The 256,042-nt window shown below is 38.7% G+C and overlaps 1 protein-coding gene across 3 annotated transcripts; it reads left to right on the top strand.

Moving 5' to 3' along the window:
- Positions 1-13,583: 13,583 nt before the first annotated feature.
- On the top strand, positions 13,584-135,948 carry PARP8 (poly(ADP-ribose) polymerase family member 8). 3 transcript variants are annotated; one of them, XM_014260966.2, is made up of 27 exons: positions 13,584-13,936; positions 14,661-14,715; positions 69,619-69,656; positions 74,627-74,716; positions 76,058-76,128; positions 78,504-78,581; positions 83,207-83,301; positions 87,384-87,444; positions 88,507-88,597; positions 91,471-91,537; positions 92,907-93,032; positions 93,562-93,666; positions 95,225-95,789; positions 98,071-98,124; positions 98,225-98,320; positions 116,560-116,652; positions 122,567-122,692; positions 124,305-124,370; positions 125,685-125,752; positions 126,060-126,108; positions 126,823-126,935; positions 127,102-127,174; positions 128,228-128,297; positions 130,285-130,361; positions 131,340-131,409; positions 134,853-134,937; positions 135,568-135,948. In XM_014260966.2, exons 1-27 carry the CDS (start codon positions 13,846-13,848, stop codon positions 135,668-135,670), a joined length of 2,676 nt encoding a protein of 891 aa, XP_014116441.1. In that variant the 5' UTR covers positions 13,584-13,845; the 3' UTR covers positions 135,671-135,948. The 3 variants fall into 3 exon arrangements, with proteins under 3 accessions (XP_014116441.1, XP_005532464.1, XP_014116442.1); XM_005532407.3 differs by lacking the exon at positions 93,562-93,666; XM_014260967.2 differs by lacking the exons at positions 74,627-74,716; positions 76,058-76,128 and having other exon boundaries at positions 13,856-13,936.
- The last annotated feature ends 120,094 nt before the right edge of the window (positions 135,949-256,042 follow it).

Here is a 256,042-nt window from a genome sequence, read left to right as displayed (position 1 = left end):
ATAAAGGCTTTTATATAGAATATAAGATACCTCCATCTAGTAGTGAAAAAAATATATAATAGAGGTGTTAAAATAGGCTGTACGTTATGCCAAAATTGTTATCCTTTTGTCTGTTTTAAATGTATAATATGTGAAGAACTCTGGTGGACCCACTGTCATAGAGGCTACCCACCAAGAGGCGTGTGTAACTCTTGCTACACTGCCCAGAGGGATCTCACTGATTAGGCTCTAGTAACTAGAATACAAGCAGGAGAATTTGAAAAGGGATCAGAGAAGTGGTGGGCCATCTACTCAAAAGGAGTCAATCCCTTGTATTATTGTTGTCATCCAAACGAACCTACGCCTTTTGTAGCAAATATAGTAGCTGGGTTGTGCAGACAGTAGATCCAGAAATTAGGGTGTTATACCCCTTTAATAAAGCATAAAAGTTGGGAAAAATACATACAAAGAATTAATAAAAGAGGAAATAATTCCCCTCCTGAAGAGTACTCTTGCTGTCGAGAAGATGGTACACCCTGTGTCCCGTGGCAACCAGGTTGACGAGGGAGGCAGAGGAGTAAAAAAACCGTGGAGGGAAGCATTCCAATATACATGGGACCAAAGGATCATGGTTCTGGAAATGCCACAAGAGTGGGAATGAGACAACCCAGCGAAGTAATTTCTAGGGAATCCAAATTGACACCTCACAAAAGAAAAGCCTCTATTATAGTAGGGGAAGCCAATGCTCATTAAAGAAGTCAGTAACAGTTATAATCTTAATTAGCACATTTAATATTAGTACAAGTAAGACTCACGAGCCCTTCAATTGGTCCTTAATCCGATGGGAAGACCAGGTCGTTATCCAATCACAGATCACCTCTGAAGCCCCTAGCTTTCAAGTTACACTAGACTCTCTCATTGAGTGGAAGGGTACTAGTTATAAACCGCCTGGGTATAAGGTACTATATATGTGCCCAGCTTCTAATCCAGGCAGAGGATATTGTAATTACCCTGGCGAATTTTATTGTAAATATTAGGGCTGTGAGACAATTTCCATGGGGTGGAAGGTACAGAACCCAGATAAGTATCTAAAGGTTGAAAGGGGTCCACACGGATGCATAAAACCCTGGATAGGTCCCTCAGGGGCAGTAACATATGTTGGGACTTGCAAATTTCACTACATCAATATAACACAATCCCAAGACCCTGGGTGGTTATTAGGACGAACCTGGGGTCTCAGGGTGTGGGAACCTGGAAGGGATCGGGGAGTGCACATTCTTATAAAGAAAGAAGTAGTTCCCCATGATTCGGGATTTGTTGGACCGAATCCAGTGGTGTGGGGAGCCGTAGACCCCAATGTAAGGAATCAAAATAACCATTCAGAAAAACTAGAAAATAGCACCCAAATAACAATCACGATAGGGACATCCCAAGAATATGGAAACAAGGCTCTTTGGAAAATTTTGCAAGCTACCTTTAAAGTGTAAAATGACACACACCCAAATTTAACTAGAGAATGTTGGTTATGCTATAACATTAACCCACCCTTTTATGAGGCCATAGGCTCCATAGCAGAACCAAAAAGAGCAAACGGCACTAATCCTGCCGCCTGCTCATGGAAATCAGGAAGAGAAGACACCCCAGGAATAACATTATCTCGAGTTACTGGAAAAGGAAAATGTGTGGGAAATGTGCCCCCAGATAAAATTCACTTATGTCAAACAAAACTACAGATTAATGACCCTAGTAAGCCAGCTCAGTGGCTAATTCCAGCACCTAATACTAAATGGGTTTGTAACATTTTAGGAATAACCTCATGTGTTTTTATAACAGCCTTTAATGAAACCTACGAATTTTGCATACAGGTTATAATAGTTCCCTGGATTATTTATCATTCTGAAGAATATATGTATACACAATACCAAAATTCAAAGTTGGTGAAACGAGAACCCCTCACGGCACTAACAGTAGCCATATTGCTAGGTATAGGAGGGGCTGGATTAGGAACAGGTGTAGCATCCTTAATGAATCAGCATCAGGGATTCAGAGAGCTTAGAATTTCAGTAGATGAAGATTTAAGAAGAATTGATAAATCTATAAAAGACCTCACAGACTCCCTAGACTCGTTGGCTGAAGTAGCCTTACAAAACAGAAGGGGATTAAATCTATTATTTTTACAGCAAGGAGGCCTGTGTGCAGCACTTAGAGAAGAATGTTGTGTATATGTAAATAAAAGTGGGGTAGTAAGAGAAACCATAGCTAAATTACGAGAAGGACTGGAAAAGAGAAAAAGAGAGCAAGAAATGCAACAAAGCTGGTACGAATCTTGGTTTAACTATTCTCCCTGGTTAACAACTCTAATATCTACTATAGCAGGACCGCTAATTTTACTAATCTTAGGACTTATGTTTGGACCTTGTATTTTTAACAAAATCATTAGCATTGTGAGAAGCAGGTTAGAAGCAGCTCACCTTATGCTAATACGAGCTAAATATGAAGTCTTAAATGGGGAAGAGACAAAAGATTATTTAGAGTTAAGTAAAAGAGAACTACAAAGATTTAACGAACAAAAGTGAGCAATAGAAAAAGGGGGGAATTGTAATAAATAGAGACCCTTTTGTTCGCCTAAACATGTAAGATACGATGCTTTGCAAAACTATGCTTTGTGTAATAGAGATGAGGTTGAAGGCTGCTGCTGACGTCTGTATAATTATGAGAACAGCCTTGCAAGCTCTCTTGAATTCCAGAAAGTTAAGCCACTCAGATAAGCCTTAAAAGGAGAACAGTGAGGAAAGGTCAAAAGAGGAAGACTCCTGATCTTCATCCTACGACCACCAGAAGGAAAAAAGCGACCACCAGTGACCGGAGGCACATGCGCAGAGACACCCGAGAAAGGACACGTAACCCGGAAGTTGGACCACTTAAAAGGGAAGACACGGAAATCGGATGTGCGGCAGCCGAAGGAGCAGAGACTCCCCTGCCGCCCAGCGCTGATTTTTGCTTATTGCTTGCTTGCTGTAATTAATAAAATTTTTACCATATCACTCTCTTGAGTGCGTTCATAACAAGCTTGATAAAAATTTTTTATTGATTCAAATACAGCAAAAGTCTCAGATGAAATGACCTCAGAATCCCAACATTGCCTTGACATTTTGATGAATATATGTATCACTTCTTCATTTAAACTCCTTTCTGTGGACATCTGTTGAGTACTATATTGCTTGAAAATAGTTCACTCTGATATTTTTAATAATTTATTCATGGTATGTTTTGTGATTATGTTACATAATACTATGTCTTTCTAGACCATGTAAACAGAAAATAATAATTTTTTGCTTCAATGTAAATGCGAATACTGGTACTGGAATTATCATTTCTGCCTATTGATATCCAAAACAACCATCCTGCTGAATATTTTCTAAGATAAGCAAGTGTAAGGGGTAGGATTATAGTCAGGGGAGGAATTTTTAAATGTCTCCATGAAGACTTTTTCCTACTGTTTACTCAGCTCTGCTCTTGTGACCATGCTTATTGAAATGTATAAATCAGACCTGAGTATTTTAGAAGTCTATCCATCTCTATTTCTCTTTAAGCATTCTCTTTTCAGTATGAAATACTGCACGAAGAGCTACATCTCTCTTGTTTACAGAATTCAGATAATTATGTAGGAAGATGAAAAACTAATTTAATAAGGAAAAAAAAAAAAAAAAAAGGGCTGATAATATAGAAATGTCCGTAGTTGCATAAACAGAAAATCACAAAGACAAGAAAACTAAGGTAAATCTCCTTATGTAATATTTTATCACTGTTCTGCACACCAGACCTCATGCAGCTTATATAAAAAACTAAAAGAAAGACAGTGATGAGCATATTAGTAATTAATTCAGGTGTATGTAAATGCATAAAGAAAATTTGTTGGCACATTATCAACTGATTATTTTGACCCTTGTAATATTTTACAAATGTATATGTTTTCAGGATTTGAAAGAAAAAGAAAAAATCAAACATAAAATGTTATATAAAAATATAAAACAACTGAAGTTTACATTTAGAAATAGTTAATAATGACCTAGTATCAATTGTGGCTGCTTTTCTGTACTATTCCTACATAACAAGAACAGTGTAATTGAGTTAGTCTGTTTAGACAAGTGTATACTTTATGTTGTGAATATTACAAGAAATTGGTCTTATTCTACACAAGCTATAGCAGAAACACATTGTAAGCTCTGTAAAAAAACCTTATCAGTCACAAGACAGCTCATCTATATTTTATAATATATTTAATCAGTGCTTATGGGTTTTAGATGGGACAAAGTAAAGACAAAGTTCAACCAAAACAGATGGAGTTAAAAAAAAATTTGTAAAATGGGTTACTTCACTGCTGGCAGCCTAGATCTCATTTCAGAGAAAGAATCAAAGCAGAACTGAGAAAGAAAAGGAAAGCTGAAAAGGTCACAGAAGATCTGAAAAACACACTTACTCCAGAAACCTTTTTTGCATGTTTTTCATTGATACTGTTGTGGTTTTGAATTGGTATGATACCCCTCTCTCTGAGCTAAGGTAGAGAAACTGCCTACAAGAGTGTATCTTTACTTTTAGGATATAACCTTGGTCTTACTGCATGTTTTGTGTATCAGGGAAGTAATGGAGCAGGTGGACACTGTGACTGCTACACCCATACACTGCTGTAGGCATTGCTTCATTAGTGGTCATACCATAGAACCATAGAATGGTTTGGGTTGGAAGAGACCTTAAAGTTCATCTAGTCCCAACCTGCCTGCCATGGGACACCTTCCACTAGACCAGGTAGCTCAGAGCCCCATCCAGCCTGGCCTTAAACACTTTCAAGGATGAGGCATCCACAGCTTCTCTTGGCAACCTGTGCCAGTACCTCAACCACCCTCACAGTAAACAGTTTCTTCCTAAAATCTAACATAAATCTGCTCTCTTTTTCCTGTCACTATATGCTCTTGTAAGTAGTCTCTTTCCATCTTTCTTGTAGGCTCTCTTCAGGTACTGGAAGGACACAATTAAGTCACCTTTCATCTTCAGGCTGAATATTCCCAATTCTCTCAGCTCTTCCTCATAGGAAAGAAGCTCCATCTCTTCAACTGTCTTTGTGTTACTCTGAACTGGCTCCAGCAGGTCCATGTCCTTCCTGTGCTGGGACCCCAGCTCTGGATGCAGTGCTGCAGGTGGGTCTCAGCAGAGCAGAGGGGCAGAGCCTCCCTGCCCTGCTGCCCACGGGGCTCTGGATGCAGCCCAGGACACGTTTGGCTCTCTGGGCTGTGACTGCCATGGCCAGGGCATGTCCAGCCTCTCACCCACAGCACCTCCAAGTCCTTCATATCCCAGCTTTCCAAATAGATATCAATATCTTTCCAAAGATATTGATGAATCTTTACAATAAACACTAAATAAATAAACAATAAACAGTAAAAACTGTTTTGGAACCCTTTTCAAGAATATGCTGTATTTATGAAGGCTTGCTTTTAGTATTAATTTAAATTAGATAAATGGATGGATAGATAGATAGACAGACAGAGAGACAGATCTATATAAAATATTAGTGGAATAGGCAAAGCATCACTAGATTTATGTAAATGCCTCTTTTTTTAATACATTAAAAAAAAACCCAAAACAAAGTATGGATATGGAACAAATAAGACTTGTGTTAAAAACCTAATTAATAATTTAATTTTAGTTCATAACTTGTCTTGCTTATATCAATAGGACTATTCATACTGAAATCTTAGATATGCTTTGCAAAAGCAAGGTCTTCATTAATAGCTAATACCCATAGACATTATTTTATTTAATGAGAAGCAAAAATGTTGACATTATGTCCTTTAAAAACCCAAAGTACCTAAATATTTCTTCTCTTCCAAGTAAAAGCCATCTCACTCATTTTCTTCAAGTTACTTCTTAAATTGTTATTAGTTTTGGTTTTTACCTCCCCTTCTTCTCTTTCCCCTGCCACCTTGTACATTTCCTTGAGACAGATCTTTTTGTTTTAAGTATTGCACACTTTCTTTTACATTTGATATACTTGTGGCAATCGTGAGCATGGCTTTCAAACAAATTGCATAACTACCAAAAGACATGGTCAATGTGATGAATACTTTACATGTTTGGCTGTGTTTCCTGACAGCTACAGAAATAAGTAAAACCCCACACAATGCACTCTCTTCCATGATTCTAATGTTAAATACAATGTCTGAGCTATTATTTATAAAGGAGAAAAAGCTACTCCAGCTCCTGCCACATGATACAACTGTTCTACCAGATGAGAAACAACCATAAAAGGTGACCTGTAAACAGTTAAAAAGATAAAACCCTTAGCTGTTGATGCACTGGATGGGAGACTGTGGGAAAGTGACCAAGGAAGACACCCTTAGGGAGTCTGAAAGTTTGGCTGTTGTATACAAGCTTGGGATGCTTTTGGTAAGAGTTAGATGAGACAGTTGCATAGGCTCATTAATTATGGTAAATGTCACTTTCTTTTATGTTTAGTTCCTTAAGATTAAAGAGAGCCTTGGTTTTAGAAGACTGACTGAACATTGCATTAACTCCCGGTTCCAATCTTCTGAAGGGAACAAATGCAGGCACCCAAATCTAATTATGTCTGTGAAGTTAAGCACGCTTGTGCAGGAGTGGTTGAGCAAACACTATATGACTTTGCTTGGGTACAGGAAAGAGTATAGCTGCAGCAGCACGGAGGCTAATCTTCTCTCCAGCATCTCATTTAGGGTTTGATCAGAGATCAGTACCCCACAGCCTGTAGTGTACATGAGACATGGTCTACTGATGGAATTAGTCCTCAGTTTCTAGGGGTTAACCTTGCAAGGTGCTGAATGCTTCCCACCCCATCAATTCCACCTAAACAGGAAATACTTGGCAATCACTTAATTTGGGGTTACATATTCTTAGTTAAGATCAGGCACAGGTTGGCTGCAGTGGAGTTCATTACAGCAGGAAAGTATCAGTACCTGATAACAGATGGTGACTTGGTGAATGATATTTATTATAGCAAAAAATGGACTAAACTGATTATTTTTAGCAAGGTAAGTATTTTATAGTTTGAGTACTTTCTGGCACGACTATTTGCTATTAAGAAATTGCAGTCTGGATAAGAGAACAGAGTAGTTTTGTTTTAAGGCTTTTTAACCATGTGTTTACTCAGAAATTGAGAAATTTACCGTTTAGTAAGTTCAGCTGTGCTTAATGGTGCCAGAAATAGTAAAAATTTCAGGAATTCTGTACCCTTGAGCCATTTACTAAACTTCTGGGACCAAGTGTGAACTGGGAGCAGTTTGCATGTCTCAGGGTAATAAATTCAGCTATTCTGTGTGTTTAGCAAAGCCATCCAGGTTCCCTATGAAGTGACTGGGAGCAGCAAAGCTCTTGGGAAGGTTATTTAGAAGAGTTGTAAAGATGCACAGCCTATGGCCAAGTAAGGAAGGGAGCTGAAATTCTGCTTCTCCCCTAGGCTTAGGTGCTTATCTGCATCCCTGGAGACAGGTGCCTCAGACTCATGGGAAGCCTTTGTTATGCTTAGGCTGTAGGGTGGACCTTCAGCACTGATCACTGCTTGGCTTTAGGCTGTAACTGATAAGAGGCACAATAAGCTCAACTTAATGTCAGTCTATTATACTCTCGGGACTCTCAAATTCTAGAGAAATATGTTACCCACCCTGCTGCAGAGTAATCGACAGTTGAGGCCCCATCGCTTCCATTAGAGAGCATTGCCATTGTGCAGCCAGGAATGCCCACGACTTGTGGAAATAGCAAGATTACTGGAAAGAGGCAGCTCAGTTTAGGAACTGGCAGGTACTTTTGGGCTTCCCTCTGGACTTTTTTGTGACTGATATCACGAAGTTGGGTATATAAGATTTAAAAGTATTCCTGCTTGCCTTTCTTTTTTAACAGTTCCTGTAAAGAAAGTTCTATTTCAGCCCTCCTAATTTATGAAGTGAGACACCAAGAGTGAGCTGCAAGCAGGGTACTGAATGGATTGGATACATAGATATTCACTATCGAAAAGAAGTAATAATGAGATGCAAAAGGAAAAAAAATGTCTGAATTGTGTAAGAGTTAGTGAGGAAAGGAAAAATAAATGGGAAGTGAGGCAAACAAGCAAAGACTGAAAGCTGAGCTGATACTAGTCAAGGAGGAAAAACAAGAACAAGTTAAAACCATCATTACAAAGTATACTACTAAGAGTTACAATGAACTGTGTTGTCATTTGGGACTCTAATTGCATGCTTTACTGAACATTACTAGGAGCATTTATCATGGCTGCTAGCAGCCATAGGTTTAGCTACTGTGGGCCTCAGTGCCATCTGGATGGATGAGCACTCACTCAGTCTTTAATAGAAAGTTAGAGATCATTGTCATAGCAATTCATAGCAATTCATACTGCATCTGTGTGTAGCACCTATACATGTTTATGTTTTGTTTGAGGTGACTATTGCTGCTGTTTAATATATGCACTTTTTTAATTAAAAAAAAAATACAGTTGCTTTGGAGATTTTAACACTGAATTGAAAAAAATAAGGCTTGGTCCTCTATCACTTCAATGTTTTTTCCCTCTCTATTACTATTTAAATTTTAAAAAAAGAAACAAAACAATGTGAGAGTTTTTATGCTCCCTAGGCTATCAGACAGCCTAAAGTGGTTCATAAAAACTTACTGAGGATTAGACAGCTGGTATTTTAAGCTATTGTTTCATATTGTAATTGAATACATTACTTTTTAAAATTAAAAATATTTGAAGTTTTTGTTAAGAATTAAAGAGTATTGTAGGTCATGTTATTAATTCCATTTTAACTTTTTTTTTGAAAGCAAAGGACTTTTATTAATGGACCAGTGCTAACTCACTCCAAAAATCAGTAAAGATGCTTTACTTAATGTGAAATTCAGTCTGAATCATGTTATGTTCACTGTTTTAGTGTGTTTTAAGTCAAGTAATCACAGTCGTGCAGTAATGACTCAAAGAAGTCAATACATTTATAGCTTCACCAGGAAAACATCACTAAGGATTGTATATACATAGAGTGCCATTGACTACTTGGATGGACAGTGGTAATGATGTAGAGCACAGGTGACTTTGTATCTCTATTAAAATTCATACAGGCTTAAAGGAAAAACATAAACTCTGAGTATTTTGACTTGACTACTACATCAGAATATTAGAATGTAGTTGCTGATAATTGATGCCTAATTAAATTATACCAAATAATACCAAAGATGTTTTTATGTGATGTGTCACTTCTCTGTTAGTGTGAACAGTGCTGTGTTTACCAGCTAATCACAGAATCAGAGAATGGGTCAGGTTGGAAGGGCCCACAGCAGGTCATCTGGTCCTTCCTGCCCAAGCAGGGCCATCTAGGCCACATGGTACAGGAGTGCATCCAGATGGTTTTTTAATATCTCCAGTGAGGGAGACTCCACAACCTTCCTGGGCAATCAGAAAGAATTTCTTCCTCATATTCAGGTAGAATTTCCTGTGCATCAGTTTCTGCCCCTTGCCTCTTGTCCTATTGCTCGGCATCACCGAGCAGAGCCTGGTCCCTCCTGTGGCCCCTCCCTGCAGACACTGACAGACACTGCTGAGGTCCCCTCTCAGCTGTCTCCTCTCCAGGCTGAACAGGCACTGCTCCCTCAGCCTGTCCCTTAAAGTTATGCCTTGGAAACTTTGTAGCCCTGAGGTGGATGTGCTTCGAGGGCTCCATGTCTCGTCCTGAGGAGCCGAGAACGGGACACAGCTCTTCAGATGTACCTCACCAGGGCTGAGCAGAGGGGATAGGATCGCCTCCCTAGACCTGCTGGCATTGTTCTTTAACGCAGCCCAGGATACCACTGGCCTTCTTGGCCACAAGGGCACACTGCTGGTTCATGGACGGCTTTGCTTTAGAAATTACCGTGTCATTTTAAAGAAGCTTCCTGGAAGGGCGACATTGTGTTTTATGCCTTACGAGTGGAATGGTATTGATCCTTTAAATGTTCTACCCCCGGAGGTCACTGTCTACAGACACCTCTGAATTTCATTCTACTGGTGACTTACAGATAGTCCTGGACCTTGGAGAGAAATTAGAGGTTTGGTTTGGCTCATACTAGAGCTTTATTTGGAGCATTTAAAAGTGGAGAAAGATTTTTGTTGCTCTCTTAGAGTGTTGATGGCTGTTTTGTGGTTTTGGATTATTTTTCTAACCTCTGCCCTTTTGAACACTCTCCTGCACTAGAGATATTAGACACATGCTAAATACCATTGCCCTAAATTCTGTATATTCCCTACAATGGCAAGATTTCAAGTTTGGTGTTTTTTTCTTTTTTTTTCTTTTTTTTTCTTTTTTCTTTTTTTTTTTTTTTTAAGACTTCTAGTGTGTGTTTATGCATCACAGGAATATGTTTAGAAAAACATATAAAGAAGAGAGTTGGGGAGAGAACAGGGTATCCTGATGCTTACTGAAATATTTCTATTAGCTTTACTAATAGGTGGAAAGGGGGGTTATTTCTGGCATAAAATGAAAGAAATCCACCTAGTCTAAAAAACGCAGAACCCATTTATGAGCAGAAATTGTCTGACCCTATGCATTTCCTCTCAGACACTGTTCACACATTACTGAAACACATTCACTGTGTTGTTTCTCTTTTATTTTCCTCTGTTACATTTTGGTCTAGTCTCCTCTCATACATTTTCTAATCATGTACCTCCATTAATTTATTTTCTTTTCACCTCATTTACAGCTCTGTAAATATTTTCAGGTTTCCAGGAGCACAAACATAGAAGTTATTTGTGTTTCTTTTTTACTTAATCAGCTCAGTACAATGTAACTGAGCTGAGCTGAACTTGGGAGAAAATTAGAAATTACATGAACCTCTTTTCAAAACTGAAAAGCAACTGGAGAGACGTATCCTGAATTCACTTGAGCGGTAAGTCTCTGCCTCAGCCAAAACCAGAGAGGTACATCCCCTATAAAGGGATTAGAGCATGCAAACAGATACCTTTGCAGATAACACTTAGGGTATCTGGATGCTGAGATCTTGTCAATCTTTACAAATTTAGGGATCAATTCTATGGATTCACTTTGACTTTCCAACAAGTTATTTTCAGTATTTTAATAAATACAATGACCTCAAGCTATGATCAGGCTTTTCCTCACTGAAACCTGCAATTCCTGCCATAAATGTACTGAAATCATCAGGTAAATCAACAGCCAAATTGACTTAAGAAAATAGGAATTTAAGAGCCACTTACAATAAATAAAAATTAATTTGCAAACTTGTTCAATTTGGTTGATGCTGTGAAGCCAAACATATTAACTTTCTTGAACATGGCGTTTTTATTTTGTGGATGACTTTTCAATTTTCTGTTACCAAGCCTATGAAAACAGTCTGAGGCTTAAAAAGGCAGTCAAGAATTGTGCTAATTGACATGACACTGAGAAGAACCCTGTGGTTAGAATAAACTCTAAGCAAAATTGTCAGCATAAATATCCTGCAACTGGCTAATAACCTCCCCCTTTCCTGATCCACCTGGAAGGGATAACAGAGACCTTTCACTACAAGATTCAGGACCAAAACCCCACCAGAATAAATCAAGTTCTGATTAAATCTTTAAACTGTGATGAAGGGGAAGGCAGCAAACATGGCTACTGATATTCTAGTTGGAAGAGCTAGAAAAACACCTCAAGACCAACGTTGAATCACTTGACATAATGAAAGTGTCTTACCACATTATACTGTATTTTGGACTACAGTGACAATTTCTGTATGCCTTGGAAAAGACTTGCTGAGTAAACTCACAGAACCATAGAATGGTTTGGTTTAGAAGGGACCTTGAAGATCATCTAGTTCCCAACCTCCTTTCCAGTACAACTTCCTCATATAAATCTGCTGAAAAGCATTAGCCTTGTACTCCCTGTTACCAAAGCAGAAGGAAAAAAGTATAAGCTTTCATGGTAAAAAAAAATCTGTTCCTAACTGTATGTAGTTTTAACCAAGGACAGACTCATGAAAAGCAATCTTGGACAGTTTCTACTCTGAAAATTCATCTGGAAGTCTCCCTTCAAGATAAATTATTTTCTTAGGAGGCAGAAAGTCATATCATCTGATGGATTTAAAGTTCCCTTCTATTCCCTACTACAGATAGGAAAAATGATGGAGTTAATTTTTCATAAATTATTAATAATAAATTATTTCATAAAAATACTGTGTTTTTCTTTTGTGCTTGAAATCAGTAACACATGATTAATACAAACTTCCTAAATGAAAAAGAAAACCCCACCTACTAGAATAACTGAGCTCAAGAATGAATAATCAATCCATAGGAGCGGTTTAGAGCAGGAAATACATAAAACCTGAATTTTGTGAATATTCTTTCAGTTTTATAATCAAATCTGTTTCTAAATGCTTTCAGACCTAGTTTTATTAATTTTGGTGAAATTTTGGTGGCACTTTGGTGAAAGAACACCTGTTTTTGCAGACTTGATGATTCCTTCCAAGTTATATTATGGTCATTACTTTTTCTGAACTAGACCCCCAAGCCTGTAACTTGGATGAGCGTCCACTGCTAGGCACTGGACCGCCCGAGCCCCCTCTCGAAGCTCTTAGGTCTGCGAGACATTTTCGCTGGAGAACGAGGGTAGAGGAGCGCAATTAACACCACGACGGTCACAGAGAGGCTCTAAGTCCTCCTTTTTCTGTTTCCATGGGCACGCACACCCGTCGACAGGTCGGAGGCGGAGGCGGGCAAGGGACGGCACTTAGCCAAGGGTGGGCTGGCGGGCTGTCCTGCCCGGGAGCGGCCGGGCCCAGCGCTGCTCGCTGTGCCGGCCCGGAGCGCAGCCGCCGCGGAAGAGGCGCGGGGCCCGGCGGTGAGAGATCCGCAGCCCCGGCAGCGCAGCCCCGCAGCTCCCGGGAAGGGCGGCACGGGTCCCGCCGGGGGCACGGAGCGCAGCGGGCCCCGTGCCCGCCCCCGCCGGCCTGCGCAACACGGCGCCGCCCCCTTCCTCCCCGCTGCGGCCGGGGGGCCGCCCCGCCGCCCGCAGGACTCGCACCTGGCATTTCTCCGTTGCTCGGGGGGCGGCGGCAGGCTGGGCCCGGAGCCCGGGCGGGGGGGGGCGCGCGCCGGCGGCAGGGCCGGGACCACCGCGCCCGCCGCCCTCCCGGCCGTCCGCACGGCACCGTGGCCCGGCCTCCTCCTCCCCCCGCGCCGCCTCCGCCGGGGGAGCCGGCGGGGGCCGTACGTGCCGGGCCGGGAGCGAGGGGAGGGTCTGCGGCTCGGCGTCGCTGCAGCAAGCGCCGGCCCCGCCGCGCCGCCGGGGACCGGGTGCGGGTGCCGCCGCCGGCTCTCCGCGCTGTGCTGCTGCTGCGCGGCGATCGCCGCTGCTGGCGGGAGGGGCAGGGATGTGAGCGGCAGCGGCCGGGTCGGCTTGGCCCCCCCGCCCTTTTTTTTTTTTTCCCCTTTTTTTTTTTTTTTCTTTTTCTCTCGCCTCCAAAAAAAGACCAAACCAGCCAGCCAACCAACCCCAAAAAACCCAGAGGGCGTGGGGGGGGTGGGGGGTGGGGGGATCCCAAGTCGCCGCCGCCACCCTCCGCTGGATCCATTGTGAGGAAATTGCCATTCGCCGGCAGCGGCGGCACATCTGGGCGGGCGCATCTGGCAAACAACATCGGCTCCCCCCGCCTGCCTCCAACGTCCTCCAACCGGCCGAACGGATCTCACCGGGCCGCCGGAGAGGCTCCTGCCCGTCAGCCCCGGGCTCATTCTTTCGGGCTGAATCTTAAAAATACCCTGGCAGCGCGGGGGGTGGGGTGGGGTGGAAATAAAGGCTGCTATTTTTTTCCCCTGGGCTTTATTTCATGGGGATGTGTTCAAGACAAGAGAGGATTCAGAAGGATATTGACGTTGTGATCCAAAAGTGCAAGGCGGAGAAGGACTGCCTGTTTGCAGGTGAGTTTGTCCCCGGGCGCCAGGTTGGCGGCGCGGAGGCTCCCGTCGCCGCCGCCGCGCCCGCCCCGGACCGCGCTCCCGCCGTGCCCGTGCCCTTCGCCGCCGTTCCCGGCCGCGGGGCCGCTCTCAGACCCCGTCTTCCTCCTCTCCTTCCGAGGGCATATGAGGGCAGAGGAGATCAGGCGCCGGCCGGGAAAGGGGCGGAATCCCGAGGCGGGGAGCGTAGCGATGGCCACACGCAGCACCGGGAGCGCTGGGTGCGAGCCCGAGCCCGGCGCAGCCCGCGGCCGAGCGCAGCTCGGGGGGGTTTCTCTAGGCGGCTGTTCCCGGGCGTCCGCGCCCTGCCGCCCTCGGCGCCTGCCCTGATCCCCGGCCCCAGGCCGGTGGCACATCCAGCCGCAAACGGGGCCCGGGCCGTGCCAAGAGCCCCTGCCGCCCTCCCCTGGGGATTCGCGGCGCCCCGGCGGTGCCGGTCGCGGTGAGCCGTCGCAGGAGCCCGGCTCTCGGCTGCCTGTTGCCGTGTGTGACAATGGAATTCCCTGCCGTTGCCATAGCACCGGGCACTTGTTGCGAGGGGCTGGGGGGAGATGCTGCATTTCCTCTGGCTCACCCCGACTCCCCCTCCACCGCCCCCGTGTCGGGAGCTGAACGCTGCTCCGTAAAACCTCGGCTACTTCAGCCAAAATTAAGACAAGTTGTAATAAAGCAGCTCTTTGTCTTTCAGATTTCAGGTACTCAGACTCCACCTTTACCTTCACCTATATTGGAGGCTCCAAAAGGTACTTTTTATATAGTAATGACTTCATTTCCTGGTGGCAGTGAAATGCAGTGGTTCAATAACGTGGCAGGTTTTTTTGTTTACTAATCTTTTGCAAGAAGGATGATTAAATCATTGGCCTTCGTGCAAATGTAAACTGAGGAAGAGGTGTGGAGACAGGCGATGAGAAAGGTGATCCTAGCTGTCAGAGGCTCGTTCCTCAAAGTCTTGCTCTGAAGCTTTTTGTCTTTGTTTCTTTTCTCAATTTCTGTAAAAATGTAGGATTCCTGCCATATGTAAACCTAACAGTAACATTACAAATGCATCAATGTATGGTGTGAACTTAATTCATGTTAAAGGACTGGGAAAAGTTAAGATTGTAATGACAAATAGGCCAAATTTCACATCAGCAGCTTACTTCGATGCATGAGAGCCATATTTGGTCTCATGGCAGATGCAAGGCTGTCTGCAGTTGACCAAATTAAATTCCTGGGACTTTAAATGAAACGTCAGTATAACTTAGAAGGCTAAGAAAATGTTGTATTGCATATTTAAATATTATTTTTAAGTGGATCCAAGCTTGTGGTTATAAATTGGATTGTACCTGTACACATTCTCAAAATATATTTCAGCATTTGTTGTGCTTGTCAGTTTTCAAAACAAAATTTATGTAGAAACTTGAACACATTCTTCTGTTTTCCCTGATTGTTAGTTATTATTTACTTAATAAGGTGTTAAAAGTAAATGGTGAGTTGGTCTCTTTAGCTAGATTTTTAAAATTTGATTTAGCAAGAAGTTTTGCATTTATTTTTTGGTTCCTTTTTTTTAATAATTCAGTTTCTCTGGTATCTTTGTCAGTTATTTTTCTTTCTGGGATACATCATGTTAAAGTACTGCATTCTTCTGTATTCTTTGGAAGTGAACCTTCAGTGGAGGCAGCACTCCCACAGCCATCAGTGCTCTCTCTGTACATACTTTGGGATCTGGCTGTAGGACCAGACTCCCAGATGGTCCCCAGGCTCCAGGATTGTTCAGAAAAATGTTTTCCCACCTCACTACCCTACCACTTCCTATTAAAGGAAAGGATAACTTCTGTCATATTCAGAGAAGTAGAATATTTCACCCAAATATGAAAAAATCAGTAATTTTTTCAGGCAGCTCATAGTGTACTTTTGCCTTCAGTATTTTAATATAACTTTTGTTTTGTTGTGGTTTTAAGACAGTTTCGAAAGGATTGATACTGAAACACAGGCCTCACTTGTCATAAGCACCTTAGCATAGGTATGAATTCACAAAACCTTAAAGGTGTGACTGCTGCGTAATCACTGTAACTGAGTAACTGCAATCACTTTTGCAAGCAGGGCCTAGCCCTGGTGGGCTAAGGTGATACGAAGGGAGAGGCATTTCACTGTTGTGAAAGGCTAGAAAAATGCAAAGTCATAACTTTTGTTTTAATAGAAAGCAGAAGAATGTAATCAATAAAGCACAGTTACGGCAAAGCATGGTACCAGTTAGATAAATGTGATGCATATGATAGATCTACCATGTTTGCAACCCTAAGATAATGAAACCACAAGTTATGTAAGATCCTAGCCCTTAAAACTGTACCTTTTAGATAAGCAGACAAACAAGGGTGGATGCTAGAATTGTAAAGATATAAAAGCCTGTGTAAAATGAACCACAGTCAGACATGCATATGGAGGTGCTAACCCCTGCATGTTCTCTTGGTGTCAATAAAGGTGTAGTTTTCTTTACACTACCTGCTGTGGAGCAGATTCCTTTGAATCAGTACAGTAAAAACTATTTAACAGAGACACTATTTATCATTTAAATAAAATGATTGAATATGAAAGTTACGTTGAGTTGTTCTCTAAACCAAATATCATAGCAAGAAAACAGGAAGTTAAACTTGTCTGTTGTTTCCATTTTGTGAGCTGCATAAAGTAAAAACCCTAATGGCAAACAAACTGGTTTATCTATGTTGAAACAAAGTGTTGGCACTTGCTCAGTGAGAAATGGAAGATGTTCCCCAGCCTTGAATTTTAACAGGGGTCAGCATTTTTTTAAGAAATTGATGACTGAAAATCAGTCTCAGGACCTTAATGATTCATTGAGAAATGAAATTGAGAAACAGTCGTAATGCTTACAGGAATTGGTGGAAGTGGGTTGTTACTTAGAGCACGCTCAAATTCCACTTTCCTTTTCACATTTTAAGAACATTTAAAAAAATGTCCTTTTAGAGAAGGGTTTTGTTGGTCTCTGCGTTCCCTCCTTGTTTGTATTCTGATTTAGGAAGTTGTTCAGCGGTACTCTTAGTGTACAGTGTTGTACTGAGTGGCAGGCTTACGGCAGTAAGCTCTCATACATATAAAGTGTGTAAAATGAAAGCTATTCAACAAGACTTCAGCTTCTTACATCAGAGGTGTGTGAGTGGTTTCTTCTTAGAGGAGGTTCTCCTGGAGCAGCAGCTATATGCAATACGTGGGGCAGTCAGGCAAGTCTCCAGTATTGGGTCAACAGCAGTGATTTATACATGGTAACAGTTTAGGAGAGTACAAGGTCATCCAAGGAGCTTCTTTTTGGCCTTTGGGTATGAGTTTTTTCTTGCTGACTGCTGCAGCTGTGCACTTCCTGAGTGGTAAGACCATTTTTTGATTGTTGCACTCAGGAGTTGTCCTGAAATGATACAGACTGTTTTATCTCATGGTCATGGACTCATCAGCCAGCAGGCCTTGTTCAGTTGCTTCAGATACTCAGCCCAATGACTTTTTTCAGTCCACAGGAGCACAAACATTAGAGTGATAGGCAAAGGAATGGATGTTCACTGAATGGGTGTTCAAACCAAGAAAAGGTTTGAATGAATAGGAGTAGAAGTGGTATGTAAGGAAAATTACAGGACTTGAGTACTCATTATTAGCCATGCTTGGAACTAAGAATTTTTCATGCTTTGTTTCCTTTAAATATTTTTTTTAGGTCAGTGTGTAATACGGCCTTGGTTTAGCCATAGTGGTTACATGGAAAAGCAGAAGCCCTTGAAAGAAAGCAGTCTGTTTTAGAAGCAAGATTCTTTGGCAAATGACAGTACTAGCAAGTTTATGTCTGTTTATCAGTGATCTCAGAGCTTGATACACAGTACATCGGGGTAAACCCATGGAAGACAGTGTACTGTGTTATTAGAGTGTACACTGCATTATTTCAGTTATTATGAGGACCTGAGATTTGTGGTTTTTTTCTTCAAACTGCTAAGTTTATCTGTGTGATATTTTTTTCCTTGGGACCAGCTTCTCAGACTTTACCTGATTTTTCTCTTGTTGCTTGGATTGATTGCACAGCCTCCTTCTGCACTTCTGAAATATTAAGGTAGTACATGAGCATGCTGCAGATCCATCCAAATAGATAAGCCTGATACAGAGGACATTTATTATTGCTTATGTGGAGTTAACTTGCAATCCCATAGTAAATTAGTAGTAGTTCAGACAATCCTTTTAGATTGTACTTCTTAATGCATTGTGTTCACGCTTCCAGATTATTAGATCTATTTGTCACTGCAGAGATGTGACCTGTTTTGGGAAGGTTGTAATTAGCAATTTGTCAGTAAAAGCACATCTTTGTGCATAATGTGTGTACTAAATAGAGGACAGATTATTTATCAATTTTATAGATTTTTATTTCATTGTCAGAAAGTAATAAGTAGGTTGATTTCTTATAAAAAGAGGTGTTCAGTCAGGTGCTGTGACTGTGCAAGATTTACTCTCCTTTAACTATATATAGAAGAAAATTTAAAAACTGCCTTATTTTTTATTTTATTTCTGCAGGATCTAAAACATACCAAATTGTGAACATGTGGAGTTCTCCACTTTAAAAGAATCTCTGATTCCTTTTTCTGTCCCTGTATGAAACACTGTTCCTCCAGAAACCATGCAGACTGAACAGATCTGCTGATCTGTCATCTTTCAGATAAAAATGCGTGCTGCCCTGAAGTTGTTTTCACTTTATATGTCATTTGACATGCTTTACATAGAAGCAGTGCTTGGTTGAAAAAATATATTTTCTCTTTAGTATTTTTCTCACCCTGATTTTTTTTTTCCCTGAGGCTAAACAAGGACATCATATCAGTCCTGGAATACTTCATTCAAATATGTTCTTGACTCTCACTGGCAGAGAAGGACAATAAGGCAAGCACAACAATGACAATTAATATCATCATATTTATGACGACAAGGTTGTGCATGAGAACTAATAATGAGATCTAATACTGCAGGGTATTGCAAGTAAACTAGATAACACCTGAACATACAGATTAATTTTGCCAGCAAAGTTCTTATCTCCTATTCATGCAGTGGACTTATATTCTGCCTTCTGTACTTCACCACAATGATTGTAGCAATGGCAGTTCTGAAAAAGCAAGGAAATTTTTGTCTGAAGTATTTGTTTATTTTTGCTTATAATAATGACAGTTTGTTATCTTACATGGTTTTCATTTGAATATTTGCCTTTTTGTGTTTTATTCAGGAGGTTATTTTAGTATCAGGAGCTCTCATCTAAAATGACGAGTTAATTTCCACTTCGCTGTTGTAGTGAAGCATTTCACAGATAGGGAACTGTGCCACAGAAAGAGTGACTAAATTGCTTGTAACTTTATAGCTAGAGATGAAATTACTATCTGAAGTTCTAGCACATTATGTCCACGATGTGTTTAAACCACTTGACAGTAAATAGGTACAGATAACCTGTTTCTCCCTTTTTATGGTATGCTTTATTGCTGCTTTGGTGGATTTATAAAACTGCTTACATGAGAGATTCCATTTGGTGGAGAATTTTGAAATTCTGATGTAACTCTGCTAATACTGACGTCTTTGGTATACAAGTTGTAAAGAAAAATGTATTTGGGATAAATGATATATGTTATAATATTGATGTTCAATTTATGTAAAATATAGGAAGAAAGAGAAAACTGAAAAACAGTTTTTAAGCTAAAACATATAATTGTATTAATCAGAAAATAGCAAAATGAAACCCATTTGTTTGGTTGGTTTTCTTTATTTCCAAAATAAGGTAGTTTAAGACCAGCATCTTTTGGATTGGTCTCAGCTCCTCTGTCAGGTTCATTTCATGGCAGTGTGCTCACTGGCTGTGCTAGGATTGGAAGGGGAAGGTTGGACTGTTCCTTTTGGAAACAATGGTAGCTTGCATAAGATGAAAGTGTTCATGAAAGTGTGATTTACGAAAGTGAGAACCTGATTTTAATGGAATCCATTGCCCTGAATGGATTTAGTTTAGATGTAATCGGTTTTATGCAGAGCCTAGGAAGGACTGGTGCAAGCACAGTTCATCTTCTGTTGCTGATGGCTGTGTGTAACTTTGTGTTCAGGTTATTAAGTACGTAATTGAGTTCCTAAAATCTACTCTTACAGTAGAGGAGGGGTGGAAACTAGGTACAACTGTCTATTGCTGTTTCAGAATACCTGGAAATTTCTTCATCTTTCAATTTTAAATTTCCTATCAAATATGGCTTAGTGTTTTTTGCTGTTACTATGCCATTTCCTACACTGTTTGCATTGCACTGTTTCGAGAGAGAAGTCTGTGATACGAAATGGGAATTTAGTTTAGCTATAACATGGCAAGAATAATTTTTTCATTAAAGAATCTGTAGATAAGTTGATGTTGAATACGGCCTTGGGTACTTAAAAAAACAAGTTTTGGGTCAGATGTTACTAAAAATTCAGTTTTAAAATCTCTTTAAGACAAGCCGTTTCCATTGTATGAGCTTCTGTTAATGCACCTTCATTCTAACTTCATACTATGTCTAATATTGTCTGTGTGTAGTATGTACAGGAAACCTATCCATACCTTCCTATAGATAGTTTTTTTGGTAAATACTGCAAGAAATTCAGTAAGTGTGACTTAAGAAATTACTCATCCTAGAAAGAAATCTGGTAGAAGACAATAGTGAAAGTGAATCATTAAGTGCAATGCTAAAGGGTTATGAAAAGCAAAATCACTACCACCATTCTGCTCACAGTGTTACTGAGCTTGCCTTGTTTTGCTGGGTTTGTCCGACAGCTCCTTCTTCCCTTGCTGTTAAAAAGTCTGTCTGAAATTAACTCTGTCCCCATCACTGCATCACGTGAAACAACATATACTTCAGGGAGAACATGGTTTTATGGAGATCCTCTACAGGTCTGGTGAAGCAAGTTGCTGTCCTCTTTTAGCTGTCTGCAGTACCAATACTAAGAACAATTACTTTAAATTGTGAACTTCTTCCTTGCAGTGAGAAAGATGTGGTTTTAGGCATTTAAATTAATGATCTAGTTTTCAGAAGTGTCAAGCTGCCACACCACATAGCAGTCTTGGTATTAACATGGGTTGTTTAGCATTTTTTAAAAGCATCACAATTTTTATTGCAGGTGTTTTTGCCATACAGGTGTATGTACTGTTTTTTGAATGGTTTCCCAGCACAGAGTTGGGAAGAGTGTTTGAATGTCTTTACAGAAAACAATTTCAGTAATTTTTTTTCTACTTTCATCACATATTTTAACATATTAGTACCTAAAAATAAACCTGTAGTCAGTCACTGTTTAAAGTGTTAATGTAGTAAGACATTTGAAATTTGAAAATAGAGTTCACTCTGCCAAATTTAATTTAGATCATTTTTCTCTATATTGGGACTAAAGGCTATTTCTGCCTTTTCATGTTAATCTCTACTAATTTCCCATATATTTCATAGCTCAGAAATAAAGAGCTGAAGATACCCATTGGCATGTTTTTTCCCATGGATTTCTTACTGTGTAGAATGTGAATTCTCATTTGAGTCAGAGTTTAACCATTCCTGAGTCAAAACAGTTGCAGCACCTAGAGTGAAAGTAAATTTAAGCTTGCTGAGAGAGTTCACTTAAAATTAAATATAAGAAAGGAATGAAATGTGAGTAAATTTAAAAAAACATCCAACGTATAATTCTGCTTCAGCATTAACTAAATCCTATGGAAGAGGACAATTTGTGTCCTCCTTGCTGCAGAAGGGTGAAGATTATTCCATTTTACATGGAATATGCCTTGTCTGAGGAAAAGGAGCTCCTTTTTAGCAACATAAAATTGACTCATAAGGATAAACCTACTGTCCCATGTAGCAGTAGATAGAAAATCTTACTGAAAGAAGACAGCCCAAACAAGGTACAGAAGAAACATCTCCTTTCCCTGAGAGCCTTCTGCATGCTCACACAAGACAGCATCCATCCCATTTCTATGGGAGGAAGAGCAAGAAAGAGCCTTGAGTAAGGAATGGGGGCAATTGCTTCTTTTACAAGTCAGAGTTCTCCTGGGAGTTCCACATCAGAAATTATATTCCCCTACTGCTAGGGTGTCCAGGTAAGCCATGATACTGCACTTGCTCATGCAGGGCAGCAGGCAGAAAACAGCCTTGGTCCAGTGGTGGTGGAGCCTGCTTTTCTGTAGCCTGCTTAAAGGCAGCAGATCTGTGTGAACCTTCCTTGTCTCCTCCTGACTGTGACAGAAGATAGTGGCATATCCTGGCAATTGGGATGGAACTGAGTTGTTCCAAGGGAGAGCTCTGTAATGCTCAGTGGGAGCCTGTCTGGAGCCAGAAATTAAGGGCAAAGAGGAAGAAACTAGATAACCCTTCAGATGTTTCCTTCCAGCCTCAAGGCATTGATCAGAAATAAAAAGGGCAACTGGATAATGACATGTACTGTTTGCCAAAACAGAGTGCAAAAAATGGTCACATACCATTTGTAGAAAGTAGGGTGTAATTAAAGGATAAATTCCTTTCAGATTGTGTAGCATTCTGCATTTCATCTTGTGCAGGTTGCTATCTTCAAATCTTGTTGCTTTATATAAGTGTTCCATTTTAAGTTTATAGAGAAGAATTTTTCACATTAAGAGCCAAGCTAGAAGACAGGATTACTTTGCACCATTGAGCTGTCATGTTTCTACCCTAAAAGGTGTAAGGTGTTTGTGACAGACACTGGTTGCTTTCAGCTAGAAAAAATAGGCTATGGATTAGACACAGTATTTCAGGCCATTAGCTTTTCGGCAGATTACATATTTTGTGTGTGTGTGTGTGTGTGTGTGTGTGTGTGTGTGTCTGTAATCACTCATTCTTGCTTGCTCTTCTTCCTTAATGCTGAAAAAGTCATCTTGGATAGGGAGTTCTCACCCCAGAATACTCACACATACAGTAAAATAAAATAATTAGGATATTCTGTCAGTCTGGAGTTGATAAATGTGTTGAAACCAGGATGTATCTCATTGTAATAAAAGTACCTGTTGATAGTCAACTTCTTTATCTGATTCACAGCTCTGAGTCTAGGGTAGTTTTGCTGATGTGATGAGGCTCACTTGTGTGCACAGTGATACTGCTGATTATTAGATTTCATGCTGACTACTCACAGTGAATGATAGTGAGTGATTTGAGTGATTTTTTCACCTGAGTGGGGGAAATTCTGAAGACCTGAGCTCTGTTTTCTGTCATCTTTGCAGATGTTTTCTCATTTTTGAGTACTTTTGTGGGTGGTTGGAGAGCTGCAATCTGTCCATGGAAAAAAACTGTTTCATGCATGCTTTGCAGGTTGCTGGTGTTGCTGAGGGCACAGACAGATGGCCAGTTGTCAGACTCGTGGTCCTCCTCTGTCTTTTTAGCCTCAACATCTGAAAAACTGGTTGTCACAGAGTCATCTTTTAAGAATGTAATCTGCTGGGCCACATGAAAAGCGTCTTTACTCGTCATTCAGTCAGAATCAGTATCAGTTCTTAAGCTGAGTCTGAAAATGGTTCAAGATGATTTTGTAGCTATAACCAATTACTTGAAAGAGAAATGGTGATTTCTGCTCAAGGACTATTCAGTGAAAAAAACTAAATGGATCATACTGATTTTGTCTATATTTAAACTGTGTGAAATCTGACATTTCAACATATATTTTTGCAAAACAGTGGGAACATAGGAAAAAAGGTTTTACAGTATGTCAGACCAAAAAAATGTGACCTTCAGGTATTAAAAACTTGCGGAAAATATACTTGGTTTATACTTTAGTGCAGCAGCTGCAGGCACTAACAATAACCTTCCTTTACAGACAGGGACTTACATAGTTTGCTGTTTTAATGCAGTTCTATGACTATTAAATGAACTCTTTCATACATGGTTGTAGCTGTAGTAGAGTTACAACTCTAGAGTTAAAACTGGACATAATAATTCTATTATTTTCAGAAAGTATAATGTTAAAGAATTATTTTGCTGTGAAGATTTTTAAGTATTCTGTAGAACAAGGCTTGTTAGACTTGGTATAAAATTTCAATACTAGGATTTTGTAGGCTTGTGCTGAAGAATGACTACTGTTTGTCAGTGGGTGTCAAGAGAAGTGAAATTGGATATGTTTAAGTGGCATCAGGAGGAACATAACCTTTGCCTTTGGTATACAGTCTGGCTTTCTACATGTTCTCTGTGCCAGATTTAGCTGTTGATGAAATTTTTACAGAAAACTTCAGTGTTGATTAAAGCATTAAGTAAAATTACATGGGGATAGCACCTACAAGTTCAGTTTTTGTTAAACTCTTTTGCTATGTAATCTAAGGACATTTAGAATTCTGTGTTTTAGCTGTTGCATTTTATTTGTTCATTTTGGTATTCTAGTTTTAAATTATGAGTTGTGAGTGATTCTAATGCTTCTTTGGTTTTACCTAGATATGGTGAATTAGAAGAATTGCATTCTGCCTGTGAATCACAGATGGGGAGGAAACAAGTACAGGGAGACCCCAGGCTCCTTTTGTACCTGAATTTATATCTTAATCATAAGCATTTACTTGTTATGGATTGTCCCTCTTGTGATGAATAATTGCTTATTATGCTGTTTCTATGTTTAAACATCAATGATTAGATATTAAAAAATAGTACTTAATTTACTTATTAAAAAAATTGCTTTTATATTACATATAAAAAATATGCCTTATTTAAGGCATGAAGAAACACATTCATCCTGCAGTTCAGCAGAAAACTGACCTTTGCCAAGGACAGCAAACACAAAGAGATGTGCAGGTAAAAACCTTTTGTGTCTAGCACTGTCTGGCTTCAAGGCAAACATGGATGTGTGGAAGATGCTGGCCTCCCAGTGGGCTCCTAAGGATTAGGCATTTGCTGTCCACAAACAGAACGGGAGTTAAATGAGTTAGGTTAAAAATTACAAAAGCTATTGGTTTTATGGAGGACATAAATCAGTCACCATTTGGGGTCAAGAAAAGCTGGCTACAGTCTTATTTCACCTATTAAAAGGGCATAATCAGCCAGCAAGACAGTGAGTCAAGTCTTTGACTGGAAGACCACTGTGAAGGGTGGCCTGTCTTGTGTGGCATGGCAATTTCCAAAGCACATTTCCAGGATATCTCAGTGTATGTAAGTTGCAAAACTTTTGACATAAGTACTGAGCAGATCATCATAAATTGCTGGTATTAATGAGCATTTTTGTCCTTCTTGTGGCTGCTTACAGCATATTCCTATCTTTATTTTGTCCCAAGTTAACTTCTCTGTTGTACTTTTTGTGATGTAACATTATTACCATATTGTCAGCTAATTTAAATTGACAAATTGCCATGGAATTTGGTAAAGTCATGCCAGCTTACAGCATTGCGGACCTGTCTATAATTATATTCATCTTGTTAATGAAGTTTAAATAGAGCAAAGCTAAATATAAATGTTATCTACTTCGACTTCTAATGGAAAAGTTTAGTATATGCATGATGAGCTACATACCAAAATGAAATTACACATTATTTGTGTTTGCTTTTTAGGTGACAAATAAGGACATGTTTCATCGATGCTAATGAAGTGAGATACAAAGTATAGTTTTTAGGAATAGTTTGTACTGAAGTGGGGAGGACCAAAATGGTGCAGAGATGCCTGAAATAATAGGGATTTGAGATGTTCTCTTACAGAGAAACAGGTTTTCTCAGCAGTGTGGCATTTGAGTCTCAGGTTTGCATGGGGTCAATTCGTAGGCAAAGGCCAAGACACTGCAGTGCTCCCTTTTTTTGTTTCCAGTGCTAAGCTGAACTTGGCAAAGCACTGACCAGTTTGTAATGGTGGTGGTCTCACGGGATACCACAGGGTAAGGAAGACCTTATCCTGCAGAAAATACACCTCTGTGCTCCTCCTTGGTCAATAATGATGACTTCAGTCTACAGAAGGTAGAGAAAATTTGACACCAACTCTGATTAATTTCATTTTGTCTGTACCACTGAGAAGCATAGTCTCCTTGCAATTGTCTTCCTATTTATTCCCAAATTGTCATTTTCCACCTCCTTTCTTACAGCCTTTTGTTTTCCAGAGGTGCTGTGCATACTGATTTATTCTGACAAAAACTGCTGGTTGTTGTGTTCATACTGTTGGAGCAGACAGACATGAAACAGCTGGCACTATGCAAGTGTGCCATGAAGGTTAACAGCATGAAGCAGCTGCAGACCAAGCATCTCCCAGTTTTTTCAGCTTAGATACAGATTCTGAAACACTTGTTTGAGTTCTTTTGTAGTTTTACCAGAATAATGGATGCATGTATTCATTGCTGTGTGGCTAGGGAAAAAAAGCCCAAAAATCACTGCTGAAGAAATTGCAGCTGCTGCCTGAGTTATTTGCTGGTTTAGGTTTAAAAGTCCTTTTAAGCTGGGGTGTTTTTGTGATTTCTGTTGTACCTAAGTAAGTCTAAACAGAGATGTTCAGAAGTGGTGTGTGATCTTTAACTGTAGATGCTGCACAGGTTTAAGAGTGAATTTTAGCTTGAACCAGTAGAACTTGTATGGTTTTAGCATTATAGAAAATGCAAAATAGAGTGGCAAAGCAAGTAAACCCAATGTTGCCTACACAGTTTCCTGTTCTTCGTATTACAGGCTCCTTACTCTTTTACAACCAAACTCCGTGGACCTTTGTGAGTCTCTCTCCAGTAACTATTTTTAAATTCCGTTCCCCTAAATAAAGGAAATCTGATATTTCTATTAGTAATAATGTATGGTTCATTAGGTACATGGTGCTCTTAATTGTCACTTTGAACACTGGGGGTGTTCAGTACCCACTTTTGCAATCATGACAATGTTCTTTTCATGTATTTGGTCAGTAATAGGACTGCTTGATAGTGACTTTGTAGTGTTAGAGCTTTTCCTTGGTAATTCTGCTGTGATTTATAATAGTCACATATGAATATAATAGCATAAGTCACAGATGAATTACTTGTCCTGTTAGTGGAGTCCTGATGGTGAAGTTTCACTGGTGCAAACTGGACACCTGGACATCTTGGGTATATCTGTGATTTTTTTAAGGGTCGGGCTTAAAAAAGGTCTGCCTGTTGTGCAGATCACGATCCTCAAAGGCAGAGGGTGAGTGAGGTGTGTATGCAGGACCTGTAGTGCTCAGGAAGTGTGCTGGGGGGGTGTACCAGTAAGTACAGCTGGAGGGGTGAGCTGTGGACTGTGCCCTGCACAGCCATGTGAGTGGTGGGAGTGTGAAATTCTGGTGCGTACACCCTCCCCAAAGGCTGCTCTGTCACACCTGGGACAGTGCACTGGAATCCACCTGCAGTGATTGTCTTTTTCAGAGCTTTCAGAGCAGGACAGAGAGCTGCCCCAGGTGAGCTCTGCCTTCCATGGGACAGAGCCTGACAGTCTGCCACGGGAACCTGTGCTTCCAAAAGGCTGCTCTCCTCCACCCTCAGGGTGAGTGGGACTTAGAGACTAGACAGCAAAACCCTGCAGGGCAGTTTGGTGGGAGTCAGGTCAAGTAAAATAAACAATTAACTTCTAAGAAATAGTATTTAGACTGGGGGAAGCCTTTTGTTGCCAGCAAAAAGCTTGCCAGGCGAATAGAAGGAATTCTGTAAATTCAGTATTGGTGAAATCTGGGAAGAGACGAGTTGAAGAAGGATCACAGACATTTTTTGTTACCTCTGCTTCCCAGAGGTCTTGGAGTCCTTCAAGTTAAGCATAAAATATTTGCTACTGAAGAGGAACTACACAGAAAGTATCTCTTTGGTGTTGCTGATTTTATGCAATAATTTAGCATGAACCAACCTGCAGTATATCCAGCCACTCCAGATCATACCCAGTGTGCGCACACACGTTGATTTTTGACAAGTGGTGTCAGCCTTCTCGTTAGCATTCTGTCCTTTCTCAGAGGATTATAGATCTGAATGCATCTGAGCTCTTCATAATAAGTTAGTTTTCCCCTTTCATTTTTTTTCTGCTTCATATCTGTGTGTATTTTTAAAATACGCATGCAGATAGGTTACAGTTACACCCTTCATTTCCCTGTTAAGTTTGTCACAGTGACCCTGAGGCTGGCAGAGGTTCTGCAGCACTCTTTGGGGTGTTGCTGATGTGTGACTGAGGGTGGGAGATCTTTGTCACAGCAAGAGGTTCACTCTTTCCTTTTTGTTGCTGTTGCATGAAGGACTACAGAAGCTAAATCAGGAGGAAGTAGGTCAAAAAAAGACCACAAGGTCGATAATCAGCTGTTACATCAGTTTAAGGTGCAAATCTGCTTGTGTGGGGGAAGGCGTCTTTATTAAAGAGATGTTTAATAGATGTTTTTCTGTGTTACACAGAAAAGACAGAGTAAGATGTACAGTCCTCTAAAATTAATACATGTTAAAAGATAATAGGGACACTGAAAGTATCTGTTTTCTCATTATCTGTTTATGTTTTATTTTCTTTGAGTTGTTTGTAATTTATTTTTAATGGCAGTAATGAATTCTGGCAAGAGTTTGAAGCCGGATGTGCTATGTGCTACAGTAGCATTACTTCCCTAAGAGATACAATGCCAGGTTTTGTCTTATTTTAATTTGAAGGGTTGAGTATGACTAATAGCACACTTTCAATAAAATTCAAAAAGTAATAATTGATGCATCTGACTGATGTGTATTCAAGGCTCAGATAGATGAAACAGTCAGGCTGTTCTACCCCTAATAGCCTCAAGTTCCTTGTTGGGTACAGCCCATAGCTCTGCAGTGGCACATTGTGCCAGTGATTGGGACATTAGCTGCTACTGACTGAGTGAGAATCCTTTACAGCTCCCAAACTTCAGTGATTTCAATGTCTAATGATTGCAATATGCTCATGATTAACTGCGTAATATGCTGTACTGGAAAAAATGCTTGGTTGGTGAGGTGAAGGCTGAGTGGGCTGGGGTGATGTTGGGACTTTCCTGCCTAGATTGTTTCAATTTCGAAGTCAATTGGTCAGAACTGCTGAGGTTTTTATTATTGTACTTGATAAGTTTCAGGAGATTATCACAGAAACATTTTCATTCTGCTGCTAATCTGTATGTTGACTGAAACAGAATATATAAAAGGTTTTTTCATTTAGCCTCATCCTCTCCACCTCTCGACTATGCAAACAGATGAGATGACATAAGCCTAACTAAAGAGAAAGCACAGTTCAGTTTCTTTTATATGGTAATTTTTTACCTTTACTATTCCATTTTTTCAGTTGAAGTTTATTGGAATAACTGAGGCAAATATTTAACTTTTGATCAAATTTAATTTTTAAATAATCCCATTTATATTTCAAATTGCTTTGATTATTTCTGTAGCTGCAATCATCTGGATAAAGCAATGATACTGGCTTTATTTACACTCTTAATCCAGTGTATCTGCTTGGCTGTCTAGCTAACTAACACCCCTCCGCCCAGCTCCTTATGTTTAAGTGTTATATATATTTATTTACAGAGGCTTAAAGTACTCTCTGATTCCTTAATATAATTTTCATTAAGACTGACCATGTCACAGGGTCAAGGTCATCAGTGGCATTTTGAGAAATTCAGTTTGCATTATTTCATAAACAGCTGCTTCACAGTTATGTTTAGTAAAGTAGCAAATGAGCCTGCAGAGGTGTCTTACAAAACAGCATGGTAGAAACATTCATATTTTAAAATTAAATTTAGAGCTTTATTTTCCACTAACAGTGAAGATGGATGAACATGCCATGCAAGTGCCAGTGTACTAGTAGGAAGGCAGTGGGACATTTCAGCCAGAGAAGCAAATATTTGTTGGTCTTTTTTGAATGATTTGCAAAATAACTCTGGAACTTACTCAGTTCTTACAACACCTATCTCATAAGGTGTTTGGCCTTCCTCTGGTTTCCTGTACACTGGAGCTGACATGGGGACCCAGCTGTGGGTGGGACTGTCAGGGTGCTGAGGAGAGGCTTTGCAAAGTGTCTTGAGGTGTCCAGTAGGCAAAGCTGCCAGGGTTATGTCAGGACTTGCATTCCCAGGGAATTCAGGTACTTGGCTCCTGTCTGGAGTCATACAGCATTAGGTATCTATGCCCTTTTTGTCTCAAAATATGTCTAAGTGTTTTGTTCCAGTGGTTCCCCTCCATCTAGTGGTGTATGATCCTGTTCTGTTCCCAGGGTGGAGGTGTCAGGATTCCCAACTCTGAGACAGCAAAATCCAGCCCCACAATTATGCTACACCAGCATGAAAATAAAGCCTAAAAATTTCTTAAAAACTCTGCATGATCAGGTCCTTTCTCACTTTTTACCTTTTACCTTTTCTACACATTGGTTTCAGGATCCCTAAATCCTTTGTAAAGAAATTTTGGGTGTGACTAATAGTGTAGGACTGCTTGAATGAATGCTTTGGGGCAGCAATATAGGTGCTTGGTGGAGACAGCTCATTAGGAATGGAGATGCCAAAGACTTTTTAATGAGCATTCAATCTTTTGTCTCTTGGGTCATCTAAAAAATTCTTTTGGTGAAGTGAAAATCAACTGAGTCAGTCGACATATGTTCCTGTATTTTTCAATGGCATTTTGCTCTGAATCCATCTTTTAATATGGAGCAGTTATGAGATTCGTGCTTTACTGTGGTATTTTGAGTGAAATGACAGTGGATGTCCAGCATACTCTCTGTGTGAGAGTCAGGTGCCACTGAATTGTGGCATCAGGCCTTTACATCTAAGATACATTTCATGCATCACAGAATTTCCTGGGTTGAAAGGGACTATCCACAAGGGTCATCAAGTCCAGCTCATAAGTGAATGGCCCATATGGAGACTGAACCCACAACCTTGGTGTATTTAATTTAAAGAAAAATAATAGTTGATCTTTTACCCTCATGCCAGTGAAGTCTACGCATTGTGATCTCCAAATCTATATATCTCATTCTACAACTTCACCTCAGACTGCCTTGGTACAGTGTGGTTTATAACCTGTTTCTGCTCTTGTGTGTTCTCCTTCTCTGATGGTATGTTTCAAAAAGATTAGATATAATGGGGAAGAAGGTCTGGATGAGATTTCACAGCTGGGTATTGCACTGATGACATAATGTAGCTTATGAACTCAAGCATCCATACTGTATGAATAGATATAGTTGCAGTCATGTTTAAAGTGGTGTCTGATGGAATGGGGAAAAGTGATGTACCAATGCATCACCATGAACATCTGTGGATCTCATCTGTGGAAGTGCAGTTCTAACAATTTTAAAACATTACGATTATGCAAGTCTTGTCCTAATGTAGCTTTGGTGAATGTGTCATGACTCAGTGAATGCTGTTGTCTCATTACATTACGAAATCTACAGATGAGAAGGTTTGGTGACATCAGAGGGTGTCCCTGGCTTTACTGTAGTGCTTTGGGATGTTGCATTTGGGATCTTTCATTGCCTCATGTCCAGACTCAGACTGGAAATCTGACTTGGGAGCATAGCTCAGACTAGACACACAGAACCAGTGCTCAGGTGGGTGTGCTGGAGCTGCCTTACCGGTTGGGAGCCAGGGATGGGTGCACAGAAGGGGACAGTCAGAAGACAGCACTGGAGAAGCTGAGGGAAATGAAGATGGCTGGGTATTAGTAGAAAGGGCAGAGGCAGTGACAAGGAGACAAATGTGATTTGGAAGGGGAACTGGAAAGGTAGGTGTCAGAGCTTGAGTCAGAGAGAAGATGAGCATGTGAGGAAAGATGGTGTCTCAGGGAAAAAGAAAAGTAACACTTGAGAAAAAAAGGAAAGGAATGTGTTATATAATAAGGAAATGTAGCATTCCGTATTGAAATAATTAAAATAGGCTAGGAATAAAGGGAAGAATAAACTTCGATGCTTTAGGGAGAAAATGGATTACACAACAATAAAATAAGAGTAAAAATTAGAATCTGTAAGTGCATATGTATTCAGTGCTGCTGTATAGGATAAGACAGGCTTTATCAGTATGTATTACGGACAGAAGTCTGTATGGACAGGTAACTGGAACATCATCTTTTCTTACCAACTAATTCTTGATGAAAGGCTTGAGGTCTCCAGGTCTGGCAAGTAAGTATATATTTTTTTATTCATGTGGATAAAAGGATAGTCTTCATTAGTCTCATTCTTAGAAATAATTGGCCCATTTTAGATTTTAGTTTTTTAAAAAAGAAAACTAAATCTGTTGGAGGAAGTGCCCCCCAAACATTACAGTCTGATAAAATCGTAAGATATTTTTAATGGTGGCCATGATCAGATTCAAAATTGCATGTAAATTAATTTGTGTACCTATAGCTTGTAAGTGTGATTGCAAACTGTAATATAATCGCTAGATATAACTCCTGGCTGAACTAACATTTTCATTTCAGGCAAACAAATTAAAATTGCATTAATTATACTAAACCGTTTGGGTGTATATAGCGTAGGTTTCTTATTAAAATACTTTCTTGTCTGCAGTCTGAAAACAAAATACTTGCATATTTGCACGCATACAGTTGAAGCATTTTTAATGTTTGTAACATCTGTCAGTGGGATTTTAAGTAAGGTTTGTAATCCAGATTCACATAAATTTACTCATATAACAGGTTACTGCAGGTGACGATCAGTTAAGGGCTCACAACGAGGCCTGCAGGGATGACAGAATTTTATATTTGTAATCCTCCAATTCTTTAGTATATAACTCTGAAACCTATACAGTGTTAGCAACAGCTTTCCCATTTTGGTCAGACAAAACAATTCCTCTCTAGGCCTGGGAATCAAGGACACCTTACTGTCTCAGGCCCCGAGAAATGTAAAGAAAAGTGAGTTAGGGGGGAGCACACTTGGAGTAAATTACTTCATTATCTGGAGCTGTAATTGGAAAATTAACCCCCAGCATGCAAATGGCCCAAACTTATAAAAGTGTGAAAATAATTGACCCATCATCCATTTTTGGGTTGTAGCCCTGGGGTGGGTTTTGTCTGCCCGAAATGTACCTGAAGGCCCTTCAGTAAATATAACTGCTTTTTATTCTCTTAATTTTGTCTGGCCTTTTTTTTTCAGGTAGTCCCAAAAAGGCATCAGCAGTAATCAGTAATCAGCGGTACATGGAGACTGTGGTGAGCCACAGTGGGGTGTGGGTCTGTTGCTGCTCCTGTTACATGCATTTTAAAAGCAGCTGTTCACAGTATTCCAAAAGTAACACCTGAAACAAGACTGGTTATCATTGCAAAATATGTTACTCTTAATGGTTTTCAAACTTCCTTCAAAGCTGGAGATGCATGGTTCTCCTGGGACCTGCATGAGTTAAAATGGAGAAGGGAGATAAGAAAAGCACATCTGGATGTATTTGAAGTTTTAGATAAAAACTTGAAGTGCTGCTATATGAGTGCCACTACGTGAAATCCAGCTTCACAGCATGTACTGCTAGGAGCATCCTCCTTTTGCTGTCCCTGTGAATCCCACGGGACAGCTCAGCCCCACGTGGCACTGCCAGTCCCTTGCTGACCCCAGCCAGAGTCACTTGGGGTTGACTGTGCTGGCTGTCCCCTCTCCTAGACTCTTGCCCATCCCCACTTACTTGATGCTGTATAAGCTCTGTGCAACAATACCTGAAAGAGCCCTGTGTTGCCAACACTGGTTGTCATAGAATCATGGAATGGTTTGGGTTGGAATGGACCTTAAACAGCATCTTGTTCCAAGATGGGTTGGGACCCTCTGCACCAGATTGCTCAAAACCGCACCCAACCTGGGGCTGAACGCTACCAGGGATGGGGCATCCACCACCGCTCTAGGCAACCTGTGCCAGTGCCTCACCACCCTCACAGTGAAGAACTTCTTCCCAATACCTAATCTAAACCTGCTGTCTTTTAATTTGAAGCCATTCTCCCTTGTCCTGTTCCTATCTGCCCATGTAAAAAATCACTTTCTGTCTTTTTTATAGGCCTCCTCCAGGTACTGGAAGGCTACAGTGGGGTCTCCCCAGAGCCTTCTCTTCTCCAGGCAGACCTGTCAGCTCCCTCAGCCTGTACTCAGGAGAGGTGCTCCTAGCCCTGTGATGATTTTTGTGGCCTTCTCTGGACCCACTCCAACAGGTCCACATCTTTCTTAAGCAAATGGTTCTTCAGCATCTTTCCGAGGAATATGAACTCCCTTTTGATACTTTTCTGTCTCCTTGTTGCAGTCTCTTTCAACCCTATGTGAAAGAGTTGGACTGGTCTCTTGCGGTCACATAGCCAAAACACAGCATTGTACAAGCTATTGTGAAGAAAATGAACTTGAACCCAGCCAAAATCTGTACAGTACTTTCTCATGTACAATTCAAGGAATTGGTGGCACATAAACTAATAGGATATGTGTCAGTCTGCTCTGACACTGGCATTTATGGGAGTTTTTCTCCCTCCAGGAAGAAGGAAATAAGTTGGTAATTATTCACAGCTCAGCAAGTCCCTTTCTGCCCTTGCTAACAATATGTGAATTGTGAACAATTTCCTTTGAAATCAATAAAGTTTGAAGGAATTATAACAAAGCAAAAAGAAGAAACTTCTTTCATCTTCCGTGCTTTCTTTCTCACATCTTAGACTGCAGATCAGTGATGCACAATTGGAACTGTTGTCACCTATATATTTTTTACATAACATCCTAAAAAGTTTTTATGTGCAGTGGAAGAATGTTAAACAACTACTTGTATCTGTTCATAAGATTGCTTTAATTTCTATCCCTCATGTTTCATATCGGTGTAGCCACTAAATCTGCATGAAATTAAAGTGGTGAAATGAGACACCAGGTGCACTTCTCTGGGTTCAGTGAAGTTAAGTCAGGTCAGGACAGCATTGTGCATTTTATTCTTCAGAGGATTTATTCATGTGACCAAGAGCTATTTTCCTTTACTGATTCACTTTAAATTAAATGTTCGATCACTTCTGTTCAATAGACACAAGAAAGAATATGTCTGAGGGAGAATATAATTTAATTCAGATCTTCTTTCTTACTTCAAAAGACTTCTGGTAGCAATGGCAACCCAGAGATACATAGTACACCCACAAGAAGGATGATTGACATTTTTATGTCATGTATTTAATCCACCAGTGCTGAGACACTTCAGAATAAAAATATATGGTCCCATTATCTGTTTATGTTTCCTAAAGAAAAGAAGAATGCCTGATATGCACCTGTAGAGCTTCGACAGGCTGTAGGTTAGAGACAGCAGCTGTGTGCTCTCTGAAGGTAGTGTTGGGAGTATCAACCCCCTGGCTCCTGTTCTTTGAGGAGCTTCCTGTTTTCTACAGAAGTAAGATGTATGTAAAAGGCTACTGCCGTTGCTTTTTTTTTTTGACAGCATCCCTTCCAAATTGTTAAAAATGTGCTGCTGAAACTGTGTGATCAGTGAGGTCTGTAGGTAGTCACATTTGTGGGCAGAGCTGCAGCTCTGCGTTCCAGCTGTGCAGAATACTGTATCTGAAGGGGAGGGAGGGTGTAATGGTCATGCTCTTAGTCTGCTCTTTGCTTACATAGGAGTCCCAGATGAATATTTTCTGTACCAAATCAGAGACACCTAACCTTGCTTCCATTTAACTGTAAGTGCTCAAATTCTGCTGGGAATGTGGCCTCTGTCTGTCCGTAGATAGATACATGTTGCCAAGTCTTTGGGTTTATAAAATATCTGTAGATATTTCGCTAATCTTCCTGCAGAATCTGAGGCTCTTCTTTACAAAGGAGTTCTCAGTATACTTCTCCTTTCATGAAAACTGTTTCTACTGCCACGTTTTCTACATAGAAGGCATTTTGTGTCGTAAATGTTGTTTTGGATGGAAACATAAAATCATGTTAGAAATACTTTGACAGGAACAGATTACTGTATATCCTAGAGATGCTCAAAATGTGAATTCAGATGATCTTCCTTAAAGAAGTGAAATGTTGCCAAGTTATTATTTTGTCCTTGTCTTTCATAAAGAAGTCTACCTGGTCACCCATGGTGGTTTTGAAATGCACCATTGTCTCACCTTTGACCCAGCAGTGTCTGACATGTCTCCCTAGCTAGATCAGGATCTTTTAGAGAAACAGTTGCTTGGCCATGCACTTTAATTCAGAGGAGGCATTTTAGAAACAGGTCAGATACAGTACTGTCTTCAGCTCTGACTGCTGTGAGTCCTCTTCCAAAAGCAAAGTGGTGGGGGGTGGCAGTGAGAAAATGGTAAACCAGGACAGTGAGTTGGATTCCAGGACACAAGGAAAGCCACAGGGCTGTTGTTACCTCTGCTTGGTACTGCACAGACTGTAGGAGGTGGTGTTTGGGTCATGTAATAGTAGCTTCTGCTTTCTTTTGGGTTTTGTAGAGGCTGCCACTCTTTTCTTTATTTCCTGTGTTCCCTGGGAATGGCCACTCTGTTGTTACCCTTCCACATTTAGAACCAGCTAGTTTACAGGTCATGGAGCACTTGCTGTTGCCTCAGACTCTGCACTGCTGATTAACATTTGTTTCCAGACCTTCATCACTAGGGAATTTTTATGCTTTAAAAAGTAGCTGTCAAGTGAGAAGTAAAGAAAGCAACTAGAAGCAACTAGAAGGTAAGTTCAACATGGGTTTCTTGTCTCAGTTTTGCTTAATTTAGCCCATAGTATACACAGGAGCTGACTGGTTTGTTTTCTTTGCCAGTGTGAACATCCTGTGGCCTTGAATCAGGGTCAGGCTCTTTGCTGATGTATAAACCACCTTCCAAGAGTCCAGGCTAATCTCAAAACTTGGGGCTTGCTGACCTGCTGGAAAAGCCTTATTTCAGCCTGTCTTTGGCTTGGCAATTCTGTGCATGTATCCTTCCCCTCAGTCTCCCAGAGATCACAGAATACAACATTGGAGCCTGGACTCTTTGTGCTGTTTGCAAATTATTTATTTCCAGACTTAAAACCTTTTCCAGAGAAATCAGAAAAGCCATTTTGTGTTCAAGTAACCATGCTCATTACTTACTAGCTCTTAATTACTGTGTTGGCTATTTTTTTCTTCCTGCCAAATTAGTAGTTGTTATTTATCTACTTTTAGTGGAAGGAGCACGGTTTGGTATGTTATGAGAGTGAAAAGCAGCTATTAGACATAAAAATAGAGGCAGTTCATAAAGGCAGAACAGAATTCTTATATGTTTTATGCACATGGATTAATTCACAATACTGCAGACAGCATTTTCAGTTGTCTCTTGTGCCATCTCCTGTCTTTCTTTACAATTTTTGCCATGATTTCAGTTTTTTGTCCATTTTTTTTTTTTATTTGTAAAACTACAGGCTTAAGATGCCCGAGGCAGATACTCTTTTTTCCCCACGCCATCTCTCTCGCATGTTGCTTCTGCTGTCTTGTCCTTCTTTGGGTTTCATGTGCCTGCGTGGAGACTGTAAATTTGGAGAGGGGGTACTCCTAATAGTGTGCAGTGCTCCTTTCCTCTAGCTGCAATAACTGCCTTCCCACACAGCAAACCCCACACAGAATCACAAAGGTCCTGTGTCTGTGGGCTGAAAGGAAGGCTAAAACACTTGTTGGGGAAGATGATACCTCTGCTTAGCAGTTTTGAGGAAGGAAACTATCAGTTTCAAAGGCAAGACCTGATAGTGTGTTGCCAGAATATTAGTGTGATGAGCACAGAAGGTGTGTAGTTGTTTAGATGGTGACTTCACGACTGAGATTTGGCAGAAAGATTAGCATGTTCTAAGCAGTAGAGTTCCTGTTTTGTAGTATATGGTACTCAACTATATTGGTAAAATATTATTTCTCATTTTTTGGTGCCTCTCAGCTGTCATATTCTTAATCTTTGTGTGATTACAGAACAAATGGTCAGTCTGGTGAGTTCAGTTTGTTGCAGAAAACATTTGTTCTCACAAAAGCAAGACTAGAGTATTTCCAAGTAGTTCTGATGGCCAGAAAATAGTGTTTTAACTATCAATTAGTACCTCAATTTCACCAGTATTGCCCAGGAATAATTTGATTTTACTTCATTCATTCAGTATTCTACGATTTATTAGTTTATTTGCTTTGTTAATACAAAACCATGACTGTAAAACCTTGTCACTGTTATGGTATCCGAGGTTGAGGAAGCAAGAGCAGTTGTAGTTTCAGCACCAGATGATCTCTGCTTCTCCAGCTGAACTCTACTCTCCTGTTATGGCTATTCTGAGAATTGTAAGGATGTCCATTTATCTGTCTAGCAAACATTATTGTATTTTCTTTTTTTTTTCTTTTCCTTTTTTTTTTTTTCCCCACTTTTTTTTTTCCTTTTGTTTTTGTCTTTCCTTGAGCAATATTTACATTTCTTTTTGTTCTTTGGGAATGTCTACAAACTGCATATGCAGTTGGTACTTTAAATCTCTGTGGATATGTATCTTTTGACCTGACATTTCAGGGCTTAGCTTTCTGTCGACTTAAAAGAAGAAAATTTCACAGTTCATGCTTGTGGCCATGCAAGTTATTCTCTTAGGAGTTCTGACATTCCTTGATACATCTGAAAGCTTTTTGTTGCAGTGTTGATACCAGATCGGGCAAAGATCTTTATAACCAAGATGGCCTCTCATGTGTACATCTCTCCAGACTGGAAGATTTAAGGCAAATAATGCAAATGCAAGAAATGAAATGAAATGAATTGAGTATTTACAGAAATGAGGGTGCAGAGGCTGTGCAGTTCCAGGGTGTGGTTTCTCATTGTGTGTAATCCAGCCTAGCCCCAGACTGCTGCCCAAAGGCAGCCTTTTCATTACCTCCTGCTAAAGGGTGGTATATGTCTATATTAATGCAGTTTCATTTCCAGCAGTGCCTTGATTTGCTATAGAACTGGTGAATGTGGCTACCCAGTTGTTAGATGCAGTACAAGAGAGAGATTAAATAGGTTGCTGGTTCTTGAGAACAGTGAAAGTGATGAGGGGAGAGAAGGGGGAGTGCCTTGCTGGTAGCACTCCAGTGTTTAGGTCAAATTAACCACAGTTTAGAACTGCTCTTTTGGGTGTCTAATATTTAGTCATCTGTGAGATCTTTTAATAGCACTGTAACTCACTGCCCTTGCTTGCCCATCTCACCTGTCACTCAGAACGTTTCATTCTCCCTTGGTTTTAGCTTGCTTTGCCTCATCTGTTATATTTATACATTTGCCATTGCAGACATAGCTGTATGCCATACACATTCTGATAGAGAAAGCCATGAGCATCTTGGCTTGCTCCCTTGTGGTCTGGTTTGGATTTCATTAGGCACACACCTTCTGGTTGCTCTGGTGCCCGAGATGTGATGCCTGCTGTAACATCTGCTCCTTCAGAGCCGTGTCTTTGTGCAGACAGCACGTTCAGCCGATCTCTCACTGTCACGCTGCAGCGGCACGACCAGGCACATCCTTGCTGCACACACACCAGTTAAGGATTCAGGAGCAGTTCTCCCACCAGGCTCTGGTTGTAGCTGTTAGGGTGAGAATTAGCTATCAGAAAATTTTCATAGCCTTAATATTAATCACCGCAGGGCAGCAGTGCTGGCATTATGATTTCTAGCTATTTGTGTTTGTAAAGCAGGTAATTGTGATAACTAGGCGGGCCTGTGGAGAGAGAACTGAGAAAGGAGAAGTTAAAGCTCGAGTTATTGACAAGCTTTGGATTTGCCTACCTATAATACTGCTGAGAATGAGATGGACCTCCTGAAGATAATTTGTACTGTGAGAGATCTGGCTGGAGGTTTGAATGTAAGATTGAATAGATTCTGTAACACTGAATCCTGAGCAACTATTTCTGAGCAAGTCTTTTGTGGTAATGCACTTGGTAAATGTATGACTCTCCTGAGAGAAACTGATGATGTCAGGGGATAGTTTAGACACCTTCCTTTTAATTATTAGGTACTTTTCCAATTTCTGACCACACTATAGGTAGTGAACCAGCATCTCTCCACTTGTTCTTGCAGAAACGTATTCCTTTACATTAAATAGTTGCTCTTCCTTTTGCAATTTGGCCAGACACAAGCTACACTCATGACTGCTTTGTTTTTGCTTGGCCTCCCTGGTTAGATCCCTCTGTCTCATTGTTCAGTTTGGAAATGACTGCGAGCAGCCTGGTACTTGACGTCTTATTTCAGGCTGAAAAATAAACTCTGATCTTTGTAATTTGGATTAGTGTGTTTTTTGCTTTGGATTATTGTGTTAGGGCCTGTTAAATTGGCAGTAAATGTTTGTTAACTGCACCTTTGACGAGTGTATATGATTAAAAGAAAGAGACTTTTATATGAGAGGGTTGTGACTGAAAGACAGCTTTTTGTTCATGGCTGCATTTAATTTATTCTGCACAGTTTGAAAGAATTCAGAGGTTTAAAAAGTGGCAGCCATTAATGTGGCATCTTAGTGTTTGCATTTTCTGTTGAGCCATCCATTCATAGTATAAGCAAATAGTGTAAATGCAGGAACTCTGTGTTCCCTAACATTGTGTAACAGTCTTGTGTGTTGGACCTGGTTGTTCCATTCTAAGGGCTAATTTATAATACAGTTATATATTGTCAAATCACATATGGTAGAGGTGGAAGCAAGAGCCTGTGGAGAGAAATTCCTCAGTACTTTACAGAAAAAATGTCTTGCACAGGGTTCTGCTAGTAAAAATTGGATGAAAAATCTATTCTAGTGATTAAGGGCATGGCTGTCCTTTTGTATAAAAAATAGAAATGTTAGGCTAAAATTAAAACAAGTGTAAGTATGTAAGAATACTTGATAATCTGCATAGTTAGTTTTCTGACATTGGTGGAGAGTCTCAATACATGGAGTGTAGACACAGCTCCAAAATGGCTATAGAAGTGCTTCCTTTTCTCACAAGGCATAAAAAAAAATTAAAAAATGCTGCACTGACATCAATTTTCATTCCTTGGTGTGTATTTTGTACTTGCCTTTGATGCACTATGCCTGATAGACCTGTACTTGAATTTATACTTACAGATTACCACCTTCTACACTGCATATTAAAGAGTGCAATGTACCCAGCTGCAGACTGGGCCCTCAGCCAGGACTCATTTCACTTGTGTTTGTGTCTTTCTGCAAGGGTGTGCCTTCATTTCTCAATGCATGTCTTCAGATTAGGTTTTCTTTGTGACACAGATGTATTCTTTCTAACTTCAGCTACTTGACTATAGCAGATACTCCAAGGAGTGGAATTGATTGAAAGGTGTATTATGTAATATAACTCTCTAGATTCCTTGAATTAATATAGCATTTTATTATTTCCTGTATTTTCTGTCTCATATTTGCTGCTGTGATGTTTATGTGAACAGTGAATGTTCAAAATAAGCTGTTTTCTCCATGCCTTCTCTTCTCAACTGTTATGGTTCCTCATGGAAAAATAACCTGTTTTCCCATCTCTCTGGATTTTAGAGAAAGCAAAGAGTTACAAATCTCCTTTTGTGTCTTTCAGATTCCTGTATTAAATCAATAGGTGTTTTTGCCTTTGAAATCCATGATTTCTAGACTATTTATTGAAGTGGGACCATTTAGACTGTCATGCTGTATATCATATGATTCAGTGCTGTAGGTTTTCAGTGCTGTAATGAAAGCATTGTTGACACAGTGTATACTTCTGTTTGAGTTTTGTCAATAATATATTTCCATATGAAGAAAGATTCCTTAAGAAAGGAATTTTAATAATGCAGGGAAAGGGTAGGGATTCTGGGAATGAACAGACTCCAAAGTAACAAAACTAATTATTTAGCTGAGATCCATTTTAATGTGTCTCTAGGTAGGAAAAATGTTGAAGCTGTTTGGAACTCTGAGATGATCATATTAAATAGCTTTAATAGCTTAGCACTAATATAATTCAGTTATTATGGAGGCAGTGGGACTTGAGTTTTGTGCTTGATTTCCTTACTTGATGAATACAGCCTATGTGGAAAGTCTTAGGAGATATACCTATGGATGCTAACTATGAGCAAAAGCAGGGAGCACGGTGTCTGTGGAAAAGCAGGCCACATAATTTTCTGTCTCACCTGAGAAAATGGCTTCGGAAATCATAAGAAGGAATTAAAACAATCCTCAGAAGAATCCTCAGCCTTGCAGGTGCTGTTTGTCAGTTTCTTGTTTTCTTGCAAGAGAAGTTTGAGGGGTGGTGAACCCCACTGACCAATGATGGTGATGTGTTAGTTCACTGATCAATAAGAGTTTTACCTTTCTGTACTTTGTGTATCGGTCTATAAAAGAAGATCTGAGGTAATAAACCTTGCTCTCCTGTTCAATGCACAAGTGAGTCTGTGTCGTGCTTCTCGCCATCCCCAGTTGAGTGACAATATACCTTCTCTATCCTCAGGTTGTGGTAAGTTTCCTCTGCTTGCATTAGGAATAATAATAATAATAATAATAATAATAATAATAATAATAACAACAACAATAACAATAACAATAACAATAACAATAAATTTTATTATTATTATTATTATTATTATTATTATTATTACTATTATATTAATTGATGGCAGTTAAATGGCAGTTAAATGGGAATTGTTAATTCTGTGTCCTAATATGAATTAAGAAAAGAGGGAGAATATTAATTTGATATAGAAGTCTGTGTGTTCTCTGATGAGTCTCATGCATCTCATCCCTGTTAGTGCTTGCATTTAAACACTCTGGAGTACTTGGAAGTATAGCCCAGGGTGGATTTTAATCGTCAAATGCAGTTTTCAGCCAAGTTTTGTTTTTCTCTCCCATGAAGAGGCAAAGAAGTTCCCTGCTATAGCGGTGCTGCTGAGGTAATCTTAGAAGGACTCACTAAACTGAGGGGATGGAGCAGTACTAGGCCTGCCTTGAAACTTAGGTCAGTCCTGCTTTGCCAAGTACCTTGTTTTATTTTTCAGTTATTGACGAGTCACAGTCACAAGACAAAACTTGTGGAGGACTGGTGTTACTTACCTGGCAGTTTTTATTGTACAGAAATAATCATGCAAAGCCATTACACTTCTTTTCACTGTTTGGTCTCCAATGGTGTTAGCTACTGTAGTGAGGTTTTATCAGCCATTATCTGCAGGAATTTGAAAAGATCATCTTAGTGCCTCCTACCAGGGCATAGAATATGGCTGCTGAATTTTTTGGCTGGCACCTCTAGGCCATTCAGGATGGAAAATAATTGAAAGGTCTAGATCAGTTACCTGATCTAACTAGTTACCTATCAGTTATTTGTCCAGTGTATGTAGGTGAACCTACATTAAAGTCAGAAAAGTCACATCATTATACACCTTGTGTATTTGCCAAGTCCTGGTATGGCCATTCCTTTCCAGTTTACCTTCAGTAACTCACATCTAAATCCCCTGGATTTTTACTGCTGCACCCTTTGCACTTGATCTACCTGGCAGCTGAAGGCAGCAAAGTTTGAATTCCTTATTTCAGCCCAAGACATTTTGCACTGTGTCTCCCGTGAGGCTTCTGTGCCTTTTGTCCCTCTAGAGTTCCTTTTATAATCTCTTTGCAATGAAATGTGGGGTTAGTTGGTTGGTTGGTTGAACAAAGGACATGACGTTTCTTAGCTCAAATTTCCAGGATTCATTAAGACCATATAAGTGTATTTCAGCTGTAAGATGTTTACCATTTTGATTAAAAACTCATCTGTTTTAAAAGGGTGTGTTTCTCATGGAATTTTTTGTTCTTCTGGAGACCTGATTTTCCATGGTTAAATAAATGATGTGGAGTTTTAAAATTCATTCCATTTTGCATAATAAACTACAGTCTTTTTGCAGCTCCGTGCAGATAATGAGAAAAGAAATGGATGTAAAGAGAAGGTGAGAAAATAAAATGCAGAAGAAAATTGGAAAGAAGGAAAGAGTCTGATAACGCAAATCAGGAAGAAAGACCTCATAGGGGAATGAGGGAAAGGAGAATTTGACAGTCTCACTATAGTAGAATGAAATGAAGTTTGTCTGTATATTAGTAAGTGATTAAAATAACAAAGAGAAAAAAAAATACTGAAGTAATATTAAAACAGTGCAATTTTAAGTGCAGTAGTCCTTTGGAAAAGTAATTTTAATAATTTAATAAGTAAATGTGTACTTTAAAATCACAAATATGTGCTATTAAAATAAAGCTTTGGAAATCTTACCTTTCTACAAAACCTGTAGTCTTCTATTTGCATGGCCAGCAGTGGTCTCCTAGTGTTGTTTTGTATTTGAAATTCAGACTTTAGAAACTGTCAAATTAATGCCACCAGATTTAAGTTTTATGCTGAAAATACTGTAACTTTTACATTTTTAAGTTAAAAGTAGTCCTGAATTTATTGACACTTTATGAGGTTTTTTTACAAGATAGAGAAGCAAATTGGCATGGAATATTAATAGCATTTTTTCAGGCTGCTCAGTCCTGAGAATTAAATTGGTAATTTTTTGTGAAAAATTGGTAATTTCTTTGTGAAAAATTTTGTGAAAAAATGTGAAAAACAAGCATTCTTCTGTTTGCTGGCTGAGGCTAACAGAGGCTCCACGTCACCCAGGCAGAGATCAGCTGGAATTCTACTCATCAAACCAAGTGTTGCACTTCATCTAAACATCTTGTTTAAACTGGGGGAGAAGGAAAAGGATTTTTTCTTTTAATCTTAAAAATATTCTCCAACACCCTGACAGGATTGTTTGCCATTGGGCTCTTCTGGTTTTCTTTCCAATGACTTCCCTCCCTACCCTGCACACCTTTTCCTCCTGTTAATCGTTGTGAAATACACATCAGCAAAGATGTTTCTGCCAGACTTCTGACCTCACCATATCTGAATGGGGTGTCAAGGGTGAAAAGTTTATCTCCCTGTAAAGGAGGTAGCAAGCTATCACTGAAAGTACAGGATTGTCATCCTGATCATTTTGAAACTGAGGAGATGAGAAATAAGCATTTCTCCATTCTTGTTTGTGTTAGGGCATAGGGCATGAAGGGAATAAAAAACCCTCTGAGAAAAGGACATGCAGATCTTTCATATTCAGCAAGAGGGTTCTGTTCTGACCTGCTCTTAAAAGAAATAAAGTCTTATACAATACCTTGAAAGAATGATAAATCTTTAAACCCTGTGCAGACAAATAGTGTTCTTCAATGATATATTGTTTTGGAAGTTCTCAGCTAAGGAGAGATGTGTTATGCCTGCAAGTATTTCAGATGAGTTACGACTACTCACGACTAATACGAAATCTGAATCCTGAATGAAGACATAGTTGGACAGTGGTCCAGTGGCACCAGGTTCTACTGATCTCCAGAAAATAGTTGTCTCTTGTTCAGCAGAGGATATTATATTTGTACTACAAACTCAAACAGATATGGCCAGTGTATGATCTGTGTTTTATAACTACAGGTTTACATGGTGGATGTGTTCTATTTATTCTGGCTTTATTCCTAATCCTGGGAGATACACAAAGGGTAGTTTCTTCTCTAAGGTCAATATAGAATAGTAACTCATACTAGATTTTCATGGCTTAGCACCTGCGTTTGTCATGATTTCAGAAATGAAAGGGTTCATCAGCAGCAACAGGCCTCCATATATTATAGCTGCAAGTGCTTCGACTGTGTGAGGAGTTTCAAGAACATCATGGATGTGTTCAAAATGCAGTGAACAGAAAACCTTAGTACTTCTGGTGCACTGTTTTGCAGTTTGGAAACTCTCATGTGCCTCTGGTTTTGTTGTTTGTTGGTTCAGATGGTTTTAGGGAGGGGGTTGGGGTTTTTTTGGTTTGTTTTTTAAAATTTATTTATTTAGTTAGTTTTGTTTAGGTCCTTCATTGTATCATGCACAGACATTAGTCAGTCTATTTGGTGTTACTCGCTTTTAGGACTGCATGTAGTAAAAAGTCTGGTAAGTAATCTATGGATGTGTATTTGGTAGTGACCTGAGAGATGAAGAGTATGAAAGGGCATCTTCAGATCTGTGCTCAGATCAGCAGTCACTGGGCTGAGGAGTTTTTGCACACAGGAGACTGATTATTCTGTCTACATCTTTAGGGCTGGTGAACCTGTGGTTGCTTCTGAACATTTCTGTCTCTGCCTGAAAGCACCTGTCTTCTCTCTTTGTATGATCAGACTTTGATCTTTCCCCCTTTAAGTGTAAAATCACAGGCTGAAAGACTACTATCTCAGATAGAGATCTATGAACCATGTCAAATATTTGTTATTGAACAGGTTTAGCTGGATGCTTGTGTTTTCAGTGGTTCTAACAGAGAATGGACTTGGTGCTGTGTAATGTTTAAACTTGAATAAATAAATAAGTTTATCTAGTAAGTAAAGAGAGAACATGGGAAGGAATTCCTGAATTGTCACAGACAGCCTTATAAAGTAGTGACTTTGCAACACAGCAAAGCATGAGAGAAAATTGTCTCCAAGTAACAGGAGGCACTTCAGTTAAATTAATGTATATTCATGTTTCATTGAAAATGAGCATATATGGCTTCCCTCTTAAACTAAGAAAAAGGCAGATCTTGATTTATGTTTACTTAGAAAGTGTAGGACCTCTTGGGGTATTCTGAATTTGGATAGCCTGTTGTATGGAGAGAGTAACTTTGCCTCTTACCACTCCCAGAAGTATTTCTTTTTGATGCTTTCTTCTTCCGCGGTGGCAAAGAACAAAGTGCAGTGGCCTGCCCCTCACCTAGCCTCGTCCTCTCCTGTGTGTGGCAGCAGGGAGGCACCATGGGGTGATGGCAGAATGGATGCTCAGAGTGGGGGATGCAGCGTGGCTCCCCGGGTTCTGCTGCAGGGATACTGCATACTGGAGGTGTATAACAGCAGGGGTACTGGAGAGCGAGCAGTGCCCAGTCCCTCACCAATTGATGAGAGTTTTCTGATCCTCCTTGAAACAAGCTTCTTCTAGACCCCAACCTTTCAATAAAGTCTGTTTTTGTGTCACCCCTTACAACTCACTAGAATTTCATTACAGTCACTGCAGGATGAATGCTTTGCCATTGCTGGGAAAGACTCTTTGCCTGTGCTGCTGAGAAACCATGAGTCAGCTTGCTCAAGGGAAGGAGGAGGAGGCGAGGAAATCTCCTTTTATGATGAATCTTCCCACACTTCCTGCTGTTTCTGTTTTGAGCACACTGGTTCAGAAGCTGTGGGCTGTTTTCTGCCTGGCTCTCTCAGTGTGTGAAAATTGTTCCTTCCCTAAGAGGGATCACCTACTTGTCCTGATGTGAGGTGACAGTATCTCACGCCTTTCCCCATCTAGAACAAAAGGGATAATCTCCACTCAAAGCAAAGCACAGTGTCATGGGGAGGACTAGGACAGGAGAAAGCCCTTGCTGGGCTCTGTAAAGTTTCAGAGTCCAGCAACGTTAGAGAGGTTTTCTGAGTTACTCTTTACTCTGAGAGGCTGCTGTTTAGTCTAATCCTGTGGGATAAATATATTCTCATTAAATTCACAGGGACTCACATCCTAACTTAACTAAGGCATGACTGGACTCCCAACACTAACAGCAAAAGGTTTTTTGCAAGTAACATTTGTGTAGATTATGCAGTGAAAACCCCCACTTCTGCCTCTTTGCTTGAAAGGTCATACTCTGAGGCTGAGTACAACACTGCTGAAATGGTTTTAATATAATATGATTCTGGATAAAAATGATGACAAAGAGGTAACGAAACAGTGCAGTTCACTTGCTGGAAACATCTTGCAAGTGCTTCAATTATATTGCATGCTTGAATTGAGAGCTGCTACAATAGTGACAGGAGGAGGAAAATAGAATTGCTTCATTTCTTTTCTCCCACCCACGGACGTTTCTCAGTGTGGAAAATGAGTCATCAAGAAGAGGTATTTTTACTTTGCAACAGACATGAGAGAAATGTTGATCTTCAAGCAAACAGTGTGTCAATTGATCTACTAGGCAAGAGGTCTGATCCCTCTTGCACAGATTTCCTTTGGAGCCACTGCGAAGTCACAGCAGGAAGCAACCAACACATCACCCCAGAATTCACAATCAGCTCAGGTGTGGCTCCCACTGTGGCAGCTGTATGACATGGCTGACCTGAGGACTGTGCCAAGGTGCTGGGGTATGAGTCTGCGTTGACAAAACTGGGGTAGATCCTCAGCAGAGACTGGTGGTCCCAGTTCCCTCTCTGCAAGCACTGCCCCAGCCTACTGGCAGTGGCATGATGGGTTTGCCAGGACAGGGCCTGCTTGCCAGCTCAGCCTCAGCTCTGTCAGATATGGCCAGGGACATCTCTTGTTTTTGGAGATGTACACTGATATATTGCAATTTAAAGAAGTTTTTTAGAAATCTCTTGTCACAAGTGAAAAGTTAGCATCAACTAAATCATGAGGTGGTGTCGCCCTGAGAATCAGGCCTTTGATACTGTTTTTCTACAAGTTCTAGGCACTTTCCCAGGAAAGTAACTACAAACAGAGGTGTTTATACAGTCCATTAAAGATATGCCTTTTGATGGACATTTCTCATGGCCAGTGTGGATGGGAAGGTGTTAACCTGACTATCCAATCCCTGGTCGTGGTTGAAAACCTACAAATACTGAAAGAACAAATAAACAACTCTCTTTCTTTCAGCACAACTCGAGCTGCGTCCGTGTGACTCACTTCATGTCCACCAGTAACAAGGTGGCCTCTTGGTTTGAGAATATAATCAACTGGGATGTCTGGGAATGCTGCTGTTTGCCATCCGAGAATTTGAGCACTAAGCTAATTTTAATTTGTATCTTATTTTGTAGTGTAAGGCTTCAATATAATGTGTAACAAACATAGGGATTTTATGCGTCACTGTCAAAGCATTTTGCAGAAGGGGAAGAGGAAACCTGAGGCTCAAAACCATGTAAAAGAGTTAATCAAATCGATCTGCAAAGCACAGACCTCATCCTCACTGTTTCTCACTAGACTACACTTTCATTCCTCTAAGCTCTTCAAAGGTCCTGGTGGCTCAAAGGAATGGAAAGCAACAAACCTGCAACTACATTTCTACTATTTCTCACCCCCAAACTAGTATTTATCACCCAAAACTTCTTTTACTAGAAAACCAGTGTGACTGTTTTTTCCCTTTTACTACCTTTTGTACTTTTGTTAGTATTTACTCTCAGATAACAAGCTTGCACACATCTGGAGAGCTTTGTGTGTTGTTCTGTATAGGGTTTGCACGGCCAGGTTTTGGTAGCAGGTGGATTAATAGGGGTGACTTCTGTGAGAAGCTGGCAGCAGCTTTATCCACGTCCAGCAGAGCCACTGCCAGGTAGCTCCAAGATGATTGTACTGCTGGTCGAAGATGGGCCTAACAGAAAAGGTGTTAACACCATTGTGATATTTAAGAAGGGGGAAAAAAGTTATTGCACAGATGTAATTGCAGCCAGAGAAGAGAGGAATAAGAAGATGTGAGAGGAGCAACTCTGTAGACACCAAGGTCAGTGGAGAAGGAGGGACAGGAGGTGATCCAGATGACAGAGCTGAGATTCCCCTGCAACCCCTGCTGCAGACCATGGTGAGGCAGCTGTGCCCCTGCAGCCCGTGGAGGTCCACAGGGATTCAGAGATCGACCTGCAGCCTGTGAAAAAGACCTGCAGTGAAGTGAGTGGGTGCCTGGGAGAAGGCTGTGACCCCGTGGGAAAGCTCTACAGGAGCAGGGTCCTTGCAGGGACCTGCAGACCCGTGAAGAGAGGAGCCCATGCTGGAGCTGGCAGAACTTGTGCCCCTGTGGGGAGCCCACACTGCTGCAGCCTTTCCTGGAAGGACTGCACTCCATGGAAAGGAACTGCTGCCCGTGGGATGGACTCATGTTAAAGAAGTTCATGGACAATTATCTCCCACGGGAGGGAGCCATGCTGGACCAGGGGAAGGACTCCTCTCCCAGAGCAGCAGCAGGAGCAATGTGTGATGAACTGACTGTAACTCCCATTCCCTGTGTCCCTGCACTGCTCTGGGGGAGGAGGTAGAGCTGGAAAGGAAGGAGAGATGGAAGGAAGGTGTTACTAATTTTATTTTAATTATCCTGCTCTGATTTTGTTTAGTAATAGAATTCCCTTAATTTCTTCAATGTAAGTCTGTTTTGCCTGTGACAGTATTTGGTGCGTGATCTCTCTCCCTGTACTTTTCTCATTAACCTTTTGCTACATTTTCTCTCCCCTCTGCACTTGTGGAAGGGAGTGATGGAGAGGCGTTGGTGGGCACCTGGCATCCAGCTGGGGCTAACTCACCATGATAATTGATCTTTGGAAGTTTGTGAGGATTACAGTTAGGATATCCTTAACCATGCCTTGACAGCTATATAGTTCTTCCTTTTTGGATAACACAGAAGGCGCGACACTTGTTTGTGTAAATCCAGCACAAAGACTGTGTTTGCTGGTAGGTCTCAGTTGTGGTAGCCTGCCAAAGGTGAGGCTGACACAGCTCGGTGTCACTAAGTCCAGCTGGTAGTGAGGCTGGGCATGTATTGCCAATAGGCATGATATGCATCTACATCTCTGTATGACTCTCCCTGCATCCCGCTCACCAGACAGACCAGCTTGCTGCTTATGAGGGGCTTGCTGCTCATGCTTACCCAGTGCAGGGCAAGAAAACAACAGCTCTGGTGAAACAAGACCAGCCTCTTTTATTCCCTTGTCCCTCTGTTTTCCCATGCTTGTTGCTATTGCCCTGTCCCTCTGTTTTATTACCTTTCAGACCACCTTTGCTCACCTTTGGTCCTTACCATTGCAACACTTCAGGAGTTCCCAAGTGCCTTTCCCAGGAGCTTTGTAAAGTGTCCCCTGTCCTGGCAGTAACCTTGCAGTTTGGAAGATAGTGCAGGAAGCATCTCCCATTGAACCCCGTGTTGGGTGTCAGCCCCCAGCCATGGAGCAGTAACTCCCTGGCTCTGCTGGGGCTCCCCTGGGGCTCCCCTGGGGCTCCCTTGGTCAGACCAGGCTGTTGGCCTGCCCTCGCTGACTGGTGTCACTGTGAAGGGAGATGCTCACCCGACTTGCCAGCAGCCTGAGTGTAGTGCAGAGAGTCCCCATTTCCAATACATGGATTCACAGCTTCCCCACCCCCAGGGAGCTGCGTGTCACGACCAGTGGCTTCAGCTCTAGATCTTGTCACAGGTGTCCATGGTGTGTGAAAGCTGTGGAGATCTCCCTCAGTTGCTGAGTTGCATGAGTTGACTCATCAGGCTGTTTCCATATGTTTTTATCTGTCTGTTAATAACTTTCATATTTTCCTAGGCAGAACTGAACTCCTAGAATCCTTGTTTCAGTTTATTTAAATTAAATGTGATTTGAGTGCAAAGTGATTTCAGAAAATTATACTTTTTTCCTCTTTTTTTTCTTCTTCTTTGGCTCTCTTCTTGCCTTCTTCTTCTTTAGATCTCTTAATGGATCATAGAGCAGATAACTCACTTGAATTTCTCGTGCTGGATTTTCACTTACTGAAACTTCTCCTTGCCTGATCCTCTGTGGAGCTTTGTAACCACATGGAAGTAGTTTTTTTCCTGTGGAAATGGATGTCAGGGCTCCCATTTGGTTTAGGAAGAGCTCTATGTAGAAATGTAATCGCTAGTTCCTCTTTTCAGTCTCACATGTTCTTTGGGTTAAAACATACCCTCTTCCTTGCCCCACTGTTACAGAAGAGGGGCTGGCATGTTCTCAGTTCTTTCTTTGAGAGAGAAGGTCCATTTGTGTCTGTGGATTTGAAAGAAGAGGTGCAATTAGAGTCAAAACAACTTTTTCCTCCGAGTTCAGTTTTTCTGAGGGACTAAGATCCACTGAGGTCACTGAAGGGATTGCATGATCCTGAAGAGGAGAGTCCTGTTAAATACTTTATATGCCTAGACCTCCTGAATCAGCTGTACCCTTTTTTTCATATTCAGATTTAGGTTTAGACTGTAGTTTCTGCTTGCACAAATACTTTGATAAGAACAAATGAAACTCAGTGGAAATACATTATAAGAGTAGTTGTTGCGTATGTTTGCCTACTTTATTAAGCACATTTACAATATGCTGCGTTTTTGTTTCTCTTCTGATCTAATATAGTAAAAATAGTACATCAAATTAAATTAGCTTCATTTTATACTTACTCAGTAGTGGATGTAGTGTCTTGCAGGATCTGCTTTTTATTTTTAAAACAAATCAAACAAATGAAACGTAGTTTTTTCCCAGTAATTTAATTTCTTTCTAATTATAATTTTCAGAGGCAAGTGGTTTTGATATTAGAAAGATGTAGTATGCATTATGCTGATGTTCATTAGGTTAGAATGATATGGTGAATTCACAGAAAGGGAGGGACAACAAATTGTTTGAGAGATTGAATTTGAATTACTGTAATTTCTCATTAAAGCCTGGATTCATTAGTGAAGTATATCAAACGAGGAATTTTCTTTCTCACATTTCAGTGTGATATGTGTTGCAAAAAATGTTTTCTAAAGATATGGAAGAAATTCTATAAAGCAAAGGATTTGTTTGCCTGTAGATTAAAGTCTCATAACTAGCTCCGTATGATCTTTTTCTTTCAATTTTGCTTACTAGTTTTCTGCAGCATTGCTACATCTGTGAGCTCTGGATTGGCTTTGCTGCTGCTGTAGAGCTTTTGGGAATGCTGGGATGGTGGCTGTGGAAGTGTGCTCATGTTCAGTGAAGTCTTGTATGATTGTGTTGTCCCAGTTTAAGAGGTATAGCTATACCTCTTCTCCCATTGGAATTGCCTCTTGTTCCCAGTGTCTCTTATGCTATTTACAGACATAACGTTAGTAAAATTTCAAGCTTTTAGAAAGTCAAACTGGTTACTACACATCTGGTTCTCTTTGCAGACAGTTTAGCAAATGTGAGGACACTAAAATCCCCTTGCTCTGAGAAGCAGTGGCAGTTGCATGATCAGCTGCTGTGACCTGATGTTTATTAGAAATTTGGTAAAAATGTAGAGGGAGTGTTCCAAAGGTAAAGCCCAAAGTCTTTGTTTTATTGAAAATGCAGTCGCTTTCATGTGAGCTTTTTTACTCTTTTTAAAAATGGAAGTAGCAGGGTTTTGCAGTGTGTGGAGAAGCAAAGCTCTGTTGTCTGTATTATGTGGATTTTCATCGCATAATGTACTCATGGTTGGATATACCTAGCTAAAGTAGGCAGATAGTAGATGTAACATTCTGGTTGTGTATCTGATGACTTGAAAAACTGTAGCAAAAACTGTTGGTCAACCTACCTATTGGGGCATAGGTAGTAAATCACCTATTGGGGTTGAAAGTATCTGTGTTTGGCAGGAGATAGTCAATGTGAAAGACTGATACCCTGTGGATAACAATAGTTTTGCTGCCATTGAAGAATGTCCTGTGGGGAAGGATGGTTTCTGTCTTGTACCTGTGATAGAAGAGATCTTTTGTTATCTGTCCCAGACTATTTGTGGAACGTACACAATTCAGTGTCATTGCTGAGTATTTGTTTCCCACTTACGAAACAGAACCGTCCAGGAAAATACCTCCAATATCAATCCCAACCAACAGCACAGCATTGTGAAGCTTACAGCCTTCAGACTGCATTCCCACGTGCCACATCCGTGTGTACCCTACACTGGCCCAGAGATGGCAGCCCCACCATCGCACAGGGCAGCCAGCTGTGGGCATGGTCAAGTGCAGAGCCCAGAGAGAATGCAGCTGAGAACAAGAGCAGGAGATGTGTCCTGTGGTGGTCCACCAGCTACAAAAGCTGGGAGGAGAAAGGAAAGGTTTATTTCTGTTCCCTTTGACAGAGTTTTGAACCTGAGTAACTCGGGGTGAAAGCATTATTTGTGTGGTGGTGATTGTAGTTTGGGTTTTGGGGGTTTTTTGTAAAGCTTGACTTTTTTTTGCTTTTACTACTAACTCCATTGTTATTAGATGTTGTTAATTAAAGCTTTTTGATCTGATTGAGTAATTTAGGCTAAATTTTGTTTGAGTTTTCCTTTGAGCACTGAGGGTCTTACCCTGCAAAGTGCTAAATAACCTTATGCTCCCACAGCCTTCTCAGTAGGAGCTGAGAACACTGCACTGCCCCAGGCGGTGGCTGGGTCTTCATGAGGCCAGGTTACACACAGTCTAGTGTATTTTAAAAATATGATGAAGGTTTGCAAATGTATTTTAGTTAATACATCATGGCCTCTCTTACAGTAATAGTTCCTGTGGCTTAATACATCACCGTAAGTATTTTGTTACACAGTAAAATCTCTATTTTTTCAGAGACCCTCTGTTGTTTATGTCCTGTTGTGAAAGAAGGCTGCTAGTTTTCCTTTTAATTTTGCTGGTGCAAGTAAGTGCTGCTGCTTTACTGTTCCATTTCACCACAGGCAGTAATTTCAAATGGCTATACCACTTCTTTTGGGCTTAATGGCACTATCAGATGATGGAAAGTGAGTGACCTTTCTAAACAGAGCAAACTGTAATCACTCTGCAACCAAGTTCCTAGTTTTCTCTTGTGGAGGGAACAGCCTCCACAGTAACCTTCTAGCACCTGAGAGGCTGTGAGAGAGATGGAGGAATTTATTGGTCAGGTGCTCCCATGACTCACATCACCAGTGCCTCTAATAAACAGTCCTGTGAGCAGTTTGACCCATGCATGTCTACTTATAGGTTTTTCAAGGGAATTCTTTTGAGATGAGAATATGGTGTACCCACCCACTTGTGCCAGTATTACCTGAAGGTTTTTCTGTGTGCATTCTCTTCCCTCAAGACCCCATGCCTCAAATTTGAAAAGCAATCTTCACACGTGCTGACAGTTACATTATTTGGGCTCTTCCTACTGGTAACTATTTGCAGTTTGGCATTTGTATGTTTTGTGTGTCCTGACATGCCCGAGATGACACTCCGTATCTTAGTAAAATTGACCCAGATTTTAAGACGTAGATGTCTGCATCAGATTTTTTAAATCTCTATATTTAGGTTCCTCTGTACAATGGCCTCAGTAAACAGGATGACAAGCACTTGCAGGTTCATTACTGTTTCCACTGATGCTTTCTTTGGAGTCTGGGCCACTGCTAGCTGAGCAGTCCTTCAAGTCAGTGCAAGTGTACGTGGTGTCAATGAGACATCCAGAAGGAGTTATTCTTCAGTGCTTGATCCTTTCTTCTTTCATTCAGTAGGTTAATTGGTTTTGTTCTCTTCAAGCCATCTAATTTTTCTCTACATTAAGTCTTCATAGTCTGTCTTTATTAAACGCTCTGAGGAGATCTTCAGATTAAGAGGTCTGTGTTAGTGAAAGGCTTACTGGTCTTAATCTTGCATTAGTGGAAGACTGAAGTTCTCTAGCGGTGTTTGCTTTCATTCTCTAAACTTACTAGAAATGCTTAATAATAGACTGCCTGATTGCAAAACTTAATGCTTTACAAGTTGTTTCTCATTTTCTGGATACCTTCCAAATTTTGGTGATAATTGTGGTGGGTGAATGTGCTAAATAGTGCAAAGAGTAAGGAAGAGATGAAGTGAGTACCTCATGTTTGACAATTTTTAATTGCAGATTTTGCTCATGAAGAAGCTGACAGAAGGATAAACCTTCACTTTTTTCCTGGTGTTTTTGCCTATGAAGTTTCATGGGACCAGGATTTCGTTGTATGTTTTGAAAAGCGTTTTCCAATTTTGAGTACTTGAGCATGAGTCCTGTTTTGCCATTCTCTCAAAGGTATTTAAATGCTGGCCTCATAAAAGGTGCTTAGGTAGTCAAATCTCTTTTAAGATACCTAAATTTCTACCAAAATCTGCAACAGAATGGAAGTTTTTATACCTTAGTGAGTACATTGCATTAACTAAAATGGTGGATATGTACTGATAGTATTTTCCAGGGAATATAATCAGTTTAGTTTTCTAACTGCCATTTCTGCACAATTTTTGTTGACTAATTATTTTTAAAATCTGGACTCTAAGCCCTTTTTTTTTTTCAAAACTGCTGATTGTTCCTGCTGATTTCTCTTGGAAATCAGTGGTTCAGCACATATGAAAGGTAAATCAGTGACTATAAAGCTTTGTAGTTACGGATCACTTTTTGAGAAAGTGTGCATTTTTTTCTTGCTGGGAGGCATACAGCAAGACACAGCTGGGAATAGAACTATCTCTGCCTTTGCAAGAATACAGGGGCTTCCTAAACCAGTGCTTCATCTGACATGTAATTAGTTTTTTGAGAAGACAGGGATCTAATTAAGACTGGTAGAGTTTTTTTCTTTAATTTTATCTTTACAAATTAAAATGGTATTTAAAATCTTAACTACATGTTGGGGTAGGGTGCTAACATTATCTGCTGTTTTTTGTTCTATAGTTTGCTTAGCATTTTCTCTAGGAATGTCTGCCAGGCAATATTTAAATACGGTATATTTCATAAATACATGGTGATATGTAAATTATGGTAAGTATGGTAAATTTGGGTATAGTATAAAGTTAATATTCTGTGAACAGTCCTGCATCTTGAAGCAATCTTTGGCTCAAGAACCGCCCATATATTTAAAATTGTTCTTTATTAGATGAGCTGCTACTAAATATACCTAAATGCAAAAAAAGAAAAAAAAAAAAAAAAATCCGTATGCTTCCTATTGCTTTCTGTCATGAAGAAGAAACAGATTGTGTGATATTCAGGATTAGCTAAAATTTGTGAGAAGGTGGAAGAACTGTTTCAGATCCTCGCCAATGCTGCCACTTCAAATGTATAAAAAGCTCTTGAACTCAAATTCCCTGCTGCTGTTATTCTGCACCCTGTTGAAATATAGTACTGGGTTATGCTTTGAGTTTTTTTCCCTGAGTCACATTGAGAGTTGTCAATGTTGTATCCAACCTACAACTTTGCTCTCTGAGCTACTAGTGAGAAAGGGAGGTTATATTTGGCTCATTAACATTTTACTCATGGAAATTAGCAATGGGAAACAGTTATTAGTAACCTTGCCATTGAAAAATTTTTCCATTATTTTTACTTAAACTCCTCCATCCTGGCTTTAAATGATTGTGTGATTAGCTCTCTACCCATTCTCTGGAAGACTAACTCGGAGTTTAATGGGGTTCTCCATTTCTGATAGTCAAGTTTTACCTTCTCCTCTAATTTCACATGGATATGGCTTGCCATTCTCCCCTGAGCCATTGTGTAAAAATTACACCTGTCTTCATGCTGATACTCTGCAAAACATGTTGCAGCAGCCATCACATTTCCTACCATGCTTGCTCATTGATTTGCCATACTCTGAATACCTGGTTGCCTGGACCCACATAAATATTTTTGACCACTGGCCATTCTTCCAGATTTGTGAATTGAGAAACAATTTGTGATTGTTTCTTGATGATTGCTGTATTCCCCTCAATTTACTGACATCTTTCTAATATTAAGGACACCAGGACTGAATATTGTGTTAGAAGGGTACCTGTGCCCTCTGACTGAAACTCTCATACCTGGAAAGAAAGGAATAAAAAAATATTTTGTTGTCCTCTCAAAAACTGAGTTTTGCATTTTATTTGCTGTTTGTGAGTGCGTGCTCTTCCATGATGATTGTGTAGTGGCAGAGACAGGAATCCCTGTAATTCTTGGGTCTTTTGGGCAGAGGAGACAAATGCCACTGGCATTGCCCCAGCCATGTGGCATGTCCTTTTGTGTCTCTAACCAAAGAAATCAGAACGTTTTTGACCATGTTAGTGCAATGGGACAGGAGGATGAGCCAACCCCATAGGTTTGCAAGCAGTCCTTGCATCTGTGTGCAGGAATAGCAGCTGTTGCCTTGGGTTTAAATGTGTGCAGGATATGGGTCAGTGCTGTACCACAGTATAGTAATTTTCAGAGGTGCTGGACTTCACCTTAATGATTTGAAGATGGGACTCTGTGTACCTGTAATCAATGGATAAATAATAGGCTGTAGGTATGCCAGTGGTCCTGAATTATGTGAATGGATTATATTGGCATAAATAAGCTGCTATGGGCAATTTCACAGGCAACATGTATTAAAAATCTTGCTCTGTGTGATTTTGTCACGTTGAATGTGTATACTTTTGGTTTAGAACAGTTTTAAAAGCAATAGTTTGGCATTCAAATAATGTATTTGGAAGTTATATGTTAAACTTGTACTAATGCTAATGGAAGCTGTGAGTATGGAAAACAGAGAAAAGAATAATTTTAGTTCATAAGTACGATATTTCAGCTGTACCAAGATGTATTCAGGGGTGACTTTAGGGGGAAGGGAAAAATTTGACTTCTGTGAGATGTATCAAAGAATGGGTGAGAAAGAGTATTTAAATTTTTTACTTTTTCCCTGCACAGCACTGCCTGTTGCACACCTAATTAGATAAACAAGCAAAATGCCAACTAATTAATGAATGTGTAGAGTGGTCAAAGAACAATGCCTAAGACTTTCCTCCTTCTCTGAGGACTGCATGCAAAGGAGAAGGGCCCTTCTGCTTAGTACGGATATAATGAAGTTAAACAGTGACTTATACGGGCTTAATTTTTGGTTTTCATAACTACTAAAATGCTGAAATTATAAAATTATCCGATAAAATTTCTTATGTCAAGCTTCTCTCTTCATGGATAGCTGTAACTGTTCAGCTTGCAGTTTACCTTGTGTAAACTCTGCTTTGGGGTTGTGATTATTTTCTTTTTGTGTCCTTTTATTTTAGTTTTGAAAAATAAAAACACAAAGGCTTTGTACAGGGGGTGGACAAGATGTTACTCTTCAACTGATCTGAATTAAAAATCCTATTACTTGAATTAGAACCACAGGAGGCTCAAAACAGCCTTCTAGTAGGAACAATGTGGATCAAACCCTCATGGCTTTAACATAACTCTTAACTGGCTTCAAAAAGAGTGTATCACAGCATCTTCTAACAGCAGTGCTCCAAATGAATGAAAAGATGGAAGCTGAAGAGAGAAAAAGCTTTATTCTCTAAACCCACCCACAAAAAACCACCCACAAAATTATGAACAGCACCAAAAAAAACCCCAAAACCCCAGATTAAAAAAAAAAAATCAACCTCTAGAAAGCACATGGTGGAAGAAAATTGAGCCCATCATGTAAATAAGGTGGCTGAAGGCACATTATACTACATGCTGCTCTGGCTGCTGCTGAGCTGGGCGAAGAGGTTACTGTTCTGAGTTTTTTTGTACTGTTTCCTAGGGAAGACTGAAATTGGATGAAGAGCTAATGGGGAATATGCAGGGAGAATTCAAACCCATGGGATCAGTGGATAGAAAGAAGAATAGTATATTTATGACATAAGTATACTATTTATATAAATATATTATATAAATATACTTCTCATATATTTATATGAGAAGTATAAAATGTGTCCATGTCGAGAGGTGGGAGCTGCACCTGGTCAAACAGGGCAACTTGAAAACAGGAGGTTTTAGTAGTTCTCAGTGAAATGGTCAGATTCTGGAACAGTCTGATTGTAGGGAACCTGGTTTTGCACATGAAGACATACTTGCATGTCACTCTTTCCAGAGTGACACACAGCATGTACATTTCCACCCCCACAAGTGTTCCTGATTTGCTCATTTTACTTTCAGAAGTGCCCTCATGTTTGCTTGAATAATGATCAACTTGACGTAGATGATGTTGTAGAATTTGATGTATTTACTAGAAGCTTTTGTGCCTTTTTCACTGGTAGCTTTGCTAAAGGGAAATGTTTGAGCTGCAGTTTCCCGTGTCCCCTTTATTTGAATGACATGGTAAATCAAGCAGGGTTTTATGAGTAACATTCCCCATTTGATTCAGGTGCACTTCAGTTTCATGAGAGGACCAGTAGCTCAATTATTCTTAGTGACAAATTCAAGCTATAATAATTTTGACTCAGCGCCTCTGTACCCCCAGGTAATGTCAAAAAACGAAAGCAGTGCCATTTTTGACGCACTGACACTGCTCATCTCTCTTTGGAGTAGTCCTGATCTGTCATCAATAGATGTGCCTGGGACTTTTCATATGTCATCACACACGCACATTCTCCATCATCCAGAGGAAAAGATTACTCAGAATCACTTGTTATTCTTTCCTGTATAATTGCTGATGCATCATGGGAAGTTACGAGGTATGGTGAAAAGGGCTTGTGCACAAATTTCAATTCTTTGTAGGCATCTGTCTAGCAGCAAAAATAGCTGTGACTAATGCCGGGTCATCAGCTGTTGGATCACAAAGAATACAGAAACTCACTGAACTAAGGTGTTTCAGGAGATCTAAAGTGGCCTGAATATCTAAAAAAATTGCTGAGATGCAGACATGTACAGTCAAAACATTTTAAAGGGTACTTCAAAAGTTGTTTAGAAATCCATTAAGATTGTTTTAATAAAGAATCTAGTAAATGGTATGGATGTGAAATGGTTGTCAGTCCAGTTGTGTAGCAAGATGCAAATATTAAAAAAAATCAAGGGAAAAAAAGTGCTTAAAGAGATTTGCACCCTTTGGAATACATACTGAATTTTTTAGCTTGTTTCTAGAAAGTAACAGAAGTGTGGTAGAGGGCCAGAAGTCTTTTATTTTCTGTGCAATTTGCCTGTAATCTTCTTTGACAAGCACTAAAGTCTCCCTTGGACCTCAGTGGGATTTAAGTTCAAATTCTAAATTCTGTAAAAGAAAATAAATCAGTCTTTAATATTGTGAGATTATTCTTGCTGTACTTGACTGGCAGTCACTTACTCCATAGCTGTGCAAATATATGCATGAAAACCCAAGTCCACCTCCTTTTTATTTTTGTCTCATTAGTGGTTTCTGATGCTTTCTCCTGGAAGATAAAGTTGTTTTTCACTGATTGTTATTCTATTTAATGACATCAGTTTTAAAATCACTGCTTTAAAAAAGGTGGAAGTCCTGCACTTCAACAGTTATTTTCCCATGTGAAAAAGCAAAAGCCTGTGTAATTATTAGTATTTTAAAAAACCTCATGCAAATTTTTATTTCCAGAAGCATATTATGAGATAGACTCTCTTCTATATTTCTGTTATGATTCTAACATTGTTCATCTGTCAGTGTGTTTGAAGATACACGTCACTTTGTGGTTAGTGTTTTATGCAACTGAAACATTTACTTAATTGTGTTTATGGTTTTGTCATCACTGAGACTGTATTGTAGCAGTATCGTGAGTGAATGGAGTGCAGTGCCTACTGGTTTGTATTGGCTAATAACATTCATGGATTCACTAAGTTTTGTGAACTTTTTTTGTTGTTTCCCTCAGCTTTAGCAAGGCTTTGGTCACTGTCTCTCACAGTTGCCTCGTGGCAAGCTCTGGAAGTGTAGAGTGGGTGAGAGAGCAGCGAGGTTGATTGAAAACTGGCTGAAGAGCTGATCCCAGAGTGCTATGATCAGTGGTACGGGGTCTTGTCACAAGTGGTGTACTCCAGGGGTCAATACAGGGCCCTGCACTGTTTAACTTCATCAGTGGCTTGGAGGAGGGGTAGATGCTTCCTGTGGTAGTTTGACATTAATTGACATTTAGGAACAGAAGTAAGAACCACCCACAGAAGTGGTTTCTTTGGGAGAAGCTGCTGGGAGCTTCCTCTGTGCCTGAGACAGGCCGAAGGCTGGGCTCCTCTGAGAATTGACAGCATTTTGCACCACTGAAAATTAGATCTGCCTCTGTGAATAGCACCTTTTAAAAACCAAACCCTTCCCAAGGGGGGCTGAATCCTCCCTGGGGAGCCCGCCAAACCCTTTCCAGCGACACTGCCAGGACAAACCAACCCCCAACTCAACTGAAATTCTGCTGCTGCTGAATTTACCAAAATCTACAAAACAAAAAGGGGGGGAGCCATCAGCTCACAACATACTACCTCCAAGTGCTGATCTAACTACTAAAATCCCAATACGACCACCAAAAAATCATCCCACATAAAGAGCTCCAACCACTACCCCAACAAAAATCACATAACCATCCACAAAATTAAACAAAAAATTTAACCCTTTCAATACACAGATAAAACCTAGAAACCTGATTCCTCTCTTCAAAGAAAAAAGAAGTAATGGCATGTATAAAAGCAACATAAAAGTATCAAAATCAGTAAAAAAAAGTCAAACCTCAAATAAAAAAAAAAAAAGAAATATGGAATAAAACTGAAATTTTCTTTTAGTAAAACCATAAAAATAAACAATGATATATTATTTATTTTATTAATTTATTAAATCTTATTTCATTCATAAGAGTATAAGAAAATTAAGTATTCAGCCTGTAAATCTAAACAAAAACATCCATTAATAAAGCTAAATAAATGTTAAAATAACATTTTAATCCCATAAAACTCTTCTAAAAAGTTAATAAAAATGCTTTGCCCTCAGAGAGAGAAAAAAACTCCCTCTATTCCCAAAAAAAATCACAAAAACAAATCAAAAAAATTTACCTTTAAACAATTCATCCTTAAAATAATACCCCATAAATTCATAACCCATAAACACACCTCTAAAAAAGCTGTAAAAATAAAAGAAAGTCACAATAACAATTTTTTCCCCCAAGCAACTGCTATTTGTAAAAATAAAAAAACACAAAAAACTTGTTTCTTGTAAAAAAATCCCCATAACATACCAAAAAAAAAAAACTCCTCTCCCTACAAAAACTGCAAAAACTGATAAAAACTCTTATATAATTAATACTACTTTACCATCCCATCGGTTAAAAAAAAGATAAGTTAGATAGGGAGAGGAAAAGTTTCTAAAAGTTTTATTCTGATGTTTCATATTCTTATAATCCTGTTAATAAATTTCTTTATTCCTTTTAAGTTTTAAACCTCTTTTTCCCTTCTCTTAATCCATATCTCACAACAAAAAATAAATTTAATAAACTGTTTAATAAATTTTAACCAACACAAAAACCCACCACATTATTTAATACATTAACAAAAAAACTCAACAAATCTAAACTTCTGCACCTCCCCAGGGAGTTCACTGATGACACAAAGCTGGGAGGAGCGGCCGATACCCCAGAGAGCTGTGCAGCCCTTCAGAGGGACCTTGACAGGCTGGAGAGATGGGCAGGGAAGAACAATCGGAAATTCAGCAAGGGAAAATCCAGGGTCCTGCACCTGAGGAGGAATGATCCCATGCACCTGTACAGGCCAGGGCCCGACCTGCTGGGAAGCAGCTTGGTGGAGAAAAACCTGGGGGTCCTGGTGGGCAACAAGCTGACCATGAGGCAGCAGTGTGTCCTTGTGGCCAAGAAGGACAATGGTGCCCTGGGGTGCATCAGGAGAGCATTGCCAGCAGGGAGAAGGAGCTGATCCTGCCCCTCTGCTCAGCCCTGGTGAGGCACATCTGGAGAGCTGTGTCCCAGATGAGGGAGCCTGTGGGCTCCTCAGCACAGCAGAGACATGGAACTCCTCGAGTGGGTCCAGTGGAGGGTTACAAAGATGATCAAGGGACTGGAGTATCTCTGTTTTGAGAAAAGGCTGTGGAAGCTGTGCCTGTTCAGCCTGGAGAGGAGACAGCTGAGAGGGGACCTCAGCAGTGTCTGTCAGTGTCTGCAGGGAGGGGCCACAGGAGGGACCAGGCTCTGCTCGGTGGTGCCGAGCAATAGGACAAGAGGCAAGGGGCAGAAACTGATGTACAGGAAATTCCACTGAACATGAGCTTTTTTGTGTAGGTGAACTGGCACTGGAACAGGTTTACCAGAGAGGCTGTGTAATCTCCTATAAAGAAAATACTCAAGAACTGCCTGGATACAATCCTGTGCCATGTACTTTGGGGTGGGCCTAGGAGGTTGGACCAGATGACCCACTGTGGTCCCCTCTGGTTTGACCGATTCTGTGATTCTGTGATATGTAACAGAATAATAGCATAGCTGAGGTTTGAAAAGGCCTCTAAGATCATCAAGCTCAACTCTTAACACATCACTACCACATGCACCACTAAACCATATTCCCAAGTGCCACATCCAGGTGCCTTTTGAATACTTCCAAGGATAGTGGTTCCACCATTTGTCTGGGAAGTTCCAATGCCAAATCACCCTCTTAGTGAAGAAACAGAATAGATTTTGTATTATGTAATTGTAAATGTACATTTATAAATGCATTCTAAAATTCTCAGTATTTTTTTTTGCTGAAGACAAAAGTGAATGCCAGCAGTAGTTGTTCACAAAATCTGCCAGGTAATAAAATGCAGAATGCTGCCACAGTTCTGTGCATGTTTCTGAGTACGAGCTTCAGTGGACCACTTCCTCAGCTGATGTGTGCAAAGTGGGATACAATCTTTCAAAAGCTCCAGAGTGGAAATCAAGAGTATTTTTCCCATACTTCTGTCGTTTAAGAGCTCAACTGAAATGTAATGAAGTGTTTCTCAGCACAGCACTCATACGTACCAAGTGATGGAGTATCTTGCTAATTTACTTGTTCATGATCTGTTGAAAAACCTAACATCGCTCATGCTTGTGGCAGTTGAACACCAAATGGAGAGGTTTTTATTCAGTTTCTTTGTCATAGCTGTACATAACACAGTAGTATTTTTTGCTTATTTTTCAGTTGTTGTTATTTTATTTGCTCTGTTTTCAACATAAAATGAAATGGTTATCTCCAGGCTGTGACTTTATAAGACTTGTCTTTTGGCAATACCATTTTGCCATAGAAAATTGCTGCTTCTGGCTTCCAAGTCTTTTCTGCTGTTATTTGCATGAATGTAATCTATGTACAAATTGGAAGAAAGACTTGACATTGAAGTCTTCTGCAGTGTGTTTAAATATTAGTTTTGAATTGTACTTCACATAGTCTAATTCACATGAGTTAAAAAAAAAAAATTCTTTTTTTTTTCTGTTAACTAATCCAATTTTTTTGTGTAAATAGTGTATCTAGTTTTTCATCTGATCAGTGCCTAAATGCCTTCAACTTCTGCCAGTTCTCAGGCACTTTTTCAAAGGTCATCTCTTTCAGAAATGCAATCTGAAAGTTTTGTTTGAGTGCAATCCCACAAAATGTCTTCTGAAAATCCTAATTTCTATCCTGTATGTGTGATGTGATTTATTGTCAGGTTATAAGGTTTCAAGGTGGATCTCAGAACAGAGAGTGTTGAGAGTGGCTTGTGTTCATGGTGAAAGCCTTTTGAAACCAAGTTTGTTTTTTGTTTGAGGAAAAAGGCTGGTTAGAAGTAAAGCAATACGAATGGTGTGGTTAGAGGATCAAATGGTGGTCTTGTTGAAGTAGACAAGGAGACTAAAGGCTGTGACAGTAATAAGAATCCACTGAAGAATTTGTATGAATTTTCAAAGATAAGAAAACAAAAACTTGAAGTATTTACTGTATAGCTGTTGAACATTCATGAAATGTTGATCTGCTGTGACATGTTGTGTGCCAATACTGAAAATGTATGAACGTTGTGAGTTTATAGCTAGTTAGTGGTGAAAGAATACAAATCCAGTTGCATCTTTTCATCTGGATCCTATTCCTTTCTACCGTTTCACCTAGAAAAGAGTAAAACCATCATGTCTCTATCATGTTTTACTTTAAGAAATAATATGTAGATCATTATTTGGCCCAAAGTTGTTACCGGCATACTTTTTTTGTTTTGTATCAAACTTTCAGTAATATTTTTTTCATCTCACCAACTTGTTCAAAAGCTGACCCAGGCATACAATCAGTACTACAGTAGCATTTCATATTTCAAGTTTATTCATAGCTTGCTTTGCTGAGTTTTAGTATTCTTCTTAAGGTGTAAAATTTTGTGCTTATTGCATTGCATCATTGATGAGCTAGATCTGAGATTTTGTAATATTGTAAGCAAAATCTGCTGTGAATTCTGTAGCTTCAGATGTATTATGATTAAATCCTATTTACTCTCTTTTTGTATTTTGTTATAGATTGGCATTACCATCAGATTCCACATGACAAAATGTGATGACATATTTTCTTTCTTCATCAAGTTTGCAAGCAATAACATTAGGACATAGAGCTCAGGCTCTAATAGGGATGACTAAAACTGGAATGGAAACTAGATCACAATTTCCACACTTAATAAGGCAGTAATCAGCTGTTGCCATGGGACAGAGCTGGTTGAATTGTCGTAACTATTCTATAGGCATAAATCTTAGACTTGCACCAGATGCTTCACACTGTTCCTGCTGTGCAAAACAGCTGGAAATTCAGCTTATAGGATTTCTTTCTTAGAGAGAGACAATGGGTGGCATAGAGCTGAGAAAACCTGAAATTGATGGGAAGCTACATCCCAGATACTGCATCACTGCTGTGGCTTTAGGATGTGTACCTGATCCTTGGGTTTGTATCATGATAGGTAAAATTGCAGTTCAAGGCTTGGGAAGCAGTCTTACAAATGGAAGTAAGGAGGTGAAGCTAGTTGGTTTCCTTTTTTATGAAGGTGCTTTGCCACAGTAATTTTTGCTTTGCTCTCTTCTTCAGTTTTCCACGAGTATTTTTCTTTTCCCTGGAGATGCAGTTTTGGGGTAACATTTTGCCTAGTAGTATAATAAGTTAAGACTTTCCACACCTTTTTAACGAGCTTTGAGAAATTGTACTAATGTCAAATGCAGATGAATCTGCTTATTTTACATTCCGTTGGGAAAGATTAATTTGAAAAATAGCAATTATGTGGTGCAAACCCATCTAGATGATGAATTAGTTCTCCAATGGAGATGAACTCTTGCAGAGTAATTTTTCTGTAGAAGGAATAGATATGGTTAAAACACATTGGAAAATTCTTGCAATGATACCTCTGTGAGTAAAATTGTTGCTAAGCCAAGGCTGTCAATGAGAATATTTCATGCAATAAGAAGTTTGTATTAAAAATGCAAAACATGACAGTTCCCACTAATTTCTCATGTAGTACTTTATTATTTGTTAAATAACAAACATTTTGCTAGGCCATTTTGAGTACGAAGCTTGTTCTAAGCTTAACGGTCGAGAAACATATGTACTGCAAGATGTCTTCTGCAGAGGGTCTGAGCTGAGTAAAACAGAAATAGCACCATCATGGAGGCTTTGTTTACACCCAAGAGTTTAACTGTTCCTGTAGCTAAAGCAATATAACTGAACGAGCAATGGTGAATGTGTTTATGGGAACGGGAATAAATTACACTGCTGGAAGCTGTATTTAGTAACTGCAATAAGGTTGTACAGAGGAGCTGCATTGCCAGAAGGAAGAATCACTTCCCTCACTGGAATAATCATGTTGTACTTCTATGTGAGGGCCATGCCTAAATTAATTCCAGTTGCATTTCTGGGTTCTTACATGAGAAAGCTGCTTCAATAAAAGCTTTCTTTGGCTTTGGGAGGATTTGACACTGAGAGGTGTTGAACATCTGCATAGTCACTGAAGTCTGTGCTGTTTAAGGTGCTGTAAGTCATCACGGTCTTATGTTTGTGGCTTGGCTCTAAATCTTGTTAAAACTCAGTGGGAAAATGCTTGGGTGGCTGGAGGGCAGAAACCCTTGGAGACCTTTGTTTGCCTGGTATATCTTGTTCTCTGACAAATCAGGTGTGCAGGCAGTAGGAAGCAGTTTATCCTGAGAGTAGAAAAATGTGCTGAGGGGTGACTATGTGTGACAATCACAGAGGCGAGCTGAGATAAAAATCCAAGTTTTGTTTTTTTCAGAAGTTTTATTTCCACTTTTTGCTTCCATGGTCCACACGTAACTAACACAAGATGACAAGCTGAAGGAAAGAACTACCACCTCTTTCTTGGGGGGGGGGGGGGGGTGCAGGGGATTTATTCTCCCTACTGCTGGTTTCACTGGGCTCTGGGTCAGATTCTGAGTTCAAACACTCAGGTTTGAGACTGTTTGTAACTTGCGTTTTCATTAACCTTTTAATTTATTCCACCTCACAAGACAAACAGTATGTCTGGTTACTAGTTTCCGTTTGGCAGCACCACAGCTGCTGCTGGCAGAGATAACCACAATGAAGAAAAAGGAAGAGAAAACTCAGTTCCGTCGGGTTTTCTGCACATTGACTAAGCAGAAGTTAACTTTGAAATCAAACCCAGCTTCAAAGTTATGTTAGGTTGCTGAGATCCTTGCCCCAGCTGAGTTTTGGGTATCTGCACTCACAGAAGTTGTGAGACCATTCAGCCCCTGTTCGTGTTCTCAATATTAGAACAAAGCCATGCACAGAAATTCTGGAGGCAGCGAAGAGGTGTGCCAGCAACCAGTCTAAAAGAGTTAAGGCAAAAGTTCCTCTTTCAGTAGTAGAAGGAAGAAGTCATAGTTACAAATGTTTCTAGAAGATGGGGTTTGGTGAGAACAGGCACACAGTTAAGTTTTCGGGAATTTTTGGGGGTATTCTTATTTATTTTCTGCATCACAGAGCAAAATTCTCTATACATGACTGCACTGAGATATAACATTTCCTTATTTTGGAATACTTCCTTATTTAAAATAGTGATATTTTACATGATGACAATTTAATTAGTTTTAAATAACCCAGTCCTTAGAGAAAATACTCCAAGATGAGGGGATACAGATGCTGTCTATTCAAAATGCCTAAAATGTAATTAAAACAGAAAAGTCATAAAATGTTGAATTTGTACAGCGATGGGATTTTAATCAGCAGTTGTGTGGCAAAATCCATGGTCAGCTGTAATAAATGCTCCTTCTACTTCAATTTATGAGAACACTTGCAGCTGTTAAAGAAACAGCCATCTTTGTGTGTTAAACAATACATAAAGTATTCTAGAATAGCTGGTGTGCAAAAACAGGTGACAGAGCTGCATGTTAATAGATTGACTCGCAGAAGCAAGTGTGAGGGACCTACTTTTTCATATTGATTGCCTCTTACAGTCACTGGATTGTGAAAGTGGAACTCATTTAATGGAAACCCTTGAGATGGAAACAGGAAAAATCATACCTGGCTTCAGTTTTTTGTCTACGTGGAAGCTGTATTCATATTATTTAGATAGATCATCTGAAACAATTTTCAACGATTTTTTAGCAAGTGCAATACATACCAAAATTTCTTAAGAGGACTGTACTATCCTGCTTTGGTTTAACTCATTACAGACATGGACCCACACCATATATTATTTAAATGCGTAAGTTGACACAATATATAGGATTTAGAATTGGAAAGAATATGAATAATGCAACAGAAATAGTTGTGCTTCAGTGTTGAATCAGTGTGTTTCATAGTTGGATGTTTTTAATGCAAAATTAAGATGAACACTAAACTTAAAACCAGAAGGACTTGGTGGGTAGCTAGATAACTGAGCAAACCATCATGCCCATTTGTCCTGCTCTCAGCAGCGAGTTTAGTGAAGATCTCGCTGGAAGTTAGGGAAAGCAGCTGTGAACTGAGCTGCAGAAGGTGCAGCTTTTGAGTGCTTTTGATGGTGTTTTTGAGTGATGGTTTTCTGATGAAGCAGATTCAGGGAATCCACATAGTGAAGCTGCTCTTCTGTGGCTCTCTCAAATTGTAATTTGAACACAGCCTGACAAAAAGGTACAGATACTATGTAAAATACAGAGTTTTGGTGGAAGAAAGGAGCCCAAGACATCCAGAGACTTTGCTGAAACTAAGAGAAATGTACAAGAATGGAGAAAGGCCTCCTGCTGAGTCTTGAGTCAAACACAAAAACCAGATAGATGAAAAAGTGGGCTTTACTAGTTCTCTAGTTCTGGTGTTCAAAGAGTGACCTTTTTTTTAATCAGAAGTACACATATTGTGAAATGTTACTCTAAAGGGAATATAATGCAGCCTTGATACTCCTTTTAAGAACGCTGAAATCAGGATGTGCCAATTTAGCAAAGTAAGCTTTCAAAATGGGCATGACGCTTTTTATTTTCAGCTGAGCACTTCAAAAGCCATCAAAATTGATGTTACCTTCTGTTCTGGGAACTGTCAGGAAGCTATAAATAAGCATAAAATAATACAGGAGCAGGAAAAAGTGTTGTGCCAGCAGTTAATGTTGTTTCTAATTTTGTTGTTGTTTTTTTTTTTCTTTTTTACAGTGTGTCCTATTCAGTGCATGTCTCTGAGGATTACCCAGGTACAGTGCAACATTCTTGCCCATGACACATGTACACATGTTACCACGATTTGCTGTATTTAAATGAGAACGGGTGTTGATGTCTTCCAGGTGCATCTTGTACTAATCATCTTCCATCAGTTAAGATTATTTTCACAGTCACATCTCCTTTTCAGGCATCATTTATCAGCTGGGTCAGGGTGAGAACACAGGTTCACGAGTTTAGGCAGACTGTCGCTTGGGGTGCTGCAGCCAACACAGACAGGGGTGAGAAAGTGCCCAGCTTCTCTTTGGCATGGTAGATGAAGCTGGAACTTTCAGGAGCCTGAGCAGGCTGGCACAGGGCCAGCAGAGCACTTGTGTTTGCGACCCTGATGAGGCTGCTCGTGTTGTCCACGTTAAGCCTGCAGACTGTGCGCTGGTGCCGCTCGGGGTCAGTCGGAGCCAAGTGCTCGTGTGCTAGGGCTGGCTCGCACAGGTGTTCCCAGCACAGCCTCCCCTGAGTCCTCTGAGCTGGGCTGGCAAAGGTATTTATTTGTGTAACCACGTGGCCAGCCTTGACAAGGAGTGTTATTCCTAGGAAACAGAAGCAGGTAAGAACAAAAGCAAGTTTTCAGGGAGGCAATTTCCCCAATTTCCTTCACAAAGGCACTGCACAGACACTTCAGGCAGCACAGGCTATCAGAAGCAGAAGGAGGGAAGCAGGGATGACAGGTGCTGTGCAAATAAAGGTTTATGGAAGTACTGTTGTACTGCGCCACATTGTGCACCAGTGATTATTTAACAGTGTAAGTACCATGAATGATATGAAATCCTCTGTCCTTTTTTGACCTTTATCTGTAGTTTTTCTGAAATGTTTCTCAAAGAAATATATTTTCTTTTAGAAGCTCTTAAGAATTATGACTTTGATCTTCTTCACTGATAAGCAGCAGATTCTGATCAAAACACCAGTGTTTGAAGCAGATACAGAAAAAATCAACAGTGGTGCTAAAAACAATGGATTCTGTGAAAGAATACTAACAATCTTTATTAGATTTATTTTTCTAACCAGTGAAAACAGTGGAGGAGAATGATACTAGTCTGTTCAACATTTAGAAATGAGAGAAACTGAGATTCATACAATGCACAGTCACACCAGTGATAAATGGATTTACTGAATACTGCATTGAGCTGACAATGAATGGAGGGACAAATAGTTGAAAAAAATCTTCACCATGTGTTATTAACAGTTTCTTCCATTAAATATCACAAAATTTGACCTCTGGGAACCTCTAAGTAAATGGTAAGCTGAAGCACTGAACCAGCAGCAGTTACTTGGACAGCACATGAGAGCTCATTTCCTGGCAAACTCTTCTGTCTGGTAGACCTCAGAATTTCCTTGTGGGTGTTATTTGCAGCATGTCTTGATAGCCTACAAGCCTGAGTGACTTTGGTGTCCCTAAAACCTGATGAATATTCTGTGCCATCATGCCCTATATTTTACAGGCAGATAGCATTTGAACATTTCACACTGTAGTTTGGAGTGGAGAGTAAAGCAGTACATGTTTACTGATTAAAATCCAGCCCTTCGGGGCTTTAGATGAGATGATTTCATTCACATCTCCAGCTTTTGCAGAATATATGTGTGTTTTATGATGAAGAGATGTTCAGTGTGTTGGGAACGATAAGGACTTTTTGCCATTTTACAGCTTTGATCATAAAACACTCATTTTGACTCGATGAGTCTGATTCTTTGTCGCCTGTTTGTGTCCCAGATTTCTAACCTAACGTTATTACTGACTCTGTCTGCCTTCTCTGACATGTATCTTAAGAAAGGTTCTAGTGTCAGGCTGTGATGGTATCAAGTCTGGGAAGCTCTGTGCTGATGTTCTCAGCTGGAAGGTGTTTTTCAAGTAGTGCTGTAAGTTGATAGAGTTCAGAGCAGCATGTGCACTCAAATTTCTCACAGGATAAACCTTTACAGATTAAGGTTTAAGTCCATTAGTGCATAGCTACAGAAAGGTTGTACCCTCTGTAGATTAAGACGGTATAATACAGAGTGGATCAGATTTGTAAGTCCAAGACAAGGCTGTCAGAGTTGATCATCAGATAAATTGCTAATGTGTGCAATAAATATATGAAAATAGAATAGAGTAGGATGTAACTCAGCTAAAAGGATACCCCAAAAGTAAATTTTGGATACTGAAAGAAGAGCCTTGGGTAGTATACATACTCCCACAGCCTGCTTTGCTGTAATGTATGCTGCATCACCACTTTGGTACTGACAACAGTGTGTAGCTGTTGCTGAAGCTTTACTTCTTGAAGCATCAAATACAAGCAGCTGGGTTTTAAATTGTACCTATGGAAACGGTAATGTGACATGACAACTTTCAATAATGGAAGGTGTTTGAAAGTTTCATGTTTAAAAGTGAAAGCTAAAAATGTGCTCACAAAGACACATTGAGGACTTAACAGGAATAGTGTTGAGACAGCAATGTCTGAACAATATATATCCATTGCTGCAGTTGTGAAAACATAACTGGAAAGTTTAGAAGCAGGTATAACAGTTTCAGCAAAGTATTGCTGCAACAATATTTTCCTAACATTGACACCAGTGGGGAGAATAATCCTTCTTAGGAGCAGTTACAGTCTATAACATCAATGAGAAGACTGAAGTCCCACTAATATGAGCATATCATGACTCCTGTGGGAGCCAGCAGAGTAGCAAGCATTTTGCTAATGAATATATGTTCAGAATGATTTGTGCTGGCTGACACAAACTTGTAGAACTGCTATAGTCTTTTATCCCAGTGATTTGTAGGTAACACATCTTTCTTAGACTTCAACAGATTGCAGCAGAGATGGAGAGAATCAGTTTGGCAGCTAGTTTGCTGCATCCCTCTGCTAGGTCCAGGCACTATGTATGTCCTCCAGTGAAGAGGACAGGTATTCCTAGGTGTCAAGTGTTAGAAAAGGGTTGTTGAAGAAAACAAATCAAAGCCATTATCTTAATTTCAAATCTCATCATATCTCAATGGAAGAAAAAAAAAAAAAAAAAGAACCCTAATAGCTGCCAAATACCCAAGGAAAAAAAAACAGCTTGGCAGTGAAAGTCATATTATCCAGCTGCCAAGAAAGAATGGCAATAGACATAAAAATATAATTAAAAACTATGAAACCTCTAGCTGAGCAGTCCTTTTTCCATATATGTATGTCTATTCTGTACAGAACATACATTCTGTTCCTAGTTTTCTGTACAGCAATAAGCTGTAGCACAAAGATTTCCTCTCTGCCTTCCATGCACGTGGCGTTAGATATATTTAGAGCCAAATGATGGCCTCAATTATCTCAGCTCATTAGACTCTGTAGCAGTAACTTACACTCCCAAAACTGGGAAACAGATGTGCTTGTGTTTTATGTGCAAGGTGGACATGGAAATGATGGTGGCAACAAGGTGGAGAGTGTAAACAGAGGCAAGGCAGGGCTTCTTGCAGAGGGCAAGGTGCAGCTGTCCTGTGGCTATAGCTCACACCCATCCTGCCAGCAGACAAAAGTGGGAGGAGGAATGAGTGCTGACAGAAGAGACCCCGCTTAGTTCACACAACGCCGTGGCTGTAAAACACGTCCCTGTGCCCAGTGTGTGGCTGAGCAGCCACAGACTGATGTTTGGCTGTGCCCACAGGAGTGCAGGGCTTGTGCTCAGTGGTGCTGGGCTCCTGCAGCATCGCCTGCACACAGCATGTGTGTGTGGAGCCAGCCACAGATCCCTCAGATTGCCTCGAAGGACAGCACAGGAGTGGGAGTAGGCGAAGGTGTGGCACAGAGCCAGGCCTGGCAGGTGGGTGTGAATGTGGCAGAAAGGCTGTTTCACAGGTGGCAGCCAAGAAAACCCATCAGTGTGAGCAGTGCAGCTGCTGCCCTGCCAGGTCTGGCACACAGTGCCAGCCACAGCCCATGCTCCCTCTCAGTCAAGGGGACTAATAACTGAGATGATGTTGCTGAACTTGCCTCCCAATAATTGTTAACACCTGTAACATTTCACTGGGAGCACTCAAAAGCTTTGAGGCTGCAGCAGTATGCTTAAAATTGCATGTGGTTTCATGTATGTTGTTGATACTAAAAACTGTAATACATAAGTCCTTTTTTCATTCTCTTATATGTCACTTTATCTGTGATTATCTTAATTATCAGCCTTTCTGCACTACAGCATAGGTTTCAATTCAGCCCAGATCATTAGAAAACAAAGTGTCATTACTTGCATAAGCAGTTCAGCAATACATGCAGAATTAGCTCCTGCAGATAGTACAAAAAACCCTGCTGTTTCTTGGTTTTTGTTAGTAAACATTTAATCAGAAAGCAAAAGAAGAAACCAAACCAAAAAACTCCCAACAGACACACTCCTCAGTCTAATCCCTACAATTTTTAAAGAAAATTTGGTTAAATAGAGTTATAACATTCATAGGTACCAATGTTTTTGTTAAGTGGGAAGGATTTCTTTTCAGGTAGAAGAAAGGTTATCCACTGATTAGAAGACACTTCAAATAACCTTTATGTGACTAGGCAAAATGAGGCACAGGTATTTTGCATAATTGGCTGTTAACACCCAGCTCTCAGTGCAGCTTTCACTCTGCATATCAGATCTAGCTTGAGTTTTGGTGTCAGACATAGCAAAAAACATGTAACAAGTATTAATTTTGGAAAAGGTTGGCCACTCTAAGCCTTGCAGGCTGGTTCAGAGCAGTGCTTGGTGTGATTCACAAAAGCCATCACATCAAACTCCATGGTTTTGCTTTATAAGGTTTAGGTCTGAATCTCCCATACTTATAATATTTTTCTTTTTTATTAAAAATTTCAAGGGAAAAAAGGAACACATCAGGAAGGTGGTGATAGTGTTCAGCTTCCCTAAGCATCTGGGGAGTGGTTCCTTGTGGTACAGGTCTGGGACAGGAAAATTGGAAGGGGTTGACAAAGCACAATGGAACTTCACCATGCAAAGTGTTTTTCTTTCGTAGATAACACTTACGTTTCCAGTTCTGATAACGATGAAGATGTATTAGTCACAACAGAGCCAATTCCAGTAATTTTCCACCAAATTGCTACAGGTAATCCTACGTCTGCAGAGTTTTACCAAATTCATAATTTTGGAAGAAAGATAAGATGTTGTCTGCGCTTAGAGGGAGATGTGATTTTGAAGTGTTCAGCTATATAGTTTGCTGTTTTCTCTGGTCTTGTTGGTCTCTGATCTAGCAAATTGTCCTACACTTCAGAATAGAAGAAATTAGAGTATTTCTTTTGGGGGTCACCACAGTTGTGTGCAGAATTTTATCTTTTGCTTTTAATGTCTTGTAGCCTGTGCTAGAGCAATTCCCCTTGAATACACCTAGAGGTGCATAATACTTTCCAATTATGAGTTTTCATGATCACTTACTTAAAATTTCACTAAATCTTCACCGTTGCAGATGAAACAGTCTATAACTACCACCACTGCCTCTGGTGAAATATTTCAGGAAATTTGAAACAAAATGGTTCAGCTGTTTCACTAAATTAGACTACAGAAAAACAATTTATTTTTTCCCATTGATTTTGGAGCCCTCTCATTATAAATTATTTCCTTATTTTCAACAAGTACTTGATACATGAAAGGGTATGCTTGTCAGACATACAGGCACATTTATACTGTATTTAATAAGACTTTGTGCACACTCCATTGAGACATTTTAGATTCTGGCAGACAAAGTCTGTGATTTTTTCAGGCTGCAGAAGAAACTGTGCAGAGCACTCTTAATTCTGGCAGCTCTTCAGATAGGAACACTTGACTTTGTAATTTTTTATTATTATTATAATTCTTTACGGCTTTTTTTTCATAACACAGAATGATTTTTAATTCCACTGGGGAACCAGTATGATCTTTAGTCTCTGTCTCATTTATACAGAAGTAAATCAAGAGTAATGTTACTGAAGTTATTGCAAAGGCACACAAACAAAATCTTGCTATTATCGTCACAAGTTTGTGATAAATTTTACTTGCAAAAAATTTCTTTACTTTGAAAAAAAATTAAGCCTGTAATTTACAATAGAGCAAAAACCTACCTTTTATATAGAAGACTTTATTTTTCTGAGGGGTTTGATTTTTTTATTCTTTTATAAATTATATGAAATAAATGAATGACACTAAATTGTAAATCACAAATTGGGAAAAGCAAATGTCCCAGATGGATCAGCTGAGTTTCAATTTACACTTAAAAGAAGTCTTCTGGGAACTAAAGGCTTCCTCATTTTAGACTGTTGCATTGTAAACTCTTTGATGATTTTCATATCTGTAACTTTTTGTTCCTTATTTGCTCTACTGCTGCAGCTAAGAGTTCCAAGTCTGCACATGCAAAACTATTTCATTTTTTTTTTCCACACATATGTTCCTTGTTTTCCTTTTTTTTTTCTTCAAGAATTAAGAAAAACCAGTGATGTCAACTATTGCTTATCCATAAAGTCAAAATTACAGAGGGAGAATGGAGAGGTATGTATTTCTTGTATGCATATTTTAACAGAAATTATTTTAAAAAGAAAAGAAAACAATAGAATATGAATGTTTACCATAGACTTCCTATCAAAGTGTCCTTATTCAATCTGTGCATGTTTACAAAATGTGCATGTTTTAAAAGGTGACCATATTTCTTTGGGTTTCATAAATGGCTTAACCAGTGATTCACTTGGTTGGGATAGAGATTCTCCTGCTGTCCTAGGAAATATGTTTTTGATGTTTCAGTTTTTTTTGTTCAACAGTGGTATAGACCCTGTTGGCCATAAATACACAGCTCTCCTGGAAAAGAAGATAGTGATTCCATTACCTTTTAACCTACTTTGGCACATAAGACCTCATCTTAATTACTTCCAACTCAGTGCTTCTTCATATAGCCTGCAGCAATCCCACTGCAGACTCTAGGAATCTGCAGGACCCTTCTCACCATATGCAGGGTGTTGAAAACTAGGGTCTTACAGGCACAGTGGTATTTGTTTGCCCTGTGCCTCTGGCACAGGTCTCTGACCAGTCTCACTGAGACGTTCAGAAGTAGCACTAAGGTGAAATCTGCTTGGGGCTTTACAGTGCCATGGCCTCAAAGAGGTACCATGTAGGCTCCTGCCTCAAGGAGAGACTGAGTGTTGTCAGGACTTCAGGTGCTTGACCTAAAGTCTTCCTTTGGTGAGGGTAGGTGCTGAGTTTCTTATCCTGGAAAGGGCAGGTAAGCATGCCTAGATGCTATGTGTATAGATTTTTTTAGTAAATGAAACGTCATTTGGTGTGAAAACCTCCACTGAAAACAGTTTGCTTCTACAGCCTCATCATTATGTTCAGTGCTCTGTAAACATAAGAAAAACAAGTGTGGGAAGAATTTACCCATTTCCTTAAAAGCCAGAAATACAGTTAGCTTCTGTGGGACTGAGTTTGAGCTTGTGTTTTGTTCCGAGTTGAGTCAGCTACTTAAATGTGAAAGTACTGAAAAAACACCCTTTTTATAAAGTCTCTTAACACTGATGATTTCTCTTGGCTAGACAGTTCAAGGCTTGGTTAGGATATGATGGGTTTGTCATTATTCTAACATGAGAGTTCTGTGTGGAATTTTTGTTGAGTTGATTTCTGTTTTGAAACAGACTTTCCTCTGAAGTAATTTTATTATAAGACTAAAGGTATTATTTTCAATGAAGTAGAAGCAGAAATTATTTCTATGCTTTGCCAGAAGTTGCCATGAGATAGGATAAATACACTTTTGCACTGTATGTATACATACAGTGAGTAGAGCAGGAATTTAGAGGCATGGGTAGAAAAATGGAATTACAATGTCTGACCATAGAAACTGGGGATAAATGTATATACATACTGACATTTATGGCTGTGGAATTTAGGGGAAACTGCTACTGTTTTGATTCTTATATCTGATTTCTATTCCATTATTACATGTCTATGTAGGACGCAAATAAGAAAAAAGGGGTTAATGCATTATGTTGAGGTTGAAGTGAAGAATGATTTTACCAGGTGTTCTTTAGGGGCTACTACTCAGCACAGAGCACAGAAATAACACATGCATTGTGGGAAACAGGAATTACTCTCTCAAGGAATTATATAATTATAAGTAAAGGTTCCAGTAGAGAGAAATGGAATATAATATTTCATCTCATGCTGAGTTTCAGTCAGTGCCGGATTAGTTCAGTTTACTTGATGATATTATTCACGAGGCAGCCTATTTGAAACAAGTTTTACTTAGGTAAGCATAGGATTTTCTAATTCTTATTTTTTACTGTCTCAGTGCAGAGCTACTCAGAAAATTAAGTTTGAAACTTTCCGGGCACCAGGATGGAACCTTCTGTTTAAAAATAATCATTAAGCCGTAGAATGTCAGGTTTTCACAGAAGTAAACATTAGATATTCCATGTTGGACTTAGATTATTTCCTGAAACTATTGGGGTTTAATTATGAGAATAAAGTAAAACAAAACTAGTAAGTAGGTTGCTGACACACCAAAAGATCTATGTCCATAACCAGTCTTGATGTGAAAGTTATGCTTTGTTTAGCAAAAGCACAGAGTGAAGTATCCCCATAAAGTCTGCTGAATTATCCAGTTCTTTAAAATACCATGCTGTGTTTGCTACCACACAAGTATTATTTCTCCAATATATATTCAAGGTGTTTTTATGTACCCTGTATTAGGTGCTTTTTTCATGTGATATTTCATCATTCTTAAAATGGGTCCTCTGGAAAAATTATACTAAATTATATTAAAAGATCTCTTCAGGAAGGATGCTATTTGTAAAAGCATAATTCCTGTAGTTACATTTAGAACTGTACATGCAAGGTCAACATATTACTTTTATCATTAACTTTCCTTTTCCATTAAGGAGTCACGGCACAGCAGCACAGTTGAAGAAGACTCTGAAGGAGATAATGACTCTGAGGAATTTTATTATGGAGGACAGGTAATGCAGGAAATTTTTTGCACAAGTTCCAGGAAATTAATATTTGAAAGTTCTTATGTTCAATCCATTACAAATTGATAATAATCTTTAATTTCTTATGTTTTTTTCATAGGGTTGAGTAGAGTGACGTGTATATATATACATAGCATTTTATGACATAAATATTGAATGTGTTCAAAGTTATAATTATAAAATATTCAAAATAAGATTACTTTGCTTCCTTTTGCAATGCTTTAAGAATGGAACAAGCAAATACCCTTCAGAAAGCTTGAAAATAGAAGGTAGTTGCTTACTTCCAGGAAACAGATAACTGACTCTGTAAAGCTTACCCCATTATTAATACAAAGGGGAAGACAGGATCCAAACCTCTTTCCTTACAGAGAATTGCCATTTTTAAGAGTAAAGAGCACTGCATTTTTATGCAACTTTTGTATTACAAAAAAAGTCTGGTCTAGGCAATACTCCATTCTTTTTCTGAGCTCTGGAGTAAAATTCACCTTGAAAAATGCTGCATATTTCAGATGATTGTAGTGCTCTGTGCCTTTCCTTCTTGTTCCCTCAGCAGCATTAATTCTTACATTCTCTTGTATATTGGGAAATAAAATCTTTACACGCCTTTTTCTTTTGCAGTGCGCTTCATGCTGCTAGTCTCTTTATTCAGATTTCTCTTGTATTTCAGCCTCAATGTTTCCCCAAGGAGTCATTCCTTGCTTATATTATTAGAACTGTTTATTTCGATGAACATTTTGGCGAGCTATGGTTGCTGTTTGTGAAGGTTGTCCCTTGCCTCAGCCTTGAGGCTGAAGCCGTCGGTGCCCTGGGTGCAGAGCCAAGGCTGCAGGAGCACGGCAGCAGTGCCAGCAGGGTGGGTCAGTGCAGAGAGCGTGGGATGCTGATGAGCAGGACATGGCTGAGCCTCTTCCCCTGCAGAGCCAACAGTGCGCTGGGGTTAGCACACAAAATTCATGTTGGGATGCTTTACAGTAAAAAAAAAAAAACCATAAAAAAAACCAAAACCAGCAAAACCCCACAAACAAACAAACAAACAAACAACCCCGTGGCCCTGAAAAGCTGTTAAAAGTTATTTTGAAACTGGAACTGAAATAATGTATTGTCATTGTCTGAAATAGCTCACGTGGGGAATTGACTCATGTTCGCTGTAGAAATGACTGCAGGAATTGCCTCCCTTCAGCTGCTGACTCCTACAGCCCCATGCTGGGGAGTGCTGTGGAGGACCATATACATAACTCACTGCAAAGAGCAATGTTTTATTTTAATCTGCCTGAGAGGAAAAAGCTTCTGATCTTGTCCTGTGGTGATGAGTCGTGTGTACTCGCTTCATTTTTCAACTCTGAAGAAAGGGCAGTAACCTCAAGGTGAAGGAACAGGCAGAAAACAGCTGGGAGTGCTTATTTTTTGAACCAGGGCTAATACATTTGGTATAGGATGCCTGGCTGTGCCCAAATGAATTAATAAATATTAACACTGCCTGTGAGGTATGAACACTGATAGCAGTACATCGTTTTGCAAGGCGTAAAAGAGCTGTGTAATAAGACAAGACCGGTTAGAATTTAAGTGCCTTATATCAAAATGGAAACTAGATTATATTGCATTGTCTTCTCTATGAGATAATACATTTAACTGAAAGAATAGTAACTGGCAAAAAAAAAAAAAAAAAAAATCAGGTCTGCAATAAAAATAAAATACCAGTTGATTATTAGTGTCTTGAACATAGAATATCTATAAAGAAAATATGGTGAAAATGAAAGAAAAAAGAAGACATCACAGAAAGTGTATTTAAAAAGAGGAAAAGAGAACATGTCTAATTTAAAATTTCATGGTCAAAAAGACTAAAGTCTAACTAAGTCATTTAAAGTTAAAAGATAATACTGAGGACTCAAAAAATAAATAGAAAATCAGGTAATGAGAATAGTCCCTTGAAAGACAAAAAAGAACAATCCTTTTTCAAAGCAGAGTGTTTGTAGGAGTTGTCAAATGGGCACCAGGTGTATTGGGGAGACAAAAGATTTGACCATATATGTGGAAAACAAGCAAGGCAGGCTCCTTCATTTGAGAGAAGTGTCTGCTGTGCCCACAGAGAGAGGGGGCAGAAACACTGACTATAACAAAAAGAGGGAGGAGAGGCCAGTGTAATTGTGTGCAGTACAGCTGGCAAGGATGGAGGTCAGGGATAATTCTTAGCATTTCTAAGTGGCTACAGCTGGAAAGGCAAGAGAGCTGCTGCTGATGAAGCAAGGGCCATGGAAGATGAGAAATGGAATTTGATGGGCAGTGTAAAGAAGATGCAACCTTTTGCTCATAAATGAAATGTTTGTATCCACTTCCAAGGCACCTGCTTGTAATCCTCCCAAAGGATTTAATGGATAAGTACTTAAAAGTAGCTAAGTGGTTCAACAGTGTAAAACCTATTGATTTTCAATGGGATTTAGGCTTGTAAATCGCTTAATCTCCTTTTAAAAAGCGACCTTTTGTCAAATAATCTGAATAAGGTCTCAGATTAAAAATGGAGACTTTCTAAACATAGACCTTTCAGTTGCAGCAAAGTTACCAGATTTTTTTCTTTTATATTCATTTTTTTCTGCAACTCTGTTAATTCTTGCTTTGAATCTCTATCTTCTGCATTTGCAAATAAGAGCAGGAGATGAAAACAGAAATTTTCTGCCTTTGGCTCTCTGCATGTCTCTTGTGCTTCAGCTGCAAAACATACTTGAAAATGCAGAAATACAAACCTCTGACGGCCTCCTCTGCGTACATCATTATGTCTATGGCACTAATTTGGGGGTGGGAAGTACCATACTGTGGTCTTAAAATTTGCCAGAGCACTGCTTTATTTCCTTTTTGAGTTCATAGCCTCTTACCATGAGAAAATAGATTAGAAAAAACATTCTGCTGAGCCAGGGTAGTGTTCTGCATAATGTTCCTTTTGTATTTTGCTATTATTGAAAGAGAAGACTGATTTAACAATCTGGTTTAAGACCAACAAAGGTGGCAAGTGCACCACAGCTATGATTTGTGAAATGATTGCTGTGCTTTCTTTGGAAGCAGGACAGCAATTATTTACGCATCTTTAAAGAATTCTTCTTTGAGTAATGAGCATGTAAAAAGGATTGTTTTCCCCCTACCTAAAGTGAAAAAAATGACAATAACTATTTCTTTCCAGTGCTCTTCTACTTGGAAAATTGTTCTGACATGCCTGCCCAAACAAAGGAAGGATACTTTATTTATAACCTTCTGGTCATGAATATCACTTGTATCTCTGAAAAATACATGTCCATGCCACGCTGATGAATTCTGTGCCTTAAACTTAAAGCATTCTAGGTCTAAGTCTAATCAAATTACTTTCTGCTAATTTTTCAAATATAAAAAGGTGATCATCTGATTATTAGTTGAATACTACTGAAATGTAATTAAATTAGCACATCTCTAAGCATCAGAGCTGAAAATGTCATAGCACTGGTTTCCTACAGATTTGGCTGTAAAAATGGAAGTTTTACAAATGTACAAATGCAGTTGGATGTGGCTCTGAAGTAACAAGAATCCTCTGCAGAATTCCTGTATAAGGTTATATAGATGTGTGGGTCTAAAGGCATAAATTACATTCTGCTGCTTTGTTCTCTGAGTATGTCAAATCCTATGCTCATTTCTGAATCTGTTCAAGTCTGGGGAGTTCATTGACATCTGTGGAATTACTGTCATTCTAGTTGTTGTAAAGACATAGATTTAGGTTCACACAATCAGGATAATTTTGCTTGAGAAAAAGGTAATATTAGACAGATGATGAATATATTTTTACATGCCCAGAGAGGTACTTTGGACCTCATAGAGGATAGGAGGGTATTAATTATTTTGACTAAGTAGAGTCCAATGAGACCAGCTCACAAGTTTTGCTTTTTAGTGTAAGCACAAACATAACTTTTTCCATTTTTCTTGTAGAGTTTGAAAAAAAAAACCAGGAGGGTTGGTGTCTAGATGTATACTTCTTTATTACCTTCTCTGGCGTAATACTTAACATGAGAAAGTGTTCTTTTAATTTTTTTATTTTTTTTTTTTTTTGGTCTCATATTATTGCACTGGTAGGCAGAATGCAGGCAGTGAGTAAGCTAAAAATGTAATTTTGATGCTGAGGTGCTGGGTATAGAGAATAGTTTCATGCTTCTCTTGTGCCCAAGCCACCAAGCCATTCTGTGTCTAGTATATGAGAGTGTGACAACAAATGAGAGCACGTCAACCTTTGTGCTGTAGTGGTTGGACTTGGATGACAGGACTGGGGACATCTGGTTCTTATCCTACTTAACATTTTTAAAATACACTAGTGTCCCAGAACAAACCTTGGGACAAAATAGGACAGATAAATGAGTCCTTTGCAGCTTCTCTTCTCAAAAAAACAAAGAGAACCCTCAAAACACTTCAAGGCAGAGGTGCCTGCTTTGAAAATCTTGCTACTTTAGCAAACGAGGTGGCCTCAGGGCTTCAACTTGTCCCTTCTGAGTGTGGCATTGAGAAATCTTAATGCAATGTATTTTACAGAGAGAACTTTCAAGAGTCTAAATCAGGTGCCAGAAATGAAATACAGAACTCTCAAGATACTTTTCTGTCCCCAACAGGTTAGCTATGATGGAGAACTTCACAAGCACCCACAGCTGGAGGCTGATTTAACAGCAGTGAGAGAGATCTATGGACCTAATGCAGTATCTCTCAGGTATGGCACTGGCCTTTCTGTATTGTGGTGCCTTTAATGTTTTGGACTTTGAATTCTGTATGGACCTTCCCTGACTGCCAAAGCACAAGTCTTTTCTGGTGATTCCTGCATGTTGTGTGACAAAAGGAGGGAGCACTGCAAACCAGTATCAGTGCTGGGTTTTGGGGGGTTCTTTTGTGGAACAGCATGCTTACAAGTAGCTGTGCTGAGAACAGCCCTGTTGCAAAACATCATTGTCTTTTGCAGTTCTAGTGAGGCAGTTGTGTTTTGTTGTAAATTGCTATTCAACATTTCTTTAAACCCTTGTTAAAGTCTTTTCCTGTCATATTCTGTATTTTGCCCTGGAGGTGAACAAGAGGAATGGTAAGAGGTTTAATAAATACTTTCCCGAGGGAACAGCTGAAGGATTTGGATTTGTCTAGTCTAGGAGAAAAAGAGAGGAAGAAGACACAATAACAATTTCTTGTCTTCAAAAAAGCTGTTTGTAGGTAGAATGAGTGATCAAATATTCTGTACAGTCATTATAAGGGAGACAGTAAGGAGCTAGGGTTTGCTCAGAGATTAGGAGAGTTTTCTAATTGTGAGACTCCAAAGTTTCCTACACAGGGAAGTAGTGGAACCTTGGTCAGATGTGAATTGATAAGAGTAATTTTACACAAATTCTGTTGGGCATGTATGAATGTGCATGATTCTGCCATAGTGCATATGTGTGTGTGTATATATATATATATATATATATATATATATATATGCATATATATAGTATATCTATTTTAATATGCCTCAGGTACTTTATAACTTCATTTTCCATCAATGTAATCTTAATAATTCCATAAAAATAACAGGTAGGTAAGATGTAACAGACCTGTCAGATGCATTGCAAGGAAAATACCAAAGTAGTCCTACAAATCAAGGAAGAGAGAGAGCATACCTACACCTATGGTGTACTACACCTTTTCAAATCAGATGGAAATTTATTACACTTTAAGAACCTGGGGAATTGAAATCTGAATAGCTGTATATAGGTTTAGGAAATGAATAAATATTTATTTGCTAAACTGATAACTATGAAATTCCTTCAAGCTCCTAAAATAGAAACATTATATGTAACCTTTCAAAATTTATTGAATTAGCAGTTTCACTAGAAACACTGTGATCCCCTTGAATTCAGTATAGTAGAAACTGGCACCTGTGGCTGCTTTTGGCATGTGCAAAACTTCAATGCTTTATCCACTTTATTTCAGCTGAAAATATTTACAGATTCTTGGAAATACACCCCACAAGCATTAAGCATTCATTTTCATCCTTCTTGTGCAGCTCCACTTCTCTAAGAGAGAAGTTTGTCTGACAAGGGTATCCACTGAGAGGCATATTTTGTAGACAATTTTCCCTTCTTTCAGTAATCTCTTGCTGTCACAGAATCAGTTTTACAGTAAAAGTACATGTTTCTGTACATTCATTCTTTTCACCACTGCCCTCAGAAAACTTGCCACAAAAGCCCTGAGAAGTTGATCCATCCAGCTGGTCCAAACTCTTCCATATCTCTTTACATTGCTTATTCATTTATGGGCAGAGGACCTCTGGGAGCTTCAAAATCAAGATGTGTTTATGAAGCAATTGTAGACAGCAGATCATAAGACGTAGGGGTTGGAATAAAACATGATTTCCTCCTCATGTCAGCTTGGGAAATTAAAACTTAGAGTTAGGATCATGTGCCTAAAATCCATCTTCTAGGATAGTAGTGGGGTGGGGGGGCAAAGAGATTTCAGTGAGTGTGGAAATGTCATAGTTAAAACTAACTTTTATTTTATTCATTCTTCACTAATATTTCTATTCCATTAATTCATCCATTCCTGTTTCATTTATAAAATTGTTCTTGTTTACAGCATTTTGAATCTCAGTTATGTGAGTATCACCAGCCTGCATTCATAAAAATTATTTAAGATAGCGTAACAATGTTCGGATCTTCTGGAAAGTGAACAAAAAAGCCCGATGCCACTGTTGTGTAGGGTAGTGGCTAAGCCATTCAGCAGGTGGAGAGCTTCCCTGTTTCAAAGCCAGGTTTTCAGTGAGCTGTAGGAGGTCATCGAGTGCCTGTAGGTCTGTAGGTGAGGTGACGCTGGAGCAGCGCTAAAGGTACCTGGGAAGTCTGCAATACAGCCCTGTCCTGCCATTCACCTGCTCTGTGTGTGCCATGTGGGGACAGACCTGATCTAGAGAAAGAACCTGGGTTTTCCTTGACCAGAGAGAACCACTGAGTTGCTGAGTTTTGGTAGAAGGGGCTCCCTTCACCAAACTTCACAAGAGCTCAAGCAATTTCCAGTGCAAACTCAGGCCTGCCACAGGTGAGAGGTCGCTTTGGTAGGAAACAGTTACATTTCAGTATTTCAAAACTGCTTTATTGAATGATTTAAAGTTTAACAGAAAAGCATGGAAGTTGTAACTTTTCTCTAAAAAGTTCTTTTTCTGTTTCTCTGTTTCTGCTGTATCTCTTCTGTATTTTTCTTTATATTCTTTGATTTCTCAGCCTCCTTTGGACTGAATTCTTTTGGGATCCTCCCTCGTGGGGAGCCCTGCTTATCTCAGTTCTTATGATTCGAAGAAAACTCCCGAGCTCATTAGAATCTTGTTTCTCGTGTTTATTAACAGGTGGTCACAAAACTTGACAGGTCTCTCCAGGCTGGTTACAAGGTTAATCTTTGCAATTTGGCACATTTCTTTATTCTGATGGTACAAACAAGGCCTTGTGGCTCACTTTGTGTCTGATGCACAAAATGGCCCCGAACTACGCAGTTCTTTTATCTTTATACCTATTTTTACCCAATTAACAATAGACATGTATATTATTTTTCTTAATGACCCAGTGACCCATCACCTCTGTGATGCACTGCGGCATTCTCTATCCAATCACTTACTATTACCCAAAAACCTCAGGGAGAAGAACATGAAGAAGAAAGAAGAAGGGACAAGGGACAACACCCTAAATCCTCCATCTTGTCTCCTGTTCTCTAAACTAATCTTTTCACCCAGTGATTTAAAAAAACTTTCTAATCTACACACTTACTCTTTTAGCTTTTTCTATCTAACTTTAACATCTGTTTCCATGTTTCACCATGAAAACATGCTCATGAATTTCATATTATATGAAATTCAATGTTTTTCTAGATCTTAGAGTTACGTATGAGAAACAAGGGCACACACTCTGTATTCCAGACTCCAACAAAAGTCACTGTGAGAACAAAAACAGAAACGCAGTTTTAAAGTTAAAAACATCCTAGTGACTGGAAGCTAATCTGTGAAAATTTGAGAGATAGTACTTTTATATCATTGTCCACTTAAGTAGTGTAAAGGAAAAGGAAAACAGTTTTTTGTTTAGGTGTGTGAATAAGTATTTTCTAGCCCTGTTCTTTAGAAGTCTTCAAGTGTGTTGTGGGAAGGCAATCATTACATCAGAAAAAAAGAGGCAGAAAAGTCGCAGTTTAAATGTAAGATTTCAGATGTCAATGTTAAATCCTAATCTTGCAATACCACACGTAACAGATAAAACAGATAACTATTGCCTTGTGCACATTACAGGGCAGTCTTTATTTTTGACAAACAAATGCCTGAGTGTATGAAGCAATCCCCAGGTATAACTTGCCATCCTCTAGGCTGTGTTGTATTTGTCTTCTGTGGTTTATCTGAAGGCTGTTCTTAGGTTACTGGCTGTTATCCAGAAATACTCTAGAAAATTAACAAGGGTTTTCTTGTGTCATGAATGGGAGCAGCATGTGATTATTAATTTTTCTTTGTTCATCTGTGCAATACGTGAGACAGAAATACACAGCAGCAATGGAGAGATTTTTTTGGGAAGTAATGGAAAAGATTTAGCCTGTTTAAGCAAGATCCTCTGAAAAAACCTTTTAAGTGCAGCAGACGGTCACCCACTGGGAATATTGATCCAATCTATGTAAATATGTATTTTATAACTATTCTGATTTTACAGATAAGATAATCCTTTATAAAATCTTCCATGTTGTAAGTACTCCTTGACTGAGGAGTATCTTAAAGAGCTCTAATGTAATGTAATTATTTCCTTTCAGGGAATATGGAGCCATTGATGATGTAGATATTGATCTACATATTGATGTTAGCTTTCTTGATGTAAGTAATCTAATCACAGAATTACATAATGAACATTAATACCCATTTAATTTTTCTGTACATCATACTCTCTAGACAACCACTGATACTTTCCTTTTTTGGAGAGTTGATCTTCACAAGTGAGTGTCACATTATTGATTGATACACGATGGAAAGGTTTTCTTTCCTTTTGTGACCACATTGTTAAAATGCTATATTAGGCTTTTATTTGCTGCATATATATTTCCTTCCAAACATTTTTCATGAGTGGTAAATGTTTTAATATATATATAAATTAAACATGGGGTTCTTTTTATGTTAAGTTAGACATGAGTCAGGTGAAATTACTTCTTACAGTCCTGAAGGGAAGAGGACTTTGCCAGGAGTGCTCCTGTACCCTGATTAGAGAGAGAGGCTTGACTGGCAAAAGGACAGTGGTGCTGCTTGTTGACTGGCAGCCTGCCTTCTCTTGCTGTTGTGCTGTCATTCATCTTCACACTTCCTCACCTCATCTGTGCAGCAACTTCCTGGCCTGCATATAATAAAATAATAAAGAACAAAAATGAGAACCTTTAAGTGCATCATTAGCTTCTGCACAGATAGGTCTTATTTTCAGGTCCACACAGCACATAAGATATTTATTGAGCCTTACTAAAATTTTAAGGAAGTCTGATCATAGCTTGGATTATTTAGATCAATTTTAAGGAGCAAAAGCTTCCTTAGCCCTTAATTATGAGGCTAATTTCTATTCTGGTTTTTTTGCTCCTTTGCTTCTCAGCTTTGAAGCAGCACCTGTTGGTGGATGGGGATGTGTCTGCCTGCAGTGTACATGCAGTGTTGTGTATAAACCTCTGCTTGATTTAAATAAGCTCACTCAAGAACTGGAAGCAGTCTGACGTTGCTCTTTGGGGGTCGTTGATGTGCCATAATTTGTCCTGATTCTAAAGTGTAATGTTGGAGTAGATACTAAACAGCTGGGTAAATGGATGGATGGTGTTTTTAGCAACCCAAAAGCAGAATGACAAAAAGCAGTTCCTCATGATGGCTAATGATGTCTATTGTTTTCTTTTTGTCTTAAACTAGGAGGAGATTGCTGTGGCTTGGGATGTAATTCGCACAGAGCCTATAATAGTGCGCCTGCACTGTTCTCTTACACAGTACCTAAATGGTCCAGGTTGGTCAATTGTGTATTCTTCTTGTGCCTTGTGTAGTGTGCAGTCTGAGCCATGGGATAGACACTTATTCACTACCAAGTCTTTGGCTCTGCACATGCTCAGTTCTACTGCTGAGACGAGTCCTATTGATTTGAAATTAGGCATACATATATTTGCATGGCTAGGCCCTTCCTAGTGACACAGGCATCTAATTTAAACTTTCATGGGTTCATTTTGGGAACTTGTTTTCCTGATATCCTTTGAGATGCAACTGCTTCCCCTAGGAACCAGGGTTAAGGAGTAACGACCTGGAGTTTCTAATATGTGATTTTGTAATTTTTGAAATCAAACCTCATCTGCACAGATGAGATATGACTGATCAGTCATATCTCATCATGAAGACATACACAGACCTGTGCAGCATATTAACATGCCCTCCTTCATGCAGCTTTAAAGAGTCAGGCCATGATAACTGCCCTTTCAGCTTCTGGTTTCTATATAAGTGTGTGTATGAATAAGTGTTATTCAGGAAATCTTTAGATCTGAAAGAATTTTTAAGTGATTAAAGTTTCCTCATGAGAGAAAAATGTTCAAGCTCATGAAGAATCAACTTATTTTGAAGATTTGGAAGCATTCATATGCAAGAGTCAACTTCAGATATATTTTTACAGTGTAAGTCAGATTCAGTTTGGATAATAACTTGCCCAGCCTTGGAGACTTGCAGTACAGGCTGTCAGTTCAGGCTTTTATCTGTGGGAGAATTCTGCCTCTGGAAAATAATAGATATTTCCAGTCCTGTTTATCAAAATCTGTCCCAATGAGCTATTTCTATAGGATGTTGCCTGACGATTCTAACTATGAGCTATATTCTGTTCATTCAAATAAGCATTTCATTATACCAATCTTTTTTCCCCTTGACTTTGGTCTTTTTGTCTGTGGTTTATTACTTCAATCATTTTTGTCTTAAAGTCTTAAAATACACATTTACAATAGCAGGAAGCAGAGTTAGTATTCAGAACATTTCTATCAAAATGTAATTTAAAAAATGAAGAAGTGCAGCAAATAAGAGAAGGTGAAGTGTGTAGAGCAGCATGCAGTGAGAAATGAGAAGTAACAAGAATATAAATTCTGCATTGCTGACAAGGTTAAGGTGGGAAACATAGTTCCCAGGGCTGCAGCTGACTGCTTGTGGGAGTGCCCAAGTTCTGAGAAAAGCAGGAGTAGGGCCACAGGCAAGAGCTTTGCTGACGCTGGTTTTCCTGAGCTCAGCTGCTGTTGCAGCCATGTCCCTTTACTTACTAGAAAAGCACAGTGAGATCCACCATCTTTTGTGTTAATTCTGTGATTTCCTCTTCTGTTTTCTTGACAATACTGGGCCAGAATTTTATGCTGTAGCTTTTTCTCCTATACTACATTCTGGTGGTTGAGAAACAGGAACACAGTTCATTCCAAAGCACAGTGGGGGATATGAGTACCATCCTATAGCTGTTTAATATACTGATTTTAGATAGTTCTAGTAGTTAATAGCTTGTCTCAGTAGTGTCTGTGTGGGCAGTTTGTCCCTCATGCCTTAGAAGCCTGTCTTAGAGAGGATGAATCAGCCAGTGGAGGTATTGGCATGTCTCCTCTGAATGTAGAGTCTAGAAAAAAATTTGATCTAGATGTCAGATTTTAAAATTTCTCTTTGTAGGTACAATGATATTTAAAGTATTCCACATCCCACCAGCCCCCTGCAGTGTGTCTGAAATTTGACAATCCAAAGATATAGCTATACTTAATGAAATCATCCATCCCCTTTGAAAAAAAGCATTAGTTTGTATTTAAAAGATGAGTTTATGTTTGATGTTATTTGAATAACAACATTAGGGAAGAGGTGACTACTGACCTTTGAACTAAGTTAAATTGCATGGCCAAGGTAGATATATTGTATTTTATTATCAAATTTAATATATATTAAAGTAAAATTAAAGTGCTAACTTTGATATTCTGAATAAAATCTGGCTTTCTGAGTGGTCAGAATAACATCAAAATACTGATTTACCATTTCTAATAAAATGTGAACAAACCCCAGATTTTTTGTTTTCATTTATTTTTGATTTTACTTTAGTCATTATCACCTTATGCAATGCAAAGTATGCAGTCTGTTCATGCTTGTGATATGCTTTGGCTGTTGTCCTGCCTTGAGGACCTGCAGCTCTCTCAACAAGTACTGGGTTCCATCTGCCACTTCTATCTAGCAAATGACACTGAATGATTTTAGTAATGCCACTAGCTAATTTCCATCCTTTACCCTGTACATTTGCAATTTCCAACACGAATATGGACATAGCAGTGTTAGGACGGGTCTTGAGGAAATTTCAGGGTAGCCCTTGGCAACTGGAATTCACGTATCTGGCACTTAGATGATGATTTTGGATCTTGTATTCAATCACCCTCAGAAACAAAATCCAGGTACTAATGAATTCAGTTTCAGTCTCGGCTTTCTTCACAGCCACAGGAACTCTACTGTGTACAGACTACTTACTTGGGAAAATAGTTTAAAATACTGGGTGAGGTGAACTGACACTCCAGATGCATTTCATCTGATGCTGCTTGCTATTTGCATAGTACGTGTGTAAAAAAAGATACATTTTTGTAAATAAAATGGATGGGAAGAGATACATTTATGAGAATTCCATTTGTAAAACTGTAAATTCTATTGGCTGATATTCCAGAAAGGACCATTCCTTTCTTAATATGCTTAGATGGCACGTCAACTCTTGCCATTGCTTCAATTTAATTGTCTGTAGTCAAGCTCCTCATAGAAGAGGGTCCTTAAATAAGACTTACGTGGTCACAAGTTTGTCATTAGTGCTGTAACATCAAATATCAACAAAATTTCCTTTTTCCCTAGTGCCAACTGTGGATGTATTTCAGATCTCTACTAAGGAAAGATTTGGGCTGGGACATCAGCTGAAAAAGTAAGTCTAGAAAAGTACAAACCCCTATTTTTAGGCAAATACTACACTCTTTAGTTTCCAGACCATTTTAAGTAAAATAAAATTCATATTGTCAGATTGGATGTTGAATCAAAATATCCTGAAGTTGTTTTTCTTTAAATAAAAGTCAGTATTTGCCATTATAAGTTTGGGTTTAACAGCTATTGATGAGAACCTGATTTGTGTTACTTGCCAGGGTTTCCTTTTCTTTTCACTTTGGTGCCTTTAAGGAGGCCATAAACGTTATAAAGACCGTATCTAAGAATGTTCAATTTCATGTTTCTGCTTAGATGGTGAAACCTCTGAAATGGGAGTCTTTCTGAGCTCAAAAATCTCATGCATACCCTGAGGGAGTTGTGCTTTCATGGTTGTCTCTAGGATATACCACAGTAATTAGGCCATCCACTTTTTGAGGACAAGATGGAAGAATAGTCAAAAAAATTAGCAGCATGTGGTCATAGTACAACTCATATTAATACAATTTTGTTGAGTCATCTCTTTGCATATGCTTTTGTACATTTAATAAATTTTTAAGTATATAGGCTTTAGTATCTCACTGTTACAACATTAAGAAACCCCTGACGAAAAGAATCCTGTTTCATGTTTTAAGAAATTCAGTGAAACATTTTCTTACAAATGAAGCAAGTTATTAAAATCTCTATGGTACATGACTTTGAAGAACAAAAAAAAAAAAATGCTCCCTCAGAATGAATAGTCTGTTAAAATGTTTTACTATTTGTATATACCTGTCAGTGATTTTTGCATCAGGTAATTACTCAAAGTTCCCATATGAGATTTTCAAGAACATAGCTGCACAGCTCACAAATGAGTAGGAGTAGTAAAAACAGCTGTGAGCCCAGTGGTCCCTCATGGCTGAGGCAATGGGATATTTCCTTTTTGCGCCAAATTCAGCTTTGACTTCTATCACTATTAAGTCCCCCACTGCCAGGTTAGAGTCAGAGAACAAGGTTCTGCTTAGCCATGCAGATGCTGTAGCCTGTGGTCATGTGAGAGGCAGACCCCTGTAGCTGGCTTTGATGCCCTTGACTCAGTTTGTCTGTAGATCTCCATGGGAGGTGTAGACTGCATAAGTTTTGGAGTTGCAATGGGTTTTTACACAAACTGTATTCTCATAAGAGTCCCATGTTAAATTATTTCTATGTGGGGGGAAAAAAAAAAAAAGGGGTTTGAGGGGCTGGGGCACCCAATCATTAATCCATATGCATGACAGAAAGCTGCAGAGTGAGAACATTGCATTGTCACCTGCATGGTGACCACTGAGACCATAGTGTGAAAATGAGTATGTCCTGGCTGGGATAAGAAAATCTTTCTTTTCTATCTTAATTTGCAGAATTATGCAGACATTTGTTACACAACAGTGGAAGAACAGTAAAGAAAAATCTAACTGTACGCACAATAAAAAGGTGTCTGACAAAAAGGTGAAATCCCCTCTGCACATCTTTTCTACATTGCGCAGGTAATAGCAAGGAAAATGAGCTGTTATCACCCTAAGCTGTTCAAAATCCACAGCAGACTTGACAAGGTGAAATCTTGACTTTTCTCCACAGAGAAAATTTATATCTATTTATATCTTACCTCATGGGTTTCCAGTCCTTGCATTACATGATATCAGGAGTGAGCTAGGTACTGCTGCAGCTTCTAGGATTATTAGAAGCAAGAGCATTTCAGTGCCCTGCTTTCTGAAACAACCTCAATCCATCTAGAACTGGAAATAATTATTTTAACTTGTGTTTGTATTTTTATTTTATCTTTGGTTGAATATTTTTATTCATCAAGAATAAAAATACAAGTAATACTTACGTATAGCATATGTTATGTATATTTAAAAAAACGATGTTTGTACAGCTCATCTTTATACAGCAGTTTGTATATTTAGTTCTCTAAAAGTGGAATGGTCTTTAATGAAAGACTGAATTTAAAGATGCTGAGCACCCTCCCCTCTCCAGTATTTGACTTCATTAATGTTTTCCACTTCTGAAATGCAGGCACAGAATTTCAAAGAGAAAAGACATTAGAAAGCGTAAGAAAGAGTTTATGAATAGTTTGAATGAATTTGAATGTAATACGATTTCTGCCAGTTGCTCATACTCGTAAGTATATGTAGAATCAGGCTCTGATTTTGCCTTTTTTAGGGTTGTAACTATTTACTCAAGTGTGTTTTCCTGATTATGGAGAGTTGACAGATCACCCCTTCAATTCAGTTACTGAATTTGAATCGAATGTTTCTTTGAATATTCCTTATTTTTCACAAATTTTGCCATTCTAAATTCAGGGTATGAAAAGGAGATATAGAATACAGCAATCACTCAGATTGAAAAAGGAGGGAATGTCAAAGATTACAGAAGATTGTCTATTCAAAGGCAGAGGAGGAAAGACAGTGTTTTAAGTAGAAGTCTTACCCATTCCATACCACTGAACATGCCACTGCCAAGCACAGGCTGTAGTCTGGGGTTTGTTTTTATTCAGAAAGGGCATACAAAACCAGCCCATTCTTTCTCCTCTTGGTCTGGGGGTTTAAGTCCAGAGATGGCTCAGCCCAAATGCAGGGAATCTCCCCCAGGGCGCCATTCCTGCCTCCCATCTGTAGGAGGGTGATGGTGAGCCAGCTGCTTACAGTGAATCAGCAGCCTCCACGTGCATCCTCCACTGTCAACACTTGCTAACAGGGTGGGGAAGCCTGCCAGCTCTCCCCTTGGGCTTTTACTTCTCTATTTGATGAAAAAAAAAAAAAAACCAAACCAAAAACCAAACCAAAAAACAACAACAAAAAAAACCAAGACCAAAACCTAATTAACTAAAAGTCAACAAACAAACAAACAAAACCCCCAAACAAATAAACTCCAAACATTGGTGTTGCATATAAAACATAGGAAAATGATTCAGCATACCTCTTGCATGTTCTTTGCAAGGACAGGCAAACGTGAACCTTACAGAAATGTGACCGTTTGTGTGAACATTGTTTCGTAAAAACCTTTCTGCATTCGTAATTTAGGTCTCTCACATTCTCATTTCTGGTGTTACAGAACTAGGATTTGTCTATAACACGAAAGAAGGGTATAAATTTGTCTTTCTCAAAGTGCCCAGTTTATTATGATGTTCTTAAAATAATGTCCTTTTCATCTGAATTAAATTTGATTTAATGTCTCCAAGTTTCACTGCTCATTCAATCTTCCATTGGATCTGAACATAGAATTTGTTATGCTGTGTCCAGAATACAATGACTTTCATGGGATTGTGTCATAATCATTACATAAAAAAGATAGATTTTGTTAAGGAAAATGTGTTATAAGTGGTAGATTTCATTTCAAAGATAATTTCCTGAATAATTGGCTTGTTTTGAGACATAGAGACCTTAACAAAAAGCTGTAAGGTCACAGCTCTAACTTCTGCTTAAGTACTTAAGTACTTAATTGTCTTTTTGATTAATGACCTGTAAATAGGAGTAAGTGGTTTGTTTTGGTATTGGAAGATGTTTATACGCAATTGTTATGTTTTAAAGGTTTGGGTTGCATTTATCACTAGGGAAATGATGACAATTAGAGATGTCAATTGAAAGTGACAAGTGAAAGTGTTTACATCTGTGTGATCTTGCTTGATTTGCCCAAGATTTTGATTATTCTCCAACTTTGCCATCTTCTTTATTCTAAGGTCGCCAAGTTATCCTCCACCTGGCTGTGGTAAAAATAAATCAAAACTGAAGTCAGAACAGGATGGCATCTCCAAGACTCACAAATTACTGAGAAGGACTTGCTCTAGCACAGTGAAGGCGGAGGATGTGTGTGCCACAAAATCTCACAGAACCTTTGGCCGCTCGTTATCGAGTGACCCTAGGGCTGAACAGACAATGGCTCTTAGATCGCACAAACTGCTGAGTCGCGCTTGCTCTGCAGCTGTCAAGCAGGAGGAGTGCATCACTTTAAAGCCCCATAAGGTGTTAAATAGGTCGTGCTCTGGGGATCCTCGATGTGAGCACAACAGCACCTTGAAGCCCCACAAACTTTTAAGCAGATCCTACTCCAGTAACCTTAGAATGGAAGAATTGGATGGATTGAAGAATCACAAGTTGCTCAGCAAGACTTACTCCAATGCCCCTAAATCATCCAAAATGGAGCCTTTCAAGGAGTCCACCATGGCAGAGAGCAGGAGGCTCTCTCTTACCTCAGGGCTTATTGGTATCTTAACACCATCCTCATCATCACCTTCACAAGCTGCTGTGCGTAGTATTTTTTTTGTATTCTGCTCATTTTCCTCCTATTGTTTTCCAAATGTGCTATTATGCTTTTTGTGCAAAGGCATTAATGCTTAGGATATATGTAAGTGACTATATTGGATATACTGGAAGACAAGAGCAATGAAGTCAGCTTTTTAAGGAGGATTCAAACAGCTGTGCATATACATATACTTAAGTTATAAAATCAGAATCTGCTGGGGTCAGGACAGAAGTTTTATGTGCTGTGTTGAAATGCAGCTCAATGGACAGCTGCTGATCATGGGAAAAATTCAGTCACCCACTTCTTCCCTGCATACTTCTTGCAGGAAAAAGGGAGAGTGTGCACTTCTGTGCTGCAAAATTAGGTTGGTTGCAGAGAACTTTCCTCATTTCCCTGCTTGCTTTGTTGGGGAAGCCACTGTCCATTAGATGGTTTGACTGCTACATCACCTCTCCTTCTGGTCTTTGCATCTGCCATTATCATCATCATCATCATCATCATCATCATGATCTTCACCATCATACTGGAATGAACTCAGTCATGGTTCCACTCACCTGTTGCACATTTGTGATTTGTGAAGGGTTAAACCTTCAAATATGCCTCATAACATCAGAGGCCAGACAAGGAGCTTGGGTCCATGCTGGCCCTCTTGCTTTCCTCAAAGACATGATCAGTTGGGAAAACAAAGGATAGCATATACTCTTACATTTAAGAAAGAGTTCTCAAAATCAATTCGTCTGCCTATGCCTCTTAAAAGAAGGCTTTTTTACTTTAGAAGGAAGAGTGGGTTTGTTTGCAGTCTTTCAAGACAACAGCCTGTTTATAGTGTTTGATCTGGGGAGAAATGTTTAGAAAATAGTTCTCTCCACTCCCTTTGCCTGGTGGTACCTTGAAAGCTGATTCTTCCTTCAGATACCATACATATGTTTAAAGTAGTGCATTCTGAATAATGAAGTTACATTGAGTGCACTATGTTTCATGGCAATTTAGTTTAGTAAGCTTTAAGCTATACTCTTCAGATCTAAAAGCAGGGATACACTATCGTGACATCATTTATATATGTATGCTGTGTTGTTGATTTATGTGATATGCACAGCAAAATTAATTTGAGCCATCAGACTTTCTGCTTGTTGCAGTTTAGAGATGCACTTTTTTCTGATTCAGCAGAGGATGTATTAACATAGCAAGACTTTTCTCTCCTGACATTAACAGGAAAAGTCCCCCTGTTTTATGTAAGATAATGCAGAGCTGTATAGGTTTCATTATTGATGTTATCAGCTGATGGGGAACAAAGGCAAGCCCTGTTTGGCAGCCTATAAAAACTACCCGTAATTTATTGCTTCCATGCACTTACTTTGAGGGAAGATCATCACATACATGGTCAGATGTAGTTTGACTGATGTTAGTGGAAGGGGATCAAGAGCCTATTTCACATTTTATATACTGGCACCAGATATATGAGTAGCCTGAGTGCCTAACTGCAATTTGAAGTCAGTGGGATGTAGAAGTGACGAAACAAGATACTGAGTTCTCTTCAAAATACTAGAGTCTCATGTATGCATACAAGTAGGATTGTTGCCCAGAAGAAAACTGAAAAGCAGTTAAGCAATTAAAAAGTAGAGAAATGAAAGGAAATAACACTGTTTAAAAAAACTGCCAAAGCACTATAAATAGAGCTGATCTAACTCTACTTAAAACAAGGTTTGATTGAAAGAGATGTCAATCTGGAGGGAAGTCTGAACCTTACTGACTCTACTAACAGAAGTTGTTTCTAATTAATGTTGTTGTGTGCTGAAAGAAAATTAATTTCAATAGTATCTGAGCGTAAAGATCTGTCAGCATGGTGTCTGCAGAAGTGACACCTTAGTTCATATAAAATAAGAAGGTTTTCAGCCTTACTGAGAGTTACAGTAGTCTTTAAAGCCTTAATATACAGCCCAAATTTGGATAGGCAATGCACAGTGAAAATGTAATGGAAGTTACCAAACATCAGTTTATTTGGATGGAGTGAAGGCACTGGTGTTTTCATTGGAGATTAAAGTTTCTCAGATGGTGAGATACAAACCTTCATCAGATTCAAGAACTAGAAAGAAATACTAGAAACCTACCCCATACTCAGTAAACAGTAAAAGGATTGATTATTCATACTTTGGGCCACACAAATGAGAGATCTCTTTAGATGCAAACTGTTTACATATTTACACACAAAAACTTACAAATGCTTTACCATTTCCTTATAATTAGTCTGTCAACACTGAAGTTGCCTCAACTTTTTCCTTGCAGCAAAATTATGGTGCAAAATGCATTCCGGTGCGAGACCGTGGCTTTCTTGTACAGGTAGGATGTCATGTCCTGTTCATTTATGAAACACTGTGGAGCATGAGCTGACTGTTAATAATTTTTAAGCAGATACTATTCTCATTTTCATTGTTCTCAGACTATTGAATTTGCTGAGCAGCGGATACCAGTATTGAATGAATACTGTGTAGTTTGTGATGAACCTCATGTGTTCCAGAATGGCCCTATGCTAAGGGTAAGTGGTATGCTGGTAAACAATGCATTTTATAGTGCCTTTAATAGCTGTAGACCATAAAAACCTGTTGGAAGACTATTGAATAATTTCAGATGGAGTTTCATTCTAATACTCTTTTGAGATGCAAAAATATGAAGCATATTAACTAGATTTTGCTGTAAATTTGGAAAAAAAACTCATACGAAGAAGGGAGAGAGAAATTAGGGTTGTATCATATCACAGATCATGTAAAGGGGCATGTATTTCACTGAATACTATTGTGCTGCAGTCACAGTCACATAACACAGAGAAATGCGTTACAGTGCTCTCCCAGTCCTCTGGCATCCTTCTGAGAGCTTAGGGCACCTCATCCCTAAGCTTTTATCAAGCCATGAGCATGGTATTTACATACACTGGTGCTCATACCAGCACTCTGCGAAATTCTTCTGACCTTGTTTGGCTCACAGGCTGCTTGAACGAGCCGTCCTCAAATGTGATAAAAGTCAGTAAAAGGAGACGCTCCGTAAAGTGCCTGATCTAGCAGTAAATCAGTCTAGGGGCACTGTTGTGGCTCAGTGTGCCTGAAGCCTGGCCAGTGAGCTCTTCCTTTCATTCCTGTATGACCAGGAACAGAATTTTGCCTGCTGATCATTGTAGCCTCTCTCATGCTGTTGGTGAATGCGTACAGTGGAAAGGAGTAAGACTGGACTTGAGATGCACACTGGTTGGAGTTGCTGCCTCAGTGCAGCTTGGGAAAGAGTATATTTTGACACGGTGCCAGAGCTGGCTAGCTCTCCCACAGCTCTGTGCTGAGAATGGGACACACCTTGGGAGCGGGCTGACCCAAGGTGCGGCTTAGACCAAATGCTCTACGGCACTGGTCTAGCATCAGGTACAGGGTGGAGGCAAGGACAAGGAGAAGGCCTTTTGTATGAGTTCCAAGGAAGGTTTATTTCCAGGGAGGGTCCAGGGACAAAAGACAACAAGGGCACAGCAGCTTATATACAGGGGAGGATCAAGGGGAGGGCACAAAACTTCAACCAATAAGGGACATCTTGGGGAGGAGTACAGGGTGGAGTTACGTAAACCAATAGGGATGACAAGGGGAGGAGAATGGGTCACATGGACCAATGGGACATGGAGGATTAGGGGAATTCCAAAGAGATTGTTTGGGTAGGGGGTTGGCCTAAGGGAGATTAACAACTGAGGTGAGGAGAGACATGGAACATTCGGGAACAAGGTGCAGGTATTAGGGTAGATTGACAACTTGGATAGGAGGATACAACTTGGACTGAACCATTAACATAGGGGACAACAAAATAAACCATTAAAAGGAAAAACATGGAAATACACCACAACATCTCCCCCTTTTTTGTTTGTAAAGCAGAGTTGTGGTTTTGACCGATCCATTCCCATTTTGGGTACACGTCTCCCCACCAGGGCTGCTCAGTGGGCACTTCCACTCGATTAACTTCTGCAGTGGGAGAGATGGTACCAAGGACATTTTTCATTATTATCCTCTTCAGGACGGAGAAGGCAAATAAGGGATATAACAAACAAGACCAACAAAAGAGCACATTACTTGTAGTTTATTTGAAACAGGAACATAAGTGAATCAACTGGGGGATCAGGTTCTCCTGTTCCTAGGTGCCGGTGGAAAGATGCCACAGCCACATTTTTGATTCAGCTGATCATAACAATGGCTTAAGGATGTAAGGCTTGATCCACTTCTGGAGGACTCACTTCAACCCAGAGGGCATGGATACTCAAGTGTACCCATGTCCCCATGTTACCAACTCATGTGGGCCCTCGACTTATCTCTGTTTTTGGAGTCTTTATCAACATTGTTGGGTGTTCTCTTTGCTCTAGCTATTCTTGAAATGCCTGACAACAGGCAGATTTAAGTTTTCAAACAGGCAATTCAGGAAATTTATGGTGAACAATGCTTTGCAGAGCTTTATTTGGGGTGTATCTATGGTGGTATTGCCCTGCTGCTGCCCCAGGACTTGCTTGAGCAATTGATGGGTTTGCTCAATGATGGCTTGGCCTGTGGGGGAGTAAAGGATGCCCATTTTATAATTTACTCCCTATTTCTGTAGGAACTCCCTGAAGGCCTTGGAGGCATATGTAGGACCGTTGTCCATTTTGATTTCTTTAGGGATCCACAGCACAGAGAAGGCCTACACCAGATGTTTTTGTGCATCAGCGGCCTTCTCCCCCGTGTGGGCAGAGGCATAGACTCCTCCAGAGAAAGTACCACTGACTCATGGATGTACTTCAGCCTGCCAAACTGTGGAACGTGTGCCACACCTCACAGCGGTTTTGGCCTCTGGGGTTCACCCCTGAACTTAAGGATGGAACAGTGTGCCTTTGGCACCTGGGACATGTAGCCGCTATGGCCTTGGCTTGATCCTCCCTCAGATAGAATTGGTGTACCAGGCCAGGCGCATTTTGGTGGAATTGCTGATGGCTCAACTTTGCCTGCTGAAAGATATTTGGTAATTTGGTCATCTCAACCAGGGTGGCCAGGGCATCTGCTCTTCTCTTTCCTTCTGCAATGAATCCTGGCAGGTCAGTGTGTGACCTTACATGCATGACATAGAAAGGCTGCTCTCAGTGGGAGATGAGAGAAACTAATTTCAAGAGCAACCTGAAGAGGTCGGGATTTGAGACCTCCTTTAAAACAGCGTTCTCTGCTCTAGACACTACCCTTGCCACATAGGCCAAGTCAGTGACTAAGCTGAATGGTTTGGGAAACCTCTCATAGGTCCTGATGACTGGAGCCAACTCAGCAATTTGAGGGGACCTCTGAATTTCCTTAACACTCATCTCCCACTGCTGAATTTGAGGATCACTCCAAGTCATTACTGACTTGTGGGATGTTCCAGATGTGTCAGTAAATGCTGTCAGAGCAGTCTTAAGTGGTTTCCAGCTCTGTTTTCCTTATGAAATCAATTTGAATGCTGAATTAAGTAATTTGTGGGCTGGACTATGGATTGAAATTTGTCCAAGTTAACTATCTAGAGGGACTTGGAGTGTCTCATTCTCCCTGAGCAACTGCTCTAGAACCTCTTTCGTTAACTTACCTGATGACAAAGTAAACGGCAGATCAAGTCACACCCCTCTAATTCAGGCATTCTTGTCCTGGCCTTCCTTAAAATTGAGCCATCAGCTCTTTTGGCTTTGTGATGCTTTTGGGCCACTGGTGCCTGAGGAACACCCACTCTCTGACTAGGAGTGGATCCCTGTGGCCTTTGTCCCATTGGAAGATTAGGCCATGGAAGTATGGCAATTTCCCTAGAATGATAAAATTGAAGGGGAGGTTCAGCCAATTGTCTATCTGGCCCCTGAATTTTTATGATGCTCTTTGATTGTTTTGTCAGTTGAATGCCCCCAATGTCCTAGATGCTACCGGCAACGGGTTGCAATTCCCAATGTGATAGCCATTTACTGGAGGGTATGATTGTCACATCTTCGCCCATGCCCAGCAGTCTGTTGAGGTGATGGTAATCCTCACCTTGGTGGAGCCCACACCCCATCATTGTCTTTTTTTGGCCCATTAGCTCTGCCCAGTAGACACAAGGTGCTGCATCATCTACAGGACGTTTGTCTGGCAGAGGTATGGCTTGGGCGATGATGTGGCCCTTTTCAATGACATAGGGTGGGTGGATGTAGTGTGCTGTGAGAGTGAATCCTTCCAGCCCTAGTGTTATCATAGCTGGAGACACCTCAGTCTCAGGGGGCATGTACTTAGTGTCCCCGATAACGATGTACTTACAGTCAAGGCTGGTGAGCATGTCCAAATCCCATGGGTCAAGTGACACTACCTGCCAATGCCTGGTCTCAAAGCTGACTGGCTTGGTGGTACACAGTGTGAATGGTGCATGTGGCTTCCACAGCCCTCCTGGTCTCAGCGATGACCTGCCTCATTTTTATCATCATGTGAGGCAGGTCCGCAGTCCTCCTTTAGTTTTTGTGAGGCTGTTTCCCTTTTCCCCCCTGTAAGTTCATTTGAAACTTCCCTAGGGGTTGTCTTCTTGGGCAACCCCGAGCTATGTGTCCCTCCTCCCCACAGATCCAGCACTGTAGTGGTCCTGGTGGTCTTATGGTGGGTGCTGCTGTTGGTGTTTTCTCAAAGCCTCTCTGTCGTGGCTCCAGGATGGCAGCTCTCTTGTTGCATGCCTTTATCATTAGATCAAGAGTTGGTGGTGGCTGGAATGGCAGGGCCTGGATAATCCTCCTGCAAGTCTCATTGGCACTGGGCCGAGCTACATCCGCCATAATTTGATCTTGCAGTTGCTGACTCTCCACCTGACCTTCCACCGCCACCCAGAGCCTGTCTACAAAATCTAGAAAGGCTTCATTTGGGGATTGTTTAATATCAACGTAATTTTGTCTGGGGGCCTTAGTTGGCAACAAAACAAAAACCTTCTCAGCAGCTCTTTTTATATGATCTAATACAAGCCACGGGATTTTCTCTGCCTGTTCGTGGGCCTGTTCCCATTCCCCCTCACCACTGAAGTGGTCCATTGAAATAATATTATTATCTGCATCAATCGCGCAGTCCTGGCTCAGTAATAGCTCAGGAAGGACCTGCAATAGCCTCTTCCATGTCTTTTCCCACAACAGATATTCTGATGGGGAAAGGAGGCATGAAAATACATCATGGTGGTCAGCAGGAACTAGCACGTTTGAGGAAAAAGTGGCCTTTAAAAGACCCCAAAAATACTCACTTTTTCTCCCTAACTCTTGCTGTGCTTTACAGAGGTCTTTTTTATTTTGATAATCAAAAGGCTGCCAATTGCGAGTGCCTTGTACCCTGCTGCGTTTTTCAGGTGCAGCGAAAGGAATGGCCTCCTATTCCAGGCTCCGGTTCCCTGGCCTGTCACTCCCAGTCCCGATGTCATGGGAACCAGAAGTTGGAAGAGGGACTGAGCTACATGAAAAGGAGGAGGGATCAGGGGCAGAGCAAAAACCAGAAGGCGAAGTACTAACTTTCATGGGAATTGGGGATGGAGCTGGAGGAAAGGGAGAAGTACCCAAGGAAAGTGTGGAGTCAGGGGACAGGAAGGGGTTGGGACAGGAATAGGAAGGAGGAATGGGGAGAAAAGGGTTGTGCGAAGAAGGAGCACAAGGGAGGGGCCAAGCCATGTGGCCACCGCCATCTTGTGCCTCCTGGGAACCATTTTGTGTAGCAGAGAAGGTTCTAGGGCTGACTGGGGAGTTCAGGGTACGGAGAGTTTGAGAGCAAACAGGAGATTCCAGAATATTAACTTGAATTTGAACAGAACAACTTAAAACTGGGGAAGAAGGATTGAGGGAAGGGTCCCTGACAGCACAGCCCTCACTATCAGGGCAAGGGTACCAAGGAGGCTGCGGAAAGCCAGGGAGTCGGTAGCTCTCCTGTACTTCATGGTGGGCTGCTCCATACAGACCTTCTGGTGTAGGGGACAAGGGTTTAGATTCAAGGAACAGAGAAACCGGGGAGGTTTGTTCAGGCTGTTCCTCCACTTTCCTGTTTTCTGAAACAGCCAACCAAATTACCACAAATAACGAAAAGTATCTGTCAACAGAGGCGTCTCCCTTGCCACCCAGTTCTTTAAATTTCCTCCCCACTGAATCGCAAAAGGGGACAGTGGGCACGTCTTTGGGAGACAGCCTTGGGAAGTGGAGGAAAAGCACTGAACAAACTGTTTAACCAACCCTCTTGAAAACCTTTTCTTCCCACCCTCAAGGATACCCACAATTTGGAAATAGATCCCCCTCTGCTGTGCTGATAATCTTGCACCCATCCTAACACTGGGCAGTACCAAAACTTGAATCAGCAGAGCAGAATCAGCCCTCCCTCACAGCAAAAGGAAGACTTAAAAATCTTAAAATACAGGTCCACGGATCAATCCAGGGGACGGGTGCTCCCCACAACCAACCCTTTCCCTCTAACCAATAACTACCCTCAGCCTAGCCTGAGAGATACTTACCTTTGCCAGGTCCGGTGGATGGGTGCTGCGAGAAAGGTCCTCCACACAGGAGAGATCCTCCAGATGCAGGAGGACTTCCTCTCCCCCTCTGGGAGTGCAACCACACAGAAACTGGTCTTCTGCAACCAGAAGCAGCTGATAGCCAGAACTTCTAAGCTCTTCACAGCCTCAGTCCATCCACAGGGTCCTCATGCGAGGGGGTTCCACACTGGGAGGGCTCCACTGCAGATGCAGTGCCAGAGTCCCAAGCTAGCCCGCTACCACCACGGCACCACACTGAGAGTGGGATGCACTCCAGTAGCAGGATGACCTGGAGTGCAGCTTAGAGCTATTGCTCTATGGTACGTTATAGCTGTCAGTGCTGAGTGTGGAGGTAAGGATTGAGGAGAAGACCTCTTGTATGGACTCCAGGAACAGGTTTTTTGTCTGAAGAGGTGAGGGACCAAGACCAGAAAACAAACCTGTGCAAGGGATTTTATATGGGGGAGGTCCAGAGGATAGACCTCTACAATCTCTTAGCAAATCAGGGAAAACTAGGGGAGGTACAGAAGGTGGGATTTACAAGGTTCCAACAAATGGAGAAACACAAGGAGGGGACACAAACTGACCAGCAGGTAAACAATCCACTGGGGTGTTGTGATTTAGGGGAATTCCAAAGGGGAGGTCCAAGCCAGGGGTTGGCACAAGGGAGGATTGACAGGGAACTCACTGGAACAGAGGCAGGGATCAGGGTGGATTGACACTGAAGGGGGAAGGCACAACACAGGATCGACATGCCAGGGGGAGGGACAGAGAGCGTTCTGGGTGAGGAGGCAGGGCTGTGACAGGGATTATTGCCAGGCGACTGAGGAGGTACAACTTGGGGCAAACCAACTGAACTGAGGGAGTGGCAGAACATACCAACTGAAGGGAACATAATATTTACAACATAAAGAACACATATGCACGGCAACATATATTAACAGAATACAATTCTTAGCTTTAGGACTGGTCTTGCAGTTTAGAATCCTCTTGTTACACCTGCCCTTCATCCAGTAATGAAACATGAGTAACCTTAAAAGTTGAAAGCCATGGAAGCTAACTCCAGTGAGTTAGTTTTAGATTTTCAGTGGATGGTCTCCACAGTGTGCCCAGCAGCTATGCATATGCTGAAGCAGATCTTGTCCTTGATAGTTCCATGGAACTAAATTCGGGAGCATTATTGTTCTACTTGGTAGCAGCAGTTACCTCAGTGGCATTCTCCATGACACTGGCTGGCACCAGGGTCGGGCATTCACCTGCATGAGTGGTGTGCAGATGGGCTTCTGATAGGATTTGAAAAAGCATATGTATTTATTCCCAGTTTACACTCTTTTAAGTCAAGGTTAAACACCTGTCATTTTGGATATCAAATCAATGTTATTTTTGCCTCTTCAATCTCATATCTATCTTTTGAAAGCAAGGTTTTCTGTCACATTAATCAGTAGCCAAAACTGATTAGAAGCCTGTAAAAAAGGCATTAGTTCCTTACTGTTTGTTTTTGAATGTACTGCTATGTATATTGAATGTGCCAGCAAGAGACGACAAAATCAGTAACGCTTGAGGAGTGATTAAAGTTTGAAAAACATATTTAAGTTATTGGAGTTTATCTATTATCTATAGGTCAAAGCAAACAGTAGGATTTATTCTATTAAAAAAAAATGGTAACTTATCTGTTCCAAATGAAAAAAATCTTTATTCCTTCTTTCCCACCATAAAGATTAAAATCTCTCAGAATTAGTATTTTGTATTTTCAATTTAAAGAAGGGTCATTTTATAGCTATCTGTTTAAGAGTTTGTCAGCATTTCACAGCATAAGAAGCTGCAACCATATTTGCCCCTGAACATACATATATTCATCAGTGACTTTGAAGTAGCATAACCTGACAAGCTTGGCAAAAAATGAAGGAGTGTCATTATATAACCTAGGAAAAATTAGATACCAGGAAGAAATCCAGCATGCTCTGTGTATGCTTGAATGACTCAATGAGCAATATAGTGCCATTAATGAGTTTGCAGTTCTGTAGAAGGTGCGAAAGGATCTCAGTTTGAATTGAGCATTAGCTTGCTCTAGAATGTGTTAAGGAAATTTATGCTTCATTCTACTGAGAGTTCTGGCCAGGGGCAGATTATAGTAGTCAATTTGTCAGGTTTATTTGCATGCTTCAGCTGCACATATGCATACACATACATGCATACATATTTATGTGTGTGTATGTATATAATGTGTGTGAAGAGAAAGAGTGTTTTCCCTTTAGTACCGCTGCAGGACTAGACTTCAGAAATTGAGCATTTTTGTTAGAAAGATGCAGCAAGCTTTCATTTAAGGCAAAGCTACCTGCATTGTAGCCTTATAGAGGATCCCTGGCCTTTGTAAAGAGTTTTCTCTTTAGATACCACAGTAAGCTCACCAAGTTTCGTAATGGTGGGTACCTTGCCATGGTGTGCTTAGCAAGAGTGTCCAGATCTTGTTTTCTACAGATGCCTGCATCCCACAGGCATTACATGCATAGGCTCTCTCTGTAGCAGGTTGTGTCACAAGAGGTGCCACAGACTAAATAGCTCGAGGTCATTCACCAGTTTCTCCCTTTAAAGTTTAGTTCCTCCACACAGATGCACACAGGTTCATGTCTGGGTGTGGGTACTCTTAATAGTGAGTTTCCATTCTACGTTTTGGACCATTTTTTCCAGCAGCAAAGAAGACCTATGAATTTATAAAAGCATAATAAAGTTATTGCTTGAAAAGTCACTTTAATATGTTTATTGGTTTGATTTTCTGATCTTTTATGGAGTTTTATGCAGTTATAAAGAAGCCGCAGATAAATCTGATTCTCTAATCCTCCCGTATGTCAGCCTGGTTCCTTTCCTGAACTATAGTGTAGCTTATTAATTGTCTTAAATGCAGTTAAAAAATTCAACAATTGCCATCACAAAACAATTACAGTCTTTTAATACTGTGAAGTGCTACACCTACTTACAAACTCTTGTGCTGTACATAGTTTTTCATGCTGGTTTTTACTGACTTGAAAAATTCAGATGTCTCATTCCTCACAACAGCTGAAGAAACCATGTGAAACTGAGAGGTAAAGCTTTTTCTTTCTGAAGGCTATCATTTTATCTGAGTTATAAAGTATCTTTAAATCAATCTCAGCAAGCTTTCTTCTCAGTATTATGTTTCATTTTCCTAAATATTTTTTTTTCTGGGGGGAGTAGTCTGGCTTTAATATCTATTTCAATTTAAGTTATTTTTTTAAAAATCCTGACATCTTTTTTCCCATAAGATAACAACCACTTGATGACAACAAGATGTCTCATTTTGTATGGCTTAATTTAGGCAGTAGATCCACATGGTAGGCATATCACTCTATTGAAGATTCTGTTGCAGAACAGCTGCATGACATGATTACGTGTTTGGATTGATGATTTTACAGTGGACATCTGTCTTGCTCCAGAGCCCTCAGTAATTGTCTGATCATGCAAGTGTTCCTTGCTGGTTCAGGGATCCCATTGCATATTGAAATCTTTGGGTGTTCTTAGACCTTCTTGGTCCTTTAGTGAGGATAACGGGCTGCTTTATTGGCTTACTGGAGGTGGATAAGTAAAAAATTCTTATATTTCTCTTAGGAATTTCTTTATAGAGCAAAGTGAGTATCCTTGAGAATAAGTTTTCTTTTGAGCTCCAAAATTCCCTGAAATACAGAAGGTAAATGCTCAGTTACTCTGTGTACTCCACAAATTTGTGTGTGTAGAAAACAAAACAGATTAGGTAGATGGGATGACCTTAGAACATGTCCAAACCTAATGCCCTCACAAGGAGCTGCACCTGTGAAAGGGAAGAACAAAAGTTCTCTTGAATAGAGGAAGGAGTCTTGGAAAAGTACTGTGACACCTCGTGAAGTTGTAACATTTTTCTTTATAAAGAACCATGGTCCATGGCTTCATTCCATCTGCTTTAAAAAAAACCCACAGTAGTAAAGTAGGCAATGTTTTCCTGTAAGTATTCACGCCTTTCCCAGATAAGATGGAGATGAATGAAATTTCTCATCATAGCATGTTTCTTTTGCATTTCTTTTAAAAGCACAGTGAGATCTAAGGATTGCTTGCAGTGCACCAGAAGTTATAAAAGCCAAATTGAATGCTTAGAGATATACACACTTATAAAGAGTACCACCAAAATCAGAAAATTACTTGAAATCACTGTGTGGAATGTTTTGCAGTTGTTCTGCAAGGCAGACGAAAAATGCAGTGAGTAAATGGATCCTAAGAATAAAAAACATTATTTAAGCTCTTACATAACATGGATCAGTACTGTTTCATGCAGTCATTTCTAATGATGATCGGAATCCTGCATATTTGACTTATCACAGAAAGATTAAGAAACAGCTTCAAAATCACTAGCAAGTGTTGGGACTGCAACCTGTACATCCAAACAGCTCCCTTAACTCATATAAATTGTCATAGTGCATCCTCCTGCAAGGCAACTTGTGCTACATAGCTCTCAGGAGATCTGCCATCTTTTGAAGTAGCTCCTTACTCTATTTTGAAAAAGGAGGAAGTGAAGAGGTCAAACACAGGTTTTATGGAGGAGACATACGAGGCAGACATGGTAAATCTACTGAAAAAAGTAAGGTTCTGGTCATTTGAATTATTAGCCTTATTTTGCTGTCTTTGAATTTGTTTTCAACAGAGAAGTTGTTTAAATGAGTAAGAAAGGACTATTATTTGTTTGTAATTAATGGTTAGATTTTGATTGTTTCAATAACATATTGTGAAATGCTTTTTCTTCCCCCTAACATTTCCAGCTAGTTGGTATTTCATTCACATCTGTGTTACTGAAATAGTTGCATAGATTATCCTGATTCCTGTCAAACATTGTCTGTCAAAAATATTGGATTAAATATTAGAAATTAAGTTAGGAAAGTTGAATGACTTCCATGAAACCCATTCTGAAGTACTGATGTATTCCTGCATGGGGCATGTGTCTCTAGTGAAAAACTCCTGAAACTGGAATTTATTTCATCCACTGCCTTTCACTGGCTTTTGAAGATCTCCAAGGATGGAGACTGCACAGCCTCTCTGAGCAACCTGTTACAATGCTTAATAAAGCTTAGGAAAACCTTATTTTAGCTTTGTCTAAAATTTTGGATAAAGTTTAGACAAAGTTAGTCCTGTATGAAAGAATAAAAGTACTGAATGACCTTTAAAGGTCCTTTTCAACCATCTGCTTTGGTTCCTCTAGCTAAAAAATGTATTTTTCAAAGCAGATCTAAGAATGTAATAAAGAAACCGAAGTGTTATTTGGTTCAATGTTAAAAGGCTATTAACTTTTTTTAATGCTGTATGAAAGTCTTCCTTTTATTATTACTAGAATATTCTAGGGAAGAACTAAGTTGCATTTTAATAATGCAATAGTGTTGCTGCTGTAACAGTAGAGAAATAAGTTGCTTTAGGAATCCAGCATGTACTTTTATTACAAACATTTATAGTAATGAGATCACAAATCATTAACAAAAGTGGTTATTATATTTAAGGGTCTGGTTAAAAGAAGTGTAATAAAAATGTGATATCATATATGAAGACTAGAGTAAAGAAAATGTCGTTCCTCTCTTAAAGAAGGGCATGAAGGAAAGGATCCAGAGAACTCCATCCTGGTCATCCCCACCTTGATCTGTAGGAAGGTGATGACGCAGCTAAAGCTCAAACCATCTCCAGACACATTATGGACAAGAAAATCCTCATGAAGAGTCAGCATGGTTTTGCCAGTGGGAATTCATAGACTTCCTTGACGGAGCGGCTGGTCTGGTAGATGTGGGGAGAGCAGTGGATATCGTCTGCCTGGACGTGCCTAAGGCTTTTGGCAGTGTCAGCCATAAGATCCTTTTAGACAAGCTGTTGATGCATGGGCTGATTGAGGACATGGGGAGGTAGTCTGAAAACTGGCTGGATGTCTGGGCCTAGAGTGTGATGTTCAGTTGAGTAAAGTCTACTAGTGGTGTATCCCAGGGTTCAGTAGTGGGTCCAGTCCTGTTTAGTACCTTCATTAATCACCTAGATGATGGTGTAGATACTCTCTGTATCCCCAGAGAGTTTGCAGATGATGAAAAAATGGGAGAAGTGTGCGGTTCTCTAGAGTGATGGGTGCCACTCAGGGAGACCTTGACAGGCTGGAGCAGTGGGCTGCCAGGAGCAGAATGCAGTTCAGCAGGGAGAGATGCAAAGTCCTGCAGCTGGGGAGGAACAAACCCAGGCATCACTGTATGCTGGAGGCCACCCAGCTGGAAAGCAGCTTGGCCTGGGCAGAAAAGGATGGCAGCTTGGACACGAGAAAGCAATGTGCACTTGGGGTATGGAAGGCTAATGGCATTGGGGCCTCCATTAAACAGTAGAATTGTCTCTGTGGGTGGAGAGATGTGATCCTGCCCCTGCACAAATCCCTGGTGTGGCCACACTGTGCCTGTTCTCTGCTTCTCAGCACAAGAAATGGATGGTGCTACTGGAGAAAGTCTAGTGAAGGGTCACTAAGATGATTAAAGGGGCACATCACACAGGAGGAAAGGCTAAGAGCCTGGAAAAAAAAAGGGCACAGGTGGAATTTATAAATATTTGAAGGAAGGGTGCAAAAAGAATGGAGCCAGGCCCTTTATGGTGGTGTTCAGTGACATGAAAAGAGGCAGAGGATACAACCTGAAACACAGGAGGTTTCAGTGGCACAACAGGAAATACTTTTTACCTTTTTGACCTTTTCTGAAGGTGACTGAGCATGGGAATAAGTTGCTCAGAGAAGTTGTGTTCATATTTGTGGAGGAAGTCAAAAGGAGTCTGCTCAGGGCAGTTGGCTCCAGGTGACTGTGCTTGAGCAGGGATGTTGGACTAGGTGACCTGTGGAGATCCTTGCCAACCTCAATCTTTCTGTAATTCTTTGATCGTATTCAGCTTTTTACATAGTATAATTTGTAAAGTTAATGTCTATCTTGCTGTTCTGTGCCTTTCCAAATTCCTCATTTGCAAATGCTAAAACCATTGGCAGAACAGCTTGACTGAATGGTTTTAAAGACCTGTGAGACAATTCTACAGGACAAAATAATCTCAGAATATATTCAATAAGGTAATTAAAAGACCATCTGTGTATCAGTATTTTTTTTTTAGTGAAGAAGTCTCTATAGAGTGCCATCTTGTGTTGAAACCTCAGACTGAGGCCCCCTTAGAACAAAGAAGGAATAAGTAAAAAAATCAACAAAATAAAATATTACAGCTAGTTTCTTTGAAATTTGTACTCTGGTGCACACATTTCTACTGTTTATTGTTTTTCCCATAAAATATAAACAGTAAAATACCATAAAGTAATATTTGAAATACCTGCTGTTATTATTTAGCTTTAAAAATAAGCACAGTCTTGTCATTATGATACTTTTTTCCCATTAGTAAGCTTGCATTTTTTAAAATGTTTTTTATCCCAAAGAGGTCTCAGTTATGTTTTATTTACTATGGGTGAAATCTTGCCCTCGGTGGCTTCTTGTTGACTTGAAGAGGTCTTGGATTTATTTCTCTGTGCTTTGAATACAAGTATCTTAGACACCCATGAAAACACAGAAGCATTGAGTATACCACTTAGCCCTGGGAAATTTATTGAGCAGAATAAACGTCATTGAACTGTGGAGAAAAGTGTAGGTGTACAAATATGTTTAGTCAGATTGTAATTAAGCCAAGATGCTTATGGAATTCCAAGATTTTTGTGGAATAACACTGTGGTCTTTCTAATCCTTATGCCACAATATAGGCTGGTTTTATCTCTTCTTATGAGAAAAACCTTTCCAGCTGCAACCTGTGTTTTAACAGGACAGATTTCAAATAATTTATATTTTACTGACAGAGCAAAATGACTGCAGTATAGCTTTTCCTGTTGCCAACAAGTTACCAAGTGCACCTTGCTGATCTGTAGTATTCTATAAAGCTTGTTTGTTCACCATTTTTTTATGTATCTGTGAAGTTAAAAATATATTTCTTGAAAGTGTTTACGATGCAGAAAAAATCCCCAAAAAACCTAGAAAATAAAATTTGAATTGGGCAAAACAAAGCCAAACAGAACAAGTGACATTTCTTATAAAACCACAGTCTACTCTCATCTTTCTTCAGGCTGTATCTGATCACCACTGTGGTATCTCCCATGTCATTGTGCAGCATGTTCCATGTAACACATGAATATTGAGAGACTATTCAGAGAGTTTACCTTACAGTAAAACTAAGAGTTGGTGTGGTGGAAAGTAGGAAACAGAACAGAGATTTGAAGTTCCATTTTGTCTCCTTGTCTGTTGCTTTCATTAAGAAAAGTGGGATGGTCACTAATGGTTTCCCCTTCACCATTTATTACATTTGCTGTACGTCAGGCAAGGAGCCTTCCCTGAAGCATCTCCTGTTAGATCAGTAGTGTGTCAGTCACCTTACAGCCTCATTAGTGTCTGTGTGATATCTCTCAGAATACGGGAAAGCGTGGCTCGTTGCTCTGAGCACAGCTGCAGCCCACATCAGAAGGTTGCTATATGGATATAGACTATGAAAGTTTCAACTTTTTCAAATTGAAAGAATGTTTAGAAAGTATTTTAGGTGGTGTATTAGTCCAGGAACCAGGATATGTCATAGTGCGTAGGTGGTTTGTGTGTCTGCCAGTCTCAGTCACTGCAGAAAGAAATGACGTTTGCATTGTAACACACGGGAACTCTGTGCTTTTTTCACCACAGCAGCAGTTGGGTGGGAGCTACTGATCATTCAAAGAATGGGGGTGGCTAAAGGAAAAGTCTGAAAATCTCAAACGTTCAGAAGATTCTCTCTGGTTCTGTCATTGCCTTCTGAGCGTTTGGAGTCTCAGGTTAACTGCCCATGTCTTACATTTTTCTGGTTTTTCCCTACTGGAATAATGATCCTCCTAATAGTGTTTCAGCACCAGTGATCTTCACTTAACTAATAGTTCTGTGAAGACCAATAGTTTTATGTTAATTTTCTATTTTCAAGAAAAACAATAAAGTCTGTGTGAGACCCTGGTAGCTGCTGTTGTTGAGGGGAATTTCATTTGCCTTCTTCAGGAAGTGAGCAACAAAGTTCCCCAGCCAGTCAGCTCATACCCTCAAGGTGGTGGTTGTCATCTGTGGAACTGTGTGCACCTAGGATGAAATTAATATTCCAAAATAAATGTTTAAGCATCTAAGCCCTATTTTGTTGTGTATTTTTCCCTTGAAAACAGTGGAAGATAGTAATCCAAGAAATAGTGATTAATCTGTACATTTGTGGCTGTAAATTCCACATCAGTAAGAGCATATCTATATTTCAGGTACAGACACAAAAATTCTTAGGAAATTTAGCTTGTTGAATTTTATATAAAAATGAACCAAAGTAAGAGTATCCAAAGATGACATTGGAACAAGACAGCTTTTATAAATGTGTCAGTGACACTCTTATTTGTTTAGTGTGGCTAGGGACATTCCTCATATTTATGATCTGAAGTCAGAACAATACTGTTCCTGTCCCAAGGGCTCACATCCTATGACAGAAGAGTGAACACCATAAAGGGAAACACACTATCAATAAGGAAACATTAGCAGCAGAGTAGGAACAGCCTTGAATTCCAGTTTTCCCATAAAGCCTGTGGTTTTCTTTAAACTTTGCCTTCTATAATTGATCGGTTAACTTAGTTTTCATGTTTTCATTGGTTCTAGCATACACAATTGCAGGAAAAAGATAAGTAAGGAAATGTAACACTGAATAGGTAAGTCACAGAGTGCGACAAACAAGAGCCCTTCAAACATTTGCTTCCTAATTGCAAGCTAATATTTTCATTTTGTAGGGATTTAAATAATATAAAATGTTGAGCTTAACTAGTGACTATAGTAGAGGACACTGAAATGGCCATAGCAACATCTCTTGGAATACGATTGGTAACACCTGTGGGAAATTTAAGTTAAAAACATCTTATTTTGTTAAACTGAGATAAGTTCCAGAAACAGAATTCAAAAGTACTTTTAAAATGACTGTCATGTGGGCTAAAAGGCGTCCATGCTAGATATATGGAGACAGACAGAAATGTTCCTTTAGCTGAAGGGCTGGGATTTTTTTCCCCATTGTGTTGTATTGACAAAATATGTGGTGGACAGAAAGGTTCATCAAATACACAAAATGAGAAGAATTTTATAGACCCTAACCTGTTCCACTTTAGTGATGAAATTCTGGTGACTTGCTTGTCCTTATATCTCGAGCTTGCCAGTGTCAGCCTGAGGCAAAAAAACAACAAAAAACAAAAGCCACAAAAAACAAAACAAAAAAACCAAACAAAAAAAGTTAAACAAACCAAAACAAAACAACTTTTGAAAGTCAAGGATAAGTGCAATGGCTGTTCCTAGCTTCCCTCTCCAGGTACTCAGACACTTTGGGGATCATAACAGAGAGGCAGGAAAAAGAGAAATGGTGGCAAATTGTATGTTCCTTTTGCCATCGTTAAGTCTCAGGATAACTTACTTTGCTGAGACTAAATAAAATATCAAAAACAAGTATTTTCTTACAATTTTCTTCATGACAAGCATGGCCAAACTTAGATTGCTCTGCTATTCCAGAGTTATTCCTTGCTCTGAAATAAAGGAAGTCTGTAAACACTATTGATTATGATAGTTACCCCAACTAAACAAATGATTCAATGATCTTCTAAATGTGGAAAACCCAAGAATAATGATAATAATAGATACTTCTTGTCCAGCTTGCCACGGCACAATGAATCTGATCATGTTTGGCTTCATCTGCTGCCTAATGCAATGTAACATGGCAGATAAACTAAATCAAATGGGTGACACTATCAGACTTGGAAGATGATAGCTCTTGTAAAGCAAATGAAGTGAGACTGTATCAATCCAGAAGATTTCAGATGTTTATTGAGGTCTTGAATCTTTGAAACCCAGCAAATTAATGTTTCAAATGCTGCAAGGCAAGTGGCTGCAAGTACAGCAGTATGCTTATTACTGGCAAAGCTGTTGCCTGAAACAGAATTCATCTAAATTTTAGGTTTTATTTGTGTGTTTAATTATTGTTTTAATTTCTGCAAGTGCTTTGTAGATGCAGTGGCTTGAACTTCAAAGGATACTGCTACAAATGCTTTTGTACTCACTAGAGTTGTGATCACACAACTTTTAGTTACGAAGATAAGTTTAAATTTCAATGAGCTAGGGTTTAATACTATGCATTCAAATAAATAGTATCCAAGAAGTATTTTTGATTGTTTTCAACATTGTCATAAAAGGTTGTGTTTATTGGGTAGTTTTAAGGAATGTTTTCATTTGTATTTCTTTCAACTATTTGTTCATTTTGAATATTTGTAACAATTCATTGTGTGATATTACTTGAACCTTTAAAAAGTTGGTCTGCTAATTAATTATCTTTCAGTAAATAAGATGGAGTTGCTGTAAGGGTTGTAAACACTTCAGAAGACACCATGAAGACATACTTATTTTCATTACTTAAAGCTGTGTTTCTTTTTAATTCTGCTTTGTTTGCTTTATGAAAGCAAAATGTTCAGTTCACACTCAATATGCAGTTTAGATAATGTTTTTTTATTTATGATGACATTGTGAATTATTTTTTAATAGGCAAGAGCTGGTTCAAAAACAAGGGTTTTTTATTTTTTTTTGTTTAATACTTGAAAAAAGACTTGAAGTACCTTTATTTCTTAAAATAAGTAGGCTTCAAAATGCAGTGTTAATGCTGTCAAAATGTAACGGATTTTCTTACAGTCTACCAATAATTTGTTAGATTGTCAAAAATTAAAAATAGCCTCTTCAAGAAATTTGTCTTCCAGATCAGATTTTTATGTGTGTTCTGAACAGCAGTGTAAGAAACTGTGAAGAATAAACCTTCTTCCATTAGCTTCAGGATTTGTTCTCCATTAAGTTTAATTATGTAGGAAGTTTTCAGATAGATAGTCTTAAGAACATTTGAGTAGTATGCCTGAAATTTTGGTTTTGTAACTGTGCTGGGATTTCTTTTAAATTTAGCCTCTCTGAGTAGTTAGGAGTTTTAGAGTTCTTTGCTCATGCTCTTCAGGTTATTAAAATGTTTCTCTAATGTATCTTCCTCAATAATTGATATGTATTAATTATTTAAAACTATTGTTGCAGTTAAAATATGAAGAATTGGCATTAATTGTGTTTGGGTTTTGTTATAGATATGACATCCTAAAAGCTAGAACTCAAATTAGAACAAAAATAAAATTAACTTTCTTTCTTTTTATAGCCCACTGTTTGTGAACGGGAACTCTGTGTATTTGCTTTCCAAACTCTAGGAGTGATGAATGAAGCTGCTGATGAAATTGCAACTGGGGCGCAGGTAAGATTATCTACCTTTTCTGTAGTTTACTCAGTCCTCTCAGTCTCTTCCAGTATGTGTTTTGACTTGTCTGCACCATAGGAGTACTGCTTGGTAAATATTTATTTGTCCAGTTATAGCTGTAAATGTAGTGGTTTATGTGTGGTGTATTCAAACAGTACTAATGAGGGGTTTCCATTGTTTTGCTTCCATGTAATTAGAGTAACTGTGTTTTCGTGCCCAGTTGTATTCAATTAGGTCACCTGGGTTGTTAATAAAGGCACCCATTGTAATTTCGAGATAATTCACATTTATTTTCACCTAATGAGCCATTGCTAGTCTCATGCAATTAATAAGTTACTTCCTCTTCATGGTCTTGGGATGCAGGGATCCACTAAGCATCTGTTGTTTTGATCGTTACACAGCAGTGGGGAAGTCATTACTGATATTGCTACATAGGGTTCTTTCTTCTTCTCAAGGAGCAGGAATTTAATATAAGCCTGCTTCCTGACTCTAGATTCAGTTACTGATGTAGTTATAACCCTATCATTGTTTTCTTAAAGTATTTTGAATTTGAATTTTCAAGTCACTAACCTCATGTTTTATTAAAAACGAAAGTTAGAAGATCTTATGTTTAATGTCCCTTCAAGATCTTATGGTAAAAGTCTGCACATCTTAAGAAAAGTGCCCTTGTGTCCAATTTTCTGGTTACTGTGCTTCTGTGTAGTAAGCAACATGGGTTTTTCGGAAGACCAAACCTTCAGTTTATTTAACTTTAACTAGCACTGGTGAATATAGTCACTGGTACCTGAATACAACCATGAGCATATCCTCAAAGGAAGAAAGTTGGAGCAGTGTTGACCAGCTTCCTCACTTGAGAATATGACTGTGGAATCAGAACACCAGCTCTTCATCTGATGTCTGAAGACCATTGGATAGCTATGTTTGTAGCATCTAGATACCAAATATCGGGATAACAGTTTAGGCTTGTAAGAAATGGAAGGAGCTGTGCAGATGAAGCCCTATTTTTTCCTCAGTCTGAAGTCCTGTGAGAATTTATTTTTTTTTTAATTCAGGCACATGTTACGGTACATGTACATTTAGAATTGTAGCATCACAGAATAGCTGGAGTTGGAAGTGACCTGTGAAGGTCATGTAGTCCTGTGCCCTGCCATGAGCCAGGAAAACTTACACTTGATAAGGTTGCTCAGAGCCCTGTCTGACTTGACCTTGAATGTTTCCAAGGATGGGGGATCTACCATGTGTCAGTGTTTCATCACCCTCACTATAAAAATCTTTTTTATAACTAGTCTGTATCTCCCTCCTTGAGTATAAAACCTTTACCCCTGGTCCTATCACAAGAGGTTCTGCTAAAAAGATTTTCCCCATCTTATCATCCCTCTTTAAGTACTGAAAGGCTGTAATATGGTGTCCCAAAAACCTTATCTTTTTCAGGCTGAACAACCCCAGCTGTCACAGCCTGTCTTCATCAGGAGGGAATTCCAGCCTTCTGATCATTTTGGACTTGCTTCAACAGGTGTAGGTCTTTCTTGTCTTGGAGACCCCAGAGCTGGACACAATGCTCAGGTGGACTCTCATGAGGGCAGAGAGGAAGAATCCCCTCCCTCCCCTGCTGCCCACAGGGCTCTGATGCAGCCCAGGACACGTTTGGCTCTCTGGGCTGTGACTGCCATGGCCAGGGCATGTCCAGCCTCTCACCCACAGCACCCCCAGGTCCTTCTGGGCAGGGCTGCTCTGGGTCTGTTCATGCCCAGCCTGTGCTGACACCAGGGGTGTCCCAACCCAGGCGCAGCACCTTGACCTTGGCTTTGCTTAACTTCATGAGATTCCCATGGGCTCACTTCTTCCACTGGTCCCTCTGGATGGTTTCCCATCCTTCAGGCACATCAGCCGCACCACTCAGCTTGTGTAATGTGCAAATTTGCTGAGAGAGCACTTGAACTTGAGCACACTGACCTGTGTCATTAAATAGCACTGGTCCCTGTATTGCTCCCTGAGGGACACCACTCGTCACCAGTCACCATCAGGACACTGAGACATTGACCTCTAAGCATCTGGATGCAACCATCCAACCAATTTTTTATTGACAGAACTGTCTGTCCATCTAATTGTTCTCTCTCCAATTTAGGGAGAAGGATGTTGGGGGGGACTATTTAAAAGACTGTACAGAATATGAATGACATCTGTAGCCCTTCTCTTGTCCACTGATGTGGTCACTCCATCACAGAAGGCCACTGCATTTGTCAGGCAGTTGCCCTTAGTGAAGCCATGCTGGCTGTCCTGAATCTCCTCCCCATCTTCTATGTGCCTTAGCACAGCTTCCAGGAGGAGCTGTTCCATGATCTTCCCAGGTACAGAGGTGAAGCTGACAGGTTGGTAGTTTCCAGGGTCCTCCTTTCTACTCTTTTTGAAAAGAGGTGTGATGCTTCCCTTTTTCCAGTCATCTGTGACTTCACCTGCCTGCCATGCATTTTGAGTTAGCATGGAGAGATAGCTTGGCAGCTCTATCAGCCAGTTCCCTCAGGATTCTGGGATGAATCTTATCAGGTCTCTCTGTGTTCACATTCCTCAGGGGCTCTCAAATCTAATCTTCACTGACAATGGAAAGCACTTTGCTTCCCTACTTTCTGTGTTGAGCTTCATCCACTTGAGAGGTGTGTGAAGAGGAGACTGCCAGTGAAGGCAGCAAAGAGCTGTCAGGTTCCTCGGCCTTCTCATTGTCTGCCATTACCATTTTGCCAGTCGTACTCAGAGAGGGATGCACTTTCTTTCACCTTCCTTTTCTGGCTCATGTGCCTTCAGAAGCCTCTTCATTATTCTTTGCATCTCTTGTCAAGTTCGTCTCCAGTTGCACCTTGGCCTCCCTCACTCCATCCTATAAAATATATAATATAATTATTATATAACAAGCAAGCTATGTCCTTATATTCTTCCTAGAATATCTATCCCTGCAGCCACTGCCTGTGCATTTCCTTATTTTCTTTTAGTCTTACCAGCTGGTCTGGAGTCATCCATGCTGACACCTTGTCTTCCTTTCCTGATCTCCTACACATGGGGATTGAGAGCTCTTGCACTCTATGGAAGGCATTCTTCAAGATCTGCTAGCTCTGTTCTGCTACCTTGCCCCTGCAAAGTTTTCCAGGGGGTCCTGTTGAATAACTCTTTGAACAGCTGGAAGGTTGCTTTCCTAAAATTAGTAAAGAATTAGGTATAACCCTTTTTAAGTAGAGCTAAGTAAGTAGAGGAGAGGTGGCCCTGGTTAGCTCTCAGTGTTTTATGTAAGTATCAGTGTTGCAGGTATATGCAGAGCTTGCTCTAGATCTCTGGAGTACCTCTGCATTTAGAGAACTTTACTGTAGAGTTCTGAAGTGATTACAACCTTAAGAGTGCTTAAAAGTGCTAGATAAGAGATTTTGTCTGTTGTCCCATTGGACCTAGGTGGCTAAGTTCTGCTAGGTTTCACTTTAGTGATGGTACTGCAGCCAGCTCATTTTTTTGGATCCGGCTGAACCCCCATTCCTGTTTGCAGAAAGAATTTATCAATTCTAGAGTTTGATCCATCTGAGCTCTTTTTGTCATTAGTTTAGGACAGTGTGAATCACAGCATAACCTGTCAGCACAGTGGTTATTTCTCCACATTTTGTCTGATCAATCTTCCTCCAAATCCTTTTGTCTACTGAAGAAGCGTAAATACAGGTTCCCGTCATTAGAAATCATATCCTGTTTTGTCTTTTGTGCTTTCAGCTAGTTTTCTTCCTAGGGTGCACAACCCCACTTTGTCACTCCAAATAATACAGTGTCTTCTCCTTAATAAGTATTTGTCCTTTCTGAAACTTTCCAGCCTGAACTCAGGTTGCCTTGTATTAGTCATGTAAGCAAAATGCTTGAAAATTAGATGATTGATTTCTTGATAGTACCTACTCCATGTAAAGAGTCTCTTGAGAGTGAGAGGCACTGTCTGAGGGACTGATGTCACAAGAGGAATTGTCATCAGCAGGTGTTGTCCTTCATGCAACTATTTTAATCCTTACTTACTTCAGCACCTCCAACTGAGGAAGAGTTCACCCCCGGTTTTAAGGACATCTGCTAGATCCACAGCACTTCCTATTCCCAAGGAATGCATATGCAAGGCTGTATTATAAGGTTTCTATTAGATGCACCACCCACTTTAAGTTGTTTTGCACTGCATCAACTCGAAACAATGACCTCAGGGGAAATAAGGTGTAAAAAAAAGAGCAGAGTTGGAAACAATCTAGGAGTCAGTAGTTTGTTTAAAGGAGGGCTTAGGGATAGTGTCTTGAGTAGAACTGTGCTGGTTTTAGACAGTATCCCATCATGCAAATGATAAAGCAAGACAGCTTTGAGTCCCTGCATTAAAAGATCTGGGGACTCAAACAGCTCTTCCCTAGCAGTGGTTTGTGACAGCAGACTAAGAAGTGCTTCTAAGAAGCAGAGTGAACTCATGCTCAATTTCACAGTAATACATTTACGCAGGGGCAGGACTGCTGCCTGATCTGGTTGCTGATCTCCTTTATAAATGCTAGTGCATATGCCCTATTTTGAAACATTCATCACACATACAGCTAGTACAAACTGGAAAGTAATCAGTGAGCCATTGGGGAAGGGATCATTATTTAAGTAATTTCATTTTTCAATATATGTGAGCTATTTAGTAACTGGAACTAACAGACTATATTAAAACTGACGGAGAAAATTGTCCATTCATGCTGAAGGAGCAGAGGAGGAGAATGGCAGCTATATGACTCACCACAGCAGAGTTCTTTTTCCCTTTCATCATTATTCTTATTTTCATTCTGGCTCTCTAAAGGACCATAATTTTTTCCATCCAAGTGATCAGATACAATGACAGATATAGAAAATCTTCTAGATGAGTGTGAGCTGTGAGATAATATCTGATCTGTGTGGAGTTGTGGAGGGAACAAGGGATATCTTCTAACTCCAGCTTGTCTTGGCTTTTCCTTTCTTTTGTGGAAAAGTCCGTTTTCACACAGAACTGCTTTCAGAAGGTACAGAAAAAACACGGGGAAATAAGTTAATCTGCAGTTACTTTTCAATGTAGTAATTTTGGATTTCATTATGAGCTGGATTTATATTTCACAGCTTCCAGAAAGCTACTTTCTCTCATGTTTGTTATTGCTGTATTCTATTTTTAACATCTGAATTACATGTTTTGAAACAATTACGTGGCTATCTGTGTCTAAGTGATATATGTGCTTTTGTGCACACATGTCAATGTGCACATTGTGTGCACAATCCTGTGGAGAAATTGTGCAAATCATAGATATTCAAAGTGTTGTAATTTTGTACAACAGGATGGAAAGAAGAGTATGCCCCAGTGTGAGCTGTGCAGATGACTGTTAAATCATTGCAGTATTCTGCCTTTAGCAGAAGCAGTGTTTTCAAGTGTTTTTGTGATTACAGTCTTCAGGAGAAGAGCAGAAAGTGGTACAAATTTGACAGATTATTCCTTATTCTTGAGCAACAGTTTTGCTGGCATGTCTATACAAAGATACACATATCCAGCACAATTTCATTTCCTTAGTGAATAAATTTGATACAGGAATTCACATGTGTGCACAAGACAAAGCAACACATCAAGCAATATATTTGATATTATAATACTTTTAGGACCAGATACTGGTTCTATTTACATGCACGTGGAATAATGTGCCATGGCTGAAACCAAACTCTATTGAGGTCAGTGGAAAAAATTTAGTCTTAAACTATCTCTTGTGGATAACACAGTTTGGGCAATATAGGTAACAATGAAATACAATATATCTGTAATGTGTATATAAAAAAAAAAAAAAGGCAGGCTGTAAGATACAATATAAAACATATTCAACATATTTTGAATATAATACATAACAAATATGTCTTTCTTTATCCCCAGGTGGTTGATCTGTTAGTATCTATGTGTAGGTCTGCATTAGAATCACCTAGGAAAGTTGTCATTTTTGAGCCATATCCTTCTGTAGTTGATCCTAATGATCCTCAGATGCTGGCCTTTAACCCCAGGGTAAGTAGCTACCTTTAATTATTTCATTGTTGGGTTTTAGTCATACATGAGATTTTAAAGCGAAGACTTCTCAAGGCCCAGTCTCCTTTATTATGTGATACAGCTCCAGAATATAGCACAAGCATATTTTCAAAACTTTGCAGCTCATATTTATTGTCTTTGAAAAAGTACTTGAATATAGACATGTCCTGGTTCTGGCCAGGACAAGGTTAATTTTTGCAGTAGCAAGAATGGGGCATGGCTAAGACCAAGAGGTTATTCTATACCAGCTCGTATCATTGCTGGGAGCAGGGGGAAGGGAGTCTCTTCCAGGGAAAAGAGGGAAAAGAGTTCCCATTTTACTTGGCAGATGGAGCAGTTGGATATTGTTTGTTGCTGGTTTTCTTATCTCATTGCTGTTTCAAGCTGATTGTTCTTACCTCAACCTGTGCCTCTCAGTCCTCTATCCCACAGCAGGGGGAAAGTGGAAGGAGGAGGGGGAAGGGGACAGTGATCAGTGCTTGGTTTTAGTGGGAACACTAAATTGGAGAATACCATCCCTAAACCTGACAAAACTGTAGCTTATGTTAAAACCAAGAAGTTCTTCTAAGGGAAAGTTCTAGATGCAAAATTTTATATTCTAGGTGTCTTTCACTTAATGTGCACATTGGACACAAAAATAAAGTTTGCCTTTGAGAGATATAGGTCCATCTTTTAATTCTTAGAAGTGTCATTGCTGTCATCTCATTTTCTCACTGCAAGCAGTTATTTCCTTGTATGTAATTTTATCAGATGTTGATAGTTGAGTTTTGTACAAGCATCAATTTTGAAGTAAAGAATTGTCCTAGTATTACCTGCTTCTGGGACTCCAAATACTGCCTTTCAGGACAGCCCTCAAGCCACAAATATTCCATCTCCCTAAAGCCATCTCCCCAGAGGCACAGAAGAGAACTTGGCATGTCCTGTGCTGGGATCCATTTCACTCTTTCTGAACAAAGGCCACCTAGCAGGAGTTCTTTCTCAGGAAAGACTGAGGTGTTCTGTAGTGTGTTGGCAAGACCTGAAGGCAGGAACAGTGGAGATGCTGAGGGTGACATGTCATGTGGAGTGGTGAAGCATGGACTGTTAAGCCTGTTCATTCAGTATAGGTGAAGCTGTCTGGGAGTTGTTCCCAAGCAGTAGGTCAGCAAAGATCAGGGTGAGGCAGAGGGACCACTGAAGGATCTATGAAGTTTTATAGACCTGCTAGCAAAGGAAACACATCTGTTTATACACATTTAGTTTAAAATCTGTTTGAGACACTGAATTATTTACCTCAAGAGCACGGTGTCCAAATAACGGTGTTTAGTTACAAATATTTGTTTAAAAACCAGCTGATTTTTTGAGTGTTTTTGAGATCCCAATGAAATTCAAAGAAAGATCATAACAATATTTTTTCAAGGAATTTTTCTAGATGATGAGTGAGAGTCTGTGTACAACCTAGAAGAAAGGTAATGGTTAGAAATGTTTGGAAGAATTTATTTGCCCAGCATTTCTCATAGCTTTGGTTTTATACGCACAAAGAATTCAGGGTTTTTTTAGAGCCAAAGACTGACACTTATTGAACTTACTTGTGTATTTTATGCCACATCAGAAGAAGAACTATGACCGAGTCATGAAAGCATTGGACAGTATCACTTCCATCAGAGAAATGACACAGGTAAATTTAAAAATATTTACCTAACTTAGAAACTGTTTCTAGAACTTGAAAGATGTTTGTATTGCCTGCTTATGATGGGTTTGGAAGTCAATAGTATCAACTCTCTCCTGTATAATTGTAATAATATTGAAATGTTTATTCGAAATAAGAAACCTATCCCTAATGCCAGTTAAATAAAAGTAATGAATTAGAACTCAGATATTTTGAAGTTTAAATAAAAGATAATAGAAGAATGAGACATTGTAATGAGGACATCACCAGCTGCTGAATTTCTGGACATATCAAAGGCAGAGGCCTTTACTTCCAAAGCAGAAGAAATTGATCTTGTGTCAATGTTCTGAATGGTATTCCAAATTACATGATACTTATTTCCATTACAGCAAAATTCTCAATCAGTTAAGTATAGCTGGGGACTTGGAAGGTTGGGTCTCTAGGGTTTACTGTCATATTCTTTCTTATGGCATATTTGATGGTCATATTTCTGTTTGTTTTTATTCTCTTTTCCCAAGCAACCCAGCTGATTATAATTTGTTGTTTAAATCTCTTCCATGTATCTTGCTTTTCCAACTGCTATGTAAATCTATCCTCACAATGGTTTTCAATCTTGCTCTGTGTGCTCATTCACAAAATACTTTGGGATTCTTGAGTGAAGAATGTGGAGAGGAATAAAATAAATTGAAAATTGAAATTCACATTTTTTTGTTAATTTGTGTAACATCTTGTAAAAATTTAAAAAATTGGGTGTTTCCGTGATTGCTTATGATGCCTTTTAAAGATAAAAAATAGTTACCATTCTGGGTTTTTTAAATGTTAAAACAATTCTTGGACTAATGAGTTTATTCTTGGACTAATGAGTTTTAAAGGAATGTTTTGCGTTGTGATTGAAATCAAGGGTGGTTTTCAAAGAAATTACAATTTGATATTGTATTTATACCTTGAAATAGTTAAAAATACTGAAATGGATTATTTTGGGTTTCTTCGAGAGACTTAATTTTGTGAAGTTCCAGTCCAATTTTTTAATCAAGAGCCACACAAAAATAGATGTCTTCTGCTGTTCTCCCTGAGATAACCAATGTTTTCTATAATACAGTCATTTTGATGCTAATTATATGCTTATTATCTTACTCCAGGGAAAATAGTTGCTATATTAATTCTTGTTGTCAAAACACATTTATAACTCTACTATGCTGTATATCAGTAAAGCTGCAATTGAAAGCTAATAATGAGTCCCATGCATTAATTTTAATAGATGAAATCATGGGCAATGTAACATACAAAATTGAACCTAGAAATAACATAATTACTCTTTTCTAGGCACCTTACTTGGAAATAAAGAAGCAGATGGATAAACAAGACCCGCTTGCACATCCTCTTCTACAATGGTATAAAGTTGATTCACATGAGATAATAATTATTAAAGTATCATTTTCAATGAATAATCACTTAACCAATGTATGTGGTATAAGGCCAGACTAATAATTAACATTGGTACTTTCAACTGCAGCTATTCTGGACTGTTTCTGGACTTCATCTGGGTCCTCTGATCTCATTTTCTAGTTAAGGTTTGGCCTACTTCCATCTGATAGATTTAGAGGCTTGCAGCTGGGTGCTTTGTGCTTGCCATTCATAACACATTTTTAAGAAGTTAGGTTTGGTTACCACGTCTGATACATCTGTTTCTTATTTTAGGGTTATTTCTAGTAATAGATCACATATTGTGAAGCTACCGGTGAATAGGGTAAGTGTCTGTGGGTTTTCTTATTATTTTCTGATTTTTATGGCTCGTATTAGCATCTTAGGTGGGAGTATACTAGTGAAACACAGGTGCATGCATTCAAACTGATTGCATGGACTTTAATAGAGAAAGCAGTTCCAGGTCATGATTTGTAGAAATATGTGAATATGTGAAATAGGTCAAGGGAAAACTGTTCATAAAAAACCTGTTTGAGGTGAGTAGCTCAGATTCAGGTGTCTACCTTGTAATTGTCTGAGATTGAGAGAAACATCAAATTTTTTTTTTGTTACCATATGGAATATTATATGCAGAATTGTACAAAAAGCTGTGCACACTAAAATGATGTAGCAGGAGAGCCACATATAATCCCTGATTAAGGGTGTAGTAATATGCAACCTTCCAAATAACATTAATTCAAAGATAGCTCTGACCAGAATACTAAAATGAAATTGTTCAGTTTCATTACTAGAGCCATTTTAAATTGAAATTAGTTTCAAAAATTTCTTTTATGTTTCATAAACTGAAAGTAATTTTTACTGTTTGATTTCAACTTGAAACTGTGGAAGTGTGACCAGTTTCAACTTAGTTCACGTAGTTATTGAGATACAGTCGTGTGTTGTGTGGAAAAGCACGATATTTTAAGGATTGCCATCAGAGAACTGCAGTACTTTCATGTTAATCAACTTCTCTTCACATGTGCACTCTTATATTTTACAGCAACTAAAGTTTATGCACACTCCCCACCAGTTCCTTCTTCTCAGCAGTCCACCAGCCAAAGAATCCAATTTCCGAGCTGCTAAAAATCTCTATGGAAGTACCTTTGCATTTCAGTGAGTACATACATTCATAATAACCAAAGGTTACTGAAATGCCATGCTATTTTTTGCTTCTGGCATTTGAGGTTTGCAGCTGTGAATCCACTATTTTAAAGGATTTCTGATGTAATTTTGCATTTTACACTGTGAATTATACCGCTTTCTTTTTCATTTCATTCAGTGGTTCACACATTGAAAACTGGCATTCCATCCTGAGGAACGGTTTAGTTGTTGCTTCCAATACGAGGCTGCAGGTAAATAGACGAAATAGATTTTAGCTAACCTAGATTTTAGCAGGCTGGTAACATACTAGCTTTGGCAAGTTCTCAGGGGGTTTAATTCTGGTAGCCAAATAGCTGGGAAAATGGATGATTTCAAATACCATCTTTTTTCCTGGAAAAAGTACTTTTCTGATGCAGCTAAGATGAAATAATGTTTCTGCTAAAACGTCGAGAAAATCCCTTTGTGGGAATCAGTGTTTCGGTTTTATGTTGCAGAGCAGCACCTCCAGGAGGCTTCGCTCGGTACTGCTTAAGAGCAGTTGCAAGTGAAAGTCAGAGCTGCCTAAACTGTCTCCGTGTAACAGGATCCAGAAACATGCTAGAGTTCTAGGAACTGGGCTTGCAGCACTCTCTCTGAGTCTTTGATTTCTTTGGGAATAGAAGCGTGAAGTGCGCTGGCCAGGAGGGATCTAGTGCAGACTTCTCAGACTGCTATTGCAGAGCAGAGTAGGCCCTACAGAAGGACTGGGAGCTATAATGTGGAGTATTTTAGCATTGTGGTTTTGGCAGCTCTCCCCAGAGCTGGGTCCATGTACCTTGGAAGAGGATCCCAGGGCATATTTGGCCATGTGCAGAAACACTCTTTGTAGGCATCCTTCATAGTAATACTAGATTTAAAAACAAAACCCACAATTTTATATATAAATCTTAAGTAAAATTTTGTTTGGGCATCTGTTTTTTTTTTTTTTGTTTGGACATGGTTTCCAAGATCGATCGATCGATCTGTCTATCTATCTGTCTATCTATCTATCTATCTATCTATCTATCTATCTATCTATCTATCTCTCTATCTCTCTATCTCTCTATCTCTCTATCTATCTCTATCTGTCTATCTATCTATCTATCTCTATCTATTTTAGTTTTATACTCAGGGCATGATTTTTTAAATTACTTCCTTGAACACTGTTATTTACCTGTCAATAAATTAATAGGGTGAGCAAATGCATTATGACCTATTCCTGTAATTATTACTATTTTGTCCAGGTAACCAAATTAATGCTAAGTAATCCCTCTGCTCTTTTTCAGCTCCATGGTGCAATGTTTGGAAGTGGAATCTACCTTAGTCCATTGTCAAGCATATCATTTGGTTACTCAGGTGATATTTATAAATCACTTTAAAGTTGGAGAAATATAGGGGTGTATCTAATTCTACTAGCTGTTTCTAAACAGCTTCGCTGTTTAAAACATTGTATTCAATTTAATCTTTGTCAACCATGATTTGATTTATTCAAAAAAAGATAAAATCTTATTTTTTAAATATAAATAACAAGAAATTAGAAAATTCCCTTGTTAAATACTGTCCTTATTTTTCAAGGTGCTTAGAATTCTCAAACTGTGCTGGAAGTAAATATTAGCTAATACTGAATGCTGTATGTAGTAGAGCAGGTCTTGATAATTCAGCTAAAATCCAGCTTGTGATTTTTATTAATACCTGCCTAAGTCCATCTAGCTTTACATATGAATTCATAGTCTTTCACAACTTGATCTGACAAAACAAGTATTGATCAATAGACATGTTCAACACTGTATATTTAAGAGTATTCCCAAGTATCACCATATTAGGATTACAAAGAAAGTACAGTTCAGCATGTTTATTTTAGCCTGAGGAGAAGGAATATCATTTGTCCCACTAGTGAATCCTAAAGTGACTTGTGCAGAGTTTTCCATGTAAGAATTAAATAATAAAAAAAAAAAAAAACTAAAAACAAGACACACAGATGTGATGTGTACATTGAGAAATTGAAGGTATTTTAAAACATGGTGACTTTCTTCTTTAGGTGTGGGGGGGTATTTGCATTTCTTGAAAGTGCAGGTTTATAGCTCATGTATGTTCGTGTGCCTGTAGATGATTCTGAGAGTTTTAGCTATGCTTTCTGATACTCAGTGTTTCTAGGTCATGTTTTAGGAGCTCAACTTTTGGAGCTACTATTAGAGGAACTTCAACATCAGTTATCTCTAGATGTACTTTTAGCTTTTCAGAGATTACAGGAGTATGAAGGCTTCTTAGGTCTCACTAAATGTACTGGTTGAAGTATCATTATCTAACAAAATGTCTTTCCTTTTGGACAATACTGCTTTGTCAACTTCAATGTGTTATTGCTCCCTTCTCTTCCTGTCTTGGCCCCTTCCATCCTGTATCCTCCAGAAAGGAGGCTTGTGTTCCACTGGCATGTGTAGTCCTTGATGCCAATACAAAACATAAAGGAGTCCTACACATTCTGTTCCTTCAAAGAGTTAGACCTCCACATAATTCAGTCATATTTGCAAAATGCCAAATAATTGAAGTATTCAAGGTCAGGTTAGATGGGGCTCAGAGCAGCCAGGTCTAGTGGAAGGTGCCCTTACCCATGGCAGTGGGTTGGAACAAGATGATCTTTAATGTCCCTTCCAACCAAAACCATTCCACTATTCAGTGAAATACAGGATGCTGGAAACTCAAGGAAGCCCGTAGGATCATGCAAAACAGGAATTTCATATAAACCAACATGAGGAATATGAATGAGGTCTAAGGGACAAATGTAGATGTTTCAGTTTCTGAGATGGAATTGGATCAAATGTGACTGACAATTTAATATTTTGTGTAGATAAGGGGGTCAAACCAAGGTAGATTTCAAAACTTAAATTGCCTATTCAAACAAATTAATTAAATTTTTAATAAAATTCCATAAAGTGCTAAAGATGAATATCTAAAGTTCTTTCTCTTGTGAGTTTTGCCTTCCCACCCACAGTAAATCAGACTTTCATTTCAGCCTGATTAGGGTCAAGTAGACTGAGGACATGCTGACCTACAACCCTGTTAAGCTGCCACATAAGAATATTCCTGATCTGAATTCAGTGGCATTTAAGCTCAGGTTTATCTGCTTTTGCATCTACGTAATGCTAACTTGACTTTGATAAGGTCTTTTCAATACAAGCAGAGGTACCTGTAATTTACAGGAATTATATTGTGATATTCTGTGGCAGAGCTTTTTGAGTGCCATGCAGAAGACTGGGATTCCCACTGTGCTACCTCTTCCATTCTCATCCTTAACTCTGCTTTTTATGGTATTTATATGCATCTTACATGATTTTAATATTCCTAGGGATGAACAAGAAGCAGCAGAAGGTGTCAGCTAAAGATGAACCAGCTTCAGGCAGTAAGGGTGGTAATACATCACAGGTATGGTACAGCAACCATCTCTGGAAGATTTGTGGGATTTATTATTGGGAACTCAGTAACTGAAAGAGAGGTAATATTTCCTTTGTGCAAGTTACCAGTGTTATTGCATTGAATGAAATCAACAACTTCAGAGACTGCAAATATCAAATACAGCCCAACTGCTCTAGTAAAAATTTATGGAACATAGTGCAGATCTTGTGCTGTTCTTTTCAAAGCAGAATAATTTAGGAAGAGAATAAAGATGAAATACAGGTCGCATTATGACCTCTAGCAACCCCTTACCTTCTGATTTTTAGACTTCCACAACAATAATGCAAAAGAAATTGAGAATGGTTATTGCTGGGAAATGAGCAGCATTTAATTTATAGCAAGTAATTTTTTTTCTTTTTCACAAATTTTACGTATTTAACCACTAAAATTCTGCTGTATCTAAAGCAGACTCACAGCATCTGTGTGTAGGGCTAAATTTCAAGAAAGAAATATTACATCTGTCTCTATGATTAGCACATAGAGATTACAGAATAATCTGGCTTTGCAGATAGATTGGTACATCCCAGTAGAAACTCTCAGAAGTAGGAAGGCAAATAAAATAAAAGGGTGGTGACCAAAGAATTAGTTACTAAATTCACCTTTCTTTTCCTTTCCTTTTCTGATATCAATTTGTTTATCAGTAACACTGATATTTCTGATAATATCTTTCATTTTGTAACAATTAGGGACTTTTGGATATTATTTTTCTGGATAAAAGAGTTCAAATTTCTCCTACAATAATGCAAATAAGTAATTTGGGTTTTTTAATAAATTCTATTACATTTAGAAATAAGATAGAGACATTATAGAAAGATTGCTTCTACTTTTGTTCATTAATAAAATAGCAGCTAAAAATAATAGCACTAAAAACAGGAGCTCTCTCGTTTGTTGCTTTTTTGACTCTGTTTTACTGCACTAATTCTATTCTCTCGCTTTTTTACATCTCAGTCACAGAAGAAAGGACAGCAGTCACAATTTTTGCAAAGCCGTAACTTAAAATGCATAGCCTTATGTGAAGGTAAGCTGAAAGCCCTCGTGAAGCTGTTTCAGTCGTGGCCACAGGATGCACAGCTTACAGGGTGCAGATCAGTGGGAGCTTTAGTTGCTTGTTTACGTAAGAAACTACTGGTAGGTGTAGGAGTACCTGCTCAGCAGCTGACCTTAATGCTTAAGTAAGAACATCACCCCTCTTTGAACAGAACCTGTAGCAAATACGGAATTGTCAAGGAATATCATATACATACAGTGACTGGTCATCTGGTCTGTGTTTCAAATGTGATCCTCTTCCTGAGCCATCAAGAAGACCAATGTCCTTTATTTGAAGCACTGACTTCTTGCAAACCCTTGACAAATGCCTTAAACACATAAAAGTCAGAAAAAAGCCACCTTTCATATAGGAAATATATGCCAAATAATTTTTCTCTGTCAAACAAGCATACTGATAATCTGGCAACCATTATGTTCTCTTTGTTTTCTTCATAAATTTAGGGAAGTTAAAATCTAATACTTGTGAACAGTCATTCTTGAATTGGGTATTCTTTTAATAAGTAGTGAAACCTCAGCAGGTTTTGAGAACAGATTATGACATTTCAATAAGAAATGCACCTGTAGTTAAGAACTAGTCTTAAAAATTATATTAAATCAATTTGGCCATCATGTGGGCCATTTGTTTGTTTTAAAAACTGAAAATTAAGACAGAAGGTATAAAATGTGTTACTTCAAAATAGAAGCTTTTAGTTGTATATGACTAAGGATCTGTCAGTCAACATGAAAATGCAATTTGAGCTCTACAGAAAAATACAGAAATTTCATTCTAAAACTTCAATAAGGAACAAAATTAATTACTTGGCCTTTAATACCTGAATTTTTAAATTTAAATTACATCTTTCACAAGGACATTTTTATCATGTTCTTTCCTTGCACTTATTAATGAATTACCAATATTACAAGAGTGAATTTTAAATATTTGGTGAAATACATTTTGCAGCTTTCATATTCACTTCATTTCTCTGTGTTGAAAAGGTAGTTTAGGGGAGATGATTAATATCATTAATCTTTACACAAAGATTTTATGTAAAATTATTTACAAGAAACACTTGTTAAAAATTGTAATTCATGAAATAAATAGTATCAAAACTGAATATGCATGCAGTTACGTTAGTGTTAGAATAAAATAGACCAGACTATTTCTGTTGTGAGCAACCTACAACTGTCACCCAGGTCCAATCCTGACAAGTTCAGGGCTGCCCAAACATTAAGGCATGTCATTAAGAGCATTATTTAAATGCCTCTTAAACACTGACGGGTTAGGCACACCAACCACTCGGTAGGAAGACTGTTCCAGGGTTTGACCAGCTGATCCCTGCCAGCAGCCAAGCCCTACACAGCCACTCACTCACTTTCCCCCAGCAAGGCTGAGAGAAAGGGTAGAAGCCAGAAAGCTCATGGGTTGAGATAAAGACAACTTAATAGGGAAAGCAAGAGCCCTGCACGCAAGCAAAGCAAGACAAATTAATTCACTGCTTCCAACGGGCAGGCAGCTGTTCAGCCATCTCCAGGAGAGCTCAGCCCATGTAGTTACTTGGGAAAACCAACATCATCACTCCCAGTGTACCCTCCTCTCCTCCTTCCTTCCCCCACTTCATATACTGCACATGATGCCACATGGTCTGCAATATTCCTTTGGTCAGCTGGGTTCACCTGTCCTGGCTGTGTCTCCTCCCAGCCTCCCATGAATCACCAGCTTTCTTGGAGCATGGCAGTATGAGAATCAGAAAAGGCTTTGGCTGGCTCTGTGTGAGCCCTGCTCAGCAATAACAAAAACATTTATCAACATATATATTATCAACACTGCGTTCAGTACAAATCCAAAAACTGCCCCATGCCATTCACCGAGAAGAAAATTCTCTACCCCAGTCTAACCCAGCATACCACCCTCTCAGTTAAGAAATGCTTCGAAATGTCCAGTCTAAACCTCCTGCAGCACAGCTTTGAATCATTCCCACACATCCTGTCGCTGCATACCAGGGAGAGGTGCTCAGCACCTCCCTGTGCCCTTCTCCTCCTCAGGAAGCTGCAGAGTGGTGAGGTCACCCTCAACCTTCTTTTCTCCAAACTAGACAAGCCAAATTCCTCCATTAGTCTCCAGGACGTGTTTCTCAGCCCTCCCACCGGCTCAGGACACCCTGAAGGACCTTCCCATCCTCCTCCACCTGCAGAGCCCAGCAGGGCCCAGGCCGAGGCCGCCCCAAGGCTGAGCCCAGCGGGACCATCCCCTCTCTGGGCCGGCTGTGCCGTGCTCAGGGCTCTGGGATGGGGTTTGTGCTCGGTGCTCTGGGATGGGGTTTGCCCTCGGGGCTGCCCAGGCACTGCTGAGCCACACTGAGCCCAGCACCAGCCAGCCCCACCTCCCTCTGCAGCTCTCCAGCCACTCCTCTCCCACTTTACCCCTGTGCCTGGTGTTACTCCATCCCAGGTGCAGAATACAGCACCTGGACTTGTCAAATTTCACCCCATTTAAGACTGCCCAGTGGCCCAACCTATCTAAATCCCTCTGCAAAGGCCTCTTGTCCCTCAAAAGAATCCACAGCACCTCCCAGTCTGGATCATCAGCAAATTTGCTACTGGTGCATTTACCTGCTGCATCCCGATGGTGGAAAAATACCCAGAACAGAACTGGCCCTGGAATGGAGCCCTGAGGAACACCACTGGTGTGACCAGTCACCAGCCAGATGCTGCCCCATTCACTACAACCCTTTGGGTTCAGTCCCTCAGCCAGTGCTTCACCCACCATACCATGAACCTGCTCATCCCACAGCTGGACAACTTGTCCAGAAGGATGCTCTTCAAATGCATATAGTTAGATATCTTCAAATGCAGATTGATGGTATAGCTTCTATTTAGCAATAAAAAGCTTTCTTTCCTGTTGTCCTCATCATGCTGGTAAACAACCTATCATCAAATACATAGAGTAAGTTTTGGCAAGGTTTTTGAATGTCTTGAGTCATAATTGCTATTTGTTTTAAGTATTTGGTAATATTGGACATCCCAAATCCACCATATAGTAGTTTCAGGCTTTGTCTTAAGCGTCTTGGTTTTGGATCAGCCATCACCAAACACAAATATCTGTTCTAAATGCTGATTGGATGTCTCAGACCCTCCTTAACAGTCCTATGGCTTTTTAAATTCAGTTTTTAATAAATGCATTTTTAAATTCCATTTAACAATTTGCATACATCAAGCATCTGTGTTTTCAGAAAAGTGTGTTTTGGAAACAAGAATTAAGTTCATCTTCCTTTTTGTACTAGCATCCATCTCAAAATCTGCACTCCAGCACAGACATGTAGAGGAAAGCTGCACATTCCTGAAAGACTATTTAAAATCTATAAAACACAAAATCTTTTAAAGCAGTGTTTTCCAGGCATGTTTTCATCACTATGAAATTTATTCTTTCTCTGATAGTGATAACCTCACCTGATCTGCACAAACATGGGGAGATATGGGTAGTTCCCAACACGGATCACGTGTGTACAAGATTTTTCTTTGTGTGAGTACAAAGCTTCTCTTAAACATTCAGCTTTATACTAGATCTTTTTCTTATGTTTCTTATGTTCCAGTAGTTGTAATTAAAGTAGATAAAAGACATTTCTTCCTAATTCTGTTTATTATTCCTCCATTTTTTATCTTTCACTGTACTTACTTGTGCTAGAAATGTATGGATAAGCTAGTGTCAAAGGTTTAGTAAATGTCTTGTTTTAATACAAATGAACAGAGAGTTCATAATTTTTCCTATTCAATGGCATTACTTCATGTTACAGTAAGTCTGTCCATGTATTGTGAGACATAATTTCTATTTGGCTGTATGTATTTAAGCTGAGGAATCAATTAAAGGCTTCCTGTCTGTGCTGTGAGCATTTCTCTTTCACGTAACACTTGTCCCCTTTGGGTCCTAGTGGCTTACTCAGCCTCAGGGCTTCAGTGACAATGGCAGCCTTACCACCTGCCACTCTCCAGAATTTAGGATCTGCATAGAAAGATGAAGCACAGCAGAGCACTTCAGTAGAAACATGTTAACATATGGAATAAGCACTTGGAGAATGAGAGTTTTTGATGTTTCTACATAGATTAATAAAACACTAATATGATATTATTTTCTGTACTTTTTTTTTTTTTTTAGTTATGAAGATGGTCAAGTGGGTGATACAAGTATAAATACACAGGAACCAAACATTCATAAAGAGATTCTTCGAGTCATTGGCAATCAAACTGCTACTGGTTAAAAGGACCACTGTTATTTAATTGATGTGAAGCCTTCCTCAGTCTCAAAGCTGGATTTTGAACTGAAGAAGATGCAAAAAACTAATTTATTATTACTACACTAAGCAAATTAACCATTTGAATACTTACTGTTTTCTTACTTAGTATTTCGTATCTCATCAAAATACCTGAGATGGTATCAATTAGCAACTGCAGGGGTGCAAAGTCTATTATTATACTAAAACAATTAATAATTAAACAGGCATTTGGGTTGCTCACAATAAACAGACATTAAAAAGGACTTTTGTGCTCATATTTTTATACTAAACTTCAATTGGAAGTTTTAGTACTGTATACTGATATTTTAAATTTAGAATGAATTACAAGTAAGAGAGAAGATTTTATAGCGGAGCACCTGTATTATACAGGATACTTTGCAATAAGTAAAATATTCTCGTATTAAAACACAATAAGAGGTTGTCTGGAACACGTAAAATTGAAGAGAATGGTTACCTGCAGCTATCTTTGATTCTTTTTATTTTACACAAATGCAGTTAGCATTTAAACTCAAAGGTGAGACAACAATGCATTTTTTATTTACTGGGTGAAACAAAGCAAAATGAATGTGACGGTATATGTTTAGCTTTCTTTATCTTCTCTGGAACACTGTCTTACCCATTAAGCAGCTCAGTTGCATTTTTTAATTATACAAGCCTAGGAAACACCTGGAAAACCTAAAGCTGTTAATTTCCTTTTTAGAATTTTTGGTTTTATATACTAGATTTTACAATTTCATTAGATCAACAAGGTTTTTTAATGTTTGCATCTTAACTTCAGTGAAACTGCTCTATGATGAAATTTATCCACATATTTTAAAGTATGTGCTGAGTTAAGGCTTTTACATGGTTGAGTTGATTGTTGGTGCATCAGAAAATATATACAAATGCAAAATTCTCCTGATTTTGTCTTGGTAAAATAGTTTTATTAATTAATTCCTAAGCTATAAGAAATCAATTTAAATATCTCTGTCTTTTAAATTAACAACTGTTTTTTCCAAGTGAGTAGGATGGCAACACAGATAGAGAAGGGTCCAGTCTCCAAGACAAAAAGCATACCCTGTGCCCTGCTGAATGCCCTTGGCAGCCCTCATGGTGGCTATCCTGAAGCATCAACCACACCCTTGAATATGGAGAGCAATTCAGCTTACCCATCTGTGCAACTACTACAAGCCACCTCAGAAAGCAAAAATAGACTGAAACCTCTCTTATGTTACTTTCATAATAAAGATACTAAAGCACCAAATAACAGCACAACAGAGCACAGGTGTGTTTGTTTCTTTTAAACAGAACTGAATTAGGTATGCTGTAATGGGTGGTTCCTTCTTTCTAGTTCATGCTACGCTCCTGTGTTACTTGCTGCAGTTGACGTGCCCTACAAGTAAAATAGTGGTATTTGGCCTAGGAGCATATACCTGGCGCTGTATTTTAGCATTCTACACTTAGTTGATTTAGTTTTAGTTTTTCTGGGCTCATATCCAAACTTGTAAAGCAAATTCTGTTTGCATATACCCATTTTGCTTTTAGTTCCATTGACTTGCACCCTTATTTGGTGGACCTCTAAATTGGAAAAGCGCTACTCTCTTGTCTTTCATGTTGGGATACGGGTTAACTTCCTGAAACAAAGAGGTTTCCTGAAATTCGTCCGTCTACATGAAGACTGCCGTAGGTTGTGTGACTGCTAAAAGTCAAAATAATTCCGAAGTGGAGCTGAAACCCTGGCATGACCATCTCTGTGTAATGGTCCTGCCATATGTTTCTGAATCACTCTGTTTTGCCTAACAAAAAGAAATGGGGAAGCAGTCCACAAAGATGTTCTATGATTATTTGCTGGGCTGATAGTCCACCACTCTGGGATGCCTCTTACAAAAAAACTAGGAGGAAAGAGACATGACCATGAGTGAACTGGAGAAGCCAAGTAAACAGTCATCTTTCCCATCCCCTCAAGCTTATAGCAGGGTCAGAAATGAAACCCTTGAAGGAAGGAATCTGAAATGTAGCTAATGAGTCGACCTCTGTTTGCATTGTGGGGTCAGTCGTAATACTGGTCATGCCTGGTGCCATTGTAAGTACAACCCCAGGACAGCAAAGGGAAAAATACATTGCTGCCAAATTTTAAGACTGCTCAGAGGTTTGTTTTAAATGGATGAACCACAGTAAGGGACAGTGTGGGGGAAAGCAGGACTCCAGGCTGTATGGAGGCCTCGCTGTTGTAAGGTGCCTATCTCAGGGAGTGCTGAGGTGACCGACTTAAGGAATGGTGAACAAGAGTAAGAGGTAGAATGTGACAAGCACAGGTGTTACAAACCAGTGGAAGAGGGCAAAACCTTTCAGGGAAAAAGGTAGTTCTGAAGGGACAAAGTGGCATTAGCAGCTCAGGTCCCACGCAGTACATGGCAGGAAAATGGACTGGCAGAAGCAAGCTGCAGCATGGGGATGTACAGCCTGTGGCAGTGTGGGGCAGCACCATGCTCAGGGCAACAGGGCCACTTGAAAATACGTCACTAGGCTACAGCGCAGACACAAGCCCAGTGTCACAGATAAACAGCAGTTGAAGCAGAACAAAATTCTTTGGCCAGAAACTCAGTCACGTTTTTCTTTAGCCATTATATTAATGAGAAACTTCCAAGGCTTTGTATTATTTGCAGGTGAATTTGAATCTTCAGATTATTTAACAAAGTTTTAGTTCACATTATTTTTAAAAAATGAGGGGAAGGAGGGATGCTCACTTGGCATCTGTTACTCAAAAATAAATAATCCTTATGCAGGAAATATCAAAGCTGAAACAAAGACTTATCACAAAGGAATTGAATGAAAAAGCCTGAGGATAAGATTTTCTTTAAAGGATTTGTCCTTTGGGTATTTATGCAAAGGTGGAAGTTGCATGTAGCCAAACACTTCCAAATAACTTACATTAACATGAATTCCAGGGGATGAAAAATAAAAATTCCAGGCTCATTTGAGCAAGACCCTGTGTTATGCCCAAAGCCTTTGCATTTCCCTTCCTCTCACATATTGGTGATGGATCAATCATTGTAACTCATGCTGTAAAAGATGCAGGCTTTCCACAGATGGCTTTTAATCAAAGCAAGTAGAGCCCCAGGCTCTGCCATTTCTCTTGGTAGAAATTTCCATTAAGGCATTGCTGTCACCATACCCAGTATGGAGCAACCAAGGGAGTTCTTGGTAAATAACTTTCTAACTACTTGCAACATCTTACAACAGAATGCAAGCCCTCCTCATGGTGAAAAGGTTTGACATAAAAATTATGTTTGACCTTTAATGTTGCACCCTAATTATGAATTGCTGTATTTATACTGCTGAATATCTTAAACATTGAGAAAAGAATCCAGAAAGATGAGTTTAAATCTTCCATGAGATTCAGGCGAGTATTTAACATTCAAGGGCTAAATGAAGGAATTTGAGGTATCTTTTTCTGTGATAGGAATCAACATGGCCCTGTTTTCTTCAACAGTCCTACACTGTTTTGTTAAGCTGAATATTTGGCTTCCTATTACTTACCCTAAAGTGGCAAGATTGTGTAATATTTTGATTAATGTTTTACAGGAACTAGTCAATGACACTGGAATTTTTTAGGCTTAAATTTTTCCTCTACAGCCCTTGAAAACAACTCTTCATGAAGCTGAATGGATTTAACATAATAGTTGTTGGTACTGAAAATGTATCTGATGAATTATGCTCAGATTATACTTTTGTTAATACAAATATAAAGTCACTCCAGATTAATAATTTGTGCACAGATAAATTATACTTTGCTTATAAATCACTTACTACTGTGAAAACAATTAGTATAATTTCTACAAGGATAAATACAAAGTAGAAAAAAAAAGGCAAAAGGGAACAACTGAATTAAGACATTCATTGTTTAGAAGGAGATAGTAAAAAACCACAAAACCTAAGCAAATGAAAAAGTAGAATCTAGTTACCTAAGTATTATATTAATTTAGATAGATTTTTTTTCTTGGCTCTGGGAAATGAAAGTGAGATACAAGGAGTATGAGCCATGACTCACCACGTGCAGCCTCTGCTGGCAGTGCTGCTGCAGCTGGAATGGCCCTGGCCACCCATTCTCTTCTCTTCTGCGGCACACAGCATCCTGTGGTGTTTTATTTGCAATACTGAGGTGTTAATCTGGTGTCTGTGCAATTTCTTCATTACAAACACCACCTCACGGTGAAGGATTAGCCTTTTGAGTAAACCGAGCAAGATCTGCTGCTTGTAGAGCAGATACGATCCTGTGAAGCACCAGAAGTTGTTCAGAAAGGCTCTTTAGTCCAGTTAGATGAATTTATTCCTTAAATAAATTCCACTCAGGAGTGGAGTGATGTGCTTCAGAAGGGGATAAATAAAAGGGGATAAATAAACGGGGATAAATAAAAACGGGAAAAATTGCTCCAAGTAGAGCGTCATTCTGTGCGCACCGTGCTGCGTGAAATGCACAGGGATGTCGCCAGGAGTTTGAATTTCCCAATTTGTGTTTGGAAACAGGTCTGAAAGCACTGACCTCCTCTGTCTGTCCTGGCATGTCAGTGTTGTACTCCTGCTCTCCGGCTGCAGCAACAGCCACTGACAAGAGCCAAAGGAATAAGACAGCTTGAACTGCTGTTCCATAGCATTTTGATTGCATGCTCCTGCTAAGTTTCAGTCTGCCACAGGACAGCTATGATGTAAATTACTGCCCATTACACTTTGCATTGGGATTTTGTATATGTACTAGGCATAAGGCTTTTGTAAAGGGGAAAAAAAATAGTTTTTAGATGAACATATCTACTGTGTTGAAAACCTGTTGAGAAGATTGCATTAAACATCAAAAAGTCAGTAAAAATAGTCCTTATGCATAGCCATTTAATGTTCTAAAAATAATTTTTGAACTTACCCAGTATATATTGTATCTTTTAATTTTAACAAACAGCCACTCCTTTATGTAAACATAAAATATGCCAATGTTTCTTTTAACTCTATAGCCTTTTTTTCTCCAAATAAATTTATTAAATTCTGTGCACAAAATCATACTGCAGCCTGCTATTTAGCCTATGGTGCCTTAGAGTTACTCAAATATTTAACAAAATGGAGATAATGTAAATACTGCCAGAAGATCACTAAGGCCAAATATTTTCTCTATTCACTTTTTACTGCACTTGCTTTCTATTGCTATTTAAGCCTCTTTTATTCAGCTTTGTAATAGCTATAGCATTGTAGCCAATGTAAATGTTTACCTTCAATAAATCAGAATTTGTTCAACAAGCACTGGGCATTTGGGCACTATTTTGAGAGATCTGTTCGAAGTTAAAACAGCCATCTAAGAATTAAACTGCATCTGAAGCAGTTTCTTGACTTTTTCTAATCTCAATGACATCTAAAAGTTATGCCATGCTTTTACACATGTTTTTGAAGTAATTTTTGTTTGCAGTGATCTTTTTAAAAACACTTAGATGAACAGTAAAAGCAGCTTTTCTTGCTGTGTTTATCTGAATGGGTTACCCAACTATAATAAAAGCATTATTTTGCATGTATAGTATCATAAAATGCATAAAGATGTCTCAAGATGCTTTATATAATTGCTTTTAAATAAGTACTCTGTTTTTCTGTAGAGCTGTTTTTGTCATGAAAACACAGCAAATGTATGACAAACCATGTCATACTTTAATGTGGCTATGTTTAAAGTATAAATACACATCTGCAACTCATAAAATATGCAGACATTTGTGGGACTGGTTATTAATTCAGTGGGTGTACTGTTTTTTTCACTGCTTGTGTGCTCATTTTAATTATATGGGTGGATGTAGCTTGCAACTTCTGAAAGTTTTACCTTTTGTTTCTTAAATTTATTATTTTGTGATTGCAGATTTTGGATTGAAAGAGTCAAAGTGGTGCTTACTATTATTTTGACTGCTGTGAAGTGCATTACACATATATGACTATCAGAGAGACCAAAAGATACTTCATTGCTACTCTAAATGACTGATAATTTGCCTTTGATTTAAGTGTAGAGACTGAATTCTCTAATGGAAGAGATTTTCCAAATTTGGGGGATCTTAAATTTGGAAGCAGTAATTCCCAAACTCACAAAAGTGAGTTTTAATCAGTGAGGAAATCTCAGACCTCTGTAGAATTGTTATCCACAGAGAGCAGAAGGGACAGAATTTATATTTGCTTTGGTTTAACTTAGTTCATTTCCAAGTGGCTGCATCACAAGTTCTCTCAATATGCACCAATATTAAGTGTTCTGCTGAGAAGGTCTTTGGTGCTTTGTATTCACCTGTTGAACAGTTCCATGTGGGACCCAAGAGAACAGTAATCCAGACAGTAATTGACCGCAGTAAAAAAATTATTGCAATGCACAAGAGCTACTTTCAAATGCACACATTGCATTTTTATCAGGAGGAAAGGCAGAGGATCTTCTAAGAGTATATCACCATTGCAGAAAGGGTGCATACACTTTTCATTAAGCCATGTTAGCACACTTGACCAACTTCTCTTTTTTGGAATTAGTATGCAGTGGAGATTGGAGCAAGTAATTTTGCACAGGGGTCACAGACTTGGCCCCCTCCAAGAAATGTCCTCCTGAAATACTGTGAGGCAACTCAAATAGAACTGCATCAAATAAATTAAGACAGTAGTAGCTGAGGGCCACAACTTTGCTGTGCCCTAGCTCTCAGCACTGTGCAAACAACTTGAACAGAAGAAAACTTAAGGAATGGACCAAAGGTCTCAGTGCCCTTGCAAAAGCCTAGTGTTGAAACAGGTGAAAAAAGGAACAGCACTTGGAAAAAAATATTAAATTGGCATTTTTATTAGACAACATTGTAGATCCCTCAGGCTGATTTTCTTGAATGTTGCTAACATTTTCCATTCACAGTTAAGGGAGAGCAGTGTAGTTCAACACGCAGAAATTGAAGCCTCTGAACTGGGCATAAGACCCTTTTAGCATCAGCACTGCTTATAGCAAACCCATGTGCAAGGCGTCAGTTATTGGATTCCAGCCAGTTCCAAGAAAACTGGCATTTTGTGAGATGCTGAAGCTGTGGGAATTACACTAGCAGCAGGAACAGTGACTGCTGCAGAAGCAAGAACAGCACAAGTCTCCAGGGATTGTGTCTGGAACAAAATACAGGAACTCCTGGCTTATGGCTTGCTCAACAAAAGCCAGAGCTTATCATCAGCAAAGCAATTCTAATTTGTAACTTTTAAAGAGAAAGCTTTCCATTGTTTGGGAGAAACAAGAAGGAAAAAAAGAGCAGTTTTCTTCAACCTGCTGTCCTGTAGCTGGATAGTTCAGGCTAGTAGCATGTCAGGGGCAATAATACTTGGCATGTAGCAGGTTTATTTACAGCAGTAGTTAGAAACTTTCTTAGGGATCTCAGGCAGAATGAGGAATGTCTCAATTAGATGACAGTTCCTAGGAGCTGGTCATATATTTTATATGTATTCTCATGGAGTCTGTATGGGTAGCGTATTCCAGAAAGGGAATAGGTGGCTGATACTGTCCTTGCTGGTTTTCAAATCTGATCAGAGTGTTCTTCCCGTGTGAGCTGCTGAACAAACAATTTTGCTGATTGTTTAAAAGAAAGAAACAGTTCATCTCCTGATCTTTCCATCTCTCCTAGACAATAGCTTGGAGTTTGGGTGTATTTCTGTTCACAGCCATTGACCAAGGTTAGTTCAGTATGAATAAGGTCAAAGATGAGAGGAGTCAGAGGCTAAACCAATTGGAATAAATATTAATGTATTTTGAAAGTATATAGATGAAAAAAAGTAAGTATATATTTAAAATTTTGGGTATATTTCTAGGAATGTGAGCTGAAATGGAACTTATGATAAGGATCACAATATCACTGTTTACAACACTTCTGACAAATGCAATGTATTACAAACAGGTTGTAACTACCCTCATGTGGTAGGCTTTGGTAGATCTAACTTGCTGACTTTTTGTCAATGACATATTTTGCTAGAGGCTTTTAAATTTTTGCCTGTGGGGAATTCAGTCACTCCTCTGTATGTGTTATCACGTAGCTGGCATGTTGTGCTTCTTGTGGTATTCCACATGTGTGAAATTGTATTATTCCACTCCTTGGCTTTTTATTGTCTTATGAAAACTTTGATTTCATGCTTGCCATTCTAAGCAGTAGTACATGATCAAAAATCTCAAGGTCTTCTAGCACCAGTCTCATTTCAGATTCCTGCAGATACTTTATGCTTTGGAAGTTTTCAGCTTTTTTTTCAGCTGCATCTCTTGACAGTACCAATAACTTTCAGTCCATTATATGCCCTGCTTACAAAGGTCTTTGGGTGGTTGCTAAACACCTTCTTAAACCTGAGAGGTGGCACTTCTGTCTCTCTGAGAGTTGATTTATCTTCTTTATTAAGATATCTTTTTTTTTTTTAAGTTTCCAGTGGTCTCTTCCACTACCAAAAAATTGCAAAAAAATTAGAGGATTTGTTGGGGAGATGATGATTTTATGTTTTTTATGTTGTTCAATGTCTTCAAATTCTGTGTATCTATGCTAATGTGACCTGAATTTCTGATCCATTGCAGATCTCTTTCCTGTTGCTGTTAGTGCTCATAGAGCTAGACTTTAGAAAAGCATCAGATATGAGCACTGAAGTACAATACAGAGTACATTTTAGTTAAAATGCAAAAATGTGCAGCCATGAATAGTAAAAAAAAAAGTATTGAAATTACAGTCCTTCCATATGAAAAGCATGTGTGCAAACGACTAACCTACACGCAAGAACAAGAATGTGTGGCCAAATAGGTATGCCAAAAAGGATGCTGTTAAAGAGTTTTATAAACACTATTTCCTGTCATAATTTTCTTTCATCTAAGGAAATTTGGCAGTGTAATTTCACTCCCTACCTGTTGTTCTAGCTTTGTCTTTAAACAGGATTCAAGTTGAATTGCTGGTCTTTCCTTCACATATTCTTCTTTTCCTGTATTTTTTATGAGGAAAGCTTACCGGGGTCTTAATTACTTTAAAGAGTGTCACTGATCTCCTAAATTAATCTGCTTGAACAATTTCCACAGACTGACTTGAAATGGGTTTTTTCATCAATAAGCTACCATAGGCATTTGCTTCCTTTCCATGGAGATTTTTTGTGTTTGTAAACCTCAAGTCTTGAGTTTTTCTACTTGAACAAATCTTTTCTTAAGGGGATTGAAAGACTTGATGGTATGTGTGCATGAGATTTATTATGAAAATTTTACTTTGTCTTTGTAAGTGGTGTCTCAGTGGCCTGGGCAGCAGATGCTTGGTGTAGTGCAACAATTTATGAATTGGTCCCAATGAGGACTGATTTTGATTTTGGCTTTTAGGGTATCATTGACCCATTGGATAAAGCTAAAAATTCTGACTATTCTGATCAAATTCTGTTGTCTGTAGATTATGTTACTTTGTGTAAACTGTTCCTTTACATTATCTGCTCTGTGAATCTCTATTCATATATATTCCTGCCAACTCTACTATGCATGAATGCAAAGAAAGAAACAAAGGTACAATAAAGATGTGGTTCATGGTCCCTGCTGACTGGAAATTGTGTGTGGGTTCATGTAGGGTAAAATTGTGCAAGAGGTCGCTCTAGCAGTTTTGTGAGCCAAACAGTTGCCTTTCATGCTCAGCACTATCCTTGCTGGGCCTGTTCATTTCACTTGCATAGGCACAGCCATCCTGGGCAGATATGGTTTGTTTGTCCAGATCAAGATCTTTGCTCCAAAGTGACAAAGGTGTTCTTTGGTGGATGATTACATTTATTTGGGCACAATTGTGCTTGCTTTTCACTTTCTACAGTTTCCTGTGACAAAAGTAAATGCAAAATTATGGATGAAGGATACTATTATTTTGACTTGTAGCATTATTCCTACATCATGAGTAAGTATAAGTGATTCCATGGCATTCAGGTTTCTACATACACTTTGGTGTTCCACAAAAATAGACTTTGGTTTTCTCTGACTAGACATACATGCATGTATCCTTTTTAATTTTGATATCTTGAATACAAGAAAGTGGAGACCATTGTTTTATATACACAGATTGTCTGGACTTGCTAAGAAAGCTGAGCAAGTAGAGTTTAGTTATGAACAACGATTTATTTCAGTTCTCTGCTAAACAGACTGCTGAATTATTTGGGTGGTTTTATAAAAAAATGTGAGCAAACATCTACTGGAAAGTTAATTCTCTCTGTTCAGAACAAATTCAGAACCAAGCTTCTTGATGTGCAAGGCTTGTTGTTCAACATATTCCATCCCACCAGCCCTAAAATGAGGATTTGATTAAATACTTGTACTTGCTGGTTTTTTTCCCTTTTTTTTTTTTTTCCCCACCAGAAACTTTCTCTGGGCAAATAACTGTATCCAAAAACTTTTCTAACTGTAAAAGCCATTGCCAGTTAATCACAGCTATGTCAGTTTAAGGATGTGATTTCCACAAGTTAGTCCCTTAGATTTATGGTGCTCTCTATGATTTTTATTTTCCCCCCACATTATGAATGCCTCTTTTCTCTTGAGGGTCATAAAAACTTGAAAGGTATAGTAGCAATATACAAAGCAGACTTCCTTGCACCCTCTTGCTGGTCTGCATAAAACCTGAATTGAGGTACTCATTTCCTGCAGTGATTAATCAACATAATGTGATCACTTGATGAAAATCAGGCTATAGGAGTTAGATATTTTGGAGAGGAATGTTGGGCTTGAGGTTTTTGTTTCACAGAGCCCTTTCAGCATTGAGTGAAATTTATTCTTTCTCTTGTGATTTGAGCTCATCTCTGTATCTGTAATTTTGATTTTATTTCTTTAGGTCAGGATGTTGGGCCAACCAACTGAGGGCTACTTAACTGAGGAAGCAATTTTGCTTACAGTATTGTCCTTCAGTGTCCATACTAGACCAAAGAGCTGGTCTGAAATGCCTCTCCAGTGTGTTTTTTGGTAGGCAGGGTTTGCCTTCTGCAGGGTGCACTAGGCAGCATGCCTTAAAATTTGTCCATTCCTGAAAATCATCTCTGAACTGAGTACTATCTTCAGTTACACCTGAGCCCTGGGGTCCTCCACCTTCTCCAACTAGCCCAGATGCATTTTACTTGCCTCATGGAGGTTCAAATGGAGCCACTTGTTTAAAATTCAGCTACAGCTTCTCCAAAGGCTCACTCAAAGTAGAACTCATATTCTTGTTCATGAAAACACTTATCTCTGTGCTCACATATTAAGCATTTGCATAAATGCTATCTTGGAGCTATACTCTGTTGTTGCCACAAAAAGCATCAGAGGCCCAGAGGACCCCTCCCATGAGGATATGGCAGGAGAGCTGGGGCTGTTCTGTCTGGAAAAGAGAAGGGTCTAGGGAGACCTTAGTGCAGTTTGCCAGTACTTGTAGGAGACTTAAAAGAAAGACAGGGATAAGGTTTTTACCTGAGCCTATTGCAATAAGACAAGGAGTAATGGTTTTAAAATAAAAAAAAAATATTGATTCAAACTAAATATAAGGAAGAAATTATTTACAATGAGGGCATTGAAACACTGGAAACATTCAAGGCTGGATGGGGCTCTGAGCAACCTGATCTAGTTGAGGATGCCAAGGCTGATTACAAGGAGTTGAACTAGACAGTCCTTACAGATCCCCTCTAACCCGAACCATTCTATGATTTTGTGGAGAACATTTACCAGAATGTAAACACCTGGCTATTTCCTGGCCAATCCCTGAGGGTTGGAAGCCTGTCTCCTCCCTTTTCCCAGTACTAGCCAGACAGTATTGCCTCTGTCTTTTCTTGTATACACTTACAGGAATTTCACAGGAATAGTGGCCATGCCACAGGGGCACAAGCTCTGGCCCAGCATCAAAAAACCTGGCTAGGTTTGCTGCGTTACCAGAGAAGCCATAAAACACAAGCTTTTGTTCAAATGATTCTTCTCCTGTGTAAATGAGGTCAGCTGGTAGAAAAATAAAACAAAATGTGTGAAGTCCCTGATGGACTTAGGGAGTGATACTTCTGAGATCTAACACCAGTGTTGCAGTAGCAAAAATATAACAGCCTGACTTGTCAAACTCTCTGCTCATCTCAATCAGATTTGGATTCTCATCGATGCTATGTGAGATGAATGCACTATACCCTTTCCTGCACACTCCCATTAAATATGGGTGTGCATGGTAAATTCAAGTCAGAGCCTGTCTTCTACACAGCAGTCCTGAGAGAGATCAGCCTGAAAAACTACAGAAATGCTTACAGTGTGCCATACCTAAGGGAAATAGTACTAAGAATCTGTAACTGTGAGGGTAGAAATTTCTTTCTGAAGAGGAAAAAAAAAAGTCTTGTGTCAGAGACGTAGGAACAGATGGTAGTGATTTATCCTAAGTAGGATGTGGGATTTGGGTTCTTCCCTCTGTTCCAAGAACCCCTTTTCCATTATCCTCCTTGTGGTGCAGGGCAGCAGTTCCCAGTTCATAACCCATGGAAAACCAGGCACGCCCAACACACTGCACCAAAAGAAGATGAGGACCACACATGTAATAAACTGTAATAAACAAAAAGAACTGAAAGCACAAAGAATGCATCTTTTACAAAATGCAAAGTGTTCTTCAGCTTATAAAACTAGTACAGTAAAAACAAATATTTTCTGAGTTATGTCATCAGTTGCACGGGCTGAGAGGAAAGCTCTTCCTTGCAACACTGACAGTGCAAGCATTCCTAGAGGAAATCCGGCTCAAGCACTATGCTGATGATCCATTCCTTCAGCCCCTCACTCAGAACTGACAGTCTCAGCCAACACCAGCTGTCAGTAGAAGAGTCCAGGAGAGAGGGAGGTTAATCTATGAAAGGTAAAAGAATAATTTAATAGAACAAGATCTGCAGAAAAGTGGGTGTGTGGGCAGTGTGTTTTCCACCAGAAAAACCAGTAAGTGAATGGATTCTGGGTAGTGTTCAGCAGGTAGTGAAATTTGTGTGCCATTTTATATGCCCACTCATTTTCCATATAAATTACAGGGCTATCTTTATTGTTGTCCTTTTCTCATAAAACTAACTTGAATCATTCTCATTGGACTTGCTTTAACCTGCTTCTAAAATTTGTAAGTATCCTAAGCATCGTATCTAGGCAGCTAGAATTTCTGTAGAAGACTGGATACCAAGACATTTCCCAAAGCCAGGAAAAGAAATGTCATGTCAAAGAAAGGGTGAGACAGCAGTGTGTGCCCCTCACAAGGTCTCCTCTTCCTGGTGGAGAAGATAAGAAATTTAATTATCTCAATGTAAGTAAGCAAATAGTAGAACTGAGTTTTCTACTAGTGATAAACTATATTATTCTTTCATAAAAGCCAATGCCTTCTTTGGCAATCATTAATAAGGAAAATGGGATGAAAAATGTCAGTTTTTCCTAAGAGAGTATATGTAATACACCTGCCTTCTCTGCTCATTTTTTGTAGAAATATTTGCCTGCGACCACCCAGCATACTCTCTATAAAAGTACTATCTAGTTCATATTATCTGAATTTGATGTTAATATTGGCTTGAATAGGGATTTATACTGTCATGGGGAAAGCAGACTCATCTTTGGGATATTAATTGAATTTATTATTAATAAAAATGAGCAGGGCAATGAGAAAAAAAATAAACCTTAAAAACAGGTTTCCCCCACCCTTCCATCCTTTCCAGCTCTACCTCCTCCCCCAGAGCAGTGCAGGGACACAGGGAATGGGAGTTACAGTCAGTTCATCACACATTGCTCCTGCTGCTGCTCTGGGAGAGGAGTCCTTCCCCTGGTCCAGCATGGCTCCCTCCCGTGGGAGATAATTGTCCATGAACTTCTTTAACATGAGTCCATCCCACGGGCAGCAGTTCCTTTCCATGGAGTGCAGTCCTTCCAGGAAAGGCTGCAGCAGTGTGGGCTCCCCACAGGGGCACAAGTTCTGCCAGCTCCAGCATGGGCTCCTCTCTTCACGGGTCTGCAGGTCCCTGCAAGGACCCTGCTCCTGTAGAGCTTTCCCACGGGGTCACAGCCTTCTCCCAGGCACCCACTCACTTCACTGCAGGTCTTTTTCACAGGCTGCAGGTCGATCTCTGAATCCCTGTGGACCTCCACGGGCTGCAGGGGCACAGCTGCCTCACCATGGTCTGCAGCAGGGGTTGCAGGGGAATCTCAGCTCTGTCATCTGGATCACCTCCTGTCCCTCCTTCTCCACTGACCTTGGTGTCTACAGAGTTGTTCAGCAATCATATTCTCATCCCTCTCTTCTCTGGCCACAGTTACAACTCTGCAATAACTTTTTTACTTTCTCTAAGTACATTATCACAGAGGCATTACTGTAGTTCATAATGTGCTTGGCCTTGGCCAGCGTCAAGCCCATCTTGGAATTGTCCGGGATTGGCTCTGTTGGACACGGAGGAATTTTCTGGCAGCTTCTCACAGAAGCCACCCCTGTAGACCCATCACTACCAAGACATGGCCAGGCACACCTAATACAGCAATATATCTTCTTGACTAGGGTAGGATAAAATAATTTATCTTTGTGAATAGCTGAATATTTACTTTTTTGTCTGTGAAATGTGCAGTCCAAAAATGTGTGATGTTTCTACATATTCCTTCAACATGAGACTTGAGAGATTTGATTCTCTTGGAATATGATACAGTTTCTTTCCATGTTTTTTTGGTGTGAGAATATGGGTTGTCCTTTCACTGAGATGTTATCTAGAGTAGGGCTGCAGAAATGTACCAGTTAAGGTTCACAACATGGCCTATAATTTGCACATCTTTATTTTATATTATTTGCACTTTAGAAGAAGATTATTAAATAAGATTTTTTAAAAATTTTATTTTACTTGGAAAGAACACTAGCAACGATCTTTAAAAAATAAAGATGTATATTGGCATGCCATCAACTATTAAATGAGAACACATTTGAATGTATTAAATCCTGGCAAAGAGGAGCAGGTTTTTGCCACGGAAAGACTGGCCCTGACATCAGCATGAGAAGTACACATGAGATACACATTTAGCAAATCTTACTTGCCAAAATGTACTAACATCTCATGGGGTAAGTAAAAAGTAGTGATTTAAAAGACAGCCACTCCCAAGCACTCTCTGGTCCTACACCAGTGTTTCCTCTGATTTATTGTTTTTTCTCTTCACACGTATGATGTGATGAAATGATACATAGACAAAAGGATAGGGAAGCTAGACTGACAGCAAAAGTGACTAACACCAAAAATGATCTTTAGCTGCTGGGAACTGATATCCAGGGCATAAGAGTAGATATACCTATTTGTTTTAAACATTTGCTTATCTAGAGCTTTTGCAGAGACCATGTACTTCCTTCTGCATATTTCCAAGGACACTGATCCAGGTGTTCTTGCTGGATTGGTGGTAATAAAAATTATTTCCAAACACGACGACTGTGGTATGTTAAATACTTTGTATAAATAGGTGAGGAAAATCCCTACCATATATTTGTCTCTCATCTATTTTAATTAGAAATGGTTGCTGGCTCATGGGATACCCTCATTGTGACAATGCTTTGATTGACTATAATGTCTTGTTCATGAATGGATATTTCTTTTATTTAAATCTCACACCTACAAATTGTATCAACTACATTAAAGTTTGCTTACAGTACTGTTAAGGGAATTATTTTTGTGTCTTTCAGAAAGGGCCACTGAGGCAGAGGCATACATGCTGTTCCACAGAAAGACAGTACATCCAGGCAAAGAATGTGATTAGTGCAAAGGTAGAGGTAGCACTAGGCTGGTAGAAGGGAGCATGCAATGGCCAGCTTGTGGTTCAGGGCATCTGCATGTCTGACACAGTAATGTTTAATTTGTGGCAGAGATTTCTGTATGCTGGCACTGGACAATTAAACAACATTATTATGTAGCCTAGGAAAATTCCAGTTTGTTCTCCTGCCTCCAGACTGACCAGCAAGGGAACTTCTCTACCAGGGAACAGGTATTTGGGCCAGAGCTTCTTACCATTTTTGAAAAGGTAGTATGCAGGTTCATGCAGCAGAAAATATTTTTCTGGCACATCATAGCAAATTTATGTCCTTCACTAAAACATGTATTTAAATAATCATAGAATGACACTAAGGTCATCAGTTCTCTTTTATTACTTTATTCCTAAATAAGGTATTGAGTTCAGACAAAAGTAGGAAAGAAAGGGAAAAAACCAGAAAAACAGCAAGGTTTTCCTGATAATGTCTGAAAGGAACCATCTCCTCAGAAAAAGAGCCAAAATGTCAGGTTTACCTTGCACAGTGAGTAGGTGCTGCCACTCTGGGAGCTGGCTTACTGCCTAGCAGTTGGCTCTTTGGGACGGGCAATTAATGGCAGTATATCACACTACAAGTCCTTGCAAGACACAATTTCTGGTTATGGAGATGGAATAAAGCAGAAACGACAACATTTCATCTTGAAAATTGTGCTGAGAAGCAGCAGGAAACCCTGATGGAAGATGTGCAGGAAGAGGGCATTTCTTAGACTTGTTTTTCAGCTTAGTTTATATATCAAAATGGTGTCCTCCTGTCAGCAGCACAGTGTGCTCCATGCACTGTGTGAATATCCATGTCCACGGTTAGATTGCTTCCCACTGCTTCTTTAGCGAGAAAAGATCTGCAGTCTGTCCAAAGATCAAGGGTGAAGTTTTCATAAGCTGATTTGTGGGAACCTTAAATTTCATTTTAAAACCCTTTTTGCTTACAGTCCTTCTATAACCTCTTTACTACTCAAGCATATTGATTTCTAAACTTTTATAATTTCTGTATGAACATGGACAGGTGCAGCCAGTTAGATGCTGATTTACATCATGACATCTGATTTCTTACTGCCCCAGAAACAAGACTGCACAGGAATATTTGGAAGAAAAAGCAATTTTATTGAGAAGTGGCAATTCAGTAAAGTTTACGAACACTTTCTGGATGGCCCATCCATGGAAGTGTACAAGGCCAGGTTGGTGGGCAACCTGGTCTAGTGGAAAGTGTCCCTGCCCATGGCAATTTAATTCTATGAGTCTATGTTTCTACATATTGTCTTCTGTGAATTAATATTAAATAGAGACAAGCACAAGCACTGCAAATGCACAGCTGAGGAGGCTATGTTCCAAAATTTCTGTCTGCTGGGCAGTCAGCCAGCCCCCAGCAGTGTTAAGGATCTCTGCTTCCAAGGATACTCAAGGATTCTTAGGACTCTGGCAGGGCATTAGGAAAATAGGAACTGGGGAGGACTTCAGGATGCAGATGGTCAGTGTCCTAAAATTGTGCTACAGCACGTTGAGCTACCCTTGAGAGTCATTGAAATGCTCACCTCTAATGTTTTATTTTAGAGTTTTTTGTGTCAGATTTTCCACTCTGGTAGCAGTTTTGTAATGCTTTTATTTCACTCTAGGAAACAAGACTTCTCCTCAAAGAGCTTAGTGCTGAGTGCAAATTCAGGCTTTGAACAAGAACCAGTTCTTGAGTTTGGTAGGTGTCTGTAAAAATGTTGGACCAAACTTGACCATCTACAGTGCAGCTCAGAGCTTTGTGAGAAGGACATCCAAGCACTGTAGTAGGTCTGTTACTGCCACTTGTACAGCCAATACTCATGTAATGTAAACTTGTGCCTCTGGTAATTCATACCTGATGAATATTGCACTCAGAGTGTTTTATTTTCCCTTCCTGCACTGCTCAGGTCTTCTGAGGATTAATTATACCAGTCTTCATAAACCAATTAATATATCATGTCTTCATGCCACCCAAAGTCACCTTTCCTTTGTTTTTTCTGCTCCAAATAGTAGTGTAAGTTAATATAATGTACCACCACCAAACACTTTAGGGGGTAATCTGTGTTGCATTCATTTGTAAGCATATTTCTAGCCTACACAAAACACATTTCTTTTCCTATTGCAAACCCCTTATTTTACAGATACTTTGTTTTTCTGGGAAAAAAAAACCCAACCACTTTGAGTTTACAGCTGTTTTTTTTCACCACAGGTTATTTCAACATATATTAAAGGAAAAATGTCTTCAAGCTTAGTGTCTTGGGATCTGAGTTGCTGTTACCTCCTCTTCCATAGCTATTCATGTATTGTTTTGTATTACACCTTCTGTCCTGTACCTGGTCTGCATGTGACAGCATAAAAAATATGCAGTATAGGTAAGAATTATTTTTTAAAAAATCAATTTGGAATCACTGTTGTTGGACAAAATTTTTTAAGATGTGTGGCTGAGAAAGGCCAATTCTATCTACAGAGTTGACTAAATTAGTTTGGAGATAAATTGCAATGGCAAAAAGACGGTTTTTAAAATTTCTTTAGGAACAAAACTAGTAATACTTGTAATAGATTTTAAAGCCTCGTCCCTTTTCTTCCTCTAGACATGCTTACCACAGCTTCCTGCATGGTTCTGTTTTGAAATCTGTGCTGATTTTTAAAGTCTTTTGTAATATATAGTTGCTAACACCACATGGTTCCATAACATCAGCTGCAACATGTTTGAAAGCAGTAATTGGACAAGGAATCCTTCCAGGGAAAAACAAATCATGTCTGGTTGTAATGGTCTGAATAGCTATTATTTCCCATTCTGTGTAGTATTTGTGCTATTTTGGTGGAAACAGGGAAGTAGATCTGTTAAAAAACAACAGAGGAGTGTGGCAGAGAAAGATGAAGACAATTTTGTCCCTAGAGATGAACAGGATACAAAATTACACTCAATTTTTTAGCAGATGTAACCAATGGGAAAGGGGTGAAGTTGTCTGCAGTTTTCATCCAATTAATATATGCTTTCCTAAAAGATATCTATAAGGCTTAAAAGACTCACAAGGGGAAACATAATGAGTTGTGCTGTGCAGGAACTGAGGTAAGATGGATATGTCTATTTTTCAAAGTATTAATTATATAAAACTCTTCATTAGCCTTTCCCTCTTGTCATCTGATTAGACAAGTGGTAAAATTGTTATCTCACAAATTTACTACCACAGACATCGGCCTAGAAGTAACTTACAACTATTCAAGTGTACATGAACTTGCCCACTAGGGCCAGTCCAAGTCCATTGACTATAAGGCAGAATCTTTAGAGGGACTGCAAGTATAGTGGTACTAAAATTAATGAAAATATTCCCATACATATTCCCATACGAGGCTAATTCCCATAGGTAACAAATTCTATGAAAGTAACTCATTGTTTTTTTCACAGGAGAATTCTCTTAATGAGACAAGGTTTTCCCCAAAGATGAATAAAAAGGTGAGAAAACAAGCCATTATTTGCAAATTACTTTCAACAAGAAAGAAACTGTGGGGTAATTATGGATAGTCCTTTGAGAATATGAGGTCTGTATGCAGGGTCCAGAAGACAAATTAAATTTTAGGAATTACTAGGAAGGAGTTTCAGAGTGAAACCTGTGGTCTGTATACTGTTCAGATACTGAGTTCTACATATCTTAAAATATAAAAATATATATAATTATAATTAGATAGTAGATATATATATTAGATATAATTAGATATTAGATATAATAGATAAAATAGATATTAGATATAATTATATATTAGAAGTATAATTAGAAGGGTGGATATGTGACTAGATGCTCCACATGAAACAGGCTTTAACTCTCCAGCTTGTGGAAAAAGTGTCCTTAAGGACAAAAGCTATGTGAAGCTGGCACCATAGAGAAGGTGAATAGTAATGATTCATCATTATTATAAAACAAGCACCACAAAGCACACAATAATGTATACAAAATCAAATATAAAAAATGAGGTGCTTTCCTCATGACTCACAATGACATTATGAAATGCATTGCCGCAGGATGTTGTAGAGGTTAGAAAAATAAATGGGATTAGGTAAGTTAAAAGAGGGTGAATTCATCAAATCATATGATCCTAATTCAGTCTTTAGTTCATCAGATCGTTCTCGTTCTAGCCAGAAGTCAATGGGAGTAAATAAGAAAATAATCAAAAATCTCTTTTCTTGTATAGGTGCTACCAGGCTTTGCTGCAGACAGTCTACTGAGAAAAACATGCACTTGTGTCAGATCACAATTTTTTTACCAAGCTGTACATCTGCTTTGAAATGCATCTAACTCTTTCTGGTGATATCAGTCTTTACAATTATTTTCCTTTCATATTTGAGTTATGGCAGGAAGAAATATTTTCAATACCCATTATATATCTAAGTTTTTCTGTTGAGTATAAAAAAGGAATGATTTAATAGTTTTGCTTGTAAATGTATTTATAAACCTATATTTTACTTGTTACATAGTTTTTGAATGGAATGTAGAGAGAAACCTGACTGGTAAAAGAAGGAAGCAGGTAGTTTCTGCCTCGATAAATTGATCTGGCTTTACTAAAATGCAAGGTCCTGTGCACACTATGAAAACAATTATTTTATATATTGGCTCAAAATTTCATTTGGTTTCAAATTGTAATACAAAAAGAAAACAGATAGTATGTTTCAGAGAAAATGAGCTTCTGAAGTATCATCTGGATATATCAGGTGTGCATCCATTAGGAGCAAGCTTCTTGGCAACCATATGAATACAACTCCTTTGTTCATGTTTTCATAATAATCTTTTTACAAGAAAATAACCAGTTTCCAGTTCCTGCCTTTTAATTCTCCTTCCAGGTCTAATTTTGCTAATAGAAAACATGATCTTGACTGATTCTTATCCAACTTTGATGTCTTCCTGCATGCCTTCATCTACTCTAATTCACTCCTTTTCCTTTATTTTATTTCTCTTTCCCCTCTCTTCCCTGATCTGTACTCTCCTCTCCTCAATCTCAAAACAAAATATAACTTGAACAAGTAAAGATACCATCATGGTATGCTTAAGGTAAGCTGTAAATATAGAAGGGTACAGAAACCTAGGGGCTGCATATCTGATTAAGTTCCAGTCCTTCTGCTCAGGCATACAGACACTGTTTTCAGCATTGTGTAAAAAGCAAGCAGGCTTTGGTATGCCTTATCAAATAATTGTTTTGAAAGGGCAAGCTCACATGTCTTCTAAAGACACTAATCCCACATCCACATTAAATCATGGGATGAGAGAGGGAAATACAGACTGTAATTTAATATCAATTATATAGAGTATGTTTCAGTTGCACTGGAAGATAACAATATAGATGGAGGCAGAGTTTACAAATGATCAGGAAAGTGGTTCAGGATTTTAAGTCAATATTAGAGGAAGAGTGAAAAATCCCTATTTTAAAAGAACAGAAAACATGAATCAGACATCATTATAAATTGAAAAAAAACCCTCTGATTCTAAATTTCAGCATGAACATATACAAACTGGATCCCAGCAGACCAAAATGAAAAGTCTAAATCAGCAGAGTGCTCCTGAGTTTTCATAATACATATACTGAGAGAATATGAAACAGCAGGGAGATTTCACAACTCTGTCCAGTCAAAACAATGGAAAATATTGTGAATGCTCCTAAGCAGCTGTTGCTCAGCTACTGCCAAACACCTGAGACACATTACAAAAAGAACTAGATATTCTCTGTTAAAACATGGAAAATATGAATGATTAAGATGACAGTGTGCATTTGATCTCTGTCGCCTCAGCTGAAGTGCCCCAAGCATTGCCTAAGGTTTTGCTGCATGCTGGTAGCTGCCAAGTCCTTGCCTTTGCAGAAGGAGTTTGGTGATGACTTGAATTGTTTGTACAGTAGCTAGCACAATAAGTTAGTTGTTGAGAGACAAAACAGTAGGAATAATAACAGCAATAACAATAAAATAATTATAATGCACTTAAGTTTCAGAAGTAGATCTTAAAGCCAGGAACACAAATACTTACAGTTAGTATCAAATAATGCCAATAGTAGTAAAAATAGTATCATTGCTTCCTGATTCTCCTCAGAACACACTTCTGCCTTGAGGATTTTTTAAAAACCCACCAAAACACACAGTGACAAAATAATAAATAGCTCTGATAAAATAGAACAGAAATTAATACCTCTAATATTAGTGTATGTGTCTTCCTTTGCTTTTGTAAGGGACAATGACTTAAAGGATTGGTGTAATGATACCATGAACTTCAGCTCACATAAGGCAGACCCTGAATAGTGTCCAATAAACAGTCAAGTATTACACTAAAACTTTCTTAATAGATCACTGGAATTCTAGAACAATGAGCTTTGCAGTTGGTAATGACTTCAGTAGTGATACTGGATTTACCCATGAAGCCCAAAGCAGTTGCCTTAAGTACTACATGAATGCTAGCGCAGGATTCTAAAGTCCTGAAAAATGCCTGTATCAGTGTCTTTTGCCTGTATCTATGTCTTTTCAGAAGAGTTGAACTTTAGAGAAAAGTAGATAATTCTGATCATAATCCCTGAAAAATCTCATACTTGAGAAACAGAGTTTCAAATTATTTTTCTGTATTAGTACTGATTAGCTGCATTCATATGTACACTACCTGGATATTTTTCAATTCTTAAAATAGTTTGATTGTATAAAGACTGTAGCAGTTCTTCTTTCCTTATATTTTTGTATTTCAATCTAGCTGAAACACTTCAAGATCTTCTGGAAAGGACCAATGCAACGTTTCTGCAGGAAAATTGACAGTAGAAGGGAAATGCTGATAGTAATGTCTCAGGGTTGACTGTATTCTGTGATGCTGTTTCCTGTGTGAACCTCAGCTGCAAATACTACAGATTTTTTTTTCTTCCATGCGGCTCACCAAATCCTCACGCATTCTGTTCTTAGTCTCTGAGGGTAAGAAAAAGTGTCTTCATGAAACTGAAGAACCCAACCCTGTAGGATCGCCTGTCTCCTCCATTATTCCTATCTGGCAATTTACATCTGTATATTTAACATACATCTAAGGCAAGCATGCATAATTCTGCCAGCATGATCAGCTGCTGATATATTGTGATTCATTGCTGTGATATGAGTCATTGTAAAACATCCCGTTTCTTCAGAAATCATCAAATTCTACCATCAAAGACAATATGATCTGCATTTGTATTTACATATGCAGTCTTTGATAAAGCATTTACAAAACATCTTGTCTTGGGCTCCACTCACTTACCTTTGCAGAGTAGTCCATGCCCTACAGGTCAGGTTTCTCATTCTTATGTTCTTTCAGCGCCACTCACACAACAATTCTGGATGTGTCTGTAGTGAACTCCAAATTCTTATTTTCAGCTGCTTTGGTTCCATAGGCCTGTAAAGGTTAAGTGCCACAAGACAATAGTGTTTATTTGCCACACAGATGTTCTGAAGTCTGTAACTCACAGAATTTTTATTCTTTTTTTTCCTTTTACAGATGCTTTTGTTACAATGTTTTTTGTTAACACGAGCTCTGTTATTGTCTACCAACCTGACACAATGTTCTGAGATGGTCTGATATGCCTGTTTAGGTACAGTTTATTCTCTGCCTAATACTTTTTGTACTATCATTTCTGTAATACAGATCATCACATTTTGTCTGCTTCATCTCCTGTCTTCAATGAAATTTAATGCTGTTTTGGCACTACTGATATTTTTCCATTAACTTTGGGCAAGGGGTACGTTATGTGCAGCTTGGAAAGGAACCTAATGCTGTCCATTTTGCCTTTTAGATTTACTCACTGTGGGAGACCTGCAGCTTTCTGGAGCCTATTTCAGAATAAGAGAAATGTTACAAGGCAATATTCTAATTAACAGATATGGAAAATGTTGTATGAGCAAAGAAATTTTTTGCCATATGTAAGAGTCAAAGACTTCTCAGATATTGAAGGTTGTGTATATTGTCTTCATTGTACATTCAAATCTGTACTTGGAACATATTAGCTAGCTTATTGGCTAATACTAATATGGTTTACTGTACTTTTAGGCCTAAAATCTCTAACTATGGCATTAGTAGTCTTTCCTAAAGGATTCTGCACGAATTTCTATCCTTTTTAAATACTATTATAACAGCAACGTAAAGTATCATGGAATACTGGAATGGTTTGGGTTGGAAGTGACCTTATAAATCCATTAAAAATCTAATAGTGAATATTTGCAGAAAAAAATTAGGTTTGGAACATTTGCAACAGTGAAATTACTTCAACTCTTTTAAGCAGCTTGCTAAAAAAGTGGACCCCTTGAAAAATTAATTCCATTATCTCCGTAAATACCAGCTAAACTTACACTTACCAAGCATGTCCTTCTTGGTATGGAGAAGGGGAAGTCAATTTCACTATTCTGCTATGTGAGATGTTGCTTCTGTCATTTTCTTGAACACTCAAACATTTTGGAAGGTTGCAGTGTTCTGAATGGTCAGGTGATGGTGTTCAAGCGTTACAGAACTGGAACCTGACCAAAGTTGCAGTGAGCTATTGCTGCCAGAAAACATCTACTACCCCATTTCACGGGGACTTAAGAAGGTTTCTGGATCACTGAAAGCAGGTCGTGAAAACAGAAACTTTGCTGGCTGAGGCAAGTGAGGACATGTTAAGTATGATCATGTTCACAGTGTATCCTCTTTGGCATATCCCATGTTGACAAGTCTTTGAGTAAATAATATGTCAATCAATTCTACAGGAAAATGGTAAAATCTGACTTTGTGGGCTACTTCAAATGTTGATGATATTCATGGCATTTTTTTGGACCTCCTGCATAACAAGCTCTGAAAATCTCTTCTGTAGGGATCTTTTTGTTTTGCTCTTTTTCATAAACTTGCCACTGAGATTTTGTGAGATTGATTCCTAAAAACTTAGCACCCCAGTTTAGTGTGATAACAAATCATGACATTACTCTGTGATATTTCAGGTACTCAAGCTAGCAGTCACATATATGTCATCCTCTCAAAGAGTGTTTTCTACACTGCAAATGCATTGTCTAAAGTTATTCTGATGTCATGATATCCCTTTACTGCTCACAGCCACAAAGAGAAGTTTCCATAGATTGATCTCGGTTCTTGTCAAGAAAATCAATTTCTGTGTTTATGCAATGTAGTTTACTACCATCAGAGAGACTTTGGTGAGGTTATTTATGGCCCTGATGTACCAGTAGACAAATATAAACTATTAAGTTTGAAAATTGATCCAATTCCTTCCTCTTTTTTTTTGCCATGGATTACCCTTCCCAAATGAAACTTCCCAAATGAAATGGTTGTGGAAACCATTGCTTTTGACAAGTGAATTCAGAAAAACATGTTCATTTATTTTGCTTGTGTTTCTGGGTGTTACATGTCTGTCATTAAACCTCTAGCAATTTAGTGTGAAGGAGTAGTTTTGGCTCCTTGAAAGATGTCACACCGCTGCAAACATATGTGTCTTTTTCACCCCTACCACTTATAGTGCTGGAGATGTTACATTTATAGCAGTTTGGAAGATGGCATCCACCACTCCCAGATATTCTCTACTTCCTAGTGGTGACATCAGTAATTTTAAAAGCCATTCCCAAGGCTGCCAGTGACAAAAGTACTAACTGAGAGTCTCAGGACGACTATAAGAATATCTTCTGAGGAAAAAGCTGGTGCAAACCAGCTGAGAAATCAGGGTTTAAGATTCTTCTTCTTGCATAAAGAATAACACTGTACTTGGTCATGGGGTTGTTTGTTCATTTTGGAGGACAAACAAAAAGTTGACATGTTCCCATGGAGCAGAGAAACTGAATTATGATTAGTGCCATCAAAACCAGAGGATTCTAAGAGCAAGGATGGAAAGATTTTCCTATAAATTGAGCAATCATTTTAAGCAGCAGTAAAGAGTGAGACAGTGTGGTGCCATTTGATGCCTCTCGAGGCTGCATTTAAATCTTTTATTTCATTTTTAATTGCATTATTTCATGCATAATTTGCCTCTAAGAGGCTAGGACATTTCTAGAATAAATACTAAAATTTAGATTGCTTTGTGACAGGAAGGAAAAAAATACTCCCATAGCTGGTTATTTATTTCTTTGTTTAGTACTTCACGTAATACATCACTTTCCATCTGCATCTGCAGTATATTATAAAATAAAATCTTAGGTTTTTTTTACTTTTTTATTTTTTCCCCAGAAAAAGCCCTTAGTAGATGTCCCATGTCATAAGAGACCTCCTTAAATAACAAAGATGTTGTCATCTGTCAGGTGCTCTGACTACTCATAACATTATTGATCGAGCTAAAAGTGTGTAAAACAGTTACCAGAAAGTGGGAAACTGAATCAGAGGATGGGGGGAAAAGGGAAAATTAATTTACACTTATTAAACTGAATCATTAGGACTTCGCCATAATATGTCAGTCTGAGGAACTGTGACCAATTGAAGATTATTCCTAGTGTCAGGTACAAAAATAACAAATTAACTGATTAATGGCACTGGGTACTGTCCTAAAGTCTGGATTAGGTCTGAGAAATAGTATTTTCAGATAACTTTAAAAGCAATGTGTCAATGTACATATAAACTTGTTATTCTTCTCTGCTAAGATTTTAACATAAATTGGGACAAATTTTTGGTGTTTTACTCCTCTTTGTCCAGCAGTCAGAACAAGACCCCTGCCTGTCACTCCTACTCTTTGCCTCTCTTTGCCTCAGCATGGAAGATGAGCCTGAAGTCTGAGGCTGTGCAGAACCATGCACACAGACAACTCTCTGGTGATCATAGAATTTTTAATTTTTTGTGGCAATAAAATTTAAGTAATTTATACAGTTTTTTTTCCTTGTCTTTTGCATTTGGATCTGTTCTGCTTTTTCAGAAGAGTACCTGCCTGAAGAAAGCTCTTTCTTAGGGTCTGTCCTAACCTCTGTACCTCCTAAGGACATCCAGGAAATCATCTAATACATCAATTCCTCTTCTGGTAATGAGTAATCCGATTAATGTTTAGGTTAGTATGATCCCTGAGGCAATTTCTGGGGGTGGGGGTAGTTATATAAGGTCATTTAATGTGAGTGGCATGTTAAGAGTTTAAGTAATTACCTACTTTCTTCTGTCAGGGTAAAAAGGTAAGAACCTCTTTGGAATAATTTAACCCATCCTAAGCTACACACGCTTAAGGGAATGAGTCAGCATCAGGAGGTGCTGTTTGCAGGTAGGAATCATCTTGAATTCTAGGTGGGAGCTGGACGCTTAACTAAGTAGTCAAGAAGGTAAAGCTTTCAACTGTATCTAAGCACCTTAATAGCATAAATAAAAACAATTAAAAGAAATTAGGAAAAAGTTAGGATCCAAGTCTGACTTTCCTCTCTTGAACCCACTGTGTACCTTGGTGTGCCTGGAGGCTTTTTACGTTCTGCCTTTGACTTTGCAGATTTTATCTTACAGCTTATTTTTAGACCTGAGCTGGACATTTTGACCTAACTTTTTTAACACATTTGAGCATCTTTCTACTAATGGCATGACAGAGAATTAGTAGCATTTTCCAAACCCCCAGCTAAGTTCAAGTAGCTTCACTGGTACCTTAAATCCAGTGTATGGTGTTTCTGCTTATCTAGTTCTAGGTCTCAGGGCCAGTGGAGAGCACTTGGGTCATGGAGAGTCCAGAACCAGCTCCTTAGGGTCTTAGAATCATAGAATCATTAAGGCTGAAAAACACCTCCAAGATCAATGAGTCCCACCTTTGAATTATCATCAACTTGTCATAAAACATAGCTAAAACATAGCACTTAGTGCCACATCTAGTCTTTCTCAAATATATCCAGGATGGTGACTTCACCACTTCCATGGGCAATCCATTCCAATGCTTTACAAGACTTTCAGAAAGGAAAATCTGAACCTCCTGTCACAGCTTGAGACCGTGTCTTGTTTTCCTGTCACTGGGTGCGTGGGAGGAGGTCAGCCTCCACCTGGCCACGCTCTCCTTTCAGGCAGTTGTGGAGAGTGATAAGGTCACCCCTGAGCCTCCTTTTCTCCAGGCTAAAAAACCCCAGTTCCCTCAGCTACTCCTCATTTCACTTAATCTCTAGATCCCAAGGCCTAGGGACCCCCTAGGTCACTGTATCTTCTGGCTCTTTGAGTCATAGGTATCAGCAGCTTTGGTGCAGACTGAAAGAAACATTTTTGTTGTTGCTCATTTGTTGGGTTGGGTTTTTTTAATTACAAATTGGAAGTTATGTTTAGTTTGGAAATTCCATGTGATAAAGTCTGAAATTATTATAAATCATTCAGAATGGATGTATAGTTTGCCTGAGAAATACTTGCTGGTTCAGAAGGGATAGTGAAAAAAGGGTTCAGAGAAAGAGGAATAGCTGTATCAATTTCTAAGAGCAGCCTTTCTGGAGGCACTCTGGCTGCAGCAGCACTGCCTCGCTGCAGCACACGGCAGATGTCAGGCTCACGCCACCCAGCAGCAGCAGCAATAGCAGCAGCAGCAATAGCAGCAGCAGCACTAGCAGCACTAGCAGCAGCAGCAGCAGCAATAGCAGCAATAGCAGCAGCAGCAATAGCAGCAATAGCAGCAATAGCAGCAATAGCAGCAATAGCAGCAATAGCAGCAATAGCAGCAATAGCAGCAGCAGCAATAGCAGCAGCAGCAGCAGCAATAGCAGCAATAGCAGCAATAGCAGCAATAGCAGCAATGGCAGCAATAGCAGCAGCAATAGCAGCAATAGCAGCAATAGCAGCAATAGCAATAGCAGCAGCAATAGCAGCAATAGCAGCAATAGCAGCAATAGCAGCAATAGCAGCAGCAGCAGCAATAGCAGCAGCAGCAATAGCAGCAGCAATAGCAGCAATAGCAATAGCAGCAGCAATAGCAGCAGCAGCAATAGCAGCAGCAGCAGCAATAGCAGCAGCAATAGCAGCAATAGCAGCAATAGCAGCAATAGCAGCAATAGCAGCAGCAGCAATAGCAGCAATAGCAGCAATAGCAGCAATAGCAGCAGCAGCAGCAATAGCAGCAGCAGCAGCAGCAATAGCAGCAATAGCAGCAACAGCAGCAATAGCAGCAATAGCAGCAATAGCAGCAGGAGCAATAGCAGCAGCAGCAGCAGCAATAGCAGCAATAGCAGCAATAGCAGCAATAGCAGCAATAGCAATAGCAGCAGCAATAGCAGCAGCAGCAATAGCAGCAGCAGCAGCAATAGCAGCAGCAATAGCAGCAATAGCAGCAATAGCAGCAATAGCAGCAATAGCAGCAATAGCAGCAATAGCAGCAATAGCAGCAATGGCAGCAATAGCAGCAATAGCAGCAATAGCAGCAATAGCAGCAATAGCAGCAATAGCAATAGCAGCAGCAATAGCAGCAATAGCAGCAATAGCAGCAACAGCAGCAATAGCAGCAATAGCAGCAATAGCAGCAGGAGCAATAGCAGCAGCAGCAGCAGCAATAGCAGCAATAGCAGCAATAGCAGCAATAGCAGCAATAGCAGCAATAGCAGCAATAGCAGCAGCAGCAATAGCAGCAATAGCAGCAATAGCAGCAATAGCAGCAATAGCAGCAGCAGCAATAGCAGCAATAGCAGCAATAGCAGCAATAGCAGCAGCAGCAATAGCAGCAATAGCAGCAATAGCAGCAATAGCAGCAGCAGCAATAGCAGCAATAGCAGCAATAGCAGCAATAGCAGCAATAGCAGCAGCAGCAATAGCAGCAGCAGCAGCAGCAATAGCAGCAATAGCAGCAATAGCAGCAATAGCAGCAATAGCAGCAATAGCAGCAGCAGCAATAGCAGCAGCAGCAGCAATAGCAGCAGCAATAGCAGCAATAGCAGCAATAGCAGCAATAGCAGCAATAGCAGCAGCAGCAATAGCAGCAATAGCAGCAATAGCAGCAATAGCAGCAATAGCAGCAGCAGCAATAGCAGCAATAGCAGCAATAGCAGCAATAGCAGCAATAGCAGCAGCAGCAATAGCAGCAATAGCAGCAATAGCAGCAATAGCAGCAGCAGCAATAGCAGCAATAGCAGCAATAGCAGCAATAGCAGCAATAGCAGCAGCAGCAATAGCAGCAGCAGCAGCAGCAATAGCAGCAATAGCAGCAATAGCAGCAATAGCAGCAATAGCAGCAATAGCAGCAGCAGCAATAGCAGCAGCAGCAGCAATAGCAGCAGCAATAGCAGCAATAGCAGCAATAGCAGCAATAGCAGCAATAGCAGCAATAGCAGCAATAGCAGCAATAGCAGCGATGGCAGCAATAGCAGCAATAGCAGCAATAGCAGCAATAGCAGCAATAGCAGCAATAGCAATAGCAGCAGCAATAGCAGCAATAGCAGCAATAGCAGCAACAGCAGCAATAGCAGCAATAGCAGCAATAGCAGCAGGAGCAATAGCAGCAGCAGCAGCAGCAATAGCAGCAATAGCAGCAATAGCAGCAATAGCAGCAATAGCAGCAATAGCAGCAATAGCAGCAGCAGCAATAGCAGCAATAGCAGCAATAGCAGCAATAGCAGCAATAGCAGCAGCAGCAATAGCAGCAATAGCAGCAATAGCAGCAATAGCAGCAATAGCAGCAGCAGCAATAGCAGCAATAGCAGCAATAGCAGCAATAGCAGCAGCAGCAATAGCAGCAATAGCAGCAATAGCAGCAATAGCAGCAATAGCAGCAGCAGCAATAGCAGCAGCAGCAGCAGCAATAGCAGCAATAGCAGCAATAGCAGCAATAGCAGCAATAGCAGCAATAGCAGCAGCAGCAATAGCAGCAGCAGCAGCAGCAATAGCAGCAATAGCAGCAATAGCAGCAATAGCAGCAATAGCAGCAATAGCAGCAATAGCAGCAGCAGCAATAGCAGCAATAGCAGCAATAGCAGCAGCAGCAGCAGCAGCAATAGCAGCAATAGCAGCAATAGCAGCAATAGCAGCAATAGCAGCAATAGCAGCAGCAGCAATAGCAGCAATAGCAGCAGCAGCAATAGCAGCAATAGCAGCAATAGCAGCAATAGCAGCAATAGCAGCAGCAGCAATAGCAGCAGCAGCAGCAGCAATAGCAGCAATAGCAGCAATAGCAGCAATAGCAGCAATAGCAGCAATAGCAGCAATAGCAGCAGCAGCAATAGCAGCAATAGCAGCAATAGCAGCAGCAGCAGCAGCAGCAATAGCAGCAATAGCAGCAATAGCAGCAATAGCAGCAACAGCAGCAATAGCAGCAGCAGCATCCCTGGCTGTGCTGCTGAGCCAGGGATAGCCAGCAGCAGGCTGGTATTTGCCAGTACTGCAGCTCTGTCTGCCTGAAGGTAGGGTTGTCTGCAGGGAGAAAGGCAGTTGAGATGATTTGTTATTTATTCTATCATCTTCTTTCCAAATTCACTCACTTTTCCCCTTGGCTGGTTCACACGTTATACTTTGTCAGACTTGCTCTGGCTTTACAACACAGCAACAGTTCACTGGCACCTCTTTTTAATAAAAAAATTTTAAAAAAATTGTTTTTACAGGGCATGTCCCATACACAGAGTGAGAAATGTGCAAGCACATGCCTTGATTTTATTTTTTATTCCAAATACACTAAATAATATGAAATTATATAGTAAAGTATTATATTTATTCCAAATACAGTAAATATACCTCTCATCTTGCTTTCTATTTGCAGACAGCCCCATTCCTCAAAATTCCTTTTTGTTTTGAACCCTAACCATCAACCTCCCTCATTCTTTTGACTGTCATACATCTCCTCAAACAAGAATAGCAAAAGTTTGGAAAGGTCTTGTCAAATGCTCCTGGCTGTGTCCAGCTCTAGCTGCACAGGACCTCAACGAATCTATTTGCATAGGCACAACTAAATATAAGCATGTGCTTTGCTTGTTCATGAGTGTAGCATGATTTCAGTGATCAGACTGGACCCAATGATAATTGTTTGAGAAAGCCTGTTTTAAAATCAGCCAACAGATATAAAGAAATTATATATGGAGTGGAGCTAAATGTTGAAAACTAGGATGCCTTAAAGTATTTAAGCCAGTTCTCTGTATAAATGCCCTGTATATTATGCCAGGCAGTGTACAAATGTATTTATTTTGGTGAGTATTTAGTATTATGCGTATCTCTGGGTTAAACAGACATGTTAGAAGACACACTGTATATACATATTTTGTTTATGAAATAGCAAGGCCTTTCAAAGTTTATTTCAATTTTTCATGTTACTTTCAGAACTGATATAGTAGAACAGAGTCTATACTTGACCAGGGCTTAAATAAGATTTTAAATTTTTAAAATACTGCATTTTAAATTAACTTCAACTTCCCCTTGTCTTTGTGCTCATTTGGTGAAGCTCACGCTGTCATGACAGTGGTTGACAATAACAGATAAAGTGCTGTAGATAAAAATGAGGTTGATACATTTTACATGAAAGCCCTAAAGCAGCTGGGTTTTTAAATCAACTATCTAGCTAGGATTGCTTTCACTTTCCTTTTTAGCACCTCATTAGGCTTACTGCAGTTTTCCTGCAGTAGTGAACTGCTGCCCCAGTCACAGTTCATTTTCCTCCTCTAATGTCCAATTACTCTGTTTACTGAAAATTATCATATTTTAATTTCACAATAATTTAATTAAAATATTTCATTCTAGAATATAAATCAGCAACACAGAGCAGCATCATGCTGCATTCTTCTGTTACAGCTCTGTGGCATCCTGCTGGGAAACAGCACAGCTGTCACAGCTTGCAGGGAGCACCAGGAGAGTTTTGTACCATCCCCTTCTTGTCTTTAAATATCACTGGGTGCCCTACAACATTTTTAGGCTTCTGAAGTCCCAGAGCAGTAGCAGCACCTCTGTAGTGTGCCCTGAAATACTGGATGAACTTCCAGTTTCCTCTCACTGACACTGCTTTTGTACTGGGCTTCCTTTAGGCTTAGAATTGAGGTGCCTCTCTTGAGCACAGCCCTTCAGTGTTCCTCTTTCTACCTGTCTTTCCCATCTCCAGACACCAAGGAAAAAGGCATTTTAGCAGTCTTCAGTACAAATACCTGGGTTTTGCAAACACCTAATAGCACACTGAGATGGAAGGAGATGTGAAATTACTTAACAATTGAGAGATACCTTACAAAAAATAATGGAAGTTCTTGTGTGAAGATTTCAGCACAGTAATATTTGCAGAATGAGGACAGCTACCACATTTTCCTCCTCCTTCCTTTTTTCTTCCTCTCAAGGAGGGATATAATTATTGCCGTCTGGACCACTTTTCCTTGACATTTAAAATGGTTCTTTTTGACCCTTGTCCCTTGGGAAAAATGATGAGCAGGGATGAGCTACCAAGCCAAGGCCAGGGGTCGCACACCCTGGCTGATGATGAGGTAAAATGTGCAGCCAGTTCACAGACTTGTACACCAATAAGTTTCATGGACACAAAATGTGCAGCTTACATCTGTGAGGCCTCTGAAACAAATCTAAAATGAAACCTTTTTTTAAAAGGTGCTTAGGAAAAGCTCAATGCCAGATTATTTCAGTGAATATTTTTTTAATAAGCAAAAAAAAAAATGTGAACTAGAATGTTGAGTCCCTCATAGGAATCTCCACCCCTGAAGGTGTACAAGTACAAGGTCCTGAGGAATCTCCTTGTACTTTCAAGTTATCCCAGCCTCAGGCAAGACATGAACTATCACGTCTAGACACCCCTTTCAAACTAGACTTGTATTATGATTTGGTGAATGGGGTAAAATGTCTTTTGTTTCATAATGCCATTAGGCCTGACCAGGTTGTGTTCTGATTTTTTTGCCTTTTATTTTCTTCATAAGATAACTGTCTTCCTTTTTCCATACTTTAAAATTAAATATGGGACAGAGTTCCACCCTCCTTCACAACAGATATACTTTCATTTGTGAAATAAATTTATTTATTTAAAATATGGAATTTGCCTTACTCAAAAAGGTGTCCTGCAGGACAGTATTCTTGACTTTATAGACACTAACTTTGGCTTGGGCAGACTCACCCTCAGGCTGCTAAGACAGATAACTCAGGACTGGGATACCCCTGGGCTATGGACAAAGATGCAAAAAAATGATCTGCATAGTATGACAAGTATTTTCCTCAGAAGTGAGCAAGTTCTTTGAAATCTCTATTTCTTATAGGAATCCAGTCAAGTTATTTTCATTAAATAAGGCTGGAATGTAGAGGCCAGTAAGAATGAACCAATTTACTGGCAGAAATCCACTAGGGAGGAAAATGCCCCTGTTTTCAGGTGGTCCTGGTAACCATGACACAGCCTGATAAGACAGAAAAGGATTCACTGAGGAAGGGAAAGTCTTCCCATATGACAGAAACATCAGATCTCAGGACAGCTATGAAACCAAGGTTAACTGAGGAAAATTATACTTTGTTGTATCTATCTTGGTTGTAACTATGAAGAAATGGAGTGGAATGCAATTTCTGAGTCTGTGGTCTTCTTATATACACTTTATACATATATGTGGCTCTATATATTCTTGCCTGATATATACTTATTTATTAAGAATACTTATTACTTCTTGTTAAAAGTAGGTGAGATATTCACAAAAGAATGTGAGAGCATTAGTGTATCAGAATCTCAATGCTTTTATCAAACATATTTATAAAATTGTTTTTTGTACTATGAGTGAGTGTTCTTTGACATTGGCAATAACTTAAGCTATAATTAGAGTAACTGCTGGTTCTTAATCACAGTAACAATGAGTAGGGATGAGAACTAAAGTTCTGTATCAAAAGTTAATTTCTGTACAGGATATCAATGCATAAAAAATACAAATTTTCCATCCATTAATACCTTTGAAGAAAGAAAACCATTCCTTCTAAACAAATATTATATTTTATAAAATCAGATTACAGCATCTATTCATACTATATATTTAGTCATAATCCAGATGATGTTTTTTGGGGGTGTGTATGTTCTTTTTTTATACACGTTATTTTCAGCATTTATTGAATTCAGATTGTGTAGAATACTTTTCATTGGAGACAGAAATTTTTATTATTTGTGTCCCCTTTTCCCTTATTTTTAATCTAGGTGGCCATGATGGAAACAAATCCATAGAACAGGTAGATGAGGAATGGAACTGTTCCATGATTTACCAAGGCAGTGGTCAAAATCCAAGTATGAAATCAGCACACTGCAGTGATGATTAGCACATTATAAAAGTGTTGACTGATGACCACCTTCTATTCTTAGGCTCCCACACAACAGGACTTTTCCTTAAACCAGGATAATTGAAATACGAGACTGCAGAGTGAACTTGACACCTAGGGGAAGGTGCATGCCGGAAAGAACAGAAAAGAAAAAAGTAACAAGGAGTGTTGTGATTAGGTGTATGAGAACTATAGTGCATGATAGTGGTTATTTTCAGATACCCAGAATTAAAGTTAACCAGATGCAATCTGCATCTTAGTAGCTTATGCAACTTCCAGTTGCATACATAACAGAAAATCTCTATACAAAAAGGTGTCTGTAGTCCCCTCTCTTATAACATTTTAAGTCCCTCAAGTTAAGTACCCAAACTCACAAGTCATGGTTTCATAAGTGATTTTTCAGAGGATTTTGAAGTTCCACCATACCAAGCAGCTCAGCATTAGCTTTGAACTGCACAGTAGCAGTCCCAAGAGTACAAGACTGGCAGCTGGTTCCCTTTTGGAAGGTAAAACCTGTGTCACTAGCAATCCTGCACCTTGCTGCCATTTCAACTTGCTATGTTTGTACGGCCACCAAAATCACCTGAGGAAACAACTACAGCTCTGGAAAAGTTATCATTAATTCAGTTATTTTCAGGTCAAATAACATTATTAGTAACTGGGAGGAATTACAGGAACCCCATGACTCTGATATTGATAATAAAGCAGAGAACACAGAAAAATCTCTTTAGTAAGCTAAATACAAATCTGTCAGGAGCTAGAACTTTCCAGTGCTACTGAGCTGGAAATCTCATTAATGACTGTAAGCATTGCTGCATCTTGAATTGATATTAAATTAAATAATATCCCACATGCAATATGGCTGAGGTAGTTATTCATAACACAGAAATTATTGGTTGAATGTTTAATGTAATCTCTCCAGCACTCTGGTCCTTTCTCTTACTTTTGGCACATAAGCCCAGCCTGGAAAGCAACACTTTTTGATTAACCAGCATGTGTATTTCCTTTCATGTTGTTTTGCCAAAGAGGTACGTGAATAGAAACTTACAACAAAGGTGTCACAAAGAGAAAGACCTGTGTTTTGTAGCTTTTGAGAGAGGGCAAAGGCTTCTTCAAACACACCAATAACCAAAGGAATACTATGGAAAATAGGGGCCTGCTACTGAAAGGAGCAAAGGTTGCAGTGAAGACTGAACACTCATTTTGCTTCAGTCTTCAGTGATGCGGGCAGCCCTCAGGAATACCTGGCTCAGGAGACCAGGAAGAAGATCTGGAGAAAAGCTGACCACACCTATGGATTGCATTTATTGTAATCTTTCTATTAAATTGTAACTCTGAGATCTCTCACAAGGTAATTCACTGGGATTAATTTCTCCCACTCGTTCGCTTTCAAACCAGCACAGTTACTGCTCCATCAGGCTATTCTATCTGTTCCTTTGGGTCAAGGTACGCAATTGCAGTTCAGTAGTTTTTCTGTTTGCTACCTATCCTGTAATCTTTAATTATTTATGCAAAGTGAAGCTTTATCATCTAATATTCCTAAAAGATGGGATGGGAGAGGTCCATGTATAACTTCTTTGTGTGTCAAAGGAGACAATTCAGGTTTTTTAACTTATGAAGTGTGAATCAGTCTTTAAGTCACAGATTTTAGACTGTGTAATTGCATTCTGGACACACAGGTACAGCTGTTAATCTCAAGAGGCAGGTACACACATGAAAGTCAAACACTACAGAAGCAAATATGACTCCTGTAAAACTCCAATCCAGTAGAAATTTGTTTCCAGGCCTTTGCTAGGCCAAATTTCTCCTGCTACCCTTTGATTTATGTTTTAAAAGTCCACAGAAAGCATTTGAAATTATGGTACAGAGAAGGCAAGATTAGAAGTGTTTCAGAAATCCTTTACCATTTGGAGAGAAAAGGTATTTTCTGAGCCAAGATGGCTCTCAAGAAGAAAAAAATTATAGTTCTGTACTTGATTTGCTTTCTGTGAAGTATCATCCAAGCACACACACTTAGGTACAATAATCTGCAATGTAATGTACTGTTTTGTTTAGCAGCAAATAAAATGTGACCCCTTCACTTTAATGAAGAGACACCTGGAAAACTTCCCATAAATGCATCTTTTCTTGTAGACAAATGTAAGGAGAATACAGTACCTAGCTAATCAAGAACCTTAAGCAATAATTCAAAGCTCCTGGATTTTAAATCATTACTACTGCTCTTCTAGTGACATAAAAAGAAAATGCTGCCAACATAACTCCTTAGCAGATAATAAAAAACAGTTAGCAGTGGAAAATTTTGGGACGCAGTGGATGTAACCAGCATCTCTTAAGCAGGTGCCTATACCACTTGTGAAAGTTACCCTCAGTGACAGGTTTGGAGGTGTTGCTGCTTTGAACAGCCTCAAGAATGTTGTAATTGGATGACGCAGAACCTAGAACCAAATATCCTGACTGAGGTTCCTCATGGCTCATATCCAGAAAATAATCTTGTTTTGAGGTTTATAGCTCAGTTTCAAAAAATACAAAGGATAAAACCCTCCTAAAACAAAACAAAAACTGTTCAGAGTTCTCTGCAATGTGTTGGAATAGGAAAAACTTTCAACGTTTGGATCAATTTCTGACTCTACCCAAGTCACTTTTTTCCCTTCTCATTAAATTCCCAATGAAGTATGAAGCTGACAAATTGTCAGTTCTTTGACATGTGGTGTGGTTTACCCCCAGCCAGCAACCAAGGCCCACACAGCCACTCACTCACTCCCCCACCAGTGGGATGGGGGAGAGAATCAATCAGAGGGGTAAAAGCTGGAAAACTCATGGTAACAGATAAAGACAGTTTAATATAGCAGGCAAAAGCTGCACACACAAGGAAAACAAAGCAAGGAATTGATTCTCCACTTCCCATGTTTGGGTGGGTGTTCAACCATCTTCAGGAGAGTCAGGCCCCATCACACTTAACTCGGGAAGACAAACTCCAACACTCCAGATGTCCCCTTCTTTCTCCTTCTTCCCTCTGCTTTAAATATTGAGCATGATGTCAAATATTTGGAATATCCCTCTGCTCAGCTGGGGTCACCTGTCCTGACTGTGTCTCCTCCCAACCTCCCAGGCACCCCCAGCCCCCTCAGCACCATGGCAGTATGAGAAGCAGAAAAGGCCTTGGCTCTGTGTGAGCTCTGCTCAGCAATAACAAAAACATCTCTATATTGTCAACCTTGTGTTCAGCATAAATCCAAAACACAGCCCCATGCCAGTTAGGCAACTAATTCTATCCCAGCTGAAACCAGCACAAGTAATTGTCTCACTGCAGATGGTCTACTGGTCCTTCAAAGGCTGAAACTCAGCCACCTCTTTTACCATCAGTAGCATACAAGAATATTATGAAAAACTAGTGCTAAAAAGGTGGAAGTATTTTGATGAGAAATATAGAAATTATCTGGTGCTAATGAAAAAATCTGTAGCTTTTAACAGATAATAACTATAGGCATTTTATTACAGCAGATATGTATTATGGATGAGTTGTTGATTTTTATGAATTATACAGTCTAGTGTTTACAAACCATTCTGAGAATAATATGATTTAGCAAACTGCAGAATTTTAGACTGACATAATTGCTATTCTATTAGTGTTTGTGTACTTCTTTTACCTCACAAAAAGATGGAGAAAGAATTGGGGCAGGAATTCACCACCTGGATCAACTCTGCAAAGTTCCTATACAGGCAAGTTATGTGTCACTCAGAATTAAGATTCTGTTCAGGGGCAAGCAGACAGGAAAATTAATTTCAGTTGATCCCAGTGGCCAGGAAAGGTTGATCAGAGATGGAGAGATAAGGTGGTGCAACCAGAGATTTGATATACAGGATGGGGACTTCAGACTGGCACCAAGCAGCAAGGAAAAGAAAAACATGGTTCTGCTTCCAGTCAAACCCTGGAACTCACCCTGACTGTTACTGATTTAATTCCAGGTTCTCCTCTGCCGTTCAGCAGAGGCACAGGCTTAGCTTTCTCCCCACAGTCCCTGCAGGTTGCTTGTTTCCATGTTCTTCCCTCAGCTGACCAGGGCTGTGCTGCCAGGGCTCAGTTCCCTTTTTCCTCACCTGCCTCCTTTTTAAACTTGGGAAAGTCACAAGGAAAACTGATCCTGATCCTCAGGTTTAGGAGACTAATTCTCACTCTCTCTGTTTCTTTACATGTCCTAAAGTCTGTCAGTCTTGTCAATACAGACCAGCTTGGTCTCATGCCAAAGCCAGGAACACTAGGTGCCTTGTAATGAGCCTAATACATGCCAAGTGGATGGGTGGAGGATCAAAGTGAAGTGCTGATGTCAGGGGTGTTTTATGTCTGACTCAAAGGCTCCAGCACTCAACTCTGGGATGGCCACAAGCTAAAACACTAACCCACACATTATTTATCCTGCAATTTCTCAGAACACCGTTTTGTGTGAGAACATCTTTTTTGTATTCAAAAGGGACAAAAGAAATATTAAAGAATATGTCCTTAATATTCTCATTGGTGAGACAGATTCTTAAAAGAAGGTAACTAGAATTCAATTAAGTTTCAATCATGGCTGTTTGTCTGGAGAAGATCATGTTGATGCTGTTTATATGAAGTCTTAAGGTAAGAGGGAGACTGAGCTGGCTCTTAGGCTGAGTTAGAATGAATACATCTAGGAAAGCAGAAAGAAAGCACTATTACTGTTTATATTTCTATTAATGGTAGAAATAGTGATGGAGTTGTCAGTTCTTTCAGGTATTCTGGAGGTTGCCCAAGGTACATAATTTCCAAACAGAGCTATTTACTTCTCAGAGCTGGTTTGATCCTCTGGTCAATTTTTTTACAATAATCTGATAGTATTCATAAAAACATTTTATCTAGGATATATATGGTATCTAGGATATATATGGTACTTCACAGTCTTTGAATAGTTTAATATATTGCTGTTAAAGTTGTTGCTTGGTCTCAGTGTTCTCCATAGTCCAAATTGTGTTTGGAGACTGTAATTCCAGAGCACTGCCTCTTCCTGTTGGTGCTTTTTTATGTCCTGTATAGACTTTGAATTGAATTGATACTGTTCAAGAGTACTGGAAAGTTTTACACTCAGATGTACCATGTTGCAGCCCTTTTTGTTACTTTCTTCAAGGATTCAATAGTAATTTACCTTGAAATGCACATTTAGTGACTTGACCCAAAGGAACAGCTCTTTTCCTTCCAGGAAAATGGTTGCTTGGAAATACAACATATGGAATCAATTTGTATTAGTTAGAAGAGTTACTAAGAAGAAATTGTGAGGATTTTCTTTTTACACCATAAGCACTCTGCACTAAACAGCTTTAACAGGCACTCTTAATGATTACCCCACATTTAAGGCTGATGAATACAAAACTGTATTTAGGCATAGTTTTTACACTTTGTGGGAGTTTCACTATGTCTGCTGTTTTTATGTACTTCTTGTGAGGTGAGGACATGCCTGGCGTTAAAGCAGCTCTCTGCAAATATTGGAGGGCTGAGAAATTCAGCACAAAATGAAAAATTTCCTGTGGACAAAGACTAGGACAGTCAGAGTGTCCTGTGCAATTTCAGCCATGTATGTATGTATGTAATTGGGACCAAAGCACAGACATTACTTACCTTCTAAGTAGTGATGCTGTCAGCTTTCTCCTGTCTTCCTCCCTAGAGACAAATTTGCAGTAATTGAATTTTCTCTTGGGTTTCACAAGATCCTACTCCTATATGCATAAAACAAACCAAGACTTACTTCACAGGTAATCCAATGTTAAGAATCTGTGAATAAGCTACAGTCAGTGGAGGTATCTTGGGCTTCCTTCTTTGCACAGCTACTCTTTTTGTACAGCAGTAATCTCCATCACGAGCATGGGAACTATTCAGGGTTTAATTTATATGCAAATTTAGATGTACATAAATGATTCTCTTCTGCATGGAAACATCTAGACAGCAAAATGTTAAACTTACTGGTGTTTTTCTCATTTTATTCTACCTGTGTCTCAGTTATCCTGCTGGTTGAGAAATATGTCACTGGGCATACAGTAATAAAGCAGGAATATTTAGACTTTTTAAGAAGAGTGTAATCTTATGATTTTGTTTTTGTTTTACTTTGTTTTATTATTTATTCATATGGACAATGCACTGATTTTGTTTTGGCCTATCTACACTCCATAAGGAAGCTAGAAGTAGAGTTTTTATGACATAATTGTTATCTCCAGAAATACTCTACCTGAGCAAATGCCATATGATAGGGATCCCTATTGTTTTCTGTAACTCCCCACATCACAGTTCTCCTTAGTTACTGACTCTAGATTTGGAATTGCAAGAAGTACCAAGATCCGCCCTATCATTGTCAAAAAGAGAAAGCACAAAAAAGCCCATGAAGATACAAGAGACTTCATATGTCAGTTATGAGAATCAATTACAGGTAATCAAGTGAGTCTCAAGAAAGGTATTATTCATGTAGCTGTGATGCTATACATAAAGCCCAAGACTTTCACAGCTTTGTGGCATGTCTTGTGTCCTGAGTCCTGAAGGTAAGTACCTGTTGTGTTACCTCCTACAGTCTCCAGGCAGGCTCCAAGCCTGCACATACACAGGTGGCACTTGCCTCAGAAACTTTATAATGTAATGAAATGTCTACAGTACTGTCCATAGATATAAATACAGACACTGGCATGTATTAAGTTGAGATTTGATATTTTATGTGGAATAGCTTTACTTCTTGTTAAAGAGAGTCCTTTTCTTTTCTCCTCATCTTTGCATATTTCATGGAGAGCAGATGCTCTGGGCTTGCATGCACACTGCTTCTTTCTAACTGGCCTGATCCCAAGCACTCTTGATTTTTATGAAACCACATCCTTCTCAGTCTCTCCATTATGAGAGTGCTCTTGTCACTTCCTCCCTATTCAGCACTGGTTAGCCTGCTGCACTTAGCTCCTGCCCCCACCTGTGGAAAGGTTGTCTCTTCATGATCTGCTCTCTCTAAGTCTTGTTCAGGGAATTGTCTCAGGAGCAGAACTGACTAGGCAGCAATGGAAAGGGGGTAGAAATCCTTGTGAGGATCCTCCCACAACTCTCTTTGCCAGGATAAAAAAGAGCATGGATAAAAGTAAATGATGTAATAGCCTTTTCTGCCACAGAGCACAAGGTGTAACTAAGCCCTAGGGAGATAGAGGTAATGTTGAAAATGCTAATGCCTTAGTGGATTTTTGAGACATCTCGATAGAAATTAGTGGCTAAAAGACAAATGTTGCAGAGTGGAAATGTCAGTGATACAGGGCAATCAGAGTGTAAAGAGAGCAGGTGTGGCAGAAGCTTGCACTTGAATTAAGCAGGTGTGTTGGCTGAATTAATTTCTGCTGTAACAGCATATAGAACATCAGCTCTCAAGATGCAGAATTTGTGGGGTATTTCAGATTACACCAGATATGAAAGCAAAGAAACATATTAATGGTTATTACTGATACGTTAGTATACATGTGAGAAGTATTTTTTAGTGATTTTATTAATATTTCATATATAAATTAATGTATAAACCAACAATAAATAATGCAAAGCACATAAAAAAATATTGTTATTTCTATTGTAGTTTTGTGTCACTGACAGCTTTTATTGTAAATATTATTAATTTTGTCTCTATTATAATATCTATTATGATATCTGATAGTTAATAATCTGGGCACTTTAATTAACATCTTACCCATAGCCTAAATGGATTAATATTCTATATAGCTTTTACACATTTACAAACAAATTTGGTATAGACACATATATGTATGCGTGCATATACGTGTGGTAGGCACATATATATTGCGCATATATATTATATATACTTTTGTTTTCTTTTCCTCCTAGGGAACTTATGAAATGATCATACAAATACTTTCATAATTTATTTTTTTTTCCCAGCAGTTTCAATAGAAGGAAAAGAAGAAGTAGTGATGGAAAGGAAAAAAAAAAAAAAAAAAGGGTCTGTTTTACATTTCATTTGACTGCTGGGAAATGACAAATGAAATTTCTGTAGCTAATTAATTTTGTTACAGATGTTTCTAGTTCATATAGCCACATTCTAAGCAGGGGCAATTGCCCAAGTGCCATTGACTTCCCAGTTCCCAGTCCCCAATCTGTCTAATAAATGACTCCAATTTAAACATTATTAGGAGCTATTCCTGCAGTGATACATTCTAAGAATCAAATAACACATTCAAGATTTCCTAGACTTCTGCAATAATAATGAAGAAAAGATTCACATCATTGTTTGGTTAGCTGAGATCCTTGTCTTGCCTGTGGAAAGAATCTGTGTGGAATTTCTGAGGTCAATAAAATTCTTTATTTACAAAGGGATGATGAGGGATATAACTGAATGGAAACAAGAGCTATCAGTCTTTGAAGGACAGAGTGTAATTTGCACTCATCTTGGTAACCTATTGACAGGCAGTACAGCTCTGTGTGCAATTTACACATCAGTCACAAATTCTGCAGTATTTAATGCAAGAATATTTGATCCATAAGTGCCCATGACCCATGGATTTCTAATAGCATCTTGAAATAAATATAAATGTTATGAGCATGCTTTGTCCCTATTTATGTATGAATCCCTCATCTAAGATTTTAGCAAAGAGTTAATAAAAGGACAGAAATATACTTACGTAGTAGAGGAAGGCATGGGCTAAAGTCCACTGGACACATGTAATGGATTTGTGGTGAGTACTTCAAGTATACCATCAGTAAGGACTGACTGTGTCATTTTCTTGCACAAAATGGAAGTAAGAATTATGACTTTTTGTTCTGCCATAGAAAAAAACCTTCTCAGAGTGGGTTATACCAAGCTAATGATAACTAACCATACCAAAATAATAATTAGGCAAGACAATCAGAAGCTTGTGCTGCAAATGTCCTTAGGAAACCAGCTGTGATCTGGGACCTACTGAGACTTGGTTGCATCAGGATCTGCACAGTTGCAAATTAATGTGTCTGGCAGGTGAGTGATTTACCAGATACCCATCTTGAGCCCTTCTGGAAGTGACCAGTGACTTCTTATTAGCTTAAATGGCTCATAAAATGAGCTTGTGTTCAGGTCCTGGATTGTTAATTGCTGAGGAATTCTATTCTGGCACTCATTCGACACAACAGAATGGGATGAGCTTGTGCACAGCTGGACTCCTGGCTTGGCTATGGTCTACAACTGGTTCTTCTGAAAGGGCCAGCTCGGGGAAAGAGGTAGGAAGCAAAATTAACTAATTTCAGACTAGTACAAATACTGAAGGCATGCAGAAGATTCTCTAAAGGAAAAATTGTATTTTGTTCATTTTAGATACTAGTATCACTAAAGATAATCTCAACTTATTCAGCACAAGACTTAAGCAAAATTTCTAAGGGAAGGTCTATTCTACTGAAAATTAATGTCTTTTTAGTCCACTTACTCTGCAATCATGATACATCAGATTACTCAAGAGAGAACTGTATTGGGCGCAGAGGCAGCAGGGGTGATGCTTCCTCTGCTCTTGTCTTTCTCCTGATCTCTGGCCCTCATCACAGTAGTACTTCATAACGAGATGCTGCGTGTTTCTCCAAAACCATGAAGAAGAAAATGCAGCTTTGGATAAAGGCTGCACTTGGCAGTAAGCATGATGTGGCAAATCTGGCCACCGAAACGGAGATAGAAGAAAACACCGCGCACTACACCTCCTGAAGCAGAGGCTGTCGCGTTATCCCTCAGTCCCTCTCTTTTGTTTACACCACTGCACAGGGCCTCCTGGCAGTGCAGCACCTTCTCTAAAGCGCCAGGCTGACCTCAAGAGCCCTGCGACGGCCCGGCAAAATGACGCCCCAGTTTAGGGCCCAGTTTAGGGCCCCTGCAGTGCCGCCGGTGGGGAGCGAGGGCTGCGGCCCGGCTGCGGCCCGCCAGGTGGCAGCAGGAGCCCGCGGGACGGGATGTGCCGGGCCGGGCCGGGCCAGGCCGCGGGCTCTGCCTGCCGCCGCCGCGGGGCCGCGCTGCTGCTCCGCCGCCGGGCCGCACCGCCCCGGGCTCGGCGCTCCCCCCGCACCACAGCGCTGCCGCCGCGCTACGGTCTGACTTCGAGGGGCTCCGCGGCGGGGACTGCCGGCCCGGAGCTGCTGGGGGAAACCGGGCTCAGGAGCGCGGTGCAGGCCGAGGCGCTCGGTATTCGGTGCAATTAGCGATATAACCCGCGCCAGCGCAACCCGCGGTAAAGACAAAGCTGTATGCAAATCACCCTCCCCTTCCCCATCCCCCGCTCCCGGGGTCTGACGCCGTTCCCCAGACTGTTTTTAATGATACGGTACGCGGAGTAACTTGAAATTAATTACAAGGTTCTTGACTGAAAGGCAGGGGGAGGCGGTGTCATCCGGTGGGTTCGGTACTCGGAGCTCTGGCCACCTGCGCGTGGCAGCGGTGCCGGGCCGTGGAGGCTCCCGCAGCCCCGCTCTTCGGGCAGCCCCGGGGCCGGAGAGCCCGGCTGCCGCCGCGGACAGCGGCCGCAGAGCCCGCAGAAGGTACGGCCCGAGGCGGGCGAGGCGAGGCGAGGGCACGGAGGGCTGCGGGGTGCGGAGAACCAGGACAGGGGCAGTCTCTGCCTCTTTCCAGGCGGAGAAGTGCTTTTCGGTGTGGAGTGCTTGTGTGTGTGTGTGTGTGTGTCTGTGTGTGTCCGCCCGCCTGTGTCTGTGGGGGGTTTGTAGGTGTTCTGGCTGGGACTCCGAATTTCCGTCTGCGTACTCTATTTTTTCTGAAGACCAACATGATTTCCTCCCTTAGAAGGTGGCATGTTGCTTTCTGGCATATATTTATCTAACTCCCACCCCCGAAGATAAATGTTTCAAAATACTGAGAGGACATGACTACAAAAACCGCTGTGCTTTGGGGAGGACTGGAGGATGTGAGGACTAGTGAAATTTTTAAAATACGGTAACTGACACGAATGTTAGTTTCTTTAAATATATATGTTATATACATATATAACACAGAGTTCTATGTAAGCTTATAAAAGAAAAAAATAATAAGGGTTTTTTTTTTGACAGGACTTTTATTTGCATCTTCTTTCTCTCCCTCTCTCACATCTTTCTGTTTGTCTCCTCTATATTCTGCTTTTATTACAAGAAGTTTGTTAATACGACATGTCAACGTTGCTGGCTTCAAACTGCAGCACTTTTTTACCAAACCAGACTGAAAAAATTTCCCCAAACCTCCACTTAATGGCACAACTGGTATGTATAAATAAAATCTTCATTATTTAAAGTGACGTGGATGTGGTTTACTCTATAGCCTCAGTAATTTAAACAGCACCTATCTGCTGCAGATAGAGTTGCTATGCACCTCTCTACTAGTGAGTTTGAAAATTCGAACCCAGCTTTGATTTATTTCCTTTCTATCAGTGATTAATGCACCATAATTAGCTAATCTCAAAGCCATTATTTACAACCGGGGCAGACAAAGGGAAAAACTGATGATCCAGCACTTAACTCGGTTTGAAATTATGAAACTGTAAAAAAAATGTTTAGCTCTCGTCTCGGAACCGGACAGCCACTCCGATAACAACAACAACAATAACAATAACAACGGCAACAACTTAATCCGTTTATGATAGCTGATTTTTTTTCGGCCGAGAATGTACTTGTACCATCTCTGAGTTTTAAAAAAGTGAGCTGTCCGTCTTCTGTCTCCCTCTTTGTTGCTGTGTTAAGGAGAGGACCTAAATCTGCGTTGCCGAAATGTGCGGGCGGTGGGCACGGGCACAGAGGAGGAAGCCCACGACCACAGGCGCAGGGAGTGCTCTCCATTCCCGCCTCCCCAGCCCCGCCCGAACCGGGTGCGTGGTAGCCCCGTGGTAGCCCCGTGGCAGCGGGACTGGTGGCGAGTGCGAACAGGGGCAGCGGGGCCCCCGCAGCATCGGCCGAGGTCGCCGTGCGCCGCCGAGGGTGCCCGCCGGTGTCCACCGATTTCCTCAACGTTTTGCGTTAAATCCCGAGATTCTTCCCTTTCTCTTCCTTTTTGACTGTGGGAATATGGCTTTCTAATAATATCCTAATCTCCCGACCCCCGCCAGCCCGGGAAGATAGGCAGGCTTCGTTTGATCTGGAAATGAGAGGAAAGACGGGAAGTAGAACATCCATAAAAATAGCAAGGAGGGAATGAAGAAATTTGATTAAGAAATTTAAATTAAAAAAAATAAAAAAGAAAAGATAAAAAAACAAAACCCGAGGGGTGTTGGGGTAGGGGCAGGGCAAAGGTGCTTGGTGTGAGCAGGCGCTGATTGTCCAAGAGAAGAGGTGAAAACGTTCTTTGTTCCGAGATGCCTTGTCAGGGGCGCATACAAGCCATCCTTATAGCGAAAAAATATTAGCACTTTGAGAAAGAATAAATGAAAAGGAAGAAAAAGAAGGGAAGAGAGAATCCATCAAACTCTCCCTACCCTGTTTATCATTCCTGGAGTATAGAAATCCCCAAAACAAAACAACACAAAACAACATAATCTGTAACCTTTCTAGTTGCTACTCGCTCTCCCCCTCGCTCTCTACTCTTCTCTCCCTCCCAAACAAACAATGAATTAGAGACGATCGCCCCTTGCCCGCTGTAATGCGGCGACGTGGAACAAACCGGGAGGGACCGGGCAGGGGAGGGAAGTGAGGAGCTTCAGGGATGGACACCCAGGGCAGTGCGGGACTAGCCCCCTCCCTCAGGGCCAAAATCTTCTCTTCACTTTTCTTCTTCGTCTTCCTTCTCTTCTTGTCGGATGAAGGATTGATCGAGACACATGAGTAATCCCTGGTGCTACTTAGCCCTGTAAAAAAAAGAATCCAGTCTCTGAACTCTAAAGAATTTTGCATGGGATTCTGGTTCTGAGAAATGCCCCTGTTTGTCCTAAATCCAACCACAAGGGAGGGGGTTGGGTGAGGGGACATCTGTTTAATTTGAAGCAATAAATATGCCGGATCTGTGGCTGTTTGGGTGTTTCCATTTTTAAAGATGATTAATCCCACCCCCACCCCCCTATCCAATTCGACTGTAAAGAAATGGATTAGGAATGGTATCAAGAAGGATTATTCATTTATATCAGGCAGATGGAGCTGTACAGTAGGGTTTCAAAGAAACAAAGAAAATGGTTTCTAAATGGTTGTTTGGCATGAATTATTTGGTGGATTTGCAAACAAGCAAGGCGAAGCACTGTACAGCAAGATGTAGAGGAAACCCATCTGGCACCTTTCCCATCCGTGTCTGGGGCTGGAGGGGTTTCCAGACAGGTAGCGGAGGAGTCGCTGAGCAGACCTGGCCCGAAGGGAGCGGGCCAGGGAGCATGAGGCTGCTCTTCCCTCCGGCAGTCGAAAGCCTCCCGCCTGCCCGAGCTGCCCGGGGCTTGAGGCTGACCTGGGGATTGCTGGCGACTGCACCTGCGGGGCGCGCCGCAGACCCAGCTCTGCACAGCCGGACCCCTGTAGGCTCTGGGACATGAACCCGGGGGGTCCTGCCCGCCCTCCCGCTTCCCCACCCACCTCTCCTCCTCCCCACCTGGCCCTCTCTGCTAAGCCGATCGCAAAGCTCAGGGCTGAGGCAGGAGGGGTGGAAAGGGAGGAGGGCAAACAATAAAGAAGCGACAAACTTTCGGAAGTGTTGTCATCGCGATCCGCCGCTCCGCGCATTTCTGTTTCTCCCGGAATTTTTCAGTCAGACCCGCGCTGATATCTCCGGCCATTTCAAACAGTTAAAAATGTGATTGACACGTATGTTAATAGTTTGTTTTTGTGCAAAGCGGATCTGCAAATTTCCAACACAAACACACTGTGTAGATCAGATGTTTGGTATAAAAATGGTTTATTGATTGAAATAATAGAAGCATTATTTTGATTTGTCCTGACATGCTGACTGATTTATAGATTCCTACCTCATTGATTTCTTCTTGTCCAGGCAGAGGGAAATGATCAAATCTCATGAAAATGCCCTGTTGTGCTAATTAAGAACCTGAGGTGCATATTTTCTTTCTTTCTTTCTTTCTTTCTTTCTTTCTTTCTTTCTTTCTTTCTTTCTTTCTTTCTTTCTTTCTGTCTTTCTTTCTTTCTTTCTTTCTTTCTTCCTTTCTTTCTTTCTTTCTTTCTTTCTTTCTTTCTTTCTTTCTTTCTTTCTTTCTTTCTTCTTTCTTTCTTTCTTTCTTTCTTTCTTTCTTCTTCCTTCCTTCCTTCCTTCCTTCCTTCCTTCCTTCCTTCCTTCCTTCCTTCCTTCCTTCCTTCCTTCCTTCCTTCCTTCCTTCCTTCCTTCCTTCCTTCCTTCTCTTCTCTTCTCTTCTCTTCTCTTCTCTTCTCTTCTCTTCTCTTCTCTTCTCTTCTCTTCTCTTCTCTTCTCTTCTCTTCTCTTCTCTTCTCTTCTCTTCTCTTCTCTTCTCTTCTCTTCTCTTCTCTTCTCTTCTCTTCTCTTCTTTTTTCTCCTTTCTCGTTTTTCTCTCTGCTGGGATTTACCAGATTTATTCTCTACTCCATGGACTTGGTGCATGTATGTGTATATTTTTTATCTTTTATACATCTGTTTTCACTTTGCACTTTCAATGAGCTGTAGCAGACAATAGTGAGAGAAACATCTGAAAATGCAAGGAGACAGAGTTGCATATGTGTTTCATTTCTGCGGGTTAGTTGGAGAAAACAACAAAAGGACACCTGGAGGGGGTGTGTGTGGAATAAAACACACAGTTACAAAGGGAATTGTAACCCTGTAAGAGGGAAAGGCGAATACAACGAAAAAGGACTGCAAAAAGTAAGGAAGAGCAGTAGAAGTGAAGCAGAAAAGAGAGTCAAGGAACACTGATCCAGAGCAAGAAAAAGAAGTTAAAAGCCTGTTCAGCTGGATGTTCCCTAACCTTTTTAAAAAGAAGAGTAGAGGAAAGACATGTCAGTCCGGATAAAAAAACTGGGAAGAGGCACCTGCCGAAAATGTCTATCTGATCTATCTGAACAAATGTGTGTCCTTTTATCCATCTGTACATTTATATAGGGAGGTCTAGAGCATCCCAACAATAATTGCAGTCCTGCATTGAAGAGGTAAGTCTCACAATTCTCTCTTTTATGAAGGTGGAATCAAATCCTCTGAGTAGAATACTGGCATCCCAGGCAGTATTAGTTTGGCTGGACTTTCTTTGTGTTTGCTTGGTTTTGCTTTTTTTTTTTTTTTTTTTTTGGTTGTGGTTGTGGAGGAAACAAGGTTCAGTGGGAGACAACCATATGGGGAGGGAGGGCAATCCCATTGTCTGTTCGACAGAGGATCTCGTTTTGCCCTGGAAAAGACGATCAAACGGAGGCAGGGTCCACTCAGGAAAGTAAAAGGGATGACGGAGGTGGGGAGAGGAGGGGTGGCGGGGGGAGGGAATAAGAGTGGGTGCATGTGGATTTAATACCAGTGAAAGTATTACAGGGGGATCAGATTTAGCGTGCGAGCGAGAGGGAGCTTTTGAACATCTGTCTAATGCAGCTAATAGAAGTGACATTAGTGATATTGGAGAGAGAGAGAGACACCACCGCCGATCGGGCTGGGATTACGGGAGTCTACCCAATGCGATTAGCCGCTGCCCCTCTCCTGCCAGCGGCCGAGCCCGGGCCCCGCTCCGCGCTCCTGGGGCGCTGCCGGCCCGGCACAGCCCGCGCTCTCGGGCGCTGCTCTCCCCGCAGCCCCGGTTCAGACTCTTCCCAAAAGCACTCCTGAAGGGCACAGCCGCAGCCCGGCCGAGGCGATCAAGCCGCTCGGGTTTAATATTCATCAATACACCGCGATGAAATTCCACCCTGCTCCCGAGGAAACCTTTATTCTCCGGCTAATTGTAATTTACAATTACGCTTTACACCTCATCACGTAGGAGGTTAGGAAACAAGATTCTTCCATATAGTTATTGTCCTCCTTAATCCTATTCCACTGCATATCACCTCGCACAGCAAAGTCCTATTGTTCCCTCCTACCCATTGTATCAGTCATTTAAACTAGTATATAAAAAAAAAAAAAAAAAAAACCACAAAAAAAATCCTAGTCTGCATAATTTTAGACTTCACAACCACGCACGCCTCTAAACCCGAAGGAAAACGCGTCAATGGGTTATAACTCCGGCAGAAGGGGTGCCGGCTGAACACGGCAGGGTCATACAGCACCGCGTTCCCCTCGGTGGGCGGGCGGGCAGCTATTGGGGCCGCCGTGCCAGGATGCACTCTGCTTTTGAGTGGGTTAATAGGTATTTTCCTTCTAGTTTGCTTATCAAGTCGACTAATTTGAAAGCTTTCCTTGATTAATGGCCCGCAAGTTACACAGAAACATACACTTATGAACTCCTTGCGCCTAAGTAAATATCTCCTGCCCACACGCACCACATGCCTTACAATCCTTGCTTAACTGTGACTTTAGCCTTCAAAGTAAAGTCCATCTCTCTAGTTCTCCAGTGCAGGGAAAATGCCTGCAGTTTGTACCTCCAGGCATTACAACATGCCTCAGCCCAGCTGAAAACAACACTGCAGCTGGAGCTCAGCCGGCCGCAGAGGAGTGTCACTGCCGGCAGCTCTGCCAGGGACGCTGCCAGGGGCTGCCGTGGGGCTCTCGAGTGCTATCAGGTTCAGCCTTGTGCCTGACTCTTCACAAGCAGTTTTACCACCCAGTAGAAGCTACCCGAAGCATGACTCAAAGGCTGACTAGCATCCAACTCATGAATTACGGAAAATTGATGCCCTGCTTAAAATTCACAGCAGTGAATTTGTAATGTTCACATTTCTATGTGACAGTCATCTTGCAGGGAGGCAACATCTAACAGCTCCTGAGTTTCCCCCTTGTAATGCTGTGGGAATAACATGGCAAAGGCCAAAAAATCTCTGTGTTGCTCATTCACACACAGTGCACACACCAGAGTATTGTGCAGCAGTTTCACGATTTGTAGCACATCAGTATAATATCTGTCTCTGAGGAACTACACTGGTGGGTGCTTTTTTTTTGTTGGACTGGGTGGGAGTTTCTTAAATAGACATTAAAACCTTTCTTTTTATAAAGCTTGCTTGCCCAGGTAAGCAAATTTTACTAATCTTTCATGTCTACATACCAAAGCTGTTGTAAACTAAAGCAATCCCAAATTTTAACAGTAATAACCTAGTCTCCGTCAGCTTCTTAGTTAGATATAGTTGAGGCAAAGAGCTGATGTTAGAATTGGGAGATATCACCCTTGAAGAAGGTATATAATGAGGCCTGCATAAAGCCTTGTTTTGCCACCCATTCATCTCTGAACCTTTGTCATTTAAACAAGAAAATATAAAATGTTCCCCAGCTCCTAACAATCCTTATTTTCCATAATCTTCACTATTATTTTCATAACAAAGTTCATCAACTTAACATAGGAATCCAAATAGTCTTAGAGGAACAAATTCTATCCTACACTCAGGCCCTATGTTCATTTTGTTCTTGTATTTCTGATGATTGCACAGTTGTGTTTCTTTTAAGTGACACACTCTTGAGTTACTGTTTTGTTATTAACTCTCTGTTGTTCCTAAAAAAACAAACAGCTTGCATCCCCGAGGTCATTCTTTGTTCTGAAACAGAGGGTTTTATGCTAGGTGGATGTTAGATATTTTCAGAGGGTGGCCAGTAGGAGACAGCGACAGTTTGGGGATCATAGCGTCTCTCTACTATGTACACGTGCAGTCCAAAACACTGGAGAATTTTGGCACAAATTTTGCTTCTGTAGTGAGAAAGATGATCAATATCTTGAATTCTGTTTTCTGGGTCTCCAAAATTTATATGAGTTATGTCTATAGATTAACATGATGTGACCTAAATAGATTTCCTCCATTTTAACATTTCTTAATATTTCATTGGAGTTTTCTAACCATACATATTTCTAAATTTTAACACACAATTTAAGTAAAATATTGAAATAAAATTAATTTTGTAACATTCAATTTATAGAAAGAAAATTATAAAAACACACACATCTACTATGTAATACAATACCGGATTTTACCCTGCAGTGGGCAGCAAGCATTTTTTTCTAGTATTTTCCATTATTTTTAGTAGTTTTTATTTATACAGTGCAGTTTTTGGAAAATATATCTAAGACATTCCATATGAGCATGCAGTGGATTCCAAAATGCACCCACTCTGATGTGCAATAATACCCATTTTAAAGCTCTTTTGTGAAGTACTCAAATTCCTCCTTACACCCCTGGCACTTCAGAATGGCACATGCCTTGTTCTGGAAACTCTGGGACTAAGAAAATGAATATGATATCAACTATGAAAATATCAAGAGGAGAAACCGCTATTCTATAGGGGTAATTTTAAGTTATCAACACAGAGGACATCTACATGTAATTGTCTGCAGATGGGACCAAGCCAGGCTGCAGGATCCTCTACTTAAATGAATTTTCTCATCATGAAAGAAGAGGTCTTTTTGCTTCTATTAGCTGAAGACCAGCACCACACAGTACACAAATTCCAGAGTAGTCATGGAGAGACTTTTAGAGAATAATTAATAGGCAGATTTATTTTGGATATTATTACAGCTGTTCCTGCTGATTATGTTGGAGACCAAACCCTGGTGGGCCACACACTATTCACACCTGGAACCAGAATGCTGGTCTCTGCTTTGTAAGCAGAAAACCCTATCTTCTGTTTTGGTTTGTTTGCTTGCAACTCTTGTGTTAAGAACACCACTGCATATGAGCTTTAACTGCAGTAGTACTAGGTAACTGTCACAGATTAGATAAAATATCTGAGGTAAAGCTTAGGAAAAAAGTATAGAGAAATGTAAGAAAAAAGACAGAGAGAAAAAATATGTCTTACAGGAAAAAAGGATATGATGAAAACTATGGATCAGAAAGAAGGCAGGGGAACTTGACATATTTTCCTTTTACCAAGCAATGTTTTCCAGTAGTTCTTTAGAAGAGTTAATTCTTTGTAACACCGTTATCTCTTGTCCCTTAAATATTTCTGTATTCCCCAGGCTACCATGGCCAACTATGCCAGGGTACAAAGGGTCTGGAAGACCTAAGAGAATCTCAGCAGAGAGAAGGAAGGGTACAGATTCAAGAAGTGATGTGTTCCACATTCTTACCCCTGCAGCATCATCTTTCAGTCTCATCTGTGTATCAATGCGTGTACACACCGGCACACCACCCATGTCCTTTGAAGTGCTTCTCAGCAAATACTGCTTAAACAGCCAATTGTGCCAACATATTATATCAGTACCTCTACTAGTACCAGGAGGGAAGAGTGAAGGACCGAGATGGAGGGATGTTACCAACATCTTCATTTGATTGCCTGTAAACCAATCAGGTAAACCTCAACAGTGCTGTATTTATACCCCATATGGGGTAACTTATTGGTAATCATGACTAGAGTGTGTTGGAACAGGACAGACCAGCTAAAGAGGATGGATTCTTAATGGTACTTTTTTGTATCTTTTTTAAAACATGATTTGAAGACTTGGGAGGAATACAAAGCCAATGACAGGGGTAGCATTTGGCACTGCTGTGGTCAAGACACTCTGAGATAGCTGATGCACCTTTACTCATATTGCTCTGCCAGAACAACCCCCTAACTTGGAAAGTAACTGAGTAAAGCTGCTTCTCGTTCACACTGGCGTGAATTGAATATACCTCAGTAAAAACCCATGCAGGTCTACTGGTGCAAGCCTGCTGTGTAAGTGATGTGAGAATCAAGCCCTATTTCACCAGCCATTGCAAAGGGATAATTTATGATTTGGGCTGTTCAGCTGCTTCCACAATGCTTAAGCCTGGGATCAATGGTGCTTAGGAATTAGTACATCTTGTGCCATAGAAGTGAGAAGAGGGCTGGGCTGGGGTTTGTACTCCTGTTAACATCAGGCAGTGAGTGGTCATTTCTCACAGATTCTGGCGTGGTACAAGTGCAGGACATGTCTGAGCCTAGAGGAGTAGTCTGGGATGCTAGACAGTTTCTCCATCCCGTTAGGCGTGCCATGTGAAACACTGTGATTTTTATTATATAACACAAGATTTTTATTATTTACTTAGTTAAAAGGTGTATTAATACTTTGTGATGGTCATATTAGCTGAAAACATAAGCTTTGCTGTCTTGTCTGAACTCCCTTTACCTGCTTACTATTACTTATCACCAGGGACAGCTTTTCATTTCTGTTTCCTGGATCCCTGTTTCACTGTTTGGATATAGTCTTTTGAATGCTTGCAGGAGATTGTATCTTCATCAACTAAAAAGAGAAATAAACAAAAGAGTGAGAAGCTTGCTTTGCTGGCAACTAAACTAAATTTTTGCAGTGTAATTCTAGAAATATGTCTGACTTTTGTGCACTAGTCTAAATGCAATCTTAATTTCACCATGTGAAATGGGAAAAGAATGACTAGGGGATGTGACATCACGCTTAGCAGTAGGACACAGCCATTCACTTGGAACATCATGAGCTGTGCTGGAAGAACCTGTTCTTAAATAAATTGTATTTTAGGCACTCCTGAGTTTTGGCAGAAGAATGAGGGGCACCCAAGTGGGATCATCACAAGTTTCCCATGCTTCCCTCAGTTTGGAATTCACTCATCAGCAAATAGAAACCAAGTCTTGATTGTGGCAGCACTGCATATAAGTAACTGCTTGGCCATCCATTGCAAAAATCATGTCCTACACTTTCTGCTTGTTTCATTCCCACAAAGTTCGACCCACACATTTGAAGGGAATTATCTGTTTATAACAAAAGCCCAGGCATTTGGCAAAACAAAAAGTCCTATTTAATCAGGGATATTTTTAATGTCACTACCTTTTTGTTCTCTAAAATGGTTCTCTGTTCAGCACTAGTGTTATTATTTTTACTATAGAAATAGCAGGGCTTTGTTTGTTATTTCCTGCAAATGTTTGTATCTTGAATGCTTGTGTCTCAGACGTATTCAGCAATTGACTTTGCCTGTTGTGCTTTCAAAATTCAGGAGATTAGCATTAAGCTTTGGCAACGATTTATGCTGTTACCAAAGATCTTTGGACGAGCGTGGAATTAAAAGAAATGAACCTGATGCTAATGACATTTGTAGGCCAAATTCAACTATGTCATAAATCACAGTAAAAGATGCATGCAGTGTTGATCAGAGACAGAATGATGAGACATACATCCTTACAACAAGGTAACTTGTCTAAGGCTGGCCTTGAATCTGTAAAAAGAGGGTAGCTCAAGCTGGTGTGTGCATACACGGTGCGTGAGTGTGTGCATATTGGGGAAAGTAAAGCTTTATCCCACACTGGCTGTAGGAAAATGCCTTAATCTGGATTTATTTGTACTTCATTCCCAGAGTGACGCAAAAGATCTTAGAGCCAATCTGTACTGCGCAAGGGAGTCAGGTGCAGAGGTATTTCTGCTGAGAGCCAGAGAGCTCAGAAAGCAAGCCAGCCCCATGGCAGGAGCAGGGGCACTGTGCAGGGGGATCCCCTTGGCTCCAGTACTGCAGAGCCTGGCTGCTTGGCCCCAGGTTGTGGGGAGGGGCTCCAGTGTCACCCACGCACCAGTCCTTCTACCACCTGCCTTCACACAGTCATCACTTCTTCCTTTTGCCATCAATGCTCCACAGTTTGAACTCCTTGACCAGTTTCAGTTTTTCATTTCTAAGCTCTAATTTTAGCCTTTGGATGCTCTATCACTTTCTTCTCTTCCTGTATTGTTGTAACCCTCCTAACCCATCTGTGCTACAAGACTGACCTACCAGTTTCTATCTACCCTAGATACCTGATGTTTCCAGGGCTTCACTGTTCCTACCTGTGCACTCCTGGTGTGTAGAATGCACAGTTCCCATTTTGTGACTTCAGCTTTGACTTACAAAGCAGAAGAGGGACATGTTCAATGTTGTCTTCTGATAAAAAAACCCTTCCGATTGGCTGAGGCAATGAAATATTTATTTAATTAAAAACAACTTCTCCATTCACTGTAGAGCTTTCCCATTGCTGCCCTAGCAGTGATTAAGACACCACATGACCCTTTAAACTTTGGGCAAACTGCAGAATGTGTTAAGACCAACATATGTGTTAAAACTCTTTCCTTCTGGTGAAATGAAAGGCACAATTAAGCGTCTAGTTATGAAATTGCTGTAGACAATGGAAGCCACAGCTGGAGGTACACAGACCTAAGCAAAGGACTGTTTGAAGAAGATTCAGTGAGCCTGTAATAGGATGCAAACTGAAGCTGCTCATGCCATGAAAAGTTCTTGTTCATCCGTTCTTCCAGTCTTTGGTTCCCACCCTTGCACCTCTCATCTGCTCTGTGCTGACCCTGTGTATTTGTGTAATGCACTGTCAGCTGGAACAGGGAATAGCATGGCTAAAAATCACCTAGTGAAAAAAATACCCTACATTTATGACAGTACTTCAGTTGCATAAAGTCACTGAATAGCCACAACTGTGAAGACATAGCTAGCAAGATCCCTGGCCCTAGTCTAAAATCCAAGGGAATAAGTTGTCATTTGGTATTCCATGTGCAGGTGGGAGAATGAGAAAGGAGTTTGACTCTGGGTAGAAGCAAGGGAAGGACGTTTTGAGATGCAGGGTTGTCTAAGAAATCATACAGATGGGGAAATGAAACAGCTTTTAGCTTCTGAGCTGTGTGATGCAGTGACATCTCACACTGATGCATGAACTTGATTGCAGCAATGAAATATTTGTTTTGTAGAATACATTTCCTCAGCCATCACAAAATATTTGATAAGAACTTGATATTGTATAACTGCTCATGTCCTAGCATTCAAGCTAGGCTACACCTTTTTAAAACACAAAATCTTTCAACATGTGTTCCCAGAGAGGCTGTCCTCAAAGCTAAGTATCAGAGTAGAGACCTTTATATGACCCCTGTGACATCTGCCTTTGTATGACTTGAGAAGTGGTCTGACACCCAGAACAGAAATGACTCCAAGACTCTTCTTCCTTCTGCATACAGTGCTTAATATTAGGTGAAATTTATTCTGTTTCAGTTTGAATTTAAATATTTCTTAATGCTAATATACAGAAATACACAGAAAAGTAAATATGCACACTTTGACAAATATCAGTTATATTAAAGTATATCAGGACAGTTTCCTTAATTTTTTCAGGAGCAATAAAATTCCAGCATGCCTTATAGATCGTGGAATAAGATAAAACAAGTGTTATTATGAAATCATGAGGGTGATAATGTTTTCTAAGGAACTACAGCCAAGATCATCTGGCTATTCTTATTTTTAGTCATATATTACTCTGGGTTGTTTTCCATGAGATTTCTGGAAGACATTTTTCCACTTAATAAAATAAATTCATATTCATTTACCATAATGAAATTCAAAGTAACTTTCAATTTAGAGTTTTAGTTTCTGATAACAATTTCTTATGTAAAGCAGCTGCTATTTTAAGTCTTTCTCTCTTGCTTGCTCAAAGAAGAGTGTAATGGGCTCTGGCTGGCTATCTATAGCAACTCTAAAATGTTTGGCTTTTTTATTTTAGCACACTACAGTTTAATTAATTTATAATATTTAAGATGTTAACACCAAAATCCATTTGATAAAATTAATTTTATGTGTTATTTATGAGGAAGATACTTAAGGATTTCAGTAATTCTTAAAAACATTTACATTTTTTTTCTTCTGATGTTTTGTTTTACGCTATATTTTATAGGTCTTCATTTGTATTTGATGTAGGTTTTGAACTTCAGATTTATGTCTCAACACCTCGCAACAAATTTTGTAAATATTCTGTGGGGGCTTGGTCCTGAAACATAAACACTTCTTATTGAGGCACTGAAGAAAAACAGACCCCCTCATTTATTATGTGATATCCAGGAGGCTAAGGAGATTTTGATCTCTTTTTTTTTTCAGGAACATCTTCTTCAGTAAGAATAATGAAATGTCATCATGCTAAGGTGAATCATAATAAATGTTATGTCTTGGTTGACACTGAAAAATAAATCAAAGAAAGTTGTGAGAAATATTGGTGACTTTCTTTTCCACAGAGATTTGGACCAGCTCTGTAAATTAAACAGTACGCGATGACAGCTTTGAGGTGGTAAGTAAACCATTCAGTAGATAATCTCCATAGTAACAAAAAAAAGTTTAACCATCTCAAACCAAAATAGCACATCTGGACCTGGCTGTGTCATATGGCAATAGAGAACATTTTATTGTCGTCAAAAGTCGCAGCACACAAGAAAACTGCACAGCTTAATCCTTGTTAGTAGAAATCAGTGAAGTACAGGGGATGTGTTTGGGAGGATTCTAGTCCTGTAAGACTTTATATATTTGCTCAACTTTATGCTGTGTAAGGATCCTGTTGTGATCCATCTTCTGTTTGCAAGTTAGCAGTAAAAACAGTAAAAACTCCCTTAATGAGTATGGAGTCCAGTCCTGAAAATTCTTGCTCATAAGAGTAGTCCTAAATCATTAACAGAATGCATTTGAGTAATAACTGATTCACTGCATTCCTAATTAGCAGTATTTGAGTTTAATTGCAATAAACTTCAAAACTGAGGACCTATTTTACAAGACAAATTCTTTAGTGCTGAAGATGGAATCATTTAATTGGTGTGGGTGCAGAAACTTGGAGATAAAGACTGAAGTGCTGAAGAGAACACAAAATTTTCAGTAAGGACAAGGCTGTGTGTGACATCCATACCTCTCCCTGAGAACAAAAAGGAGCAGGAAGTCCACTTTTCATCTTGTTCAAGTTGCAAAACTTTGGGTCAAGCCTTGCTGAACCAGTGCATAGCTGACGGTAGGAGGCATCCACAAGGTGGTTTTAGGAGTTGTGTGGGGTTCAGCTGCCCCCTTATCAAAACCCTCATTTTTGGTTTCACAATGGGGTACAAATTTCCCCCTTTATAAGTCTGCAAGTAGTCAGGGAAGGAAAGAGGTATAGTCTTAATTCAGTCTTTTTTGGTGAAATTGCCAGTTCAGCTAGTGAAATGACATGGGGATATGTAGCAATTTGTAGCTATGGGCTATAGCCATACCTACTGTGTCTCAGAGATGAACTTTTCCAGAGTTTGTGCTTCCTGAGGCTTTTCCTGGGCTGGAGTGTTTACGTATCTCCTTTTGCTCAGGCGCAGGCCTGTTCTCAAAGGCACACTTTGAGTCTCCAAAGCAATGAAAAACTGTGTGACTAATCAGCTCTCTGGCACTCTGTGAGAGCTCTGCATCCAGTCTTGACCCCCTGAAGGCAGTCAGCTCTGACAGAGTTCCCTAGTATGCTTTCAGCTTGTCCTTACCCATACCTCAATATAGGAGAGCTAAAAAGGGCCGACATGGGTTCCAGAAGTAGGAGTAGAGAGATTTCTAGATTTATGCCAATGACAGTCACATACAGCAATTTTCATTCATTGCTGGTACTGCCTCCTTCCTCATGGTGCCACAACATGCTTTATGTTCCTTTCTGTACTAACCTATTCTTCCTAATCTCACTTTTGTTCTGGGACAGGTCCCTGGACTGACCTAGGACCAGAAAGTCCTGTGGATGGGGATATCCCTGTGTGAGTGGATTATTCTTCTCCTCACTTGAAAAGGACAGTCTGCTACAGCCTCCCTCTGTAGTAATCTTTAAGTACAATTCAGACCTCTTTAAAGAAGAGTTTAGTTTGAAGGGAGAGTCATATCTGTTTCCACTGTATGTACCAAAAATGTTCCCTAATCCAGACCTAAAAGGATAACAAGACAGGATTTGCAAAGTCTTGGCACAACAATGTATGTGATAACAAATGATTTGACATAATCCTTCCAAGACAAAAAAGATGTTCAGCATACAGACAGGTTTATAAAGCTGGGTGATGAAGCAAGATCAGTACTTCTAATTGAAATACAACAATACTCGTATCACAAGAAGCCTCTTAAGCAACCTTTTCACAGCTCACTGAAAGCACGTACTTCACCATCTTTCCTTTCATGTTCTTTTGTGAAATACTTTGGTAGGGATATTTTGGGTGGGATTCTTATCTGCACATGTTTATCTTTTAATGCAAATATTTCCATCATCTATGCCCTCTCCCTTTGGCTGTGTGAGCATGCTGGACGTTGTTTCTGGCTGGAGTGGAGGGCATCTGGGTAATAAATTATTACATTGCACAACAACATCCTTTATAATTTAAGGTTGCCAGTGATTCAGTAGCTCTGAGACTCCAACTCAGACTTTAACAATGTGTTGCTAAAAAGGGGGGTTAAATGTTGTTCATACATTACTTTTCTGGATCAGGCAAATTTCATTTGCACCTGCCAATGGCCAATTGATAAGTATACACTGGTAGATGTCCAACAGCAGTGGGCCAGTGAGTTAGATAAATACCATAAGACACCATAAGCATTGAAGGTTAGTGTTTTCCCAGCTCTCACACTCCAGTAGATATAAACTCTTTTCTCAAAAAAGATCAAAAATAAATAAATCCACTTTGCAAGGTAAAAAAGATTAAAATTCATATTCAAAACAAAAAATAAATTCCTTTCAGAGTCTATTGCAGTTATCTGCTAGGTTTCCTGCCTCTCAGATGTTAATTATGATTTAATCAAAATTTGTGGTCAATTTTTAAGTATAAAAGCATCTCATATGACTGGTTGCCAATTCTGAAGTCTAAAGGCCTTGCTTTATATTGCTGTAGTAGAACAGAAAATATAATCAAAGTTTGACCTTCAACTTTAATCCTATAAACAGAGAATTTGCTTACTTTACCTTGGAAACGGATGTGATTCATCACAGTAGCCCATAAATAACATGTCAAACTGTTAGACCGATCAATGAAAATAAGTTATTGAAAAATAATGTGATTGTAAAGTCTCTATGTAAACTAGCTTAGTGTTATTTTAAAATGAGGAGGGCTTTCAGAGTGAGGTAAATATTTTTTTAAGGAGAATAGTAACTATGTAATAAATGCAGTAAACATTAAACATATTTGCCCTATGCAAGATATTCTTTTTCATGAGAAGTACCTTAATGTAAATAAGCATTAAAGCTCCAGAGGAAGAATTGGGCTCCACTTAGATCAAGACTGCGAATGGCAGGTTACCTAAACTGTCTGTTGCTTATCACCATGCCTGAAACAAAAACAGAGGGTGAACTCTTGTCCATATGGGAGCCCACAGGAATGGCTCAGTCATGAAGAACCTGCATTTGAGACCTCAAAGCTGAAAGCAGAAGTTCTGGGATGCGAACTGAATTAAGGCTCCACTATTTATTTGCGGGTATTGACTCTGAAGTCTGATGACAGCAATTTAAATAGGAAGCTGTTGTTTCATGGCTTATGTTTCCAACAAGAATACCCAGAAAATGAAGTATTTCACAAAAAGTATACTTTTAGATGCAAAAATTCTGACTTTAAAATTCTTTGATGTAGTAGCACAGCACACATTTAAACAATATGGCTGTATGAGGATATTGAACTGAACTGAATATCAAAATGAATAACCTAAATTTGCTGAATGTATATTACCAAGTTTTACTGTCCAGGTAACCAGAAAGTTATTTTACTGAACAGAAGGTTGAAGCTTGCTGTGTCAGAATCAGACCTTGTCTGGTGATTAGATCTACCAGCTGAAGCTTGTTTGCACTCCTTGTGTCAGTAATAGTGGAGATAGGCAAGTTATTGTGATGCCAAAATATAAATAACATTTTTCATCCTACTTTATTACCAAGCATTTGTTTGTACACTATGGAGTCTTTCAATATAAGTAATTAATGTATGAATAGATTGCCTTGCTGTTCAATGAGACTGGGAGGTGATGCAGTTATATCTGATGACAGGTGTGCACCTTCCTTTTTACCTTTCATTGGTGCCATAAAAATGATTGAAAAATTCTCTTTTTACCTTATACAGGAATCACTTTGCTGAGCTTATACTGTAAACTTGTGAAGAAAGACTATAACATAAACAATGGTGGTTTTGTGAATAATTTTCTGACAGAGAAGCTCTTTAGTATTTTTCAGACAAATGTGACTGTGTTTTAATTTGTTAATATAAATGGAATATAGCTGCAGTCAAAAACATTCTGGATTTGCATGATGACAGCCGGAACCCTCTCCTGGCCTTTCTCCTTGTCATTTACAGTTTATTTACTTGAACCTCAGACCTGGTGGGAGGAAATGAGGAAATGTCAGGAATCCCACGTGGACTCAGCAAATCTCTGCCAATAAGCAGCTCCAAGAGCTGCTTGATGGAAACTCTGCCCCCAGTGAAACATCACTTTCCTCACCTTTCACAGTGCCTCACTCTGCGTACAGCCTCTGCCTGCCTTGGAGCACAGCTGTGGCTCCACTGCTGTGACAAGTGGGACCCCCAGCGCTGGAGGGGTCGGGGGTCCATGGGGTCCCACTGAGCACAGGGTGCTGCTTTCAGAGAGACCTTTTGTCCTGTCACAGCAGCAAAGCCAAGGGGACACCTCTGCTTGTCTACTCAGTATTACCAAAGTGCACAAGAGCAGCTGAAGAGGTATAGGCCTGCAGGACCCTGAAGAGAAGAGCCCATCCCGACTCTTAGCTCAAGTAGAAGGCTAAGGATGGCACAAGTGCAGACAGAGCAGAGGAGCAGAGGGAGGGCAGGGGAACTGGGTGCTGCACATCTCTCTGAAGCAGCACATTTCCAAGCCCAGCTGCCCCTAGTAGAGGCAGAGGCTCCTGTGGACTGTGACCCACCCCACGTGCAGAGGGAGATTGCTGTGGCCCTGCTCTGGGGCATCTCCCCCAGCCAGCTGCCCCCCAGCCAGGGCAGCCCAGGGGAGCAAGAGCTTCATTTCCATCATGCCTCATAAAAGAAAAGTAGCAAAGGACTGTTTTGAGAAGGTTGGAGTAATGATAATGAAAGAATTTTCAAACTGTTTATTGTATAACTTCCTGAAGTGTGCAAGACAGAAAGAAAGAGAGCACAAAGGTGCTTTCCTGATGATTTAACAAATGGTGTTGCCATTCTCATCTGCCTGGGATCTACACTTCCAGCTTTCATGTCTTGGTTGTAAAATGAACTTAGTACTGCAGTCAGCACTTGCAGACATGCTTCGATATATTGTAATTGAAAGAACCTTTTAAAGAGTGATTTCCATAGACAACAAAGCTTACTTTCTATTTCCTTTTTATGGACTACTATTTTAGACAACTGAGTGTTAAAATTCATCTGTATGCTCACAAAACTTTTTAATGGCAGCCCTTCCATAATACTGCTTAAAGAAAACAGCACATAATTTTCTGTGTTCTGCTTTAATATTGTTTTTTGATTTTACAGGTTTTTATTTTGTGTTTGAAGATTTATTTGTGGAGAGACTTCTGATATGACTACTGTAGTATCAATTCCTCACCTTCAGTCAATGCTGGTCAGATTTAAGCAAATAAATTCCCCTTAAGGTAGAGTGAAAATTTAAATTGCTTGTCCTGGGAGTAGAGGAGGGACTTCTTTAAAATATTTTAATGTCCAAAAAAAACTTTTTTTTTTTTTTTCTTGAGGAAAGAATAGTGAACTCTAAACAACTTTTTGGTTTTGTGGTTACTATTCTTGTTTTATTAAAAGAAACATCTGTTTTAAGATGGAGTAGCAGTACCATGTCATTACTGCTTTCTCTTGCATCTTCCTCCTCTCACCCAAACATATGTTATGGGTCAGAAAACTTTTTTGTCATTTATACTGATAATGCAACTAATTCACCCATGCATGCTGTGCTGGTCTCATAACACATGCCAGTTTATCTCACACATTACTCATCATGTTTTGGAAAAGAGAGCCCAAAATATCAGAAAGAAATTTGAAGAACATGCGACTGTGGCTGAGCCAAGAGAAGTGGTGCTGGGGTTTATAGATGCAGTTAATACTACTGTGAGCAGTGCTATTGCTGGCAATCCTGACAGTTTTTTAAAAAAAAAGAAAGTCACTTACCAAGTTCCTTGTGCTGGGTTGAGCAACTCACTAAAAATAAATCATCCATTCCTTTCTACTGCCAAGAAATAGAGGAGAAATATAAGCATTGTAGTTAACAGAAAGGCTGACCTTAGAGATTCTGTTGCCCCAGAGCTGACGAGATTATAGGGAAGGGAGAGTTTATAGCAGAGATTTTAGAAACAAATGCTTTAGGATTTCATTCCACATTTGGGAAAAAACCCACTAAAAACATTCAGTCCTTTGGGACGTTTTTCACGACTTGTTTATCTTCCTCCATCAAGATTCAGCACTCATAAAATCTCATGCTGTGTTTGTATTGCTTTGTTGCAAGCTCTTGTTATTTTGCAGCAAAACTGCAAATAACTCATACTGGAGTAAGGTTGCTACTTGGCCATCAAAATTTTTACAAAGGGCAGCAAAACATAGATATGCTGCTCATAGGGCAGTAGAAAAGATTGCTGCTCATGCTGACTCCAAAAGACAAATCAATTAATTAACTTGTTTATAAAATCTAATTATTATTAATTGTTTTTGTGTTATTTTTATGCACACTGTGAATGGGAAATACAAAAATGCCAAGCAGCTATTGTTCTTTTATCAGAAGGATGACACAGGCACAATACTTTCAAGGGCATGCTAATAGAACTTCATGTATTTCTACCTCAAAAGTAAATTTCTACCATCTTTAATGTACAATCCAGCTGTGAGATACCACTGCACTGAGTAGATGATATATAATTAAGTTTTTTTTTTTAGTTTTTTTTTTTTTTTTCCAGAAAGGAGTGAATGAAATTATTTGCATTTTAAATTAAACTAAATTTGTTTGGGAATTTACAATCAATCTGGCATTTGGCAGGTTTCTCTGACCTATCCTAATATGTCTGCTAAAGGAAAATACCTATTTTATTTATATAGATGAATCTAAAGTGTACATAAAACACTCTGAAAGTTTTAAAACACCTCTAGAACTACAGCATGACAAGGCATCATAACACATATTCACATCATACTCGGTGGTGTAAGAAAGGTCAAACAGCCCATGGAATTTAACAATATGTTATATTCATCTTAAAATTCCTCAATCTTCATCCAGGTTTTTGTCATGTTTCAAGCCTTCATTAATGCTACTGTTTTCTGGAAAGTCTGGATTCTTTTAGATGAAGCAGCAGTGCTGGCCTTCAGTAATTTGTTTGATGGAAAATAATTCGAAAGTATATGAGAGGTAATAAATAAAACTGAACTTTCATTCCCTTTTTCAGCTTTGCTGTGATGTATTTTTTGGAATAGATTTACATTTATGACTAAGGATAGTGTCATCAATAATTTATCCTTCAGCAAAATGCATTATGTTATAAATTTAATCACACACCAGATCAGACTATTCTAATTTTAAGTCTGTGTCATAAAAAAAAACCTTTTTACTGAGAGAGATGCCATATTCATCTGTGAGAAGTGCCTTAGCACTCAGCACCCTTAAAGTATTTAGCTATTTCAACAGGCCACAATCCAGATAAAATTCGGATAAAAAAGCAATTTTTTGTGTGTTTGAAAACATCTGAAGTTTGTTTCTCCATTCCTGTTTTTATTGAAAGGTATAGATATCAGTAAATTTTGAGTTCTGTATCTCAGAATTTTCATTTATTTAAGGTGTACATAAAGATATACCTTCTAAGATGGGGAAAAAAGGACTTGCAATTAAAATAAACAAAATATTTTAAATACAAAGAATGAGATAACTGAACAATTATTTCAGAATATAATTTTCTTTATCCATTAACTTTTAAAAAAGTCTGCCTGGTAGAGCTGACACTCTCACATGTTGTGAATGACAACTTTTAAACTTTTAAATTTTTATATATATTTTGCATTTGAAATTATTGTCAATGCCATTTCATGTTTTTAAATAATGAAAAAAACAAAAATTAGTTCCCTTTTCTCTCTCTAGAAGCAAAGAACTTCCATCAATATTTTTGTGTTTCTAGAGTTTTAAGTATCAATTATGACAGGAGATAAATATGTTCCTTTCAATCAATTCTTTGCTTCTCCATGTATAGGAAGAAAGAACACACTGATGGCAATATAGAAAAAAAATAATATAGGCCATTTTGGCTATAAGTAAACCTTGTGGAACAACACTTTAATTTTCTGTTGTAGTTAATGAAATACCAAAGTATTCCTTCTGCAGAAGCCATCTTGCAGATCTGAGTTCCTTAGCAATTAAAACAATCAAGAAAACAATTGCACATTAAAAATAATTCAGTACTTTTGTTCTTAGATAGAATTACATTTATGGCTAATTCCATTTTCATATTGTCTTTCATCATGCCAGGTGACAGGCATTTTTGAGTGATTTATTTTGCATAAACTCCAGTCAGCCTTGTGGTAATTATCCATATGTAAATCTTTGTTCACTCATTTTAGAAAATGTAAAACCTCTTCCTCTGCAGTAGAGAACTTGTCTTGTTTATAGACTGCTATCATGGAAGTTTTTGTCACTGCCATGATTTACTTGGAGCTGTAGCTTAATCATGCTTCTATCATGATTATTGCTTGGCAGTTGTGTGGTTGTATGTGTTTCCCAGATCTGTTTCTTGTGTAATCCATTATCAAACTGAAGACAATTAACAATTACATTGCTTACTGCGGTGGCTTCAAAAGCTTAACTGATAGATTTTTTTTTCATCCTTACATATATTTTAAATTAATAAGTAAAGGATATTTCCTCTCAGTTAGAGCAAGCTATTTTCCAAGGATATCCTCTCTGTGGTCAGTGATTATAGTGTATTCAAAGCAATAATGTGTCCGTCTTCCTTGTGAATGTTAGGTGCTAATGTAATATAAATAGAATTTTTGTACTACGGCAATTTTTAAACAGAATTTTATACTATGAATTTTATATTTTCAGTGAGGTTTATCTTGAAACAGAAGAAAGAAGAAACAAAAAGATCTGGTCAGCTTCTCCTGATGGTGCTTATGCATTGTCAGTGACCTTATAACTACATTCCATTTTTGACAAGGTTTTTGATATTGCAAAAATAGTAATTTAGGATATAGGATATCCTAAATACTTTTCCACTAAATTTTTGCATTCTTTGTAAGCACGTAGAACTCCAAACCTAGTATACAAATCCATGAATGGCAGAGAGGAGAAATGAACTGTCAATAGAAAGATCAAGAATGTACCTGAATTTGGAGGTAAAAGAGAAACTTCTGGGGCTTTATGAGCTATGGACTCTCTTCTAGCAAAAGACTGCTAAGACAAAGCAGTCTATCCTCATTTCTGCCTTTCTTTCAAAAAAATTCCATACCAAATGAAATCTCTCCCTGTTGCTGTTTCTGACATTCATCTAAAGGACCAGGAGAGAAGACTGACTGGCAAGAACAGATTGAAATCAGTCTAAAAGAAGTATCTTAATTATTATTTATGCATACAAGCACTATCTCTGTGTAGTTTGTGGCTGGGAAAAGCAACTTCTCTTTCTTTTTTAAGCCACTTTCTTTTTCTTGAAACAATTAAGGTTTCTCAGAAGGACAGTGGGACTTCTTTCCTCCTATCCCAGTGTGTTGTTATTCAATGGCTCTCTTGGTATCTATGTAGGGCAGCATGATTTCCATCCACCCATCCACCATGGGTGTCGTGGTTTAACCCAAGCTGACAACATGAAGCCACTCATTCATTCTCCCACAGCAGATGGGGAGGAGAATCAGAAGAGCAAACCTGAGAGAACCCATAGGTTGAGACACAGACAATTTAATAGGGAAAGCAAAAGCTGTGAACACATGCAGAGCAAAACAAGGGGTTCATTCACTGCTTCCCATGGGCAGGCAGGTGTCAGCCATCCTCAGGACAGAAGGCCTTCATCCCATGTAACAGTGGTCCCTCTGATGGTCCCATCCTTTCTCCTCTAGCTTTATGTGCCAAGCATGACATCGCATGGTACACAATGTCCTTGTGGCCATCTGGGGTCAGCAATCCGGACTGTGTCTGCTGCCAAATTCTTGTGCATCCCATCCTACTCAGTGGTGGGAGGGGAGGAGACACAGAAGGCCTTGACTCTGTCTAAGAGCTGCTTAGCAATAACAGAGTCATCCCAACATGTTCAACACTCGTTCCAACACTAAAAACTCTGTACAAACTAATATAGAAAAAAAATTAACTCTTAGCTACAATATTGCCTTTGTCCTAATTCCTATTTTGCTGACGTCCCTTAAACTGGCAGCAACATTTCAGAGCTTATTTAGGAAGAACCAAAGACAATACTCAACTTCTGCTCTTCTGTTTTGAGGGATGTCTTCTTCTATTCAATATGTATTGAACATAGATATTATATCTGTTCAAATTCCATTAACCAGAGGAAATCTCCCTCAAGAGAGAAGCGGTTGTAGTACTTAAATTGTGGGGGGTTATTCCACAAATTTTTTAGCTTGTGACAAATACGATCTACTCCTTCAAGGCATGGTTTTATGTACTTTTTTGAACCGTAGGATTGAGATCTGCATCGTGTGCTGATTGTTGGGGTGGCTATATGTCCTACAACATCTCTTAGGAAAGAATTGCCAGCTGAGTTTTCACATTCGATTTCAGTTGACACATGCTGTAGTTGTTTGTTACTTGATTGTGAGTGGCTTCCGAGTCAGCTTGTGGCAATTTCCAACATTAAAAGTAAAATTTTTAATTTTCACCACTGATGTTCCAATTTATTCAAGATATTAAATAAATGTGAAATTTTTCTATACATTTCTTTCTGATTCTGAGAAAAACACACTAAAAAAATTTAATGAATTCTCTTCTTGCCCTGAAGTGGAAAGCCAATAACAATACATTATACATTTAAAAAGCATTTCATTAAAGTTAACATCAGAATATACTGCTAGTTATAGATCATTTAATTGTTATGTATTAAGCATAAGATATGTCTAACATTCTTTTCAAGCTTGCATATTCTTGAAATTTATTATGTCAATCGTCAGCTGCTATGACATCACAAGATGAATTCAAAGCAATGATTACTTTAGTATTTAAAATGCTTGGAGTGTACCAATTATTCAGGCTGCTAAGTGAAAGTAAAAATGTCAGCTTAGCTCTCTATAATCCCATAATGTTTAAAGGTTCATGAATTACTCATAGACCAGAGAGAAACAGAGAAGTTAGTTTGAGTAAAAGATATTTCCTCTGCAAAATATGTTGAAACCAGATCCTTTAAAATATTCTAGTGATTAATCAGAATGATTTAAAACACTTGATTACTTTAGTCCTTGTGTTTGAATTTACTTTCGGCATAAAGCTTTCCTATATTTATTGTGAATTGTAACTAAGCAGTGTGCGTCTAATGCTTTATAGATATCCATCTGTAAAATGTAAGAACACAGGTCTTGTATTTTTTGCTATTTGAACCAAGCTGAGAAATGCAGGCACCAAAAACACATGACTGAGTGTGAAAAATTTTTGTTTCTTTTTAAATCCTGTGTCATCGTGCCACTTCTGAATACTTTAGCTGAATATTGAGGTACTTCAGAAGTAAGGTTTTATTTCCTCTACTGGTGCCAGGTAATGGAAGTAGAAGAAAACAGTCTTGAGACTAGACTCAGTGCAGGAAACTGCTGCAGAAAAATATTACTACAGGCTGATAAAGAGCTGGAGGGCCAAGTCGTTTGTTCTTAGAGTCACAGAATCATTTAGATTGGAAAAGACCTCTGAAGTCATCTAATCCAATTATTGACTTAACACTGCCAAGTTCAACACTGAAACACGTCCTAGAGTGCCACATCTACCTATCTTTTGAATACCCCTAGGGGTGGTGACTTAACTGCTCCTTTTGGCAGCCTGTTAAAATTTCCATCAAGAAATTTCCTCTAACATCCAGTCTGAATCTCCTCTGGGACAACTTGTTTCCCGAGAGAAGAGACTGAAACCCCATCTCATTGCAACCTTTTTTCAGCTAGTTCTAGAGAATTAACAATTCTCTCTATATATACTCCTTTTCTCCAGGCTTAACAACCCCAGCTCTCTTACTCACATCACTTGTGCTCCAGACCCTGCCCCAGCTCCCCTGCCCTTCTCTGGACTCACTCCAGCCCCTCAGTGTCTTTCCTGCAGTCAGGGCCCAGAACTGGACACAGCACTCGAGGTGTGGCCTCACCAGTGCCCAGGACAGGGGGACAATCCCTGCCCTGCTCCTGCTGGCCACACTATTGCTGAGCCAGGCCAGGATGCCATTGGCCTTCTTGGCCACCTGGGCACAGCCTGGCTCATGTTCAGCTGCTGTCACCAGCACCCCCAGGTCCTTTCCAGCCACTCTGTCCCAGCCTGTGGCACTGCCTGGGGTTGGTGTGACCCAAGGGCAGGACCCAGCACTGGGCCTTGTTTAACCTCACACCATTGGCTTCAGCCCATGATCCAGCCTGTCCTGATCCTTCTGCAGAGCTTTCCTGACCTCTGGCAGATCAACACTCCCACCCAATGTAGTGTCACCTGCAAACTGACTGAGACTGCACTTGATCCCCTCATCCAGCTCATCAACAAAGACATTAAGTATGACTGTCCCCAGCACTGATCCCTGGAGAACACCACTGGTGACTGGCCACCAACTGGATTTATCATCTTCATTCACCACTCTCTGGGCCCAGCCATACACCCAATTTTTAGCCAAATGAAAAGTACACCTGTCCAAGCCATGAGCAGTCAGTTTCTCCAGGAAAATATTATGGAAACATTGTTGGAAGCTAGATAAATGTCCAGGCAGACAATATTCACAGCCTTTTCCTCATACACTCTGTTGGTCAACCTGAAGGAGATCATGTTAGCCAAGCAGGACCTGCATTTCATAAACTCATCTGTCTGGGCCTGATCCCTTGGGTCTGCTGCATGTGTCATGTAATGGCACTCCAGATGACCTCTCCATAGCCTTGCTCCAGGACCAGGGTCAGGCTGACAGGCTTGTAGTTCTCTTGATTCTTCTTCCTGCCCTTCTTGTAGATGGGAGTGACCAGAGCCAACCTCTGGTCAACTGGAGCTCCCCAGTTAACCAGGACTGCTGTAAAGTGATGGGAAGTGGCTCAGTGAGAACTTCCAGCAGCTCCCTCAGTACCCTTGAGGGGATCCCATCTGGCCCCATAGATCTGTGTATGCCTAGGTGATGTAGGAGATCACTGACTATGTAGTCTTGGATTATAGGACTTCATTTGCACCTTGTACCTGTCTTCTGGCTTAGGGGACTTAAGTACTCAAAACCCAGTTGGTCTTACTATTGAAATGTGAGGCAAAGAAGACGTTTTCTCTGTGTTTTCTTCATCCTTTTTCACTGTTTTCCCCCCAGTCCAGCAAATATGAATTCTATTTCTTCAAAGTTCCTTATAAAGTAACAAAAAGGAACATTTGTTCTTCTTTTATACTCTCCCTTTTACCAGTGCAAGGGATTAATACTATTAAGCTTGTATTTGTACTGACAAGAATAAAAAATATTCAGTATTAAACTACTTATTTAAATAGTCAGAAAAATTCAGGGCAAATTTTCATATTCTCTTATAGCTCATCTATATCTTAAAAAATGAAGTCAGCCCCTTTCCCTGTGTAGGTTTGAAAATACTTTCATCTTCATGCCTACCTTTCTAGTGCTTTCTGTTGGAAATCCTAGATTTGCTGTGCTACTTGGTAATGAGCATTTCATACAGCAAACTGCCAACCCAAATCATTGAAGAAACAGATAAGACTTCTGCTTAGCACACTTCTGGAGAGCTTTACTGAAGCAGCACAACTCAAAGTGAATGCAAGAATCTCACTGTCTGGATATAAGCAGTAGGGTCTAACTCCATTACAGACAAAATAAGCCATGCATGGGATGTATCAGGTATGCAAACTTTAATCTATGAAGGTTTGATTTAGTTTCTCTCCAGATATATGGGTAGTATGGTTACAGATCTGGGTGAGCTTATAAATCCTTAATGAGTGCAATGCATTTGTGTACTGTTTGCATTTGTGTTTCTATAGTCCAGAATAAAAACTCCATTTTGAAAGAATCACACTGTCTTTGATTATGCAGGATTATTAATTTGTCTTAAAGATCTTATCTGGTTACAGTAAATTGTGTTTGGTCTCAGAATTAATTTCACATTTTTCTCCAAAAATCTTCCCTGGTAAAATGTTGAAGAAGCATTAGTGGCAAGAGCAGCTAGCTTGTAAATATACTGGTTTGAGAAATTCTGAGATGTAAGCAACTGCAATGTATCCACTGATGAAATATAAAATACTGCAATCCACCTTTAATTCTTTCAGAACCTCATCAAAATTAAAAGCTTTTGTGGAAGTTACGCTTTGAACGTGATTAAGAGCCAAGAAATATTATTGCTCTATTCTTTGTGGGCTTCCAAATATCTTTAAAATAACATTGATGTTATGATATTCAGACTTATAATACAAAAAATAAAGAATACTTCCTGGGGAAATATTAGTATTTTTCTGGTGAAAAGGTATCACTCTTCAAAGGATTTCATTGACCATCAAGATGACATTATCCTTTAGTTCATATCAGTGATGAATTTTGAATACTTTTGATGGTTTCCAAGTTCAACTCCATTTCTTCAGGCATATTCTGAATCTTCTTTGAACACAGAACAGGAGGGTATGAGGAGGAGAATCTTTTCCCAGATTATCAGTCACACTGAGCTCATTTTCTTCTTTCATTCAAGATCAGAAATGAATGTGACTTTTGGTAAGGTAAAATGGTTTTATAAAGATTTGCCTGTAAAAAGAATAAACCTTCACTGTTCAGATCTCTTTGCTGGGTGATAATCATAATTAAAAATTCAATTCAACAATTCAGAATTATTTTGCTTATTAACTTTCTTGAAATACCTTTCAAAAATCTGATGAAATATTAAAATCTCAGTTAAATTTTAAAATGCACTGGTCGTGGTTTACAATGTTTTATACTATGCTAAGCTATAATTCAAGTGTTTATTCATTCATACTGTGAACCAGAGCCTACACTTAGTATTTCTTTTTAAAGTTATTCACTAAAGACAGGAATCTGAGACAAACACATTATTTTCAGTAGCCATTGTTAGCTTTAGGTGATGTTACTGACTGATGATTATATAAAGACTTACCTGTGTTTCCAGGTGTATCTGTGATGTGTACTAGGAAGAGAGATTTATCTTATTCTTAAAACCTCATGAGGTGTAAAATAAATGCTCAAAAGTATCATTATACAAGGGCATGACATAATTTATAAGTTTGCAACTAGTGACAAGAAGAACCAAAAAAAAGGACAAATTTCAGTCTCTTGGTGTAGAACTGCATCCCAGATTTTTCAGAAGATAGGTGAGGGCTTTTTTCCATGTACACTGTCAGTGAAATGCATATTGGAAATGCCAGGAAAAGAGATAATAGTACTATCTGATTCTGGTCCAATAATCTATGTAGGCAAAGGGAAAGGTCCTGCAGCTGACTTTACTGTACATTTTTACCATAGATATTGCAGTCTGGTCAGATTAGGATTTCATCATATAAATAATTTCAATTATAAATATTTTCAAAATTGTTCTCTCAGCTCTATAGATGGTTCCCATAATCATTGCATGATATGTTAATTAGAAATACTGAAAAAATAAGAAAATTCAGAAAATATTTAAAACATGGTGGTGAATATTTCTTCTGAGATTAAGTAACAGTTAACAGTATAATGATTGCCAGTGAAAGACAGAGGAAACTTTAGAAAAACTGCAAACTAATGAATACTATAGGAAAAAAGTTGTGACAGCATTATTTACTGACTAAATAGTAACTGAACAGACAAATCTGTACTGAGTAAAGAAAGAAATTCTACTGGATTTCAGGAATACAAATTAAACATTATGACTATGTTTTTTCAAATGAATAGGTAAGAAGCATTAATTAAACTGTTTAAAAATAAATTAGAAACACATGCAGACATGCTGTCTCTCCCTGGAGGGAGGCAGATGAAATAACAAGTGTCTGCCACCTTGAATTTGCCAACAAATCCATACAATAGGCAGAAATAAGCTCCACATTTTATTTTACAGCTCAGTGATTTAATGCTTTTTTTATCCAATTCCTTTTCTTTTGCTGGACTTCTTCAATATCAAGGATGCTCTATTCCACAATACATCTTTTTTTTAGCTGAAGTATATGTTAAAAAAGAGGTGTCAGATTAGCTTTGGAGATTAAGCAAGTAAGAAATGTAATGACACCAAAGACTGAAATATGTGAAAACACAATGAGTTAATAGAATGGCACCTTTCTGCATTCAAGCAGAGCTGTAAAAAGTGAAACACAATCTGTGTGCACTGTGTTCCTGTGCATATCATAATCAATATCTGTAATTTTTAAAAGTATACTTAGTTTTTTGGGGTCATCATTGATTGTTGATATTTTATCTGTTTCAGCAGAAGTAAATAAAAGGACACTGTTCTGATGAGGTGCTGCCTCCTGGCTCTGGAAACAACTTTACTGTACTAAGTTGCTAGAAAATTTAGTAGGTGCAAGAATAATTTAACTCTTTAAAATGTATTGATGCACACTTAAAGCACAAAGTTAGATTTGCTCACATCTTTGGCTGTCAGTAGGCTTGAAATTTAATCTATTTCTTATTCTGAAGTAATTATTTGTATCTCAAGGTATTGTGATAAAACAATGAATTTAATTTATTGAAAAGATAAGTGAAAGAAACAACCCAGTATATGCAATACTGCAGTGTAATAGTGTCTCCTGTTAGAAAATTTATATGAACCAACACAGAAGCTGAATTTAAGTCTTCATTTAACAGAAGGGAAAAGCACATAAAATTATTTTCTCTTAGGACAGAAGATGAATTAACCATGACTTCAAGTCCCAATGTATTTATGGGGATGAGTAGAAGGACACACAGTTCAGAGGATTTTTCTCAATGTTTTGTTTTGTTTTATTCAAGGAATTTAAATCAGTATTTCCCACTGCAGCTGTTGAATCTCACTAGCATTTATACTGACCTTTTAATTGTTATAAAATAATGTATTTTGGTACAATTATCATTAACCTGCAAGCAATAACCTTTTACATGTTTAAAGTGGTTGCAGTTCTTGTTATGGAACACTTTCAATGCTGTTCATTTAGTATGCTGTGTTTTTAACACAAATGTAATCCACTCTGCATTTTCCATTTAAAATGCATAAGGCAAAGTGCATCATAACAGGATGTAACTACGTATTAATCAAATTAGCACAACACTTCAAAGGCCCTGGCTTTTTACTAGGCTACTGTTAGACCACAATTCATGATGGAAAGCAACAGTGTAATGAAAGGCTTGGCAAGGGAGCTGTTTATTTTCTTTCCAGAAAGATATATTGTGGGTTAATTTTCATGATGGGAAAAAATGTGGAGGAAAAGTAACAGTAAGCATTAAGCTAAAGCACAATAAATGGAATTTAAAATACTACTGTGGGTTTGCTATTGACAAGCATAAATGTAGTAATTAGTTGATGACACAACAGAGTTCAAACGACCTATTGTTTAATTATTCAAACTTCATGATCCAAACAAAGAAAATTCAGATTATTCAATATTCACAATGTGAAACAGGAGCAGCTGGACCTTTCTTTCCTCATCATACATTTAACTTATTACTTAAATATAAGGCCCTTAAACTAATTATTTTTAATTAATGTTTCTCAACAATCTCAAATATGTACCACCCACTTTCAGTTTATTTTAAATTTTGTTTCAGAATATGAAGTGAGGTGTTTTGTCATACTGACTCCTGCATGGAATAGTCATGATTTAGAAAACCCAGTCTAAAACACTTCCAGTACTGTACTGCAGCAAAGCACCAGGGATTCACAAAGAAATGGTGTCTGCATTACTCTCTTTGCAATGTAATGGCTTGTTGCAAAACATAAAAATGGTTTTCCTGCTTGAATGTATATTCTAACATCAGTAGGGTTCCAGCTAAAATAAAAATGGTTTATGTTAAATTTTGGAATTATTTTTTAAATTTTTTCATATGTACTTGTCCCAACACATGTCCATTTTCTTTATTTATGTTTTTGGACTGCAGGGTAGTTTGAAATTCAGTCTGAAAGCCAGGAGTGAAACTCCCATTGATATTAGCTGAAGCAGGTCTGAGTTAATGTTTTCATCCAAGTCTAAAACAGCAATTACTTCCTTGTCTTTTAAATCCAGCCATCCAGTCTTTTGTTACTCATTTGCTTGTACATGCAAAATTTTATGCATGCAAGCTATTAATGTTGTTTTCTAAATCAGTATGTAGTTGTTACATCTACACCTGTTTTCTATTTATTCCCAGTAGATGAAGGAAATAGTACTCCATCCTCTTGTGTATGTTTTGTAAAACATATAAGAAATCTTTATGACCATACCTCTGCTTTCATTATTGAAGTGCATCAGTAATAACAAAGTCTATGAGCACCTTTTTGGAGATGCTGAAAATGGCTGAAATTTATCCTATGGAAACCTGCTTTGACATACTTGATTTGACATGCACACAGGCTCTTGCTAGACAAAATCACTGAGGAAATGTTATTTTAAATTATGATGGTAATGCTTCCAAAAGGAAGATTGAAGGCGACAGGAAAAATCTTTAGGAACCTTTCAATTATGAAAGAATGCAGTCAGAGCAAATTCAGAAACTGCTCAAAGATTAAAAATATTAAAAATAGAATCTACCTCTAAGGGTACATATGTTCCTTTTATGTGAAATCTATACAGGAGACATAGTACTTATATGAGAATTTTAAAAATAATAACACAAATTTCTATTGTATTATCCTTATATAGTGAGTCTGAGTATTAGGTAACACAGATTTCAAATTATACTGGATTAATCTGTTTCTTAAAAGCTAATTTATTTTTTGAAGAAGAAATTTAGTATTTAAATATATCTTCTGCAATCTGCTAAATAAAAATTAAAAACCTACTGAACTGGAACCCTAAATCAACTATATTAATAATCCTTAATGGTTGATGGTTTAATGTGATTTTTTAGTGATTATAATTTTGGGATATTTTGGTTAGCTTATTTCTCTTTCCCGCTTGGGAGAAGCTAGATTACTGACAAAAATCCTATACATATTGACAGAGATGAATGCAGTCACATAAAAAGTAGCTGCTGTTATTGACTGTAACAGGAGAACTGTGCACGCACACACATGCAAATATTTCCTTTGACTATAAAAATTTCAATAATTCAAATCACTCCAGGACACTTCATTGTACCTGAAGAGCTGCTGCTCAGTAATTTGATACACACTAATTACAATATTCACATCTACTTTTGACTCTGAAATGTGTTGTAAAAGAAATAATTTCATCTGAAAATATTTACTTTAAGTTAATATTTCATATTATATAATGAAAAAATAATAACTTGAAGTTTTAGCTTAACCTTGAAGGTTAAGTTACTTTTTTGTGACATATCCACCACAACAGCTTCACAGAAACTGCCTATATATTGTATAATGTTATCCTGTTTTTGTTGTGAATGGCCAGGATCAAATATGACGATAAATTTTTATCTTAGTCATGAGAAAGCTCTCACAGAGATGGCTAAATAGAATTGTCCATTTAAAGAAAGAGAAATTTTAGATGGGAAGTCCTCTAATGTCATTTAGCTATCTATCCCTTCGCAACTGTGGTATAATATTCTTATGTTCCCTCTAGATGAGATTTAGATCATTCAAATCACACTTCTAAAGTCTTTTTCATACCTGACAGACTTTGAAACATGAGAATATATCTTTGTTTTAATTAGACATTTTCTCAGTTTTGTTCTTCCACTTCTAGGTTGAATTTTAGAATAATGTCAAATTAATATTTCTTATCAAAATAGGAAGAGGATAATTTTTTTTTCTGCTGCAAACTGTGAATATTATTCAGACAGAGAAAATTAAGCTGTAATGACTTGCAGGACATCTTGATGTGTTAAGTATGACACTCCTACAAGAAAGAAAAAGCAGTTCTGAGTATTGGGCTTCTTTCTACAAATTCATGTTTTAGAAGTCCAGTAAAATTTCATATAAATAAAGTGTTTATGGGAGAATAAATGCAGTACTTTGAAATTTCTGCCATAGAGAAATCCAGCAATGGTTTCTGGAATGGGAACAGAGGAGTCATACTTCTATGACTTTTTCAAGGAGAAAGGGACTATCCAGTCACTGCTTCACAAAAAGAAAAAATCATGTTTAAGCTTACATGGAGAACACATGTACTAAAATTTATCTAGGAAATCAGGTTGCCTGAACTGGGTTTTTAGAGCACTGAATTTCATTCCACACCACAAGGACTGAGGACGTCAAATCACTGAACTGATCTATATAGGAGAATGCAGAACAATTTCAGCAATAATTGCTGTTCTGGAAGGGAAAGAATATGGTTTTTAAAGCTGTTTATCTCTCATATCACTATTTAGGCAGTATAGATCAGAAGACTGAAGGTACAGCATCTCAGGGAGAATTAGATCTCTTTAGTACAAGGTAGAAACATTTAAAAATCAATTTAAAAGGAGGGGAACAGTGCTGGTAATGAACAGAGTGCTTTTAATAAGAAAGACCACCTGGTGGTGAGAAAAATGGTATTGTATTTTACGTATACAATTTTCTTGTGGGAATATATCTAGAACTCTTCCAAAATCAAGAAATAGACTATGTGGTGGGAATTCAGATATGTCTCCAAGAGAAGCTCTTACCCAGGAAAAGTCTTTTTTAGATTTTTCAAATAAAATGAAATTTTTTAACTCTTGAAATTCTTATTGAATCATGACCATTTTCTCGTCATATTCATTTTTATTTCCCTCTTGATTAATTTCATACCTCTCTGAAATGATATAGACATGGGTGAAATTCTTCTGCCTTTATTTATATATAAAATGAGAGCATCCCATGTTTCAAAGATATTTATTACTCATTTCATCGTAACATAAAAGCAAATAACCTCACCCTATCCCACAGGAAATTTTCGAGACACATACATCTATCATGCATTATATGTTAGGTGCAGATATGTTTGGTTTGCTTATTACATTTAGGATTTTGTTTAAAAATAGCTAAAAAGCTTAAAAATTATTAAATTAATAAAAGAGGAGGCTTTGGGACTTTTTTAAAAAATCATTACTTAGGACATACCACACATGCAGGAAATTTCACTATTTATCTTTACACTGCAAACCACTCAAGTTCAAGTATTAGAGATAAGAATAAATAAACTAATTTAAAATAAAATCCCATGTTTCACTGAAGTTTTAGTACCCTAGGCTTGGAATTATCTCAGATGCCAGACAGCTATATTTCAAATATTCACACAGTTTGCCATATAGAAACAGTATTCTTGTCCAATTATTCTTCTTCAAAATTAAGGTTTGTAGGCCTCCATAAAATCAAGCCAAATCTAATAGTTATGTTTCTAAATAAATGAAAGAGTTGCAATCCAACTATTTTTTTAGTATATACTATGTTTAAGGATATCTTCTCAAGATATAAGCTGAGAAGGATAAAGTCAAGATTAATTTCCAAACATTCATGTACATTTCTGTGCCAATATTTCAACGCTTCAATCATGCTAAAACTTTACAAAATTTAATCTAAACCTGTAACTTTATCAAATTCTCTTGGTAGCACATGTAATTTTTACTTTAGTTAATTATTCAGATTGTGAGATTTTTTTGTATGTACTTGCATAAAAGTGTGCTTACATCTCACACTAAATATGTCAAAAAGGGACTTGTTTTATTAAATTTATATATTTTACAATGGTATCATCTGTCCTTTATACATGTCTTCCCATTTCTGTGTATGGTATGAAAGTATGAAGAATATCCATTATAAAAGAGCATGTAGTTTTTTAGAGTTTGGTGAATGCAGAGAAAACCCTCCTATTATAGCCAGGTTGACACTTTGAGGTTCACTGAGCAGAAAATTTTGTTCTCTTCTGTTCTGTGATGTCTGAAAAGCAAATTCTGATTTACTTGGTCTGTATGTGAACTTATAGTCATAAAATGAACAGAAGATAAAATACTGTAAAACACAATCAGGTACCTAAGCCTTTTTTCAACAAAGCCAAAAAGGATTTTTAAAGAATTGTTTTGCTAATATTTTTCAGTAAAGCAAAATACTCTTTCAGTGAAGAAATTTTTCTGTTTAAAACTTTAGTAGGACTTTTGGCATCAAAGTTTGCTATTTTCAAATGGTATCAAAATGTCTATTTTCTAAAATAGTTTATTATTTTCAAAATGGTATCAAAGCTATGGCAAATGATGCTAGGACATCCAATAATTACAGTCTTTTGCTTTTAGCCCAGGTGAATCTAATGTTTCTCTTTTGATCTCTCTCAGTTTTTTTCTTCTTCCAACCAACACATGTTGCCATTTATATGTAGAAGCCAGTTGCTGGCCCTGAAGATTTACTAATGTGCTTGCTGTTCTCTTCATTGCTCTCCCCTGGGTTGTGATATGACAGGTACCTGAGACAGATCTAAACAACTTATGTTGTTTAGAGCCATCTCATGGCTGGGAAGGAGCTTTAAAAAATTTCGCTGTACCCTTTCCCTCCTTTATTCACACTCTATAGTGAGATGCTAGTTACTTCTTACTTGCTTTCAGTCCTGGTAGAGAAGGAGAGTGCTGGAAATATAACTAGAAGTCCTGCTTGTGAGATTTCAAACCCAATTCCCAGAGCAGAAGGCTTAGACAATGTCTGATGTCCATCTGAAATCAAATTAACTTCCTAAACTTTTGGATAGTTTTGGTTATTGTGAATATATTTGTGCTGTCATCAACCAGTTAATGTCCTACTTAAACAAAGTTTACTTAGTAAAAGAAGGCTCTAATTATATACAGCTGTACACTATCATTATTTTTGTACAGAGCTTTTTGCATACAGGAAGATATAAAGAAAATGAACAAGACATGACCTAAGACAATGCATAACTGTTTCCTTAGTTCCAAAAAATGCATTTATTGATTTTTTTTTCACATGGTCAGAATAATACAAGCATTTGTCAGCTGTGTCCTTTAGCACTCAGACCATGCAGAGCTATTAAAAGTTACCCTTATAGATCCCACCACAAATAAAATGTTGTTGCAATACATACCATTATGTCCCTTCTTCTGATATACAAATAAATATAGTCTTCACAGAGTAGTGTTAGCAGTGTTAGAATACTTCAGTTGTCACTGGTAGCAATAGGCATGATAATACTTTTGGGATGAATTATGTATTAATTGTTTTGTTGAAAAATGGAGAGGAACTTTATTTATGGCTGGGTTTCTCTAAAAGGGTTACAAGGGTTGCTCTTCTATTGTGCACACCAGGTTTTCAAATCAATATTTATACATTTTCTGCAATGCTAATGCAACCCTATCCATTTGTTAAAATAAACAATAAAACCTGACCTATTTACAGTGCTCTATATGTGTTACACCAGATACTCTATAAACATCACTGTAGAGAATTAACACTATGGTTTCAGTGGTGTAATTTATCAACTATGCAATCAGAAAATTTAAGATCTTGTTCTTGGTGCTTTCATGTATGTAGCTGTCTGAAATGATGTGGAGGACTGTGTGAGAAAGGATTACAGGACTGCACAAGTTTACACCAAAATTTGGAAACGTATTGGAAACTTGAAAACCAGGACTTAGGTTCAAGGATCAGACCACTTTCTCTGCTAATGCCCAGAAAAAGTAGCCCTTTTGAATCCAAATTTATACATTCTGAAGATATAATTCATGTCTCAGAGAATATATCTCCATTCTAAATTGCTAGATTTCTTAATACTCTTCCCATCACTCCTCAACTTTGACCCTGCAGAATCACTACCTACTGAAAGGAGAGGGGGTTTTAGCCCACATGGCTCATTCATCTTTAAATCTTTTCTTCGATCTTCTTTCCTTTATAAAACCAGGAGTGCTGACAACTGCACTGAGTGTTAGCTGAGTGAGTAGCCTTAATTTATCTTATTAGAATCTGAGCCCCAACCACCAACCTCATTTCACCTCAGACCCTTTCCCCACATTTATTAAAAATGACTTATGTTCCTCTCAGATAATTTGCATAGAAGAGACATGTCAAGTGCTTAAGTGCGATGGATCCTGAATTCAATAAACCCATATCAAAATGTTCACTATCTCATAACATTAAAAATTAATTTTAGATATATATAATGAGAAAAGTCCTTATATTATAAATAAGAACTCTAAGTAGTAACATTGAGAAATTTCGTTTTACACAATGTGAGACTATGTAGGTGCATAATGCTGATATTTACTGATTCTTCTGTCATGTTTTGGTGCAAAATAAGAGAAATTGCACTGACCACAACTAAATCTAGAGCAGATTTTGATTTATATATTTGTAATAATAAACTCAATGTTCGAGAATTTTTTACCAGGACCACTTACAACTTTAAAAATAGGTACATAATTGTCTCTTAGGCCATGCATTTAGTAACTCCTTATACTTAAATTATGTTTAAATATGTAATTTAAAAAAAAAATTCTGTTTAATTTTGCACAGTTAGAACCTATACAGACATATTCCTTTTTATTAAAGGTAATGGCAGTTTCACTTCAACATGTAGCATTGGTTTATATTCTCCAGGGATTTTCTTTAAGGAAGGTAAAACTGGCAACTGAAACATGCTCATTAGAATCCAAAAGTAAGTGTTTCTGGTCAAAAAATATCTTTGTGATAGGCAAGACTCAGCTTCATCCTACTTCAGTTCCTGCAAGTTGTTCTAAGGTAGTTCTGCTGTATTCTACAGTCAGCAGAGAATTCAAATGGGTATGACTGGACAGAGCTTCATCTTTCATAATACCAGTGCCAAAATTACATGGGCAGATTGCCCTTCAGATACTTGAGTCTCCCCATTGACTATCAAAGTCGCATACAGATGTTTTATACTGATTATATCAGCCTAAGATAACTAAAACTAGATGATGAATCCAGCCCTAAACCACTTGAATATTGAAACCACTCTGGAGTTTTAGGTTCCTAATATTCCAACAGAGGAATTTTGGTCCCTGTCACTGTCAGAAGAATGGACTAAAGATGACTTGTCAAACATACATTATTTCCATTATAATAGTCAAAGTCTGTAAGTACAGACTTGACTGATCCCATCTATAGAGCAAGTTTAGCTCTAGGGTGAACATGCAGATCTCCCTGAAAGTCTAGAAGAAGCTGCTCCAGCTGAAGAATGACAAGAAGCAGCCCCAGTTCTGCAACAGCACCCTCTTTTATCAGCTTTTTTACTGCTAAACCAGTAGCAGACTTACAAAGGCAGATTCAAGATAAGACTGATACTGAATGAGCAATCTTGCTTACAGATATTGAACATCCCTATTCCTTTGATAAACAAAAGTCACTAATAAAGATTTGATTAAAAGAGCTTTTATGTGTACATAGCCATACTTTCCCTTGTAAATGAATGAAAAATTGTTTTCTTCTTGAATATTAAATATGCTACTTGAGGAAAAACCACTATCCTCAGACATAAGCACCTTTGTTGCCAATATTTTGAAAGTATGGGGAAAATAAACAACAAAAACACATTTTAATAGTCTCTTTAGTTCTCATTGCACTTGTCAGTTTTACCTCTTTTTTTTTTCAAGATAGCATTCAATCTTCTGTCTGGAGTTAAATTTAAAGACGCATTTGAGATTAATTATTAGGAAAGTAAAGTGCTCAACTTTTTTTGAACTGATTGTTGATAAAAAGCCTTTCAATATCACTTAGTGTGCACTCTAAACACTTGATGGGTGAAGATACAAGTGGTCCCTCACTATAACGAGAAGAGGCTGCCTGTGCTCTGCAGTTGCTGTCCCACAGCCTACAGTTGACAAGATCCCTGTATTATCTATTCTGCAAGTGGAACACTCATACTTATCATTGCAGGAGCTATCACTGTTACTTTTACCCATATCATATTTGAGGAGACTGCTTAAGCTGTCCACTTCTTCCTCCAATTCAAATGTGACGTTAAACGTGGATGTTTGTGTTCACAATTGACACAGCTGAAATAAAGGAGGAGAAGTTATTTGTAGTGTTTGCCAACTGAACTGTTTTGTGATTTCCTGGGCAGTAATAAAGTCATCAGATTTTATACCCTTATTTATAGATATACATATATATTATGTGTATATATACACACATATATATTTTATATATATATATATACACATACATACATACATATATACATACATACATACATACATATATATATACACATATATACACACATATATACATATATACATATATACATATGTCATTAGCCACATTTGGAACTGACCATCATAAAAAAAAAAGAAAATAGACTGAAAAGTATGTACATGAAAGGTGGAGGAAAATAATCACAAGAGTACTCAGCAGTCTTTACACTTTCTGTGATGTCAATTCTCTAGTAATAGCAAATGGAATTACGCTAGTTAAGATACATTTAATAATACCATTCTCAGAGTAGTTTCAGAAAACAACAGAATAAGGGTAAATGAAAGGGTAGGGCTGTCTGTGTTATTCAGGACTTTCTATTATATTTACAGTCCTTGCTGGTCTTTTCCTACCATTTGAATTAACACAGAAATACAGACGTGTCTAGGCAAATGAAATTATGTATAAAACAATCTCAAAAAGGAAATACTCTGTCTCTTACAGTTTCTCTAAAGGCACTTGTAAAGCGCACTTATCTAAAACACTGTTTAACCATCTGAAATATGTTTTAATCAATGAAATTGCTCAAAAATTAGAAAACTGGCAAATCATTCTGTGTAAGTCTAGAGAGTTCATAATTTTTGCTTTATTTGATAACTTCTTGAAAAATATTGAATGTATGAATAGTTTAGTTTCTATCATTAATCAGTATTCCAAGTGCCTTTTGAGGGTTGTTGCCCTTCTTATTTTCCTTGTCTTTTTCTTCTACCTTACCTTCCTCCCTCTATTTCTGTGAAGTGTTTTTTGTTTCTTTAATATGTTTTGTCATGTAGAAAATGGAAAATCTTTGTTTCTTTGCAAGCTAGAAGGGTCAAAATAATGTGAAACCAAAAGCAAAAAAAACCCAACAAAACAAACCAAAACAAAAAAGAACATTCAATTCCTCTAAAATAGAAAAGCCTCAAAAATTTATGATTGGGACAAAAGTCTGTTTTTTTAAGTACCTATACATTTTTCTCTTCAGTCAACGGACATGATTTTTTTAGACATTATTCCACTTTTTTGGTAAGAATTTTGATACCATGTCAAAATTGATAGCTTAAAGTATGAAAAGAAATAAATTCCCTGGTCAATTATCTTCAATTTGAAAATGGTATCATATTGCTTACACACATGAATGGAAAGCTGACAACTGAAAACTGTAAATACCTTTGTGTAGATTAACTTGAAATTAGCATTGACCGTGTCTTTGAGCTCAAAACAGGCAGTTCAAAAAGTTTTTTCAGTTTTCCTCTGGAGATGTGAAGTGCAATGCAGTCCGCCTTATTGAGAGGAAAGTGCAGGGAGCCAAGCACAGGTGGGTTTTATGGTTAGAAAAACCAGCAGGAAACCAGCACATGGACCCACTCTGTAAGGCTCAGGCTGCCTGTGCTGTGCCACCTCTGCCCTGGGTACCCCAGCAGGGACGGGCCTGTGGCCACAGCTGTGCCCATGGCAAGCTCCCCAGGGCTCTTCAAGGGATTTTAAGTTGATGCTGCCTTTTGGCACTGACTGTACAGCTATCTAAAATCCCTTGGCTTTGGAAGAGGGACACATCATCCAGGATGGTTGGCTGTGCTTATTCCCCACCTCCCTCTCCATCCTGCTCTGCAGCGCAGTGCTAACCCTTGTGGTGGTGTGGAGGAGCAGGTGGCAGCGATCTAATGCCTTGCTATGGAGCCACATGGACACATTTTTCCTGCATGCAGACACCCCAGGGTCCCCTGCCTTTAGCACAGGCCCATCTGCTGCTCTCTGCTGCACATGGCCTAGAGGATACTAGTGCTCAAAAAAAAGGTCAGTAACACTGTGGCACACATACCTGGGAGCAAAGCATCAGCTGACTTAAAGTTGTGGGGGCTGTGTTCTTTCTCAAAAATTTCAGTGTCTGTCTCAGGTTATGAAATTGGTTTTGAACTATGCTAGAACTGAAGGATTTAAAATGATTATTTAAATTATAGTCTGATGATTTTCCTGAAAATGTGTTGTATATTCAAGCATTATGATGTTCTCTTTGAGGCTTCTGTTTTGGAACAAATTCTGGTATAAACTCTGTATTTTTCTCCTTCTGCAGATGACTAAACCAAACTAGAGTAACACAGAGCAGAAATTTACCAGGTATGCTTCAAATGCGGTACAATAAATATAGAAAAACTACATTTCAGCTAATACATTATAATAGTATGTTATTTTGATCAGTTTAGGCTTAAATAAATCAAGACAGAAAACAAAGAGCACTGTTTAAATTAACCTCTACTATTGTGGGTCATGGTCCTACACTTGTGGATTTCAGCTAGCCTTGGATTGCTTTTCAGAAAACCATCTGTTTGTGAAGCCTTCATCTCCTTAACCATATCAACGATCTCCTAAGAACAAATATGTGGGAAGAATCACTCTCTGCCACTGGTGAAAAGACAAAATTTGTGTGTGTTGATACATGAATGGGAAAGTACCAAATTCAATAAAATTTCAGCAAATAGAAATGACATCTCTCTGCTTTCCTGACTTTTTTTAATAATACTAAGTTGAGCAGATGATACTCTAGAAGTTCTGAAGGTCAAAGGCTCACCCTTGATATCATATATCATGTAGAAGAAAATGTGGAATTGGCAACCATATACTAAGTATTAAATTTCCCATAAGAGGAAACTTTCAGTTGATCTGTTGTTATGTCTTTAATTAATATTTTTTAATTTCTTTAATTTAGAAATTTATTTCATTTGAGATATTATTTTCTTTCTTTCTTTCTTTCTTTCTTTCTTTCTTTCTTTCTTTCTTTCTTTCTTTCTTTCTTTCTTTCTTTCTTTCTTTCTTTCTTTCTTTCTTTCTTTTTCTTTCTTCTTTCTTTTCTTTCTTTCTTTCTTTCTTTCTTTCTTTCTTTCTTTCTTTCTTTCTTTCTTTCTTTCTTTCTTTCTTTCTTTCTTTCTTTTTCTTTCTTTCTTTCTTTCTTTCTTTTCTTTCTTCTTTCCTTCTTTCTTTCTTTCGTTCTTTCTTTCTTTCGTTCTTTCTTTCTTTCATTTCTTTCTTTTCTTTCTTTTTCTCCATCTCATTCATTTTCTCATTCTTTGTCTTTTTTTGTCTCTTTGTCTCTTCCTCTCTTTCTTTCTCTCTTTCTTTTTCTCTCTTTCTCTTTCCCTCTCTTTCTTTCTTCTTCTTTTTTTTTCTTTCCATTGGAGGAATAATTGCAGTTCTTTTCAAATCTCCTAGGAAATTTTTCAGCTATGTAAAGTTATAACAAGATGTGACATCCAGTCCTAGCTAATCAGTGTTCAACACAGACCAACTACTGCAGTGCAGGGGGTGGCACTTTCAATTTGCCCATGACACTGACCAGGTTTTTAAGGAACAGTGAGTGAAGGGAGAAAATAGCATAAAAATGCTTAAATTTTTATAGAAAAGGTGTAACTTTGTAAGAAAGCACTATCATAAATTCAAAAAAAAGTATATCTTAATGATACACTTAGAGTAAATCATTTGCCTTGAGAGACAGGAGGTCTCTGGTGACCTGTATGGCAGCCACAAGAGACTACCAGGCTAGCTACTTTCAGCTAAATGTACTCTCATATTAATATTTTAAAATGCCATAATGCCTCTCTGAAAACCTCAGAGGACAGATACATCAATTTGCGAGGTCTTCACTCCAGGAAATAGAAACAGGGATAATCTGCCATTAAAAGAAATAGTTCATTATGTCTGCTTCTTGGGAGCACATAAACTATGTCCCTCACATACTTATGTTGCAAATCCTCACTTTAATGTGAAGGGAAACACCATGCCCCAGAGCTTTATTGTCCCACTGTTTATTAGTACAAAAAGGTTTCTTGTGGTATGAAATCTTAAGCTTGTTGCAGTAATCAATCAGCTTCAAAGAGTCTCTTCCCTAAGCCAGAATCATTACAAATAAATCAATTAAACATAAAGTTTCTATTTTCAGGAGGATCACAGTACAGAAAACCAGAACTGCATCAGTGCACCATAGTTAGAGAAAGGGATTTTACTACATTTATCTCTCTCTCTTTTTTTTTTCTTTTTTTTTGTTTGTTTGTTTGTTTTGTTTTGCTGCAAAGAGAAAGAGATTTATTTTTTATTCCAGCTAAATCTAGAGTATTCCCCTTTAGTGCCTATTTCAACATGAGAGATTTATATATTTATGAGAAAAATAAAAACTACCAATTTATCTAGATATAGAAAGGAACAAGAAATTAATTTGCATTGCTTTGGCTATTAAGGACAGAAAATCAGAAAGAAATGAAATGAAATGAAATGAAGTGAAAGGAAATGAAAGGAAATGAAAGGAAATGAAATGTGTGAATGAAAAAAAATTATATTTTACTGGTTTATCTCCTGGAGGAGGTACCAGATATTAAGACATTTATGAATTTTTTTTATCCTTGAGGATTTTTGGTTTATTGATGTTCAAATATGTTCCTGAGATTTCCAATGGCATGAAACAAAAATCAACAGGGACACAAATATTCTATTCTATTCTATTCTATTCTATTCTATTCTATTCTATTCTATTCTATTCTATTCTATTCTATTCTATTCTATTCTATTCTATTCTATTCTATTCTATTCTATTCTATTCTATTCTATTCTATTCTATTCTATTCTATTCTACTCTACTCTATTCTATTCTATTCTATTCTATTCTATTCTATTCTATTCTACTCTATTCTGTTCTGTTCTGTTCTGTTCTGTTCTGTTCTGTTCTGCTCTGTTCTGCTCTGTTCTGTTCCTTCTATTCTATTTACCAGTTTAATAATACCATCACCTTTCTTCAGTGTGTAAACTGGCTGCTCACTAAAATGTTTTGATTAGCTGGATTTTAATTTTCTGGGAAAGGGATGGGTGTGTGGCTCTTCAAAAACACATACATACCTGTTATGCTTGTTTTCATCAATGACATGTCAAAGAGGGAACCTTTTCTGTCTTGATATGGGAGGTGATGTTCTGATCCTGAGATATATGATGATCTTAAGGTTCACATTTCTTACGGTTGTATACTGACTGCTAATTGCAAAATAATTTTGATGTATATTCTACATGTCAATGAGTTGAAGAAAAAAGGTGGCTTTAAGTGAAATAGAGCTGCTGCCTTTGAGCTGCTTCTGCTGTGCAGGTTGGAAGCTATGCTTAAAGGATTCAGAAAAAGCAGAGAGAGGACAGCCTTTGATGGAAACACTCCCCTGCATACAGGCAGTTGCTACTTCTGACACACAGCTATCCTGAGGATAAATTGGTCATACATGGCTGCTGGGCATAGTCTTGTGTTTCTGTGTACACAACCTGAGGTTTACTAAGTAGGGCCTCAGGTCTGATTTATAACAGCTATTAGTGATTACAACAGAACAGCGCTCCAAAATCTTGCCAGATTTTGGATTTTCAGAAAGCCAAAAAAGGCTTTCTGAATCAGATGTTTAAATAAATTGATAATTTTTGTTTGACTTGCAGTTTAGACTGGGTTTTGGCAATTATCTCCATGAACAAATGAAAAAGTATATTTTGTTTTGGATCAGCTCAAACAAAATTGCCGTGTTTATTTACTGTGCTGATGTCAAAACATTTTGTTGTGGTAAACCAGTCAGCTGTACTTGTCTGAGCACCTAGTATTGAGGAAATTTTGACCTGAATTTAGAGGCTGAGTTCCTTGAAGAACATATCTTCCACTGCAAAAAGCAACTTTCTCCTGAAAAATGATGCATTATCAGGTCAAATACTGCTGGTGCAACATAGAGGACAGCTATTGGCTTGGTGGCAGAAGGGAAAACTAATTCAATTGCAGGGTTTATTCATGGCCGTTAACAGGGTTTCCTAGTTTTGAACAATTATCACCCTTACATTCCAAAGGTAATTTCTAAACCTACATAAATCTGAACAATTTTGTAGCAGTGTTTTCACTTGCTATAAGTGGAGCTCAGGATGTCTATGTTCATCAGTCAAACCATTTAGTTAATTCCAAATGCTATGTAGAATAAATTAGTATTAGACAAGCAGCTGCTAAAGGTCTTAATTTTTTACTTTGTTTCCAAGCAAGGTAATCTCCATATGCATTGGATTCTGCCTGTAGTAAAATGAAAACTCAGGCTAGAGTATCACCTGGATATTAGGCACAAACATTGTTTGTGGAATTCTTGCCTTTTTATCCACACAGACATATTTCAGAGAAACACAGAAGAATGGATCCACTCCAAATAAATTCTAAGAATATATAGTCTTTCAGAGAGGGAAAGAACTATTTAGATAGTGTAGCTATGATCTTGTAAATATTTTCAGTAAGAATAAAAATCCTGTGTGGAAAGCAAATAAATGTATTTCTTGTCTTCTTTAGCCCTGATGAACATTTGTTGGAGAAAATCAGTATAGTTCTAATGATGGAGCTCATCATCCCTGCAGAATTCAGTACCAAGCAGTACATCAGTACAAACTGCTGCTTAGTCTGCTGGGAAGGAGATTTCCTAGTGCCAGGAAATCAGGCCTGAATGAATGAAGTTATATTCTCTGATCAAATCCCCCACAGAGAATCATGTTCATGCCCTACCATCTTACATCTTGGTACAAGATTTCCAGAGTGACTGGAGAGCTTCCATCCTTGAAAATTTTAAGTCTGGACTGTAAAAAGTCCTAAACATTCTGGCCTGAACTCACTATTGACCATTTTAGGCTGCAGATTGTACAACATACCCTCCCATGGTCCATTCCAGACTGAAAGTTTTTGTGATTTTACAGCTCTAGCACCTGCCCTAAAAGAAAAATGAAGACACACAGGGGTATTCCAGGAATTATCAGAGAAGCGGAGTTCCTGACAGAAATTCTACTTTTTATAGTGCTGTTTTGCTGATCCTGGCAAGACACTGGACGAAAAATATTGCTATGAATAAAAAAAATTGCTTTGAATTAACACAATCATCAATCAATTAATTAATCAGTTCTACAATGATGAAGAGTAGAAACAAAGAAAGATGAGACAATATTTGTGCAAAACATATGTGCCATGTAAGGAGCAAAAAATATTCAATCTTCTTACAGCTACCACAATTTATCAGTTTACCTAGTCATATATCTGTGATTGCACTGCTCGTAAAATGGCAGCGCTGAAAATAGCTGGCCCCAGAGGGCTTTCTAGGCTAGTGATGCCAAAGAATTAATTTGCACTGAGATATGAAATTAAGGTTTTGTTCCAAGGTAAAAGGAGAATAAAATAACATAGTTGTAAATCTGTGTGAAAGGAATCAGCATCACAGCAAAGCTATCTTCTTTATGAAAAACAAAATGAGCTAAAAGTGTTTAGCAATATCCACTAGTTCCTTGACACATAATACACTGTGCATATGGTGAAATGTAAAGTGCTCTTCCAGACCCACAAAAGAAACAAAAGTACAGAAAACCCACTTACTATATAACAGTAATACTTCCAGAGGGTTGGCACTAATTCTGTCACTCTGTTCAGAGAAATGGATAAGCATTTTCCTTTGAGTAACCAGATGGTCCTTCTAAGAGAGAAAAAAATATCTTTGAATTAATAGCATACTTGCTCTATTTACTTACTTCTCTGAGATAAGGTTGCATCAGAAGCTCTAATTGCTGTAACACACCTGCTCTGATAATAAACAAAACAAGTTAGGGATACAAAGAAAATAGATTTGTGGTCATGTTAGAGGCTTGTTGCATGCTTTTATCTGAATGCTTGAAAGTCTTCCACAGATGTATCATCTTTGGAATGCTGGATCTTCTGACCCTACCACTATAAAAAATCCTCTCTATGTAGCTGAGTGATAATAGAGAATTTTGTTAATGAATACAAGGTACCATTTTACTTTCAGGGACATGTATTTTATTTATTTATAGGAAACTTTTCATTTGCACCCATAGACTGCACTTAACTGTCACTTTGCTAAAGCTAGGAAAAGTAGTATATCTACAAGCTGTGGCCTCCTGTTTCCAGAGGTCTGAAGCATACCTTGTACATGTATCTATGAGCTAAGGTCTGTATTTCTAAAATAAAAATGCTTGCTTCTTCCAGATAATTTTGACATTGCTATGAATAATTGTTGATCTTCTGAGAACACTCTGAGAACAGTCTGGTAGATGAATGTTAATTTAGACAAATTCTAAATGGAAATTTTTCCATTCATAGCCATGACAAAAACCTCTATATTTGATGTTTTCAAATCGATAATATATGGTTTTCTCCTAGGTACACTTCCATAAAGGAGAATTTAGTTCTGTACCACTGAATGGTAGAATGTTAGAATAAATAACAAATCCTGCAGATCCTGCTTATGAAGATGGTATCTCTCTAATTTTGTTCCATACATTATTCCACTTTTGATGATGAGGATTTTATGTGAAAAAAATCAATTAGAGGAGAATCACCCATTGATTTCTGAAATTTTTATATCGACATTGATCAGATTATTAGAAAAATAAAACCTACTTTGCTAAGAAAAACTGGGGGGGAAGAATTCACAAGGACTGTTATTATGATATCCTTCCTATGACTCTTGTAGTTCAGTCATGTACCCCAGTATCTTACTGCACTCCAGAGAGCCATTAATTTCATCCACTCTCTTTTCAAAATGCTTCTGCCTTTTGCTGATTAACTCTGGTACATGGTTTCCATGTGCTTGGCCCATGAACCTCAAAGAAGCTCTGACATTCTTAGAGAGGAAGACAGACAGAGGAGCTAGCACTTGTTATGGTGTCTCAGCTGTCCCAGCATCTGAACTTGCTGCATTTAAGTCAAGGAACACTTGCTGGTAGCTGTTATTCTGTTACCTTGAAGTGTGGTTGACAAAGCAAAACCTGAGCACATAAAATGACTCATTTGTCATATTCAGAACGATGCCTTAAGTTTTAGCTTTCATATTTTCCAGATTCTGTACTGTGTTTGTATATAACTCTGAGCTTCATGTAAAGTGTTAGCAAGTTCTTCTCACAGTTTAGTTAGACAAAACAATCCTTTTCCATCCTGAGAACCAAGGACACTGCTGCAGCTTCAAGCCCAAAAAGTATAAACAACAAATTGAGGAGAGCAGTCTGGGAGGATGGGACTTTATAACCTGAAGCTGTTGTTGGACAGTTAACCCCAATATGGAAATGGACCAAAACTTATAAAAGTGTAAAACGTGTGACCTGATGTTCATCTTGGGTGTAGCCTCAGCCTGGCTTTTGTACTGCCCAAGGCATATCCTCTGAAGACCTTTTTAATATATACCTACTTTATTCCTTTAACAATGTGCAGCTTCTATTCTATTTAGCCTCTCAAGGCAATAAAAAAATAATTTTTTAGAAAATAAATAAGGGTATTGCATATGATATAAACAAAAATTAGATCAGAAGATCTCTTTTTACACAGCCTGGCAACAACATTTTTTGTGTTTTAACAAAAGATCTTAGAAAACCATCCTAACCAAAGATGCTCTTAAAACCAAAACTTTCGCTTGGTTTTCAGGAAATCTAAGACCCATTTAATCTTTCTTTCTGAATTTTTCTTTAAATTCACTGTTTTATTTGGAGACTGGCTTTTAATTAGCATAAGGCTTTTTCCTTCCTGTATTAATGTAAATGTTTTTCTTCCCAGCACACCCCTCCATGGTACTTAAGCAGTTATTAAGTAACTCCCTGTTTATACAGAGCATAAGACTTCCCACTATCTGTAGTGTCAATTTGACATTCTTCAGTCTGCCATGTGGCTGTTGTGATGTGTATAAACCCACTACAAAAAACAGTAAAGTTAAGCATAATCCAAACTGCTAAACAGGCTAATTTGATACAGTTTATGATTTGCTGCTGACTGAGACCCTACCTACAGACAAATATTTTGGGGTGACAACTAAAAGGGCATGGTTGTTATTCAAACCATTTTTAAATTGCCACCTTTTTTCTGCTAGAATGCAAAGATACACAAAGGAGAAATCTATCTGAACTCTGGTTGTTCAAACACAGTAATTGACTTAGGTTTTTTAACTAACGTGTTATTAATGCCTTCACACGGGCAGACTCTTCAGCTGCAGGCACCATGGTACAGCAATTTGTTATCTAAGAAGTAAATAAGAAAGTTTGATTCTTTAGACATTATCTGGGATAAATAGATGCACAACAGGAAAGATCACTAAGGGCCACATTGCTGTGAAACTATATCCTTATGGAACAAAGGGCACTTAGTGTCTGCTGAAGTATCAACATCTGGTGCACAACATGAAGTGGAAGAGGTGGATCATTTGGCTCTGCATTGTGAGCTGCCCTGGCAGCCTTTGGAAAAATAATAGAGATGTTACTAAAATGACTTGTGGCAAGGGGCCAAATGCTGATATTTTTCACACAGCTGGACCTACCACTTAACCCAATGAAGTTCACATGAATTTCAGTACAGGGCATGAATCTATCTATCTATTATATCTCCATTTTAATAAACTGTTTGACCTTGTACTTTCTAAGCTTTGAATAAAATCTATTTGATTCACTGAAAAGCTAAGCTTGCTACAGACATCTTATGAAGTTTGGTATTATTCAATGCTGTCTTCATTTTGCTGCATATAATGGTGCTATTCTTCTCCATTCATGAATTATGTAGGTCAGTACATACACATGCCAGGAAAACCTTTCTAGCACCCCATACAATCATGTATTTTGTATATGTAATGACTTACGTTATTGTGATTCTCTCAGAAATATTTTGGGGAAATGCTAGAATGTTAAAATGACTATTTTTGTTTGTCTCCTTCTCTATTGTCAAGTGAATTAGTTGTCATGAATGCCACTGTGCAGCAAGAGAAAGAGTAAAATAAAATAGGGGTAAAGGTGTGAAACTAGATGCTTGGCCAAAAATAGCTTTCCTATACATAAAGCATATGCTGTGTTATGGTTTGATTTTCCATGTTTATGGGTTTGTATACTCAAGGCTAAGAATTATTGTTCATTGTAAAGATATAAAGGGAAAAGTTATTAAAAATCTTCCTGTGCAATGATAAATTAAATAAAGGACAGTCACTAACAGTCTATCCTCATCACGTGCTCACTGTTTTTTTTCCAAAATCTCTATCATTGTTCATAAGTAATGCTACTGGAAGTCTAGTTCAGACTAAGAATCAAGCATTCCTGGGTTCTGGGATGTTAAAACATTGGTACCAGTGAGATTAAGGCAAAGCTGGGGAACAGTTACTTTCAAAGCAAGGAAAAGTTTTTGGATCATAATTGCTCTTTGTCCATGCTTCCAAATTTCAAATTTTGTTTAATTTTGATTATTCACTTTATATCATACACATAATAAGGCCCTGAGAAATTTCCTAACTACTGGTCTTTTAATTGCCTCTAAAGTGTTTGTTTATCAGGTGAATTAATGGAAGGGGTAGGTTAATATTTGACACTTCTTGTATTAATTAAGACTAAAAGACAAAATTTCATGTCTTGAGAAAGAGACAGATCTGTAATTTTTTTTTTGTGTGTGTTCAAAGAAATAAGGAATATTTACAAGCTACTCAGGACCCAAATATTTTTGTAAGTTTTTCTGTAACATAACAAATTGACAATGAGGTGGATAAAAGCTTTTTTTTTACTTCAAGACTTATGTAGAAGACTTAAAAGTTGATGCATTCTTGTCTGAAACAGATCTCAACCAGAATAAAGCATATATGCTAATATATTTTTAAACATTTCATTTGATGTACCATTTTAACATTTATTGTGTAGAATTTTTCAAAGTTTTGATAACCTGCAATCCACTGCTTTAGGAACAAAGCTCTGAAACAAACCTGTGATATATTTGCACACAACAAAAGGCTGTGAAGGTGTTGCTGGAGCATTGTTTGCTTCTTTAATCTGACAGCACTAAATATGGAAACTGTAACTAGTCAGATTCATCCTTGTTAGCATGGTTCATGCAGAAAGATTTCCTGGCTGATTGTGACCACCAGAACACACTTTCTGATGCTATTATCAGCTATCAGTCATTATCAGCTTTCAAGCCATTATGTACAGTTAAACAGAGACACAGCCTATCATCTAAATCTGCAGTCCAGAGAAGTTTGGAAATTCTGTTTTTTACCAATCATTGTAACAAATAAGTAGACCACCTTTTCAGTCTATTCCATTAAAATCACTCTTAATACTTGTTAAACAGGTGCTGACCATATGAGACAAACACAGGTGACAGAAGAAGAAAACCACATTCATTTTCTTGTTCAAACCTAGAGGGTTCAACTGTCTCCCTACTCTTCTCTCTACTTACCTGTATAAAAGAAGTGCTTTTTAGACATCAGCCTATATATACAATATGAAAAGCTCAGACTCTAAACCTTATAGTTTGTTTAGATATGCAAATTGTAAATAACTTTATATGCAAAACATACTTGCAACTTTTTACTTATTCTTCTTTGAGTGATAACAGCATTCGAATATTTATGATCTCATTTTGTTGGATACAGAATCCTCCAGTCTGGTATGGAAGGTGTCGTACGACATGCACTCATTCTTTTGAGCACTAAATTGGTTTTTCTAAGTCAAAACACGCAGGGAGGTTCACCACATCTTTAAATGTCTGAAACTATTGTTTTATTAGTCAAAATGGTTTTACTTGGTTTTAGTATATAATTTAACTATCAGGGGTCACCCAGGAATCCAATACTGGTCATTAGCCACTTTCACATGAGTCTGTACACCCACAGGATATAACATCCAGCCTCTGTCAGGATTGAATCACAGACCTCTCTCTCCTTCTGTCTTTTACACTTTAAAATTTCACAAAATCACCATTGGAACCTTTTCCTTCATGCTTTCATACCTGTCATATTCCATCAAGGTCACTTTTAAAGGCAGCTGTGCTCTACTGAAAATCAAAGCGGAATCTAGACTGGTGGTGGAGACTGCCAGTTTCTTAGAAAAGCCAGACTAATCTATCTCTGCATGAAAAAGATAATAAGTGCATCTAGTTATTTTATTGTTTCACAGTTAAAGCTCTGTGTAACTGTAAATAAACAGACACATGCTTTGGCAAATATGTTTATATTTAGATCATGGAAAAAAGGAACATTCTGTGAACAAACACAATTGTTTAGCAGAACAGAAATCTCTTAAAAGACTATGAACATGACCATTTAGTGTGGTTTATTGTTTGTAAAATGTGCTGAATGTAAGAACATCTTGGATACTCAGTCCCTAACTGAGTATTTGAAACAACTAATAATATAAAGCAGCTATAGGTCTATAGGTATGACACAACTGAAATATGGGGAGTGTTTATGTTAAATTTAGTCATCTAAGACAATTATGAAAATTTATTTCTCAAAATAACACTGGAAAAAGAAATGTCTAACATTGACTTTAATGTCTCTAATGGACCATCCTGTGTGGTTTTCTGTCCTTTAGTTTAGATGTCTGTAAGTTATATTTAAAAGTTAAGTATGGGGTTTTATTAGAAATTTGCCTAAGTCCAGTTAATGTCTTCCCTATGAAGTTGTGACATTTTATGGTTCTACAGTTAGCCTTTTCTTTTCAAGGTCATTCTCTCTCATGGTGATGATGAAGCATTCCTATTTCTGGAAAGAAAAAAAATACTAGTCTAGTAACAACAAGAAAAATGGTGTTTCTAGAAATACTTCACATTTTGGTTTCCTTATCTATAGAATTTCACCTTGATATTTGAGCCTGCTTTCTTGCGCCATTTTTTGTGAAATAACACACTATTCCTTCATTTCTTTTCCACTTATGTAGGCAATTGTTCAGTATAATTAACTTATAATTCAGCTTCAGCTGAATAAAAAATTTTTGGCTCATACTTAGTATCACAGCAAACAGGGATAATTGCTCCTTTTTCATCTGCTGGCTCAGCTGAGCTTGCCTCTCACAGTTTCTTTTTTTCCAGCATTCTGACATTATGAGCCTCTCTTTAATCGTCTCTGAGGTAGATTGGATGCTCTTTCCTCAAAGGAGGAGTCAGAAAAGGAAAAGGTCTCTGAGACCATTTTAGCAGGAGTTTTTACTCTCTACTTGAAATGCCCCATTTTGCAAGTGATGTACCTTTCTTCTTTTTATTTTCTTTCTTCCCCTCTCCTCTTTTTGAGTGGAAGTGGTGCTTGTTTTTACCTTCATCAACCAGTTGCAAGGGAGCAGCCCTGTTAAAAAGGAGACTCCTATGACAGTGCCTAGAGTATATCACTGAGTGAAAATTATTAGCCTCTGACATACTGGAGGTCAGTCCAAATGATGTATTAGTCCCCTTGGACTTCAGCTTTATAGGACTATTATTTTAACACAAATTATGAATAAAACTCAATAATTATCTTCCATATTTTTCATGGTGAGGGGTGGTAAGATGAGATGGGTTATTCAGCTGATTCACTTACAGAAGGCCAACAGAATGGATTCAGAAAAAAATTGTAAGTTATTTGGATCCCTATCCACAGCTACAGTAGAGAACAAGAAGGATTTGCATGGTAATCACTGACAAACTGCACAGATAGAGAAAACTGCACATTGGACTTTATCAGGAAGAGTGTAGCTAGCAGCATGAAGGCAGGTGTTTGTCTGCGTCCACCATCAGTGAGGCCACCCCTGGAATAATGAGTCTATTGAACTACTGGTTCAATAATTGTTTTGAAAAATGGAAAGGTTTCAGGAGAGAGTAGCCAGGCCTGTAGAGGAAGGGGTTTAGGCCACTGGGCTTGCTAGTCTGGTGAAGAGAAGACTCAGGAGACAGCTAAGAGCATTTTACTGTTACCCAGAAGCTCTTCCTCTAGAGAAAAACAGTAAGAAGAATGGGCAATGGTGGATTTTTCACTAAGAAATTTACCTAGGAAAATCATGAAGTCTCTTTAGAATAATGAAGAATAATATTTTAGAAAATAATGAAAAACCTCATGTTTTTTTGATATTCATATGGTGAAAATTATTATAGTCCTGCTCCACACAGGAGTCTGGACCTTCAGAGGTTCTTTTCAAGTAAAGTTTGTATGCATCCATGGTAATTGTTTTACTAATTTTTGGAAATCTATTAGGCTACATAAACCACTCTACATCACCATAAACAATGAAGTGTCAAGCAATAATGTAGAACTGATCTAAATGGGGAATGTGCATCCATGAAAGTATCAGTTTTTGTAGGAAAATGTAGAAATGTGTATGTATCAGTCCACTTAACTCACTGGTAAATCTACCTCCAAATTTTTAATATTTTAAGGACAATGAATACTAGGACTTTGACAAATTATCATTGCTTCTTCAGTAATTCAGAAGAATGGTGTTGTTACATACAATATGTATGTAAGAGAATGAATTTCTCTTGTAGAAATATTTTCAGATTAAAAGCTAATTCACACCACAAATGAACCATAATTTACTTAGATAATTTGGATGGTTAAAAAACTTTGACTAATATTTTCTTTTTTTCATTAATACACACTCAACTTTCAGTTCTCCGTCACTTGAATTTACATATGTGAAACCTTCTCAAAGAATAAGACAGAATCATTCATATTTGTAAGCATGTATATGATCTGGGCCTAATGGATATGGACAGGTAGACACAAGAGATGATGCAAAATTTTAGCTTGTATAATCTCAACCAACCTTTTACCATGATTTGGCATACAAAGGATACTACGCAAAAACAACTGCAAATAGAAAAAATGTGACAATGTGTAGTAAGATTTCTATGTCAAAACAACATCAAAACATTCTGAGGAGCCATTTATGATGTCAATAAAAGAACTACAATGCTAATAATTCGTATTACTTCTCCTTTCCTTACTTGTTTGTGTGCTTTAAAGGAAAACAGCTTTCTCAATAGATGGTACTGCCCTGGAACAATTTCTGCTACTGCTCCCTTATAGGTCAAACATGTGTAAGACACATCTGCATATTTTAAAATGGAGTTTAAATCTGTAAAATTCTAGCTGTGAAAACTCACGTTATCTTCTGAAAACCATAGGGTAACAAGAAATAGTTTCTTTAAAATATGTGTTGTATAAGAAGCTCACTTTTATTTTGAACCAAGAATCAAAGCCTCCAGGAAGAATCTGAAGGAAAAACCTGAGTCAAATGACAGATGTGAAAATGCTGTTGTAATTTAAGACAATAAAATATTTCTCAGTGAATCTTTGTATCAGACTGAATATTCTGATGCATAATATTCCATTTTTAATTCTATTTTCATAGATACAAGTTTTAATATTTTTTAACTAATATTTGACATAGTTAAACACAATATAGAAGTCTGTGATGCTTTCAAACAGTAGCCACAGTCAAGCAAAAGCCTAACAGAAAACTGCCCTTGATTTTACATAAGACTCCAGTATTTCTGAAGTGATATTGTGGTTTTAATTTCTTGGTTTAAAGACAATTTAGATTCAGGATCATTATTATGATGTAGCCCTTCAATATTAGATAGAGAATATTCTCTTGAGATTTTGCAGGAGTTGACTTAAGCAAGGAAATCCTAATTGATACTTTTACTGAATGCTTCAGTCATGGTGCTTTGTCTGTATTAGCACGATACTGGGTCAATCAATTTGTAATGGTTAATGTTTTACCAAATGTATTACAATTATTTCACTTCATGAGCAGCAATTCAAATCAGTTACAGAAACTGTAGACTGTAAATCCTAACTGCATCAGAAATGGAATTCTCTTTCATTCAGATAAAGATATTATTGGTTTTTTGTGCTTACTATGAACTGGTGAGAAGCAGAAAATATTAGATCATTTTAGGGTTGTCTTGCTGATAACATTTGACTAATTGCATTCTGCCTATCTTTCTTCAGCCATTTCAGATGAATTTTCTTGTCCATATCATCTGGCTTAAATTCCAGTGACTTCCCTAGATGATTCTTCTTTCCTCTTTCCTCACCTCGTTCAGACATACACAAAGGCAAAAAGCTGAGAGAATAAATGGTCTTGTACCCTGTTCTGAAGGTCAACAGATACAGGATTTGTAAGCCCAGTTGAGAAAAAATTCTGAAGTCAAGAGCTTTGGTAAAGTGTGCAACAGCACTTTAAATTGAACTTTGGCTCTATTTTAACGTATATATAATGGATTCTGTTAAACTACAGTTTTCTGGAAGAGAGTTTTTTTTCTCATAAGCAGCAGTAAGAGCCTTCATCTTGTATCCTTTTTTTTTTATAGCACTGCTGTCAGAACCTCTTCAAATTGAAACCCAAATGTTTTTAAAAGGCTGTAGCTTGCAGGTGTTACCATTTGGCCATTTTAAAAAGCAGTTCAAAAACCTATGGATATTTAAAATATATTCAATGCAATTACAATCCTGATTTTTTTTATTTCCAAAGCTCTTTGTGCTTTTTTTCTTTGTGTCAATTAAAGTATATGTTGATTGTGATTACATTTTGGAACTTGGGAGTTAGAATTTAACTGTGATGTGTAATAGCAACTCCTGAAAGCAACTCTTCATTGGCTTACTTAATGTAAGTTTCTAGACTGCTTGGATTTCTAACAATTATATTTCTAATTGCAGCTAATTAAGTTAAAACATTAGTAAGTGATAATGTCAGGATGGATGGAAAGAAGAACACATACTTATCCCATGAATAATCTTACTAAATGAAAACAAATTTCAGTTTACATGAGGAAAAATTAAAATTATTTCCATTTTTATCTTAAAAATATATTTTTGTTTTCAGGCACTTAATTTTGACCAAAAAAAAGCATTGTTTTGCCTTTTTAATTATCCATGGAAATGGTATGAAGAGAATGGAAATAATTCTAGTGATATATATGTTTTAAAAAGAATATTTTGTTTCTGTATAAAATACATGGTTAAGAAATATAGAAATAGTCAGTCCAAGGTCAAGCAGCTAACTCTTATACTGAAATAGAAACAATCAACAGAGATTTTATTAATATTCTCTCTGAATATCCCTGGCATGTTGTATTTCATTGACTGACTGAGTTATTTAAACTCAATCATCACCACCCTACATATATAATATAGTTATTAAGTTAAAAGCAGAAATTCTCACTGAAAAGATTACCTGTATTATTTTAATCACTGAAACTTATTGTATATTTTTTTCAAATGGCTTTTCCCAGCATTTGGCTTATCCCAGTGATTTAAGTTTTGCATGTGCCCATAGGAAGAGAAATTAAAGAATTTAAGTGCTTTTCCACATTAAAAGCATTAGAAATATCAAATAGGGATGTTGATGTGAACTTCTCTCTCTTGTATCTGAGGAGCTCCATTACAGAGATTTTCATACTTTTTTTCTTCCTTCCCTCTTCTTTCCCTTTCTTTCATTTTCTCTGTGCCAGATCTATCTCCAGTACTTAAGGTTTTGCCATGCTTCTAGTTCTTTATTTCTCAATATGTTCTTCCCTTTGAATATACCTCTTGCTTTACACAGTCATCTTTTTCTTTAAATAGCTCACTGAACTGTAACTGTGTAGGAATTGATTGGGAGTACATCAATGGCTCAGTGCTCCACAGGGAACTACTGAGGGCCAAGTTATCACTATGCTCCGACACAGCTGGCTCCTGTTAAGTTGAGTCTGAGATGCTGTATAGGTAACATTAAAGTAAGTAAGCAATAAGCAGTGCTATGAGACCTTTGCATCTAATGCCTTTTCCTAGTGTAAAGGCAGCACTAAAAAATAAATATATATTGAAACAAGGCAAGAACTATAGCTAGTCTAACTGTAACAACTGGGTGAATCACTATGTACTGAGAATGCCACTTTGCATCTGGAGGTTGTAAGGCTGTCAGCCAGTCCACCCTGTGTGCTGCTGCTTGGCTGTGACCTGCTTGAGTCTGCCTGTGCTGAGGTACCCCTATGGCTGGAAAATCAGTGCAGGATGGAGTGCTCCACCTGCCATGCAAACTCGGATATTGATTCCACTGCCTTCTGCAGACTGGACCACGTGGTTTTGGCAAAACAAATTGGTGAGGGAAAGTCAGGGGCTTTGTAGCATAGGCTAGTGTAGTGTAGGGCAGTATGGTGTAGCATGTATAGTCTGGCATAGCATAGCATGGTGTTAGTGAAGCAAAGTGATGCTCTGTGCCATGTAGGGCATTATAGTGCAGTACAGGATACTGTGGTGTGATGTGGTCAGCTGTGGTATAGTGTCCAATCACAACTTATGAAATGAAATAGAGAAATATAGCTCTAAACCTGTTGCTCTGTGGTTTCTGTTATCTAATCAGAAATTAGGGATTCAGGTGGTAATTCCAGATTTCAATCCACAGATCATGTCTGGTTTATCATTTTGTTTCAAGAGACAAAATCACATAAAACTCAGTTCCAGACATCTCCACAAGTATCAGTGCATATCACATACAGAAATGGTCTTAACTGAGTGAGAAAAAAATTGGATAATTTTAGGTGAGCAGGACAGGTTCTTTTTATTATAGCCATTGTTATGCTAATCTAGGGAATGGGAAGAATCACAGAATCATTTAGTTTGGAAAAGACCTCTAAGATCTTTGAGTCCAGCCTTTGGCCAATCACCACCAGAGACGGTGATTCCATCACCTCCTGTCTGTTCCAATGCCTGACAACCCTTTCTCTGAAGAAATTCTTCCTAATGTCAACCTGAATCTTCTCTGGCGCAGCTTGAGGACAATTCCCTCTGTCCTGTTTCTGATTGCCTGAGAGATGAGACCAACCTCCACATGGCTACAATCTGTTGTTCAGGCAGTTTTGGAGAGTGATAAGGTCTCCTCTGAGCCTCCTTTTCTCCAGGATATCCACCCCCAGCTCCCTCAGCTGCTCCTCACAGCACTTGTGCTCCAGACCCTGCCCCAGCTCCCCTGCCCTTCTCTGGACTCACTCCAGCCCCTCAGTGTCTTTCCTGCAGTCAGGGCCCAGAACTGGACACAGCACTCCAGGTGTGGCCTCACCAGTGCCCAGGACAGGGGGACAATCCCTGCCCTGCTCCTGCTGGCTACGCTACTGGGAGATCAACACTTCCACCCAACATAGTGCCTTTTGACAACTGACCAAGGGTTTCCTTGATCCCCTCATCCAGATTATTAATAAAGATATGAAACATGTTCTCAGCACTGAGCCCTGCAGAACCCCACTGGTGACTGTCCCCAGCTGGGTGTGGCACTGCTCATCACCACTCTCTGGGCACTGCCAAACAGGCAGTTTTTACCCAGAAAAAAGTGCACCTGTGCAAGCCGTGGGCTGCCCTCTTTTCCAGGAGAATGATGTAGGAAACAGTGTCAAAGGCTTTACTGAAGTCCAGGTAGACCATATCCAGAGTCCTCCTCGCATCCACTAGATGGGTCATCTGGTCATAAAAGGAGATCAGGATGGCCAGACAGAGCCTGACTTTTTCATCCTGTACTGGCTTAGCCTAGTTGTCCTGTGTGTGCTCTGCAATCACACTCAAGATGATCTGTTCCATAATCTTCTTGGGCACTGAGGTCGGCTGACAGATGTGTAGTTCTCCAGATCCTTCCTCAGTCCATTCCTGCGTGGGTGTCACATTTGCCAACCTCCCCAGTTAGCCAGAACTGATAATAAATGATGAAGAGTGCCTTGGCAATCTCTTCTGCCAGTTCCTTCAGTACCCTTTGGTGAATCCCATCTGGTCCCACAGACTTGTGGGTGACTGAGTTCCACAGCAGGTCACTGACTACTTCCTCCTGGAGTGCAGGGGTCTCTTCTGCTCCCCATGCCCATGTCAAATAGTTTAGGGGGCCACTGAAGATCACCAATCTTTCTTTTAAAGACTGAGGCAAAGAAGGCATCAAGCACCTCAGTCTGTTCCTCATCCTAGGTGACAAAGTTCCCTACCACATCCACTAAAGGATGTAGATTTTCTTTGGCCCTACTTTGATTGTAGATGTATTTATAAAAACACAATTTATTATCTTTCACAGCAGTGGCCAGATTGAGAGAACCATGAACAGAGGATAATTTCCAGAGATTTCAAATAATTTCTGATGGGCAGTAAAGACATATCTTCCGTTTCTGAAAAAGAAGGAAAAAAAATGACATTATAATATGGTAAATACCATTTTCAAGAATATTACTCCTGTGATGGACTGTTCAGATAAAATGGTGAACTAAAGGCAAGAATGAATGAAAGGAGAGTGCTTGGCAGAGACACATCTATGGTTAATGGAGCTTTATGATCACTTGCAAATTGTGTGGAAGATGAATGCTCTTTTTCAGAATAAGTAAGTGAACAAGGTTATTCTACAGCTACGGGGAACATGCTGCTTATTTGGCTAGTTCTGGATAATTTTGATGTCTTTTTCTAAGACTGTTTTTAATTTGATGCAATTTTTTCTCTGTTCCTGCTGAGGGTGCAGGTATGTATGCATGTAGTGCTAGCTCAGCAGGCACACCTTTCCTTATCTTCCAGATCCCTGATGCTGCTTGGGGCGAGTCAGCAAGACAGCAAAGGAGGGAACCGGAGTTCAGACAGACACCAAATGATCAGCCACACATGAAACTTGGGCTCTCTTGCACATGTTTTTACAATGATGTAGAGAGTGAAGCAGGCTAATTTCATTTACAGAAGCAACTCTTGATACCCAAGACTAACAAGTTGCAAATACCGTCTTCTTGCATTTGTCTGTTATCTGTGCTTACACTTATCTGGGTCTCAGTCATTCAGTCTGCACTGTAACTGTCTTTCATTAATAGCTATGCCCAGGATGCAGCCTCAAGTTTTGCAAAACACAGTAAACTCTATTTCCTGCAATTCATGTCAGAGAAAACATATGAGGAGAGAGGCATTTCTCTCATTCTGACATATGCATTTTCCCCTTAATGAGCATTATCTCTGTGTATACTTGAAGGAGAAAATTGCAGAGATTAGCAGAAATTTAATCTTAAAAATAAATGATAGAATATAATGTTATAATGACAAACTGAAGTTAGAAACAGGGGTATGAAGAATAATTTCTGGATTTTTCATTTACATGAACAAGCAAAAAAAAAATAGGGGTTGAAAGAAGGGGGACAAATTTCAGGAAATGCAGGAAATTATCTGCTTTAGAACTGTTCTTGTACATTCTTGCTTTGTAAGATGCAATTGCCCATGTAAAACGATTTGTTATGGACATATGGCGGTGGAAGAACAGAAAACCCATGAGAAAAATTCTCTATGTCACCAAGGGGATTGTTTGAAATAACATAATGTTTAACACCTAAGAAGGCAGGAAGAAAATTAAAGAATTCTGACAAAACTGGAAAATCCTTCGTATTGTTTATGCAGGATCATTAATTGTAGTTGCTAACTTGCCAGGTATGGTACTCACTATATTTCAGGTCAGGTAAAAAAAAACTTTGACTGTCTGGGGCTGTGAGAAGAGCATAACCATAACATAACCAATCAACTCAGAAGACAGCTTTAAGCTGAACTCAGCTCAGCTCAGCAGAAGTCTACATTACTTAGTACTAAGTACATTACTAAGTACTTAGTACATTACTAGCACTAAGTACCTTCTTATTAATCCAAGATGTGAGATGAAATTGGTTACCTTAAAATTCAGATATGGGAAGGAACCAGTAGCTAACTAACATGTATTCAATAGCAAAATAATTTAATAAAACAAAATATGTTGACAGTTCTCAGGTACTTCTTGGTTTAACTAACTGTTTTGACTGTAAGGCCCAGCCTGGTAGACATTGCACTAAAGTGCTCAAATTCCATTTTGGCACTCTGGTGTGGAGTAATTCCTGGAGGACACATTACAGATAAGCTGGAGGAAGTGGCATCCTAAACTGCAAGAGCTGTTTGGTAAGTGTCTAATGTCAAAGTCTTAGCATCTTTTACTAGGAACCTTATGTCAACAATATCACAGCAGCTCAGCTGATTTGTCTGACTCACGTTTCATTTGGATTTGGTCACTTACCAATGTACTTATACATACAGAGATCTACTTCAAGGGTAATCATTGTTACCGAGGTTAATAATTACTAATAAAGATAATAAGGCATGGACAAATTTAACACATAAGATTTTTGATGTACTTGTTCCAGAAAACTTTTTATTTCTTTGCCTTATGGAGATAACTACCCTGATTTACTGCACATTTTAAAGAAATTAACTTAATTGCATTCAGTAATTCTCAGGTATTCCAACACTATTCATAAGATACATGAGACACTTGGTGGAATTCGAACAAGCTCTCTTCTCATTAAGTTCAATAAGAAATGGAGGTACTGAACACATTTGTAAAGGAAAGCAGCAACTCAATCACTAAGGATCTTGTCTACAGGAACATATAAAAATAAATCTCATTATTGTATTATTTGAATCCCTCTTTTGCAAGTGATCACTTAGGCCAATGAAGCAATGCCATTCTTTTAAGTCAGTGCTGCTGTGTTTACATTCTGCTTCACAGCGTGTGAAAAATTATCAAAGTATTTTCAGTTCGTATGGTGGCAACAGAATTTCACTTAAATTTAAACTTCAGTATTATAGAGAAAACGAAAAACATAATTTGAAGACAACATTAAAGATGAGCTAGGACTTGTTGACAGAGGCAGAGGAAGCTCCTGTTTCCTAGAATCTTGGTAAACACTTATTGTATTCTTGGGAAGAAAAAAAGATCATGGTCCTGGTGTATGAACAAGAGAAAACGCACAGCATATATCCTGTTTCTGTTCAAAATATGATAAAAAATGTAACACAAGTGGTGTACTAAGTGACAGTAGATTGCAACCTACAGATTAAAAAACACAGTTTTTTGAATGGCTAAAAACCTAGATAGAAAATTTTACATCTTCCTGGTCTTGTAAGTTGCACTGATTAAGTTGATCTTATCTATCCTGTAGTAGCTGGGAAAGCTGGCTTCAAACACTGCTAAATAAGGATTATAAATGAAAATCCATTTTAAAAGTTTAGAAATACTTATATATTGTTATATATATAGTTTTAGAAATGGTGCCAGTAATCTCACTACAGACTATATAGAAACCTAATTAACATATTTTATTATTTTTCAGCTATTCTTTTTCTATTGAGTCAAATGTTGAAGTTCTGGTGAACTTATGAAGGTAACTATTCTCTGTGCTCACTTACAGCTGCATACAGCATACTGCAGCTTCCTACCATAATGCCATACATGATATGAATTTTCTCTGAAAAGAAAAGTGTTTGTCTCTAGGGACTGCAGTTCTTTTAACTGTCAAGAAGTTTAAAATGTTTCCTAGATGAAAGCAGATGTTCACTTACAATTGAGGATGGCTGAACTATGATGGCTTAAAATGCATATTTTTACCATTTTCTGAAAAGAAAAAAACCAACCCCAGGCTGTGGGTATATATGACTCTGTGTGTGCATGTGTACAGTTTGACTTCTGTGCTCCCATTGACAAATCATAGGCTAGAAATCACAAAGCCCATCAGTGGCTTAGTTTTTTACAAAAGCTTTAGAATATTTGAACAAAAAAACTTTGAGAACTGAGCTGTTATGGGCTTTTTGTTTTTTATAAAATATCCACAACATAGAATGATGAAATGGATCACTAGCTTATTTTTATAATGTGAAAAAATATGAACATGCATTTCCTATTCAATTTACTGCTGCTTCAGTGGAAGAAGAAGTCACATAAAACACTGTGTTCCTTATAGCAAAGGATGATTTGCCTTCTCTATCCTCTTTCAAAACCTTGGTTTCTTTCCTTTGCTAATTTCCATGCTATTTTTCATTTTAAAGTGGCTTATTTCTTATGATTCATGATACATAATGCTTAGATTTTCTTTCTTACTGAACCAGTACTTAATAGCAAAACTTGTATGGCTTCATGAAATTGAAAATAGCACACAAACTTGAACTATCTCAGGCTGGTCTGGCAGATCTTTGTTAAGCTACTTGGGATATATTTTTGCCAGGATGTTCCAATGTAAATTTTATAAAATATCAAGCTACTGCCAAATTTTCTGGACTGCAGTTTTTCTCACTCTAAAATGCTGTCTATCAAGGGGCACATTGTTCACTGTATTTCTTAATGCTATAGCTTTGCAAATATCCAAAGGTTCTCTTGTTCTTTACTTTCCTAAAAATACAATTTTTTAAAGTTTTTTTTTAAGTAATTTTTATTTTTTATTGTTTACAACTCTTTTTTCATGCATAGTTATATTTTTGTATCTTCAGCAAATATCACCCCTTTCATTCCTGCATATTTTGTTGCCTTACACAAACTTTTCTTGACAGAAATTTTGAAATTCAGTCAACCTTTTTAAACTGAAAAGCTGAGAACTTAAATCTTAAAATGGTACAAGTTTCCTGCTTGCTTAATTCTGATCCCAAATTCATGCTGTGGATGATTCAGATATTGTAAGGTGAACAGTGCACACACACAAAAAAGAATAATGTTTAATACTGCTTAGTCCAGACTTTAAAACCATAGTATCAGTGTCCTGTCTTCCCAAAATTGGTAGGTTTTTCTGAAATTTTTCTCATTTTCTAATATTTTTTAAAAAAGAATCTTTATTCTTTTTCTTACTTTACATGTTATCATAGAACTGTTAATAAATGTTTGTAGTATTACCAAAACATATTAAAAAAATGCAACTACTTGTGTCAAATTCAATTTGAACAAATTCGAAGTTTCAGGCCAAATCAATAATAAAAATAGGCCGTATTTTTTTAATGAAGTGTAACCTAAAATTTTTTCACAAGAAGAAAAAATCTGTTTCTGGAGGTTAATAACCATTTCTGGCTTGGATTAATATTTCTTTCTTTCCATACAATGTAACATTTGTTTGGTTGTTAGCTAAATTGTCCTAAAAGAAAGAGAAAATGAGAGCTTGTCTGTCTAGTAAAGACTAAATTTGGTCTCGTAAATGAAGATTCTGTCTGAAGAGATGTCTTGATCTTTTCAATGCTTTAGTAGAAGTGCTAGTCTCTGCACAAGAGTAGTCTCAGCTGATGTTCTTAGTATTTTTCTCATTCTGCTGTGGTTCACCTCTAACTTGTTATTGCACATGACAAAAATTGCACCTAAGCAGAAAGTGAATAAGCCTTCCCAGTTGTCAAAGTCCGGAAGTGCAAGGATTACTTCTGTGATGTAGTTATTATGGTCATCCAGGCAGGTGAAGTGAGAGATTGGATATGGGAGCAATGTAATTTGACAGCTCTTTTCATTTTATAAACTTAAGGAAGATGCAGAAGGTCTGGGGTGTAAAGGTGGAGCCATTCTAGCTTCACTGAAAGTATTGGGAGAGGGAAATTTCAAGGTGACAGATTTAAAAATTGTGTAAATTAACTAGTAGACTTGACACAAAAATCATATGGATGGAGAGCAACCTAAAACACTATAATTTCAGGAAGAACTCATTTTGACGTTTCAAAAAGATATAAATCATCTCAGAACAAAGGATTACATTGTTAATTAAGGAGAATGTTTCAAAACAGAGTTACAGAAGAGCAGACAAATAAAAGTTGGCATCAGGTGACATCATTACTTGAAGTGAAATTTGATATTCATTACAAAAACTGTTTAAAGAATTCAGACATTTTCATTCAGAACAGAAACAGAAGTGGCCCATACTAGAACACTTAAAAGCAGAAACCAGATTGTCCTGGAATAAATGCCTCCAGGGGAATTTTTCCCAAGTTTCTAATTTAGAACAAGTAAGAGATGCTGATTCAGGATGCCTCTGAATGTGGTATCAGACAGCAATGGTCATGGTAGACCTGAACACTAACTAGCTTGAGAAATAAAAGTCCACAAGGACCACAAAAGAAAAAAAATTTAAGAAAATTTTTATCAACAGTTCTAGGAAAAGTGCATTGAATTAGTGGAATTTCTACTAATTTCTACAATAGAAATAGAAATCTTTACAATTTGGATAAGAGAATTTTCTTCTTCAGTCACTTATGCAACTTCTGTGACACTGTAAAATGTGGGTAAGACTGCTTGACTGTTCTGAAAACTGGCCTGAAAAATCCACATAAAGGTCTGTAAAGTCTTTCAGAGATAGAGTAATACCACCTGCATCAAATCAAGGATGGATGGATGAACAGATAGACAGGTGTGTAGATGATAAGTGTATTACACAGAAATTGAAAATAATTCAGTAGCCAACTGTGTGTACTTGTAGGAGTTATATGGATGCTTGCAAGCAAAGTGAGATTATTAAAAATTGTTGAAACAATGATAGAATAACTCAGTATCACTGAAGGGTTGTAATCTGTGAAAGACACTAAGAACACTTCTTAATTACTGATAGTTGTTTGCAACGGGTAACAGAGAAATAGCATTTTGGGGTTCCACGTCAACAAGGGTACTTCAGCATGTCACTTGGCGAGTATTTTTCTTCAAAGAATTTTATAAGAGTTAGCTAATGCTTCCAACACCCTCAAACCATGAATTGGATAATGTAAATTTTAATTTGTTCAGGCAGCAGAGAATGACTTTCTAAGCTGTAGACTACTTAAATAAGAATTATCAAGAGTGGCATGACCCTTGTTTTGTTTGGTTGGGTTTTGTTTGTTTGCAAGGTTGATGTAGGTAGGGTACAAGCTCTACAAGGAATAAAGAAATAAAAAGGAATAAAACACATGCCCCTCATGCCTTTAAATTGCCCTCACCAGTCCTGAGCCAGTGAGATTAAACAGATTGTGAGGTTGAATTTCATAGTTAGGGGAACTAAATTGTGGAGCGTAGTGGGATTTAAGATTCAGTCTTCTTCAGAGAGTTTATCTTCTGACTGCATCTAAGGAATTGCTCCATTTTGACTTTTGTAGTTCTCCCTCTGAGGCCAGTATCTTCTCACCTGTGGCTTGTAGAGGCTACAGAGGCAACATTTCATGAAGTTCAGCTCCATGACTCCCAGCACAGAGGGCCTTGCATTACTTTTCTGTATGCAACTCCACATCACAGTACTAGACTCTGGGCTAGTTAGTGGTCTAGTTAATTAACTTTGTCGTCTCCTGTCCTAGAATGTAAGTGGACCAAGGAGTAGTTTTATGCTCTGCAATCACACAGTTCATATGTTTTGCTTGCCCTATGTAATTTTATTCTAGCACAGCTCCTTGCAGAACAGTTGCAGAACAGAAAAACATCTACTATTACTACTTTTAGTGCTAAATATGGCAGACCTGAGAATCTAGTCATAAACATGTATCCCTTTCCTCAGTAGCCAAGATCCAACTCTATCAAAAGAAAGTCACAAGTTAAAAAGGAAAGGAACAGAGCATGTGTATTTCAAAGAAAAGTGGCAATTACAATACAGTAACAGAGTTAAATATAACCACAGTAGTTTTTCATTACATGTTACGCACCTACCAGTATATTTGTGGTATTGACTCTTTTTGCACTGTGGCAGCAATAACCACAAAATCATCAAATCATTAAGGCTGAAAAAGATCTCTAAGATAATTGAGTCCAAACATCCAAATATTAAACCAGCACTGCTGTGTTCACCATTAACCATGTTCCTGAGTGCCACATCTACACATCTTTTAAATACCTCCAGGGACAGTGATTTGACCACTCCCCTGTGAGCAACCTGTTCCATTGTTTGACCCCCTTTTCAGTGAAGACATTTTTCCTATATCTAATCTAAACCTTCCCTGGCACAACTTGAAGCTGTTTCCTTTTGTCCTGTTACTTGTTACATGGGAGAAGAGAGTGACCCCCACCAGGCTACACCCTCCTTTCTGGCAGTTCCACAGGGCAGTAAATTCCCACTCAGCCTCACTTTATAGTGTCTGAACATCCCCAGCTCCATCACCTGCAACTCATCAGGCTTGTGCTCTGGTCCATTTATCAGCTGTGCTGCCCTTCTCTGGGCTGTGTATGACATTTTCATGTTCTGTCATGTCTGGGTTGCTCAAAAATGCACCAGTCCATCCCCGTTCTGAAGTAAGGGTCTCCATTGCATTTGGACCTCTGTGTGCTGATATAAAATAGAAATTTGTGATGACAATTTTACATGGGACAAATGGTGTTTTTTTAATCATCACAACTCAGTCAGGTCCCAAAATATGTCTCCTGTGTACATTCAAGCAGGCACAATGTGAATATACGGACTTAAAGCTTAGCATTGTGGCCATCTCCTGTTCTCTGATACCATGGTCTCTTGACTAACCTGGAAGAGAAGCCGTAATGCTGAGTCAATCATGCCAGGATCCCTGCTGGGAGGTGTGTTTTAGCCACAGCTACAGACAGACCCCTGCTCTCAGCCTTGGTGCAGTACTTCCATGGGTTTTGGAAGCTGGATTAAGTGAACATAGTTTCTAATACAGTTCAAAGGAGCTAAAAGCCCTGTGCAAAATACTTTATTTTATTTAGATAAAATAATTAGGTGTTTTACAAACAGTATTTAAATATGCTTAGATTAAGACATTAAGATGTTTTACTTTATATGTCAACATTAAAAAAAATTTACTTTAACCAGAGGAAAGCTAAAAGAATTTGTTCATCATTTTGTCACAGGTCAAGGGCTTTAGAATTCAATAAAAACAGATTGCTCTGATCTGTTTCACATTAAAATCTTCAGAGACCTCAAATTATGGTACATACAGAGCACTTTACTATGAGCTCTGAGTACTCCTCTGTTGTTAGCAACTCTCTGCTGCTCTTCTTGAGGAAGTTGTAACTATCCAAAAGTATTCCAGTCCTTCTAAGACTAGGGCTCTTCACATTCCCATTAAAGATTCTTGATGAAGTGTAGAATTGAGGCATGTTATTAAGGCCTTATGACTGAGATTAAGGAACTAAGCTCTTCCTGTGTCCCTTCCTTGTCATGGGAAAGCCTTGTATTGATTCAGAAAATATTCCAAAATGATCATTTTAATTTTCTTTATATCATTTTACCAAATACTTATACATCAGTCAGAAATTGTAGGGGAAAAAGTAAATCAAAATGCAACTAGTGTTCTGCTTTGTCAGCATGCAGAAAGTAACTTGGGTAGAAGAATTATCAAGTAACATTAAAACTGTTTGCATCTTCTATTGCAATGACAGAAATAAAATAAGTATATGAATAAAATAATAATAAGTAATGAATAAGAATAAGTATATGAATACAATTTAAAGACATTTGTCAGAATCCTAAGACATTTGTGAAGCAGGTAAAGGATAGTGAGGACTGCTTAACATGTGTGCGCTTTAGAATATAACTCTATATATGATCACATACAGAACTAAAGAAATTTCTAGAAGTGAGTAAAAAATTGCCTGAAAAAATATTCTATGTAGCAATAGGAAATAGTTAGATAGCATGTACATGTAAAAATAATGGGGACTTTTAAGTAGGCAGAGCACAGCTATTTGTTTTGGAGTTCAGCCAGCAAATAGGACTTAGCTCCTTTGCTTTAAACCTTAGTGAACATGTGTAGAGATGGTTGTGTGTTAAAAATGAAAACTGCAGGCTCAGTGCTAAGGTATATCACTTCCAGTAACCATAGATCAGGAAGATAGGTCACATTGTACCAGCTCTCTGAGCTCTGTATAAGTTTATTTTTAACTTACCAGAATTTTGCAGCACTGGGTGCAGACAAAGGGAAAAAATCCTGACTGTTAGTGCAGAGCATTTTTTTCCTAGTGGTTATTTTGTAACTATCTTTGGTGACAAGTGATAGGCTCTAATCCAGGGCTTTGGTGGGGTGGACAGTCTTAAGAGCCTTAAGAGTAAAAAATGATTTTCACACTCAGCATTATGTTATTTCCAGGTTTTGATTCTGAGTCTTAAGAGATTGGGAAAAGATAGAGGGAAAAAATTGTATTGCAAAATTACAAAAATTAATTTGACATGATAAAGAAATTTTTTTTCTTGGTTATGTGTTTCTACTGCACTTCCTCATTTTGTAAAAATACGTTTCTTTTGCTTTTCAAATATGTTTGGCTTGCATTTCAGATTTCTCTGGGTGACATGGATGGAAACAATCCTGACCGTGCAATTGAATCAGGTCACATCTTGACCTTCACATTACACATCCTTGGCAGTCAGTAAGTAATGTGCCATGATCCTTTCCCACTCTGACATCTCCTCTAACTTCAAAGGCTGAAAGCCACCAGGTCTCTAAGAATTGCTCTACCTTCTCAGACAAACACTGTTTTATGTACTAGTATTTTCCATTTCCATGCTTACCACCATTTCCACAGAATTACATGAAAGTTGTGTCATTCTGATAAGAAATCCTACTGGTTTGCACTCTGTGTTCCCCTTTGCATGTGATGCATGCCTCCATCTTTGGAGACTTGACATACCATTAACAAGACATTAATGTGTAATGTCTCCTCTGCACAACTGGCTTACATGCCTCATACTGTAATTACACTGCCATTTGCCATGAGGCCCAAAAAATAAAAGTATATCTTACATATTCTGTGTAACTCTCCTTTCTTAGTACACCTAGAGAGTACACCTATTTTTCAATAGTCAACCTCTGCTAGCTTCTACTCATTGGGGCATTTCAGGATCATGAGTTTTGCTCCTGGAAAAGAAGTTCTGAGATTTAGAAAAACCCATGGCAAAGTTGTATTTTTCAGAATATTCCTTTTACCATTCTGCCTTCTTCAGGCCTGATCTCTGACTCTGAGCTAAACCTTAAATCTCCTGGTCAAAGGGTAAGTGGAAAATATTGCTCGTCAGGAATAAGGGTAGTTTCCAGCAGCAGAGCATGGGTGCATTGCATGTCTTGAAAGAAGTGAGTCAGACTTTCCTGTCAGACAAGCTCCCAGGGCTCACCTCTTCCTTTCATATATTCATGCTCTATGACATGCTTCTGTCCTTGAAGCTCCAAAGAGTTGATAACTATGACAGGAGTTGCTTCCACCTGAGATATGCACAGAAAAGCTATTTTCTAATAAGTATTGCTTCACCCTGCCATGAGCTCCTATTGCAATGAATATTGCACATCACCAACCTTAGTGAACAAAGACATTGAAAACAAATTAAAGCTCACCTGTTACGGACTTGTGTGATTTCCTTTCCTCTTTGTGCAGTGCTACTTAATATCTGCCTACTAGTTCTTAATTGAAGTAAGAAAAACGAAATCAAAATCATTATTTCTAGGTATGCCTACCCCCACAAGACCTTTTTGTTGGACATCATTTGTTAGACAACTGCAGGCAGAGCAGTGTTTGGCTGCCTTTGAGAAACCTTTTGGCTCTGAGCAGGATATCATTTGTACAGCTTTCAAATACTAGCCCATTTTTAGGGGAGATAAAATAGTTACATGCAAAACAGGGAGCTACTTTATTAATATTATGGCCCACAAGAACTTTGCTTTGTCTTCAAAAGAAACAGAATACTATCTATGCATCCAGAGTAACATTTTCTTTATAAAAATGTTAAAAACTTTTCCTGCTTCTTGAAGAAATAAAAGAGAAAGGGAGAGGAAAAGAAAAAGAGGAAAAAGTGGTTTCCTCCATGGAATCCTTGTCTCTTGACACTGCCTTACTCTTGCCTGGTAGCAAATAGGGGAACAAGAAATAGACAGGCTTTTCCATGTTTTGGTGTTCCATTGATAAGCTGACTGAGACAGCTATTGCAGGTCTAATGAATATATAGACTGCTGCAAGCTGCAGAATGCTTGTCCAGATTCCTCCCCTGGTCCATGGGATTTGGAACAGACCTTCAAAACCTACATATGTAAAATCCATTGTTGCCTTGGCTTCTTACATTGTTTTCCTACTTAGTCCTGAATTTTCAGAAATAAAGGATTAAAGATTAGGAGCAAAGCTCTGGAAAAATGGATTGTACAGATGACAGGGATTGCAAATCATGTCAGTGTGTACCAGAAAGCTCCTTACGGCTCTCAGATAAGCTACAGAGATGCAGCCTGAATCTCCAGGAAGCAGACATTCCCTGCCACAATTTTAAAAAGAGGCACTTACCAAGCCCATGTATTGTTCAGGCACTACAAATACTTCTATTTTTTTCCTGATTTCTAGAAAGATATTTTGCTCATGGTATATTAGAATGACAATGACATCTAAGTCAAGGCTAAACCCACAGCAGAGTGATGAGCATTCTGTCTGAATGTGGTGTATAAGCATAGCCATAGCACAAAGCACCATTTTATCTTTGTACACCCCCTGGATGTTTGCTGTAGTCATCCAGCAATGCTATATATAACATTTAAAAAAAAAAATAATAAAGCAGAAAAAAACACTTGTAGAGTGGAATGTTGCATTAAAAAATTAAAATAAAATAAAAAAAGAATTAAATTCTTTCTTCTATGTGTTGTACATTTTCTACACATACACACAAGGAAGCAGGCATCAGACATCGAATAGACAGTTTGATATTTAATCAGAATACAGCTATTTAGATATTTGTTTGGTCTGTCTCAGGATTTTTCATTAAAAATATGTGGTTAACAGCAGCCAACCTGATTTGCATGTGTGTGTGTGTGTCTGATTTGTTCACCGCTATGCCTCCTGTGTCCTACATCTTAATCACATCCAGGCACCCGCCCCATTACATTACCAGAAGGGAAGTGATGGACATCCCTTGACTCTCTTCATGACCCTCTGATAATCCTGTTTCACACACAGGCTCCCTGCTGTATGAAACACAAAAGCTGCCACTGTAGTTCTTTACTTCCAGTCGATATTCTGACAGACTTGATCTAGCAAATTAGTATGCCGTGGTAGGGGCACGACAAAAGACCCTTTTGACACACTCTGAATCGATACAAAGGCCAACAGAGAGCCATTTCACTGTAGTTCTGTTATTTTTCCCCTTTTGATGACCCTTCTTCTTTTTCTTTTTTTTAGCTTGTATGACCTTGTCAGATTTAAAAACATAATGTTAGAAAAGTCATCCTTGGACAGGAGAAGAAAAAATCTAAACATGCAGAAATGCAAGAATACCAATGTAAAATTACAATGCAGCTAGATCAGAGGAAGAGAGATTTTCTTGTGTGAATTTGTCCTTCAAACTGCTGAAATCCCTGCACGAGTCCAACATCAGAGTGTAAAATTAAACATGTTCTTGCCATGAATGCTGTGTTACATCTGTTTATTCTTTCTTTTTAAAAAAGATGAAATTGTTCAGTGTATTAAAAATGTATGTCTTTGTAGTTCTATTGTAGTTCTATATCTTGGTATGAAGAATCTTGCAGCAGCATCTAGTATTTTACAAAATTGTAGTCACATTTACTTAATTTCTAAAGGCTTATGGTGTGAAATTTAAATGAATTTAAGCTGATATTTATCATACTATACAAAGAAAAATACATTTCTGCACTTTTATAAAGAAATTATAAAGAGCAGCTTAATCTGTACCTGAAAGTCTATCTGCAGGAATTACACTTGTTCAAAATTATTATGTATTCATAGAGAAACTACAGACTTAATTGAATTACATTTGTAAACAATATTTCTGCATGTATTTCTCTACCTCTGCAAGAATTATTCATTTCAGAGTCACTATAATTTTAAATTTACACCTTTTAAGTTTGCACCTTTACCAATAAAATTTCTTTTATTCTGGCAAAATCTGTGTAACTGATTTACATTTCAGTCTTTAGGAAAAGTACATGAATGAGGATGACAACTATTTATCTTATAATTGATACTTATGTGTTACTATATCCAGGTACACATAGACACTATAGCTTTCCTTTATCATAATTTTAAAGATATAATTATGTTATAATAAGGCCTAATTCTAGCAAATTGCATGCTTTTTCATTGTTCTGAATGATGTCTCCTCTTTAACAAAAAATAAGCACTCTGATAGTCCATATTTTCTTTCTCATAGTAACAAGCCTGAAAACACCTACTCAAACTAATTTTCTAAACCTAATCTTTGAATTTTAAGTTTTCAAGCTGAAAGCAAACTTAAGTCAATAAAAAATGAGACATTCCCAGCTTCAGAAAGCACTTTACTGTAACTCACAAAGAAGCATTTTCCAAAAATACAGGTGCACAAATTACTCTTGGTGTTTGCTGTACAGTATGTACATTTGACCTCTGCCTCACTCCAGCATTTTTCAACACATAAACCTTGTTCTCTCAAATAGAACTACTATATAAACACAAGGGATAAAGCATATTGTGTAAGAAATTCAGGCCACTTCAGACAACTCAGCTTGATAACAGAGGCAAAATTACACTAGCTGTTCCCATTCCTCTAGCAGTTTTATCTAGCCCAAGATTACCAGACTCAGCCCCCTTCAGCAAAGCCCACAAAGCACAGGGTGACACACTGGGTGAGGTAGCAGTGGCCCACAAAAAACTTTTACCTTTTATACCACCTGTGATCCACACTGAGAGAGCATTGGTAAACATGTCACATTTCACTGAGAAAGGGAAGTCTGTCCCAAGATAAATATAATACAAAGTTTGTATGAAACAACAACTACCTTTAATCATATTGTAGTATCCATATGCATATGATCTTTATGAAGCCCGTGTTTGCAGAGCAATAGGTTGCATTACTTGTCCAAGGTGTTAGGACAGAACACTGCTACCATGTAGAGTCCTTCTCTGACATGTATTAATAGTCTCCCTTCTAGGAAAAAAAGCCTACAC

This window comes from Pseudopodoces humilis, chromosome 4 (assembly GCF_049639895.1).
Source record: "Pseudopodoces humilis isolate 2021_Gansu_Grassland_sample_001 chromosome 4, ASM4963989v1, whole genome shotgun sequence".
Classification (NCBI taxonomy): domain Eukaryota; kingdom Metazoa; phylum Chordata; class Aves; order Passeriformes; family Paridae; genus Pseudopodoces; species Pseudopodoces humilis.
The sequence above is the reverse complement of the archived record's forward strand: the minus strand, read 5'-3'. Positions and strand labels throughout refer to the sequence as shown.

Coding starts and splice junctions, on each gene's coding strand:
- PARP8 (XM_014260966.2), top strand. CDS start 13,846: ATGGGGATGTGTTCAAGACAAGAGAGGATTCAGAAGGATATTGACGTT. Junction 87,445..88,506: donor TTGATGTTAGCTTTCTTGAT/GTAAGTAATCTA, acceptor GTCTTAAACTAG/GAGGAGATTGCTGTGGCTTG. Junction 128,298..130,284: donor CATATCATTTGGTTACTCAG/GTGATATTTATA, acceptor TAATATTCCTAG/GGATGAACAAGAAGCAGCAG.